This window comes from Nymphalis io, chromosome 12 (assembly GCF_905147045.1).
Source record: "Nymphalis io chromosome 12, ilAglIoxx1.1, whole genome shotgun sequence".
In the NCBI taxonomy this organism is placed as follows: domain Eukaryota; kingdom Metazoa; phylum Arthropoda; class Insecta; order Lepidoptera; family Nymphalidae; genus Nymphalis; species Nymphalis io.
In genome coordinates, this window is record NC_065899.1 from 2,218,244 (window position 1) to 2,481,131 (window position 262,888).

General features: G+C 32.9%; 7 protein-coding genes and 3 non-coding genes across 21 annotated transcripts; 4 read left to right on the top strand and 6 right to left on the bottom strand.

Annotated features, from left to right (window-relative positions):
* Positions 1-397: 397 nt before the first annotated feature.
* LOC126772173 (monocarboxylate transporter 2-like) lies at positions 398-153,992 on the top strand. Of its 5 annotated transcripts, XM_050492388.1 has the most exons (12): positions 398-463; positions 36,140-36,880; positions 36,984-37,216; positions 141,297-141,470; positions 149,287-149,446; positions 149,661-149,968; positions 150,061-150,282; positions 150,367-150,504; positions 151,406-151,532; positions 152,155-152,249; positions 152,592-152,812; positions 153,603-153,992. In XM_050492388.1, exons 2-12 carry the CDS (start codon positions 36,228-36,230, stop codon positions 153,846-153,848), a joined length of 2,577 nt encoding a protein of 858 aa, XP_050348345.1. In that variant the 5' UTR covers positions 398-463; positions 36,140-36,227; the 3' UTR covers positions 153,849-153,992. The 5 variants fall into 5 exon arrangements, with proteins under 5 accessions (XP_050348345.1, XP_050348349.1, XP_050348348.1 ...); XM_050492392.1 differs by lacking the exon at positions 398-463 and having other exon boundaries at positions 36,832-36,898; XM_050492391.1 differs by lacking the exons at positions 398-463; positions 36,140-36,880; positions 36,984-37,216 and adding exons at positions 101,763-101,955; positions 129,626-130,034.
* Trnag-ucc (transfer RNA glycine (anticodon UCC)) lies at positions 74,023-74,094 on the top strand. The gene has a single exon. It is a non-coding gene; the product is annotated as a tRNA-Gly (tRNA).
* On the bottom strand, positions 76,385-76,456 carry Trnag-ucc (transfer RNA glycine (anticodon UCC)). The gene has a single exon. It is a non-coding gene; the product is annotated as a tRNA-Gly (tRNA).
* Positions 153,993-154,733: 741 nt separating the features above from the next.
* Positions 154,734-155,431, bottom strand: LOC126772268 (uncharacterized). The gene has a single exon (XM_050492559.1). The coding sequence runs from the start codon at positions 155,429-155,431 to the stop codon at positions 154,853-154,855; it is 579 nt and encodes a 192-aa protein (XP_050348516.1). The 3' UTR covers positions 154,734-154,852.
* A 32-nt stretch (positions 155,432-155,463) lies between these two features.
* LOC126772237 (uncharacterized) lies at positions 155,464-164,126 on the bottom strand. Of its 2 annotated transcripts, XM_050492515.1 has the most exons (7): positions 163,987-164,120; positions 163,626-163,705; positions 162,757-162,914; positions 158,518-158,589; positions 158,310-158,448; positions 156,934-157,052; positions 155,464-155,734 (listed from the first exon to the last, which is right to left on the bottom strand). In XM_050492515.1, exons 1-7 carry the CDS (start codon positions 164,106-164,108, stop codon positions 155,588-155,590), a joined length of 837 nt encoding a protein of 278 aa, XP_050348472.1. In that variant the 5' UTR covers positions 164,109-164,120; the 3' UTR covers positions 155,464-155,587. The 2 variants fall into 2 exon arrangements, with proteins under 2 accessions (XP_050348472.1, XP_050348473.1); XM_050492516.1 differs by lacking the exon at positions 162,757-162,914 and having other exon boundaries at positions 163,987-164,126.
* A 308-nt stretch (positions 164,127-164,434) lies between these two features.
* On the bottom strand, positions 164,435-170,660 carry LOC126772157 (putative uncharacterized protein DDB_G0282133). 3 transcript variants are annotated; one of them, XM_050492350.1, is made up of 4 exons: positions 170,570-170,660; positions 168,201-170,304; positions 167,454-167,852; positions 164,435-167,156 (listed from the first exon to the last, which is right to left on the bottom strand). In XM_050492350.1, exons 2-4 carry the CDS (start codon positions 170,293-170,295, stop codon positions 165,709-165,711), a joined length of 3,942 nt encoding a protein of 1,313 aa, XP_050348307.1. In that variant the 5' UTR covers positions 170,296-170,304; positions 170,570-170,660; the 3' UTR covers positions 164,435-165,708. The 3 variants fall into 3 exon arrangements, with proteins under 3 accessions (XP_050348307.1, XP_050348306.1, XP_050348305.1); XM_050492349.1 differs by having other exon boundaries at positions 164,435-167,153; positions 167,454-170,304; XM_050492348.1 differs by having other exon boundaries at positions 167,454-170,304.
* A 4,404-nt stretch (positions 170,661-175,064) lies between these two features.
* On the top strand, positions 175,065-193,340 carry LOC126772179 (DNA mismatch repair protein Msh2). The gene is made up of 14 exons (XM_050492401.1): positions 175,065-175,280; positions 176,137-176,328; positions 179,791-179,943; positions 180,486-180,721; positions 182,716-182,874; positions 184,366-184,573; positions 185,479-185,638; positions 186,476-186,650; positions 187,133-187,317; positions 187,567-187,785; positions 189,426-189,658; positions 190,172-190,263; positions 192,255-192,480; positions 193,059-193,340. The coding sequence occupies exons 1-14, from the start codon at positions 175,200-175,202 to the stop codon at positions 193,293-193,295; spliced, it is 2,556 nt and encodes an 851-aa protein (XP_050348358.1). The 5' UTR covers positions 175,065-175,199; the 3' UTR covers positions 193,296-193,340.
* Trnak-uuu (transfer RNA lysine (anticodon UUU)) lies at positions 188,407-188,479 on the bottom strand. Its single transcript has one exon. It is a non-coding gene; the product is annotated as a tRNA-Lys (tRNA).
* A 1,926-nt stretch (positions 193,341-195,266) lies between the features above and the next one.
* Positions 195,267-203,749, bottom strand: LOC126772211 (baculoviral IAP repeat-containing protein 3). 3 transcript variants are annotated; one of them, XM_050492473.1, is made up of 3 exons: positions 203,543-203,749; positions 202,473-202,544; positions 195,267-197,444 (listed from the first exon to the last, which is right to left on the bottom strand). In XM_050492473.1, the coding sequence occupies exons 1-3, from the start codon at positions 203,625-203,627 to the stop codon at positions 196,372-196,374; spliced, it is 1,230 nt and encodes a 409-aa protein (XP_050348430.1). In that variant the 5' UTR covers positions 203,628-203,749; the 3' UTR covers positions 195,267-196,371. The 3 variants fall into 3 exon arrangements, with proteins under 3 accessions (XP_050348430.1, XP_050348431.1, XP_050348432.1); XM_050492474.1 differs by lacking the exon at positions 203,543-203,749 and adding an exon at positions 202,731-202,892; XM_050492475.1 differs by lacking the exons at positions 202,473-202,544; positions 203,543-203,749 and adding an exon at positions 201,872-202,129.
* Positions 202,148-225,651, top strand: LOC126772234 (uncharacterized oxidoreductase YtbE-like). Of its 3 annotated transcripts, none has more exons than XM_050492512.1 (6): positions 202,148-202,289; positions 222,907-223,010; positions 223,308-223,388; positions 223,469-223,582; positions 223,671-223,945; positions 224,028-225,651. In XM_050492512.1, the coding sequence occupies exons 2-6, from the start codon at positions 222,938-222,940 to the stop codon at positions 224,379-224,381; spliced, it is 897 nt and encodes a 298-aa protein (XP_050348469.1). In that variant the 5' UTR covers positions 202,148-202,289; positions 222,907-222,937; the 3' UTR covers positions 224,382-225,651. The 3 variants fall into 3 exon arrangements, with proteins under 3 accessions (XP_050348469.1, XP_050348466.1, XP_050348468.1); XM_050492509.1 differs by having other exon boundaries at positions 223,469-223,576; positions 223,665-223,945; XM_050492511.1 differs by lacking the exon at positions 202,148-202,289 and adding an exon at positions 203,769-203,915 and having other exon boundaries at positions 223,469-223,576; positions 223,665-223,945.
* Positions 225,652-262,888: the final 37,237 nt, after the last annotated feature.

A 262,888-nucleotide genomic window follows, 5' to 3' on the forward strand; every position in this document is an offset into this window, starting at 1 on the left:
ATGCCTCGCAGTTCTATGGTAAAAAGGTGACGGAGGAACCAAATTAAATAGTTCCTGGGCCCACTCTCCGAAATATATTCTGTAGAAAACTGAATCCAAAGCTTTATGTACGCAAAATCCAAATTAAATTTACATATCGTAAACTTTTCGATTTTACTGACTTAAAATGTACTATAAAATATTTTAAAAACCATAAAAGGTTTTTTTATCTCGAGTCGATTGTATCTTAAATAGTCCAAATTTTTATTTAAAGTATAATAATATTATATCATCTTATAGAAATTTTGAGTTTTTGATGTTAGTCTAATACGCATTTTTATTTTTACTCGAGCCATTTCTGTTTGAAATGTCATGGGCCGCTATCAGTTTATCATGAACGAGACAGTATCGGTCCGCTAGCGGCACGGTGCTGACGTGTCGCGCCGCGTTCGCAAGTCGTGTTTATAAAACGTAACTTTACGAGGTAAGTGGAAATCAAAAAATAAAGCGAACTGAAATATTTTTATAATATATATGTGAAAGATACAGTGCGTATTTAAAATGTTATTAGATTTTTCATAAAAATATATAATTTATTCAAACTTTGATTCGTTTTGCAACATGTAAATTTTATCGGTCAATTGCGTATGTATATAAGTAAGTGTATATAAGCTGTGAGGTAAGCTATTTTGCATATATCGCTTTTTTCTAAATAGCAGGATTATTTATTCCAAGTGACTGAATATATAAAAAGTTATCAGAGTAATCTAATATAATCCTCTTAAATTATATATATATGTTTGTAAATCGAATTAATAGTTAAATTAAAATTGAACGAAGAAACCTAGTATAATTTTGTAGACTAGGTAGGCTATCTAATATATAAAAGAATTATACTTACGACTATTGTAATAATATTTATAACAAAAACCAAATAATTGATTTTTATATTTTTGTCTTTAACTACAACTGACTTCTATTGTCATTTAAATGGTTAAAAAAAATAAAAAAAAACTTTGTTGAATAATTCTTAAAATACGTAGGTATTTGCTTCTGTTCATTATTGTTGACAATTCTTACCATTACAATATTTTATAACCTCTGGGAGATCTATAGCAACATTAATTAGTTTTTCTTAAGCTTATAAATAAAATTATTTAATAATTTTTAATATTAAAATGAATTAAATAAAAAAAATATATGTATTTGAAATAACAACAAAGTGGGAAACACTTTGATAATAATAGATACACTTTGATAAATATTGACTAAAATAAATAAAATATATTTATTTGAATTGTTATAAAGTTTCAAATAAAAATTTTCTTTCAGAAGTTTTTCCATCATTTCTATTTAAATTATTAATAAATGTTAAATTGTCTGTTCATTCGAACATCAAACTAAAACAACAGGAGTACATGTATGCATGATAATTATTTCTCTTTAACGGCCAAATTGTAATAATAATAGTGGCTTTAGCCCAGCAGTGGGAAATCTATTCGTTACTTGTTTTACTTTTTCCTTTGATATATCTTATCTCGCTATGATCGCGGGAACAATTAAATTAATTTTATTCACAAATAATTGTAACCAACGTAAGATGAGCTTCTAGCTAGTTAAGTGGCTTATTGCTTGGCTTATTTACGTAAAATGGCCATGAAAATAGTAGGGACATTAGGAACTTAAAGAAAACAAACATAATTAGGACACTTAATCATAATTAGTCCGAAAAACTTTAAATTTGTGGCCAAACTTTGATTAAAAAGATTAATACGAGTAAGGGTAAAACTTTTATCGTTTGCATTTTAACTTTTAATCGGATTTCCTTTTTGTATTATTTACATAATTATTTTGTTGCAAGATAAATTATTCCCATAAGAGAATATCTTTATTTATTTTTAATAAGCAACAAAAAAAAACTTCTTCAATTAATAAATAACACATAATAAATAACAAACAATACTTCCCAGAACGACAAGGAGTTATTTTTAAATTTCCATAAACGATATTTGTATTAATATGTAAATAAGTTAAATAATAATTGTATCGTAAATAGGATAAATGTTGAGTCAAACGTATATAAAAGTAATATATGATACAAAATAGATGATTTAGAACATACAAAAACATACTGTTATTTATGTTAGACCCTTTCTAACAAAATTAAATAAAGAACGTTACCCACGCTGTGTTTTTTTTTCAGTATAATTTTTTTTTTTTTCGTTTTATTTTTAAAATCATCACCAAAAGCAATGTTAGTCAAATAAATATAGTTAGCATTATACCTAAGTGCATTAGTGCACTTAGTGAGTTTAAAGCAAATTTGTAATTTTTATTCATTAAATGTACATCTTATTACACGTACCAAAATTAGAACATAAATACAAGCATTACATAAATACTGTAACAAACGGATTAACCAATGAACAGAGTGTTTTCGTGAGTAACGTTTTTGGTGCATAATTCATTAAGGACTTGGAGCTTAACTGGCGTCCGCCGTATAAAACAATAGTTATATTGTGTGTAAACTTTTTGACCCGTGCGAAGCCGGGATGAATAGCTAGTTAACTATAAAAGGCATGCTTATCTCTATAAGAGATTTTACCAGCATAACTATATGAAGATAAGAAGGAAATAATAATTTAGAGAGATTAATACGAGAGACACGTACATAATCTAAATTACAATATAGACTGAAAATAATATAATGCATATTCTCAGTTGAGAATGTTCACAGTATATTTACAATCCTTCTAATCCTTATTAATGCTATAAATGGGAATATGAGTTTGTTTAGTTGTTTGTTTGTGTTCTCACGTCTTAAATACTCAACCCATCATTATGAAATTTTGAAATATCATATCATATACTTCGTCAGGAGACAGAAAAAGACATTGTGTACCTACCCCCACACACGCAGGCGAAGCCTAGCGGAAACTAGTATTATGTATGTCAATATAGTATTGATTATTAATTATTTTGATAGAAATAGTAACAATAATTGTATAACACGAGAAGTAAAGAAAAACCTGTAACGTCAAGTTTCCGTCTTAGATAAGTCAATATACCTTTGAGCAAGGTGTTCGCTTATATAATAAAATCCTATATATATATATATATATATATATATATACACAAAAGAGTTACCGACTCAATGCAGTACTTTATCTAATTTACTATTATCTATGTAATGTTTTATTGTATTATATTATAATTATTTATTTTTTCTTAATATAAGATTTTAATTAATTAATTGGGGAAGTTATTATGAATATATATATATAATATACATATATATATATATATATATATATATATATATATATAGTACATAGATAATAGTAAATTAGATAAAGTACTGCATTGAGTCGGTAACTCTTTTGTGTTCACAATATATACTTTATTTTGAAAGTGGTAGCGAGAGAGGAGAGCATTGTGCAAGCTCGTCTTTGTAGGTACCACCCACTTATCAGATTTTCAAAACAGCAATACTTGGTACTGTTGCGTTCCGGTTTGAAGGGTGAGTGAGCCAGTGTAATAACAGGCACAAGGGACATAACATCTTTGTTCCCAAGGTTGGTGGCGCAATGGTGATGTAAGCGATGGTTAACATTTCTTACAATGCCAATGTCTATGGGCTTTAGTGACCACTTACCATCAGGTCGCCTAAATGCTCGTCCACCTTCCTATTCTATAAAATAAATATAGTTCTACAACAGAATCCCAGAAAGCGTTCAAAATGCAGTTGTTAAATTTAAAATAATGTAAAGGAATGATTGTGTGGTTAATGGTTCTTATACAATTAATGAATTTATGGATGATAACACATCTTGGGAATGAAAAACCGCTATCCTTATTCGGTTCTTTTCAGTGCTGGGCGTTTCTTTTCCGAACCGTTATTAGTTTAATTTGACTATCAATAAGTAAGTGTAATGCTTATATGTTGAAAAAAGTATATTGATTTTGGTTTAAAAAAAAGGGAATAGATTGCATTCGTTGATTTTAATATATTATTATAATTGTATTTAAATAATACCCATTTAATTAAATTATATCATACAACATACCGATCTACATATCAAGCTAGTGGTAACTTGCAATGATACAACCTTAACCGTAACTATAACAGCCTGTGAATGTCCCACTGCTGGGCTAAGGGCCTCCTCCCTTTTTGAGGAGAAGGTTTGGAGCTTATTCTACCACGCTATTCCAATGCGGGTTGGTGGAATACACATGTGGCAGAATTTCAGTAAAATAATTCACATGCACGAGATGAATTATAATCACAAATTAAGCACATGAAAATTCAGTGATGCTTGCCCGGGTGTGAACCCACGATTCTCGGTTAAGATTCACGTGTTCTTACCACTGGGCCATCTCAGCTCTTGATAATGATACAAAAGAGCTCGTAGTTTCAGGCCCGGACTTTGAAATCCAAGGCCTTTAGGCAGTTTGAGGATTAGAGTAAAGTTATATTATTTTGGCTGGCAAAAATAATATAATCGGGTGATGCTCCTAGGCCTAAAGGTTCTGCGTAAGATCCTACTTGAATATATATATTTATTAATATTTTTTATAGTATAGGTAGGCCGATGAGCATATGGGCCACCTGTTGGTAAATGGTTTCCAACGCCCATAGACATTGCCAATGCGCCACCAACCTTGGGAACTGAGATGTTATGTCCCTTACACCTGTAATTACATTGGCTCACTCACCCTTCAAACCGAAACACAACAATACCAAATACTGCTAATTTGCGGTAGAATATCTGATAAGTGGGTGGTACCTAGAAAATTTGCGCAAAGCCCTACCACCAGTATAAAATAAAAATTATTTTGATTTTGAATATATTTCTTTCATTAAATAATTAAAAAAAGAAATAAACTCATAATTATCATTCGTTTAATCCATTTTCTAGTCATAAAATCATTTTAAAAATAAAAATTTTACAAATAGGAGCTATTTGTGGTACTAAATGTACCATTTCTTGATTTCATTTATTACTAAAATGGTTATATGATTTATTTTCCCAATGACCTGTTTTCCCGAAATTCTATGCTAATATGCAACCATTTACATAACAAGATACGTACGTGTCACAGCATCCTCACAGCATCTACTACAGTCAGATAAGATATACATCAATATTACAACTAAATCAACCGTTACGTATTATTTACATAAGAATTATTTACGTTGATAATTTAAGTATATAAATCAAAATAAAAAATATCTACTGTACATACAAATCATGACCGCGCGGAATGTTGGCATGAATGTTAACAGTATTTCCCCGTTGAATCGTAATTCCGAATTTCTGGACAAAAAATGAACCAGCTCGTCAGTCACCTGTGGAGGAAATTAAGGTGTTATGTTTTAAAAATGTTTCCAGGATTCAAAAAACCTAACTGCAAATGGAACAAAGACGATGGCTATTATTATTATCGGGAATAGTTATTAAACTTTCTCAATGCACTTTGATTATTTATCAAGGAATGCCTGATAATTCAGTTTATTATACGGCTTCCATTGTAATAATAAACAAAATGAAATCATTGTCGGTGATAAATGACGTAAGTTAAACGTAGATAGTCACTATAAAAATTATAGTTACAAATTAAGGACATTAAATCTAATCTTCTAGCTTTGAACCCAGGTATTTTTAGCTTAGACCTTAAGTGTTTAGTACACTAGACAATACTGGCTGTATATAAATCGAAAAAAATTAATCTCAGCGATAGCTTACAAAACAATTTTATAATTATTTTTTCATTGCCTTACAAACAATGGTCTTATAGTTAAATAAATTCTTCGTTCTACAAATGAGAGGATTTCAGAGAATTATTGCTTTTGCGCTCATACAACTTCGCAGTAGATTAAACATGACTTCTTCAATGTACACAATTGTTCAGGCAATGCAAAGCAATAATTTTACTGATGATTATTTTACATTTTTTTAAATAACTTGAAATCTCATTTTAAAAAATCTACTAAATTAGACGTTTTTTTGTAATGCTTAACTGAAAAAACTACTAAACCAATATTCCAATCATTCCATAAAACTTTTATAAAAGCAGTTTCAGCCAAGATGGCCTAGTGATTAGAACGCGTGAATCTTAACGAATGATCGTGGGTTCAAGCCCGGGCAAGCACCACTGAATATTCAAGTGCTTTATTTGTGTTTATAATGCATATCGTGCTTGTCGGCGAAGAAAAACATCGTAAGGAAACCTGCATGTGTCCAATTTAATTGAAATTCTGCCACATGTGTATTTTACCAACCCGCATTGGAGCAGCGTGGTGTAATAAGCTGCAAACCTTTTCCTTATAAGGGAGAGGAGGCCATAGGCCAGCAGTGGGGCATTAACAGGCTGTTACTGTACTGTAATAAAAATTTATAGCATAGATATGAAAAGCGTGAAGTGTTTGATAAATAAGAAATAATATTGCTCAGTACATAGTTAATACATAGTATATATAATCAAAAGGTGTGGTGTTAGTATACGTTGATTTTCAGTACATGTACAGTTCATGTACAGTTTATTTGAAGGTATGTATTTTATTAACCCACATTTGTTATTTCAACAGTGAGAATGTGTTACTATTGCGTTTCTCTTATATATATATATTCACATTTAATATAAAATTGTAAAATATCAATTGAAACGTACTTATTTAAAAAGGTGAAAAAATATATGAAAGAAAGAGAAAAAAAGTCAAATCCAATATGGAACTTAATACTTATATATGTATATATTTACTAATATTTAGCTTTCTTTCATTGCACGGAGGCGGAACAGTAACATTTAACTGGGTGAATATTATTATATATAACGGATTAGGATCTCCAACCGAATCTTTAGACACGGTGTTGTCAGCATAGCTAACCTCACCCTCTTTATCCATTATAAATTTAATAAAATGTGAATTTAATAAAATAATTAATGAAAACCACGGACAATGTATAACAATTTTTAATGTACAAAACACTTTCCTTATTCTTAATAAAATCTGAGTTGTACTCGCACAGTCAATCCACACCTGGCCTCGACGATGGTTGCCCAGAAAATAAAGTCCTCGAATTCCCGTTGACCCCTCTAGCAACAATCGTCACAGGACTTATAATATGGACTTGATTGATTGATTTAAAGCTGATTGGTAAACCAATCCGCTATAATAATCGGGCTTATTACGACACATAAGTTTCGTCACGAGGTTTTCCTTAGCCAATGAAATGTATAATAAACACAAATTAAGTACATGAAAATTGAGTGATAATTAAGATCATCGCATTTAAACCACAAGCATTTAAAACTCAACCTGCTTAAAGTTTACCAAATGATGAGAAAAATTGAACAATAATACTTCAATGTATCCGAAATAATAGCCTGGGAAAAAAGCCATCTAGTTACGACGACAATTTTAACATAGTAATAAGGAAGTTGGTAGCAAATAGTTAATTTTATTATATCTCCATTCGGTTTCGAAGATACAATGGGATTAACTGCCCGAGTTAATTATTTAGCTTGACGTCAGACAAAATGTAGAACATCAAATAAATATTTATTTCATTAGAATAATATCGATAGAAGCTTAACTAACTCCGTGATTTGGGTTATTAATTCAGTTTTAGGTTCTAAGTAAATATTAGTATTTACTTAGAACCTAAAACTTTACTACTGTACTTTACTACTGTATTTTTATATGCTATTATAGTGTGACCAAATAAAAATCAACTTTATGTTTTATAGTAAAGGTAGGCGGACGAGCATATGGGCCACCTGATGGTAAGTGGTCACCAACACCCAAAGACATTGGCATTGTAAAAAAATGTTAACCATCGCTTACATCGCCAATGCGTTACCAACCTTGAGAAGTAAGATGTTATGTCCCTTGTGCCTGTAATTACACTGGCTCACTCACCCTTCAGACTGAAACACAACAAAACCAAGCATTGGTGTTCTGCGGTAGAATATCTGATGAGTGGGGGGTACCTACCCAGACGAGCTTGCACAAAGCCCTACCACCAGCAATAGAGCCTTAAAAAGAGCCTAACTATTTTATTTTTATTTATGACGAGTAGGTAGATATGTGGGCCACCTGATAGTAATTGGACGCCACTGACTAAAGACACTGGCACCGTGTAAAATATTAACCATTCCAATCAAAATTACATCGCCAATGTGTCTCCAAACTTTATGTTTTTATGTCCCTTGCATGCAGTTACATTGTCTAAATATTGCTGTTTCGCGATAGATATAACATCAATTAAATATCAAGGGTCTTAAATTTGTATTTAATCTTCTTGTGATTGTATTGATGTATAAGGTTTTTTAGTAAAAATCTTTTCAAAATCTGTTTGACGGCATTTTAATTTCGCATATATGAGTATGAGGACGTTTTTGTCTCTCGCGTGCTGCATTTGTCGTGTTACTCGCTCAGTAATAATTAAATTCAGTCACTTAACTCTACGATAGAGTGAATTATTTTATATAAATACGGGGTAGTATTTTTCAATATATTTTTCTTCGGTCCATTGCCGAAAGTGCTTTAAGAGTCTACTTGAAAGTGGTAATAGTAGTTCAATTTGTTTGAAGTTAATGTAATATAAAGATACATTTATAAAAAAATAAGGCTTCAAGTATAATCGTTTGAACCGTATTTTATACATGACACATTACAGTAGTTATTGTTATATATGACAAAAGGTTTCGGTTATCAGGATAATTTTGGCTCATGTCCAATCGTAATGGAGTAAGTTTTTTGTAATGTATACACGATGTTTTGTAGACAATACAATCGCTAATTGAACTCAAATACACAGTTAGGTAGTATTTTAACTTGAAAATACTTTTAATGCCTCACTGGTCTAGTGATTCACTCGTACGGCTGGAGAAACTGAGGTACTGGATTCATTAGACATTGAGTCATAAGCTTTAAGTTTCTAAGTTGCTATTGTTAACAATCTCATGTCTCGGAAAGCATGTAAAATCTTTCTATTTCCTCTCGCACTGTAACTCTCTCTGGTCGTCTCGAATTGCCGTCTTATCGAAATGTGAGTGTCGGAAATAGAAACACCCGTATTCGTGCACACACTTGTGCACTATCTCCAGCACAGTTGACTATTCTCCGCTGAGATCGTGAAAATTAGTCAGGAAAATATCATCACTTATAAAGCCTTAATAACCAATTAGTTGGAAGCCCTTGAAATACTTTCGGTTGATTATTTTGAATTTCGATTAGTTTATAGAAGATGACCATGGATAAAGAAAACGCTACGTCATAACCATCATAAATCTTGTAGTGTCTGACCTTATTTTTTTTTACTGTACAATAGATTAAAATAAAAGATAATATACGTTACTTTTAGTTTCATTTCAGAAAAGCTGGATACTAATTTTTTTAAAAATATCTTACGTTCCAACTTTGGTGTATCTGTGACCCGTCACTGAGTAGGTCTTTAATAATGCAATTAAACCAGCTTCAAACAATTTTTTACTAACACGTCTGTTGTTTTAACTGGTTTTAATATGGTTATAAAATCCTGTGGACGATGCTTAAGCAGTGACAACTTTTTACTGCGTAAATTACATTACTGTGGAATACACCTTATCTTCAGATATCTCGCTTTGATATGTCATCGAACGGTTGTCGGCTCCGTATTGGTTTATAATTAAACGTTCTCAGAAACTCATATATGTTGTATGGCAATAGTTTCATAGAAAAACTGATTAAAACATGTTATATTAAACATACCTCGATTACAGTATCAATTACAGCTGGATTAATAAATTAATCTATCCGATTTGTGTCTATAAAAATAGCAAGTGTATCGAATTACACATATTAATTAAATTACAATATTTTAACTAATTTTGAATACTGTTCGCGACTGATTATTTATGCTTTACAAATAAACGGAATCCAAGGTGATTTCCTTGTAATAATTGACAATTCTATTTGCACGAAACTATCTTGAAGCGGCGTGATGGAAGAAACTCTTAACATGAATCTTAAATTTAAAAAAAAGTATGAATATATGTATAGCATAGCATTTTGAGAACTCTTTATAAAATGTGATAAAAATATAAATATATCTGTAAGCGTTTAATGTTATTCAATCAATCAATCAACAGCCAATCGTTGTCCACTGCTGAACATAGGCCTCTCCCAAGGTGCGCCAAAGCTCCCTGTCCTCCGCCTTCCGCATCCAGTTGGTGCCCGCCACCTTCTTAAGGTCGTCGGTCCACCTGGCTGGAGGGCGCCCTACGCTGCGCTTGCCGATTCGCGGTCTCCACTCTAGGACTCGTCTGCTCCAACGGCCATCGGTCCTACGACATACGTGACCAGCCCACTGCCACTTCAGCCTGCTAATTTTGCAAGCTATGTCGGTGACTCCGGTTCTTTTCCGGATAATCTCATTTCTGATCTTATCCTTCAAAGATACTCCGAGCATAGCTCGCTCCATAGCACGCTGAGCGACTTTGAATTTGTGGACTAGTCCCGCAGTTAGTGTCCACGTTTCGGCACCGTATGTCATGGCAGGTAAGACGCATTGGTTGAAGACTTTCGTCTTCAAACATTGCGGTATAGACGACTTGAGGACTTAATGTTATTAATATTTGTAAATTTATATATTGGTTATTGTATGTAAATGGTAAATGAAACGAAATGAAAAATAGAAAGTGTCAATATGTGTCTGTCTGTCGTGTATATTCGATACACGGGCGCTGATAAGAATAAAATCATACTGTAATATACCTGCACATCCAGACATATTTTATTTTCTGATTATTCCGAGCGCATAAGCTTATCAGACTTTATTTATATTAAGCTTATATCTAGTGAACCGAGATGGCACAATGGGTAGATCTTGAGAATCTTAATCGAAGATTGCGGGTTCGAATCTGGGCACCACTTAATTTTCAATTTTTTTTTGTCAGTTACTAAACAATATATTTTTAATAATAATGGGTGTTCTTAAATTTGTTTGGGATTAAAATAGAGTATTAAATACACATATGTAACTACATTATATTTTCAAGGGTGATGTCTGATCAAAAATATAAGCGCATAAATTTTTTTCAAATCAAAACCTGTATGGTGTAATTAGTCTGTATATATAAATATATATATATATATATATATATATATATGTATATATATATATATATTAACGTTGCTAGTATATATATTAGCAAATATAAACATCAGAAACATAACCCTGTCTATTTACATCATGCTTTTAATAAAATAATAAATACCTCTTAGAGTTCAAATTTCCAAAACGTCAACGTATGAGCGTCAATCTTTATTTATGAATTATGTTATATGTTCGAATTTGGTAGTATTTTTGATAAGTATAATAATGTATGACAAATGAATCGATAAAAAAAAATTAAACCGATTTTAAAATCTAAATACGCTTCAAGTAACAACATTGTTAATGTGTAAGAATAATGAAACTGAGATGTGACCCCCGTGGAGCTCTACTGAACCCATAGAAAAAAAAATGGTCAAAATCAGTTCATAAACATAAACGTTATACTCGAACATACATAAAAAACGAATCGTGTACTTATTTTCTTGAATTCAGTTACAAGCCACAATACACGTTAACTTACTAGGCTTTTACGAGCACTTTAAAATCTTATTTTACAAACTAGTACACATATTACTCATGTTGATATTTTGTTAAAACTGTAATTTTAAAAGCATTTGTATGTAGGATCATCATCATCCTTATCCTAATAATGTACTCGAGGTCAGCGCAGTGTGAACTCGTCCTCCATTTCCTCTGCCTATAATCTCTACACATTGCTGTAACCTCTACGCGCCGATGTTTTTATTATTTTTTTCTTTAACCGTTTTTTCATCTATCAATTTATAAAAATTTTAAAAAATATTATTTATATTTTTTATTTTACTATACAGGAAGCCACTTTACAATGTATATATTTTATCTCTAAACAAATTTAAAAAATATATTTTAACATTTACTAAATCTATCATCGCAATGATAGGCTAACTCATCGTGCAAATATATAAATCTAATTTTGTTCACTCCAATTTAACATTTTTAATCATAACAATATAAAACAATGTGTTTTAAGAAACATGCATTAAAGTAAAATCATATGTGTAAAAGTAAAATACAATATGCCATAAATTAAATTAAAGAAAGAAAACAACAATCAAACTCACTCACTCACTCAAAAAAAAAAAACCGTAAAAAATCAGCTTTAAATATTGTATGGACTATTCATGGCAGTACTTTTACATCTATATTTATAAAATTTCATAGTATTTTTTATTTAAATTTGTATGCTTTTATGTTATCACTAAATAAATATATATCCGTTTATATATATATAATAATCTTTAAGGGATCTATTTAAAGGCCGACATTTGAAAGTATATTCGAAAACCTATTAGATAAAATTTGATATGTAAGCTAGCTTAAGATACAATGGGCTTGACATGCCGCATGGATAAAAAACCCTTAATAAAAAAGACTAAAAAAAAGAAAGTATATTCTTTATTAAAATATACTCTTAGAGGCACTTTAAAACGTCATACGTTATATGAATAAATTGAATGCATATTATAATTTATAATTCTAGTTTCAGAATAATTCCACGTAGTAAATACGACTTGAAAATAAACAGATATTCCTGAATTTCCTGTTACAATTAAGGTGAGGCATTTTTATTACAATATTAATGTTCTCCAGACCGATTTCGGTCACGGCGGCCAATCTCAAGATAGATTAGCCAACTGCGCGGGAGATATTATATTGCACAAGTGTGTGTACAAACTCAGGTGCACTCTCTATTCCCTAACTCTCATAATCCGATGGGACGGCAATCCGATACGACCGGAAAGAGTTCAGGTGCAGGACCAACGGCTTTACGTGCTTTCCGAGGCACGAAAGTGTGCATACTTCCAACTTCCAGACTCCGGGCTGCTACTGAGAATTTTCTGACAGAAAAACGCAATAACTTCTTATTGGGCCGACCTGGGAATTGAATCCAGGACCTCCGGGTCTGCGACCTTACATCAAGTCACTAGCCTAACGAGGCAGTAGATATAATTAGTAGTATTACAATATAATCGAATTCAATTTAAACTTAGTTATATATAAATATCAAATTGAAAGTCGTAAGCTTACAATACAAAGTTGTTAGAAAAAAAATATCGTTACTCGTGGTCGAAAATATCAGTTTATAGTTCGTTTACATTCAAAATTCGAATTGACGTTGAAATAAAACAAATAATTCTAGAAATACCAACTATTAATTTTAAAAAGTTAAAAGATCATTTACATTGTTGCGAACCAAACGTTAGCGCGATTCGAAAAAAAATTGATTCATTTCACAAACATGAAAAACGACAAATTAAAATATTTAGCCTTCCTGAATAAACTTGAAATCGTTGAAAATTGATGTGTCGTTGCTACTAGAGACAAGTACGAAGGCCGGTCCCAAAGCTATGTTATTTACTTATTCATGGGTTTAGTTATTCCTTTACATAGTTGCCTCTGTATTTTTATTTTAGTCGTGTAACGTCAATATTGTAACATTTTTTCGAACATTCATGCTATTGTGGTAATATTTGCAAAACTTCAAATAATACTTCCTCAATTTTATTAATTATCTCCATATGTGATGGTCTGGTTACTTGATTGATTTCAAGGCGACAATTTCCCATTTTTCATAATTTGAACTTTCTTATCCAGCTTGTAGATTTATTTGAAAAATATATTTTAACCCTTCTTGAAACTTGATTTAATTAAAATATTTGTTGAACTGGACTGAGTGGAATAAAGTAATTATTATATCTTCTTCAAATTTACTTAAAAATAACATATAGAAATTAATTAAAGATTGTTAATAATAATTAAATATTTTTAACAAAGATCTGAATCTAATACTTGTGATTGAGTTATCCAATAAATGTTTTTCATAATTTAAATACTTCCCACTGCTGGACAAAATTTTTCAATTTACGTTATTGAGCACGAAATTTGTAAATCACAAATATAAATTAAGCACTGAAAACTCAGTCGAACTTGCCCGGATTTGAATCCGCGACCTTCGATTAAGAGCTGATCTTTCTATGGAGGATATATTATAGTTCTCAGGTGTATGTGCAAATGTGTGTATCCAAAGGATTCTAACCCAGGGCCAGGAATTTTGAATAAAACAAGGAAAAACCCCTTTTCCTTGTTTTATTTAAAATTCGTAAGCAATTACAAGAACTGTCAATAAAAAAACGGTTGAGTTTCTTACGCCGATTCATCTCAGGTCAGGTTATTTTATTTTCAATCAATAAGCTTTCTATAATGAAAAAATAAATGAAATTTAAATATATAAAATACATTGATAGATATTTGCCATAGCAAAATTATTTTTCATTATTATTTTGAGAAACAATTTATTTGCAGCCATATAACGATACAGCTTGAACTCCATCGTCTCGTGAACGTCATCAATATTATATTATTTCATATTAATGATCTAAATAACACCGATAATTGGCTATTATAAATCGGAAGATTAAATTGAGATGTATTTTTCGGTTCGAATTCTAAATTCGAATAATAATAGCCTTTTGCCTGCTTGTAAAACTGAATTAAAGCTAACGTGATTGAAAATTTAGTCAATCTAATATAAAATTAAACGATTTTCAAATAACGATAGACGTAGAGGATACATATAAACGATTGTATAAAAATAAAATATATTTTATATAAGAACTATTTACATTTAAGTTTTCAACAAGCATCTAGTTGGTAGAGCTTTGTGCAATCATCATCAGATTTAGAGGTACAATACCTCAATATAAAGAAAAATTCAAATAGTTAACTCCCGTTACGTTCTCAATCTTTCAATGCGCCTTCAACAATAAGATCTATAATTTGACTTGTAGTTAAGCCAGTGGGATCACCTTTGAAAATAAAACATTTAGTGGTGGAACAAATACTGGTGGTAGACCTTTGTGCAAGTTTATCTGGGTACGTACCACCCTCTCATCAGATATCGTACCGCAAAACAACAATACTTAGTATTGTTGCGTTCCAGTTTGCAGGATGAGTGAGCCAGTGCAACTACAGGCACAAGGGACATAACATCTTCGTTTTCTAGGTTTTTGGCGCATTGGCAATGTAAGGAATCGTTAATATTTCTTAGATCGTCAATGTCTATAGGTGTTGATGACCACTCAACATCAGGTGGCCCAATTTGCTCCCCAATTAATTAAATAAATCATATTATTATGTATGCATACAGGCTTTTGTTCACGCGTAAACCAAATCAAAATAATTATTATTAACAGTTTATGATATTGTTATATACCATTTCATTAAAAATAAAACTTTCATTAAAAATATTTATACAATTTAGTAATGTATATAATATCAAGTTTTAAATTTCTGTACCATTAGTTTTTGACTATACCACTATTTACACCGATTAAATTAAAACTTTCTACCATTTAAGGAGTAATGTGTACATTGATAGCTCATAGATATCCTAAAATTTCTCCTTATGTATAAAAGTTCCCGCTCAATTATCATTTTAAGAAAATTATATGACCAGAATGTCCAACGCTTATGAGAATAATATGAGCTTCCAAGTATTTCTTCATTAAAACTAAGCACTTTGTTTGTTCCTAGCTCGATCTGAATTGAGCTCATTCTACGGTCCAGATATTTAAAGTCGAATCGTCCGCGTGCCATGTGATCGGTATGTTGACCGATGTATAAAGTATACGTCAAGTCTGATGGAAAAACTCTGTAAATTTAATTTCACTTCGCTGCAAACAATGCTTGGAAATAACAATCTTTGAGTAACTTTAAATCTGGTTAGTTTGTAGCAGTATCGATTTTTAAGTCGAAAACAATGTATGTTTTATCTCGCGTAATGACGAGATATAATATCGTGAATCTTGAGATATAATACGACAATACGCTTCAAAATATTTTTTGTAATCAAAATTTTAATACACTGATTAAAAAAAATCCAGAAATAAAAAATAATTAAATGTAATAATAGCTTCAGATAACATTGACTCAACAATGTCCAATACTAATGAAATTAAGAGAGGAGTACCTTAACCAAACGCAAGGAGAATCAATCAAAATTGTCTCACAATTCAAATATATATATATATATATATAAGACTACGTAAATATTATAGAAAATATATTCAAATCAGCTTAAAAAACATTAATTAAAATGTGATATATTGTTATTACTTTAAAGGTTAGTGTGGTGTAAAATTAATTTAAAAGATCATAGATTTCAGATTACATAGGAATATTATTTAGTTTCCATTCTACAGACTATTTCATTTAAATATTTAAGGTTAAAAATACGAATAGTTTTAATAAATAGTTATTAAAGTGTGTAGTTTCTTAAAATATACATATATTTAATAATCGTAACCGAACCTTTTTGGTTTCCAAACTTTAGGAAGTTATAATCCAATGAAATAATACTTACTACCTTTAAATAACTTTTAGGTAAATTCAATTTCAATAGAAACTTAGACAATCAATTCGGATTACGGGCACGAAGTTTATGAAGAATGGAACTGTTAACTGTTTTGGGATGTTTTTACAGACATTCCAATTCGATTAAGTTCATTATTAGTATGACAATTGCGACTTGGGCCTGGTCTCTTATTTATGATAATTACATCCACTTACCCTTGGGATTTATTAAGTAGACAGATTAATTTAATTTAGCTCAAGCTTCGGGCTTACTCGTGACCGGAAACGGAAATGCCGATCATGTAATGAGAACAGATTAATAATTATTGTTTATAGATTAAACTTAATGAATGGTAATTTAATTAAGCGTATGTTCATTTCTTATTGAACACGTCAGTTATATTTATTTGAGTAAAATTTGTTAGAAAATGTATATGCAAACTGCTTAAATATAATATATATATAAATCTATAGAGTCTATACGATTTATATATAGTTTCTAATATCAGGAATTAATAAGCCCTTTTGGCTATATAACATCTCAACTCAAAGGACAAATAATAACCCTAAAAGTCAACCAATTTAAAAACAAAACCGGCATACTTTATGAAAATTTAATACGCGTTAAACCGTGCGATAAAGCTTGTCTGTTTATGAATTTAAAATAGAAAAAAAATATACTTTTATAGTGGAATGTTGTTTGCTTTTTCAAAGGTCCGGGATCAGCGCTGACTCCGTGTGGGTATCGTTGTTTCCACCCGTAAGATAATCCGCTAAAGAGTCGGCGAACACAACTCCCATATTATGCTAATGATGTTAAGCAATTGCTGATAATAACAATCAGTTTTAACAGCAAGTTTTATTAGGACTTAGCTTATTTATTAGTTATTTTAGGTGGTAGGGCTTTGTGCAAGTCCGTCTGAGTGGGTACCACACACTGATCAGATATTCTACCACTAAACAGTAGTACATAGTATTGTTGCGTTCCAGTTTGAAGGGTAAGTGAGCCAGTGTCACGACAGGCACTAAGGACATAACAACTTAGTTCCTAAGGTTGGTGGTGCATGGGCCATTGGTCATTTGGTTTGAAAACAATACTTACACCGATCTCGCCACTGAGCGCATCATACCCACCCACAATGTGACATCTTCTTCGAGTATTAACAGTGCAATAGCTGTAGATGCTGGCCTCGACCGTTTGAATAATTAATTTCGCTATCGATTTAAAAAGTTATTATTTTTAGGATAAAAAATTAAATAGTCCCTTATTTATTTGTTTAAGGTCAATGGTAACGGCTAAAGGTATAAAGCTGTCATAAATATTAGTAATGAATAGCACGGTATTATTATATTGATTGAAGTAAAATCTTCATACGCATTTTATTTTATATCTGACCTACTTTCTACAAACATATTAAATTACTTTCGGGTATTGCATAATATATATAAGAAATAAATATAATAATTTAATATCGTAGAAATATCAAAATATTAAAGTCTTAGCTCATATAGACAGTGATTGTTCCTATAAAACATAGTCATTACATGAACCATTTGATGATTGAGTGTCTCTTATAATAAAAGAAACTCAAGTCAGTCTTCAAAATAATCTTGATAACCATCTCGTGTCGTCTTTGCGGTGTAATGTCGTGAGAAAATTGGTATATGGTCGTATTAATTAATGCCACAGCATTAACCAACTGTTTTATAAGACGTTCCAAACCTCCTTTAAAAGCCTTGGCCAGCAGTGGGCAATTATTATAACAATAATTTCTTCGAAATATTTATGTTAGAAGTTAGAATTAATGAAAATGAAAAGCTGAGATAGCCCAGTGGTTAGAAAGCGTGAATCGTAACCGATGATCGTGGGTTCAAACCCAGGCAAGCACCATTGAATTTAATTGTGTTTATAATTCATCTCGTGCTTGACGGAGAATGAAAACATCGTGAGGAAACCTGCATTTGTCTTTCACTGAAATTCTGCCACATGTGTATTTCACAAACCCCCATTGGAGCAGCGCGCTGGACTAAGCTCCAAACTCAATCCTCAAAAAAAAGGAAAAGAGGCTTTAGTTCAACAGTGAAACATTCACAGGCTGTTACTGTAGCATTAATTTCATTTCATCCCATTTTCACCAACACACGAGGGATATAAAGTAAAGGTGTTAATACTGCGAGAACATTTGAAGTTAGTGAACATATAACTCCAATATAGTACTCGTACGTTAGTATTAAATTTTGCGTCACATGTACGTGTTTGTAAAGGAGAAAGGCTTTGCAACCTTAATAATTAATTTGTAGACGATCCTACAAATTAATGGTATGGTACAAATTAATGATATAATAATAATTTATAAACATAACTAAAATTGTGGTCCTTGTGAAAAATATTTATATTTTTTAATTTAATTTTTGAAAAGAATACAAACAGTACATTAAACCTTAACAGGTAAATGTATATCAATGGAATATTAACCAATAAACTTCTTAAGCATTAAAACGAAAAGAAAACACGCTCAATGATTAAAGATTAAAACTTAAAGTTTACATTAAGCAGTAGTTAAACAATTGAATTTAAAATAAAAAAGAACGAACAAACAAAATCAATAATTACAGAATAAATGAATTAGTTTTTAACTAAACATCTACTAAGCCTCTATTATAAATAAAGCCTTATATTAATAAATATATATTTTTGACTATAACTTTAGATACAAAAGAAAGATTTAAAAAAATGTACATACATGTAATGATTGCACATACATGTGCACAAAATAACATGGGACAAAAGTAAAATCTTTTTTGCCAAAGACTTCTCACATAAAAACGTTGCGCTTCAATTTGATTTTGAAAAAATACCCTGGTCGCTTCTAAAACGTTTTCTCATCAAACCCTAGTAAAAGTATTTTGTGTATTGCACAATTTTCTTCAAAAGAATAACTTCTAGTTTCATCTACTCCTTACCTTGTATTTTTATGATTTATCGGACAGCGTTTGACCGTTGACTTGTATGATGTAAAGCATTGACACGGTCTAAGACGTAGCATGTTTGCCTAGAAGATACCTGTTCACTATCTACCTATATTAGTAGTTCTTCCTGAAAACTGACATTACTAGTACATTTTAAACAGTCAAATAATTATTTCGTTAAATATTAGAAACACTTAAATAAATAGCCTAAATGTTAATATTATGTGACAGAATATTTCAACATGGTTCATAAAAATCAAAGTGACCGTTAAAAATTAAAATGCATCTAACACAGTCGAAATCCAATTAAACAAAGAAAAATAGTAACAAGAAATAAGATCCGGGGTGACACCACTATTAATTAGACAATGTGAAAAATCTTTTTCCCCGAGACAGGCTGATAAGTGCCGACAGCGACTCGAATTATGTTCGCGTGTCTCTGACAGACAAGTCTGTCCTTGTGATAAATCAGAAACGAATTCCCTTCAGATGAAAGATTCTTGTAACACAGAACAGGAAACATTTTTATTTGTCACTATCGTTATGTTTAACCATAAAACCCTTTGAATATTTTATTTAGCCCGTGTTAAATTTACTGATATGTCTAGTGGCTAGACATGAATCTTAACCGAAGGTTGCTGGTTCAAATCCAAGCAGGCACAACTGAGTTTTTATGTTTAATTTGTATTTATAATTCTTCTCGAGCTCGGCGGTGAAGTTAAACATTGTGAGAAACCTGCATGTATTTACGTGTGTGTATGAAAACACACATGTGTATCCAACCCGTGTTGGACCACCGTGGTGAAATAATTCCACACCTAACCAAGAGGGGTGCCTTTGAGGTAGTGAAATATTTAAGGGTTGTTACTTTTGAAATATAATTACAATCAAATGTATTTTTTATTATACAAACAAAAGTACAAATTATGTCCTCAGGTTTAAATCACGCTATCGCGATCAGATATGGCTCTAATACGTACAAAAATACTGTATATATTTTCAATATAAAAATTATATTTACTGTACGTTTTATTATTTTTAAAAAGCTTTACACTACTACGCAAAGATAAAATTTTCAAAACAATGTACATAATGCAAAACTCCAAATAATCATCTCGACGATTCTTAACCACAGATAACGTAAACTTAAAATGTATTTTTGATAATTTATCTGCAAAGAAAACAACGTGAATCTGTATACCTAAGATATTCAGAGTCACGTACATCGAGCAACCAGAAATGGAGCATCCTGGCGAATTAAGCTCTGGATCATTTTCTTTGCCTCAACAGAAGGTGCCTTTTCCCATCAGTGGGGTATTAATGGGCTGTTATTACCTATTACGTAGGTTTGAAAAAATATTATTTATGAACATGAGTCTGTACAAGGCTACGGCAGATCGGCACTGACCAAAAATAGGATTGGTATAATGTTTGAGTAAGAATAAGACATACTTTATTTTAAAAAAATTAGTATACACAGAGTTTAGTAAGTAACAGTAACAGCCTGTTAATGTCCCACTGCTGGGCTAAGGCCTCCTCTCCCTTTTGAGGAGAAGGTTTGGAGCTTTGGTTGGTAGAATACACATGTGGCAGAATTACAATAAAATTAGACACATGTAGGTTTCCTCAAGATGTCACCGTCAAGCATGAGATGAATTATAAACACAAATTAAGCACATAAAAATTCAGTGGTGCTTGCCCGGGTTTGAACCCACGATAATCGGTTAAGATTCACACGTTCCAACCACTAGGCCCTCTCGGCTTGTTTATACACAGAGTAACAACTAAAAAATAAATATATACAACATAACCATCGACAAATGAATCAAAAGATTGTAAGGGTCTACTTGATTTAAGTGTAGTTTTATTTCGACGTATTTGTAAAACCACAAACCAAACCTTAAATAACCAACCTTAATAAAAAAATTCTAACTGATATTACGAATGTGAAAGTAAATATATTTATTTACTTTGCTTTCACGTCTTAACTACTCAATCGATCTTCATAAAATTTTGCATGTACAATCTCACGTACAAAGTACACAAAAGGACAAAACGTACATAATTTCCCCCCCCCCCCTTCAACGTAAGCAAAGCCGCGATTGGAAAATAGTAATTTATATTACAATGTCACCCACCGTAATCCGTCCCAAATAGGTATAACATTCACTTCTTGAATTGGATATTATGCATGCATCCTTAAGATGTGAGCATCGTGTTAAAAAAAAGCTTCAAACAAAAAAGGAGGGGAAGCTATATAGCAATAGTGGCATAAAGTAGTAAAATCAGTAGTGGACTTTATCCACTTATCCAAAATGCAATTTCGAAAAGAAAATTATTCAAATCCGTCGTAAAAAAGGCGAAAAGAAGGAAAAACAAACTCATACACACATACACACACACGCGCGTGCGCCCTCGTATAATTTTATCGCATATAATATTAAGTGAGAATGTATTTTATTGAACATATTAAAAAACTTATACTATGTCTGCTTTTAATTTAGGCTTTACATTAGTACTAAGTAATAACGATACAATCATTTCTGTAACGCTTTTACAAGTAAATAAATAAAATAGAATAAACAGACTGTTACACATGTACATTGACATCAAGTTTAAAATAGGTCTTTAATAAGAGATGTTAAATTTGTTTTGATTAAAACAATCTTAGTAAATATCCTTATACAATATCTTTTACGTGACTCAATGTTTTCATCACAGTTATCACTGGAATTCAGTTCTGAAAACTTCGTTTAGTTATTTTTGTTTTCGGATATCTTTCAAAGTTTGTTAACAAAATCTTTCTGGCGTATTTATTTACATTTTATACGAAGATATTTCATTTGTTAAAACTATTTATTGAGACGGTGATATTATAAATAATAATAATAATAAGCTTTTCCAAGAAATATTCAATAAAAATCTAATTCGTATGATGAAATAAAGACATCCATTATGTTACAAAAATAGTGTTTTTTTATAGAATAGGAAGGCGGACGAGCATATGGGCCACCTGATGGTAAGTGGTCACCAACGCCCATAGACATTGGCATTGTAAGAAATGTTAACCATCGCTTACATCACCAATGCGCCACCAACCTTGGGAACTAAGATGTTATCTCCCTTGTGCATGTAATTACACTGGCTCACTCACCCTTCAAATCGGAACACAACAATACCAAGTACTGCTGTTTTGCGGTAGAATATCTGATGAGTGGGTGGTACCTACCCAGACGAGCTTGCACAAAGCTCTACCACCAGTTTTGCTATACATAAGTATTTTGTTTCATTATACTGATTTATTTTTAGCATTTAATGTACATTATATATTTACGTATTTATATATATATATATATATATATATATATATATATATATATATATATATATATATTAATGAAAGTTTGAAACTGCGTGCCCGCTAAAAAAAACTGCCACAGCTTACTGATAAAAGAATTTGCATTCCGTCTGACGTCACCGTAAATAAACATGCTTCCTATTCCTTCCTTGTCTTGAGTTATTTAAATACAATTTACATTTGTGTTTTGGTACAATTTGGAAAAAAACACGCACCGCGTTTTTCTGTTACAAGGGACGCATTTGGAAGATTTTGTTATTAGCCTCAGCCGTTGAATTTGTTTTAGCTAACGTTGGGTATAAAAAATTTAATCAATTTTCATACAATCGTGATTGGTGAACTATTTTTATACATATTTTATTTCTTATGACATTTTTGCTTATTACGTCATTCTAGGTGTCTAAAATTTCAGTAAGAGTATGTTAGAAGAAACCTAAGCGCCAGTAGCCTATTTGAGTTTGATAGTTGTAGTACATTTTCTAATTAGATTAATTAGGTTTATCATTCAGAAATTATCAAATATAAGTGATAATACAAAGTTTTTTTTTAATTTCATATGGTAATAAATATTAAACTAACTTTTACAAGAAATCGTTGATTAAAATATTTTGAAACTTTAAAATATAAAACACTTCAAGATATTATACAAATTTTTGAGTGTTATAAAATGCTTAAGAAACACAATGTCTGACGACAACAATGATTTATAATGTTTTCCTTACTGTAATGCTACGATGAGATGGCTAATCTCAAAGCCATATATACTACGTCAATAGCCATTTCATATTATACTGAGACAGAAGATACTAAACACATACATAAACAAACAAAAGTACATTCTCGTCTCCCTTACAAATATTATAATATAATCATTATTCACCCAAGTGATCTCTTTTTACATGTAAGCCAGTCTGCCCAGTGTTAATAAATCTTATCGAACGCTCCCCACCTTTATTTTGTTATTTCTTGTTTTAAATACATTTAAAATTGAATGCTAATTATATACAATTAAATTACAATTACAAATAGTGTCGCATAATTTCTTTTAGTGATTTTTAAAATTTAAAAAACAAAATCTTCTTTATTCAAGTAGTATCATAAAAGCACTTTATAGTCCCCATGTCACAGTGTTGAATTAAATGGAAAGCTAACAAATTCCTTATACAGTTTTTGCATCTATAATCTTTTCATCGAAAACGTTCTCATTTTAAGTCAGATTAAATATTATATAGACTAAAAATAATAAAAAAAAACTTGAAACTCATGTATGAGTCGTTAAAATAAACATATTATATATAATTCGAATTAATAGCTTTAAGTGAAGTCAACGGTGAAAACACTGGTAGGGAAATAATTAAATAAAATACTTACTGTTCATATTTCTAATAAAACATTGTTCTATGATATTGAAAGTTTATACGAAATTTCCTGTTGTGCCTAAAAATATAATAGAGAAACGAGACAAAATCACCATCGACATAATAATATGATTGATTGCTTTAGTTCGATAAAACTGCGTAGTTAGTTGTTAGTAATTTATGGGTATAATAAGAGTCAAGAGGCGATACAAATTGCTATTGCTCAGCCTTGAACCTATCTTATTTTACGTATTTAATAAAAATATATCTATTGAACAAAACACCTGATTTAATTATACTTGCTATCCTGTAACTATCAATTATATGGATTTTAAGCAAAAGAAAACAGTATATAGTATGAAAACTGATACGGTTGTAGCTTTTTCTAACACGCTGTTCTACTGCTTCTATAAGGAGTTAATTCAACGGTCCATGAAAATAATTAAAAATATATATATATTTTTTTATTATTTTCGTCAAATTTATTTACGACGGTAGATACGACATTCATTAAATAATCTACTGCTAAATATGAGTATTTAGTATTCAAACCCAACTTAAAGGGTGAGTGCGCCATTGTACAGGCACAAGAGACATAACTTTTTAGCTCCTGATGGTGGCACGTTGACCGTGTAAGGGATGATTAGTATTTCTTTCGGTGCCAGTCTGAGTGTTAGTGACCACTTATCATCAGGAAACCCGTTAACTAATCTGCCTGCCGATATAAAATATAAATAAAAAAATCATTGATACAAAAATCAAATCATGATACGTGTCAGTAATGCTAAAATGACCGGTATATTGATGTATTGTAATAGAAAATGCATACGAGCAACACTTGAGAAGATATTAAGTGGGTTACTCCGCAGATGTTGGCCGCCCAATAATCCAAGCAATAATGCCAATTTGATTGATGGATCGGTTCCAACGGACGTTGCCTCGTACTACACTAACCTTTACATCAAATATATGATAAGCGCGTTTTAGTTGCATCATCAAATTGATTGATAACTCAATTAATTTATTTACTATTAAGTAATTCGCTGAACAGATCTAAATATTACATAATAGTCGATTTATAGTAACTATTCTTTATAATTTTTTGTGACAATTTATTGAATAAAATTTAAAAGAAAAATAATTGTATTTCGAACTTTATGCTGGAGAATTGTTGTACAGTGAATAAATATTTATTTTAATCGATTTGCTATGAGAAAAAAACTACAGCGCGTTTTCGTACATATAGGACTATTGACCCGAGATGGCCCAGTGGTAAGAACGCGTGAACCTTAACCGATGATCGTGGGTTCAAACCCGGGCAAGCACCACTGAATTTTCATGTGCTTAATTAAATTCAGGAAACCTGCATTTGTCTACTTTCACTGAAATTCGGCCACATGTGTATTCCACCAACCCGCATTTGAGCAGCGTGGTGGAATAAGCTCCAAAACCTTCTCCTCAAAAAGGGAGAGGAGGCCTTAGCCCAGCAGTGAGACATTCACAGGCTGTTACTGTAAGGAGTATTTTATGAATAAAATAAATGGTCATATATATGGACATAAGATAATGCTATGTCATGATTGACTTCTATGTGCATTTTTATAACAATAAACGTCCACTCGCAAGCATTAATAACGTTTATGTCGAAACAGACTATCTATAATATTTTTTTTTTAAATATAGCAACTTTCAATCTCGAGACTATGCTCAATAATCGATTGTCTAAGCGTCAAAAGGAGACCATTAATCCTATTCCGTAAGAACTGTCATCGCACTCGTGAAATATTGTAAACCGACATACGGAGATACGCTATTTTGATGTTTGGTATCCGTTAAATTTCATAACTACAGTCTATTAATGACTATTAATGTCGCATATTCACATCATCATCACCAGCCGAAAGACGTCCACTGCTGGACAAAGGCCTCCCCCAAGGATTTCCACGTTGGCCGATCTTGCGCTGCCCGCATCCAACGGCTTCCCGCGACTCGTTCTAAGTCGTCGGTCCACCTTGTAGGGGGCCTGCCCACGCTGCGTCTTCCGGTTCGTGGTCGCCACTCGAGAAACTTTCTGCCCCAGCGGCCGTCGGTTCTGCGAGCAATGTGCCCCGCCCACTGCCACTTCAATTTAGCAATTCTTCGGGCTATGTCGGTTACTTTGGTTCGCCTGCGGATTTCATCATTTCTGATTCGATCTCGCAGAGAAACTCCGAGCATAGCCCTCTCCATTGCCCTTTGAGTGACCTTGAGCCTTCTTATGAGGCCCATTGTGAGCGACCACGTCTCTGATCCATAAGTCATCACTGGCAACACACACTGGTCGAAGACTTTCGACTTGAGACACTGCGGTATTTGGGATGAGAAGATGTCGTGTAGCTTCCCGAACGCTGCCCAGCCGAGTTGAATTCGACGATTGACCTCTTTCTCGAAGTTGGACCTACCTAGTTGGATGGTCTGACCTAGGTAGACATAGTTGTCTACAACTTCGATTGCAGAATTTCCAACCTTGACTTGAGTGGGTGCAACATGGATGTTCGACATGATTTTCGTCTTGTCCATGTTCATTTTTAGACCCACTTGTTGGGAAACCCTGCTGAGGTCATCGAGCATAGTGCCGAGGTCTTCCAAGGTCTCAGCCATAATTACAATGTCATCGGCAAATCGAAGATGAGTGATGTACTCGCCGTTAATATTAATGCCAAGTCCGTTCCAGTCCAGAAGCTTGAAAACATCTTCCAATGCAGCGGTAAACAGTTTCGGAGATATACGTCTCCCTGTCTTACACCTCTCTGCAGTTGGATAGGTTTTGAGTTCTGATCCTGGAGTCGGATCGACATGGTGGCGTTCTCGTACAAGCACTTTAACACCCTGATATACCGATAATCAATTTGGCACCTTTGAAGAGAATTCAGCACGGCCCAGGTTTCGATCGAATCAAAGGCTTTCTCATAGTCCACAAACGCTAAGCAAAGTGGCTGGTTATACTCCCCAGTCTTCTGTATAACTTGCCGCAGCGTATGTATGTGGTCTATGGTGCTAAAGCCTTTCCGGAATCCGGCTTGTTCGGGTGGCTGGAAGTCGTCAAGCCTTTGCTCGAGACGATTCGTAATGACTCTCGAAAACAACTTGTAAACATGACTCAGCAGTGAGATGGGCCTGTAATTCTTCAGAAGGGTTTTATCACCCTTCTTAAAGAAAAGTACCACCACACCTCTGTGCCATGCTTTTGGCGTTTGACCTTTGGCAATGACGGAGTTAAAAAGCCTCTGAAGAGCCCTGAGGATCGGTGTACCACCCGCCTTCAGAAGCTCGGCTGTAATACCATCATCACCAGGTGCCTTGTTGTTTTTGAGTTGTCCGAGAGCCATTCTAATCTCGAAAAGACTGACGTCCTGAAAATCTTCAGTGTAGTGTCGGGTTAGTCTTGCTCTGGGAGCATATTACTTTTTAAAAATTTGACGATCGTGGTCTGACAATGATTTTCTAGCGTTTTCTTACAGAGTAGTCCATCTGGACTTCTTTTTATCGTTATTCTCTTTATCCTAATTCTCTTTATCGTAGCAAATTTCAACTAGAATCTTAAATGTTACATAATATATCATTGTAATAAATACACCAGTAGAAGTAATAAATTTTGTTATTTGTTAATTTTAATATCTTAAATATAATAACTTATAATATATTTTAAATTTAATTAAAACAAAATATCATATATTGTTAACTCGATGACAATCTTTCAGTTTGCTTTTTTATATATGCGCGTGAAAACTATTTTTTTAACTTTATTACCAAACAATACCAATAAAGTTCTGAAACCGATTACATTTTTATTAAATAAAATAAAATATAGAAATATGTAAATATTAAATATATGTATTAAGTGAAGTGCATAAAAAAGTATTTCTATCTTAGAAATATTATAAAAGCACGGAGATACGTACGGACTACGTACTTTATGAGCATTATTAGAAACAAATAAACTTGGAATTAATGCATTAGAAGTATAGTTATTTATGTAGACCGTTGTGAATTAATATTCTAAAGTGGTCTGGTAGGAGTTGAACTTTACATCCATTTACAAATACATTAGTCTAAAATTAATTTAGAATTACCGTTCAGACCTTCATTCGTATCTTGACAAGATCATTTATTTTAATGTTCCTGTTGATTTTATAAATAAGTGTTGTAGCTGGCAACATTTCGGAATGTCACATCCGTTGAACGGGGGTCGGTGCTATCTTGACGAGCAAGCTTGATAATGGTATCTGGTGAAGCCAACTTGCGGTTTTCCTCCTAAATATAAATCTACATTAAAGTTTGTTATTTTAGGAGAAAAATTGCTTATATTTTTTTGTGATTTTTGCTTTTTTAAATAAAGGCAATTTTTATGTTATAATTCACAATAAAACTTCCAAGAGCCAACGAAATAGAAAGGCTGGATCGATGGAATAGCTCGCTTATTCTCTTACATTCTCGCTTATTCTTTTTTCTGTTTTAATAGTTATGTTTTCAAAATACTGCTATTTACATCTTACTAACCGTGTTTCCGATAAGATTTCCCATCGGCAACATCTAAGAAATATTCCGAGTTTTATTATTAGAATTTCGCGTAAACAAATAATTAAAAAAATGTTTTAAGTTAAACGGTTTCATTTGAAAAGAAAGATAATAACGATGCAAAGCTAAAATTGCTTACTTAAGACAAATGGCTGAAGCATCAACCAATAAAATTATTAGACCAGGGAAGAATAGTAAAACAAGGAAATACATATAAGGCTTCTTTTTCAAACTCGATGATAGGCATTAATGTATTCTAAAGGAAAGGCAATTCTATTAATTGGTTGGGGCGTGGTTGCAACACAGCCATTCGTGAGTACAGTGACACATTATTGACAGACGTAAAAATGCCTTAAAAAAGTAAAATGAAGATTTTTTAAATAGTATTAACTCTGTGTGATAATAATCATATAATTATAATCGACCTTACATTTAAACGTTGCTTAGCGGCTAATTAGTTAAACACTGACATATCTCTTTCTGTCATTGTTGATTTGACATTCGAGAGAAGACACGGCACTTTCTGTTATTTACACGGCAGTTTCTCTTATCACCCGCTAAAACATTTATAAGTAAGGCCTACAGTAACAGTAACAGTAACAGCCTGTTAATGTCCCACTGCTGGGCTAAGGCCTCCTCTCCCTTTTGAGGAGAAGGTTTGGAGTTTATTCCACCACGCTGCTCCAATGCGGGTTGGTAGAATACACATGTGGAAGAATTTCAATGAAATTAGACACATGCAGGTTTCCTCACGATGTTTTCCTTCACCGTTAAGCACGAGATGAATTATAAACACAAATTAAGCACATGAAAATTCAGTGGTGCTTGCCCGGATTTGAACCCACGATCATCGGTTAAGATTCACGCGTTCTTACCACTAGGCCATCTCGGCTTCATCTTCGGCTAGGCAGTAAGGCCTAATGTTATTAATATAAATAAATATTGTTTGTTAACCAAATTTATTTCCATTAGTCAAACCTACGCAGGTCTTTCCGTCTTTAGATATAATGTGACATTGCTAATAAAATAGAACAAAATCTAAAAATACTACAAACAGTGGGCGGAATAATTTTTAATCTAAACAAACTCGGCATAATTTGTATGGTAGATTTTTCTGATGATCTATATCAACTTAATAGATCACATTTCAAATTATTTGAAACTGATTGTCTTAAGAGACAAGACCACTGAATTTGTCTAAGAGATTTGTTCTTATATTCATTATATTCAATATTAGAGACCTAGTTTCCTGTTCTCGACGGAGAATTTGCAAATTTCTCGAACGACGGCACGTCATGGATTCTTTTCGCGAGATGTGAGATCAAGGCACCTTGATTGATATACTATCTACTAAAATCAAATGGTACCCTCTCCGTCTTTGTGGGGCACCACGGGATCACCACCACCAATCGAGGCTAACCAAACATACCTACCTTGAATCAGTCAATTTTTTTCTTTATATAGTTAATATATTTTATATTAATAAGCTCTGTTAACCACTGTGTATTTTATTTTAACTGTACGTAATTCGTGATAAAAATATTTTCTAAGTAGAAGAATGTTATAAGTCATATGTTACTCATTTGCTTTGAAATTACTGTATTACCTTACATCAGTATTACCTTACGAATCTAGATTATGTTACGCAAATACGCACCTAATTAGATCTTTGTAAAATTCAAGCTTGTACTATGGAAATCAGACAACTGATATACTACATATACTACTTTATTTTGTAAATACATACTTATATAGATAATTACACCCAGACTCAGGACAAACAGACATTCATGCATACAAATGTCTGTTCTGGGTGGGAATTAAACCCACAACCTTCGGCGTGAAAGGCAAGTATTTACCAACCACGCCAATCGGCCCGTCAATATTAGCTTTACTTTTATATAATACTAGCTACTCGTCCATACTTCGAACATAAACGTCCACATTTACATACATACGAAGAAAACTTCTTAATTATGTTTTAGTTATAAAATCGAGAGAATAGTTTCCCATTATTGTGCACACACTTGCGCTCATCTAGCGTGAATGTATGTACATATCATTACACATTTTAATAACCGCACAATATAAAAAAGAGTCGCTGAATTTGAATATAACATCGCTGTAATAATAACCTTAGATTCTCGAGTGTATATCTAACTGAAAAATGCCAGGTGGTCCAGACATCGCGACTTTAATAAAATCTATTAATATAATCCATGTTACAGCCTATAGAATATGGCAAGTGTGAGGCGTTTGCACGTTTTTATAAAAACGACTTACGTAGTTTACCTCTTATTATAAATTCATCGTAACATGTTTGTTTTAAATATAAATTTTATAGGCATTCATAAATAGTTACTACAATTGTGGAAAACTTTATAGTATAGAAATTTATTATGGTAATGAACGGTTTTAATAAATGCTATATATTTTTTTTAAATAATACTTACTAGATGTCCCGCGGATTCATCTGCGTTAACCGTGACTTGCTTAGCCCACTGTGAGTGGTAGCACTTGTAGCGTTATGTTATATAGAATACTTTCCGTCCGCGGCTTTGTCCGCGTGTGAAGGGTAAGGGCAAGTATTAGGTACCCACAATTTCAAGATGATCGTGAAAAAGCGTAAAAAATAAACTTTTAACATTTATAATATTAGTTACAATAAACTTTCTTATAAAATATTAAACGTAAATATGTATCGTTCAAATAAGACATATATATATATGTATATAAGTACAGATAGTCCATTCGGTTTTACGGAAGAAAAATATATTCTTTATAACTAATATAAAATGTAAAGGGTTCTCGAGGGATAATAATAATAATATCTGATCCCAAATTAAGCTTGTACAAAGTTTGTGCTTTGGAAACCAGACAACTGATATACTACATATACTACTTTTTTTGTGAATACATACTTATATAGATAATTACACCCAGACTCAAGACAAACAGACATGTTCATGCACACAAATGTCTGTCCTGGGTGGGAATTGAACCCAAAACCTTCAAATACCAAGCAAATGAATTTGCGATCATAACAGCTCGTCTCATTTTATTTATGTTAATTTGAGACAGGCTCAAAGTTTTAGATAAACGAAAGTATTAAATTATACTCAATGTTATTTGATTATAAAGATAAATCACAGTTGGTATGTCAATGCGGGAAATAGCTCGTTTTACTCACATAACGAATAGCATCTCCGCTCCGGACGAATTAGCGGTGGTTTCATTACATTTAATCTTTCTCTTTCATTGACATGATTGATGATTACCATATATGATTAATGGATTACGCAAGATCAAAACACATCCTTGGAAATTCGAGTCAAGAAAATGCCAAAAATTTTAAATATAATAATAGATTATTATAAGTTGGCTGAAGACTTTTTCATTACAATTAGGTAGACAGACTGACAATTATGATGGTTAGTGGTTACCAACCGCTCATGTAAGAAATAGAAACCATTCCTAACATTATAAATGCGACAACCTTGGAAATTATGTCCCTAATGTAGTTACCCTGAATCACTCGCCCTTCAAGCTGGAGCACTAAAATAATAGGTATTGCTGTTCGGCAGTAGAATATGTGATGAAAACCCTACCAAGTGAAGAATTGTGTATGTACCATGAAAATCTTTATACAGTACAGTAAACAGTAACAGTAACAGCCTGTTAATGTCTCACTGCTGGGCTAAGGCCTCCTCTCCCTTTTGAGGAGAAGGTTTGGAGCTTATTCCACCACGCTGCACCAATGCGGGTTGGTAGAATACACATGTGGCATAATTTCAATGAAATTAGACACATGCAGGTTTCCTCACGATGTTTTCCTTCACCGTCAAGCACGAGATGAATTATAAACACGAATTCGAAACGAAAATCTTTATATTTAACTTAAATCATATACTACTTTAAAACACTCAAATAAGACAGTGTTGTTACAAAAACAAACAAAAACTACAACTACAGTAGGCTATCCTGTACGAACACCTTTGTAACTCAATTGTGAAATGTTGAAAATAACATATACAGTTGAAGGCTACTTTGATACGTATATCCTTTAAATATTATAATAATTATAGTGAATATCGCTTATCAGTTTCTGCAGTGCTATTCTGTAAAAAAATCCCTTCTGAATTGTTGACAATCGACTTATGATGATATAATATTTTTATGCGTGTATTCTTGAAATGCAATAATTATTATGGTCAATGTCTCATGTCACTTTCTGACATTTCACGACCGTTTTCTGCGGTGATTTTCGTGTTTGTTCTTATATAATTTACAGATATTGAAATTCATTTTAAATCAAGAATCCCCTCACGGGCGTAAATCTCTTTAATATAGATTTCATCCTGTTGATTGACAGGTATGAAAATCATCACGACGGCCGCCATCATCTCTGACGCTACGTTCATTTTATAACGCGTCATTTCGATTTCACTGTTGCTAATCGTAAAAAACGTTTTACATCACCGTAATGTTCGATATAGCGCTTTGCCTCAGCTGTCTTAATCTTTAAGAGGATTATTGTGTCAGGTATGCATCACGCCGCCGCACTTTAATCATATTTAAAAGCAATTATTCAAGCGTAAGTTGTATAAAGTACTATATTAAGAGTAACTTGCATAATTATGATACTCAGCAAACAAAGTTAATTTTTATAGACCTGACCCGAAATTCAAACAAGAGACCACATTACAACCGAACGAGGCGACATTACTAGGCCAATGAAAATTGCAAATATTTAATATAAAGACGTACATAAGTGTTTGAAACTAAAAATATTAATATACTGAATAGAACGTGATGTTATTAAGCTTCGTAAACTCTTGCATCTGTTTCTTATCAAGAACAGCGAATCCGTTCTTAAATAATGCCCCTTGTGGGATCATAGTGCAGACATAATATTAATAAACATTAAACAATAACAGCTGAATGTTAATATCCAGAACGGTGCAATAAAACTTTGTCAGATAACTATCTCTTGATACAAAAAGAAATATTTGAAATTCAATCTCTGTCGAAGCGATGAGGCAAAGAAAGTCAACGCCAATAATTACTGAGTATGAATGGCCTGCAAAATTGAATGACGTCTGAAAACTTCTAGTCTTATTGTATTTTCTCATTCGTTTACTACTTATTTCTATTCACATCTCGAAATATATACTTGAAATGGTAACCTGTTATTTTCGACAAAGGTAAGGTAAAATATGCAATAGCCTAACCTTTCTTAGAGCTACATTTATTTGGTCGGTAATAAACTACGTGTTCTGATTTGCAACTGAAAGAAAAATTGCAAATGTTTGATTTGAAAAATTACTTAATGCCCCTTCTGTATCTATTTATAACCGTGACAAAGATACATGTAGTTTAATACTTGATAATTTTGTATACTATGAATTCTGACAAAGATTATTTATAAGGAAGACCCTGTATTCTGTAGACTTTTAAAATTTAATTATAAGAATGTAATATGCCTAAAGATTTAGTGGAACCTTGACTTGTACTATGTATATTACTGATTTAGTATCTTTGCGTATTGTAATAGCTACACGGCTTAAAAAAAATACAAAAAATGAACAGAAATGAAATTTTATTTTTTATTTAATTTAACTTAAAATTATGTTGTTTTACATCTTGTTATGACAAATACTATATTATAATTCCTTACTGTAATATTATGTTATAAATATTATTATTACTAATGCTATGTTATGCTATGCACTTATAATTATTGATATGAATGGTTTTTTTTTTACTTTAGTTGTAATGAATGCATCAACGTGTGTATTATAATTGTGCTTGTTAATAATCAAAATAAATAAATAAAAAAGAGAAAAACTGCGATTTTATAAAGAACGCTTTTTCTATCGTAAAACTGAATCTTATTACATATTTTATCTCTACTTAATACCACATATAATTTAATATACGAAAGTGTGTCTGTTGGTTGTACTTCGCAGTTCTGTACGCTTTTGTAGGTAGCAATGGAGTAATCGACCGGCATTTTTTGCATAGAGTTCATGGGTCAGATAGTAAAAAGGCTTTTCATTGTGGAAAAATAAACGAGCAAAGCTACGAGAAAAACTACTGTTAGTAGAAACCTTTTATCATAAATGTTATACAATTTAGAACCATACTTCACCCATAAATAAATACGCAATAAAACATTAAGCTTTTAATGCTATTTAAACATTTCTGCTAAGGGGCTCCATAAATGTCATCAATGTCAATGTCAATGGTAGGCGATTATTAGCAAATTTCCATTTGCTAATAATCGCCTACCTATCTATGCGCCCGTACGCTGTACTCAGTAGATCTATTCTGTAATAACAAACTAGTTACTCACCCCAGAAAACCCTCGTGAAATGTCAGAAAGTAATATGCGACATTGGCCATAATAATTATTACATTTCAAGAATAGACGCATCCGAATTATATATATATATATTTTTTTTTTATTTTTTATTTTAGGACTAGATACTTCTACTCAGGCTTTTCCAGCGTGTTATGTATTAAATCAGCATATATAAGCTGTTTTTATGTAGATATGTAAAAACTTTCTCATTTACAATATTAGTACGTTGGTAGTAATCGATTTTGACCATTTGCTTGTATTCCAAACGCGTTTTCATTGTCCCACTGTATGTTGCATTAATTAATAATTATTACGTGCGTCATAACTTCTAGAAAGAATTTTAGGCATTTATGAACATTCATCAAATATAATACAAAGTGACAGTCGATACGACTGGTGGTAGGGCTTTGTGCAAGCTCGTCTGGGTAGGTACCACCCACTCATCAGATATTCTACCGCAAAACAGCAATACTTGATATTGTTGTATTCCGGTTTGAAGGGTGAGTGAGCCAGTGTAATTACAGGCACAAGGGACATAAAATCTTAGTTCCCAAGGTTGGTGGCGCATTGGCTATAAGCGATGGTTGACAATGCCAATGTCTAAGGGCGTTTGGTGACCACTTACCATCAGGTGGCCCATATGCTCGTCCACCTTCCTATTCTATAAAAAAAATATATATTTAGTGCTTTTAAATTTACTTCTTAATATAAACAAAATATTTGACCCTACACCAGGGTAAAATATTTTGTTTTCATATCTATGAAACGGATTAATATAATGTGAATTACATTTACCTTAAATCGCAATTTACATAAGCACCATTTCGTATCGGATCTAATGAATTATTCAACTAGACTTTGCTTCCATATAAATTTTATATAATATATACTTGTACGGATTAACGGTCAAGGTTCACATAAAAACTAACTTTTCTTAATAGTCTACGGTAATAATAATAATTAAATCAAGTTAAAATATTAGCTGTCACGTAGTTCATTGCAACCTTCGATAAAACTACCTTAATTTTGTATTCATTTTATACTCTGCTTGTTTCAGATAAAGTGTTTATGGATACATAAAATGTGACGTGAACAGTGTTGAGTACATTGGAAGAAAAAAATGCAATCATTAATAGCGAATAACAATGACTCTCCGTCGGTGTGACAGTCTCCCGGCGAAATTGAGGGAGGCGCCGATCGCTAACCCCGAACTAACCCAACCTTCGAAGAATAAAATACCCGATTCCAACACTGACCCGAATTTAAAAGAAAATATCGCCCGAGAAGAAGTTATCGCTACTTGGAAATCCCTTCACACCGACGTCAAGAATATAAAAAATGGTTTTCCCGCGAAGAATGACCTATCGGACCATGGCACGGTTAATAAAAGACCCATTATCCACAAATTCAGTCCAGTACCTAAGCGCAACAATAGAGAACGGCATAAAAAAATCACTTATAATACTAGACATATCACAGTCGGCGCACAGGATGCTGATCGCACCTCGTCATGTCCTCTGGACGTGGGTCAGAGATATCCGACAGATAGGAAGACTAATTCGGTGCGACGAAAGACTTTACTGGATCGTCTTCTCTCCTGGAAAACTCCAGACTGCGATTGCAATGTCAAATATTCGTCGAAGTTTCCTCCTGTACCCAAATCACATCCGAGTGATACGTTTTGCACTTGTGGTGTTATTCAACCAATTGTCACAAACGATTTGAATAAATATGCAGAGCGTGGACGCTCCAAAAGTGTAGGATATGAGGCTGCACGTGAAGTGACTCAATTCCGCCGGTTAGTGCCTTGTTGAATGTAGGTTAAATGAAGCATCAATTGTACTTCATTGAATAATATAGCTGGATAAAGTATATTTTTTATTAAACGTGTTATACAATAGGTGCGCAAGCGCAGGTGCAACGGTGGGTGCTGAGACAGCAGCAGCACTACGCGCCCGCGCTGCTCTTACCTTAGCAAGACGTTACTACCCGGAGGGAGGTTGGGGATGGACCATTACCATCGTTGGCACAATTGTTCAAATTTTATCGCACGGTTTACAACTTGGCGGCGGCACTGGTGCGATAGCGTGTACAGCGGCTGTTAAATATCGCGTCGCTCCGCTTTATACGTACGGTGAGTGTTTAAATAATTTGTTACATAACTTTACTTCTTGTCTTGCATACTAATTTAGATAAGAAGAAATTTAGTAAATATTTACTTAAAAAAACTTTAATTCAATATGGAAACATTATAAATATATATAAGTAATTGCTTATTAATTATCTTGACAAAAATTACACACAATCAAAAAACATGTTGCCCTAATATTTTTAGGGTCGTTACATTTTGGTTGATTTCTTCAATAATATTTTGGAGATACTATTCTTAATTACGTAAACAATAAAAATATACAATAATCCAGTGAAACATGTATTTAAATTGAATGTTTGGTGTAACCTTTGAGGCATCCAAAAATTATTCAATAAAAATCTAGTTGTCAAAAAATTTAAAAATTTAGCTCTAATTTTGATTAAAATTATTGTTTGTCTAAAGACTGGACTACAAATAACATGCCGCTATCAATTAAATCAAAATACGTTGCTACAAAAAAAGCAAACAGTACATGAACGAATCCCGATATAAAATTAAACAGGCTCTGGGAAGGATTTTAAGTCTTATTCCTTTCCCATAAGGCACATTATTCAATATTTCGTAATTACAGAATGAAATAGAGCAGGCTCGGATAGTATTTATACTAATTGAGCAAAATGAGTCGGAAACTAAGAGATGTCCCTCTGCAGTTCCACGTACTCATTTAATCTGCACTTAAATTTGAATTATTCCATTTGCTTGATTGCATGTGAATATTCTGAAAGAGGAAGGAGAAAATACGTTTACCAATTTGTATTATGCGTTATACGTATTGAGCTGACTGTTCGATTTCGTTGCCTCTAAAAGTTTTAAGCAAATTAAAAAAAAAACATTGTATTTAAAAAAAATGCAATTTTAAATTAAAATTCAATTTAGTTTAAATAATTTAGGATTGGTTTTGTATAAGCCTGCTCATCAATTTTATAAAAAAATTAATACAGCAAAGTGGTATTCATAGTGGTGCATCGTGCAAGGAGCTGTTATTGCAAATATTTGTTTTGGCTGCTTTTTACTCTTCTACTATTGTTTAGTCGTCACTTTTAATTCGAGTTTTAATCAGTATTTATATATTTAACGTAAAAATATTAAAATCCAAACATTTATATATAAGTCAAATGTTGAAATTGATCTTAAAAACAATTCAAGCCAAGCTTTTGAGCAAAAACTATAAACACACTTTTAGGGCTGATGACAATACAGTCAAATGGGATTCGCTTTAATAAGTACAATATTCTTTTTGTCTAATATTTTAGTTTATAAATATGCACTCGCTATTGCAGTTAATATCGAATCAACACCTATTTCCGTTTGAGAATTAAACCTGCTCATTTTGACTACTAAATGAGCTGTAAATATTCGACTTCTGCGACGTGTTTCTAAGCTTCCGTTTCATAATGAATCATCTCAAATATTCCTCGATAAATGGCGACATTAAATAACAATGCATATATTTGTCGATGAAACGAAATTATAATACGATATTGTGACGTCATTGGCCTCAATGTGTTTAACAAACGTGGACCAAATAGTATTGTAAGTAAACCTCTACGCTGAAGTAGAATATTGCACGGATTTCCTATAAATGAAAATGTAAAAGCCGTTTCGATAGCTGCATACAAATCCCAGAATCAGCGTATGAACTTAGTTTAAAAGAAAAATATGAACGTTTGAACGAATGGAAAGGAATAAGCTGTACATAAAACAAATCAAATTTAGTTTTCAAGTATTAAGTAAAGTAATTCCCGTGAATATCCCACTGCTGGGTTAAGGCCTCCTCTGCTTTTTTAAGAGGTTAAATCTAGTCTCGTTGTTAGAAAACTGGGCGAACACAGATCCAAGTAGTACCTTGCGTTAATATTTGTTTAACAATGCTGAACTAAAAAACTCCTGTTTTTTATAACTAGTAATTCATGTTTTAATAAAAAATCAGATTCCATTACGAGGTATTTGGAAGAGTAACTGACGCTTTTGCTTAATGTTTACTATCATAACATATTTAAGATTATTTTACTCTCAGCTTGGAAGTAGTTGAATTTATCGTTGCCTACAATACATTACATAATAAACTAAAAATTATAATCATACAAAAGAAGTATATTCGCCGTTGTAATGTATTTTTTTTAATTTACTGAATTGTCTGTTTTACTTGAACTGTCTGAGTTACTTGAATTGTAATATTATATATTAAAACGCATGGTTTACTACCTTTTGCTGCTGCAAATGTCAGATTCGTCAACATGCCGTCGACATGCCGTTAATATGTGATAGACGTATTTTGCGTCTTGGCATATTATAAAGTTAAAAAAGAATAATTTTATATTTAGCTTTAAAAATTAATCATTAACGACCGTACTTATAAATTTTGCTTAGCGACTGGCTAGTTAAATAATGCTGTCTTCTTCTTTCGAATGTCAAATCGATAATGACAGAAAGAGCGAAATCAGTATTTAAATAAACAGCCACTAAGCGACGTTTAATATAAGTCTTTGAGTGTGATTATCTTTATATTTTTCTGATTGAATCCTGAAATCGAAATATCTATACTTATATTATCTTATACTTCTATTGTTCTATTTTATTTTCATAAAAGCTTAACAGTTACATTTTACAAAGGTACTTACTATAAAAAATAAGCTAAGCAGACATTTATAATGTATTTACAAATATTTAAGAGGCATTTTATATATTCTAAATAATAAATACGAGCTAAATTAAAAAAAAAAGTAAAACAGTACTACTACTTTTAAGGTTTCTGTAACAAATTTATACTGGAATAAATACTGGAAGTTTTGCGTGTTATCTTGCCTCATTTACTTATTGTGCAAACAATATAAATGCGAAGGTACAATCGGACGAAAATCGCATTTTATCGAAGTCATAAAATATCAGGAATGGGGAACCGTTGACAAACAATTTCACATACCTCATGGTGGTGCATTGTAAATTATTTTGAACTAGTTTTGGCCTTTGTTTCTATAGTATTTATCTATATAGCAAAGATGAATTTATCTTTGTTCTATTTCGCAGATGTAAATTAAATCGTGTGTTTGGGTTCTATGAATATAAAATTAATTACACTAATCAGTCTAATTTCTTAGTGACTTAAATAAAAATAATGTTTTTCTGATCGAGTCATTCATGGCGGTCAATATGTATCACAGACTAGCTGTTACAGATCATCTGCTGGATATATTATAGTTTACAATTAAAAACCTAAATAAAGCCTCTATTACATGAGTGAGAACTCAATATGCCTTCTCAGACAGAAATATGACACAATGGCAAAAATTAGGGGTACGGGAGTAACATTGCCAACTTTCTAATACTGCATTGTTACTGAGAAGTTACGTAAAGAAAAACTCAATAATTTTTTTATAGGCTTAACATGCCAATTGAATCAGAATAATGACTAAGAATACGATATGTGCAACCTTATAAATAGCTTCAATTCAAATAGTCATTATACATTTTACTAAAAGCACCAACTTCCTCAAATTGTTATATTCTAAAGTTGTATTTTCCATTCTTAGCACTATCTCATTGACAAAAATATAGCATCTTTTGGAGAGTCAATATTATGCCTTAGTGAATATAAAACGTGGATCTTTATTGCGGTTCAAATCCAGTCATATCAAATTCCCGAGTCCCGAGGATACCTGCATATGTTGGATGATATAATATCATATATTTTGATCACCAACCCACAACAGAGCTCGCACTGGAATAAGCCTCCATCTCCTTGATATTTTGTGTTCAATGATTGTATTAACTAAATATTTTCTGTTCATCCTACCAAGAATCAGAAAGCTAAGTTATAACAATAACTGTTATACAAAAACTTACAAAAAGTCGTTAACTTCGAGTGTAAATTATTCTAATCCTGTGTTACTGGTTCTTCCCCTAAAAGGATTGCTGAGGTCAGATGGTAATCGTGCCGCAAAAAAACTTGTATTTATAACCTGTCAGAACTGAATTTGAATTATAAGCAGACCCTGGCATATAATGCCGGTAAAATGCTAGAAAGAAAATTTCCTCTTCGGGGACCGAGTTGTAAAACATTTCGCAACTTGCAAATAATATAAAAATAAACACAGTAGAAAAGTTAACGATTTAAGAAGTTATAATTTGCGTAACACTGTTCATATAAGTTAAACTCTTTTACATCAATAACTTTATATATAAAAACGACAATATCTAATTCGACCTTGAAATCTTACTTTATTACGTCTAAAATAACTTGCGGCATATATAAATTTGAATAAATAAATCTTGTGAAATAACGTTACAAAAGTGCTTATATAATTAATTTTGATTTAATTTAATTTGTTTCAATTCCTTCCAATATTGTGAGAAATTGTTTGTCGCATTTAAATAATAATAAAAATAAAGGCTATTATATGATCTGACTCACTAATAACTATTTATTAATATATAACCAAGACCATAAGACAGTCATGAATAACGGACAAGTCCTTCATTTTGTAAAATGAAGGCGCACTAAAAAATTACTAAATTAAAAATGAGCTTCCATCCTTTTGTCTTCAAATTTATCCAATCGACCCATTGAAGTATCATTACTTTTAGTTCAGATACATCCGGTCATATAAGTTTTTTGTATTAGTAACTATCTATAAAAATTCACAATTATTTTTTTTTAACAATTGTCGGGCCAAATTGAGTGCTTAGTAGGTGTCATATTAATTATAGATTTCATAGTTGTATCGTTTGTAAGATGACAGAAATGACTTGAAATAAAATGTTATTGCTTTGAACACTACAAATGTCTGATGAAATCATGAAATAAAAAAAATATAATGATCTCTCGTTTGTAGATTTAATTTATTCAATATAGAAGCATTGCACTTACTTAAATAAAAATACCACAAGTTCGGAAAAGAAAACACTAAGGCCTGAATAAAACTGGCGAAAGAAACTGTATATTTTTTTTATCATTATTTATAATCGTCAATGTTCGACAGAAACAGCCAAGAGACAATCCTTTCATTCCCAAGGTTTGCATTGATAGAATATTCTGAATCACTAGTGCAGGTATGCGCCATCAGGAATATATAATCATAAGGACTAGATTAACTAATATACATATATTATAGCAATTTATTCACTTGACATATTGCTTACAACGTAATATATTAATATATTTAGCGCACCAACAGATCAGGAACATAAATTTTAGATATATGAAAACATGCTTAATATTAAATAGTAAATCCACTTACTGGTTACTACACTTTTCTATAATATTTTGAAAGGGAATAAACAACAAGAGACAAATCTGATGGTAAGATGTGATTAACAGCAATACCATATTACGACACAATAACCATGATTAAAATTTATACTGAAGTTATAACAATGTAATAACAAAGGTTGTCTGTTAGAGATCGCTATAAGCGATAAGACCGCCTTTGCGCACCATTTTATTTTTTATTTTTTATACTTTTTTTTTTATTGTTTCCTAATTCTCTCATTTTATGTATATGTTGTGCAAAAAGTGTTAAATAAATAAATAATAACAATATTTAGTATTAGTATATTATAAAAATTTCTGTAATAATTATATATGTAATATTAATATAATTATGTAATATTCTAAGCCAACTGTAACCGTAACCGTACCGTAACAGCCTGTGAATGTCCCACTGCTGGGCTAAAGGCCTCCTCTCCTCTTTTTGAGGAGAAGGTTTGGAGCTTATTCCACCACGCTGCTCCAATGCGGGTTGGTAGAATTCACATGTGGCAGAATTTCAGTGAAATTAGACACATGCAGGTTTCCTCACGATGTTTTCCTTCACCGTAAAGCACGAGATGAATTATAATCACAAATTAAGCACATGAAAATTCAGTGGTGCTTGCCCGGGTTTGAACCCACGATCATCGGTTAAGATTCACGCGTTCTTACCACAGGGCCATCTCGGCTGTAAAAAACAATATTTAGTAAGAGAGTAAAACTATTATAAAAACTTGTAAAATTAGTAAATTAATTGAAAGTTAAATAATGGAATATAAACTTATTTCAAATTGATATTTATTATTATATATTAGCTATTGGATAAACATTTAACATAGATTTTTTATTTTATAGTCTGAATAATTATTTTTAAATAAATAAAATCAACTAATAGTATTTTTTAATCTGTATCGGTCAGCAAAAAATATTAACTTCGCTTTCGATTTAATTTAGCATCTCATCGCTTTGACATTATCACGAAAACGTTCAGTTTTTGGTGTTATCCACATCGCCCGTTAGAGCAACTCCTCAAAAAACTTTGTGACATTTTTTATCTGTGAAAACATATTGAAAATCATATTGAAGAAATAAATCAGAGACGCTCAATATGATACTGTTCGGTCAAATATTAAATACGTGACATGATTCGTTTTATATAAATTCTTACTAATATTTACAATGATACTACGATACGAATTAAATGCTCTTTAATTATTATAAAAATAGTAAGTATATATTTTGTGTTACTCAAACGAGTATGAAAACACGGAATATATTTTAAACTCATACCCAAACAACCAGATGACATATATTAATAAACGTCGAGACTGTTGTTATGTTCCAGCAAACAGAACATAAGTAAGCATAATAATTCTAATTTCGCAAACACAACATGGCCTCCTACTTATCAGCACTTTTTGATTTACGGATTTATGCGGTACTCCTGGGAAAAGCGATTTGCCTGTCGCTAACGACATATAATTTATAAGGGTTATTTACACTTTGAAAATTGGAAGAAATGTGTGTTGTAATAAATAATACGAATTACCACTCAGCTTGATGATGCCGGATGTAACACATTTATTTGATACTCCTTGTAATATACGCCAGTATATTACTATTCGGTACCGATAGATGGCGTTGACTGGATCTGTCACATTACTGAATCGCGCTGTCTAGATATTCGCTACTGGGTATATATAGTGTGGAAGTTATTATCAAAAATAAATCAAATAGATTATAATTATTTAAACAAAGACAAGCTCTTCCAAAGTTTCATTTATCATTTGATCCACGGATAGTACTTCGGCGTAAGCAATTCATCAATTTCAATAGGAAATACCTTTATAAAATTATGCATAAAGCAAATAGAAGTAAAAACAATAATTTGACAATATTTAATAGATTTTTTTATATAAAAGAAAAGTCAGGCTGTGCTATTTCTAGGAACTTACACCGTATATCGCTACTGAAATGTTGTAAGACGACTTATCGTGACACGCTATTTTGATGCTCATATACTTTGGGTGTTATAATTGTAATGTCGCATATCACTTTCTGATATTTCACGACATAAAGTGAAAAGGTACGCTTATTTATTATTTTTTTTGAGGGTTAATATGTTATTATGTAACTTTTTCAAAATATAACGCAATAACTTAATAACAAAAAGATTTTTAAAACTTTCCCTATTATATTTATTATAACGAGGACATAGATTTTTAAAATTAGCATTATCTCATAATCTTATATATCTCATAAATTACTGGTGGTAGGGCTTTGTGCAAGCTCGTCTGGGTAGGTACCACCCACTCATCAGATATTCTACCGCAAAACAGCAATACTTGATATTGTTGTGTTCCGGTTTGAAGGGTGAGTGAGCCAGTGTAATTACAGGCACAAGGGACATAAAATCTTAGTTCCCAAGGTTGGTGGCGCATTGGCTATAAGCGATGGTTGACATTTCTTACAATGCCAATGTCTAAGGGCGTTTGGTGACCACTTACCATCAGGTGGCCCATATGCTCGTCCACCTTCCTACTCTATAAAAAAAAAACTGATTTTTTGCCGTTACAATAATAGTAATTACATTATATATTAAACTTACAACACCATTTATAATGACAAAGTTAACACAAGTTCGAAATGTAGATTCTACCGAGAAGAACCGGCCAGAAACTCGGTACTAAGGTAATTAAATAAAAGTTGTATTAATATTTATCATTTATGGAAATCAATTAATATTAAGGTTCCGTTGTTAACATATATAGAAAATATATATAGAAGAATAATTTATTTTTAAACTCTTAATATAGAACATCAGAGATAAATTGCTTATATAGTGACTCGGTGTCACGGTATCTTAAACACGATCCTATTGACACATTCTCGGCATCTTCTACGATATCTCGTGGCGCCTTCCATGTATTTTTAGACTCTATTATTATGCCGTGTAAATATTATATTACATGGCATGTATTTTGTGCAAATCAGCTCACATTGTGTACTTGTATTTCTAAATAGATCTTGAGTTGTAACCGAACTGCTGTTTACCAAGAAATCCTATTTCAATATAAAATACAACGTGACATGAAGGTCTTTATATACAGTTCATTTATATAGGTAATTACATTTCTTGATTTCAAGTTGGTACTACAATCTACACATTATGAAAACATAAATGAATTAAAAAATATATACTTATAAAACAGCAATAGAGACAAAACAGGTTGGTAATAATTAGACCGTCACTTTCCCACTTCTGGGACGAGGTATCTTCTCATCTTAAAGTAAAAAATTGGAGTTTATTTCGCCACGATGTTATAAACCGGGTTAGTGGATAAACACGTGTCAAATTTTAATGCGGGTTGGTGAATAAACATAATTAAACACGTACAGATTAGATTTATAACTCATATCATGCTCAGCGGGAGCATGAGATGAGTTATAAATACAAATTAAGATAATGAAAACTCAGGGGTGTTTACGACAATTTTTACACAAGGTCAATATAAATATTTTTTTGTCTATTTTATTCATCTACTTTTGTTAGCCAAATTTTTATTTATCATGCGTTTATGAATGTATTTTGACATGCTGTAACTCTTTTATCGGGAAGCGGGAAGGATCATGTTTATAAGCGATAATTTAAGCTACATTACTTAACGAAGCGAACGGATTATGGCAAATAAATACGATCATGTCTAAATGTGCACATTATTGATAAATAAAACAAAATCCATGAAAAGCACACATTGGTGCTGGTCTTGTTAACATAGTTTTACCTGATTTTCTGAAAGCAAGATTTCCCTATGGGGATGTTCCGATTTTCTGAGACCCATCTCAGTAGAGTATATTTAAATTATACAAATCAGTCAAACCACATTCCGAAAATTCGATGAACATAATATTACTTTACTACATATGTATTTACTTGGAAGTAGGGCTTCGTACAAGCCCACCTGGGTAAATACCACCTACTGACCACGTATTCTACTGGCAAACAGCAATCCTTAATATGTTCCGATTTGAAGAGTGGGTAAGCCAAGGCAACTACACACAAGGGATATAACATCTTAGCCAAAGTTGGTGGATTGTGTCTGTAGTCAGACTGGCTCACTTGTCCTTCACACTGCTTGGCCTATGATGACCCCGACGGTCTTGCAAAAACCCTACCACAAAGTAAAGTAAGAACCTTAAGTCATCTCTGCCAATCTACCTACATCTATTTGAAATTAAAAAAATTAAGCGCAAAACGGAATTCTTTCTTCAAAGCCGATTAAAAAACTATATTTAGAGAAGATGAGATGTCCTGAGGGAGTCGAATTGGAAGTAGAACGTGTGGGTTTTAAGTGAACTCAGACCAATTCCTTTTATTAATTTGTGAACGTAATGATGTCATCCCACATACTCTAAACAATACCATAAATATTTATATTAATATTAATTTAACTGTCAAAGAAAATTTTAGCTTATATATATCTAGCCAAAATTACGATATGATAAGTATCTACGTCCGTGACCGAACGACGAATCATGATCAAATCATGACTTATTATAAAGTGACAATTCAATTTCAAATAACTATTTATTTTGTACGACTAGAATTATCCACGACTTCGATAAAACAAACAATGAATAATATGAATACACTATACACTCAGCTTAATTATATATTTCACTTGCTGCTCCGCTCAGTTCCACTTGCGTTTAACGTTCCGCCACTTCGGTCTTCGTGATGTTATATAATCTACTAGTCTATACAATTAACAGGTATAAGAAAGTAGTCTTTCTTTCACTTCAAACATGCTTCATACCAAATTTCATCAAAATCCGTTCAGTGGCTTACCCGTGAAAGTAAGCAGACAGTTACTTTCGCATTTACAATATTAATATAGATAATCAGGGTGTTTTAAATAAATATGATATTCATACATAGAAATAAATTTACAATAATATTATATGTATCCACAATAAAAATGATCTTTCAAAATAGAAACCGTGGCCAACATTTTATAAACATGAGAAGTGTATCTTACACTGGTACCACCATTCTGGAGCAAGATGTTCGCTTGTATATTACTGGATAAAATACGTGAAGTTAGTATTTGTTGATTTTATATAAGATAAATAATAATTTAATTGTATATAAGGTCCTCCAGACCGATTTCGATTTTGATTGCGAACTGCGCATATTATAGTGCACAAGTGTGTGTGCAAGCACAGGAGCACTCTCTATTCCCTAAGTCTCATAATCCGATAGGACGGCAATTCGATACGACCGGAAAGAGTTCAGGCGCATGACCAACCGCTTTACTCGCTTTCCGTGGCATGAGAGTGTACACACTACCAACTTCCAGACTACGGGCTGCTATTGAAAAATTTTTCGACAGAAAAACCCAATAAAATTTTATCGGTCCGAACTGGGATTTGAACCCAGGACCTGCGGGTCTGCGACCTTACACTAGACCAACGAGGGAGTTAATTGTATTCAATTAACATATCTGTTCAATCAAGACATATTACAGTGTTTGACAAATTATCATTAAATAGATATATAATGATTTATTATTTGTAATGCAAGTGTAGTTTATAATAAACATATAATTTACAAACACGGACTTGTTTACGTTTACGTTTTGGCCCTGTTTTACGTTATTTATAGATATATTTATTTTGATATTTATCTTAAAATAGAGAGATCAACAAAATGAGAAAAAATTCTAACTGTAGTCCCTTACTTTCGTTATAATATAAGTGATTGCATAATTACAAGATACTATTAATAAATAATTAAATAATAATTAATATTGACGTTTAAACTTTTAACAATATAGTCGTTAAGCCCAAATTTTCTTTTGATAGATTTTTTGTACTTTGATAATGATTACGACGACCTATTCTAAAGTTTTTATGTCTATTTGGATTAAATTTAAGGAAATGTTGTACATTATTTTTTAATATTCTTTTACATTCACACTCTAATCAAACTTAAATATAGACATAAAAAATACAAGAGGTTAGAGGCGGCTATCGCTAAGAAAGATTCAGAAGAGTTTTTTTTGTAATTTGTACATACAAATCACCGTATAATGCATCGTTTCATGTCAGAAGTTGATACGCGACATTGACTTTTATAATAATAACATTTTAAGGATATACGCATCCAAATAGCGTATCACCATTACTCGGGCTTAAACATTTCACGAGTGAGTTCTCGCAGAATACCATTGCGGGCTTGATCTTACGTCTTCTTTATAATGCTTTTGTATCGTTGATTTAAAGCTCAGTTTAATAAGGTCTCATGTTATTTAAAATGTATAACAGTAACAGCCTGTTTATGTCCCACTGCTGGGCTAAGGCCTCCTCTCCCTTTTGAGTAGAAGGTTTGGAGCTTATTTCACCACGCTGCTCCAATGCGGGTTGGTAGAATACACATGTGGCAGAATTTCAATGAAATTAGACACATGCAGGTTTCCTCACGATGTTTTCATTCACCGTTAAGCACGAGATGAATTATAAACACAAATTAAGCACATGAAAATTCAGTGGTACTTGCCCGGGTTTGAACCCACGATCATCGGTTAAGATTCACGCGTTCTTACCACTAGGCCATCTCGGCTTTTTAATATGTATGTTTAAATTAAACGTCTTATTGTTGAAAATATGAAATTTATGAAAACCAATAAGTCAGTATTTAAATGTTCTGAATCTGAATGAAATGTAGTAAATTTATATTATTTAAATATATTCGGTAAGATATCATTTGAAATACTATATATTTTACGCTTCTTGAAATTGTATAAAACTAATTAATACAAACACTGCTTTTTTTCATGTGCTTATGATTAATATTTGATGATGAAAAACATCGCGTAAAACCTTCATGTGTCGTATAAAATTCTGCCTTGAGGCCGTTGCCCAATAGTTGGATATTTACTTACTGTTACATACTTTTTTATACTATGTAATATAATAATAAAATCTTTAAAACTGTAACTTTTAAGGTTCGGTAAGTAAGGGTTGCTCTCCAGTCAGGTGGATCGATGACCTTAAGAAGGTGGCGGGTACCGACTGGATGCGGAAGGCGGAGGACCGGGAGCTTTGGCGCACCTTGGGAGAGATCTGTGTTCAGCATAATGGACTACAATTGGCTGTTTATTGAAGTTAGGGTTGATAACAATATAATAAATTATTTACTTTATTTCCCCTTAATTAATTCTAAAACTGAAGATAGGTATTCGGTTTTCGTGCAAACGTAATATCAATATTATTATTCTGACTGATAGAAATGTAGAAGCGATCCGAGTCAACCCCGATTTGATAAGCGAAGAGTTATAATTATATATAACAGATCACAGCGTATATAAAATGTCACTGAATTGGGCATATTTATAACCATTTGTATAATTGAATTATTTTTCCGCCTAAAATTAATACTTTGTCTTTGTTTTCTGATCGGATAGACATAAGGCGATCTAAAAAATATTAACCATTCCTTACATTCGTCAATACGCCACTAACCTTGAGAACGAAGCTGTTATGTCCCTTGTGCCTGTAAACAATTCATACCGGCTCATTCATTCTTTAAACCAGAACGCAACAATACTACGTTCTAAAGGCAGATAGTGTGGCGAGCCTCTCTCTAACTTCACTAGTACCATATGGGCATTATACACAAATAATTAAATTCATTTGAAATGTCATATTTAACTTTTGTTTCAAATTCAATTTTCGAATATTTAATAAAATGATCCTTACTGTGAAATAAAATAAAATCAAAAATTAAGACCAATTAATTGTAAGAAAATTATGCAAATCATCGTCTAGGCACTTGAAGTTTATTTACCGAAATAAAGGCTTATTTATGCAGTATTTAAGGGCAATATGAGACCTTGTAAGAATTTATTGCTGCCAAGCTGAAGTAAATGACCTTTAGACATACGCCTGCAACAAGTTGTTAGTCTGAACAAGAGACTCATACTCGTTACGTCAACTCCTATAGTGCAAAAATTTAAATAACTAAAGTTCTTCGTAATTTAAGCTTAAACGTTTATTTTATCTAATAAATGTTCGAGTTTATTAGAAAAATAAATGTTTATTATATAACAAGGTTTTATTTAACTTCAAATGTGTGTTAGATTATCTTGCAACTTCATTTTAAGCCATTACACCTAACCGATTATTCTGGAATGTTGCAAATATTTTTTGCGAAGGCATCGTTAGTCTTTTATAATTTTATATATGTAGATGGATAAAATAAAAGATTGTTTTGACAATGTCTATTTGTCTTTGTGTTGTTTTGAACACGCTGCTGACAAAGATATATCTAAAAACCACTCATTATCTACAAAAATTTCGAACAATTTTTGATAACTTTCTGAACAATTGCAAATGCTATTTACATATAACTCAATTGAAGTCAAACTGGTTATATTAATATTACTAATATAAACTATAAAGAGCAAAAGTTTCTTTGTTGTTTCAGTATTCATAAAAGTAAGCAACCACTGGACCGGCATAAGAGTATTATGTTAACAGCCCGATAGAAAATGATTGGGCCGAGCGCTTATCTCAAGAGCGTCAGCAAAACAGATAATAAAACACTAGAACTTTGTGAAGGACATTTCTAGATCTCATAAAGACTAATCTCTCCAACTGTCCCTGACAAGCAACATCACATTTTATATAGTATTTATGAAGTTACAATAACAACATTAAATTCTAAATAAAGTTATTTATTATAAAAGAACTATTTATACTAGCCTATATAACTATTATTATAACTATTTATTACTAGCCTATATAAAAAAATTAAGGACAATACATCCTTAATAATATAATAAATGTAAAAGTGAGATTAATAAGGAAACTATAATAGTTTAGTATAGTTTTTAAAATAGCTTTGAGAAGAAAAAAAGTTTAGAAAGATGAAGAAAGTTAATGACATATATATATATATATATATATATATATATATATATATATATATAGTACATACATTAATATATGAAATGTTATCTTAACACGTCACGATCTAACAAGACATCTGTCGAATCCTCATCAATTAATAATTTATGTTATTCTAATACAAAAATACTGCCGTCATTTATATTTATAATTATATTTCCTACGATATATACTGATATCCATAATGATGTTTACGCTAGACGGAAATGGTTCAAACGTTATCTGTCGGTTGCACGAAATTAGTTTAAATTTGAAGAAATGAATCTTATATGAACTATTTTTTATCAAATTATACATATTGACAAAGACATTTTGACATGGAAATAAGTAAAATAGAGTGATATTTACGCTTGCCTAGTACCAGTATATTTCTCGACAAAATTAATTTGCAAGACTTGATCTCCAAACACAAAGGTGAAATTAAATAATTGCTTGTTATAATTAAACGCGCCAACAAAGCACGTGACAAACCTTTTTGCGTCTGAAACGGTGCACTAAAATTCGACCTTGAAATTTTATTATGCAAAGAATTTTCACTTCAAAAATATTACTTTGATTTATAATTCACTTGGATCAATAATTTAATAGCACATTGCACATCTATATAGTTCATTTATTCACAAGAGAAACCGAAAACAAAGTGTCATTGTGTTTATTATTATAAACACACACAAGACACCCACAATCCTAAATATATCTGCAAATAAGGAAGACTTTTACGATTAAAGATTTTGTATACTCTTATAAAACATTATAAGTCCCTTCAATAAGAACAGTGAACTTATATACACAATTATATCCTCTTATGTACAAAATTTACATACCCAGACAATACAAAAAGCTAATTCTGGCTTTTCATTTATTAATTTACTTAACAACTTTTTATTTTTTTGCATCGAGGATAACATTCTGAGCGAGTTTAACTTAAATGCGTTAAAGAGCAAGCTCTTTTAATTTCAGATGAAATTCTATTTAAACTCTTCCAGTGTGAAGCATGCAAGCACATCAAACTGTCAAACTCTAAAGCCAAACTCAAAACGTACTTTATGAAACTTTATGAATAAAAACAAAAAAAATACCTCTTACATATATATATTTTAATTCAATTAATGTTTTAGTGAAAAAAATTTAAATTTTATATTAGTTTGTACTTACAGAATATTTATCTTTTTTTAAATTTTTTGTTTATGTTCACGTAAAAATTTAAAACAATGTTATTTAAGTTAAAGTTTTTTTTTTGTTTTGTTTTTTTTTTTTGTTTCTCGTCAATTAGAGCCTGTAATTGGTATATATTTTATAACACTAATTTAATATACTCATTAGGAAAATTTCTTAGTATATAACGCTGACTTCCTTATAAATAAATAAGTAACATAAAGATACACTAAAGGCACGTATAACACGTCAGTGGAGACTACATGAATAAAATAATAAGAGAAAAAAATGACATCGCGTTCTTTTATACAGAAGAATCTAATGTATCTAAGATGAGATGAGCAAGTCCGTTGTTCTGATTGTTAAACTGCGGTTACGAGGGAAAACTTTCAATGCGCATATATTTCGCCAAAGTTTGTTTACTCGTAAAACAAAATTTTCGAATTTATAAGGAACACTGTTGAGAAACTGCTCGGTATCTCCATATTGTTTTGCTAAAACGTACTATATATCGGGTATAGGAAGAAATAAAACTAGTAAATCATTCCAGGCAATTAAATTAGAAATACGCAGTAAACAAAAGCTGTTTTACTGATCTGGATACCAGCATCATTAAACATTATTAAAGGAAATTTCATTAAATGTTACCAAAGAAATGAAAGATTGGTTAAATTATCCTTAAAGTGTTGTAACGATTTTAATGGATTTGCAGTTACAAGATATTCCATAATGTACTGAAAGAAAACTTCTTTGCTTCACGTTAAGAACATTATGTATTTTAATTGCAATGATGATGTTATTAGACAAGCAATCCAGCAAAAAATATATGTATAAGAAATTAAATTAAGCGTAGCTATAGAGCTATGAAAAAATATATTAATTAAAGTAATTACAAATGAGCAGAACAAATTTTAAAAAATATGGATACTATATCCTAGTAGTACTATCCTATCTTTATACTATGTCTATAACCAATACAAGAAAACTTTACTTTGTATGTAAGTCGTATCTCACTTGTAATTGTCTCCGTTGGTAACAGGAGGGTGGTTCATTTTTCGCACAGAGAATCGGAATTGCGAATCAATTACGAAATCTAATTTTAGCTAATATAATCAATCAAGGAACCTATTTTCTAACTTTGATTTGCATATGCTCATTCATGTCATCTTTAACGTGATATTTAAATAAATAGATATATAATTATTATATATAATGAAGTTAGATTATATACGAGATAAAATGAAATTCAATTTTCGTCTATTATGTTCGGTAAGAAAGAGATATCCATCGTTTTGTTGCTTCAATAGCAACGTAATCTGTTCAGGCCGATGACTGGTCTGCGTTGATGGATGATCGAGGGCCTGATTAACTCGCAGCTCTAATATTTGGTAATGGCACGTGATACGGCAAATATAAATGGTCTTATGTAGCTATGACGTTGAATATCATTAGTGAAAATGTAAATAGTTGGTACCGAATATGTTGATTGTATTGCATGGAGTACTGTTTACTCTATTTGTTTACTGATACGTCTCTTGAGAACCGATATAGTCCAATGGTAGTCTTGCAAACCTTAACTGAAGTTTGGGGTTTTAAATCCGTGTGATACTGAGTTTACGGTCAGTTCAGCGTGCCCGGCGATAAACGATTAAATCGTGAGAAAACCTGCAAGTGTCTGATGAAAATCTGACACATTTTAATCTCGTAACCAACCCGTATTAGAGCAGCGCGCGAAATCAGCTCCTAAACTTTCTTCAAAGGCCACAGACAACCAGGACCTAGGGGTCGGTAGCCTTTTAAGCAAACGACTACAAAAATAGGCTAAAAGCTAAAAGTAAAAACTACCAGAGATTAAGTATACCGTGGTATACTTACAACGTAAAATAATAATTATATATATGTAACAATATATATACATATGTTTTATAAACTAAAATAAAAAATATATATTCAAACTACAAACTCTACCAATAGAAAACATTTTGATTAAATTCCATTCTACACAGAGTGCAGTGACACGCTTTGACTAAAAATATGTATAAGTTACATTAAAAGATATATACATCTAATATGAGGTAAATTCTTTTTTTATTTGAAACGAATCGCTTTAAATTCCTAGCAATGTTTCTGAAAAGTCAGCCAGCAATTTAACTAGCTAATACAAGTGACCACCGAACCAAAACGAACAAAGGTTTTAGGATTACCGACCTTATGGCTTGTGAAATAGAACTCTTACTCCTTTACGAATATAAGATCAGATTTAAAATAAATATAAACGCTTTGTTTAGTGTTTTCAGCGTTGCAGTAGAAACTTACATTCCTCTCAAATGTTTTTTGGAGTGCTTAGTTCATATTAACATTACAAATATGATAATTTTGTATTTATTTCAATTCTCACTTTCTTAAATTAGCAAAGAGAAAGGTCCTTTCATATCGAAGGCTTAGAGTCTATTTTATGACGCTGCTCCAGCTCAAGTTCGTACACCAGTAGCAGAATTTTATGCACTTTACACTGGCCTCCTCAAGATATTTTCCTTCATCGAGCAGAAGATTTATTATACATTTCGGATATATTATTTTTTTTTGTCGGGGTAAGTCTCGTCACATATTATACTACATAGCCGCAATACTTAGTGTTGCTGTGTTCCGGTTTGACGGGTGAAGGAACCAGTGTAACTGCCTGTAGTTAACAAACAACAAGGTACGTAGCACCTCAATTCCCAAAGTTGGTGACATATTTGCGATCTATAGAACGGTTACTACTAATTTAAAAAAATTGTACTTTCCGGATTTGAACACACGCTATTCGGTGAATATTCACGTGATCTATCCACAGGGCCATCTCAGCTAAAAGCTCATAGTTCAAACTTTTAAGAGATACAAAAGTTTTATATAATGTTTATTTGTTGTATATTTATTAGAACAGATAATTATGTGATCATTGTCTGGAAATAATATTAGTATGAGAGATTTTTTTCGGCAAGCAGTCAAAACTATGAAAAATTATATACCAAAACTTTGTAGATCTAAAAAAATAAAAACAACTAGTACCGTATACATTTACATATTATTATCTATTTCCCATAAAACTATAACAACTACGAACAAGAGGTCGTATTTAAAACTATATATAATATATAACTAATTCATTTTTTTCCTTTCTTTTTTTTTATAAAAACCGGAAAAGCAAATGATTCCACTCCACCTGATGGTAAGTGGCAGTGGAGTCCAAACGCGATGACGGCTAGTACAGTCGGGAAGAATGTTCTGCACTAGCCAAGTATAACCCAAAATAGCCTTTATTCGGCTCACGGCAACTTCGTATTAAAATAACGGGGTTCTATTATAAGCAGATGATAAAAAAACGTGAAGTTAACAGGCTTTAACATAATAATACATCTAAAATAAGAAAAATTTAGAAAAAGAGCCAATTTAAAACAATTTACTACGACTAAAAATATTATAATATTGTCTGTGATGTACGGGTTTGATTAATGTAAGAATAATTGTCTCATATGCAACAAGGTTAAATATATTTACGGTCGATCCTCGATATATCCCTTAAGACTACTATAAATTACTGCTCAAAAGCTACAGTTGTTTACTGACCATTCAGCATCATTTATGTACTTAGACTTGTAAGATATATTATCTTTCAAATAGACGAAATGTCTGAAAATAGTCGATTATTTTCACAAATGAGTTGACAAAATTCTATATAACATTCTCTTTATTCCCCTTACAGTTTATAGTTTAGGATTTTAGGATGAACACATTAAAAGCCATGCTATTTATCCCACACAGACGAGATAAAATGACCAGAAGATTCACAAACATAGATAACAACGTCTAAAACCAGGCAAATCTTTTCTTTTCCTTTTTTTTTGTCTTTTTTATTTCCTTTTTTTATTTCTTATAGTATAAGCAATTGGACTGGAGCACATGCTGATAAATCGTTACTTAAGCATTGCTACTATAACGAATATAAACCAATTTTTACAATACCAATGCGCTGCAAATAAAATCTAAAAAGTTATGTCTGTACCGACATACTAAAAATAACATAGAATCTATCGATCAGATAATATTATATGACAAAAATACTCTTCGTCAAATACCCCCCCCCCCCCCCCAATAGTTTCAGCGGTGCTAGCTTATACGAATGCAGAAAACGAGGTCCTAGATTTGAATATCTCATCGGGCTAATTATTAGGTCAGAATAGTCTCATTAGCACTCAGGAATTAGGAAGTTACCAGTTTTACATTCCCATTAATAAGTGTCGGATTGCCGCTTAGATATCCTGTTCATATGGCTAGTTTTTGAAATTATTCACGGCGATCTAAATTTGATCAAATATCCATTTTTAATAACCATTATTGCTTTTTATGTTCTCTCTCTGTTGCAATTTCGTTATGCCAGCTTACGCCCAAAGCCTCGCCCACGTAGACTTTATTTCATTAAGGAGCCCTCATCTCAAATCCATCAGGTACTTTTCATTCGTAGCTTTATTTTATGCACCATCGTTGAAACGAATTAAAATATAAACAATAAAACTATAAAATTAAACAGACAATTTACAGTTTATAAATTGTAATAGATGTACGATTTTGTATAAGATTTTGTTTAAAATTATTTCGAATTCAAAATACAAACACTTTATAAAAGAGCTCACGAACATCACGTAATAAAACCGTGTGTAATTTAATACTCGAAATTTGAAAATTCGCAAAGTGATATTAAAGTTGGACTGTGGTGTTATAATACCAGAATATATTATTTAAATATAGACATATATAGCTATAAAAACCATGCTGGGATAGTGGGTAGAATATGTCGATCTCTTATTCGTTAGATGCTTTGGTTTTAGCTTATTACATTTTTCGAAGTGTTCGATGATATTAAAACTAACAGTCTATTGAGTTCCCACCATCAGTGATGAGGCCTTCTTTCCTTTTAACAGACAGAGCTTGTACATTGCAGTGTTAATTGATGAAAGTAGCAACATACCATCAGATAGAACATTGCTCCAAAAAAAAATATCTGGTGTTTTTTCAAATATATATAAAACCATTTTAATCTTTTTCCATATTGATGTTCTTCAATTAAATGGAAACGTTATTAAGAACCTGCTATTTATGACCGATGTTGAAAATGTGTACATGAAATGTGTACAATTTTGTTACGCGCCACACAGGCATTTTACACCTGTCGAATACCTTTCTAAATGACACTTTCCTCTTTTATAGCACATTCTAGAATCCCTAAAGTTACGGACAATAATAAAATCTTCCGATAAAATGTAATTTCTTCGAAAATGTGTCAGAACAAAATTTCTGTAAATCGAGTAAGCGCATTAATTTGTCTCATATAATTTTCTCTGTAGAGTATATATCCACCAAGTTTTATTTAAAGAACAATGCAAGCGAAATAAATATTCGAAATATAAAAATGTCAATATGTTCAACAACCGTCCACTTTTGTATGCTTATAAACAATAAATTATGCAGTCACTCCGCGTATCACTTGTTCAAATGCTACCTAAATTTAGATGAATGAAAATCAGTACACTTGTCCGACATACAGCTTTTTTACGCGGGAGAGTTTTTTTTTTAGCCACTTAATTATAAGTGGTCACCACCGCCCAAAGACATTGATGCTGTAAGAAATATTTACTGGTCTTTACATAGCCAATGCACAATCAACCTTGGAAACCTAGATGTACTTGTACGTGTAGTTATACTGGCTGACTCACCCTTCAAACCGGAACACAATAATATTAAATATTGTTATTTAGCTTCAGTATATCTGATAAGTGGGTGGTATTGGCTGGATCAGCCAGGCTTGCAATAAGACCTACCGCCATTTTCACATAGTTTCCATAAGCACAAATTAAACATATGAAAAAAAAATCCCGCATCTGCACTAGCTAACGTTTCTATTTCTTCTAAGATGTTACGATGTTTTTATACCATAATCACAGTCCTTATAAACATATTTTAAAGACTATATCCATTTCAAACTAGTATGTTTTATAATTTCTTTAATCTAATGAAATGGGTCATTATATTGTTCACTCAACAACGATATCGCACAGATAAATAAAAAATATCATTGACGTGCATCTAATTTATCCTACAATCTTCGCTTAAGATTGGCTTTGTGGATTAGCGAAGTGTTCTAACCACTGGACCATCATTGATGCCAATTATTTATTTATCGTTTCCTCCACAAAAAGTGGGGTATTGAGGGGTTTTTAGGACTCACTGGCACCGGTTACCGAGTACGCCGGAATACCTCTCAAAAACCAACAGCACTCGTTCCGTCTCTTCGGGTGTCACGGGACCGCTTACGCATAATACGCACATTACTATCATCCTTTGATATTTCAATATCATCTCGCCGTTTTATTACTCCACTATGAGCATATAAGTAATATTAGTTCGTTCTGTTATATTAAGCAACACATAAAAAAGTTTTATTTTATGTATTGCTTAATATAACAGAAAAAGCTAAAAGCGCTTTCACCGTATTAGTTAGCTCTTCAAATATTATCCCTGAAACGAGAACCAGGAGTGTCGTTATTTTTAATAGCGTGTTAAAATAAATTGTAGTAGCAATTTTATAATTATTTTTATTAACTGGATATTAACATAAAAAATCATCTTATAATAAAGTTAAGTATATCGTTAAGAACGTAATTATCGATGAAGATGTTAAAAGCACATTATTTTTATATATTTTTAATCGAAAGTAATTTATTATTGGTGGAAAATGGTCATTAGATTGTTAACTGTTTTATACGCAAATATATGTACATAATATAATGAGTTTGTTTATGTATTTATTTAATTTTTAACAGAAAACAAACAGTGTTAATATACTTTATTTTAATAAGTAAATGTACATAAATAGAAAAAAACAATAATATGTTGTTTAGGTACTAGTATTCCTTTCTGTACCCCAAACACGATGATGTGTTGAGTAATTAAAAGCTTGAGAGAGCATTTGTAATATTAAAAATAAGATCTTTTTAATAAGCTGGTCCACACTTCTGGTGACCCAAGAACTGGCGCTTATTTAGCCCAAAGGCTGAGTCTAGCGGTGCAGAGAGGCAATAGTGCCAGCGTCATGGGTACGATGCCCGGGTCAATCTTTTAGATGGCGTGTTTTTGCTATAAATTTGTAATGTGTATTTTGTTTTTTATTTTAATTTTATATATTATAAAAATGACTGTACAAGAACTAATGATAATTAAAATAAGCTAGGGTATAAATTATACTAGATTTATCCATCCAGTAGAATTTATGGTTTAATGATTTCCTAAGACACAAAATGCAATATTTAGTCTCACTGCATTTACATTTGTATGAATAATTGCACGATGTAGTATTTTCATTTAATTTGATAAATTAGTCGTGTTGTACAAAATTGAGCGGAAAATTTAGTGGGACGAAAAAGAGGTGTTGCAATGTTTTCGTTTTTCGTTGGCTTTGATGTTGATGTATTATGATATTTTTTATTTATCTGTGCGATATCGTTGTTGAGTGAACAATATAATGACCCATTTCATTAGATTAAAGAAATTATAAAACATACTAGTTTGAAATGGATTTAGTCTTTAAAATATGTTTATAAGGACTGTGATTATGGTATAAAAACATCGTAACATCTTAGAAGAAATAGAAACGTTAGCTAGTAAAAAACCCTTTTATCTCCCTATGCAAGGGACAGTTCCCTTGTAAAGATTTCGTTTGTTTTCCTCTTTCTTATATTAATTGTTCAAGTTTTTTTTTATTTCTGGTAGATTTGATATAATTATCCATAATATACCTCTTTAAAAAAATCTTAGTCTTAACAATAATTTATATAAAGTCTAGAAACAAAGACTGCATATTATAATCCTTCCATTTACAATACTGATACAGTTGAAGTTTAAAATATTACCAAATAAAAAGTTTTGTTAGTCTTTTGTATGTGTACAGCGCCATCTATGGAATACTTATAAAAATACGTACCTACAAAAGAGTTCGACGCGAATATATTTCATGTGGCTGTTCTATTGAAACCGCTTTCCATTGTAGCTACTTGGTAGTAAGTAAAATGTGCCAAAAGATGGCGCTATGAGTATGGTATATTTGTACTTTTAATTGTTATAATTATACTACGTATAGCAAAAGAAATTAAAAGTTAAAAGACTTTCTTGATTGAAAAATTATAATTTTGCTATTTTTCATTTCATTTGTTAGAATAAATAGAATTAATATTATTGTTACTTGAATTGCTTAGTGAATTATGTACGTTTTAAAAAAGTGTTTGTGTCTTATAAATAGTCTTTCTAATATAATCTTTATTCGCATTATAAGATATTGTTATTATTAGTTATATTTTAAAGAAACTTGTCGAGTACAAAAGTCTTGTCTGCCTTGCATGTGATTGTAACATCATAACAATTATACAACTACAAAAGAAGTAAAGTTGTGAGGACTCCTCACTTTATAAGAAGCAGCTAACGTGAAAAAAGCTTATTTCATCACACTGCTCATATTCGGGCCGGATGGATACACATGTTTTAATACAACACGTACAGATTTAATCCCGACGCCTTCCTCTTCTGCAAGCAGGAGATAAATTAATAATATCCTCCTGACCGATTTCGGCAACAGCGGCCAATTCAAGATAAGCTAACTGCTGAGGACATATTATAGTGCACATGTGTGTGCGCAAACACAGATGCACTCTCTATTCCCTAACACTCATAATTTGATGGAAAGGCAATCCGGTAAGAGTTCAAGCGCCGGACCAAGGGCTTTACGTGTTTTCCGGGGCACGGAAGTATACACAATTCCAACTTTTAGACTCCGGGCTGCTACTGAGAATCTTCGACAGAAAACCCAATAACTTTTAATTAGGCCGACCTGGATTAACCTGGGGTCTTGTCCCGGAATCTGCGGCCTTATATCTAGCCACTAGACCAACAAGGCATTCAGGAGATAAATTATAAATATACTTTAGGCTCATGAATTTCACCAGAACTTGCATTTGAGAATGTGACCATTGTTTAAGATCCATTCGATCTATCTCCTTTTTTTAACGCTGGAAAAACGCGTTACGCGTTTCCCTCACGGGAACAGGGGGGGGGGGGGGTATGTGGGGCTCGCCGGTATCCAAGGCGCCAAGGCGGTATCTTTGAATAATGGACAAATTTTAACTGAATTAAATAAATATCCATGTATTACAAAATCACAATATCTTTCTATTACTCCAACCACGAAGACCCAGATAATCATTGAATAAGTCGGCTATCAAAGAATACATTAATCAGAAAATGATAGAACTTAGCCGCAACTAACGCCATCCGTCAGGCGTAATGTCGTTAGATAACAAGTATGTGTCATGTTATGGGGCACACAATCTATGGGTTCGAAGTGGTGTTTTCTAACAAAAACAGCAACAAACTACCGATATATGTCTGGTTTTTATTTATAGTTCATAAGTTTATAGATATAACTTCATGCTAGCGATACGTAGCTTGACAAACTGTTTCTTTGGACTAGTGGCTTGTTGACAAACTCTGAGGTCCTAGGATCCCACTCTAAAACGCCACGTCGAGTGGTTTAGAAGTTTTTCTGTAGCAACGGGGAGCTAGAAAGCTGGCAGTCTTATATTCTTTTGCTTCAGAAAGCTCTTAAAGCCGATGGGCTCAAACGCAGACCCAAGTCTGGATGACCGTTCTATTGTCTGTGAGGGATGAAATAGAATGAATGAGAAATGAGTAAATATGAACCAATCTTACGTTTACATATAACATGCGATTTGCTAACAATTCTACGACATTATGCACTATAAACAGTTCTCATTTAATATCTTTCTTAATAATACAACACTTTTCCACATAATAACTTATATCCGCTTTAATTTACTTCCAATGCTCCAATATTATATAGTGAATAGCATAAATTATTCAAGATCTCCAATGATATCGCGTCAATTTAATAAGAAAGTTATTTATTTGTGTTTACTTTTTTGTGGTTGGTATATTTTGTGGTATTTTTTGTGGTACACCATGATACCTTCTTGTGTACCTTGGTATGCCGTGGCCGAAGGATGGTGAAGAGGACACTATAATTGATACGTAAGAAATATTATAATCGTTAGTAATATATTTATTATTGTCATATATTTTTGTGTGATTTGGAAGTAACTATTTCGACTTCTTTCGATTCAGTATAAGCATAGGGGATATTAAGAAAAAAACTGCTTAGTTATATATCATGGAAACAAAACGTTTATCTTATTCACAATATTAAAAAAAAAAAAGTTTTCGCCCGAAAAATAATACAATTAAAAATTAAACACATATATTTTTAAAATTATTTTATCATTATATATTATTTTGATTCCTGTACTCATGAAATACATGCTTTAAATTATTACATTGCTATATAAATTTATATATATATAAGAACCGAGATGATAACCAAAATACAGTTTCTAATGAAAAGGCAAAAATGCTTCTGCCAAATAAATTAGGTAATTCGTAATCCACAATGGCTATCAAAAAGGATTTAGGAGAAAAACAAAGCTTCACAATACTGTCATTAGTTAAATATAATTAGGTAGGTCTGGTGACAGGACGGTTAATGTTTTGCCCAGTGGATTGGAACGGCTTTGGAAAATAAAATTGTGAAAATGCTTAATAACCTAAGTTAAAGTAACAGCCTATTAATGTCCCACTGCTGGGCTAAGGCCTCTTCTCCCTTTTGAGGAGAAGGTTTTGAGCTTATTCCACCACGCTGCTCCAATGTGTGTTGGTAGAATTTCAATGAAATAAGACACATGCAGGTTTCCTCACGATGTTTTCCTTCACCGTCAAGCACGAGATGAATTATAAACACAAATTAAGCGCATGAAAATTCAGTGCTTGCCCGGGTTTGAACCCACGATCATCGGTTAAGGTTCTAACCACTAGGCCATCTCGACTCGAAGTTATTAACCTAAGTTAATTTGACATGAAAGTCATGTAAATATTAGGAATATATCTAATTAAAAGTAGCAATTGCCTATGGGATTATCTTAATGTCTTTGATTAATTAGTGAGTTATTATCTTTATCACTTACCATTACATAATGCTAATTATGAGTAGGGTATACGATACTTATATAATATATATATATATATATATATATATATATATATATATATATATATATATATAATTATAATTTTATTTTTATCAAATTTTATCAATTTTATCAAAGCAAATTTTAATGTAAATTATAAATAAAGATTGAATTAACGAAATTTGTAAGACAGTCAAATTTCAATTATATTTTAATAATTTTCATAACATTCAAGTCGTTTTTGATTTAGCAGTTGATTGACTTTAATCTTGTAACAACTCACCATCAATTAAAATTTGAAACCTGTCAAATAATACCAATAGCAAAGTATCACCGAAATGCACTCCAGGTTCTCATCCACTATCGACTCCTGCATTCGGTCGGTTGTTAAAATTGTATCGGCTTCGAAACACTAGCTCCCCTTGTATCCTGATTTATTGTTCGAGGATTATTTATCAAATAGGAGGCATTCGTGTGGGGCGTCGACCGCTCTGGCGCTTTTAATATATTTCTTGTGAGTTTTTATACTGTCAGCAGATAACGAGCGGTCGGGTTTGCTCCTCTTTTAGCATAATCTGTTGTCGTTGCCACTTTAACGCACGCTTGCAAATGGTTCTCTTTTTACCATTACGTCTAAATCATGCGGCTGTCGACGGCTTCACCGCGTCTGCTTATTTCACAATTTATTTTGTCTCACTAAGCTTCATTTTATTAAATATATTCACTCAACAACGTATTGTTGAATCATCGAGTCGGTTGTGCGAAATTGTTATGCTTTATTACTTGCTTATTTTTAAATATATATATTGTTTTTTTTTATTGTTATTGGTTTTTCGTTGTTTTCATTAAGTGAAGTATTAGTTTTCTGTCTGTTCAATAGCGTATCCGAAGTTTTTAAATTGGCAGTGCTTACAGTCCCATGTCTCGTAAAGCAAGTAAATCCATTGCTTCTGCGCCTAAACACTCACCAAACGTGACGGTCACATCGGGTTATAAAAAATAGTGTGAGCACTTGTGTTTGTGCACACATTTCAGTACGATAAACGTTGAGAATTGCCAGTGTGACCGTATTTGGTTAGGATGAAGTAAATCAAATTTCCAATAAATAGTACTCTTACGCACCCTTTGAGTCGAAATAAAGCTATACAGTAACAGCCTGTAAATGCCCCGCTGCTGGGCTAAGGCCTCCTCTCCCTTTTTTAAGGAGAAACTTTTGGAGCTTATTTTACCACGCTGCTCCAATTGCATAGCGAGTTGGTGGAATACACATGTGACATAATTTCAGTGAAATTAGACACATAAAGGTTTCCTCACGATGTTTTCCCTCACCGTCAAGCACGAGATGAATTATAAGCACAAATTAAGCACATGAATCATCCATCTATCCATGAGTCATCTCGGCTATACATAAGTATATTATAGGAATGTCCCTCATATCTGCTGTTGTCGTAAAATTGCATAACGGAATGTATATTGCTAACTTTCCAGAGGAGAACTCTTATCACAAAGACAGTAGTAGAGTATCAAATTTGTAAATATTATAAATTACAATAAATTAGTACAGTACTGTGACCCATAAAAAAGAACGTTTATCATCATTTTTCATTTCGGGATTGGAAAGGATTTCGTTTGTCGCTTGGTTAACCCAGTTTCACTGAAACCGAATTATTCACAATAACTTAGTTCCTGACACAATTTCACTATAGTGAAACGGGAAGGTAATAATGATAACAATATATCAATAATCGAATGTATATTTATATCTTAATACTTTTTCCAATTCACAAGTGTTATTTTCCGTTGTCATGGCCACATCATCTCATCCGTTATTTTTGGTTGTCATCGCAACATTTTTGTACAAAAACGAATGACATGTCCACCAAGCCCGCCTGTAATGGTTACAGGCGGGCTTGGTGGACAGTACTGGCTTTAACTGTCGTGGCATGGCATAGCATGGCTTGGCATGGCATAGCTTGGCTTGGCTTGGCTTGGCTTGGCTTGGCTTGGCTTGGCTTGGCTCGCATGTGGCATGTGGCGTGGCGATATATAGCGTGGCGTTACAATCGTTAAATTTTATTATTACCTAAGGTATAATACCTAGATATGTTCCTCTTATTACATAGAGTACTTGAGCGACAGAGTTTCGTTTAGCACTAATAATTTGTTATAATTACCAAAAACTTAAAAAGCAAAACTATATCTAAAAACAAAATTTGACAAAAATCGTTAGTGCCGTTTCTAAGATACGAGATTTATATGAATGTATATAAGAATTGCTCATTTTGTAATATTATACATCATACCACAAATAATTTTTTGGGGACTAATTTTTCTACAAAGAATAGATTTAAAGATCTTCAACGCCTTCCTAGAATATGAAAACCAAATAGGTAACTTTATTTAGAAAAGAAGCCTTTCCAGGGTAGAAAGGTGTCTTTTTTTGGAGCACACGGCCCTAGTAATTTAAATACAAATTAGTTGTAGAAATCTCCCAGGAGGTTGATATAATTAGGTTAAGCAGTTGAAATAGTTTTTTTTTTATCTAAAAGACTGAAAAGTACTTACAATAAAAATCGTGTAAATACAGGTATCTAATAAAAGCTAAAAAGACCACAATCCTCAGTGAATATACCCGAAATACCAAGAAAATAATGTGGAATAGTAAATGGGTATTTGATGAGGCTATGTTCTGTAGGTCTTGAGAATTTGGCCGCCATCTTATCTCATCGTATTCGTGTGCTATAATAAGTGTGCTTGAAAAGTAATTTATGCAATACACTTCTGCTGGACAAAAACAGCAAACAATTGTCAGCATAACGAACATTAAAATGGCGGGTCGATCCATTGTTATAAATATTCACATAAAATTAATAATTCGAATCCTATTATCATTATATAAAAAACGAATAATATTATGAAAGTAAAGCAGAATAAATATGATATTATATATAATAAAAATGCAGCAAATAGCGTATTAATAAAATTTAATCTTATCGTTCGATATAACCGCATTCCGAGTTATTCAGTAATTTTACTACCTCATAAAAATTCGACTCTATAAATTTGTCGGTGTTTTTTTTTTTATTTTGCAAATAACTTAAACAAAATAATGATCTTTAGTAATCGCCTCGACACTATCGTTTAGATTAATGTATCATGTTATTAATTTATATAAAAAACAAAAATATGTTTACAAACGAAATAATGTACTTGCTTTTTCGAGGTGTCAAGTATCAAGTTGACGTCGCGTGTACGAAATAATTCAGTAGATGTCACTTGTTGATAAATTAACAAGTGACTTTACGGCGTCATTATTTTTCTTGTTCTTGCCGGCTTCGTAGGATAAGCTTTTTTATTCGACCTCGTAATGAGGAATGAAGAAAAATGTATGTCTTTGTAATGGATATTCACGACAATGTATTGTATGGTATTTAAATTTAAATATATTATATTTATATATAGAAGTCAAAATAATTTCTGATTTCTATGACAAAGGATTAATCCTCAATCGTCAAATTACTTCACTGTTTGTTTTCTTTAGAAAAATACCAAATTTTTAAAGATTGAGCATAGTTATCCTCTGCTGATAAGATTTATTCCACCACGCTGCTCCACTGTGGGTTGATGGATATAATTGTGGCTGACTTTTATCCATTATATATAATTGTTTTCGGAACATATGAAAGCTCTGTATTATTTGGTCAAATTGAGACCATTTAAAGTGTGTATGTGTGTGTATAATTTATGTCATATATGTTTGTTTTAATTATTTCGTAGTTGCTTCTTTTTTCCACACATGCAGCTTACGTGTAAGGCCTCTGCCTCGAATCTCGCGGGCAGCGGGGCGGCGGCGGCGGCGGCGCGGGAGCGGCAGGATCTTACGCGTATAATCAAATGGACCGGCCCTCGAATACAGCGGTGCAGGAGCGGCGCGGGAGCGGGCAACGAGCGGTGCACTCCAGTCAAGCGGTGACCGCCCGCGTTGCGCGTCTGCATTGTAGGTATAGTGTTGTACATTTTTTTTGTGACGTATCAAAATGTCTTCGGACGTGCAAGAGCTAATTATTTCGGCAATCTTTGAGAGGACACCCATATGGAACAGCAAAGATGTGAACCATAAAAATAGAAGAATAATTAATCAATTATTAGTCGTAGAATTTGTCGGGATTTTGTCTCTGTTCTTCATAATTTCGATAAAACTCGCCATTTATTTTCCTTGCCCTATAGTAGGGATCCACTTCTTGCGACGTTGCCCGCCCCGCTGCCGCAACGCATACCTGTTCTCCAAACTAGCGGGCAGATCGCGCGGCACTATAGCGGTGTAGTGTTGTGTTCGTGGTTGTGTTGTCGAGATATTTGTTTTTATTCGCGAACGAAATGTCTGAAAAACGGCGACATCTTTTTGATTCAAATTTATTCCTAACGCTCGATTTATTGTGGGCAAAAGAAGAAGTGCCTCCCTACTATAGGGCAAGGAAAATAAATGGCGAGTTTTATCGAAATTATGAAGAACAGAGACAAAATCCCGACAAATTCTACGACTAATAATTGATTAATTATTCTTCTATTTTTATGGTTCACATCTTTGCTGTTCCATATGGGTGTCCTCTCAAAGATTGCCGAAATAATTAGCTCTTGCACGTCCGAAGACATTTTGATACGTCACAAAAAAAATGTACAACACTGTACCTACAATGCAGACGCGCAACGCGGGCGGTCACCGCTTGACTGGAGTGCACCGCTCGTTGCCCGCCCCCGCGCCGCTCCTGCACCGGTGTATTCGAGGGCCGGTCCATTTGATTATACGCGTAAGATCCTGCCGCTCCCGCGCCGCCGCCGCTGCCGCCCCGCTGCCCGCGAGATTCGAGGCAGAGGCCTTAAGGTTGTTTAACAAAGGTTCTAACACCGTTAAGCCCAGTTATTATATAATGGAATGCAATCAAGTATTCAAATATATGTGTCTGAGTTATCCTCAAGTCACACATATATAACTTTTACTTCAATGTTAAGGTTTGAAGTCATTTCTCATTATATTATTGTCAAGGTCACAATTTTCAGGACCTCTATGAAGGTTAATAAGTTAAGCTAATGATAAGCTTAATTTATAAGCCTCGTTCTTTCATTGTATTAGAGAATAAAAAGTATTTTTAATCGCATAACATTTTATTCATAAAAACTGGCTTACTCATCCTTTAAATCCGATAACAACAGTACTAAGTATTATTGCTTGGCGGTATATAGTGATAAGTGAGTGGTACCCAGACAGGCTTGCACGAGCCCTACCAAGAGAGTAGGACCGAGGTATTTACTATAAACGTATACAGTTATTTAGTTATTTAATATCATAGAATGCAACATCTAACACATCGTTGTAATAAAGAAAATACTCGCCATTCAGCGAAATGGCCTTAAGAAATTCCAACGGAATTACAAGAAACGGTAAAATAAATGGCAACAAATAGTAATGAGACAAGAGAATCTCTTAACAGCTTGGAATGTCAGTGTTTTTATAATTGCTATTTTCCATTAAACTCACCGGATGTAATAAAACATGTCAAACTCGACGATGTTTTTTGTTTTTTTCTAAGGGAAATAAATCTTTCGTAACTAAAACTACATACGTTCTTACTTATTCACTTTGTTTAGCGGGTATTTACTTAAATTTAACCATAGCAGTATCCACCAACCAACGCACAGCGTGGTGGAATAAGCATAAAAATAGCAGTAGAACTTTTACAGGCAGTTACTAGCTAGGTAGTTTACGTATGAGACAAAGAAAGTATATTAAATTACTTACTCATATACGGATATTACTACATTACTTTACATGTTTTAAGTAAACATTAACGGACACTCCACATTATCAGCGATAGTTATTAAAGGCGGTTAAAAGATATAATTGGTATTTTTTTGCGAGGAACATGTTGAACTGCATCAGGGGAAGATCGTATTTCATGTAATTCGTAGAGCAGTAGCCCTTTTCGAAAACTACTACTAACGTAATTATATTAAATTTTTGTGTACTGAATTGTGTTACAATTCAAAATAACATCGCAATTTTAATTCTTTCATAAATGTGATGATTTACTTTCTTATATTTTTTATAAAATTTAAGTTTTTACGAATTGGAAAAATTTATATCAAAGTTTAGAGAAGACAAACAAATATTCACTCTTAACAGTTCATTCCATTATGGGAACGAAGAAAGCGTTCCGAACTAAAATCAAAGATTTCTTCGTCAGGAAAACAGTGCCTCGCTTCAAAATCTAGAACATAACTTTACTTTTCAAATAAAGGAAGTCGTAACACTCTGACGTCATCAAAACATATGTAATAACGTCACTATGTTTACATTCCAGATTTACGACTGATGGGTTCATTGAACTCGATTCTAGATGACTATCCTTTCATTCCCTTCAATGAGATGGCCAAGAAGATATTTGCGCAGTACACAGAGTCAAATAGTGTGTATGCGTATATAGCTTTTATGATTATTAACATAAAGACTATATTAAAATAAGAGTGTTTATCCTATCTTTAAGTTTATCCAGTGTACGCATTTTGTCCTAATGGCTCCGCTCGTTTCTATTACACGGTAGAAACGAGGACGACTCAGTACTTTAGGTTAATGGTGTTGACTATTTTTGACAACTGTAATACGAAACTCAATACAAGAATGAAGAATATAAATAACTAATTTATCTATATATATTTTTACAACTGATACACAATGCTTCTGATAGTATGTAAGCGATTAAATTACTATTTATAAATTTACGTAACTATTTAAAAAAAAATAGGGTCAACATTTTTAATTCACAATATTATTATAATTATATTAAAACGGTTTAATTTTAAATCCCGATAAGCTTACGTATCTCACACTCTTTGTTAAATACAATGGACACGTGTCTGATGTAAATCTGTAAAAAAAAACCACCAACCCGCACTGGAACAGCTTCAAACCTTCTCGTAAAAAGAAAGGCTGATGTAATTAGTTAACAAAAAATGACATAAAAACATGAGGGAGTGAATAAAGAATATTCTATTTATTTCAAAATTATCCGATCATGTGAAGGTCTGCAAATTGCCCTTAAAACCACCTGTTCTGACCCGAAAGCCCACAAAAAGTAATCTACAAAAGTCGTAAATTACATACTCTCTGCACTCCGGTGGTCGATAAGAGAAATTATAGCAGCAGCGCTTATATTCAATTCGGCCGCCATTAAACTGGTAAAAGAAAATGTCTTCCAATTTACTTCTTAAATAACCAACATATTATGCACTCGGAAGTACCTCTTTTTTATTGCCAGCGACATTTATCAGCTACCGGTTTTATGAACTTAACGTCGAGTTTATTATCGCAAGGTTTATTATAAACGAAATTGTTGACGAAATTGTTATATATCATACAAAACTAGAATTACGTTCCACTTACCATTGAAAATAGATTTAAGTAAGTTACACCTCCTTGCTAATCTGATAAGATTATTTTATTTGAAATTCGAATCGAAAACTTATTTCCAATTCTAGAAGTTTCTTATTTAAAAGCCTTTTAATATGAAACGATTTCATTAATATAATGAATTGATATAGCTTATCAGATCAAAATTAAATAGAGCACATATCTGTAAATGTAAATAGTCGACTAACTGTAAACTTAGATCTCAGTGTCTGTCTAGTGAAGATAAGCTGTAAGTAATTGACATTACAAGAATGGAATTATTAATGAATAGAACCGAAACATTGTTTATGCGCCTTTGGCGTTCGACCAAGATTCCTTTGACGTACACATTACGCGGACATAAATGAACTTAATACCCAGACTCAGACAACACTTAAGACACGATCAATCAATGTTAATTAAAATTAAACAATAAGGGCTGTCATTGTTAAGTGTTTTCAGACGGTTTAAAGAAATTAACATGTTCTTTTATGGGACAAAGATTTCATTAAAGCGACACGCCTATAAAATTCGCTGTACATTTAATGAATGAACGAATAATATGTATTATAAAAACATTAAGCATATGTCAAAACACAAATTAAGTATATAATTTGCAGCGATTACGCGATCTTCGATTACGATCCACAAGTTCTATCCGCAAAAATTAAAAAAGCTGAAAATTTCAAAAATGGAACGAACGACTTTGATATAACTTATCACAATAAGTGTTCTATCTATGTATTCTGTATAAAATGAATTACCAAATGCTCAGGAAAATATATGTACATACGCATTTATACTTGTCGCCATGAAAGTATTTTTTGGATAAGTCCCAAAGATTGTTCATAAACTTGTTTCAAGTAAATTCTTGTATAATTTAAACATCGAATTAAATCCACTCACGCGCTGATAAATCAATGAACTGATTGGAAATCTTTATATGTCATGCCGGTGGTGTTAACTTTGCAGTTCCGGTGAACGTTGACTGACATATATAGTGTTAACTTATGTAAAGTTTTAATCGAGTTTTTAAAATTATAATACACGTTGAACTTAAATTTTAATTAAATTACACTTCAATGAAAGCGATGTATTATGAGCCCAGCTTACATGAAAGAGACAAGTGCAGTTCTGTATTACATGCTGAGGATTTTCGTTAAAGGAAATTTAAGCTATGAGTGTAGTTCTATAATCCGTTTGCTTCATTTTATCAATAGGCTCAATAGTTTTCGTTACGGTAATATGCGCAAGCAATTGTTGTTTAGCACACTCGGCAACGCTGCGTCCCAAATAATTTCCCCCATCAAGTGGGGGAAACGCGTAAATACGTTTTTCGAACGGAAAAATAGTTTTATAGGTTTTAGGCTTAAAACATTTATTTTTTAATTTAAATTATGTAGACTTAAATAAAACAAAATAAATATATATACAAACCATTAAAAAAACTCAAAAATCAGAATTCATTTATTCACGCTATACATCCTTGATAGGGTCACCGAACTCTATATTAGTAATAAATTTCAATTGTTTTCGGCGACAACAGGCTGTGACCATGGAGTGATCCACCATTTTTTTAGAGAATGTATGAAACCCTACAAACAAAACGTGATATTTATCGTTATAATATGTTAAACGATTTTTATTTCTGCAAAATATTTGATGAAGTAAGGTTAATAAGATATATTTAGCTCAATTAGGCTTTGCATTGTTCATTAAATAATATATTTAATACATTAACGCCATTTTTCATCCGAGTCTTTGCTCTCTTTGTTTCGCCAATACGTCACGCGGTCCATAATAAAGCTGCGCGTAGTGAAAATTTAGTTATTACCTAACTATATTAGCGACTAACTCGGTGGTGCTGTGGTTATATAACACGTTTACCGATTGATAAATTATCAGGAGCGGGTTAATAAAAAATGAATTTTCTTAACTTCGTTCCATCAGACCATCGAGTGCACCTGTGTTTGTGCACTCTTAAGCAATAGAGTATCAACATCATAACGTTTCCTGCAATTTTTTTATAAAATAGGTTGCTGGTGAGTTCCACCGCCGCAAGAAGAAGAAGTATTAAGGAAAATTTAGTAAGAAATATTAAGGATTACTTACATCGTCAAAGCGTCACCAATCTTTGGAACTAAGATGTTATGTTTTTTTTTTTCTTTTTTTTTTGTTATTTGTCGGGAGGGCAAATGACTTTACTCCACCTGATGGTAAGTGTGTACAGTACAGTACAGTCGAGAAGAATGTTCTACACTAGACGCCCTCGCTTTGCCGGCCCGCAAGATGCCTCTTCACGCCACGTTTGAAGGAACCCGAGTTGTAAGAGGAGAGGAACACGTGAGCTGGTAAGGAATTCCATTTTTTGGAAGTGCGACAAAGAAAGGAGTTGCCAAATTTCTTTGTGCGCGATGGAATCGATGTCACAGTTAGGCGGTGACATCATTTCCATCATAATATATATATGTATATATAATGTGTGCCTTGTGCCTTAAGTTACACTGCAAACCACCATAAAGAAATTGCTAGATCTTGACATTGACCATGATCAACATTCTGACAGAAAAACATTGTTATGACTGTAATAACTTCAAGTGAATATATTTGAAGTACCGTCAGAACAACACAACACCGTAAGACTAAGTTCATTTTCATGTACACGCCGTATATGGTGATATGTACAGCTGAATATACAATAAAGAATGATTTAAACGCGTATTATATCTTATTATCCACATAGCTATTATCATTGCTTGTATGTATTAAATGTATAATTTACACTTGATTAAGTAATAGATTCGTAAAACTTGGAACGCGTTGTTATTTCTAAGCCATTGTAATATCAGCATTGGTGGTGTAATGGTCAGCATAGTTGCCTTCCAAGCAGTTGATCCGGGTTCGAGTCCCGGCCAACGCACATTTTTTATCCTTAAGACTTAATATATAATTTTGTTTTATCTTCTATGATTTAACGCTTTTATGGCTATATCCGACAACATACAAATATATTTTACGTTAAAGAATTTTAATGATGGTAAAGTAAAAGCAAATAAACAGCCTCTGAATGAAAAATAAAAAAATGTAACCATTGCTTACATCGCCAATGCGCCATCAACCTTGGGAACTAAGATATTGTGTCCCTTTTGCCCGTAATTACACTGGCTCACTCACCCGCCAAACAGGAACATAATAATACAAAGTATTGCTGTTTTGCGGTAGAATATCTGATGAGTGGATGGTACCTACCCAGACGAGCTTGCACAAAGCCCTACCCACCAAAGTACTTGTGCTTGGACCTACACTCCTCAGAGCGACATAGACTTGGAGATTATTGCTGCAGGATATCTAGAATTAATTGAATACAATTGATGTATGTAATAATAAATAATAATAATATGATGGATGAAGAAAAATTAAATACTGAGTTATTTGCCTGACGCTAGAAGCTACATAACATTTCGATGGTAACTTATAAATTAAATGTTACATATCTATAGATAAATTGATTTGATAAAGCGTTCTTTAAAAATATAATACTCAAATTACTACACGACCAAATACAGGTTATAAATATATTTATATTTTAAATACTGATAAAAAATGTGCATTGCAACAAAGTTATAAAAAAATAAAATATCAATGCAACGAGAGAGCTAGCGAATGAAACCTACGAAATAGTTGCAGTACTGGAAGATTCTCGATTTTAAATACAAACTTTTAATAAGAAAACTTTAAGAAATAAGATTATGACCTCATTTCGTGACGATGTTTCCATAGTAAAAATGCGTTTCTCTGGGTTACCTGTTAAAAATAATCTAGGTATTATTTTCATAGGAAATAATATTCCGTAAGAAAACTTTTATAATTTAAACATATTAAAAAAAGAGATGGTTAAATTTTCGTTAAGCTGCAGCCTAGCAAAGCACATGAAATAACATATAAATTAAAAAAAAAAATTATTTTTTTTAATCAAATCCGAAGTCATATTTACTAAATGCGAAGATCAGCTATTTATGCAATAATTTTATATACTAAAACTTTATTCAACACACGCTGCATCTTCTCATACAACTTTATATATTTTCTTAGTATTTTTCAGTCACAAAAAAACCTATCCTCATTTATTAGTATAGATAAATAATAATTTTATGATCCTTTTTTATAATATAAGTAGGCCAACGGTCAAGTGGACCACCTGATGGTGACCTTTGCTGACAGACATTGGCACTGTAAAAAACATTAACCATTAAGTACATTGCTAATGCGCCACCAATCTTGGGAATTAAGGTGTCATGATGTCCTTTCAACCGAAACACAACAATATTATTGGTAATTTTGGAAGAATATATGATGGTACATACCCAGATAGATATGCACAAAGCACTACCAAGTAAAAAAACTCTAGACTAATGTTGTAATTCTAACTATATGTAACTCTAGACAACGTTGGAAACTTTCTTAATTAAACCAACTTAATCCAACTTTCAGAAACGGGACATTCGTTTGCGTGAGAGAGGAGGGTTCCTCCTGACTGTCCCAAAAGGCCAGTCAGCCCTCGGGGTTGGCCTCTTTACCCGGGCTGTTCCACCAGCAAGTTATCTTGCCGTGTCTTTTAATTTAGCCCGAAGGGCCAGGGTTTCAGTGACCCAGTAGCTGTTGTCTTATTTATTTACTGTACTGTACTTATTATATTCGTTTGCGTACACTTAAGTAAGAAACAGACAACAGACAGTTCAATACACAAGTGTATACATTTTTTACGTCAAAAACGTTTATTTAAATAAATGTTACATATATAAACGTTGCACAAAAACTCGTCCTCGAAACCTTACGCTCCCAAAAAATATTCGCTTCAAAAATACAAAAGTATATAATTAAATGTTTCCTTGTAAAACTAAATTTCTAAATTATTTCTTGTAATATTCAACCATAAAACATGACGTTTAGTAAGGTAACATCATGTATTGATTATTTAAAAAACATTTATATGCAAAATAAATTCGATGCTGGAAATCCAATTGAGGTTTTAATATAAAACATGTCACATTAAGTTTTTGACAAATTTTAAGTACTATTAAAACAAGGCACCTTTTTTCGCACTTTAATTTTATATTTACATTCGCGTTTAACAATAATTTAATACATTTCAGATAAGATTTTTTTTAAATATGATGTTTAAAAACTTTATTCAAAAGTATATAAAAATGTGCGTTGGCCGGGAATCGAACCCGGATCAACTGCTTGGAAGGCAACTATGCTGACCATTACACCACCAACGCTGATGTTACAATGGCTTAGAAATAACAACTCGTTCTAAGTTTTACGAATCTATTATTTAATCATGTGTTTTTATGAATAAAGTATTATTCAAACATTATTTATGCTCGGGTAACTATATCGTGATGTTATTAACATTCTATTTTTAAATAATCGCACAACGTAATCACAATCGTATCACAATGAAAAGCAAAAAACTTCGACTTCGAAACCGAAGCGAAAAAACCGCTGATGCGAATAAACCGTAACAATTCCATCGGATAAGATGCGATAATGTCTTAATGGCTTTCAGTTTGACTACTGGACGTATTAAACCGAATGTCAAAACCACCATCACTCAAACGTCATATAAATTAAATGCACTACATTTGTTCTATTATCTTGAACGATTAAGTGGACGTCTCGCAGACATGTACAATAGGGGTCAACTTAAAGGCGTCCATTACACAACACGCTTTTTGTCATTTTCGCCACGGCTAGCACCTTTAGCGTTGCTAAGTCTGAATAAACTACCGTTGTGTTGACTGATGTTTGAATGAAATTGATTGATTACCTGTATTACTGTTTAAATAACAAACTTTTCAATCCGTTGTCTCTTTTGTTGTTTGTTGAAATGTTAACGATCGCTTACATCACCGATGCGCCACCAATCTTGGGAACTAAGATGTTATGTCCCTTGTGCCTCTAATTACACTGGCTCACTCACCCTTCAAACCGGAACACAACAATACCAAGTACTGTTGTTTTGCGGTAGAATATCTGATGAGTGGGTGGTACCTACCCAGACGAGCTTGCAAAAAGCCCTACCACCAGTGTATAATATTAAATGAATATATTAAACGATTAATTTATACTAATATTAAAAATGCTAAAGTAACTATGTCAGTATGTTACAATTTCAAGGCTAACCTGAATTGATTTTGAATAAATCTTAGTACGAAGCAAGCAAAAACCCCAAGGACAAACTTAACACGCGGACAAAGCCACGGGCGATTACTAGCCGTTAAAAAAGCAACGCTGCCTTTAACGGAGATAAAAATATTTACAGGATTACCGGTTTTTTTATCGCGTTTACTCTTCGTTAAATGTAATCAATCTTGACGTACATAACACGTTCACGCTTGTAGGATTAGTGATACCCAGTTATTATTCGAGACGTATTATACATTATAATTATGATATATTTTTATGAGTACAGCACAATGTGTCGGTACTTACAACTATAATTATGTAAAAATATAGTGGAGTTACGACCTTTGGAGTTCAAGTAACAATTAAACTTCGCTGATTTAACTGTATCTTTAATATAGTAGTTAACTTATAAGGCCATAGACTCTAAGGTCTCGAATTTCGAATTTTGCAGTCCCGTGCCTTGTTCAAGCAAGTTTTGCGCTTTAACTCTGCGGTCATATCCAACTGAAAGTGGATATGACCGCAGAGTTAAAGCATGCGAATGTCTCACTGCTAGGCTAAGGCCTCCTCTACTTTTTTTAAGGAAAAGGTTTCGAGCTTATTCCACCATGCTGCTCCAATGCGCACAACACATGCAGGTTCGTTCACGATGTATTCCTTCACGACAAGCATGAGATGAATTATAAATACAAATTAAGCACATGAAAATTCAGTGGTGTTAACCCGGGTTTGAACTGGGTGCTAATCACTAGGCCATCTCAGCTATTGTCCAACTTAACGAAGTCATGCATTAGTGCATATACGTTTTCGCGTACACTTCTGCACTATATGCCCAGCGTATTAGTCTCCCTTTAAAGGATGGCCGCTGTCTATACTGGATTGTTATCCAATCATTACCAATTTGTTCACAAATGTTCACACTTGAACCCAAGTCAAATTTTTAATGTGACGAAATTTACGAATTCAACAGTAATTCATAATATATTAGATATTAATTGTTTTATTATTTATTTTAATTTTATTATAAAATTTATTACAGAATTATTCACATTCAAATTAAAAATATCTAATTTAAACAGTGTGATGAATACATTTCTTTTTAGTACGTTTTCGATAAAATTTAAATATGTCCACCGTTAGGCGAACATTGCAACAGAAAACTTTTTATTACTTGTCAAAGCGCGTACGAAAATTAATATTTTCGAACGCTACGTTTAATTAAATTTCGAACAAAATATGTTTGCGAAGTTGAAAAAAAAAACAATGAATATATTTTTAAACCGCCAATTAATTTAAATAACACTTGTGTATAAAATATTTTGACAAATTTGATATACTGATACTTTTTAATACTTTTTAATATTTCATAGACTAATGTTTGATAAAAAACAAATTGATACGGCAAGACATAACTTTCATCTATTTTCCATTTGTAATATTTTGGATAGACTTAGATTTTAGGAATTTTATCTACCTTTAATTTGCGAACATTAAAAATTATCGTTTATTTTTTTTTTATTATTATTTCTTATAAGACAAAGGGAATCTCTAGAAATTACCAAAAAAAAAACAACTAAAAATAAACTTATGAATTTCGAGAACGAAATACTGGTTTTTGATAAATCTACATATATATGCTTTGAAGTTCATTAATAACAGTTATCTGTTTTTAGAAGGTCTTTTTTTGTAAAACGGACGAGAAAATGGGCCACCTGATAGTAAGTAGTCACAGACATTGCGCTGTACCAATCTTTACATCGCCAATGTGCCACCAACTTTAGGCATTAAGATATTATGTTCCTTGTGCATATAGTTACACTGGCTCACTCACATTTCAAACCGGAGCAAACAATACTAAGTATTGCAGTTTGACGGTAGGACATGTGATAAGTGGATGGTACTTATCCAGACGGACTTGCCCACAGCCACCACCAAAACCACAAAGTAAAACACTATTGTCTACACAATTTTGTTATGTACGTATGTACTACGTATTAATCACTTTATAATATACACGAATTATTATTTTTCCTAATTTTATTTTACGAATATTAAATTCTTGAATATCTTTTTTAAAGCCGTATAAACAGTTTTTTTCATGATTAAGAAACAATGAATATGTAAGTTTGAACTACAATATTTATTAGAATATTGCGTCGTTTTTTATTATTTTTTCACAAAAAAATACATTGGCTAGTGTGCTCTGAAACAGGAACTTGTTATTTTCTCACCGTGAGACGTGGCGTTCTTATGACTTTGACATCCTATCAGCTCTCACTAAACATATTTCATCTACATTTGTAGTCCACATACGCATTAGTCTTCCCTGCCACGTTTAATTAAGGTGCTTTCAAAAGAAGTGTAATGTATTTTCTACGAAAGCACGCTCCAACCATCTAGCGAGGTCTAGATTATTGCGTTTCATCAGGTATGACAGGCATCAACCACGTTTTTATTAAAAGGTACGAAACTGTCACAGGAATAAATTTTGGGTATATATTTTTTATTTATTTATTTGAAAGGCACATACTACATTACTACAGTACATATATTAAACGTTTGTAAATTCAAAACAATTAAGTCATCCTTCTGATATAAATATGTACTAATTACAGATATACACAACACTGGTAAGGTAACTTACTTCGTCTAGCTGCTTAATAAAAGTTGTAATAGCTACCATTTTTTTATATATAAAAACTGAAATTTAATATTAGTTTAATTTAAAAAAAATCATCAATACACAAAATACTCAAAAGAAAAACGAATAAATTAACATTGAAAAAGAATCATAATAATAAATTACTAATAACTCAATTTGTGAATTACAAGAAATAAATCAGGAATGCAGCCCACGCGCCAAAACATCTGTTTAAAATAAAAGAAGTCCATGATATATTCGATAACGCACGCACTTCACGTTCGTTTCGTTTTAAGACACGTATTCCGTAATACGATTTATTGAGTTCAGCCAAATGCATCGACAAAATATATAAAGTGAATTATGAAAATGTAAGCAATTTTTGTATCGAATGAAAAAATACAAACACGGTACACCCCGATACTATTTATTAAGTGGCGTACAACGCTCGTAAACATGACATAAATCTTGAATTGCCGCTTTGTGTAGGAAAAAAATAGCAAATCTACCCCTATAGGGATGATATATAATAAGTCACGTTCGTGCAGCTCCAACATATTACCGAAGTTATGGCAGTGCAGAATAACAAAATCAATTTTCTAGTGGGTGACTTATTGAGTATTTATCTCCTGAACGCTGCTAAATGAAAGTTAAAGGAAACAAACTTTTCAACATCGTGATTAATTAACATATACGAAATATTCCGTTTTAATAAGTATCGCGATATATTCATTAAGGTTGTTATGAAAACCAGATATAAGGCTGTTAAGAAAAGCTTTGTATATGCTCCTGGCTAGGTACCTCTCACATCAAATATTCTACCGCATAATAGCAGTACTTAGTATAGTTGTTTTTCGGTTTGAAAGGTAAGTGAGATAGTATTATCTCACTCACCTTTCAAACCGAAAAATTACACGAGGGATACATCTCAGTTCCCAAGGTTGGTGTCGCATTGGCCATGTATCGGTTAATATTTCGTATAACGCCAGTGCCTACTGGCGGTGGTGACCACTTACCATTAGGTGGTCTATTTGCCTGTCTGCCAACTTATGCTACAAAAAATATATCATATTATGTTTAATTAACAGTGATATAACAAAAATATTCAACTCTCGAATTTCTCACCTAATTACAAATTATATGTATTCCTGTCATATTGTCTTTTCATAATTATAAGACGACCAAATTCGGAAGGTTACAGTTAAGAATATCATAACATTTAAGTAATCCACAACTGGAAGTAATGTCCCAGTTGTAGAAACTGCAAGCGGGAAGAGACAAAAGACGTTGCCACGCTGATATTAATCGCACTCCTTGCACTTAGTTGCTCATGGAACAAGTCAAGTGTATGCTTGTTATATGAACACAAACTCCGTACCATATACCGTTATATGAACTAAGATTTTATAATTCTTTTTATTTTTTATTACAATTGTTTGGCAGATTGGCAAATGGGCCTCCTGATGATAAGTGGTTACCATTGTGGGAACTAAGATGATATAATGTCCCCTGTGCCTGTAGTTACACTCACCCATCAAACCGAAACACAACAATACTAAGTATTACTGTTTGACGGTAGAATAAGTGATGAGTGGTTGGTACCTACCCGCCACTGGTAGTACCACCACCACCAAGCAAAACGATTATTCAACTAGGCTCTTATTACCACATCTAAATCGTCAATTGTTACAGGATGTAAAGCTATCACTGATTCCCTGAGTGTAGATTCTATTAAGAAACTGTTATTTCTCTTAACGCTTGTATTTTTTTCAAATCAAATACATATACATTTATATGTAATGTTATATGTATGAACTCTGTGTATTATATAAAATACTATTATCAATTGAATTTAATTTTTCAGTAAAAAGTGCAACATTAGCAAAAATCTGGCTGCAACTGATGGGTCTTTGGCACCTTTTTATTAACACTGGAAAAAAGCATTACGCGTTTCCCCCACGGGGATAGTGCGGTATGTGGGACTCGGCGGTGTCTAAGGCGCCGAGTGCGCCTCGAACATCGGAATACCCACTAAAAACCCAGCGGTACGCTTTCCGTTTAAACTAAGACTGTTCATAAAAGTTGTACCAATAGTAATAAATTTAATCAATATTTTTACACTAATTATAAAAAAAATATATAGCATTTAAATTATGCTGTAAATGAAAAGTGTCAAAAAATTAATAAGCGCCTTTTGTTCACATTTATTTTGAACGTATACTCTTAAATGGGTTTTACCGTATTTTACGAAATTCTACACCTGAATCAAAATTAAAGTCAGTAACTTATACTAAGACGGTTTGGCTCCGTTCTGAATGAAACTGTTTTTCTGTAAAATAAAGCACACGGAGAAGTGATGTATGTAATGTTAGTTTCTGAGCACCAAATTAAAGACAAATTTTTGAAAAAGATATTTACTTGAGAGATTATTGTAAAAAGAAATGTAATTGTTAGAGTATCACTACGTTTTATAAAACAAAGTAGCCTGCCGCGTTTGTCTGTATGGCTGTCTGTTTTCACCGCTGGGCGGAATGATTCATGAAGAAGGTTTTGGTTTTATTCATTAAGATTTTATATACATATATTGGGTGAAATAAGACGAAAATTGTTGAAGATGTCGGAAACGAACATGACGACTGGGACCTTTATAGAGTTATGTATATTATGATATAAACGCTTTATATACACAACCAAGCATAAGTTAGAACGGGTAGTTATTTTTTATTTTTAATATAAATAGCTTCATAGAATTTGCCACATCGTATGATACCGTCGCCGTAACAGCCTGTGAATGTCCCACTGCTGGGCTAAAGGCCTCCTCTCCTATTTTTGAGGAGAAGGTTTGGAGCTTATTCCACCACGCTGCTCCAATGCGGGTTGGTAGAATTCACATGTGGCAGAATTTCAGTGAAATTAGACACATGCAGGTTTCCTCACGATGTTTTCCTTCACCGTAAAGCACGAGATGAATTATAATCACAAATTAAGCACATGAAAATTCAGTGGTGCTTGCCCGGGTTTGAACCCACGATCATCGGTTAAGATTCACGCGTTCTTACCACAGGGCCATCTCGGCTTACATCGTATGATACATGGTAACATTATTGATTTAATCGCATATATTTACACATATAAAAACTGTGTTATTTTTAATTATAATAACATTTTATTTTTAAACATTTTCACAGCTTTCACAATTTAAATTACTGTACACAAAACTTAATTCATCATACGTAATGTTGTCTATCTTATGCGTGTGCAAACGCCAATCAATCGATTCTAGTGGTAGATTAAGATGGTACCTTAGATAAATAGCAATATAAGAAATGGTATACATATTATAATTTTTTCAACTAGATGGAAATATTCTTTTATTTGGTCTCTTTATACCAAAATGCGAATTAAAGTACATAATATATTTTTGTTTCAATTCGTTCATGTTTTTAGAATTATTATTTTTAGAATAATAAACAACATATTTTTTACGGCATACTGCACTTGGTGGTAAAGGTGTTTGCAAGCTGTCTGGGTACTAACCACACATCGTTTTTTTTTTCAAAATTTTTACACGTACTTAATAAATAAAAAATAAAATATAGAAGAAAAATAATATTCCTATTCAAAACATTACATTATTACACATACATTCGTATTATTAATTAATTATTTATACGTTTATCTGTTATCTTAGTACAGTATATAAATTTGTGTCTTTGGAATATTACTGTGGATTCCACACCAACGATAATTACACTAAATACGATCGAATGAAATGAGACATATCATATTTATATACGTTTTTTTAATTCTGTGTATATAACGTTGGCAAAATATCAATTCAAGTGATGCCCTGCCTTTCTATGACGTAGAAGCTCATCAATCATTCCGTACACTTTATTGACAAAACATTCGCGTTACAAATGATTCTGAGGGCCATTGTAAAGGAATATAATTAATCTCTCTTAATTCCACTCGTAGTGAGAAATGTTCTATCCCAATTTAAATAATATAGAAAGAATAGACGAGCTTTGGAATTTTAATCCGAAACAAGTTTTTATTTATTCTTGATAAAATAAATAAATAAATGATTCTGGTCTGCACTTAGATTTTTTCTTCGAATCTCCGAAATGTTTTTGGTGTATCTGTGTATTATTTTTATTGATTTTATTTTCCATGTCCCTGCATGCCTTAGCTAATTGCTAGCCTAATATTCACCTATCTTTTTTATTATAACTTGGTGATAGGGCTTCGAGCAAGCCTGTTAGGGTACCCTAACAGATATTCAGTATTGTTGTGTTCCGGTATAAGATATTTTTTTAACGACTGTACCACGGCGAGTGCTATGAGGAATTATTCTCCCCAATTCCTGCTTCCCCTTTTTTTCACCAGTCTACGCGTGCTGGTTCTCGATGCTATCGCCTAACTGTGACATCAATTCCATCGCGCACGAAGAAATTCTAGATCAGAACTATTCTAGTTCAGAACATTCTTCCCGACTGTTGGACTATACTACCTTACTATTACTACCTTGGAGTCATTTGCCTTCCCAGCAATTATAAAAAATATGTATGTAAAAATATAGTTTTTTTTAAACATGCGTATTTATGGTGTTTCTTATATCAATAAATAATAAAATCTCGTAAATATGAGTGCTTATCAGAGGTTTCTTAAGAAAATGGTTCCAACAAGCTGATCCTGTGCAAATTGGTAGCGAAGATACATATACATAAATATATATCAAATCAAATAGACTTTTGCAAGTACTTATGAATCCTCAAGCGCTACCACGTACGTTGACATACGTACACATATATGTACGTACATATAAGTTTTGTTCCGCCGGATTCGAGACCATGATCTTCCGGTATAATTTGTGTTCTATCCACTGAGCCGTCACGGCCCAATTTTCGTATACTAGATAAACAATTACATTTTATTTTTTTCTAAAAGTTACAGTACAGTACAGTAACAGCCTGTAAATGTCCCACTGCTGGGCTAAGGCCTCTTCTCCCTTTTCGAGGAGAAGGTTTGGAGGTTATTCCACGACGCTGCTCCAATGCGGGTTGGTGGAATACACATGTGGCAGAATTTCGATGAAATTAGACTCATGCAGGTTTCCTCACGATGTTTTCTTTCACTGAAAAGCACGAGATGAATTATAACAGAAATTAAACACAAGAAAATTCAGAGGTGCCCGGGTTTGAACCCACGTTCATCGGTTAAGATTCACGCGTTCTTACCACTGCGCCATCTTGACTTATATATAAATATTCCATAGATATTGTTACATAAATATTATTCTTGGCGTAAATGTTACGTGTAACAAGCGCTTCACGTATTTCCACATTCCCGTAAAAGAATCGCTGACACGCGTAAACAAGCTATAATGAAATGTACTTGAACTTGCAAGTTCAATGAATACGATATAAACAAACTGTTATTATATACAAATCATATTATATAGAAGATATAATAATAATATATTAAATTACATGCTATGCTATTACGTATAATTATAGTCGCACACATATACCAGTTAAATAAAAAATATTATAATAGTAGAAGTATCTGTCTATATATAAGTATCTTGATGGCCCAGTGGTTGAATAACGTGAATCTTTACCGAAGATTGCGGTTATGATAATATAACTCTGGGACATTATTCACACACAGCCATCTGATCCCTGAACTAAGCAGAGCTTGTACGATGGAAACCAGCCCACTGACATACTACATATAATACTTTACTTTTGTAAATACATACTTATACAGATAATTACACCCATACTCAGGACAAGCAGATATTTTTCATGTACACAAATGTCTGTCCTGGGAGGGAATCAAACCACCAACAACCTTCGGCGTGAAAGGCAAGTATCAACCACGGCAACCGGTTCGTCAAACAAACAATTTATACACAAATACATATATACAGAATACAAACAAAATCTTAACATTAATTATTATTAAGATTTATCGAAATTAAACGAATCTTATTTGATTGGATCCTTTTAAATGCTTCATTTTAAATTATCCAGACGCCTGCGACTAATACAGCTTTATTTTTATTACCCGAATGAAATTTCACGGATCGTCCAGCAAATAATGTTACTGCAGCACTTTAATATCATTGAGAAACTAAGACTTAGGTATTAAAGTCTTGCTCAACAACGATTAATAATGAACGAAGTCTTAATAATGAAATTCATTTTAAAAATATGTATTGAAACAAAGCAATTTGCATCGGTTTCTTGTAACTAAAAATCAATGTCTTATTGAATAATATATAGTAAAATAAGCTGACAGTTTTTTTTTAATTTGAATATAGATTGGCAGATCGGCAAATGGGCTACCTGAAGATAAGTGGTGGTGACCACCGCCCGTAGATACTGACAGTGTGAGAAATATTAATCATCCTCACACCGTCAATGTGCCGCCAATTTTGGGAACTGATGTTTTTTTTATAGAATAGGAAGGCAGACGAGCATATGAGCCACCTGATGGTAAGTGGTCGACAACGCCCATAGACAATGACATTGTAAGAAATGTTAAACATCGCTTACATAGCCAATGCGCCACCAAACTTGAGACCTAAGATTTTATGTCCCTTGTGCCTGTAATTACACTGGCTCACTCGCCCTTCAAACCGGAACACAACAATACCAAGTACTGTTGTTTTGCGGTAGAATATCTGATGAGTGGGTGGTACCTACCCAGACGAGCTTTCACAAAGCCCTACCACCTGTAAAATTTCTTATTTATGTTATATATATTATGTGTGTAATATAAATTTAAAATTTATGTTTCTTATGCCTGTTGTTGTTGGTACTTAATAATACTATATAATGCTGCTTGGCGGTAGAATATATGGTATCAACCTATGGATTACACAAAGCACTACCACCGTAAAGGAGTAACATTTTATTTAAAAAAATAATTCAATTAATCAATTTAGTTCTGTGAGAACTTACATATAACATTACATATAAAAATTTAAATATTCGCATAAGAAAAGCATCGTGTTTTAAAAATGCACGACACTAATTGCGCATGTCTAAATCATTCAATTATATTTGTTAATACGTATTTAATGCATTTATTTGTACAATCATTTTAAACATAATTCGTATCAACACAAAAGCCGAAGTTAATTTTGGACGTATTGAATGGTAGGCACTCTCTATCTTTTAAGCTGTTTTACTAAATTGCAAATAGAATTAGATGTAAGAATAAGCTGAGAGTTTTCAAATGTCAGTTATATGTGAGCCAATTCTTGGCCGTTGGCCTTAAATATAAATGAGATATTTTTGTAAAGATCATTCACTGTGTACATTATTTCCAATATGAAAATAATTTTTATCATTATTTTGTAGTCACTAATTTAGGCTCAATAGTCCAGGATAATTCATAAGGCAGAGGATCTCGATGTCATGGGTTCGAACTCGCATTGGGTCAACAAAAGATTTAAAAAGGTTTTTTTATATTATAGGTAGACGGACGAGGATATGGGTCACCTGATGGTAAGTGGTCAACAACGCCCATAGACATTGGCATTGTAAGAAATGTTAACCATCACTTACATCACAATGCGCCACCAACCTTGGGAACTAAGATGTTATGTATCTTGTGCCTGTAATTACTCTGGCTCAGTCACCGTTCAAACTGGAACACAACAATACCAAGTACTGCTGTTTTGCTGTAGAATATCAAAACTTTACTGTTGGTCCTGCACTTATAATAATTCTCTCCGGTCGTGTCATCGTTTTGTTGTTTCTCATGGAGACACAAATACTCCGTCCTGCCGATACCAGCTACCTTAATTATCCCGGCTAGAATGGTGACTTGGAGACAAGCCGATTATTTGACCATCTTAGTCAGGTGGCAGATGCTGCGCAAGAGCTATTTCCTAACGCGGAATTGGTGTTTTTGGGGGATTTTAATGCTCACCACGAATCATGGTTGAAATCCCTCAAAACTGACCATGCTGGAAGGACTGCTCATGCTTTTGCTCTCACACACGACGACCCAACTGGTTGATCAGCCCACCAGGATCCCAGACATTGATGGGTAAGCACCTTCTCTACTGGACCTTCTGCTGACTTCTCACCCGATGGAATATCAGGTTGTGGTTCAGGCTCCTCTTGGCTCTTCGGATCACAGCCTTATATCTACCAGAGTGCCACAGGCCGAGCTGCCGCCACTAGCGGTATGCAAACGTCGCGTTTGGCACTATAAGTCGGCGGATTGGGCGCATACCGTATGCGCGATTACTATGCGTCGGTCTCTTGGAAGGAACGTTGCTTCAATGGGAATGACCCGACAGCTAGTGCCGCTGCTGTTGCTGGCGAGATCATGTTGGGAATGGAATACTACATTCCTAGCTCAGATCTCGTCAGTAGGAGTACGCGTAACCGTTGGTTCACTCGTGAATGTGCCGATGCTGTATCATCTAAGCAGGCGGCATATCGCAAGTGGATCAACGGCTGCATTAGCGGGGCATCTAACATTGACTCACTGAAAGCAAACTATAATAAAAATTCCAAGTACTGTAGAAAGGCAAACACGAGAGCGGATGCACAGCGCATTGTACAGATTGGTCATGACCTTGTTTCGCATCCTAGGGGCTCCCGTAGCTTCTGGCGTCTGACCAAGTCTGTGCAAAACAATTTCTGCCAACCTTCGCTGCCACCGCTCAGAAATCCGGACGGATCGCTAGCTCACAGTCCGCAAGAGCAAGCTGATCTCATGGCTAAACTCTTTGCCGACAATTCCGTCATCGATGATTGTAGTGCGCTGCCACCTACAATACCTTCATGTGGTCATACGATGCCTGATATTAAAATCGGGCAACGTGATGTACGTGCGGAGCTGCAATCACTTGATGTACGGAAAGCTAGCGGTCCCGATGGAATACCAGCCATAGTGCTGAAGAAGTGCGCAGCGGAGCTGTCTCCTGTGTTAACGCGCCTGTTCCAACTTTCTCTCTCTTCGGGATGTGTGCTGGAGGCTTGGAGAAGAGCTAATGTGCAAGCGGTTCCCAAAAAAGGGGATCGGTCTGACCCGGCAAATTATCGGCCAATAGCTATCACCTCAGTACTTTGTAAGGTGATGGAACGGATTTTAAACAACCAACTGATCCATTACCTAGAAAATCACTGTTTAATTAATGATCGTCAGTACGGGTTTCGACCAAAACGGTCCACAGGTGATCTTCTAGCGTACGTAACACACCTCTGGGGTGAAGCTATCGACAAGCATGGAGAATCGTTGGCTGTCAGCCTCGATATCTCCAAGGCTTTCGACAGGGTCTGGCACAGAAGTCTTCTCTCCAAGCTGCCGGCATATGGTCTGCCTGCTCAGCTCTATGCACCTGGATTGCCAGCTTCCTACACAAGCGTAGCCTTCGTGTTTTAGTTGATGGTTGCGCTTCACAATTCTATGTAGTGAATGCTGGGGTCCCCCAGGGATCTATGCTATCTCCCACACTCTTTCTTTTGCATATCAATGATATGCTCTCTCTTGGGAACATATATTGCTATGCAGACGATAGTACAGTGCATGGTGGATACCACGGACGCGCAGTGGCTGGGCTTGCGGAAATTGAGGAGAGGCGGAAGGATCTTGTCATTGAACTCGATAGGACATTAGAGTTCATCGCCAAATGGGGCTCTGATAATCTTGTTGAGTTTAATGCCAAGAAAACACAGGTATGCGCTCTCACAGCGAAAAAGTCAGCATTTTCCCCTCTTCCCTCCCTCTGTGGTACTCCGCTGGTGATGCAAAGCAAAATCGCCATGCTGGGGATTGACGTTCGCTGCGACCTTAGTCCAAGGGATTACATCGAGGCTGTTATAAAAACAGCTTCACGGAAACTCGGAGTTCTGAACAAGGTGCGGCGCTTTTTCATGCCACAACAACTGTGCCTGCTGTACAAAACACACGTACGGTCTTGCGTGGAATATTGCTCGCACCTTTGGGATGGCTCCGCTAAGTACCTACTTGAGGCCTTGGACCGGTTGCAGCGACGTGCCGTACGCATTATTGGCGACGTAAATGTCACAAACACCCTTGAACCTTTACAATTGCGTCGTGAGATAGCAGCACTGAGCGCTTTCTATCGACTGTATCACGGCGAGAGCTCTGAGGAATTATTCTCTCTAATTCCTGCTTCCCCCTTCCTTCTTAAGTCCACGCGAGCTGGTTATCGATGTCACCGCCTAACCGTGACATCAATTCCATCGTGAACAAAGAAATTTGGCAACTCCTTTCTTTGTCGCACTTCCAAAAAATGGAATTCCTTACCAGCTCGCGTGTTCCCCTCCTCTTACAACCCGAGTTCCTTCAAACGAGGCGTGAAGAGGCATCTTGTGGGCCGGCAAGGCGAAGGTGGCTAGTGCAGAATGTTTTCCCGTCTGTACTGGCCGTCGTCGCGTTTGGACTCTACTACCACTTACCATCAGGTGGAGTAGAGTCATTTGCCCTCCCGGCGAATATAAAAAAAAAAAATCGGACTTTGAGAGTGAGGAGATGAAGAGTTCATCTATATTTACAGACACACTCGAGCTATATCACCTGCTTATTTCTCATTAATCAATTCATAAGGATTATTCAACGTACCACGTTTCATTAAAGCGAATAAATCCGTGATCACGGCAAATCGGTTTCAAATTATCAATAAATTCGCGAGCTCACTTAATTTGTGCATCGTAAATAATGCAGAAATACGAACCGCGGGACACACTTCAACTTTTTATCGGCTAAATCTCTGCCAGCCGTCTTCATTTCTCTGGCAGGTTTGATTCATTATACGATATATCGTGTTTACATTTATGCACACATTAATTCGTTTATTTTATTAATTGATTATTTCCTTGGATAACGTTGTGAAAGTAGTTTTAAATAAAAGTGTGCTTTTACTTGTTTAAACTTCAATTAAATTTAAGTTCGCAAATTAATAATTAAAAAGAATAATTTATTAACAAGGCGGTGCTTAAGAATGTAATTAATTTTGATTTATTGTCTTATTTGTAATTCGTTAACTTATACGTGATTAACATTTAAAATACAGCAATAAGTAAAGGACCAAATTGACCTTTAAAGAGAGGTCAAATTAAGGAAATACTAAAAGAATAATAATAATAATAAAAGATAATTCATAAGCGCTTAAATCAACAATGAGTTTTCAATTATCTTATATAACCTCTTACGATAATTTTAATAAATAATTCCAAATTAAACAAATAACGACGTTTACGATTTATAGTATATTTTTTCGAAAAAACACTTACTAACAAGAACAGACTGTGAATCCCACTGCTGGGCTAAAGCCTCCTCTCCCTTTTTGATGAGAAGGTTTGAAGCTAATTCCATCACGCAGCTCCAATGCGGGTTGGTGGAATACACATGTGGCAAAATTTCAGTGAAATTAGAAACATGCAGGTTTCCTCACGATTTTTTCCTTCACCGACAAGCACGAGATGAATTATAATCACAAATTAAGCACATGCAAATTCAGTGGTGATCGCCCGGGCTTGTGTCCACGATCAGCGGTTAAGATGCACGCGTTCTTAAGATCATATAAATCCGGGGCCGGTTTTGGAGGAGGGGCAACAGAGACTTTAGTCTCGGAGTATACACATGAAAGGTGCCGTAGTTATTTGTTTAAATAAGAAAAGAAGAAATATTCGTTCTGTTTAAGCGAAAAAACGTTTACTTTTTTAAAAAACGATTTATGTTTTAAGTATATCGCCGTTGATTTGAATTAATTACTAAAACCTTAAAACAAAATTGTCTGGTTCAAAAAGAAACTGGAGACCACTTTATTTCCCTAGAGCTCGATACATTAAACCCTGAATTATCAAATTATAATGAATAGATATATTCTATCTTAATAAGATGTATCTCAGCTTCATGTTTATACATGAGTTAATTAACAGAACATTTCGTATATAGTTCTCGTTGTAACAATGGCGACTGTCGCAATTACATCCATCAGAGTTTTCGACACTCGTCTCTCGTAGACGATAATCTGGAAAGAGGTTATTCGTGGAATCTAAGCAGACTGCTTAAATAACGCGACGATAAAAATTAAATAGAGATCCCTCGTGCAGAATTCTAACTAGGTAAGTTCAGATTTGCAACTAGCCGTTTTGCTTATTTAATTTACATAAATATATATATAATTTTGCTTGTTTAATTGTTGTTATTTTATTAACATAGTATCGTTTACCAAAATAGGACTGGCTTGCTGGTGATAAGTGGTCACCACTGCTCTGACATTAGAAATACTGCTTTGATATTAGAAAATCTGATGTTAGAAATATTAACACCGTTTCATTACCAATGCACCACCATTCTTGAACTAAGAAGTTATGTCCTTTGTGTCTGTAATCACACTGGCTCACTCAACCTTCAAACCAAAACATAACTTTACTAAGTAATGCTTAGTTTAGCAGAAGAATAAGTGATAAGTGATTGGTAACAACCCAGACGGTCTTGCATATAGCGCCAACACCAAGGTCTATAATATATAATGACCTTGAACATTTATATACAAGTTTAAATAATAAACTTCTTTTAACCGAGTGACAGCAGTGTACCACGACATTATTATTATATGTATATATTTATGTGTATAGGGCAGGCCTGAGTGCGTTACTGCCCCGCCCTAAACCAGAACTCATAACCCACAGCTTCGTGAGATCTCAATCCTTAGAACACAATTTCTTGTCAGAAATATCGGATAAATTTTATTATATCTCTCCGAGATTCGAACTCGGAATCACGCTTTGCAGCCGTATACGCCAGCGACTAAACCAGTGTGAAACACTGGAAAACCACTTGAAATTTCTATATATTGATACATTCAAGATAATCCTTAAATATTCAATTAATTCGTGGCTTTTTTTCAATTAGTATTATAAAACATAAAAAAATCGTACATAAACTCCAAAAACTTCGTTAATTCAGTAAGCTTACTGTTATAAAAAAGGACCGAATAAATTTCTTTTTCCGCAATCTTATAGCGTAATTTCATGAAATTGCCAAGAATATATAAAACTTCAGAAGTGTTTATTTTTGTTGTTACAATATATGTAAATAAATGAATATTTGTTTGTTATATAAGGAATATATGTATTAAAACCTTTCGTATTCAGATTACAACTTCTAATTCGATTTCCCAAAATAAATATTTATTTACGAACATCAAAGGGATTCACCAAATCTTCTACTAAATACAAGATAAAATACAAACATTTCTAGATACGGAGAAAAAAAAACATAACGAATAGCGGCGCTTAGGATCTCAGACATTGAATAAGTAAAATATTTTAAGCATTCCCGTTGGTTTTTATTGAATACAATATCCTTTTCTGGTGTACAAAAATACAAAAACATCTTCAATCAGGATTCACACGATAGAAAAATTATAACGCTGTTTCTGGACGTGTCCATTTCTATGTCAATACAAGTATTCTATTGCTTATAGGGTATACAATATTTATGAACCTAGCATAAATAACTATATGACTTGAATACTAAATATTTATATTATTGTGTATTTTAACAAGAAATGTAAATGGATTTATCGTTTGCGAATGCTTGCAATTCTTCAGAAAGTCAACAACAATTATACGCAACTGTAGGTAATTACAGAAAATTTTCATCTGATTTTTTCTTTTGTGTAATTTGTCTTCTGAACTCTGAAAGTGGAATTATTACTTTTTATTTCTCAACTTCTCTTATTACATCCTCCTTCATATCTAATTACGATATCATCAAATCGAATGTCAATAAGTAAAATAAGTTTATTTGGTACTAGTGTTCGCCCGCGGCTTCGCACGCATGTTAAGTAAGATTAAGCATCAAATTTCATCGAAATCGATTCAGTGTTCAAACCGTGAAACCGTAACAGACAAACAGAGGTAATTTCACATTTATAATATTAGTTTAGATAGTGCTACGCTTGTTTATTGATCGTCAAAAATATACCACAAGTTCGTTACCTATTACTTAGATTTAAAAAAAAACGACGGAAGAAAGTCAGCTATTTTATTTATTGTATAAGATAGGCCGACTAACAAATAGGCTGAAATGGTGCAATAGTACACATGCAAATTCAGACAAGCACAAATTATCGTCCCATTTGCCTAATTTGTCTTTATGATACATTAACAATAATGTGCTCCAGACCGATTCGGCCACGGTGGCCCAGAGAGATTAGCCAACAGCGCAGGAGATATTACAGTAAAGAAGTGTGTGCGCAAACACTGGTGCACTCTCTATTGCCTAGTTCTCATAATCCGATGGGACGACAACCCGACACGACCGGAAAGAGTTCAGGCGCAGGACCAACGGCTTTACGTGTTTTTCGATGGACAGGACACACTGCCAACTTCCAGACTCCGGGCTGATACTGAGAATTTAGTGACAGAAAGTCCCAATAACTTTTTGCACGTGTCTGATGATATTCTGACACATTCTAGCCGTATCATTTATTTTCCGCATCGAAAAAGCTTGGTGGAATAAACTCCAAATTTATCTCTTCATTAGGCGTTATACCTATTGGTCCACCAATGTGACATTTACAGTCACTTTTTGTTTATTGACATACTTATTTTATTTTATTCGTAGATGTTTGACAACGTTTTTATTAATATGCAAGTGTAAAACTTGTATATTAATCACATTTTATTTAAAGTCTTATCTAATTTACAAGACGTTATCATCTAAATCCGCGACAAACAATTATATATAATAAAAACAATTATCAACGACATAAGTAACAAAGCCTCTTAACTATAGAGGGAAGAAAATACACAGATTGGATATATAATTCTCAGTGACGAGCATTACCAATAGAGTAAGTAAACAATCTCCTGGCATGGCCACTTTTATGTCTTCCTATATAACTTGCCAAGTTAATAATAATTTAATATCAAGGTCGGATACAACTATATTTAAATAAATCTCTATATGCCAGCGAAATACATATATTTTAATATACATTGTCCTTATTCAAGTTTAATTCTTCATGTATAATTGTACTTTTGTAGCTAGGTGGATAAAGGCCCCGGTTTAAGGTTGCGTTGTTTGATTCAGATGCCGCTAAAAGTTGGTACAAAAAGATAGAACTTTTAGATGACTTTTTTTTCGTAAAATATTTTACATATTGTGGCTAGTATGTCAATATAATCTAGCTTAATAAATAAGTCACATCAATTGTCAACCTAAAGGCCCCCTTTCCTTTGGGGGCTCTATGATAGCTACACCACTGAATATAACCCTAGACGCGATCGAAGTTTTGTAATAATAAACAGTAATAGAAAGAGTAATAGAAACGTGAAAAAATATTTTTATTTGTTTTTCAAACGCTTTTGTGTTGAGTCCGGCTGAGGATGTTTTTTGTATTTGTTATTTTGCGACTTCTGTTGTAAGTACGAAGAATTATGTGTAACAGCAAAGTTGAAATAATTTATACAAGTACAGTTCGGCATAAACAAACGATTACCTGTCAGATACTGATCCCATTCAAGAATACGTTCACATAGTTCGAATTTAGTTGAACAACATTCGTTAATCAACAAAAATAATATTAAAAAAAGTTAAAACATGATATTTTTTTATTGAATCGATGTTCGCATCAAATTAATCTAAACTCTATTCAAAATACTAAAATCGCTTTCGATCATCAAATAAAATCAACTTGCACTTTTATTCGCTTCGAAAGTTTTTAATAGCCAATATAAGTTTATTAGACGTCGTGCGATAAAGCAATGTGTAAGTTCTTCAATATAAAATCTAAACAAATAATAATAATGTCCTCCGAACGATTCCGGCTACGGCGGCCAATCTCAAGAGAGATTAGCCAACTGCGTAGGAGATATTATAGTGCTCAAGTGTGTGCGCAAACACAGGTGCACTCTCTCTTCCCTCACTCTAATAATCCGATGGGACGGCAATCCGACACGACCGGAAAGAGTTCAGGCACAGGACCAACGGCTTTACGTGCTTTCCGAGACCCGGGAGTGTACATAGTATAACCCAATAACGTTTTATTGGCCCGACCTGGGAATTGAACCCAGGACCTCCGGGCCACTAGAACAACGAGGCACGAAAACAAATACCAGCAACGCATCATACTAATGTTTTACTTTTTACTCACAATTAGGTACCCACCAGTCGACGAAGACACCCCGAACACGGTGTCAAGGTGTAAATGTGTGAGTGAGCAAGTGTAATAGTAGCGCAGCAAGCTTTTTACCTCTACAAATAAACAAAAGCTTGTGTATGTGTAATAGCCGAGATGGCCTAGTGGTGAGAACGCGTTAATCTTAACCGATGATCGTGGCTTCAAACCCGGGCAAGCACCACTGAATTTTTATGCGCTTAATTTGTGATTATAATTCATCTCGTGCTTAACGGTGAAGGAAAACATCGTGAGGAAACCTACATGTATCTAATTTTATTGAAATTCTGCCAAATGTGTATTCCACCAAACCGCATTGGAGCAGCGTGTTGGAATAAGCTTCATATCTTCTCCTCAAAAAGGGAGAGGAGACCTTAGCCCAGCAGTGGGACATTCACAGGGTGTTACTGTTACTGTGTAAGAAGTGGGGACGGCAATATAGTAAGAGGTCAAGATCGAATCTGCGAATTTTATATCGCTAAGCCCTATAAGCCCATAAACCATTGCACCACTAACGTTTAAGCGTTCGCATTTAACCGGATTCAACTGACTTCCTAATAAAATTAAAAAAGTCATTTGCACTCATAATAATGCGTTAACCTAAATTGCAATATGTTTTAAACTGTAAATTTTATAGTAAGATTATAATAACACAGTATTTTAATAAAGTTGTGATGAAATAAGCTTTCGTCGCCCTTGTTGTGAGCGGATGTTGCATATTAAATTCCATACTTTGAAACCAAAAGAACATCTTATTTTAGTAATCTGATAACAGCTTAGGGATTCAAGAATTTATTAATAAATAGTTTTCGCCCGCCCGTCCGCCTATTGGTGTGAGCAGGTGGGAGGTATAAAAAAGAAGACTATGTCCTTGGAGCTTAAGCTTGCTACATACAAAATTTCATCAAAATTAGTTCAGCAGTTTAGCCGTGAAAGCGTAACAGTTTTAATATAGTTATAGATACGAAATTAAATTATGTTTTTTTCTGTTAAAATAATTCATTAATAAAAACATTTTTCCAGTTACTTGTGTTTAAAAATCGACCGAGATTCATCAAAGCTACTAAACCAAAAAAAAAATCGGTTGACACACAGCGGAAAAAATGTCATTTAATGTTAAAATTATCAATTTTTAAATAGCTTAAAATAACAAACACAAATCGGTCGGTTTGAAATCTTGCTTTTGAATAAACTGTGATTATTAAAATACCATATAGGGCGTGCTGAATCTATGAACATAAGTTATCCATACCATATAAAAGAAATTGAATGTATTCGTAGTGTCATTTACGAGAAGTCTGTTCATAAATATCGAGTAGAGCTATTTATAAGGTCTCTGAATATACATTTTAGGAATAAATATCAGCTTCGATAGTAGACAAATATTTATATTAATGATAAAAGTCATATTTTGTTCAATAAACAAGTAGAAACAGGCTGTGCATGTCTCTCAGCTGGGCTAAGGCCTCCCTCCTTTTTTTGAGAAGAAAATGGAGCTTATTCCACCACGCTACAACAATGCAATTTGATGGAAAGAATTGTTGTGAAATTAGAGACATGCAAGTTTGTTCTCCATGTTTTCCTTCATCGTCAAGTACAAAATGAATTATAAAAACAAATTAAGCACATCAAAAATTCAATGTTGCTTGCCCGGGTTTGAACCCACGGTCATCGGCTAAGATTTACGCGTTCTAACCACTAGGGCATCTCGGCTATTAGGATATCTCGGCTGTTCAATAAGCTAGAATTCTGTAATTGCTTACTGCTGGGCTAAGGCTCTTCCTTTAAGTTGAAGGTTTGGGACTTATCCCACCACTCTGCTCCAATGCAGGCTGGATACATATGTGATAGAATCTTAGTGAAATTATAGATACATTTTAAACAAAAATACTTCACAAAAATTCAGTAAACTGGGTTAGAACCCGCAACTGGGTTGTTAAAGGTTTATGATATTTATATTTGAACGAAAATATTTTCGTGTATTTTATAACGTAAGTGAATAAGCCAATTAATTTGAAAACTTGGTACTGATATATTGATGCTTTCAATTGTAATAATAATACTAAATATGTCTTGTATGAATAAGGTTCAAAGTAATGACATACGTTACATTTAATCTCCGTACTGTGTTTTGAAATATATTTTAAACAATATGTTTAAAGTCGGACAAATATTTATTTGAAAAATAAACAATTATTATATTAAAAACAATAAACAAAAATAAATAAAGTTTACAATAATAGCTAACACTTATAACAATTCATAATGAGATAAAATGAATTTAATTAATCAATTACAATTTTTTAAGAGTTAAAAGAGGAAAACAGAAAATGGTAAATTTTTTTAATATAAATTTATTGTATCCGCAATGTAATTTCTCTAAAATGTATAAAAGATAATATATGCAAACGTTATTCGCTTAACTTTTTTTTTATCAATCGTGTTGTTCACGGTCCTACTTTACACAGGATAAATATATTTTTTTTTATAATGAGATATAAATATGTTTACATAATCATTATCAAGCCCACCGATCTGTCCGCCGTACTGGTCTAATATATCTTGTTTTTTTTTTTCTCAGGCGCTTATATAAATGTTTTGTAATATATCTAATACTACTGGTTCAAACTTTAAAATGTAAATAGTATTTTGTATTTACAGAAATCGCTTTAAATTAATATGTTATTTATTTTGATAATTATTTATAGTATGTGATAAATCAATCGACTTAATGTTATGTTTAATTTCTTGTCACTATAAGTGATCACATATAATTGATTAAAATAGAAGTGTCTATCTTTGTCTGTTTGTTTCAAAATAACTGCCTTTTTTAACTAAGATGTTCCTTGTGTCTGTAGTTATACTGGCTCACTCACAACTTCAAATTGTAACTCAACAATGCTAAATATTGCTATTCGACAGTAGAATATCTGATGAGCGAGTGGTACCTACCCAGACGGGCTCGAACAAAGGCTACCAAGCTAACAGACTACCGTTGCTACCTAATATTTTAAATATTTTATAGTATATGTATAATTGAGATAGCATTATAATAATATAATAATAATAATATCCTGGGACATTTTTCACACACGGCCATCTGATCCCAAATTAAGCTTATACAAAGCTTATGCTATGGAAACCAGACAACTGATATACTACATATACTACTTTTCTTTTGTAAATACATACTCATATAGATAATTACACCCAGACTCAGGACAAACAGACATGTTCATACACACAAATGTCTGTCCTGGGTGGGAATCGAACCCACAACCTTCGGCGTAAAAGGCAAGTATATACCAACTACGCCAACCAGCTCGTCAAATTATTATGTATGTTTAAATGGAAAATTATGAAGGATTTTCGTCACAAACTGAATTCCAAACTGCGGGTTCCAAGCTACGGATTTTGCTTGTTTTATAAATATGAATCTTTCACTATAACTTAACTTATAAAATAAGATATATGTCGGTTTCTCTGTAGTTATTATAATTTCTGTAATATAAACTAACCATTACATCTCCAATGCACCACAAACCTTGTGAACCTACCGCAAAAGGGTTACCACCTTTGGCACAAAGAGTTACCACCAAGTAAGATAATACTTATTATAGAACATAATTATCCCACTTCAACGATACAATAATACTTTGACTTATCTATAAAATATAGACAAATATATGTTTTTTGGTAAACATTTTGGAAATCCAGAAATCTTTAATGCAAAGTTTTCATATACCTCTTGTATTATAGTTTTCGCAGCTTTCGCTCGGAATGCGCGCAGACTGGCAATTCTCTACGACGTCGACATAAAAAGCTATATGACAAAAAATATGTGACGATCATATGCTATATAGCATGATTATAATCATGCTATATAGCATATGATCGTTCCGATTTGTATCCTAATATAATATACATGTACCATAATAATGTAATTATTATTAGTTTTCGCGTAAATCCGTAAAAAAAAAACAAATAAAATTTATCTTTTCATAATATTTTTATGATTCAGCTTAGCGCCGTCCACAGCTGGACAAAGGCTTCCCATATAGAATGCTAAAAAATCTTATATTAGGCATGAAAGGGGAGTCGACAACAACCTTATCCCTACCGTCAACCTCACCTGCTCGTGGTACATCCTGCTAATCAACGAACGAGGCTCTGGCGACCGCAATCGTGGTGGTATAACTACACAAATACTGGAATCCGAAAATGCAATTCCTAATAGCGGGCAGCAGCGCTATTAGTGAAAGATTTCCAGCCACTGCGGTTACCAACCCGCCTACCAAGCGTGGTGACTAAGGCAAAAAACTCCTATGAGCAACGACACAAATTCACGGCACCCAATTCCCGGTAATCGTACTATTCCTGGCCATGGTATGACATTATAAATAATAATTATATTTAAACAAAACATTGTTGTATTTGCTTTTTAAAACTCCTTTTATTAAAAACTAAATCATATTGAAACATTTTATAAACAAAATTATAATATACACACTCATAAATTATTTACTAATAGATATATAACTTGAATACAGTTTAGAAATGAAACAAAAAACTTTGCATTCGAAGTGTACAAAAAACCGAAATTAAAAATAAATATTATAATAAAAACTAAATATTAAATTAGTAAGGTTAGTAATTCTTATTTAAAAAAAAAGAGATTGTTTATTGCAAGCCAAGTGTTTGATTAAAACGTCAAGTCCATATATTTAGTACATAACGAATCCACATATTAATCGTGTTTTAAATCGGTGCCATGTTTGACATCTTGTCACTTCTCAAGCGTATATTTTAATCTGATACTTTCAGAAGGGATTCGAAACGTATTTCACAATTTCATACACAATAAATGACTTCCTAGAGCTGGCCAACTTAATTACAACTCTGTCGTATTAATCACGACTTCCAGTATTTTTCAATTTCGTTTATACCTATAAATCATGTTTAGGAAAAGACTTTGAAATAATTTATTAAGACTTTCGCTTATTTTCTTGGATGTTTAATTTTGGTAATCATTTTGCGGGAAATTATTAAACTCACACCGTAAGCAAGGAAATGAAGTAATTTTCTAACATTTATGCGAAATATTCGTAACATTAGTTAATTTAAAGTCATTGATTAAACATTTTTAATGTGTTATTTCTCATTGCAATATAAAACCGTCATAAAAAAGACTTATTACACGATCACACAAGATCATCTGCGTGGTATGGCATTTAAACAAAATACGAGTGTAAGCTAAATTCAATGCCAAATAAAAAGTATTTGAACTAATAAGATCGAATATTGAATGTATCGGTTTTTATTGCGAAATAGTAATAGTACGTAATTGTAGCGGACACGTAGCTCAGCAGGTAAGTGAAGCTATCCAACTGAGTGTAGAAGTCGAAGAGTTACATATAATTGTTTGTTAAAATAAGTACAATATACATGAACGGGTAATAGTCGTGCAGCGTACAGCGTTCACACCGGTCGGCGAATGTGGAGCACGCGGCGGTTAGCGGCGATGCCTTCGACAAAAAATCAGTGTAAGCTCCACACGAAGGCGTTACGGTCGCGCGCTCGCTACCGCCGGCTTTCGCACCGCGACTTACCGAACTGTCGATCGTATTCGTAAACTTACACGCTTACTTTAATTTAATTTCGGAACATCGCGAACTTGTTCCGTACACACTTGATTATATTTAAAAGCTAGAAAGTGGTAATATAAGGTGATTTGTGTAATTTTTTAAGCTGATGTGTAAGTTAGCAACATATGGCTGTGACCCGAGGTCCGGTCGTTAGTTAGGCTGATTGGTCGTGCCGCCTCTATGATAGAATGATAGGCAAGCACGTGTGTTATCTATTGCATGCTGAGTCTCGACATTCACCTATTTTGTCGTTGTATTTTATAGACGAACTCAGTATGTCAAAATATACATACCGTAATTACTCTACGTCAGTCTAATTTTACGATAAATAGCATCGCATTCTAAAACTGACAATTATATATTTGACAACATAATCTTTTATAGTTATCTGTAATTGTTACAGATTATTATATAGGTTGAATATGATAATTTTTTTAAGCAATACAAAAACATTAAACAAAACAGAACTTTTTACAAAAATTTAATGAAAGCTTAAGCTGTATTTTTATTTAAGATAAGGTTGTTGTAATTCAAACAAAGTTGGCCAAACGCTTGAAAATATTAATCCTAAAAAAAAAACATATTATTTTGTACCTTTTTGATAAATGATACAGATGACAAACATATACGTGGAGATAGTATTCTTTGATTTCGATAAAGGATATGTATGGATATGTATCTATTACATACATTAATTATTTATATATGTGACTATGTATTTTATTAAAAAAAAATTACAGTTAATTTTCTTGGCGGTTTTTCTAAGCAAATCTGTATTCACTTTTACATTCCGAACCAGGTAGCTTTACATTAAATTTAATCCAAAAGACGTCTTAGAGCCTAAATGGATAAAGTACCTTTAGATTTTGGTATTGCAAAAAAAAACAATATGCAAAATATGAAAAGATAATTTTTATCTTTACGCCGTACCATAAGCATCGCGTTATCACTACACAAAGGTTATCCAACCCATAAATTCAACAATAACGGTACAAGTGTGAAAAGTTTGCCATAATAAACACTACAATAAAAACCGCAATAAAATATTATAACACATAAACATAAATGATTACTACATAACAATGAAATTATTTAATATTTATTCCCTTCTACATAAATAGCCAATGACAAAACAGTCCTGCACCAATGTCTCCTCTGCTTGTCGACCATTTTTTTTCTTTTTGAATTTGCGAGAGCTTTAGTGTTATCAATAAAAAAAATGGAAATATAGGTAGTAAGAAAATAATGTTCGAAATATAATTTTTTTTCAATTTTAATCCGAATTCCGAGTAGAGATCGGCATATTCACAAATTAAAATATACTGTTGAGGCATTATTACTCTAAAACAGTGTGATACACCATTACAGCAACCACCATACCAGCAAAATACAATTGATAACGGAATAACTAATAAAGAAATTCTACACTTAAATTATATTAACAAAAATCAAAACAATTATTTATAAAAAACTTACAAAAATGTATACATAAAACTGGAATTTCACTGCTAATTGATGCTTTAATTTTAAAAAAAGTTATAGAAGTTTTGGTTTAAGAACTTGCTTGACTTAAATAAAACTCAATAATGTTTTAATTATTATTAACACAGTAGATGTAAAATACAAACAACCTTAAAAAGTTCAATCGATCAAAATATACATTATTCTATTATCTTACAAGCACGTTTCAATCGACATTCATTGTTATAAGCCAGGGCGTTCCCAGGACATATTAAAATTAAGTCAGAAAGCGAGATCACAAACTGATTTATTGTAACACAGGATATTCATTATAAGACCAACAATTAAAAAGTTAAGTAACAGCCTCTAAATGTTCCACTGCTGGATAGGGCCTTCTCTCCTTCTGAAAATTTTTACTTGCTGCAGATTTCCATACGATATTTCCCTTCGCTATGCATGAGGTGAATTAAAAACAAAAATAAAATACATGAAATTTGATTCTGGATTTTGAACACGCAATCATCGGTTGAGATTCATATGTTTTAACCACTCAGCTATCTCGAGCAACAGTTATTTTTTTAATAATTTCATAACATAAGTCAATTATAAGGCCCATTAATTTCTAGGCCAATATACGTCCGTTCTCATCACATTAGTCACGATTTACATACACTCGGTACATAGATGTTATTGCTATGTATTACACTAGTTGACGCTTACAAGCCTATTTGTGTAGTACTAAATATTGGCCTGCAAGCGTTGAATGCATCTTGAAATTTGCTTGTAAACTATTATCCGATACGACTTGCGAATTACGGTTCGGTAAAAAAAAATTTCTGGTCTGAGAACAACTAACGGAAAAAACGGGTACAAATATAATGTTTTGTAATTGCTTACAATTTCCAACATAATCAAAGAAATAGTCAATCAACGGTTTTTTTTATCAATTGTCATAACGAATAGAGGAAGGTATAAATGTTGCCATCAAGTGGTTTGTAATAAAATGGATAATATAAAAACTTTTTCCATGAAAAAATACATAAATGTTAGGCATATTTTTTTCTTTGAAGGCAAAGCGAAGTCTATTAATGTCGAAACAGATATATCAATACATACATACATATAGAGATTATGTTTGAGCTCCATATTTAAAAACTACAATATTCTTATTAAAATAAGATTATTCGTGGATGGCGTCACGCGGCCGGCCATAAAAATCTACGAAATACATTTTCTTGCAGTGTTATAAAACACAGTGCCGACCCCAAATAAATGTAAGGGCAAATGATGATGATTTAAAGATTAGAGGATGAAGGAAACTTCTGTGAGAATCCACTGAAAGTAGACGGAAAGATGTGGAAATCACGATATCCTATTGGTTATTTACGGATTTTCTGCTCTTTGTTCAACTCTTTGGTAGACATAAGTATAAAGTATGTTTCGACCAATTATAGTTATCTTTATTTTGCTTCCTTTGATATGGAGCTTGATTAATTAATTATAATTATATAGAGAGTCGAAATAATAATAATACTTTCTTCACACCAAGCCATATGCCATATTACTGGAAAACATGTAATCTATCTTGAACTCTAGCATCTAGCAACTCTAATACTAGAATACTCAACGATTGACTACCCTTCATATTTTAGGTTTTTATAAAACAAAAGAGAATAAATATTAACTGTAATTATAGAAACATTATAATGATAAACAATCCTTATTTTAAATCATTTTCGACACAGAATATTTTTATAATATTAAAATATAACGTTTGATTTGTTTTAAAACTTTATTTCGGCTAAATTATATTTTTATAAACATAAATATAAGTTTTTTTTTCTTTATAATATTTTTAAGCAACATACTATTCAAGACCAAAAAGACATCATATCGAATGTTAGTTTAATTTTGCTTTTCGTTACTAGATGGTGCTAGTTGTGCTCATAAATCGGGCTGTAGTTATTTATTTCTGCAAATACTTAATAAGGCTTGGCCTATTTAAAAACAAGAGAACTTTATAAAATACAGTACAGTACTAGTACCACCGGGTAACCACAAACATATACGAATTACTACTACGAACTAAAATAAGTAATATAATTTTATGTATAAAGGATTTCGTCCGTCCGATGAAAAAGTGAAACCCTGATAGGGTCACGTTTGTATCTGTCCGTCTATTTTCTCAGCTACTAGAAGACAATTGAAATGTGATACTTCTAGCTCAGTGACCCAATTAAATATGAATAGTGTAAATAAAGGGTGAAAAGTTCAGAGTTTTGTTTTGGGCCACAAATTGGAACAAAAAATATCTTACTTTTTTATATATGGAATAGCAATTAAGGAGAAATAATATTTCCATACATATAAAACCTAAACGCAAAAAGGAAAATAGTTTTCTTAATCTTATTTATTTTATTACTCGTTTTGACCGGCTGCTACAAGGTTTTACACAAAAAGGAACTAGCCGTTGTCGTTCCTTGGGGTTCAAGCTTGATTATACTAAATTTAACCAAAATCAGTTTCGCAGCTTAGCCGTAAAAGCGTAACAGACAGACTACTTCGCATTTATAATATTATTAATATAGTCTTTACATTTTTTTCTATCATAATACTGGACTCCAATATTTTTTTCTCTTCTTATTTTCTATCATAATGGTACGAAAACCTCTCCACGCAAATTCGACTCGCACTTCACTAAATAAAATGGCATTACACTTAAAGATCACGGCTTAATTCAGCCAATTGATAATCTTTTGTCCTTTTCCGTGTTAAAAGTGTATATAAGAAACTTGATTGCGGTTAGTTGTTTAAGCGTTAAAAAACTAACTTTCACATTTATATTATTAGTTTTATTTAGCTTGTGGACTACTTACTAGAAGCATAAACAAATATATTTATTTAAAATTATCTGTACAATTAAAAATTTTGAAAGGTTTTTTTGGTGGTAACGCTTTGTGCAAGCCCATCTGAGAAAGTACCACCCACTCCTCGGATATTCTACCACCAAACAGCAATAATGATTATTGTTACGTTCTTGTAGTGAATGAGCCAGTGTAGCTACAGGCACAAGGGACATCCTAATTCCCAAGGTCGCATTGGCGCTGAAAGGAACGCTTAATATTTCACTAACATCAGGTCGAAGATTTGCCCATCCACCTACCAATTTCAAAATAATTATTTTATATAAGAAGAGTTTAAATTAGAACAGTTTTTGCGAAATAAATGGAAAAGTAAAAACACAATTTATCTACTTACATACAACAACCCATCATCGAAACGACTACGCTCGCGTAATATCAGAAAATATATAAGTGTTTTATGAGTGACGCGATGCGCATTAATCTTACCCCAAAAATGTAAGTATACGAATTTTTATATGCCTTTATTTATTTAAGAATGTCATGCTAAACGAAATAATTAGATGAAGCTTCAAATAAATTGCAATACCCTATCTTAATGTGCTCTCACAAAACACTAACAAAACGAAAGCCCGTTCCAAGTTTAACATACAGAAATATATCGATGTTTCGTCGAGAACACAAGGAAACTATTAAATAGTCAGAAGACTACTATATATTACAAACACACGTGTTACGGATAAATACGGACCTATACCCACAATGCGCATTTAATAATTACTAAATTTTACCCGATAATATATAATCTGCATTTTTTATAGAATAGGAAGGCGGACGAGCATTTGGGCCACTTGGTAAATGATCACCAACGCCCATAGACATTGGCATTGTAAGAAATGTTAACCATCGCTTACATCGCCAATGCGCCACCAACCTTGGGAACTACGATGTTCTGTCCCTTGTGCCTGTAATAACACTGGCTCACTCACCCTTCTAACCGGAACACAACAATACCAAGTACAGCTGTTTTGCGATAGAATGATATATATAATAGATGAGTGGGTGGTACCTACCCAGACGAGCTAGCACAAAGCCCTACCACCAGTAATATTTGTTAGTATGGAATAAAAATATGTTAAAAATCCGAGTTGAGTTTCGTGTTTCATAACGTTCATCACAATAAACAGATAAAGCGCTAAAGTGGTAAAATAGACTGTAATCATATAGATAATTTTCTATAATTGTCATTTCTCAATGATTTAATAAAAACTTAAAACTTTATCCTTTTTAAATATTGCAACAAACTTGTATCGCTTGACTTCATAAAAGCTATTGCTTAGGATGACTGGTTTAAAAGTCACAAGTTTTCCAGTTCACTTTATGAACGCTGTATTTATGATCTCAATAAAATTCTCAAGTACTTATGTAAAAGTGAATCGTCCTATCGTGGATCGGTAACTTTTTTCAAGTACTTTAACATTCTTATAAACTCCAGTGCAATGGTGAATTCTTTCTCGTATTCGGTGGAATCATGAATAGGAAATTCTTAATATTTTGATCACGTCCCGTCCTTTGGGTTTTGGCCAAGCATACTCACTTGATTTGACCTTTTCGAACTAACTTGTGGTAAAATTTACGAGTTGATTCCCAAACGTATATTCGAAGAAATTTTTACATGAATAACAACATGAATAAAATATATGAAAGTAGTTTTTATTTTAATTACTGGTATACATAAACTTAACTTTTTCCTATCGTTACGTCAATTGTTCCGTTCAATCTAAACGGCTTAGTTGGAGAAAGTAACAAAAAACTACAATTAATTTCTATTAGTTATATTAAACAACATGTATCTATGTATGAGTATATATGTATAGTTCATCTTTGTAGTCGAACCTCAGTTATATGATATTAAAAGTGTGCCTGTTTATAATATAACAAAAATTTATAACCTAAAAAAAAAATTCACCGAAAATATTCTTTTATACAAAATTATAAAGAAATAAAATTGAAAGAGGCATGCATGAATACAAAATTTATGAATTACGTTCAAAAAATCAGAACGAAATTTGACCAATTGCGATAGCATCTCGGTATTATCTTTTTCTAATTAAATGTGTTTTAATGGCTGTTAATTGGTCCTGACATTATATATTGTCAAGCGAACAATAAGAAGCCAGTTCCTCCGATTCAGGTTTCTTTGTAATGACTCTATCACTTTTCGGTTTGATCGCTACTCTTCGTCGTTAACTCGTTAACAGGCGCGATGAACGCATTAAATTTTATATCATTTATGGTTGCAATAATCGTATTTTGGAAATGCGAAATTGTTACTTTTAAAATTATGTTATAACGATTTTATTAAAAATATTCAAACTGGTTTTATATTTTTATAATTTTTATTTTTATTTTATAAACGGCAACTAATAAAGAATCAAAGTCAATTGCTATAGAAAAACAAATAAATAGAATATAACATAGAATATTTCCTGGTAGGGCTTTGTAGGTGGCAAGCTCGTCTAGTTAGGTACCATTCACTTATCAGTAACAGCCTGTAAATGTCCCATTGCTGGGCTAAGGCCTCTTCTCCCTTTTTGAGGAGAAGGTTTGGAGCTTATTCCGCCACGCTGCTCCAATGCGGGTTGGTGGAATACATATGTGGCAGAATTTCGATGAAATTCGAAACATGCAGGTTTCCTCACGATGTTTTCCTTCACCGAAAAGCACGAGATGAATTATAACAGAAATTAAGCACATGAAAATTCAGAAGTGCCCTGGTTTGAAACCACGTTCAGCGGTTATGATTCACGCGTTCTTACCCCTAGGCCATCTCTCATCATCATCTTTGTTGCACTTCCAAAAAATGGAATTCTTTACCAGCTCACGTGTTCCCCTCCTCCTACAAACCGGGTTCCTTCAAACGAGGCGTGAAGAGGCATCTTGCGGGCCGGCATGACGGGGGCGGCTAGTGCAGAACATTCTTTCTGTCTGTACTGGCCGTCGTCGCGTTTGGACTCTGCTACCACTTACCATCAGGTGGAGTAGAATCATTTGCCCTCTCGGCGAATATATATATATATATATATATATATATATATATATATATATATATATATATATATATATATATATATATATATATATATATATATATATATATATATAAATAGTATGTTTAGTAATGTAATAAAGTAATATTTTGTTCCGGTATGCAGGGTGAGTGAGATAGTGTAACTACAGCCACGATGGGCATAACATCTAAGTGACTAAGGTTGGTGACGCATTGGCGATTTAAAGTTTGGTTAATATTTCCAATTCTAAAATATAATATTTCTTGTCAATGTCTATGGGAGGTGGTGACCACTAACAATAAAGTGGACCATTTGCAAAAAATATATATATTCGAGTATGATTCGGTAGAGTTAGAGAAAATTTTTGTACACATGTTAAAATTATCATAATTTTTCTTCTTTTGTTGCCATGGTAACTGATATACAAAGTGATATACAAAGCTATTTATGTGTAATTTTTTTAAATAAAAAAAACAGTGCCGTCGATTATTGCTTTTTGCGATAAAAGTTACGTAAAGCTATAACAGGTTTATAAGTAAATTCTATTTTTAGTGAGAAATAAAAGAAATAGCAATATTTCGAGTCCTGTCGTGTATACTTATAAAAAAAGGTTTACGCAAAAACAGTACATTACAGTACAGTACAGTACAGTAACAGCCTGTAAATGTCCCACTGCTGGGCTAAGGCCTCCTCTCCCTTTTTTGAAGAGAAGGTTTGGAGCTTATTCCACCACGCTGCTCCAATGCGGGTTGGTGCGGTACGCAAAAACAATTAAGAAGAATGTGATTTATTAATTTAACATAATAATAATAATATACTAAGACATTTTTCACACACGGCCATCTGATCCCAAATTAAGCTTGTACAGAGCTTGTACTATGGAAACCAGATAACTGATATACTACATATATTATTTTTCTTTTGTAAATATATACTTTTATAGATAATTACACCCAGACTAAGGGCAAATAGACATGTTCAAGCACACAAATATCTGTCCTGGGTGGGAATCGAACCCACAGCCTTCGGCGTGATAGGCAAGCATCTACTAACCACGCCAACCGGCTCGTTAATCAAATATTATTTTTGTTTTAATGTTAATAATCTCTGATGGTGAAGAGAAATAAATATAATATACGTTCCAAAAACAATTTAAAGAATTCAATAACGTGGCATAAATTCATAATGTTTTCTACTAATTATTCAAAATGTATAATTAAATTGTAACACTGTATATAATATGTAGAGCAACTTTTTTTTAGGGCTGGCTCCGCCCTTGACGTGATCACTTTATAATCAAAGCTTATAAGCATTAAAACAATGGCGCTACTAATAAAATCATTTCATTACTATCATATTATAATTGGTTTTTAAATCACAAATTAGAAAGTACACAACGGCATAACGAGAAATTTCTTACCGTTTTAAAAGTTCAACCTTCATAAATACCGAAAGGGTTAAAGTAAATATCAATTATAATTACGTGATTGTATGCAATTCTTTGCTCTGTGGGGTACCGACACTTCATATTTGCTTTCCTTTATTCGGTGACACTGCAAATATATAGTCGTTTTTTTATTATTTAACCTCCGTACGATAACCCGAAGCTTCGAATAAATTATTGTTTGCGGTTTATGGGTTGGAAAATTTCTGTACAACACACGGATCGTGTTTTTTTAATGAAATGAGATGGTAAGTGCCGCCCGAAGACATTGGCGATGAAAGAAATATTAACCATTCGGTACGTCGCCAATACACCACCAACGTTGGGAGCTGAAATTTCATTAAAACACTGGCTCATTCACCCTTCAAGCCGGAACACAACAATACTAAATATTGCTGTTATAGCTATGTCGCTGTTGCGGTAGAATATCTGACGAGTGGGTGGTACCTAGCCAGACAGGCTTGCACGCATCCCTTTTACAAAGAAAATGAAACAACAATAACTAAAATTTATAATCCTCTTACGTTTATGCATATTATTTTAAAGACATTTCATAATATCACGTAACAATCAGCATAAAAATAGTTTTCTCTTTAAAATCTTAATATTTTTTTCTGTTAGTTGGAAAGTTTCTGTACAACACGATCAATATAGGCTGTGATAATATGGAAATAATAGTATATTCGAGAATAATGTCGCAGGCGGAAAGTTTAGAAGTTTAAGAGCAGTAAGATTGATGAAGCTTTGTGGGACGTCGGGAACTTAGCTGGCCACCGAGCTTGGCTTGAAATTAATAGCAGTATTTCCATTATCGTTCCTACCAAAACAATACTATTTGCAAAATGATAATTTAATTTATATATCTTAACTAATATGATATATTCCAAAGCAAGTTTTTTATTTGTCTGCTTCTTAACTACTAAGCCGATCAATTTTGCAACACGTTGTCAGAGGTATTGTACCTTACATATGACCGAAGCCACGTTCGGAAACTAGTTAGCATACATCAATATCTGCAGCGATTTTTTTTTTCTGTAAATGGATTTAGTATCTCGAAAATATTGGTTGAAAATATATCTTGTCGAAATAAAGAATGCTTACAATTATTAGAAAGTAAGCGACTTAAGACATTATGTCATTCGTTCCTGTAGATTATGACTACAGGCTGACTGACTCAGCCATCAAGGCAAATGTATACATCGATACACAATGTTGTTGTTTGAGGTAGAATAATTGATTAATATATAATAAAACTTGTCAGGTAAGCTTGCATCCAGTAAATAGATTAAACTGGGGCCAAATTCTACTAATTTATAATGATAACGATACGTTACGATTCAATTCCGATCCAACTTTGAATCATCTGTATTTATTCGAATCGGAACCGAACCGATATGATTTTAACATATACCGTTGTGTCAAAACCAAACTTAATTCTGAACTCTTATAACAATAGTCGATAATTAAATTAAATAATACGAAAACGGAAAAACGGCAACGATCACGCTTCGATTCGATTGCGATAAAGTAACAATTTGTTAGTAGAATCGACCCTCTGTAGTATGTATCCATATCCAACGCCCTGGTGAAACTTTGCAATTAAACTTTTCAACTATCTATATCTTGAACGATGTTAAAGTAAAATATAATTTATTATTCCATATTAATTTTATCGCAAGAAGCACTGTTGATGATATAGATATATAAGCACCGTTTTCAAGATGGCGATTTATTCTAAGCTTGATATAATTTAGTTTTTAGGGTCACTAACCCTGTTTTTGGTGTTATCTTTCCCGGAATAAGTTGTTTACATTTTTTAATTGTACAACTGAGGGAGGGGGCAAAAATATTGTGAAGAATTTCCCAGATAAATGCTATATAGGCTTAATATAATCTGTGACAGAACATTGGAACTATTCCCGCCGTTCAAAAAAGCATTAGTCATTGTAATTCCATATAATATACACTTAATGTGACTTGAATTAGTGATACAACTCAAGTGATTTTATTTCGCCTTTTCGTTTAAGGCTGACTCATTTCATTTCACGGACATCCATTGCATGAGCCAAATAGACATTTATAACCTTTCGTCGACGATCCGGAAAATATTGAAAGAAGTCGAACACACATCGACAAAAACCTTCACGGCCTAAGCAAATTGATATAATGAATAAACTTAAAGAAAAAAATATAACTTATTTAAAAAAAAATGGTTTATTTATAGTAGAAAAGAACACACGCGACTAACGTAAGATATAAATAACATAAAAGAAAAATAAATATACCTGAACAGTGAAAAAAACAAACCTAGAAAAAATATATACTAGTTATAGAGGTATGGTATGTTATGTGTAGACGGACGGCCAAATGGGCTACCTGATGGAAAGTGGTCACCACCGTCCATTGAAATTTGCGATATAAGCAATATTAACCATTCTTTACAACGCCAATGCACCACCAACCTTGGTAACTAAGATGTCCCTTGTGCCTGTAGTTAGGCTGGCCCTTTAAACCGGAACGCAACAATACTAATTATTTTTGTATATAATATATAATGAGTGGTTCCTACCCCGACAATTAAAAAGAAGAACGACATTGATGTACGTTATTAAACTTGTTTAAAATACTTATGAATTCAACTTTACTGGTGATAGAGCTTTGTGCAAGCTCGTCTGGGTAGGTACCACCCACTCATCAGATATTCTACCGCAAAACAGCAGTACTTGGTATTGTCGTGTTCCGGTTTGAAGGGTGAGTGAACCAGTGTAATTGCAGGCACAAGTGACATAAAATCTTAGGTTCCAAGGTTGGTGGCTCATTGGATATGTAAGCGATGGTTGACATTTCTTACAATGCCAATGTCTAAGGGCGTTGGTGACCACTTACTATCAGGTGGTCCATATGCTCGTCCGCTTTCCTATTCTTTTTTTATAGAATAGGAAGGAGGACGAGCACATGGGCCACCTGATGGTAAGTGGTCACCAAACGCCCTTAGACATTGGCATTGTAAGAAATGTCAACCATCGCTTATAGCCAATGCGCCACCAACCTTGGGAACTAAGATTTTATGTCCCTTGTGCCTGTAATTACACTGGCTCACTCACTTATTCTATAATAAAAAAAAACTCTAATTAGATGTTAACAAAATAAATAAATTAATATTACACAGGAATAATAAATATAAAATATTTAACATAATTTTTTATTCAATATAATTCTATTCGTTATAGATAAAAAATTGAAATCAATTTTCTTAAGTGATTACCTTTTAATCGTTCTGTTCACCAGTCTATAAAAAATTTATACAAATAAATAATACAGAATGAACGATACTATTTTTTTATTAATGTTCGAAGCTGAGTGATTGATTCGTCAACTTCCATAAATCGTTAGACAGAAAGCCTAAATATCAAGTGAGATTGTTTAGCATTATTAGAAAACTTTTATATTTTATTAATACACACTTTTTTATGTAACAATAATTGTTGACAAAATAATTCAACTTACTCCATTAAGAACTTTAAATATTGTATAAATAACAAAACTTGTAGCGAAAGTAAAGTGCAAAAGAAAATTACGATATCAAATTAAAAAATACTTAATTCAAGAAGACACTTACTTAACACTTTTGAATCTTTATTTCATGAGTTAAAGTTATTATAAAGCTCCTACCAGATTTTTTTTTATAGTATGGGTTGGCGGAGCATATGGGCCACCCGATGGCGTGGTCACCAACGCCCATAGATATGGCATTGTAAGAAGTGTAAACCATCGCTTACATCGCCAATGTACCACCAACCTTAGGAACTAAGTATCTTTGTCCCTTGTGCCTGTAATTACACTGGCTCACTCACCCTTCAAACCGGAACACAACAATACCAAGTACTACTGTTTTGCGGTAGAATATCTCTCAGAAGGTATGGTGGTATGGCTTGCACAAAGCCCTACCACCAGTTTAAAATGTAGATTCTACCGAATCCGCAAAAACTCAGTAGTTTCTCTTGCATCGTCCACTAATATTATACATATATCTCTTATTGACAGGCCGGTTGGCTTGTTTGGTAGATACTTGCCTTTCACGCCGAAGGTTTTGGGTTCGATTGCCACCCAGGATAGACATTTGTGTGCATGAACATGTCTGTTTGTCCTAAGTCTGGGTGTAATTATATATATAAGTATGTATTAACAGAAGAAATGTAGTTTATGTATATCAGTTGTCTGGTTTCCATAGTACAAGCTCTGCTTAGTTTGGGATCAGATAACCGTGTGTGAATAATGTCCCAGGATATTATTATTATTATTATCGTATACAATTAATTGTATTTAATCAGCAGGAAGTAAAACTTAATTTTTTTATATTTATATAATAACAATGTGAAATTAATGATATTAGTCTGTTACCACATCCCAACTAAGCCAATAAACAGATCCTAATGAAATTTGACATTGAATAATCCTGAGACTTGAAAAAGGACATATGTATAAATTACGGTATTGATCGGACAGGAACATGATACATATGTAACTTATTGAAATTATAAGTCACAACTAGAGCTCAATGCATAGTTATCAAACAAATTAAACTTTTTTTTTGTTGTTATTACGCTTGTTGAACACAAAATATTCTGCCAATGTCACGTATGATACAGAGAAATGAAGAAGACAAAACGATTCCAATTTTAAAAAAAATAGTGATGATGTGGTTACAAATGCTTATTGAAGCAAGCTCGACCTGGTTGGTAACTCGTCTGGGTCGTAACAGCCTGTGAATGTCCCACAGGTGGGCTAATGCCTCCTCTCCTTTTTTGAGGAGAAGGTTTAGAGCTTATTCCACCACGCTGCTCCAATGTGGGTTGGTAGAATTCACATGTGGCATAATTTCAAAGAAATTAGACACATGCAGCTTTCCTCGCGATGTTTTCCTTTACCGTTAAGCACGAAATGAATTATAATCACAAATTAAGCACATAAAAATTGAGTGGTGCTTGCTCGGGTTTGAACCCACAATCATCGGCTAAGATTCACGCGTTCTTACCACTGGACCATCTCGGCACCTCGTCTGGGTGGGTGAGTAATTGGTGTGTTTCCGATTGAAGATTGAGACGGAGTGGGTGTGTAACAATAGGTACAAAGTTAGTTCTTACTACTTCATTGCAAGGTTGGTAGTGCATTGGCAATACAATTAATATTTTTAAAGGGCTACGTGTCTATGAGGGGTGGTTACCACGAACCTTTTGGTCATCCGCACAAATAAAAAAAAACACAACAGCAGACATCTAAAATAAAATGATAACGATAAATACAATATAACGAAACGAATTCATTATTTCAATATAACATGTAAATAATATGAAGATATTATTATGACAGAAAAAAACATGTTTCGTCCTTTATAATAATAAACATCCTCACTAATCATAATAGTATATATGATATATAACTCTTTATAAAATAACTTCTAACTAGAAAGTAACCAAAATAATTCTTCTATAACGTAATATCTTGTATAATATAAACTAAGCTTATACAATTTATGGCTGTATAAAATTGAGCGTCATAGTCCACCGCTTTCTGTCACATCTGATCAGCGTTAAGCCAGCTTGCAGGACTAAATCCGATACAAGCGAGTATAACCTAGATGCATGAATTTTAAGTTAATATAACGTTTGATATAACGTCGCTTGCAATAAGCCAGAGGGAACCGCTGACGTGTTTACTAGCCGCGATCATTATGCTATTACTAACATATTAATTTATAGGAAATTGAATTAAATGAATCCTAATACGACAAGCAGATGTCAAATTATGTTTTCAAAGCACCGCATTGAGCATTGTATCTGACTCATATGCCAGCTATTGCTAGAGTTTATTAAATATTATCCAGTAAATCAATATGGATTATTAAATTACAATTGCTTAGTCTTGCAATTGCTCCGCAGTAAGACACGTGTGGCTGACTTACTTTGGAAACCTCTAAATTTCCTCATAGTGTTTTCCAAAATATTGTACAGTACAGTAACAGTAACAGCCTGTTAATGTCCCACTGCTGGGCTAAGGCCTCCTCTCCCTTTTGAGGAGAAGGTTTGGAGCTTATTCCACCACGCTGCTCCAATGCGGGTTGGTAGAATTCACATGTGGCAGAATTTCAATGAAATTAGACACATGCAGGTTTCCTCACGATGTTTTCCTTCACCGTTAAGCACGAGATGAATTATAAACACAAATTAAGCACATGAAAATTCAGTGGTGCTTGCCCGGGTTTGAACCCACGATCATCGGTTAAGATTCACGCGTTCTTACCACTAGGCCATCTCGGCTTTTTTTTAAAATATTGTATATAATATATATTATATGTAAAGTTTTTTAAAAGCCGAATACGAGATTAATAAGCAAAAATTAAGCATGTGAAAATTCAGTGATGCTTGCCCGGGTGCACTCGCAATTTTCAAAATTCAAGATAAATTTCAACGATATATAATTTAATAAATCTTAGCTTTACACATTCCTCCCTAAATCATCTTGGTTACACAAAGAGGAGCACATTTCTGCTATTTACATGCAAATCGGTACCCTTTATTCAGTTTGCTGTCGATTCAAATAAAATAAATCAACCACTCGAGATATTCGGTTCGTCTACAATTCGGTGCATTGGCGACTTTCGTGCTGTTTCGTCCGCAAATTTGATTGTACGGATAATAAAATATATTTGTATGGAGTACATACAGTGTCATGGTAATATTGAGTAAGCAAAAATATCTAAGATTGTCCGATTTCGTTCACGATGTCCAACCTCAATATTCCCTATATTATAATGCTCAAGTGTAAACACAGGTATATTATTGAATCCTCTATATTTAACCACTAGACAAACGAGGCAGTCAGGCAGGTAGGCAGGCAGGCAGGCAAAGTTGGAAGCAATTAACTAATAAGACGGTGATGGCCATGTGTATATTTTTTATCTTAATGTAAAATTAAACTATGGTAAGACGAGCTCTTCTTTTATATGATAAAATATTATTTTCTTGGATAATCAAATAAGTATATAATACAATTAATAACCGTTAGCCTAAATTGACTCATCTCAGGAAATATTTGACTCTCAAATGCTTAAGTTTTTAGAAATAGGAATTATTTCCACGTAAATAAAAACAAAAGATACCAGGGAACTTCCAAATAAAATTTTAGTTTAAAAATACAAAATCGACGTCTCCCAGCGAATCTAATACAATCTTGTTTCATCTATTAAACCTGCTTATGTATTAAAATAAAAAACAGATGATATTTTTTTTTAAATCGGAACTGGTTACTGATTTTTTCAAAAGAATTAAGATAGAGCACAACTCATATAGACATAGAAAATTCATGAGCGGGTTTTTTGAACAGAGAATGATGACGTCGTATGAGAAAGAGTTTTAAAAATAAGTATATATATGTATTAAATATTCCAGATAAACTTGTGTCACAATAAATTTAAAAACATAATTTTACGAGAGAAAAACATTTACGGCCTTCCTTATAAAGGTCGTTTAGCGGGTGGTCGGGTGATTAGGTAAACAATGCTGTGTCTTCTTTATTCGAATGTCAAATTAATAATGACGGAAAGAGATAGATCAATATTTACTTGAAGAGCTTAGCGAAGAGCTTAGCAATGAGCTATACATAGCTCATTATATATTTATGTTATTATTTCTTTTCTGGATACAAATATTCAATAACAAAATCGCTATTTCTCTAAATTTTAATAGAGATGGTTTTCAAGCTTATTCCACTTACATTTGCTTTGAATACATTGAAGAAAAGCATTAAAATGCAAATTAAATTAAAATTCCCTTATCTTTAAACAAAGTGCATTATCAATAATAGTTTTGATTGCACATTTCACATATACTTATATTGTTCACGAAAATGTATTTTAGTATATGAACGTTATTTATTAAAATATATTCTATATATGAACGTTTATATATTAATAAATATTGTAATTCTATTGTTTTACGCAACGCAATATTTTTTCCGAAATCTTCAACTTACACAAAACTTTAATGAATTATACATCTAAATTACATTCCTCGTAAATCAATTCATCCATTTGTGAAAACCGTATAGACTGATAAAAAATATATATAGAAATAATATTTATCTTAAAATATAAATGAATACACTAATAGCAGAAACTAACGTACTGGGGCGTTTATTTTGTATTTATTATTAAAGGAATGAAGCAATTACCATTCGGAAATCTAAAAGTGCTGTGCCTTAGGTGTGCACAAAAAAATGGCAAAAAATCGATCACACGGAATATATACGAGCTACCTCGCAATTAAAGCAATAAGGTCAATGACTCTTTGATTTTAAACTAAATAGGCAATTACTTCTAAAAACGAAATTAAGTTCTTTTCCTTTATTACTTATATATAATTATTAGTTATAATATTTTAACCAAGATCACGTTATATAATCGAAAAAAAATAAGGCTAGTACTCGGCCATTGTTGAAATATGAAAATTTGAGGAAAACATGAGATGATTTAATATGAAATTGCATGATTACATTTTTATTTCTTTGTTTTATTGGTAACACTAAACCTTATAAAGAGCTAGCAAACAAACAAAAAAATACGATTGAAAAAGAGAGGAGAAAAAGGTGCTGTACTGTTTTGTCTGATTGCCTTTAATTTTAGACAGACAATTCCTTGATACGAAAATAAAACTCATTAATAATTTAAAAATACACAATAACAAATAAAGATATTCTTTACAAACAAAAATAATATGTGTCATTTGAAACAACTAAATCTCACTTAAAAAATAAAATCGATTTACATTTCCCACATCAATTTATTTCAACTAGACAACACCGACGTAAATTAATACGTACCTATTTTAAACAATACCGTGGTTATATCTCAACCGTTGTCTGAAGATAAAAGTGTATCCCTTCCTTCCAAATATATTATACATATTCAAACCGGGAATGAGTTATGGGTTATTTAAAAGTGACATTTATGACTGTCAAACCGCCCTATTAATTAGTTCAACAGTGGTTTTATTTGTCGTTAAAATGACGTACAAATACGCAACATGACATTAAATTACGTTAACGGCCCTTTATATTATCGAGATGATTTTTATTAAAATAGCTGTAACATTCTTTCATCTCGCACCTCGTATGTTATATAAAATATAAGGCGATGACATGTATTTCGCTTATAGGTTGAAAGAATATTAAAAAAATGATTTATTAACAGCTAATGAATAAAATAAAACCCTTTACTTTCATTATAGTAATATTATAAAGAGGAAAATATTCTTAAAACGATCTTAATATTTTTTTTTTCTAAGTATTTGCGCTAATTAGGATACAAATTACGAAGTTAGTGTTTCGAGGCCTTGATAATTAAAATAATATTTTATCTATGTTCCAAGATTTAAATTTATCTAAGTACCAATCTTCATTTATTTTTAATCTACCTCATAATGGCGAAAATTAAATGACACATCATTACTGTCAATTCCTTTTCATACAAGCGTTCCTTTTATGTTATGTGATCCTGATCTTCAAAAGCTTAATTAATAAAAGGTTTTATAACAAAAATATGTTTTATAATTAATAAAAATATATTCAATAACTAAGGTGCAAATAAAGTTTTGTTTTTTAATTCGATCCTAAATCTAAATATTTTATATAATATTAATTAATATTTATCATTAATTTAGGCCGAATAATATTTTCGACAACACATTCCTTAGAAATTTTTTAAAAAATATATCGTTAAAAATCCTTAATTATAAACATAATTCAGTGCGAGTCGTATAATAAAAAAAAAAACAAGTATTCAAAATGTGGCGTTAAATTTTGCAATTAAAGAAAAACTCGACTGCGAAATATCATCGAAGGATCTTAATACGGTACCAGCAATAAACGAAAAATTAAAAAAAATGAACAAGGCTCATTTGGCACTCATAAAAAGAACTAATTAAACCGTCCAGACTTCATAACTGAATGCATCGTTTATGGTCAAATATTTCACTATAGCAAAGTTAGTAGTCGTACAAATTGACCAAAATGAGTCTTACAAATCGACCAAAATGAACCTTCTTCACGGGTTTATTTTAATCGATTTATAAGAACTTTAATAATTAAAAATTTTATTACAACAGTTATTTTTGTACGCATAAGAAGTATTTAATTATATATTTTGTGATATTTTAGTTATTTTTTTACCATATATATATAAATATAATTTCATTTAAAAAAAATGTGTAAAAATTCGGAATTGCATTGTGTAAAAATTACATCACGTAGTATCCGTCATTCTAATTGAATCTCTTGACACGTAAATAATATATATATATTATATTTTGATAAATAATATATATATATATATATATATATATATATATATATATATATATATTAATTTATCAAAATATAACTATTTTATTATCTAATATCAAATAATGCACCTTAACAAAAATAATCTGAAACGATTTGTTTTAAGACAAGAATAAACTGGCGTAAAACAATAATACATCTAATATTTACGTCATCGTCGAAATAAATTGAATAATAAAAATGACATTAATGGAAGTGTTAATCGTTTCACAAATTGATTAGTAGTTTCTGGATTAGTTTGTAAAGGTAAATTAATGTTATATTAATGTGATATTTCAAAACAGGAGAGATATTTAAAAACCTTTTATTTATTTATTGTTTACATATATTTTAAAATGAAATAGTGACTTGTTTTTTCTATTTTTTATTTGATTGCCTCGTTGGTCTAGTGGCTAGATAAGGCCGCAGACCCGGAGGTCCTAGGTTCAAATCAAATTCAAATCAAATATGTAAATATTATTTTCAACAGAAAACTACTTATCTCATCGTAAGAATAATTTTAAAAAATTAGACAAAGATAGTATGTTATACTCATAGCCAGTTGGCGTGGTTGGTAGATACTTGCCTTTCACGCCGAAGGTTGTGGGTTCGATTCCCACCCAGGACAGACATTTGTGTGCATGAAAATGTCTGTTTGTCCTGAGTCTGGGTGTAATTATCTATATAAGTATGTATTTACAAAAGAAAAGTAGTATATGTAGTATATCAGTTGTCTGGTTTCCATACCACAAGCTTTGTACAAGCTTAATTTGGGATCAGATGGCCGTGTGTGAAAAATGACCCAGAATATTATATATATATATATATATATATATATTATTATATTATTACTCATTCTAAATTAATAACTGGTTTCATAATACACACGTTGAAAGCAAACGAGGGTACTCACCAAGCATCCTATACAAAGGCGAAAGTGACTTTGTTTGTTCTTCTTTCACGTATTAAGTCTTAACTACTCAACTCATCGTCATGAAATCTTGTACAAGACAAGACGAGCGGTACAAAAATAGAGATATGGTACATACCATCTCCCCCTAAACTAATTTTTAAAATAATTTCAGATGACTTCAAACAGCGTCAAGCTTACAGGCAAGGTTTAATTTTTATAATCGTTCAGTTAAACACATAAATATTGTAAACCGGCCCGAATAACGAATGAAACTTCTGCGTGTATTGACAATGTCTTTTGTTATTGTGAAATACGTGATATGTCAATTATAAATAATTTAAGATCCGACCACAGTGGGACACATGTGTACTAGTATTAATAATACTGATAAAATACATTTGTTTTAACATTAAATGTCGTATACAACATAGAAACAATAATAGTTAATATTAGATTAACTTTTTTTAGATCTTTTCTTAAAATATTTTATAATACATTTGATAACGCACCTTAAATGAAAAAGTTCATTAATAATTTTAAATCAAGTGATTTGTTTATGATTAATCTAGTGTTTCTACACATAAAAATGAAAATAAAATATTTGAATCAAATTGAATGAAACAGTGTAATTTGTAGGACATTCGTTAAGAATGTTTTAAGCTATATTCCATAACTTTTGAAACGTTAAGGAATATATGTTAATTTTATATATTTTATAGAATGTTTTTTTTTCTTTTCTTACAATGCCTGTCTATGGGCGTTTTCTTTATTTTTATTTATTTATTTATTTATATATTTATTTTTTGGTTACCCAGCAGTGGAATATTTACGAATAACTGTTGCTATAAGATCTGAAAATATAATACACCAGGCACAAGGAACATAAAATCTTAGGTCCTAAGATTGGTGGCGCATTGGCTATGTAAGCTATGGTTAACATTTCTTACAATGCCAATGTCTATGGGCGTTGGTGACTACTTACCATCACGTGGCCTATACTATAATCCTCAATTCTGGTAATACACCCATATTATTAAAGGTTAATTTTGCTCTTTTTGTGTTCTAAACGAAATAATGTTACCAATTAAATCGAACGTAGGTATTATGATTATTATTTTTTGCATTACCTATATATAAATTTTAAGTGGCTAGGAAATGTTACTCCAATACAAAATACTTATCAACATTCGTAGTTATTTATATCATCACATTTAGAGATATAACATTTCTCATTCATTTCTGTTACATTAGCTGAATTCATACACTGAAATTTCAAATACATTCGTACGTAAGTGACAAAAGATAATAAAAGACACATATTCCCTCTTAAATAGCATTTAGTTCCGTTTAACATTAACAACGTGTTATTATTGAGAAACGCCAACCAGTAGGCAATTATATATTTATTTATAAACGTACGAAACAAGTCCGTACGAGAGCTTAATGAGTCTGCGTGTACTAATAAAGAAATCAATTCATGATTTTATTTTATGCGTTCCATTTAAAATGTTTACGTTAATTTAATTAAAAACGTATCTTTCAATCGGAATGTTTTTATCTTAAACTCAGTTCACACTTTTATGGAAAACAAGATCATATATATACGTATATATTAATTTGTACTTGTCATATATATACACTTATAAGAAAAATCCTGTTATGAAACATTTCCATTAAATTAAGGATCGAAAAAAATAATTATAATTGCTGATATTTTTCTATTTTAGAACTTATACTATAAAGCGTTATGCTTAATTTTATTCATGAAAACTTTAAGTAACTTGTTTTATTCTAGAGCAGTGTTTATTTGTTTGTATGTCATCGCTAATCTCTGAATGTAATCTGTGAATGGGAATATTGCAATAAATTAAGTGTAACTAAACCTACGCACGTATACTTGCCAAAATTTAATTATAGCGGATAATATTCTTTTTTAGTCTTTTTTTTCTCGCAGTGGAACCGGGATATGTGGGATTTTTACCCACTAAAACCACTGTGATCGTGTTGATATAACGTATCCGCGGCCTCTCCCGTGCTTTGCTCCGCTCGTGGCTCGGCGGAGCTCTTCTCAGGGGACAAATATCGCCCCCCCCCAGCACTCATCGCTAATGCGTACGGCAGCGTGAGGCCATCCCGGCTGCCGTCCTCCTCAGGGCCGTCTGAAATAGGACAAGCGAGGCCCCTACCTCACACATCCACGGCCCCAAGGTTACGCCCTATCTTTTAAGGCCCGGGTGTCTGGGCTATAGGAGTGCCGAGACGACGCCGTCATCGTCTCCGCCGAGCAGGGTCGGCCCTTTCCCGTTCCCGCTCCGCCGTCTCCTTCTGGACCATGACGGCCTCACAGAAGGAGGCTACGGCCTTCCACGCCGATTCCCTGCGAAGCATCGCCGACACGATAGCTCGCAGGGACAGGTCTTGTCCGACTTCACGGACTAGGGGAGGGAGATCCCTCTCCGTACCCTACCTCCAACGTTTGCTGAGCGGTGTCCCGATCCGCGCCACAGTGGTGACACATCGCCGTCGATTCGCGTCCAATTTTACACTGATATTCTCCAAAACAACCGTGATCGGTCATTATCTGCGTAAGTCAGAAGGTGACTCGTCACTTTCATTTCATCCAGGCTTCGAAGGCAGGATCGCTCCGATGACACAAAGTCGCAAAAGTCCTCCGGTGTTCCTGCCGCTTCAACGCCTCGAGCGCACTCGAAGAGAGTGCGCTTTCACTTTTCTGGCGGAGGATGCGGGTTTGTTGGTAGACCCTCGCGTCCATATCCGCCAGAATATCCAAGGGCAGAAAGCGCGCTAGGATGGTTGCCGCCTCGTAGGATATCGTGCGATATCTCCGCACTATGCGGATGGTCACTCTCCGCTGGAAACTTTGGATCTTAGTCCTGCAGCGGCGGAAGCCTGATAGCCTGTGAGAACAAACGGGTGCCCCGTAGACGGCCATCGATCGCACGACACTTGTTCTAGTGGTGAAATATAAGTCCGCAGATCAAGAGATCACTGGTTCGAACCCCAAGATCGGGCTGATAAATAGTTTTTGAGTTTTTCTATCGAAAAATAGCATATATTTACACATTTCATACTATTTGCTTATAGATGTTGCATTACTATGTCCTTTAAGCAATTCGTGATTAATATATCTTTATTTATATCACAACGCTATTCCACTTAACCACTTCGACATTCGAAAAACCATTTTTGCAAATTCATGATTAATATAAAAGATTATTCAAGATCTCCACCAATGATAACACGTCAATAGGCATGATGACTGATTTTGAAATAACCTTCTATAATATAGGTACACGTCTACTATTACTGAAAATCATCATCATTACTATTACATCACTATTACAATCATTAATATTACTGAAAATCATTTTATTTCAGTAATAAACTAACCTTTTTCGCAAGTAATTGGAATTTCATTTTTATTTCTTATTACCTATTTTGAATTTCGCTCGAAAACACCCGCAGCTGTCATGGCGCCTGCACGTGACGTCACGCCACAGTAAACGACAGTAAACGTTGTATTGTGTCTATACTCATCGAAGAAAATCAGAAAGTATTGCGTATTTCCTAAGGTTAAAAATGAATTCAAAAGTATACAAGTGGTGTGCGGACGGCACACTTTGTGTAAAAATACATCAATATCAACACCTAACAAATTATTATATATTTATGATATATTTAGATTTATAGAAGTATTCGTAAATAGGTAAATTCACAAATTCAGTACTAGTGGAGCTAAATGAAATATTGTCTTAAAAATTCTTACTGGTAACAATATAAGGGCTCTTCATCTGCGAGTAATACTATATAGCTAACAGAAAAAAACCTATGATAACACTAAAGATAAATAAAAATGTACTTACAAGGAAGTTTTCACATTTCGAAATTCATATGAACAAAAGTCTTTATTTGATGAAAGAAACTCTCCTAACATCAACAAATCAATCCTGGGCAAATTAGAGGAATTTGCCTTAACAAAACCTTGTTCCATCATTGACGGATCTTGGATGTTTTATTTTCTTTACAAAACCCCGAATAACCAACGACTCAACTGATTAAATGATGCAATTAATTTTGAAACGCGTAAACACAACAACTGTTCAAGAGAAAGGGTTATAGATACTGATGCGTGACGTCATTCGCTCTGATTGGTGTTTCAAATAAAATGGTCGATTGCAGAATTTTATACTTTTGTTTTATTAAAAATCTTATTCATCTCAATATGTATATTAAAATGAGATCACTTTTTAGACTCCATTTAAAATAGTTTCTTCTCCTAAATCATTTATTTTTTAATTCTTTAATACTGTCACCATGCCTATTGAATGTCAATATTGTTTATTTGTCTTCACTCTTGTGGTTGGCGTAGCTATACGTATAGATCCGTTCACATAAAAAAACCATTAATAAAGAACAAACAATAATGTATCAGTCTATAAATCTATCATTTTAAATTAAACCTATTCACTCACTACATTCAAAGTCCGTAAAATTAACGTTAATCAAAGTATATTACCGTCTCCACGCTTATCTACCGAAAAGGTCGTTTTCTCTTCATTCACCGTAACGTAAATTTTATGACATTGCTAATTCTCGTCGTATTTCATATAAAACGAAGAGGATTACTTATCCAAAAACATCATTCTCTCATATTACCTCGACGCTTTATACCTCTGCGATTATCAGATTTAAAGGTTAGAAAGACTTTATTGATCAACTGTTTGCTTTTATATCATTATTTACTTTGCTTAGTTAATTTGTGTACCTAATGAATAATTTTCTTTACTGGTGTACTACCCACTCATCAAATATTCTACTCCAAAATAGCAGTATTGTTATGGTGACTATACCACAAAAAAAACGTGATGCAGTGATTAAAAAAGCATAGCGTAAGCCTTAAGTAATGGAGACTTGAAATTCAGTAAAGAGCTTCGTTTTAAATAGAGACGCACTAAAAATACTTCGTTATTTTTTTTTCATCGTCATCATAGCGAAATATATATAATTATTATAACCTCGGATTTTTGAATCAAACAAATGTGTCAAATGTAAAAAAGCTATAATATTTTTATCGGCGTGGTTGGTAGATACTTGCCTTTCACGCCGAAGGTTGTGGGTATGGTATTTGTATGGTATTTGTGTGCATAAACATGTCTGTTTGTCCTGAGTATGAGTGTAATTATCTATACAAGTATGTATTTACAGAATAAATGCAGTTTATGTATATCAGTTGTCTGGTTTCCATAGTACAAGCTCTGCTTACTTTGGAATCAGATGGCCGTGTGTGGACCCAGGTTTTTATTTATTTTTTCACTTTATTATTATATATATTTATATAGTTGTATATATTATAGTTACTTTAGCAAAATAAGACTGAATCGTTAACATTCTTTTAAATAAGTGTAATAATAATTAAACTGGTATCGAGCTAGGTGATCTATCCATCCATACAGTGTTACTACATTTTAACGGAATCCTATTTCAACATTTTTATTTAACCATTATATACTAATAATTACTATTTTTTTGAAATATTCAGTATATTGCTTACAACAATAACATGTGTGAAAAAATTCATGATGAGCGGTTAAGTAGTAAAGATGTAACGTAACAAAGAAACTCACTTACGCAATTTATAATAATGGCTAATATTAAATACTTTAAATTTGAGTTCTTATTGTGACTTTTCCATAAAATATATGTCGCTGACTTTTCTGTGGACATTCTTAAGAACTACGATCCAGTACTTCATTAATTTAATAATCTTATAGTTATTCAGCGTAATCCATATAAACATCAAAAATTTTTTACTGTTTATAAATAAAATTAGATTTTATTCCACATATAATACTACTTAAACAAAAAACTAGTTGAAAGTAAAATTCTGGTGCGTTGTTTTCCAAAATCTAGTAAAATCATAAAACCGACTAGACGAAGATAGCGACTTTATTTACACTATAAATAACAGACAAAAATGGAAAATAAGGAAATAATACAAATCATAGATGCGTAGAATAATTAAATAAATCAATAAACATTCCTGTATCTCGGAAACAATAATCTCTACAAAATGTAAATAAACTGCTTTGGATTTCCTCCAAAATAACTTCAACCCTACGCCTCTGTTGTAATAAATTACGACCAATAAACAAGCTCGCTAAAACGCGTAATATCGTTAAACTTAACTCCTGTGCAAACTCAAATTTCCATATAAGTCTCAAACTTAACTCTGGATTAATAGCTTCACTAAATTAATTAACAACAATAAATATGTAATATTCTGACAAGTATCTTAGGGCTTATCAACAGAGCTTTGAATATATAATGAAAAAATATAATATTTATTCATAATAGGTAGGCGGATTTGTTTGCCACATGATACTAAGTGGTCACCACCGCCGATAGATATTGGCATCGTGAGAAATATTAAAAATCCCTTACATCGTCAATCCATCACCAACATTGAAAACTAATATGTTGAGCCTATACACTGGGTATATCTAATGAGTTGGGTACTCAGGGTACACAGACACACTTACACAAAGCTATTGGCTTAACGTATTTTATAATTTGGCGAACTTTAAACCAGCCTGCCTGGCGTCATCCTCTCTCTTCCTCTCGGAAATACTTTTCCTGGTGATTCGATTTGGCGTTTCTCTTGTGGCATTTTCGAATTTATATGGAGTAACTCTACTCTGCCGGAACCACATGTTAAATGATAAAGATATAGATAATAAACGGAATTAATTTCATTACCACAAATTACCATGAATTTGTAGTATTCTTATCTTTTGTCCATTTCCACACCATTTGGTCTTTCTTATCTTTCATGTAACGCCATTACTGAGCGCATTATCCTCAAACCACATTCGTATAAAGTAAGTTAGCTTCCATTTACTGAAGATATGGGAAAAGCTAAGATAGCCTAGCAAATACATGTTAATCTCAACTATAGAACAGATTTCAGATTTGAATCCGAGCAGTACCAGTATAGTGAGCAAAACTGAATTCAAAGAAATAACAAAAAGTGCATATGCACTATATAGTTGTCAATGACTAATATAGTCAACAGTTAAAAAATACCACCACCATTTATTAATGTGATATAAAAATAATTTATAATAAACATATTTGCCGTAAATAGAACTTGAATACATTTACAACATAAATATTAAGTTATTTTTTAAATGAACGAAAGTTTTTTTTTTTTTATTGTGACGTATGTATATGAAACATTACATTTTTAATTGTATTGAAAATATATTTTTTATTTAAGCTGATCACAATGTAATTGGACAAAAATAAATGCCTAACTAATAAAAACTTTACAAGATTAAGTGCGTAAAGGACAGCGACGTAAGGTCTAAAAGGATTTATTTATACGAGTGTGGCGAGACGACCACTTCTCCACGATTCTATCTTCAAGCTTACGAGACGTTATTACATTTAGACTCATAGATATGTCAAATCAATGTCGATAGACTCTTTATTTCGATAGTTTATTTGATATCCAATTGATGCCGAAACCATATTTGTAGCAAAAAAGGGGCGGCAGACAATCACGAAGGCAAAGTTAATCGAGATCTTCAACATCTCATTCGATCAGTTACACGCGAACTCAATTTTCTTTTTAGTCAAGTGGGCACTGTTCGATATATTTATTACCGATTATCTTAAGTGAGGTGTAATGTGTGGGCGGACATGAGTGGAGTATACGGGGTGCGGTGATGCGAGTTACGGCGGCGCACGATGCGCGCGCGCTTTGATGGAAGAGTCATGGTCGTCGGGCGGCGCGCCGCTGCTGCGCACGCGTTCCTTGCCGCTGGTGCTAGAAGCGAGCGGAGGTGCCCCTGCGCGCCAAACGAAACTCGACCCAAGACAACTCCTGACCTTAACCCGCCACTACTACCCCGAAGGAGGTTGGGGATGGGGCGTTGCCGCCGCAGCAACTATTGCACAGCTTTTGGCTCATGGATTGCATCAAGCCGCTGCAGTACTGGCCGTAGAGGTCGTGAAACGCTTTGGTCCCGAGGTTCGAATGCAAGCAGGTGAGGATTTCTTAAAAAAATACAAATATTCAAAATATAGATGATAAGTATTCAATTCAATTTATTTTTTTAGTAACAATTGGCCAAAGGGTCAAAATCGAACAAGTGACTTTCAAATAATTATCGTTGTTCTTGTAAGAATATAAATATTATGTAATTAATAACCTAGTATGACTATTAAAACTTGAAAAATTGACCAAAGAATTCGTTAATTATACTCAATAAAACTTAACATTTTCCACCCAAAACTTTTCTATAACTATTATAAATAAAATTGGCAAGCGCCTTATAAAACTTAATTCCTCAAAATATTTGTGACGACATTTCAGTTCAAATATTTATTTTCAGCGATCATTTACAGCCCCTAAGGGATTGGCGAATTGGATGAAATCCAATCGTGATTCATAAGTGTTAGGACAATAAGTTCTCAATGCGTCTGGAGAGTTGACGAAGTTAATTCAAAATATCACTGCTTACATTAAGCACATCGAAATATATAAATACACCCACATTGTGATGAACATTAGCAACAAAAATATTTTACTATTTATATAAATATTTGACGCATAACAATATAGATTTTAGCGTCATCCTTCTTTGTTTATACTCCTTGCGTAACATCAATACGATTTCGGCTTCCATTTTCAATATTTACAATTCTGCATGTAAATACACTTTATTTAAGTGAATCAATGAAACAACTGTTCAAACTCCAACAATAAGTACGATCGTTTTACCTTCGAAAAGCATTGAGACATCTTTCAAGCTTATATTCCGCGGCTGAATACAAAAAATATTGGCGTCTCCTACACCCAAATTTAACACTGTTAGGAGTCACGAAAAGGTTTTTTTAAAAGGAAATCTTATAAAAATGGGATTTTTACACAATCCTGTGACTTATGAAGAAGTTGGTTATTATTATGTGAACAGTAATAATTTATCATAAGTCAACGATGGGAAATTGTAAAAGATGTTATAAAATATTTCGAGATTGTGAACTTTTTTTCGCTTTCATAAAACGGATATTTTTTTGCAGATTCAGACCTTTTACTGTTTCCGAGAGGGCAATAGGGAAATAAATATTATTCTCTAAATCCAGATTACAAACCACACAAATCACTTTTATTATTTTAGTTTAAATGACGAACGTCCATACGATGTTCTCTTTTCAAACCCCTTATCGTTAGTCGTCAATTTTTCAAAAATCTGTTCCAATTACTTATTTAATAAATAACTCTTATGTAAAATTTCATAAATTCTATACTTTTTCTAGTTAAGACTATGCTTTACGAACACGAACTAAAATAGCATCTGTAAAGACACCACTATTGGACTAAGGTAACTCCTTTCATCGAGAATATTTCCAGCTTATGACGTTACGCTGGGTCAATGAGCGTTGGTATATAGATGGATGAAAGATACTAGGTAGATTTTCATCCGGCATGTTTTATAAATAAGGTACATTCGCATATAATAATTTATAATAACAAATTACGTACATAAACAATCAATGGAGATTGCCTGAGCTGAACCCATAGTTCACTTATTTCATTTAATATAACTCTTAACTCTAGCCACTGAAGCATCTCCGCTCAGTCAGCGTCAGAATTTTATCAAGTGTATTAAATAAACTGCATTAAAACAAACATATAAAATCGTCTGAAAACATTTGATATATTCACGAAAAATTCCATAAAGTAGACTCCAGTGTAAATAAATTCACTCACATTTTCAGATTTTATTACTCGAAAACCAATCGCCGTCTTCAGCGTCTACAGTCTCATTGTAACACTTTTATTTCGAACAGAATAAGTCCAAATGGTTTCAGTTACACTCTTGTCATAAAACTAACGGTCAATAAATATAACATAATGTGCCTTAAGTGTCGTCAAGAATCGATTATCGTATTTAACAGAGCCGTTATCTTTATATCTGGCTTCATTGCCATTCGCTATATTTTGAACAAATGGATCGTCACAGGCGTAATAAAATTCTACCTCCTACTTATACTATTAATTTAATTATATTACGTATAATAACAAACAATGTCATAGTTCATTTGATTTTACGACTTGTAGTTTTTTTTTTTTAATAATGGATTTATAAATGTCAAAGGCCATAACTTTTAACAAATCAACTTAGGGAGATGCTTATCAATTTAATTATTTGATAAGTAATATTTATTTGGAAACTAAAATGAACTAAGAGTTTATAAGAAAATCAAAATACGTAGATTATAAAAAGCTACTTTTATACATAAACATAAATAATATTATTCTTTTCAATTCTATTAGTGTTATCTAAAGTGGTACTTTAATATTATTTTAATTAGTTAAATGTATTTTTAGTTATATTTCCAATGTGCCGAATAAGTGTTTACAAAATGACTGCATCTAAATGACGACAAGATGAATCGTCGATTATGACGCGTGTTTTTACATGATATTCGTAAAAAGCGCCAGACCGGCAAAAAGTCCAGTCAAGAGACGGGTGGCCGCCCGCCTAACTGCCAATCATCGGCAATCGTTTATTAGAATCGACGCGAGGCGTGAGCCCGATACGACGACGTCACGTGTGTAGCGCCGACCTCACCGAACATTTATCATCTAAAGGGATGTTTAATATGTTACGCCTCGGTGACAGGTCCCGCGATAAGCGACGTATAAACCACGACGTTCATAATTTGTGAATTTCCATCATAATACGCCTTTCGGTTTTGCGGTGTGTGATTTGTGTGATACGGAACGGTAATTTCGTGTAATAAATTAGCACTCGCTACCGTTTCTCGGATGTGTTACGTTAGTTCAAAATTATAATAACATATTTCAACTTCATTGAAAATGCCCTTTTATCTTTGTCATTTATAGTTTTATATTGATTGATAGACGTGCAAATTGAATAAAGGCATCGATCTCAATCAAAACTTAGTTGCTAGAAAGTTATCATTTTAGTGACCATACCAACCCGCATTGGAGCGGAGGGTCGGAATAAGCTCGAAAACCTTCTCCTCAGAGAGGAGGTCTTAGCCCAGCAGTGGGACATGCACGGGCTGTTTCTATTACTATAGTAAATATTATTATTCACTAAAAGAAAATATTGCTTTATCAAATAAAAGTTTTGTTGATTAATTAATTACTCACTGTAATATATTTTTCGCAATGAAATAAAGTCATATATTTACTAGAAAAGCTGCTAGGATGACACAAATAAAACTAATTTGTCATATCAAAACGATGCCGAGCAGACAAAATCAAAGTAGGACGCAAGGAGCGCTAAAGTTTATTAGATTCTAAAAAAACGGCGCCACGGATATTCTAACCTGCAGATCACTTGTCCTACAGACGGGCCTACTAATCAATAATGTGACAGTTTGAAAAGAACGCAAGTCATTGGAGCACCATAACAAGCGACATAAATCAAAGGGTTCCCTTTGAACTTTGAAACCGGTAGGATATTAAAATGTAACATCAATCTAACCAACATCTTAGGAATCCTTTGGATTCCTTTTTTTTATTAATCTCATTATTAATATAAGTTTAAACATTATGTTTTTTATTGATGTTACTCAGGGTTCTGTAGAATCAATTAATAAACTGAAAAAAATATAGATTTCGGCCATGGCGGCCAATTTCAAGAGGAATTAGCCAACTGCGCAGACATATTATACTACACAAGTGTGTGCACAAATACAGATTCACTCTCTCCCATTGGATTATGAGAGTGAGGGCTCTCATAATCCGATGGGATACCAAACCAACACAGCCGGAAAGAATTCCGGCGCGGGGCCAACGGCTGTACGTGCTTTCTGAGGCACGGGAGTATACACAATTTCGACTCAAGACTGCTACTAAGCCCAATAACTTTTTTATTGGCCTGACCCGGGGTTTGAACCCAGGACCTCAGGAACCAGCTCGGCTATATATCTAGCCAGACCTAGATCAATGAAGTCTAGGGCAATATTTGTCAATATGGTATCTAAGCCTGTATGAACACATAAACAAAAATCCTAATTATAAAATATCTACACGAGTCCGATGTGTATTTGTTTTTTTACAAAAACTCTTACCTGACACAAAAATATATAATCAGAAATATATGTTAAATAGTAGAGCTGTACTTTTTTTTAAATATTTACTTATCAGGTAGGTAATCCAGCATCTGGTACATACAATTAGTTATCACATAAAATATTATTTTACTCCTAAAAAAACCGAAACAGGAATATACAAACTGTTAAAATTTATGTTGTATCAAAACCTAACCCCAGATGGGTTATTATATTTAATACCTATATTTTAATAGCGAATATAAAAAACTTATATTTTTACTAAATTTGTTGTCTTTCAATTGCGGAACCCTAAAAAAAGTTTAAAGCAATGTTAAAACTCATCCGTAAAACACAGGCCACGTCAACGGCATGTGTTCCATATCATAAAGTTGAAGTATAATATTAATATACTACTCGTATTTGTCGCACATTTGTCGTTACGAAGTCCACTCAACATCTGTTAAAGGATAAGAAAAATACTTACAAGTTAAATTGCAGTGTTGCATCGTTTTGTTTATATACAATTATATTAAGTCATAAATATAATTATATATTTATATGACTACATTGAAAATTATCGTAGATTTTATAAATTACTATCAATTATAAAAGACTAAATATATGCACAAAAAATTAATTTCAATCACACGCACTACATATGTACTTGGTAACATTTGCTTGTCACAGTGCATAAATAGATAAAGAATTTTGGTCGAAACATCAATGTATTTATTTGTACAACTATATATTAAAATATCGCATCAGTAACAGCCTGTTAATGTCCCACTGCTGGGCTAAGGCCTCCTCTCCCTTTTGAGGGGAAGGTTTGGAGCTTATTCCACCACGCTGCTCCAATGCGGGTTGGTAGTATACACATGTGGCAGAATTTCAATGAAATCAGACACATGCAGGTTTCCTCACGATGTTTTCCTTCACCGTCAAGCACGAGATGAATTATAAACAAAATTAAGCACATGAAAATTCAGTGATGCTTGCCCGGGTTTGAACCCACGATCATCAGTTAAGATTCACGCATTTTAACCATTAGGCCATCTCGGCTTTATACCGGAATCGCATCGTATAATCATAAATAGCCTTTTATTTATAAAAAAGTTTTTTTACGAAAATTGAATCACAAATATTAATATAAAACTTTTATCTCTTAAAATAAATTCACATAATTGTCAAATTAATATATTGTAAAGTAAGTTTGTACGTTTATTGTATTGGTTCTATAAATAAACATGAAAAAGACGATGAGACGGCAAAAGTTCCATTCAATATCGTTTTCTATTGGTACCAAACGAAAGATCTTTTCATACGATCCGATGCATTTGTTATTGACTATAGAACAAACTTGTCCATTACACAATCGTATATTCCTATACAATAGCTACGGTTTTATAAAATATTTAATACAAAATTTGAACAATACATTAATCATTTCAATTGATTTTTAGTCCAGACAGTTAAATACTGTTTGTATTTAAATCGATAGAAGATTTTCTAATATAACTTACTCTATGCCATCCAAGAACTATATATGTTAAGATAAAAATTTAATACAAAAAATGTTCACATAGAGCATTAAACGTGAAATAAATCTTCTACCAACTTTTGCTATTTAAAACTAATTTAAGAGACTGTATATAAATATTCGAACATCGATTAAATACGTAACACTCAATTGAATTAACTATAATTAAGCATAGCATTGTGAAATATAATTTGCAATGTTTCTTATCGATTATAAGTTGTTTATTCGAATTTTTTGAGTGAACTAATGGTCACTCAAAAATGTCACTCAAAATACATATACATATATATATCATAGCTATACCTATATATAATAAATGCATATTTTTATTTTATTAACTAAACTCTATGATAGTAGTTATTTTGTTCCATATTTATTTATTTTCTTTAATTAAAGTTCTTAGGAGTATCTTACATTACTATTTTTGTTTTTAGTTATTTTTTTTATTATCATAAATAAAAATAATATTTGGACATCTAAATAAAAACCTTTTAAAAATAAGAATGATTGTAAAGGTCAATTATATTTGTCCAGCGCAAAAATAATCAGATAATAAGATTTTCATTAATTCGCTTTTGTTTCGTCTGGAAAACTAGATACATGGCGTGATGGCTGAAACAGATAAACAAAGTTAAGACAAAGCAACGCTCATCAATCTGTGTTGCTAGATTAAACATTGTCTAGCAGAATAATTCTTCACTGTATGTGCTTTGCGGTTACTCTGATGCGTTGCCACTTAAAATGTCGACGAACTTCAAAACTTTTCGTCCAAAACTTACTGAATGTTTGTCAGCCCCTTGATTCGCCTCAGTTGTGAACTTAACTTTACTGTGAAACTGTTTTGAGACAATGGTCCAGCGATATCATTGTATGATTAGTGCTTTCAAACTAAAGAGACTATTTTGACGTTCTCTCTCTCTCTCTATCTCTTCTAGTCTTTCTTATTAAAATGATACTGGCCTTTACATATGAGCAGATTCACTTTTGTAAAACAAAATTTGTACGTCATAGGTTAGACTCACGTATTAAACATATTTTCACGTTACCAAATGTGACCAAATATATTTATACATCTGTAAAATCAACATACAAACATACTAAAATTATAAAACCTATGTTCGTTTTGAAACCAATACAAAAGTATCATATAAATCTAATTAGTAGTTTTTGTGTATGTGTGTGTGTTTGGAAAAAGAAACATTATTTTTGAAAAATTTCTATTCAAAATATAATATTTAACAATAAAAAAATTAAATATGGAACTCGTAATATTATCAAAAATTAAAAATATATATTTAGATTGTTTTAAAAACCTTTTTCGAATTTCATTACATTTTAGTAATAATTTAGAATTTCAATACAGCCATTTCAATTTTTAAATAGAATAACACTGCAAAGCAGGAATGTCTTGAATAATTGTTGTGAATCCGAACCTCCAATGAAATGCGGTTATTCTTAACGTAGCGATAAAGATAAAGGACATGATTTATGCTCGAATGTTGCCACAGAGACTAAAGATGGCAAATGAATGGAACACTAAATCCTTTTCGTATAAACACATCCCATTAATCGTTATTTTAATTGGACGTATACTTAGAAAAAGTGACAGAGAAACGAAGAAAAATTCTCGGTATAATGTTGCCAGACATTATATATTGGGGCTCAGATAAATTTTTATGTTTTCAGTTAATTACACATAGACAATAAGAGCTTAATATTTTTTACGCTTTACGAATATTTTAATAATTACAATCTTGAACTGGAAGTAACAGCTGTGTTGGACTGTTTAATTAAAGTATTCGTAATTCATTTAGTTAAAATTAAACATATAATTGAATATATTAATGAAATACATACACGATCGTCTATTTCTAAGGGAGGATACTTATGCCTATTATGTAATATTATGTTACAAATGAAATTGGCGTTTTGTACGGGAGGAATATAAAGTGAATTTTTTTTTTGTAAAATATATTTAATTAATCAAAGTATGCACCGTTGCTATCTATGCACTTTTGCCATCTCATAGGTAGTTCATTGATCCCTTTACTAAAAAAACCATGGGAGCGAGAATCAATAAACTCTTTGAAGGCGTTTTGGATTGCCGCATCGGAGTTGAATTTTTTTCCTTGTAAGAAGTTGTCCAAATTCCGGAAAAAATGGTAATCTGTTAGAGCAAGGTCCGGGGAGTACGGTGGATGTCGCAGACGTTCCAATTGTAGCTCATCTAACTTAGTGGTTGTTTGTTGTGCAGTGTGTAGTCTTGCGTTGTCCAGTTATAGTAACCGTTTGGCTAGATTTTAGAAAGCTGTAGTGAATGACACCGGCGCTAGTCCAGCAAACACTCACAAGTAACTTTTTCTGAGTCAATTTTCGTTTAGGGCAGGATTTGGCTGGGTCTCTAGGATTCAGCCATTGCGACGAGCGCTTCCGATTATCGTAAAGTATCCACTTTTCATCACAAGTAATGATTCGATTTCAAATCCCTTCATTATTGTGTAGGTTGAGCAAAGTAACACAGCAGTCGACGCGTGTTTGCAATTTCGATTCACTCAATTCATGAGGTACGCATTGTTCAAGTTTTTTTATTTTCCTGATTTGCTTCAAGTGGTTTAATACAGTTTTTTCACTTACCCCGAAGCCTGCATCTCTGAAGTGCTTTGTGATGGATCCGCTTCAACTTATTATAACTTTAATTCTTCATTTTCCACTTTGGTCTCCGGCCGTCCACGGGGTTGGTTCTGAAGGTCGAAATTTCCAGAACGAAAACGTTGAAACCAAAAAAGTACCGTGCTTTCTTTTGCGACACCAGTGCCGTACACATCATTAATCCTTCGAGCTGTTTCTGCAGCACTGGTGCCACGGTTGAAATCGTACTCGTGAATATACGATATTTCATGTTTTCCATTGTGCGGTAATAAGCGACGCCAAATAAAAAAATAATGAGGAAAAAACAAATGAATGACTGTTTTCAAAACCCAAATGTACCAGCTAAATTTATAAATTTGAATTTGGAATTCTTAACCAAAGAGGAGATATTTCAGATCAAAGTGGTCAGTACGACAAAACGCTAATTTCATATGTAAGGACCTGATAGTATCAGTAATAGTATATATACATATATATATACATATCATTTTAAATAAATGCATAAGTACATAATTCATACTTATATTCATAATACACCCTGCCACGCGGGGTCACTGCCAATTGCGCCAACGGGCCAGTCATATTAAAAGTCATATTAAAATTAATAATATAGTATACATACATATGAAGCATAAATTTAAATATAATATTTTAGTTATTTATTACTTTTAATAAAAAAACTTTGTCCGTAAAACTTTTTTTATTTTAGAATATTATATATATTTATACCTTCGTCTATAGGCTGCCAGAATTACGAAACCACTCCTAAAGCAGTCAATGCGCTCAATTCACATCAAATCCGCATTGGAAGAGCATGCTGGTATAAGCTTAAACGAAGAATAGCCCTTAGCTTATCTACTAAATAACGGCTCGAAATTAAAATATAATATATACAAAATCAATCATACGAGTTTAAAAAAATGTACAAGACCGCTGCACGCGGTCAATGTACAAGTTCTTGCACGCGTTACTTTATGACTCTGAATTACTATAAAAAGTATCAAGATCTCTTTACCACCGTCGTCGGTAAACTAAACGTGATATACCGAAGTACGCGTTGTCTCGCAGATGATTCGATAATTAAAGAAATTTTCGCGGTTAATAGCCACTTAAACTCGTGTCGTGCACTTATGCCGCGTAATATATAGCGCCTCTCATTTATATCCCTACGTGCCTCTTCGATTACAATTCACTGTCTCGAAAAACTTTACGAATTAAAATAATATTATATTATTTGTTATTTATAAGGCCGCTTAAGTGCTCGAATCACAAATACTCACTTTTATGTTATTAATTTGAAGCGCTTAAAACTCTTTGATCTCGTCTTCAGACAAGTTAAATTATATTGATTTTATATAGGCCTCATTTCTGATAACTCAAGTACTGATGTTCACCAAGGTGGTTATATTCCGGGGTCTCAGTCTTTGACATAGATTAAGTTTTCTACGTTAGTGTCAGGTCAGTGTACCTTTGACACTCGTGTTATGAAAGAAAGAAGAATACGTAGTTGACGTATTTAAGACACGTACGAAACGATTTGCTTCCTCGTTTCTGACACGCACCGCCAAGGTCTGGAATACCCTCCCGACCTCTGTTTTACCCACCACCTACAATGTACCTTACAGTCTAGAATAGGCATCTGCTAGGCAAGCGCGCTCCATCTTAGACTGTATCTCACTTTCCATCAGGTGTGATAACAGTCAAGCGCTAGCCTATACAAATAAAAAAAAAAAGAAAGAAAACTGTTAACATCAACACACATTACAAAATTAAAAAAAAACAAAAGTGATTATAAATTATATAATTAAAATAAGTTACTCATAAAAATATAATATATACTACACTATAAGCTCATTTTCCACATCGCATAATTTTCAAGCACTTAAAGGGAAGCTACCTAAACTCTAAATTATGAAAATATGATCTCAGTGTGCCACTACAATTATTATAAAATTTCCTCTAATTTTTTTCGCTTAAACATTTTGTGGGTAGTCACACACAATTAAAAACATTAGACAAGTCAATTTAAGCAAGGCAACGTAAGATAAAAAGACGTCTTAAAGAAGAAGCACCAAATTTCATCATGATGCTGCTTTGCCAAGGATCTGCATATATATAATGCGCTTTCTAAACAGCACACTGACTTGGATATTATATACCCCAGAATTAACTAAGTTTAAAAAATATCTTAAAAAATTGTTTCTTAATAGATAATGTTTTGGTTTTTTATTTAAAGGTTTTATTTTTAAGTTTTATTATTACTCGTTATTTTAATTTTTGTAGCTTTTTTATATATTTCGTAACTCACATTTGCACAATTTACTCTTAGTTTAACCACTGTTTACCTTTTTTTAGTTCCTATGTTTTAATGAGTACCACTATGTAACATTTAGTTTATAATTTTTTTTTAATTTCTGTTAAGCCAATATTTATGTGTTGCTGTGGTCTCCTTTAATTGAAGGAGCACACATATTTAAAAATATTATTCCACGATGTAATGTACTCGTAAGTGTGTATCCTTTATTGGAGATCCTTAATAAATAAATAAATGATGTTTTCCTTCGCCGCGGACCACAATATATGTATGTAATAATATATAGTACAAACACAAATTAAGTGCAACAAAATCCTAGTATTTTGTCCGAATTTAAACCTGCGATTTTTGATTAAGAACATGTGTACTATCCACTGAGTCTTTACTGGTGGTAGAGCTTTGTGCATGCTCGTCTGGGTAGGTACCACCTACACATCAGATATTCTACCGCAAAACAGCAGTACTTGGTATTGTTGTGTTCCGGTTTGAAGGGTGAGTGAGCCAGTGTAATTAAAGGCACAAGGGACATAACATCTCAGTTCCCAAGGTTGGTGGCGCATTGGTGATGTAAGCGATGGTTTTCATATCTTATAATGTCTATGGGCGTTGGTGACCACTTACCATCAGGCCCATATGCTCGCCCGCCTTCCTATTCTATATAAAAAAGAGTCATCTGTCAATTAGTCGTTAACTAAAATGTCTTTTTATTTTCAGGCTGCCTCGGCGCAATTTCAGCTGGCGTCGCACTTGCTCTTTCACCAGTTACGGTTGCGCTCTGCGTGCGCAAGTCAACGCGCGTCACTGCGGTCGTAGGCGGGCTGGTCGCCGCCTTGGGCTGTCTTTTTACGTCCTTTGCTACACAATTCCATCAATTATTCTTCAGTTACGGTAAATATTACAATTGACCGCGAGGCAATTATTTTAGAACAAATAAATATTATGTAACTAGCCATAAAACGTTACTTAAAAAATACTTATCTCGTATAAGAATTTTAAGTCGTTTAAGTTTTATTATCAAAATATTTTAACAAGAGAACATTGACATTTAAATTTGACACATTATATTGATTTTATTTTATTCTTCTTAATTGCACATAAAAATATATATTAAAATACTTTTATATAAAATAATATCCAATGAAATTTAACTCATAATTCTTTATTCATGGAGATTCAAATCTCAGTAATTTTATTACAGAAAAATATGAACTATGTGTGATTACTAATATATATTTATTACTCGGCTTATCATTCTATTTTTGAAATATAAATAATACAAAAAAGTTGTGAATTTATAATTAGAAATGATTATAATATGAAATATAAATTGAAAATATATTTGTTCGTGTATTTCCAAAAATAAACAATTGGTATAATCTCCAGTCTACTGACAGCTCAATTTATTTTATCACTTACATCTCCCACACCCGTTTAAGAACATCAAAGGTAGCCGTAATTGGCACTGAGGGTAAATTAGTGTAATTCAATAAACCGCACATTCGAGCCGGATGTATAAATTGAATATTGAATCAGGCATATTTCGAAGACTTTATGACGTCTGAAATAATATCATTTAAACGGTAGATTTTAGGCCAAATCAAAGGTCAAAGGTTAATACAAGTTCTTACCTAAATAATAATTAGGTAATAACTGTAATATTTGAATTGTTCGCATTGACTTATCTTACCTTAAATGGAAAAGTGAACACTTCAAACGGAATCCATATCTAAACTATCAGTCAAAACTTAATACGAAATATTAATTGTTTATACTTATTAGATCTTGATTCAACTATTACATATTAAATAGTAATCTATTACAAAGAAATAATGTAGTATTTATTGTTCACTAATTACCGCACGCGGCTTTGCCCGCGTGTGAAAGGCAAGTTGTTAGGTAGTCTATGTCCGTATCCCTGAAAAAATGTATGCAAAATTTCATGCTAATCGGTTGAATAGTAAAGACTGTATAACAAACAAATAGTCTAAACTCACTTAATCATTTATAATATTATGCAGGATATTATGTTACGTATAAAAAAGCCTAAGTCTAAGCTTGCTTCATAGCATATCCATTCATTGCTTTAGCCGTGAAAGCTTAACAGATAGACAGAGTTACTTTCGCATTTAAAATATTTGTAAAGACTTACAAGCGTAACATAAACAATAATTTAAAAACAAATCGTACAATTCCTTGAAATACGAAAATACCGATGTACAATACGAAGCATTTATAAAGCAAGTAATAGAAGAGAATGCAACATCGTGTGATCCTATTCGCATTCTATCGCCATGAAATGGCGCCGCAAAAATAACGCTGTGTATTGCATAAATGCACGCGCTAAGCTGACTGTCTTCAAGGATAACGTCGTTGCGACCGGCAGAAATTGTATTAGCATTTAAATTGAGAATACAGTTTGCGCTGAATGCAATTTGATAGACTCCCGCGGTCGATACGATCGCTGATCTAAATCAGAGTACCCAAAGCATCAATGTAATTAGGAACTGTTTGAATATGTTAATACCAGTTAGTTTCTTGTAGCCAACTGCTGTATTTAGTAAATGCTTATATATTGCGCCAATTCCTAAGAATATAAATTAAGACAGATGTTAAGAAAACAAATTAATGTCAGTAAAAACTTAAAATATTAATCTTTGCATATAAAACAATATACGTTAACAGCGGAGGTATATAAATAATCAGCTTCTCTGATAAACTAGATTGCCTTTTTTAAAGTACAGAACTAAAAATACATTAAAATGAAATATGGAATGCAATATTTATGCAATGCATTTTTCACAATCACATTAAATGCAACCAAACATTTTTATTACTCTCCTGATTGGCCATTTTATTATAATCATAATACTTATTATGATAATACTTATTATGATTATAATAAAATGGCCTATCTATTTTAGGAGAGTACAGATTTATTTTATTAGTATTTTTCTTATAAATCTGTGCATGCAGCAATCATAAATATTACTTTGACATTTCTTACTAGTATAACGAGACTAACATTGTAACATTTTAAATAAATTTAATTTTAAAACATTGAAGTAAGTGTTAAAAATTTTCACTTTGCAGGTATTAAAATTCAAACACTCTTCTTCGTCTTAATTTTATTATTTTAATGCAACTCATTATGATATCAACAGTGTTAACAACCATCTTGTTTCATAGCTCAATGATGATTGCCGTGCTTACTTTTAAAATACAAAAATGAGAAATTATATCAAGTGCTCAACTGACTAATAATAATATAATATTCCCCGAAACCGGTAGTCAAAATAGAGCTACAACTATCAAAAATACGAAATATTTAAATATACAATATAAAAATACCAGCAAAATTCACATGTTTTGTAGTAAATATAACAATAACACAAATTATAATTTATTACATTATTTTCATAATGCAGACTTATTTCAATAGGCACGGCTATTCTTTACAAAATGCTCAACACTTATTTGAAATTAAAACATGATTATTTTATCAAGCTAACATAAGTTATAACAAACTTCCGGAAGAATATGGAATACGAACAAAATATAATTATGTAAGATTTCTTAAAATAGCATGAGCTTTCTGCACGTAAAAATGAGAAAATCGTTAAGAATAATCACTCACCCCATTCGTACTGCAACTGAGTTTTAGTTAAAAGATTTATATAGTCCGACAATGTTATAAGCCCACCTACCATTATTTTTACTGGTGGTAGAGCTTTGTGCAAGCTCGTCTGGGTAGGTACCACCCACTCATCAGATATTCTACCGCAAAACACCGTACTTACAGGCACAAGGGACATAACATCTTAGTTCCCAAAGTTGGTGATGTAAGCGATGGTTAACATTTCTTACAATGCCAATGTCTAAGGGCGTTTGGTGACCACTTAGCATCAGGTGGCCCATATGCTCGTCCGCCTTCCTATTCTATAAAAAAAAAATAATGTAAATAACACATCTTAGTGGTCCGGGTGGGTACCACCCACTCATTAGATATTCTGCCGCTAAGTAGCAATCTTACTATTGTTGCGTGCAGGTTTAAAGGTTGAGTGAGCCAGTGTAACTAGGTACAGGCACAAGGAACATTACAACATAACATCACAGTTCTCAAGGTTGGTGGCGCATTGGCGAGGTAAGGAATAGTTATTACTTCTTACCTCGCCAATGTCTATGGGCGGTGGACCACTTATTATCAGGTGGCGTATTTGCTCGTCCGCCTGTCTATAACATAAAAAACACCTGATAATAACTAATAAATTAAAGACTGTAACAAACAAGACAGAAGGTAGGAACAAGAAAATAAAGTTACATTTTTATAATGTAAAAGCATTATATGCTACACCAATTACAAATAAGAAATATAATTTTATTCGACTAAAACGAATGTCGTTACGATGTCGTTTAGTTTAAAAGCAAGAACAAACGTAGCGATCGGGCGACAAAACATTACAAATGTTAAGCCGCAATTTTATCCAATGTAATGCAATACGGACGGAATGGAACTGCCTTTATATTTCTACTTTATAATTCAAAGAATAGAATAAGATATACAAAGGATTCTACTTTTGCATTATCGCATTATCGCATTGTTTTACTATAAATTATGCTAAGAATACTTATTCATAAAAATGTATCGAATAACAGGGCCGGAGAACCATACAGTGTTCTAGAGATAGAAAATCTCTGTTGTGGATCAAACAAAAATCATCCCAATTCCGATGAGTAAACACTTTTATGTTACATAAACATTTACACTATAAATGCATTTTAATATATATAGTAAAATGTTTATATTATACTGCATCCGGATATAAATACATGGATATATGGTAGTTAAATTTAATTTGTTCCGCAATGAATCATAAAAACACACGACTGATTTTAAAATTGTTCAATTTATTTGGAAAATAATTAATGGCCACTCCTTTGTTGCCCCGGGGCCTTTAGACCTTTAAATCCGGCCCTGATCAACTAACTTGTAAATAACATAGTCATTATTAAAATAATCTATTAGAATTCATATGATTTCTCATTTCATTGTAAAGATTATTTAAAAAATATTTAAAAACTATTGGGAGAACAAAATTAACTACCCTTTTCTCAAACATCAATTATCTTTTTATTATAAATAATAAGGTCAGGTCAAACGAGACTACATTAAACTATATTCGGCTTTACTAAAAGAAAATATACAAGTTACGAAGAAGGGTTTATAAAACGAAATGAAAATAAATTATTTATTAATTCAAGTAGTTTCATTCTCAGCCAAGCATCCTGGAATTATTTACGTGCTTAAGTTACATATGTACATATGTATTGTTAGCTATATTCCGAAACACCGATTCAGAATCTAAATTGTACCGAGAATATCGGCCAATAAAATCAATGTTTATTCTTTTTTGTTTATTAAATCTCATAATATATGAACTACAGTTACGTTTCTTAATAAAAATAAACGAGAATTTTTTCGAACCGTCATTAACATGTTGTTCAAATTACATAATATGTTTGTATTTATATATGTAGCTACCACGGGGTCAGATTGTAGGTTCTTTAATATAAAAATAAATGAAGACTGCAATAAAAGACGATTTGGCATTTAACTATCACTAGAAACTCATTAATTTTTTTAATAGATTTTCAAGCCGGTGGTAGTTTATATTAAAAATAATCTTGTAAAATGATCCAAAAGTGCTCGTAAGAGCCTACTTGAATAAAAATTATTTTGATTATTGTTTTGCAATTTCAATGAATTAATTATGATTGCAAATTAACATGGAATTCGTAAAACTTTTGGACATAACGAAATCAACATGATATATTAGATCTAGCTAGGTATAAATCGAATATATTCTCTATGTTTCATCGAAAACCCTTTGTGCGATAAGCGACCGTATCCTGGAGGAGTCCCCTATAGTTCTCACGTGCTGTCAGACGGTCCAACTTTATTACTTCCACTGTTTCACTGAACTAGATTCAGTGGCGGCATATTTATGATGCTGTTCTCTTCGTTTTATGGTATACTATAGAGATAAGAGCTTACTACAAAAATTGCATATCGCATTTAAAGAATTTTATGTTATTATTAGCGATTCTAGCTATATAATTTGCCACAAATGTAAAACTACTTTTACTACTTACTATTACTTAGAAACGAGTATATCAGAGGAAGTATGAGAGTAGCACCAATAGTTGAAAAGTTGAAGAGTTATAAATTCGCGTGGTATGGGCATTTTTTTTTTTATAGAATAGGAAGGTGAACGAGCATATGGGCCATCTGATGGTAAGTGGTCACCAAACGCCCTTAGACATTGGCATTGTAAGAAATGTCAACCATCGCTTATAGCCAATGCGCCACCAACCTTGGGAGCTAAGATTTTATGTCCCTTGTGCCTGTAATTACACTGGCTCACTCACCCTTCAAACCGGAACACAACAATATCAAGTATTGCTGTTTTGCGGTAGAATATCTGATGAGTGGGTGGTACCTACCCAGACGGGCTTGCACAAAGCCCTACCACCAGTGTGCCTGTGATTGGTTGTTGTGAGTGTGAATTAAAAAAACAAGTACATACATATACATATGAACTATATTTTATAATTATCTAAATTTAAGAATACACGTGCGTTAGAGTCGAATTCGGATAGTGATTCTTGAGCGCGTTAGCACGCAGGGAACATTATGCAAAGTATTCAAAAATGCTAACGTGCAATAATAAAATAATGTAGTATAGGTAGGCACACTACGTCTAGTTCTGAAAAGAAATACCCTAACCTGAAAAGAACCTTGTCATCTATGGTTCTCCATACATTAGGGTTAAAAAGCGGTAAACATCATCTGTTCAATGAATTAAAAAAATCGCGAAATGCATTATTAAAACCAACCTGTTTGAATATACAAATTCTCGAAATATATTATGTTCTTTCTATTTATACTTCTTATTTATAATAAGAGTCGCAAATACTATGATAAGTTATAGGTGACCTTATAACATTGTCGGACGATTTAAATCTTTCAACAAAATTCAGTTACAGTACAATTTAGGAGAGTAACAAACCCACTATTTTTTGCAAAACTTAATGCCATTCATATATATTATTATAAACATATGAATACATTCAACTAAATTGAATGGCAAGCAGCAGCTGAAACAGTACGGTGATCTATTGTTGCTCAAATGTGATATTTTCATAGTTTCAACTCAGTGCTTTTCTGGACTCCTGGTGTAAATAGGTGACCTCATAACTATGTCGGACGATTTATACCTTTTAACTAAAATTCAGTTGCAGTACGAATCAGGAGAGTGACAGATATATACTTAACGATTTGCTCATTTTAAACGAAACTTTTGCTATTTCAAGAAATCTTAAATATATTTTGTTTATATTCCGTATCGTTTCGAAAATTTGCTGATATAAATGCTTTACATTTTTTTTTAAATTCTGTTTCCACTAATTTTTGTTTTCGATAATTTCAACTAATTTGAATAGCAAGTGGCATCTGAAGCAGTAAGGTGATTCTTGTTAAAATTTGGTATTTTTAGAGTTTCAGCTCTTTCATAGTTTAAGACACCCTCTGTCCTTTTCTGGACTCCTGGTATAAAATCATTCTTTATGATCGATTGAATATTTAAGACGTAAAAGCGTACCAAATTACTGACACATTTACAATATTAATAAGGATTTTAAAAATGCTGGTTTTTATCGCATTTACTCTTCGTTAAATGTTCATTAAGCCGAGATGGCCCAGTGGTAAGAACGCATGAATCTTAACCGATGATCGTGGGTTCAAACCCGGGCAAGCACCACTGAATTTTCATGTGCTTAATTTGTGATTATAATTCATCTTGTGCTTTACGGTGAAGGAAAACATCGTGAGGAAACCTGCATGTGTCTAATTTCACTGAAATTCTGCCACATGTGTATTCCACCAACCCAGCATTGGAGCAGCGTGGTGGAATAAGCTCCAAACCTTCTCCTCAAAAAGGGAGAGGAGGCCTTTAGCCCAGCAGTGGGACATTCACAGGCTGTTACGGAAATGTTCATTAATCTTGACGCACAAAACGCGTTCACGGTTATAGGATTAGTACACGCTTTTGGTATTCGATATGTATGGAGTGTAAGTAATATATAATATTAAGCTATAAATATAACGCCTAAAATTGATGAGATCGTTTATAAATTTAACTGGTCATAACTTTTATTTAGTGAAATAAAGATAATTGTTAATTCTATACTTAGCTTAATAATAACAATAACCGATATTCAAATATTAATTTACTAGTAAAATTATATTAAGGAATGAACAATAATTGATTATTTATTTATTTATTTTTTACCGAGTAGTATATGAATATATTAAAAAAAATAAGTATATGGATAGGTAAAAAAATTCATATAATAAATTTATGTGTATATTCGCACCGTTACACTTATTTAAAATTTTCTTAAATATATTGAAACATAAGATTTAAAATAAATATTCATTTATTTCAAAACTTTACTACACATAAGACATTATCACAACAAAGCGAATAAAGCAGGTTAAAAGTGTGTGAAGGCGAGACGTAGCGGTCTCCGGGTGAAAAGTGTACTGTACACATAACAATAATATCAAAGACAAACAGAAAAACTTAACTAAAAAAATAATGACAACATCATATAATTAAATCAATTATTTTTTTAACAATTTCAGGGACCGTCGTAGGTGTAGGCGTCGGCTTAACCCGAGACTGCTCAACGTTAATGGTGGCTCAATACTTCAAAAGGAGAAGAGAGCTCGTGGAGATCTTCATTGTAAGTGGCAGCGGTCTCGGCATAGCCGTCATGTCGACTTTCATCAAAAGTGCCATCAGGTAAACATTCGTTATATAAACAGTCATATTTTAATTTTATTAAGCTACAATTATCTGTGCCAAAATGTGCCAAATTTAGGAAATGAAGATACTACGTACATATTCATGTACAGCCAGCGTTATTCCCAAAGGCTGTAATCCTCAATATTAGAATAAGGTTCACATATTCCAAATAGTCCGATATGATTCAAGATAATACCATAAATGATTTCAGAGCTATCGGTTGGCGATTGGGTCTACAAGCGGTTACAGGAGTGGTTTTTGTCACTTTTATACTTGGAACATTTTACCGCTCCGCCTCTTTGTACCACCCACAACGTCGTGCCATACTGCATCTTAAAAACCAGAACAAAATCAAACGGAAAATGAAGGATAGAAATAAAACGGACGACAGGCAACCGTTTTTTGACTTTTCTACTCTGCGGTCTAAAACTGTGAGAATCTTACTTATGTCGACTGGAATATCAGCGTTTGGGATTAACACGCCGATATTTTATTTAGCTTATCATGCCGAAGAAGAAGGTTAGTAATGAAATAATTTATTTTAACAGCCAGCTACATTTTGTTTTAGGTTGTAGTTATAAATTTAAAAGTAAAAATAAACATATTTTTAGGATTAGGCGACACAGCAGAGCTACTGCAAGCATACCTTGGTTTAGCATGGGCAGTAGGATGTGCGGCGTTTGGTCTGCTAGTACGGCAGAACTCAGCTGAGTGCCGTATCGCCAGACAGTACCTCACCCAAGCTGCCGTGTTTGTGTGTGCGTTAGCCACAATGGCGCTAACCGCTGTTGAAGGCTCGTATAGAGGATATGTGATGTTTGCGTGGGTCTACGGTAATTATTTATGTTTTGTATCATTATTTTAACTTCATATTGTTAATGAATATATTTTTAACCCTAAAATGTATATTTATGCAGGTATTTTTTGCGGCGGATACCACTATTCACTAAAAATGTATACGTACGAACGAGTACGTTCTCGAAACTTTGCGCGCACATGGGGCTTCGTGCAGTGCTCGCAGGCCGTGCCCATCGCTATTGGGGTGCCATTATCAGGTATAATATTACTACGACGGTACCAAAATATTTTTTTTTATTTTTTTTTTTTTTATATATATATATATGTACCTACTGTAGGTAATCAACTATAATAATCTACTTATAAAGGAATAATAAATAAGGAATAATAAAATAAAAAACGCTACTTATAAAGCAATTCGATTTCTGCAATTTTATTTAATTTTTAAAGCCGAGATGGCCTTGTGGTAAGAACGCGTGAATCTTAACCGATGATCGTGGGTTCAAACCCGGGCAAGCACCACTGAATTTTCATGTGCTTAATTTGTGATTATGATTCATCTCGTGCTTTACGGTGAAGGAAAACATCGTGGGGAAACCTGCATGTGTCTAATTTCACTGAAATTCTGCCATATGTGAATTCTACCAACCCGCATTGGAGCAGCGTGGTGGAATAAGCTCCAAACCTTCTCCTCAAAAAGAGGAGAGGAGGCCTTTAGCCCAGCAGTGGGACATTCACAGGCTGTTACGGCTTACGGAATTTTATTTGTATTTGCAAATACATAAGATGCCATATTAACAAATAAGTAAAATTAAAGTGATTGATTAAGATATTGAAAGGCATATTAATCGCAATATAATAAAGTACCAGCTATTTGCCCTTTTGGTTTGCATTGATGGCTTCTATTTATTTGTATGATGGTATTTATTTATTTTTTGTAAAAAAATATCCAATACTACTCAGGCACCACCTACATGACAGAAATCTTCACGCACGTCCAAACAGCACTACAGTAACAGCCTGTTAATGTCCCACTAAAAAGGAGTACCAAAATTTTAACTCAGTCGGATGACGAATGCATGTAACTAAAGAATTTGAATAAAAACAAGTATAATGTTTCTGTATAAGATGATGAGTCTAATCTTTATATTTAACCAGGGTACATAAATGTGGGTTGCGGCGGCAAAGCTGGTTATTACTTCAGCTCAACGTGCTCACTCATCGGTTCCCTGTCGCTTTTCTGCATCGACCTGCACCGTCGCAGCGTCGCTAACAAACACACCAAGTACGTTGACCGTCAGGCGGAGTTTATATCCTTTTGAAATAGGAATACCGACGAGCAAATGGTTCTCCAGGTGGTAAATATACCATCTCCCCATAGACATTGGCAATGTAAAAAAATTAACTGTTCCTTACACAATCAATGAGCTTCCAAGTATTGGAACTAAGATGATGACCCTTGTCTATTATACACTAGTTAAGTCACCTTTTAAGCGGAAATGTCACGCCAGTGTTTCACACAACTATTTCAATAAGATACAACCCATATTTGACGCAGCAGGTTTCGAGTTTATTTTGCGAGTTGTTGTATGTTTTTCTTTACCTTTTATATTTAAAAACATTTTAAGCACATGAAAATTCAGTGGTGCTTGCCTAAGTTTGAACCTGCGATCATCAGGTAAGATTCACATTTTCTAGCCTGGACCTTTATATCTAGGGTTTTTTTAACCGTCTGGATACCACCAAGTCATCAGATATTCTATCAGTCCAACTACTACTGTATTTCTTGCATCATCAATATCGATGGGCAGTGGCGATTGTCATCAGGCGCCCATTTGCCCGTCCTTGCCTTCATATAAAAAAATAATGATGTATTTATAACATAGTATTATTCTTTTTTTTTTCAGAGAAAATGGCGGTACGGTTGGTTGCGAGTCGACAGCTACGTCACGGAATCGTGATCGCGAGCCGCGCACCGCTACCGGAGCTGCAACTGCATTAGGTAACACACATACCTTAACCACCTCCTTCATTTATACAAATATATACGTCACGTTATTTTATAACAAATATATAAATACACGCACATACTCATCACTATTAGCAATAATTATCTTTTAATTCCGTATCATTCATCCAGTTTTTTGTTCAATATAAAAAGCACATTTTTTATCTTAGTTACGATATTAAATCACGCCTCAAAAACCCTACCACAAAAGTTAATTTAAAATGTAACGTTTTAATTATGACTGACCTATAAAGATAAATATAATGACATTATTTATGGCAATACACAAGGACAGAACATATAAGAATTTTTTTTAAATAATCCCTTTACATATAGTCCTAGGTGCAGAGCTAGTAGCACCAGGTAGAGCGGGCCGAGATCTATTACTAGATAGCATCGGCCCTGGTAGCCTTGGATCCCCCCCGCCCAATCTCCCTCCAGAACTGACGTGCATCAGCGAAGAAGGAGGATTAGACTTAGATTTAGATCTAGACATACCGGAACACCTGTTAGAGGACCTGGATTGTGGGGGAGATTGTATTACTAGCTGTAATAAGGTAATTTAATTTGATCTTCTAAATACAAGTGAGATTTATATTTTAATTATTCGTAAGAGTTGTTAAATAAAGTTAAAATTTAAATAGTTTATAAAACAAGACAAGCAAATAAGCCACCAGTTGGTGAGTGGTCACACTGGTTACCAACAATGCAAAAGTATAAATCATTTCATCTTTCGTAAATTTGCCGCCAACACTAGTGTATTATTGTAATATAATAAGTTCATATAAACTATTAACGTATTAATTGTCACTGAGAATTGATAGACCTTGTGAACGCAGCCTTGAGGCGGACTATCGATACTCTTATAAAAGATATCGAAATGAGATCATAGACAATTTTTAGTACTTTTTATAGTTTTGAAATATTCCTAACAACTAGGAATTCAGTTATTTCTGTTTTTATGCTACTTATCTCACTCTTCAAGCCTCAACACAAAAATACTTATAGATATAATCAACGAGAGAGTCGCTCCCCAGGTGCAAAGTCCTAATCACCTAAATATTATATTTGTACGTATCATAAACCATAAGTACTTGCTTAAAAAGGCTTTGATTAATAATATTCGACAAAAAAATAAATAGCCGATAAACAAGCATGAAATAAGAATTATTCGTTGATCTCCATGCAGACTAAATAATATTTGTCGGAAAAGAGTAACTACCGAGTTTCTTGCCGGTTCTTCCTCAGTACATTCCGAACTATTTTTTTCATAACACAGAGATAGTTTTTCAGACAAACGCGTTCATACACAAAATCTGTATAATATTTTAATTCTTTATTATACAGGTGGAAAACTATTTGATGCTAAGCGAATACGAGAACAATCTAATCGCAGAGATTCCTAACTTGAACGAACGTCGGGGACGGCGATGGTCCATCGTCGTCGCTAACTCAAACTCCCCGCAGCCTTCCACCAATCAGGAAAACCAGAACACTTCGCCCGAACATCACAGAAATTCAATCAAATCGAAGAAAAAGTGCCATAACACAAACAACAGACTGATAACAGTGATCAATGAAGCATCGTTATAAACCACTAGTGGAATAATGTTGAGACAATAAATAGAAAATAATTCGTTTAGTGTACCAATGACCTATTTAACCTCATAATTTATTTCTTGTGTGTGTATAGTAGCCTCATTTGTATAACGTTCGGTATTATTTATTAAATTATTATGAAAAATGCTTGACTTTTCTTTGTAAACCATGTTTTAGCCGCGATATAAGATCATATTAAGAAGTATTAATTTTTATTATTTTTCCCGACATTTCGACAGATAGCTGCTCCAGTTGTAACTAGAATCATCCCAATTGACAGAATAATAGACTTCGAAAGTGGAATACCCCCTGTACCATGGAAATTATCACACCATGCAATTTTTCATGAGAACCTTTTTATACTATGTTTTTTTAATATATAAAATAGATAGGCGGACGAGTATATGTGCCACTTGATGGTAAGTGGTCACTAACACCCATAGACATTGGCAGTGTAAGAAATGTTAAACATCGCTTACATCGTCAATGCGCCACCAACCTTGGGAACTAAGATGTTATGTCCCTTGTGCTTGTAATTACACTGACCCGCTCACCCTTCAAACCGGAATACAACAATACCAAATGCTGGTATTTTGTGGTAGAATATCTAATGAGTGGGTAATACCTATCCACGAGCTTGGACAAAGCCCTACCACCAGTAATTTTATTGCAGCACAGTAACTCCTACCGTTCAACCAATCGCAACGACAAATGTTATTTATACACAGACAAGATAACATCTGCCGGGTTTTACTAGTGATTATAAATAAAATGTCATTTCGTGATCATGACAGCCAAAAGGCGGGTCGAAAGTACCCGAATATGATATTTAAAATGAAAAAAAACAAAAAAGTTTAAAGTGTACAAAATGAAACAACATTTAAAAGGGGGTAGTTAAATATATTATTGACATTTGTATGATAATATAAATAATAGTAATAGTTCTTATAACTAGCGAATACAATACTGCACAAAAATATTATTGGAACACAATTATACTATAACCTCTGAGGAGTAACAATGTCTTCTAAGAATTGGGCAAAACAGCGCATCGCTTGTAGCAGAGCCGCAAGGAGTATCGAGAGAGATAGACTTACCAACTTCTGACTCTCGGATTTAACTAATTCGTTGTTTGAAACAGGAACTAAGCTGCGATTCGAATCTAAATTAAGAATACTTGAATTATCACAATCGACGGTATAAACATTTGTACCGACAACAGACTCACACATCCTTGAATCACAAACGTCATTATTGACATCACACGATACATTTATCACAATAAAATCCGAATCGATTATGTTATTTCCATCGCCGTCCACTTCGTCGGCCTCGTCCAAGGTCAACCTGAACGGGCCCGTTGCTTTAAGGACGTTATTATTATTAACATTTGAACAACTTGGAATTGGAATCTCATTCCAGAGCACAGCACAACGATTATTATTGGTTAGGCACTTCGTTACTACATTATCCGTTACGGTTGATCTTAAACTATCACTAACATTTCTATTACGATTATAAACGTACCTCATGGAATCATCGTTTTCACCTGACGACATACCACTGTCGTTATCCATAATACTATCTCGTATTGGTGATATATGTTCGATATTATTGTTTTCTATATTACTTTTAACTTCAACTTTAGTGCTATCAAAACTTCCATAACTTTTACTTGGAGCATAGTTCGTAGTATGCTGCTGTACCGTGCCCGAGGAGGGCACGGCCTCGGGTCAGGAGACTTTACCGCAAGTAATGCTCCCCTTTATGACCATCGTGTTCGATATAAGCTCTTGCGTCCCAAATATGCTGTCGACGTCGGAGAGTGACGCACTGTTCAGAGAACAGGCGTCATCGAGTAACAGGTCAGATCTTAATCCCTGTAAAAAAATATGTAGTGTGTTTATCGGGACGAGAACTATTGTTTGATGAGCCTTAAGAGTGTTTTTTTCCTTCATAAGCGTATTGACTCAGAGCCGACATCCAGGCTTGCCTCTTTTATTGGTTTGAAAGGGAAATATACACATTAGCTTCGATTTTCAAACATCTGTAAACGTTCCTAATTTTTATTCAAAATAGCCAATCAGCTTCGCATGTGGGCCACGTGATAAGTGTCCACCAATCATAGACATTGACACTGTTTAAAAAATGTAAGCCATCCCTTACATCGCTAATGCCAGCTTGGAAACTAAGATGTTATGCCCCTTGTGCCTGTAATAACACTATTATAATCACATTTCAAACAGGAATACAATAATACTGTCTTGTTGTTTGGTGGTGGAATATATCAGGACTGGTAATCATCCAGACGAGCTTGCACAAAGCCCTAACACTTAGAACAATTAAAAACCAAGCTTCGATTTTGAAACATTTCCTACGAATGTTCTTAATTTTCACGGTTCGTTAAATAACAATGTTACCAATGAAAGTAACCTCTAACGATTCTTATCGTAGGCATGAGAAAACAAGTACCTGACAATCATGTTGTAACATAAATTGTTACATTATGTAACGTAGTTTGAATTAAAATGAAGTATTCATTTATGATCTGACTGACCTACTAAAAATGCTAATGTATAAAACATTATAAAAACATATGACATTGACTTCTTTAGTAAAAAAGAAACGTAAACTATGACGTATTTTTGAGATATTTGTTGTTGTTTATTTAATTTGTAATTTTGTTATTTTTACATTATTTTTATACATATATACGTCCAATTACTTTAGAGCACTTAGTGACTGTCACTAAGCTCTAAACCCTTAGTTAAGTAGGATTTATTTTTTGTATACTTTGTTCGCATTCCAAAAGTAAATAAATAAAATAAATCACATTAAAACGAAGTAAATATGTTTAGAATTTATAATATAACATATAAAGGCGGATAAATAATCGACTACCAAAGACGAAGAATAGCGTGGTAACAGAAAACAATACGTCGGAATTGGAACGTACACAAAACTTTAAATCATCCAATGAATAATAAATACAAATTTTATTAATTATATTTATATTAAAGTTTTTTTAAATATTAAATATTATAAATTAATAAAATGTTGAACGAACACAACGTCTTACCTCTGAAAAATATTCATAGTCTCTTTCGAATGACAGTAAAAATATGCAGAATATTCCCGCCAAAATATAACTACAAAGAGAACTGACGACATGACACACGTAGACGCCTTTAGAACCATCTGGAACATCAAAATCAGAACACACGTTTCAATTTAAAAATTAATTAACGAATTATACTTTTTAATGCATAGCAATTATTTGTCTTTTCTATTTTATTTTATTTTTTTGGTCAAGGAAAAGTTTACACTTTACGGTCGGTTGCCTGCCTTTTACTAATTCTATACTAACTCAACTGTTTTTGCCAAACTGATCCGTTAATTACATTTAACATTAAAATAAAAACTTTGTCGGCTCTTCCGATACCCATGGGTTAAAATGGTTACTTTCTACTCAACAAAAAATACACGGAACTTTTATCCGAATATGCGTTATCATAATTTTAATATTCTTTATTCAAGTAAACTCTTTTGAATCGTCATGTTACAGGATTAAATTTACTGTAAACTTACCATCAGTTCGGTACATAGGTTGCTCAAACGAAATACATAGTCAACCACATACCTACAATTATTGTACCAGTGAACTATATATTATACATGAAAATGTTTGGAGCTAATTCGATCACGTTACTGGACCGTTGAACTAATTTCTCTTTTTTTTTAAGGTTTTTTTATAGAGTAGGAAGGCGGACGAGCATATGGACCACCTGATGGTAAGTGGTCATCAACGCCCATAGACATTCGCATTGTAAGAAATGTTAAACATCGCTTACATCACCAATGCGCCAACAACCTTGGGAACTAAGGTGTTGTCCCTTGTGCCTGTAATTAGACTGGCTCACTCACCCTTCAAACCGGAACACAACAATACCAAGTACTGTTGTTTTGCGGTAAAATATCTGATGAGTGGGTGATACCTACCCAGACGAGCTTGCATATAGCTCTACCACCAGTATGTTTCTGGTTTAAAGGCTTAAAGTTATATCATACTAATATTTACAAGTTTATTTTATATCATAGTTAATGTCAAAATTCAGATATATATTTTGTTAGCACCCACTGTTATATATGATAAAGATATTTTTTTTTGTTTTTCGTCAATTAGTGTAAACATTAAGTGAGCAACAACTTTTATTTGCATGTTAAGTTAACCTTTAATCGGTATATACTTTGTAACACTACTTTTATATAACTACACATTCATAAAATGTTTTTCTTAATATATAACGTAGCCTCCTAATTAATAAATAAATACTTTATACTGCTTCGTTTCCCTTACACCTTACAGGTTTAATTGAAAACAAATCATATCGTAATGAACGTAAAAATTGAATTGACTTTATAAGAATGAATTATCATCAAACAGTTTTATCTCACCTTCAGGTAAAAACGAAGAGACCGTTCCGAATATTGCCATCAACACTAGAACAGGGAAGCTCACGTTTGCAAGGCATTGCCGGACTACTGTCAACCGTCTATCATAAAACAATGTACAAATATATGTCGTTATGATGCACTGAAACAAAAATACGATAATAAATTATTGCTATCATTTCCCGAACTAATTTATGGGTAAATTACCAACCTGCACCCACATGTACAAAGTTCCGAAACCACATATAAATATATTTAACGCTCTTAAACATTGTTCATCTACCTGAAAAAGAAAAAGGACAACTATCAATAAAATCCTCTACAAATTTTTTTACCTCGTTTAATTCAATATGCTACGAGCACGATCTTTATGAAGGATCTTCCTTTAAATCGAATCTTTGTATGTTTGATGTTTGTCCATCAAAATTATCATTTTATATCAATCTATAGACACTTATTACCGTTTATAAATCTACAATCATCGGAAATAATGTACGAAATTCATTATTAAACGTAACAGATTTATAAAGAATTATAAATAGTAATAATAAGTTGCCAGTGCAATTACAATTCTGCCAGTTATTGAGTTATATTTAATTTTAACATTTTATTCGTTTAATAGATACTTTTTGGTTTAATGTCTTTATGAATAAATTTAGAAAATGATTAGTGTGTTTGTCACATTAACTGTAATTTAAAAAAAAATGAAATGTTGATTGTTATACCATAAGGCATACATACGGATATATTGTAATTGCTGCTTAAAAAAATGAAAAACATAACTGGTCCAAATTAATTGGATTCAAAGATTTATTTAAAGTTCCCGTTATCTTGAAGTTGTAGATAAAATAATATAAACGTGCAATAAATTCATATCTTATATCCTATTCATCGATTATAGGTTCAAGCATTCATTTAACTATTATTTTGTGCCATACTATGAAGAAAACTTAATCGACGACGACGAGCCGGTTGGCGTGGTTGGTAGATACTTGCCTTTTCACGCCGAAGGTTGGGTTCTATTCCCACCCAGGACAGACATTTGTGTGCATGAACATGTCTGTTTGTCTTGAGTCTGGGTGTAATTATCTATTTAAATATGGATTTACAAAAAGAAAAGTAGTATATATAGTATATCAGTTGTCTGGTTTCCATAGCACAAGCTTTGTACAAGCTTAATTTGGGATCAGATATATATATATATATATATATATATATATATATATATATATATATATATATATATATATATAGCCGTGTGTGAAAAATGTCCCAGGATATTATTATTATAATCGATAAACTTTGTGGGTGCTTGTAAACACTTCATGACACTCGAGAATCCATTAATCATATTTCCTTTTAAATCACACTAAAGCACAACAGGGCTAGTCATAAATAAATTAATGTTTAGTAAAATACAAGGTCGATTCAATCACGAGGGCTCATCCTCTCCGTCGGTTCTCATCCTGTTTGAAACATGAGTAACTGCTATTGGCTAGTATACAATTACGGTTTCGACCCAAAACACGTGACAAATATTTGCTGGGTCATTTAACGGTATATTCGTCTATGTCGTGCGCATTTCCGGACCCGCGATGAAGGGCTTCATAGTGAAGCCATTTAATATGAATCGCTAATAAGAAACCATAGAGCTATTTCTTAAATTTTTAATTATAAATTCTTAGCACTTATATTATAATCTACTTATCATGAAATAATAACTTACAAGTTGCAATCAAGGCCTTCTCCTTCATATTAATACAAACGAATGGGAGAAAAGATAAAATATCAGCCATGCGAGAAACACTCGTGCTCTACTAAGAATCGCGAGTAGAAATTCTTAAAGACCGTATGCCGCGACGGCAATGAGCATGACGCTCCCTTATTTATTATTTTTAATCATAATTTTTTTATCGAAAAGGTGAAAAAGCGGACGAGCATATGGGCCACCTGGTCATTGTAAGAAATGTTAACAATCTTTTACTTCCACCAACCTTGAGAACTAAGATGTTATGTCTCTTGTGCCTGTAATTACACTGGCTAACTCACTCTTCAAACCGGAACACAACATAACCAAGTACTGATGTTTTGCGGTAGAACATCTAATGAGTGGGTCGTACCTACCCAGTCGAGCTTGCACAAGCCCTACCACCAGTAAAAATGTGTATGCCATCGGCGGAGAGCCGCCGCCGTACTCTACATCTTTGTTTGTGTATTATTATAAAAATAATTAACGAAACTGTGTTTTTATTTTTCTACATAAATATTTATTTGTTTTCTTTATTAAATTTAAATGTTTTACAACTAAAAGACGCACGTAACGGCGGCATTTTTAAATACCTATATTCTACTATCACTTTTAAATTGTTCTTTTGTTAAAATATACGTTCGATGTTTATTTGCCTCACTAAGACACGCTTTCGCAACTGACGGGCGACGTTACCGTCCAAATTGCTTGCATCTAAAGGCGTTACTGCTTCTAATTGTAACTTTCTCGTGAAATGCACTCGATTGATAGCATATTATATTTAGCGAAGCGAAACGGTAACAAGTATTACATACATATATAATATAAAACGTTTGTTGTTAATTGTACTAACACGAATAATAAAAAATTATAAACTAAAATTATATACAAAATAAATACTTATAAATTATAAACTATTAGTATTATTTCAATATCCTTTAATACTTCACTTATGTACCTTTTTCTATTATCTGTATACAACATTCTGATAAAACTAAAACAATTTCAAACGCATTAGAAATATTTTGGCATAATAAAATGTTACAATTATATTTTAAACTGTAAAACAAAATCATGGCAACATTGTATGATTACGAACACACTTGCATTTTGTTTAACAGCACAAATACATTCGTAATCGTACATCTAAAATGATTTCATGTTGCGTTTCTTCATCTCTGACTCGTCATTAAAATAGTGATAGTAACGCTAGGCAGCAGTTCTCAAGCTTCAAATATTCCGTGCGAAATTTAACAATTATTAATATTCATTTTGCTTCAAATAAAAACTACTTCGGATCAATAATGAACCTAACGCAAAACTATTATTAAAATCGTTTCACAAAGAAAAAAAGTTAAATATTAGACACAAAAGTTATATTTCAGTTGAAAATATCTCAAAAGAAAATATTATAAAATTAAAATTTTAAGACAGAGCTATGATTGATTATAAAAAAATTAAGTTGTTTCTACTTTTCCATAATCAACTTATTTTTGCTAGCAACACTTTTTTCTCATCGCGTCCTTGAAATTAAAAAAAAAGATTGACTATCCCTGTTTTAACACTCACGATTTATCTAAATGTTCAGCGAAACGATAAATATTGAGAGCACCTGATGACAGGCAATGTTGTGGTTAGCGGTCAGTTACAAAAGCAATAAGTATTAACCTAAATACCAGAGATTTGTTGCAAGTAATATCGCTAAATACACTTGTTATTTAGTACACAAGTTGCAAATATTACAAAGAGGTAGGTTTGTTCGTTCGTACACGAGAACTACTAATCTTATTTATATCGAACTTTCACTAATGATAGGATATAGTTTAAGGACAGACACAGGCTATGATAAGATTTTATTATGTTATATATTTTAAGATTTACTATCATATGAGAATAAAAAATATATAATATAAAAATTTCCATTTACTCTTTATAATTTAAAGCAGTAGTAACAGTAGTTTCAGAGATATTACAAGATCTTTGAAATGTAAAAGAGACCTGGTACCTACGCTATGATGTGATAATTATGTTCCCCTGGGCGATTTCGGCCACGGCGGACAATTTTAAAGGAGACTAACCAACTGCCAACAAAATTGCACTTTCTATTCCCTCACTCTCATAATCCGATGGGACGACAAATCCGACACAACCAGGAATAATTTAGGCACAGGACCAACGACTCTCGACTAAAGGGCCTCTTTGAAAAGCCTAATCAACATCAAACAAGTGTCTTAATTAACGATAAATAATAATAATTAATCATATATTGAGTAATTCCTTTAATAGAAACTCTCGGAATTTTATTTTCGAAGAAAGTTACAAATTTAAATATTGAACCGCCCAATCAGATGAGCCTGAACTAAGTCCTATCTCTAAAATGTATTAAAAAAAAAAACTTTTAAAATGAGAAATAAGTTATAACTATTTTATAAACCATTCCATTGCTATGATGTGACAAACTTTAACCTATATTATATTAATTGATCATGTTAGTCATGTTTATGGAAATGAAATAACTTAAAAATAATTTAATTATAAAACAAATTTCATGATTGTATATTATACATAATATCTTTATATTTTAACCGTAAATATACAAACTGAACATACATAGTTTGATGAGATAATGTGTTTTGTATTAGCAGAGATGACATTTCATTTATTTGCCTTCAATGGTTACAATAACGTCAGAGTGAGCCTTACCTTAAATAGAAATAAAAAGAAGTATACCAGGAAGCCCAGAGACAGGAATGAAGCCGAGAAACAAGCAATCCTATTGGCAAAAGATGTCACATTCGGATTGGGGGTTAATGATCCTAGTATATGTATTTGCTGGTATCTGTCATATATGATTTTGCCAGCTGAAAAAATTATTTGTTAGCACATACAAAATACATTCAATAATGATATACGACTTCACCTATAAATATTGTTTAGAACTGTTGAACTATTGCCGTATTCTTCTATCGAATGTCATATCAGTGATGATAGAAAGAGATAAATAAGTCCAATAAACAATTGCTAAGCAATTTTTATAAGTAAATGTTTAGTTGGCTTGTTATGCATATGGATTTAAAAACAATCAGAAAAATAAATCATACTATTTTTTTTATTATTATTTAGATAAAATTTGTTCCATATTCCTATTAGTTTAACTATTACAAATTTTCAAACCAAAGATTTTCAAATTACAGGAAATTTATACAAATTAATGTATTATTTACTTATCTAAGAAAAAATTCATAGGTTAAAGTAAATAACTAATTTACATGTTTTTTTAAATGACTATTCAACTCACATTACATAGTAAAAAATTTAAAAACCTTCAGTTTATAATACATATGAGTACCTCTATTAAACAATTTAGTTTATTTTTTATTAGTAAATTAATTAAAATTAATACACAAATAATTTATTTGTTAATTCATTCAAACCTTTATTGATATAATTTATATATTATAGATATTTAAAAAAACTAATTATATCCTGCTTATATTTAAAAATAATATTTTTTTTTAAATTGAATCTTTAAAAGCCTACTGTGCTTAAAGTTATAACTTTTATACTCTTACCGAATGCTCCACTGGCAATGTACATAAAAGCAAGGCCAGTGTCGAAAAAGTTTGTTTCGTTAACGACTTGAGAACAAAGGCTGAAAAAAAGAGAAAACGATCTCAATACAAATAAAAAAACAAATGAAAACTACACTGAAAAGTGAAAGGTAATTGCTAGAAAAAGTAAACCTAATATTACAGGGTTAAATTATACACTGTACACCAAGATATAATGGTAATACTTCAAGAAAATTATGTAAATTTTAATATTCATAATTATTTGAATAGTTTGATATAATTATAATGAAAACGGGCTAATAATTTGTATTTCGTAATTTAAGGATAACGCACACTTCAATAACACTTTTAATATACTTACGATAAAATATAGGTCGAAGTTAAAACTATAAGCGCACATTTAAAAATTAACATATTAAGCACAAATAAAATGTAATATAACAAAATCCAATTATGCTTAAACTGTACACACAACACAACCATCAAGACGTCAATTTATAATGTCAGTGTCATATTATATTATTATTGTCCATTTCTTTATACGGCGCTAGATGAAAGTGTTCTAATGTTTTTGTTAAAATTGGACATATATATATATATATATATATATATATATATATATAGCACTTATCTAATTTGAGGATTAAAATTAGTTTAATTATATTTTATCGAACTATATCGATTAAAGAATTGTTAAGCATTATTTAAAAAAATCAATATGCAATTTTCGTTTCTTCATTAAATGTTCATTGTACTATTGCTATTTACGATACATAATATTGTTTTGGGTAAAATTAAAAAAAGACATATATTTTATAATTCTTTTAATAATAAAGATTTTTTACATTCAAATTTATTACATGTTTTCGATTATTCTAGACATATTCACATTTTTATTCACACTATCAAAATATTTTTTTACATTACAAAACCAACTCCATTTCACTGAGAAATCTTACACGAAGAAGTGCATCTATTTAAATACAGCTGATTTTTCTTATAAATGATCACATAATATATAAAATGAATATAAGCCTTATTTCATTAATTAATTTAGTTATTATATTTTCTATTTATTATTTTTTATTCAGGCAAGAATAAACTTTATGTTAAATGGCAACTAGAAAACTATTAACTGTCAACAAATACAGCGTTCGTCAAAATTAAAAATACCGCTAAATTTTTATACTCAGTGCTCACATTAAAATATTATTAATAGTATATATTGTTTGTCTATAACAAACTTTCTCTATAATAAGCGAACAAATTACCAATATATTGAAATGTCGTCACTGCAGCCTATCCACGCGCTAAATTTAGGTAAAGTGGAATAATGTTTTTCTATTAAAAGTTGTTGTTCCGCACATCTTTTAAGTTAAAAATAAGAATTTTATGCTTTAGAATAGATGTATAGTTATATGAATTGTGGAAAGAATTATCAGTTCAATTTATCTTTTAACCGGTTATCTTAAAAAAACTTATATATCTTGAAATTAATACAAAGAAAAATACTTTATTTTCGCACAAATTAATAATAACTTTAAATACTTTTTTGGAAAAGTTTAAAACATCAAATTAGTTTTCTTTAGTAATAAACGTAGTTTGTAATAACTTGTGATGGTAACGAAAGATTATTTGTATTATAAGAATATTACAAAATAAGAAGTTAAAAAATAAATATATTGTAATACAATATATATATTAATAAAACTGCAAATATTTAACACAAATTAACAAATAGAAAAAATAACATGTTTCACGGTTCAATATTACCAAAAATTGGCTAAATTGGAAAATTTGATGTGATTATACTTTGCCATAAAATTTAAAATATAATAAAACTTGTTTTTATTTTTATATAAATATATTTTAATATGATATAATATCAAGTAATTTATAAATATGATATTGTCTATCTTTTCAGATTCAGTTCAACAGCAAGCATTCATTAAATACTTTCAATCTTTACCTGATGTAAGTAGAATTGTTGAACATTACATAGTATTAAGATATTTTTCTCTCTAAATTTCAATTATTCTATATTTTTTAACATTTTAAACAATTGTTTCATATGCAACAATTCTCAACTTTTAAACCATGCAACAACAGATTCTTTGGCCTTTTTAGTTTTATTCCATACAGAATTCCAAAAACCGGGTTTTTCAGTTGGTTCTATCGGTTCTATTAACATATCTTGGTTTTTAGGGACTGATTCTAAATTATTTACATTATGGTTACTTCTTTGATTTCCATTTAAAGATTCCTTGTTGTGATTGTCATGAGGAACTTTTGTTTGAACTCGTTCATGCATACTTTGTAAATCAGTGTCAGAATTACCAATTTCTTGTGGAGTGTATAGTTCCTGGTGCATATTTTTACTAAAAGGTACTTCCACTTGTTGTTGTTGACCAAAATCCATAAAACTATTATGCATATTACTTATTTGTTGTTCAGTATCAACAAATGTTGGTGCGAAATGTTGTTGTTGTTGCTCAAAAACTTCAGGTTGCACTCCCGTTTGGACAACCGATGGAGTATTAAAACTTGGTGTATTGAATTCTTTTTGGATTATTGTTTGATCATCATCATTATATTTATTGACATATTTGAGTGTTGGTGGTGTAGTCGGAGTGCTTGTTACTCCAACCTGGTGCTCTAAACCTATCACACTTAAAATTATAGGTTCTTCATTTAATTTGTTAACATATTGGTCTTCATTAGTGTGTTTCAAGCTTAATGATTCAATCTCTTGTTGTGTTTTATATAATTTATTTGAATTAATAGGGCTTACAAAATCTTCAACCTTATCATCATGATTTTGGCCACTTGTTTCTATTGAAACTACTGGTGTATCTTCAGGACCAATATCGCCACGCCCAACTTCGTTAACAATTGGCTTTGTTGTATTTCTATTAGTACTATCACCGTTTTTATTTATTTCCGTTTTGTTTGACTTAGCCAGTGTGATTTTATTTTTTGAATCAGTTTCTTTATTTTTATTAGATTCAGTTGATTGGACAGACTTATCTGTGATTGTTTCACTTGATTGCTTAAAGTTATGTTCGTAATGTGTGTTATGGTAATTATTATTTGTACTTTGACCTTCACCCACCTTAAAATTTGATGTATTAGAATCCAATTGCTGTTTATTGTCAAGAGTATCCTTGTTTTTTTCAGATTCTTTTATTAACTTATCAATTGTGTCCCATAGACTTAATTCAGTGTTACTCAATGTGTGTTTTTTTTCATCATTAGTGACTGTGACTTGGCTTGAGGTAAAATCTTGGTATGGATCATCCTGCGGTTTTGTAACAACTTGATTAAAATTCCCCTTATATCCATTCCAATTAGTTTCTTGATTAAAACTAACTTGTTGATGGCTCACCATAGTACTTTCAATGTTTTTTTGTGCCTCTAAACTGTTAATTTTATTCCAAACAGGTTGCATATTATGAGAAAACATTGTTTGACTTAAATTATCTCCACTATTCTGATGTTCAAAATGTCGTGAATATTCTTCAAAATTTCCTGCTTTAAGAGTTTTGTTTAATAGTAACAGCTATATTTTAATACATAAGTATGCTTTATGTGTTATCCAAAAAAAAAACGAAGTTATACAAGTTAATACATTATAAATCATCAGTCAGTAATATTTAGGATTTAATATAATGTTATATATTTTTATGTCAATATATAAATAGACTTTTATTGAGTCATGGCAAGATAAAATAGACCTCGAAAAACAATTAATTGGTTTTCTGAATTAAATATTTTAACTATAAACTTAACATACTAATTGCTTGATACGGTCACAAAATTAAAACTTACTTGATTGTTGGTCTTCTATCCTGTTCCAAGTGTTAAAAGTTTGCTGATCGTTTGATTTGTCTTGTTTTTGTGGAGTTAACTGCTCAAATTTATCCCACAGATTCTGTGTCTGCTGACCAGAATTTTCAAAATTATTCCATTGATTTTGTTTTTCTTGACCCAAACTCTCTAAGTTGTGCCATTGACTTTGAGATTGTTGACCTTCTAATCCACCTGACCAATCCTGAGATTGTTGATTTAATTTTTCCAAATTGTCCCATGTGTTTTGTATCTGTTGACCTAATTCTTTAAAATGATCGCTTTGGCTTTGAGTTTGTTGTGGTAATTCTTCAAAACCACTTTGAGATTGATGTTGGTTCAAACTTTCTAAATTATCCCATTTAGTTTGTGTTTGTTGGCCTAAATCTTCTGAGTTTCCAAGTTGATTTTGAGGCTGTTGGCTTAATTCTTCAAAGCCACTCTGAGGATGTTGGTTTAAGCTTTCTAAATTATCCCATTTAGTTTGTGTTTGTTGGCCTAAATCTTCTAAGTTTCCAAATTGATTTTGAGGCTGTTGACTTAATTCTTTAAAACCACTCTGAGGGTGTTGGCTTAAACTTTCTAAATTATCCCATTTACTTTGTGTCTGTTGGCCTAAATCGGCTAAGTCGCCTAGTTGGTTAATAGGCTTTTGACTTAATACTTCAAAACCACTCTGAGGATGTTGATTAAAACTTTCTAAATTATCTATATTTTGTGTTTGTTGGCCTAAATCTTCTAAGTTTCCAAATTGATTTTGAGGCTGTTGACTTAATTCTTTAAAACCACTCTGTGGGTGTTGGCTTAAACTTTCTAAATTATCCCATTTACTTTGTGTCTGTTGGCCTAAATCGGCTAAGTCGCCTAGTTGGTTAATAGGCTTTTGACTTAATACTTCAAAACCACTCTGAGGATGTTGATTAAAACTTTCTAAATTATCTATATTTTGTGTTTGTTGGCCTAAATCTTCTAATTCACTTAGTTGGCTTTGAGGTTGTTGACTTAGTTCTTCAAAGCCGCTTTGTGGATGTTGATTAAAACTTTCTAAATTATCTATATTTTGTGTTTGTTGGCCTAAATCTTCTAATTCACTTAGTTGGCTTTGAGGTTGTTGACTTAGTTCTTCAAAGCCGCTTTGTGGATGTTGGTTTAAACTTTCTAAATTATCCCATTTATTTTGTGTTTGTTGCCCTAAGTCTTCTAAATTACCCCATTGATTTTGAGTTTGTTGGCCCAGACTGTCCAAGTCATCCCATTTATTTTGTGTCTGCTGACCTAAGGTATCAAAATTTGCCCAATCTATGTCATAAGATCGTCTCTTTCGTAAATGGCACAACTCGTCACAACTGGTTTTAGTTTGACTGTACTGATTTCCGTAGAGACCTGAAGAATACAAATTTTGATCTGCGGCCGCCGCTAAAAGTCTTTGTGATGCTTGTCCATTTAAATCACCTCCAACTGGCTTAATGACATAGGGATCACCACGCCTTTCCCATGACTTATGATATGAATATGACGAATGGTAACTTTTTGGACGGGAATTTGTGTTTTCTACTAGATTATTCGAATTTGCCGCTACGCCAGAGTTTTGCGTATCAAGTGCATATAGATTTGAATTCGCGCTAATTCCAGAACTCTGTTGTTGAGATTGATACTGTAATCGATTAGCGGCTGCCGATTTAGTATTAGCAGTATACCCATTCGCATAACCACTATTAACGTCTCTTGCGTAAGCAGTATTACTGGCACTTGAATGAAGATTAGAGGAATCTAATACACTTTGATACCGTTGCCCAGCAGCTTGAGATAATTGCGTATCCTCATAAAGTTCACTATTTTTTGGGAATGGGTTTTCCGTAGGCATCACTGTAACTGGTTGTACGTCATGTTTTTCCCATTCCTTACGATAACTATAAGAAGATTCGTAATGTTTTGGTTTAATTGTATTAACTCGCTGTCCGCTGATACTTAATAAATCAGCTTCTGTGTTGACCGCATTAAGATCATGCAACGATGAACTTTGTGAAGCGTCGTAAGTTTGAGCCGCGACTGGTATCGCTACCCTGGTTCCAGGTCTCACGTAGACTCTCACAGGTGTTGTTATTAGTCTACTTTTAGAGCTATCGTCACTGTTGCTGAAACTGTTCAAGTTGGTGCTACTTTGATCGTATTCACTTCGTGCTTGACTTCCACCATGAGAATAATATTTGTAGTTGCTTGCAGCCTGACTACCGCGTTCGTAATTACTAGCTCCGCTATATTGACTTTCTGCTTGTTGATTGTCAAATTGTCCGTAATTCGAAGCGAGTCCTGCTTGGCGGTAAGTGGAGCTAAGGCCTGAAGCCCTCAATTGGTTAGCGCTGTATCTCGCATTGTTAGCCGCCGAGTATGAGCTACCAGTATATCCCGAATGTTGGGATGAAAGCGATGAGTGTGATTGCGAATCGCCAAACGAGACACCCTCATCAAAGTTTCTACCGTGAAGGTTAGTAAGATCGTAATTTCCGGATCCATACAAACCTCTAGAATTTCCAGAAGTGAATACGCTACCAGTCCTTGTGTTTGCCCCTTCCCCCAATTCGCCATCGACTTGTCTCACAAGTGTGCTCATTTGATGCTGTGCTAATGAGTCCATATTGTGAGCTTTTTCATAATTTCCTCCCATATTACCTCTTTGAGCGCCATAATAGCCTGATTTGCTTCCGTCGTCCGATGAGCTTCTAGAAAATTGAAAATCCTCTTTTTCTTTGTACATTTCTGGTTTTCCATAGGCTAAGGCCCATATGGAGCATATCAAAATGAGTAGCCTCATTTTGAATAACATGGAACCGATCTGAAATTTATATAAAAAAAGATATACTTACTATCTTTTACATTATACTTTTATATGTTAATAAAATTTAATACAAAAGTAACTAAATACAGACATTGTTTCCTTATTTGTGGTATTTGAAATAAAATCAAAAATATAATATATTTTTTTAGTTCAAAAACTAAATGATCTTAATAAAACTTCGCACGTGTAAAAAATATTTCATTTTCCAATAGCACTTTATTATTTACACATTAAAATAAAACAAAACTTTTTATACACTTACTGCTAATATTTGATTATGCTGACAAATTAAACCTCCCCGTTGGAAATACGTATGCGCACTGACATTGCACAGGAATAAAGCGCCAATTTATTCAGTATTCATTTAATATCTACCGCAAGATAACCCCTGGCCCCGGTTTTATCGATCTTTATTCTAAGAAGTGCGAACATGCAAAATATGTTGAGTTAAATGAACATTTTACAAATTGTAGGATTTTATTAATCATGTTATGACAACACATTTATTTACGTTTGGATTTAAGGTTTCATTTGCGGTTAGCTTATATTACGATGATGCCGCGATTGTCCAGTGGCTAGAACACGTGAATTTTAACTGTAGATTGCGGGCTCAAAGCCGGGCATGAACCACTGATATGTGCTTAAATATTGTTTATTTATCTCGTGCTCGGCGGTGAAAGAAAATATCGTGAGTAAAATTGCATGTGTCGGATGATCTTCCATATCCATATCAAATAACCCGCTTCGGAGCAGCGTGGTGGAGTAGTTAAGTCTATTCCAAAATTCCTCCTCAAAAAGGACAGTAGTAGGGCATATATAGATTTACTTCACAATGCAACTCGTTTATTATTATCAGTACCCAATAGGTATATAAATGTACATAAAATATGTTTTTGTGTAAGTATTTGTAATCATTAGCTTAATTTATAAAACAATTACTTTTATATCTTAATAGCAAGTAAATGAATCGACATAACCAGTAAGTTCTGTATGAAATATGTATTGAAATGAATAATCGACCAAATAATAGGCATTATATAATTATTTCGTATTCAACTAACCAAGTGATGATGCCCAAATCGATTCTCGCCATGGCGGCCATTCTCTACGGAGACCATCATAATAGAAGTGCATCTCTGTTTTCTCGTTTGTAATCCGTTGGCACTGCAACGACATATTAGAGAGAAATCAGGCGAAGAATCTAAACTTTACCAGCTGTAAAAGCTGATCTCGGAAAAAAACTTTTTTTTTTTATTTGGCGATATCTTTAATTTTTTATGTTACTTAAGACCTCTAAATCTGCGACCTTGTGGTCTAGTTAATTGACCTGCGAGACAGTCACATACTTAACAAAAGCACGCGTAATAGAATATATGATGCATATTAAAAAATGGTCTTTTTTGTGAATGTCATAAGTTTTCGGTATTGATTACATCATTCGTGTGCCTCTGTGATTCAGGATATGATTTCATAGTTCGTTTCATTAAATGACACCTTAAAGCCGTGGGCGGTGAATGAGTAATAATATTGTATTTTGAAGGTTACGTATATTAGATATAAATTAGTCCAAAATTGAGGAGGTTATTATCAAATATTTACCTCTACTTTTTACTGGTGGTAGAGCTTTGTGCAAGCTCGTCTGGATAGGTACCACCCACTCATCAGTTATTCTACCGCAAAACAGCAGTACTTGGTATTGTTGTGTTTCGGTTTGAAGGGTGAGTGAGCCAGTGTAATTACAGGCACAAGGGACATAACATCTTAGTTCCCAAGGTTGGTGACGCATAGGTGATGTAAGCGATGGTTAACAATTCTTACAATGCCAATGTTTATGGGCGTTGGTGACCAATTACCATCAGGTGGCCCATATGCTCGTCCGCCTTCCTATTCTATAAAAAAATATTTCTGGAGAAAATGCTCAACACTTCACTTCCAAGCTCATTTACATTTTATTTGTTTAGTTTGAAAATGTTTCCGTGACAAACTGAATTCCATGCGTGCGAAACGGCTTCAGATAGTCTGTAATATAGTCTTCTTCGTCCTTTTTTATACGAGTGTTCATTTAAAGAACACACGCATCAAAATAGTATAAACGCTAGTCGGTTGTTAACATTTCACGCGTGAGTAATGAAGTTCTTAGGAATAGCGCTGCACTGCTGAACTGTTTAGGGTTTTTTTCAACATTATTTTCAAATTTATTCATAGGTAAATGTGAATTGTTATAAAAGCTATATAGTAACGGCCTGTTAATGTGCCACTGCTGGGCTAAGGCCTCCTCTCCCTTTTGAGCAGAAGGTGTAGAGCCTATTCCACCACGCTGCTCCAATGCGGGTTGGTAGAATGTGGCATAATTTCAATGAAATTAGACACATGTAGGTTTCCTCACTATGTTTTCCTTCACCTTAAACCACGAAATGAATTATAAACACAAAATAAGCACATGAAAATTCAGTGGTGCTTGCCCGGGCTTAAACCCACGATCATCAGTTAAGATTCACCCGTTCTAACCTCTAGGCCATCTCGTTATTAAGCTTTATATTACTCTATTAAAATAATCTTAGAAACAATTATAATAAAAAATGATAACACTGTCGTACTTGAAGTTCTATAAACATCAATATATTATTGTAATAAAAGTTATTAATTATTATTATTTCTTGTCATTGATAATCCTGTATTTACTTATGACATTGATCTCGATTCAAAAGTAGGTCGTATACCCAAGGATATTTTAAGGAAAAGATCTTTAAAAAATATTGACATAGCTATCAACTTTTTTAATTATTGCTTGACATTTTGGTTGCTATAGAAACAAATGCTATTTGATGTTAATGATTATATAAAACCATCAGCACGGCAATGCCCTCAGTGTTAGAGTATGACTGCCTTTAAGCTTATACTAAGCTTAAAGGCAGTCTCACACATCTGTTGGCGCACGTCGGGGTTAGGACCGACTCGTATTTATTTATTTATTTTACTACATATCTATCTGCCGGGCGCTCCGTGACATCCACGTTTGTTTTTGTACACAAACTTGGTAGGTAGATACGTGGATCCTAACATACCAGATTTAAATCGGAGAACAAAATTATTTTCGTATTTAATATCAACGAAATATGTCGTGAGATAACTGTGTATCGAATGTAATGCCACGTGTGTATCCACCTAACCTCACTACACCAGCTTGGCGGAATAAGCTCCGAACTTCCTAGCTCCTTAAGAGGAGATGTCTTTGTTCAACTCTTTTTTCACTCGGTTACTATACCACATTTTTGGGTCTTAACCTTATTACAAATAAAGTATCTAGATTAAGATAATTGCACAAAAATGTTTGTACAAAAAATATCAAAATAACAGTATCGTTAATTTAACTTATGCTCGTTACTTATTGGATAATTGAATTATTTTATTATTTTAATATGTTACCGAACACTTAACAGGTCCCTTTATTTTATAATAGCGATAATTCCGTTTGTGAACATTTTTTTTGTTTATTTCGTTTGTAGTAGCGGTCATTTCGTTTGTAGTAACCTCTTTGCATTTGTAGTAGCGTTAATTTCGTATGTAGTATCTTCATTTCGTTTGTCGTAACCTCTTTTCGTTTATAGTAGCGTTAATTTCGTTTGTAGTAACTTCTTAACGTCTGTAGTAGCGTTAATTTCGTTTGCAGTACCTTCTCTTCGTTTGTAGTAACGGTCATTTCGTTTATAGTAACTTGATGTGTCATTATTATTCGTATTTGTTTTGTGAAAGAAAAAAAACTTGTTTCAAAGTTAAAAATTATTTTTATTACTTAAAAAAATATTGTTTTTTTTGCTTCAACTACAATCGGTTTTCACTACAATGAACTACAAACGATTCACTTAAAGAATCCTCTATTCATTTTGAGCGTCGACAAAACCGGGGTATGAGTTTTTTTCGATGTCCTCTAATTTTTTTTAGAGCTACAAATGAAAACAATTTTACTACAATCAACTACATACGAATATCTGTAAGAATCAAAAAGAAAAAATTCGATTTTCAAAAGTCGGGTGCCAAGTTCACACAGCCTCGTTAATTCCGTTATCAATATATTAACAACCGAAACTTCTGAAATTTTTGTTACAAAACAATGAGTCACTATAAGTTAAAGGACAAACATTGTTATTTCCTAAACCTGTTATTTTCTGAAGCTGATTTCATCCTTAAACTGATATAAACATATATAAACGATGTTATTTTGTTGAATACAATTAGTGTCGTAATTTTCTTATTAGTTTAAATTAAACTATTTGTGTAGAACGAACTTGTCGCTTCGTTTGCGCAAAACATAACCAAACTCATAGCTTATCAACAAAATATAAAATGTTCATTAAACTTTTCATCCATGACGTTATCAGGACACCCGGTGGTAGGGTTTTTAGCAGGCCTGTTTGGGTCGTCGAGGTAGCTGAACAACTCGTCTTCCCTAAAAACCTTGTTCTCTATGACCTCGATTTTTTCCCATGCTTAAAATATAGCAACTGAAGAGCAGCTGATAGTCGCGTTCAAAGAATAACTAAATTTAATTCCTAGACTAGATAAGTGTGAGGAGTAAATTGATAATTCGTTTACTTTAAAAAAACAAGATTGTACACTAGATAATAATTATTGAACATACAAATGTATTATGAACGTTCAGTAATCGCGTGTGTCGAATACAAAACATTTTAAACAGGCATTGCAATGAATGATACGCATCAGCTTGTTTATAATATTACACTCGCTCACTCAAAACGTGTGTTTATTTTAACTTTCAGAAACCTCCAACAACAGTGAGAATATTCGACCGCAACGACTATTACAGTGTCCATGGCGTCGACGCGACCACGGCCGCCCACGAGGTCTTCTCGACGAATTCAAATATTAAGAAGATGGGAATCGAACCGAACAAACTTGACTACCTTGTGCTATCTAAGGGAAACTTTGAGATTCTCATAAGGAAATTACTACTGGTATGCTTAACTTTTAATCCCATCAAAACATGAATGTAAAATGAGAGCCAAGTTCAATATTATGATATATGCCTTGGTTCTTGACTTCAATAATAAAATAAGTGAGATCTAAATGGATGCCAATTTCAATGGTCATTCCTGAAATTTATTTATAACAACATTAAATATCCATTGTTTTTATAACTTAGGATAATATATTGAAGCCTAACTTGACTTGGCTAGTTCTCATATATAAATTACATTATAGCCTTCGCAAGTTCTAAAGCTGTAAGTTATTTTATTCTTCCGAAAATTTGGCTTGCTGGTAGAAACTAGCCATCGAACATACACACGGTTCTGCTCGCCAGTTCTGTTAGCTTGAACTTGGCTTGACACGCTACCGCATGTCTAGATATAAACAATATTTTTAATATCACAAATATGTATCCAATAATACCTACCTAATAAAAAAACAAAAAAAAATGTTTTATACAGGTTGCCTGGAAGATATCACTGTAAGTGATAAGGCCGCCTTTGCATATTATATGTACTATTTGTTACGTTGTCTTGCTTCTGTTCTCGTGCTGAATTGAGCCCCATCAGATAATGAGAGGCAATTGAGAGTGCATTTGTGTGTGTGTGTGTGTGTGTGTTAATTTCCTATGATCATGTCACCAGAGACGCGTTCAATTTGAAGGATAATATGTTCATGATAAAAAAATACTTCATTTTAAATAGATTAATTAGTAAAAAACTCATAAATTAGTTAATCGAAGGTGACTCTTGCATTTTTTATATACGAGTGACATTTATTCAATAATGACACCCAACTTTTATGCCGTTAAGCTAAATGCTGAGGACATTGTGGTTTTTCCAGGTGCGTCGGTACAGGGTGGAAATATACGTTGCAGAGGGTTCCGTTAGAGCATGCGAGTGGTCGGTCAAGTACAAAGGCTCGCCGGGCTATTTGTCCCAAATGGAGGAAATTTTAGGCGACGGTCTGGGCTCCTCTGAAGAACACGCTCCTTGTTTGATGGCTGTCAACATCAAAACCGACCCTGTGACCAAAGTACGTATTCTTATACTAACAACTATTATCGATGTTTCGATCTCCTTGAATTTATAAAATTATTTATGATAAAAAAACCAAATTGTTTACATAAATTAGTTTTAATACGTTGTCTTAAATGGTACACTAAATTAATTCTTCGGATATTCTATGACGATCGTTTTAAATTGTTGTATTTAAATCGAACAATCGATTTTTTGTATTCTACTTCTTCTTCCTGCCCTTATCCAGTGGGTTCCTTTTACTTCTCTCTGTCACTCGTCATCTCAGCACTTACCCCCTTTCATACACAATCCATCCAGATTTTCTTCAGCCTCCCCAGTCCCCTATATCCATCAACATTCATACTCATCACCCTTTTGGTAACATGCCTTTCATTATCCTCTAGTAGGGCTTTGTGCAAGCTCGTCTGGGTAGGTACCACCCACTCATCAGATAATCTACCGCAAAACAGCAGTACTTGGTATTGTTGTGTTCCGGTTTGAAGGGTAAGTGAGACAGTGTAATTACAGGCACAAGGGACATAAAATCTTAGTTCCCAAGGTTGGTAGCGCATTGCATATGTAAGCGATGGTTGACATTTCTTACAATGCCAATGTCGTAGGGCGTTGGTGACCACTTACCATCAGGTGGTCCATATGCTCGTCCGCCTTCCTATTTTATAAAAAAAAAAATGCACATACCACGCGAATTTATAACTCTTCAACTTTTCAACTATTGGTGCTACTCTCATACTTCCTCTGATATACTCGTTTCTTATCTTATCCATTCTAGCTACATATATATACAGATGGTCAGGTATAGCGATATACAGCTATACAATCGAAAAAATCGTTTTTTTTTGTATTATTATTATTATATATAATATTTATTATTATTATTATATATAATATTTTCCCGCCTTCCTATTATCAGTGTTTAATTATTATTATTGTTATTATATTCGGTTGAAACTGGTTAATGGTCGCTTAAAGGCACTGGAAGTGCAAGCAGTAAAAACCATTTCCTAAACTGACAATGTCTCAACCTCGATATGTATTATATGATATTCCTCGTGCCTGTAATTACACTGGCTCACTGATCGTTTATCGTTACAAATTATTGACGATTTGGGACACAATAATCAATAATTGGCTAGTATTCATATGCTGAATAAATTTTTAATATTCATATATTTTACGTGTATACATCTTAGCGCTCGGTACACGGTAACTGAAACTTCGAGCGTCAGATGACGTCAGCGTAAGATTTGTTATTGTATGTGCATTTGTGCGTTAACGTGCGTGAGGTCGGTACATAAGCTCAATGCTTACATATAAATTCTCGTGAGTATAGGCACTTACACCATTTTAATAAGTTATGATATATAATATTGTATATAAATGATTTCGTGAATGGATATATAATAATATTATTGTGATCATTATCAGACTTAAGGTCATTAACGTTGAATAATGCTAAGCGGTTATCTTTATATACAATAAAATATTAGAGGTCAACTTTATATTAAATACGTCTTTAAAATAAATCATTGGACTGAACTTTAACTACTGAACTAATTGTGTTGCGGTTTCAATATAGGAAATGAGAATAAAATAATTAGCAGGGCTTTATGCAAGCTCTTCTGTGTCGGTACCACGCACTCATACATTCTATCAACAATTTGATTGAAATTACTACAAACCAAACATTATCAAACATAAAGATTCATGTAAGTGTGTAAACAAGTCACGACGTGTCGCTTTCGTGAAAGCGAAATTGAACCGAAATTCGGTCGATTTTTTTATTTTCACCGAATTTTCGGCCGAATTGCACTGATGGTAGAGCTTTGTGCAAGCTCGTCTGGGTAGGTACCACCCACTCATCAGATGTTCTATCGCTAAACAGCAATTCTTAGTATTGTTGTGTTTGAAGGGTGAGTGAGCCAGTGTAATTACAAGCACAAGGGACATAACATCTTAGTTCCCAAGGTTGGTGGCACATTGATGATGTAAGCGATGGTTCACATTTCTTACAATGCCAATGTCTATGGGCGTTGGTGACCACTTACCATCAGGTGGCTCATATGCTCGTTCGCCTTCCTATTCTATAAAAAAAAAGAATTTCGTATTCGGTTCAAACCACATTCGGCCCATCTCTAGTTTGAAGGTTTTGAAGTCGTACCACCGCCCATAAATTGGCGCTTTAAAAATATTAACCATTCCTTATATCGCCAATATGCCACCAGCCTCGGGAACTAAGATGATATGTGTCTTGCCAATAGTTACACTGGCTAACTCACTCTTCAAGCCGGATCACAACAATACAAGTATTGCTTTTCGGCGGTAGGGTATCTGATGAGCCTGAATCTCCCAGACGGGCTTGTGAAGCTCTACCAAGTAAATAGTAGTGTAAAAACCGAGACCTTCCTGCCGCGGCTTTATATAAATAATGTAAAATTTGACCGTATTGTATTATCGCGTATTCGATCGTGACCTCGTCAAGTGTTCTGTCTCAACGAGTAAATATTGTTATTAATTTCTCAGAAAAAAAAGATTACAAACTGTATTACCGAGTCCCATTCGATTTGATTCTACGAATAATTACAATTTTGAATATTATTAATAAAAAATGAGTTATTTTTTCCAAGTGCACGCGAAAATAACTTTCATATTATGATAGTTTATAGTTTCGAATCAAACATAAGCTACAGTAGTGTGTTTTATATGTTGTACGACAATTTATTTTTCGTACAGTATTAACCATATATGTATATAATGTATAAAGGTTTAGCGTTTTTCATTAACCATTATCGTTTGAACCAGTAATTTTGGAGGTATTACAAGATATTTCAATATAAGCGTAATAATACAATAAGATGTATTAGATCTGTATGGGTGTATTATATTATTTAATTCGATACTTATATAATATTTATTTATTATTAGGACGTAAAATATTTGTAAAATTTTCAGCCAATCTCAAGAGAGATTAGCCAACTACGCAGGAGATATTATAGTGCGCTATAATATATCTTGCTAGTTTGCGCAAAAACAGGTGAATTCTCTATTCCCTAACTCTCATAATCCGATGGGACGGCAATCCGACACAACCGGAAAGAGTTCAGGCGCAGGACCGACGGCTTTACGTGCTTTCCGAGGCACGTGAGTGAACATACTTCTAACTTCCAGACTCCGGGCTGCTACTGAGCATTTTTTGACAGAAAATTCCATTAACTTTTTACTGGCCCGAACTGGGATTAGAACCCAGGACCTCCGGCAGGTCTGCGTCATTACATCAAGCCACAAGACCAACGAGGTAGTCAAAAATACGATAATGAGAGGTTGAGTGGAATTAATGACTTACATTGCCATCCGTTGATATAATATAGTGCTAAAATAATACCTAACATTACATATTAAAAAAACAAATCGGATATCGGGACGGGTAGCTGTTATAATATGTATCTGATGAATGTTCCAGGGTCGGCTGCTGGGTGTCGCGTGCGTCACGCCGGGGGAGTATGTGATGTCCGTGTCGGAGTTCACAGACGACGATCTGTTGACAGAGCTCGAGACCATCACCGTTCAAATGGCACCCTCAGAATGTTTAATATCACCAACCGACAACGATGACGTAAGTATTGAATGTTATACGGGATATTTTTTTAATCTGTTAAGACAATATCTTGTCTTTGAGCCGAAAGAACTCAAAAACGGAGTTAGTGCCGCTTTTTTGTAGTAGGTAATTGGTGAATACCACATCACCCCCACCCCACTCCACATGAAGAAAACACGTAAATGCGTTATTCCACTAACAAAATGATATTTATCTTCGACGAGCCGATAGTGAATACCATTGGTCTATTAGCTAACCTGTTTGACTGCGAATCATGACATCCCGAATTCGAATCCTGGGTTGGGTTATTATTTTTTGTAGGCATATAGTACATTTAACTATATTTATATTTATTTGTCAAAAAACCCTTTTAAACTCTATTTAAGTGCCTATCTAATGTATCTACTGTTGGTTGTCCAAAATAAATAAATAAATAAATAAATAAAGAAAGAAAGAAAGAAAGAAAGAAAGAAATAAACTAAAATACTGAATACAGTTATGGATAATTTGGAATAAATTAAACAAATAATAATAATAATTCTACCATTTAATACTTTCAGTATAAATCTCTTAAGAAAGTGATGGAGAGAGCGAATGTGACCGTAACCAAGTTGAAGAAGGCGGAGTTTTCAACGGAAGGGCTGAATCAAGACTTGAATAGATTACTGAAGTTCAAAGACGGACAACAGCAGGACGCCAACGCGTTTCCCGAGCTGGACAAACAAGTGGCTATGACGAGCTTGGCGGCTACTGTTAGATATACTTCGCTGTTGAATGATAATACTAATTTCGGAAGGTAATTTGTTATATTGGATTTCTTCTGTTAACGGTACATACTAAACATTTTCACATGTAACGTAATATCTAACTAAATGTCTACGAATGTCCCACTGCTTGGGTAAGGCCTCTTTTTGTGCAGAAAGTTCGGAGTTTCTTCCACCTTAGCTCGTCGGTAGGTACCACCCACTCATCAGATATTCAACCGCAAAACACCAGTACTTGGTATTGTTGTGTTCCGGTTTGAAGGGTGAGTGAGCCAGTATAATTACAGGCACAAGAGACATAATACTTTAGTTCCCAAGGTTGGTGGCGCATTGGCGATGTAAGCGATTCTTGACATTTCTTACAATGCCAATTTGTATGGGCGTTGGTGACCACTTATCATCAGGTGGCCCATACTCTCGACCACGCTGTTTCAATTCGGTTCGATAGTAGAAGTAGAATTTTCGTGAAATTAGACACATGCACGTTTCCTTGCGATGTTTTCCTTCATCAGACCGCGGATGAATTATAAACACAAATTAAGCACAAATTATTCAGTGATGCTTGCCTGGGCTAGAAATGATCATCATACATACCATTAATAACAATAGGCGAGTGAATCGTATCGGATAATAAAAAACAATTACGACAACGCAACGAAAGCGTCTAGTTATTTATAAAATTTAATATTCTTTTAAGATAACGATATATGTATTTACCAATTAACATATATATCGGTTTGTATATAATATTATATAATAACCCCTCGAGGGTGACCTATATTTTATAAATAAATCGCAGTTGTCATCTCTTTACTGCCTTCAATAAATAATAAATAATGTAATTTATCATTTGTTAGAAGCGTGTTAGTATTAAAAATATGTAATACAATAATTTTAATAAGCCGAGATGGCCCAGTGGTAAGAACGCGTGAATCTTAACCGATGATCGTGGGTGCAAACCCGGCCAAGCACCACTGAATTTTCATGTGCTTAATTTGTGATTATAATTCATCTCGTGCTTTACGGTGAAGGAAAACATCGTGAGGAAACCTGCATGTGTCTAATTTCACTGAAATTCTGCCACAGTTGTATTTCACCAACCCGCATTAGAGCAGCGTGGTGGAATAAGCTCCAAACCTTCTCAAAAAGAGGAGAGGAGGCCTTTAGCCCCGCAGTGGGACATTCACAGGCTCACGGAATACAATAATTTAGTGTAATGTTTTATTTTGTGAGCTGAGATGGTCAGGTATTGCAGTGAGGATTGCAGGTTTAAACCCGGGGAACTCTGAATCTACTTATATACTTAATTTGCTTTTACCTTAATCTTGAGAAAACATGCACATTTTGGATGAAAATGTACATACATGTGTATCATCCATCTGCATTGGAGCAGCGTGGTGGAATAAGCTCTAAACCTTTGCCTTGAAGGAGGAGCTAACTTCTGCCCAGTGAAACATTTACAGGCATTATATTACAACTCAATATATTAATCACGAACTGTGTAATATATATTTATAACACAACACTATTTTACTTATTTACTTATGTTATTCTAAAGTTCCTATAATAATATCGCTGACATTTAATATAATAATAATAATAATATCCTGGGACATTTTTCACACACGGCCATCTGATCACAAATTAAGCTTGTACAAAGCTTGTGCTATGGCAACCAGACAACTGATATACTACATATACTACTTTTTTTGTAAATACATACTTATATAAATAATTACACTCAGACTCAGGACAAATAGACATGTTCATGCACACAAATGTCTGTCCTGGGTGGGAATCGAACCCACAACCGTAAGCGTGAAAGGCAAGTATCTACCAACCACGCCAACCGGCTCGCAACACACTTTAAAACACGATTTTTCCCCAAATCAATTATGAAAATCATACCATCAATCAATGATATCACGTCAATTCAATGTTAAATTTTTTTATCTGTCTTTATTTCTTTTGTGGTTGGAATAGATTATAAACAACAAAATTAATATTAATAAAAAAAAAATTGCAGATTTCGACTAACAACAATACAAGCAGACTGCTTCCTCCACATGGACGCCGCTGCTCTGAAAGCGCTCAACGTATTCCCCGAACTGGGGGACACGAACCACGCACCTTCTAGAAGCTTATACGGACTTCTAGATAGATGCAGGACACAGCATGGAAAACGGTATGTATATATATATAAATTATTCTAATACTCCTAGTTACACTAGTGTTTCTAAGCGAATTAATAATTGTACTTTTTTATATAAAATAGGTAGGCGTCGCGGTAACATGCGCAAGAGATCCCATTAAGACGGAAATGGTACCGCTGGTTTATAGTGCCCCACATAACCTCCCCCCCCCCCCCACTGTTCCCGTGGAGGACACGTGTAATGCGTTTTTTCACCTCAAAAAAAGGCAGATGAGGAAATGCCACCTGATGATAATTGGGCACCATAGCCATAGACATTGGCACTGTAAGAAATATTAACCATCCTTTATATCGCCAATGCACCACCAACCTTGGGAATGATTATTTATTTATCATTATCTTTTCTTAATTTGTGTTTAGTTTTATGTGGCCTGGTGCTGAAAGGCCCCCTTTTACTATCGAACGGCCAGGCAAACGCGACCAAAGCGCCATAGGTACATAGTGAAAATTCTCCGCCTACGTACGAAGCGCTTTGAGTCTGTATTTCCTGATAGGTACAACGTCGTCAAATCCAGAGTGAGCAGGTTCCTTTTAGGCAAGCGTGCTACATCCTAGACCGTAGATGCTTAAGATCAGGCAAGTCAACGGTCAAACGCTTGCCTTTTATGTGTATAAAAAAGGGCCAAAGAACATTTTTGAGTGAAATGTAAAACAATTTTGCCATTTGCTAAATAATTTAAAGAATAATAAATTGATTTGTGGTCAAACGGCATAAGCTTTTTATATACTAATGGACATATGTTATATTAACCAGCCGACATATGTTAATTGTTTCTGTTCCGATTACGAAAGGAAAGGGTTATTGGTATTGGCCCTTTTAGCACTAGGCTAAGTAAATATAATCCGGAAGGCGGATGACAGGGAGTTTTGGCGCACCTTGGGAGAGGCCTATGTTCAGCAGTGGACAACGATTGGCTGTTGATTGATTGATTGATTGATAAGTAAATATAAGATCGAAAAAATCTCAAGAGGAGAAGCTGTCACTAACAATATAGTATTATTTTTTTAATGTTAAAATATGAAGTATATTATTTAATTCCTTTGTCGAGTGATGTAGGTAGTTATAATTGGAAAACTGATTATCATATTTTTTTGTCTGTTATCTGTTGTGTTTTTTTTTTTTTTTTTTATTTCATTTATTTTAAAGAGGGTTTTTTCTTTAAGAAAATGCCCCCCTCATAGTGCTTACAGAACATTAAAACTTAACACATAGCTTAACTACATCGATTCTTAATAAGATCATTCACTAGCTTGTACAAAACTTTCGCTGGTTCTGATGTAGGGTCACCGAGGACACTGTTACATGCCTGGGTGCATCCTCGAAATAATTAATAAAACGTAAAAAAAGTATTCTGTCAGCTTCGTTTCGAGCACACTCCATTATTACATGATACGTTTATATGAAATTAGTTATCTGTTGTTCTGCCAAATCAAAAACTAAAATTAATAAAATTTGATTTACAGGCTATTAGCTCAATGGCTTCGTCAACCTCTTCGAGATATAAATCTGATAAACGAAAGACTGGATATTGTTGAACTACTAATGAACAACTCACAACTTCGTCAACAACTGCACGAGGGTCATCTCAGGAGGATACCGGACTTGCAAGCCCTGGCCAGACGGCTGACGAGGAAGAAAGCCAACTTACAAGATTGTTACCGAATTTATCAAGTAATTATGTATTTCGTAATATCGATTTGATAGAGCCACCCGTAACAAACCGTGCATAAGAGCGATTAGGGAACTTTTAGTTTAATCATCAAATTTTTCATAAATATTGTTATGTGTACAGAAAACTATACCAACGATAAAAGGATACCAAACATCTGTCTCCCTTCCCCGCAATAAACTAGTTTCCGGACGAAGCCAGGGGCGGAAACTACTTTATTATAAATAGAGCATCTAGACCCTCAGTAATCCGTATTATGGTGATGAATAAATCCTAACTAGTGAATTACGCAAGCCGCATAAAAGTCTGCCAAATCATGTTGTAACGCTTAAAAACTGCTAGAACTCAATAAATGGCGCAATAACGATGACTCGAATTTGTCATCAATTATCATCATCAATGGAAAGACTCCCGGCTGCTTAATATGATGTACCATATATGCAGTCTTGGATTATCGTCATAGACAATACGTACCTCCCAGTGGGACCCTGCTTCCACTTGCCTGACTTACTAGGCTTTGGCCTCTTAATATAGATACATATGTATTAATAGAACAGAGATTGGAAATGTATGAAACGTATATTTATTTTATGCAATTTTTATGAGTTTACAATGTAATGTGAGTATTACAATTTTTGTGAGTGGTGTATATATGATAATGTGACGTAACTGCAATTATAATGTGCCTAACGTAGTATTTAGTATTATTATAATTTATGATAGTTATATACTTGTATACTATTTCGCTTTTGGACATCATTCTATATTTATATTATTTTATAAATACATATAATATAAAAGTGTCCCAATTATGACCATAATTCTTCCATAAGTTTTTCTGTTTTTTTTTTTTTTGAAATAAGATAATAAGATTTTTATCAAATGTATGCAATATTTCAATTTTCAGGCCATAAATAGACTGCCATCCTTGCTACAATGTTTGGCGGAGGCGAATGACGCGACCTTACACTCGTCTCTAGCGGAACCGATATCAGAACTGAGCAACGACCTTGATAAGTATCAACAGATGATCGAGGCCACAGTCGACATGGACGCCGTCGACAGAGGTGAGGATAATGTGCTGGCAACTGTACCCGTTACATAAGCGAAACTTTCTTTTCGTCAACGTTACGTATAGAAACGTATCACTCAAATCAACCTTGAACTTTAACAGTCATCGCTATCAAAGAAGTTTCATTTCAAATATTCAATTATAATTAGTTACTGGTGGTAGGGCTTTGTGGAAGCTCGTCTGGGTAGGTACCATCCACTCATCAGATATTCTACCGCAAAACAGCAGTACTTGGTATTGTTGTGTTCCGGTTTGAAAGGCGAGTGAGCCAGTGTAATTACAGGCACAAGGGATAATTATAGACACATTTCATAATTATTGACGTATTATAGAATATGATAGAATAGGACGGCGGACGAGCATATGGGCCACCTGATGGTAAGTGGTCACCAACGCCCTTAGACATTGGCATTGTAAGAAATTTCAACCATCGCTTACACCAATGCGCCACCAACCTAGGGAACCAAGATTTTATGTCCCTTGTGCCTGTAATTACACTGGCTCACTTACCCTTCAAACCGGACCACAACAATATCAATATCAAGTACTGCTGTTTTGCGGTAGAATATCTGATGAGAGGGTGGTACCCACCCAGACGAGCTTGCACAAAGCTCTACAACCAGTAAACTAACTAACTAACTAGTAAGACTAACGACGAACTGATCCTTTCAGTATTCCGATTTAATTTAAAGATACAGAACAATAAAAAGTAATATAAAGTTTTAGGTAAAATAATTGCTTAGCGTCTAAATAGAAACAAACAACTGCATTTGATTGTTGTAATATACGTAACATATGTAAATGATACTAATAATAAAAAACCTTGTTTCAGGTGATTACCTAGTGAAGCCATCGTTTGATGAACAATTACAAAGCTTAGCCGATCAGCTGGAGAAACTGCAGTCATCTGCGGAGAGGGAACTCAACAAGGCTGCCAGAGACTTGGGCTTGGACGCTGGGAAAGCTATCAAACTCGAGAGCAATCCGCAAAATGGTTTTAACTTTAGGTATAAATGTTTTTTTTTTTTAAACTCGCTGTGATATTCACGATTTACAAAATAGATTTTATTATTAAACTACAGTCTCAACCTCTCACACGCACACCCACCATGGAAGCATCAGCAGACGCTCAAACCAAAGGCGTAAAACCACTCCTAACTAAGTAGCATTACTAGGATATAGTCTGTTCTAAGAGGAGTACAAATAAACAAACAACTTCGGTCGAGATCTTGAATAATCTATGATTATTCATTACGGATCCCCGAAAAAATTAAATTTTCTTTGCGACGAAGTTATTATAAATAAACATAAAAATGAAGAGGTATTCGGAGTACTTAATATAAAATAAGTATTAGCAAATCAAATGGGATATGTAAAGGTTTTTATCCATTGATTGGAATACGCAATATAAACGATACTATTACTATTTAAATAAAGATTTAGTCTAGACCCAAAAACGAAATGTTAGTTAATTAATACGTAATTTCAGAGTGACTTTAAAAGAAGAACACGGTCTTCGTGGTAATAAGAAGTACACGATAATCGACGCGGTCAAGAGCGGAGTCAGATTTAAGAATAGCGCGTTAGAAAGTATCACCGAAGAGTATTTGCAAACGAAAAGTACCTACGAGAAGGAACAAGACAAAGTCGTTACGGAAATCATCGGTATTGCTGGTAAGTGTTCGTTTGGCTGCAACTTTTGGGTACATACCGCTTACCAATACCATGGTAACCCAGGCAAGTACCACTTAATTTTCACGTACTTATTATTATTATTCATTTAGTGCTCGGTGGTGAAGGAAAACTTCATGTGGATAACTGCATGTGTCTAATTTCACCACATTTGTGACAGTCATTGATCTGAGCCGCCGTGCCAGCGACACCATTGTAAGTACATGTGACGCCACCCGACGCTGTCCGCAGGCGGCTACTCGGAGTGCCTGTGCTGCCTGTCGCTGCAGCTGTCCCGCCTGGACGTGCTGCTGGCCTACTCGTTGGCGGCCACCAGCGCGCCCGCCCCCTACTGCCGCCCGGTACTCTCCCCCCACCTGGACGAGCTGGTGCTGATCGACCTGCGCCACCCGTGTCTGGAGGTGCAGGAGGGCGTTTCCTTCATCCCCAACGACGTTGTGTTCAAGCGAGGTAAGCGTGCTTATTGTTGTTTTATTATTTAAAATAGGTAAGCATAATGACAAATGGTCATCTGAAAGTAAGTGGTCATCATGACCACCCATAGACATTGGCACAAAAAAAATATTAACCACAACCAACTAACCAACCAACCAACAATGTACACAGTACATCGCTATTAATATTGGAAACTAAAATGTTATGTACCATGTTTGTTACTGGCTCACTTGCTCTTCAAATAAACCCAATAATACTAAAAATTTAACAGTAGAATATGTGATGAGTGGGTGCCTACCTAAACGGACTTGTACAAAACCTTACCTTATTTATTACAAACTAAATAAATAACTCGGTTAAATCTTTCAGTCTGATGCTGAAGTGTCCAACTGCGACAGTGCTGTGTATTAAGCACTTTAACTCTTGTGATCTGCAAGTTATTTTAATTTGGTGTGAACAAAATCCAAATACAAATTTTGGGTTTGGTAAAAATTAATGCTCACAGATATTGGCAAATATTTAATTGAAAATTACCATTTAAATGGATTCATCTCATAATTTTAGATTTATATCTACAAAATGAAAAATATATTTAATTAATCTACAGACATTATTTTTATGTGATAAAAAAAATGCCGCCCGAACAGGGACTTGAACCCTGGACCCTTGGATTAAAAGTCCAATGCTCTACCGACTGAGCTATCCGGGCTACATTCGCTTAGCTCTAACTTTGGTAATGATTTTGTATAATATTTGATTACTTTGGTTTTAATTATAATAGTAACGACGTTTTTACATGATATAATGTATTTTTTTGAAAATTAATATTATTATTTAGGCAATTAGTTCAAAGTTCACATTATACATTTGATATGATTATTAATACCTTTTTTATATCTTTAACTAATGCTTCAAAAGATTTAATTGATTATAATAAATTCTTTTATATAAGGAACAGTTAATTATCATTTTAAGAATAATAAAAAAAAATATAAATCTTCGTTTCCTTTCGTTTGAAAAAGAAATACTTTTCTTTTCAAGTCCGTGGTACACTTTCAACATTAACAAACACGTGTCATGTTTCTATGTTGAATAAGAAAATAATGTAAAATATCCATTACCCATGATTCATATATTCTTGCCCGCCGAAATATTTTTTTATTATGACAGCTAAGTTGTTGGATCACTGACCTTGGTTTTGTTTGAGTTCAAAAATCTGTCGTTTTTTTAATTAAATTGAACGTTTCATATTTCCTTTTTTATTATTATATATTAAATATACATAGCATATAATATCCATATACCCATTCTAATAATGTCGTAAAAGTCGTAAATAAGTTTGTCGTTGTAAAAATGGGTAAGTTGTTAGTGGGTATTCCGATGTTCGGGGCGCACTCGGCGCCTCGGACACCCGCGAGCCCCACATATCCCCCCACTGTTCCCGCGGGGGAAACGCGTAACGCGTTTTTCCAGCGATAAAAAAAAGGACGACGAGCGAATGCATCTCGCATTCTTAACTCAATTCAACGGGTAAAGTGCGAAGATTCATTACGAATTTCGTAGGTTTAAATTGAACAGCAAACCACTGTAGACCATGGCACACGCCACAGAGGCGGTGCTCGATTAATGAGTGTTGACGGGTGACGGCACGGCAGAGTCGTGCGTGCTGCACGTGGTGACGGGCGCCAACATGGGCGGCAAGTCGACGTGGCTGCGCGCGGCGGGCGCTGCAGCGCTGCTGGCGCACGCGGGCGCCGCCGTGCCCGCCGCGCGCGCCGCGCTGCCGGCGCTGCGGGCGCTGCTGGCGCGCCTCGGCGCCGCCGACTGCGAGCGGCGCGGACACAGCACCTTCATGATGGAGATGGTGGAGGCCGCCGCCATCCTCAGGGTCGGCGCGCTTTTGATATCTCAAATCCTAAAATAACCTCCATCGATCAGATAGAAAGTCATCATTTTAACGATCATTCCTTTTTTTTTTCAAAAATGATGCTTATTTTTCATTAAATATAGTCAGTTTGTATTTGCCAAAGTTTAGTTTCTTATTTACTTATCTCTCTCAGTAGTTACGAGAACTTATCGTTGGTTACCAAAAATACTGAATCGGTTTTTCGGCGACAGCGACGTAAAAGTAATCTGTTCGCTCCTGTCGCCTTATTAGATTAATGCCATACCTCCAATCCTAGCACAATCTTTACATTTACTTGGAGAAGAAAATAGAAATCTATACTTAGTAAAGTGTTAAAATTTTGTAAAAAAAAATATGACTTAATTTCAACAATTAGTATTTCTATAAAAAAAGCATTAAGGATTTATACTTAAAATGTAAAATGTAATATTTCTTTATAGTCAGCGCCATCTGTCGTAACAGGAATAATTTATCTTTATTATAAAACGATTCCAGACTGCAACACCAGACTCCCTCGTCCTCATTGACGAACTCGGTCGAGGCACATCTACTTATGAAGGCTGCGGAATAGCTTGGGCAATAGCAGAGTAAGAAAAATCATTATAACACAAAAAAAAACACACTGTTAAACTTGCAAAACTCATACAAAACAAATTGAATCAAAGTATACTTTATTCAAATAAGCTCTTGTGGGTACTTTTAAATAGTCCGGTTAATAGTTTCATTATGTAATTTCTACCCAGAAAAAACTCAGTATGAACTATTTTCCTACAATTAATTAAAGTTATGAAAGGAAGATGCATTGAAGTGAGTGTTTTACATTTTAACTAACTTGCGATGAGTTCGCCATCTATAAATAAACTAATAATCGTACCGATAGGAAAATATATATAATAAAATTTTTGATTACATTCAGTTTAATTCTTTAAATATGAATATTCAGAATAGCTTATAAGAACGTTTGAATATAGTGGTGGTAGGGCTTTGTGCAAGCTCGTCTGCACAAAACGGCAGTACTTGATATTGTTGTGTTCCGGTTTGAAGGGTGAGTGAGCCAGTGTAATTACCGGCATAAGGAACATAAAATCATAGTTCACGAGGTTGGTGGCGCATTGGCTATATAAGCGATGGTTGACATTTCTTAGAATGCCAATGTCTAAGGGCGTAGGTGACCACTTACCATCAGGTGGCCCATATGCTCCGCCTTCCTATTCTAGAAAAAAAGTGAACTTTTATTGCTTATATTTTTGTCTGGTGTATTAATACACCAAACGTGATAAAGCAATATGAATTAAAGCGAAATCGCAAAATAAATGCTCTTGGCAATGTTTATTATAAGCAAAAGCTTGACTGGTTGGTTACGTCAAAAAAGTAATATACAAATACTTTAAAAAATTAGGAATTTTTGTCTACATTATATTAACGTATGGCTATAATCTGTCTTACTCCCTTGTTGCAGGGTTCACAACCTAAAACCAGCTAGTTATCATACTAGGGCCCTTAAAATTATCTTACATTATCGTACAATAAGATAATGATTATAAAATACAAAAATATTATACAAGATCACAACAATATATTTTAAATAAAAAAATGTCGTCGTTTTTCGTTTTGATTCCGCGAAATATTGTAACTGCCAACACTGCATCAAAGCAAGATATGAAGCGGCCGCTATTGTTCCTAAGAAAGAAATGAGCCAATAGATGGCGCTAACAGTAAAAACTTTTATTAGTTCGTGTAATCATCAAATTTTACATCATAATGGAAATTTTCAATACATACTACATATATAATACATACAATAATACAATCCACGTACGATAGTACTGTACTATCGTACATCGTACGTAGGTATAAAATTATCGTAAGGTTGTGAACCCTGCCTTGTTGTACTGTAAACATAAAAATCTTTTGTGAACAATTATAAAATAAATTTGTGATAATTTATTTAATAAATTAACTTATTTCATACTAGTGTTTGCCCACGGGTGCGCTCGCTCGTTAGAGGGGAGCTGTTGTCACGTTTAAAAAGTAACTTATGTCCTTCCCCGGGGTTCGAACTTGCTTCATACCGAATTTCATCAAAATTGATTTCGTGATGTAAGGTTCTGGAGCGTGTCATACACGTTATCAGGATGGTCGAGTGTAAGGTTCTACTGATTTTTAATAGTTATTTTGAGATTTTTAGAATATAATGGTAATATTTTTAACTAAATTAACACTGGTTGGAAATTATTGAGCAGAAAAAACTACGCGATATATAAAAAAGAAACAAAGCACGGAAAAATTGACTCGTTCGATGGTTGCCACTGTGATTGGAAGAATTGCAAATAAAATTGTAATATAATTGTAAAATATTAATTAGTAATAAATTATATAACGAAATACGTGTGGAAGAGAATAAAATGTTAAAGATTAATGTCAAGGATTGTTTTACTGGGGTATTCTTACAGTGGTTACTCGTGAAAGAGTCACACACAGAGTAACATTTGGATTTATAATATTAGCATAGATGAAATAATTTAAGCTAGTAGTAATAATCAACATGACTGTATATTATATTGTTTTGTTTTTACAGAAAACTAGCAACGGAAATTAAATGTTTCTGTCTATTCGCGACTCACTATCACGAATTGACTCGACTCCCGAGCTTACATCCGAATGTGATCGTGAATTCCCACGCCGAAGCCTCCGTTGTGGACCAACAATTGGTGCTGCTGCATAAAATCCTACCGGGGCCCGCAACGCAATCGCTGGGACTGCATATTGCCAAGCTGGCTGATCTTCCTGACTCAATCATTCAGGTAATCTAGTTACATCTGTATAAAAATGGTCAACGTGACTTACAAATACAAGATCACTGCTGCGCTGCCGCTGATGCGGACTGTTCTATGGACATTTTTGTATTGTTGCTATTGTTGGTATTTAGTCTTTGTATATACACAAATTGATGGAAAACATCGTGAGGAAACCTGCATGTGTCTAATTTCATCGAAATTCTGCCACATGTGTATTCCAACAACGCGCATTGGAGCAGCGTGGTGGAATAAGCTCCAAACCTTCTCCTCAAAAAGGGAGAGGAGGCCTTAACCCAGCAGTGGGACAAGCTGTTACCAAACCAAACCAGTTGTCTTGCAGTTGTACTTAATTTTTTTTCAATCAGAATTCGTTATTTTATCCACTAATAAAATTTATCTATTCGTTCAGTAGACTAGTTGAAGCTGTGACTAATAGATAGAGGGCGTTGTCGGCGCCATCGGGCGGCCGTAAATGTCTTTAAAATAATTTCTAAGCTACATACACACTGTCGACACTGACACGAGGCCAACCAATGATTGCTTTCATGAAAATTTTCTCATATAATTGTTTAATTTTGTTTCAGTACGCTGAAGCTCAACAGGCGCAATTGGAAACCAACCTATTTGAAATTGAATCTGCCTTCAAGTCCGAAGAAAACACCGAAGGACAGAAGTTGATATCGGACTTTTTGCAAAAATGCAAAGAAATACATAACTCTATTACTTCAGATGATGAAATGTTAATCGAAATAAATAAACTTAAGCAACAAATGTTAGACAAGGATAGTAAATATGTGCAGGCGTTAATGTCGACCTTGTAAACTTTTGTATTTGACGAAGAAGTAAATGATTTAAAAACTTTTAAAGACTTTTTTTATTACATGTACGATTTCAAAATTTTCTCGTCTACTATTTTGATTTTACTCCGCAATATTAAAGTAAGGAAATAAATAATTGCGACCTAACATAAATAGTTACAATAGAAACATTAAACTTTATTTACACAAATAAATAGTAAGCCAAATGTGTAAGGTCCTTCAGACCGATTTCGGCCACGGCGGCCAATCTCACGAGAGATTAGACTACGCAAGAGATATTATAGTGCACAAGTGTGTGCGCAAACACAGGTGCACTCTCTATTCCCTAACTCTCATAATCCGATGGGACGGCAATCCGACACGACCGGAAAGAGTTCAGGCGCAGGACCAACGGCTTTACGTGCTTACGTAAGTAGAAAATATGTGGTATGCAAAAATACTATATTTTAGTTAGACGAATTATTTTCAACACCAAAAATAATAAAAATAAATTCAAATTTATGAATGACAATTTTTTAAATAATACTAGCCACTACAGTGCCCGTTTTATCCGCCTTATAAAGCAACTATTTTTAATAATGGATTCGAAATGACCAGAAAAACGAAGAGCGATTATATATATATGGCCCTTAATTTCCAAAATTTTAATTTTGATTTTTTATAAAGCATATACATATATATAAAAAATAAAGATGTCAGAGAATATAGTTTTCATAAAAATAATAATTACAATAATTCGGAGTGTACTATAAAGAAATATACTCTTTATAGCTTATTCTTAAAAATAATTTAATCATTTGAGAGAATGTTGGCAACCCTAAGTCTTGATCAGAAATATTATCAATCATACGGCTAGCTAGTAGCTAGGCTAAAAGCAACCCTGGAATCATTACACTTTTCTCAAGTGTTAGTTGTTCGGTTTATGCTCTTTTTTACTCTTTGGTCAAAAGATGAAATAACTTCAATCGCTTCCCATAAAAAAATTCAATAAATTTTTACTGTTTACAATAAGCGAACCAGTTTAATTTGATTTCATTAAATATTGATAGCAACAATCGTATGTTTTAAATTACATTTTTAATAAAATAAATAATGTAATGTCCCCTGTGCAACAAACATATCTGTTTTTACTGTAACTGTTTTCCTTCCTGCTCCTTGGGAATACCAGCCACCTAATAATGAATAATATGTAGTTACATATAATACTAGTAATATTTTATATATTATTGACTTTTTTTTTTTTATAAATCATGAAAATATGATTTAAGTAGAAAATATGTGTTTAATTTATTCATGAAGCAACCTTCATGTGTAGGAATAAATTCTGCCACATGTGTATCAATCAACCGTGCTGGATCACCATGCTGTTATAAGCTGAAACCCTAGCTATTACGTAAAATCGCGTCACGCAGCAAGCTTGTCTTGATTAAAACCAGCAACAAAAAAACATTGCTTGTACCGTAACAGCTTGTGAATGTCCCACTGCTGGGCTAAAGGCCTCCTCTCCTCTTTCTGAATAGAAGGTTTGGAGCTTATTCCACCACGCTGCTCCAATGCGGGTTGGTGGAGTACACATGTGGCAGAATTTCATTGAAATTAGACACATGCAGGTTTCCTCACGATGTTTTTCTTCACCGTAAAGCACGAGATGAATTATAAACACAAATCAAGCACATGAAAATTTAGTGCTTGCCCGGGTTTGAACCCACGATCGGTTAAGAATTACGCGTTCTTACCAGTACATGTACATTTTACATGTACATGTACATCTAGTTAATTTTTTTTACATTTAGTTATAATTTAGGTTTTTTAATTATGAAAATTGTAACTTCATATATTTACTGTGAAATATGACACACTACCAAACTAGACCAGTTACTCCTAATTGGTATAATCAACAGCTCAGGAATGAGTTTAAAATCAATATGATAGTGCTCTGAAGATGTGAGTAAAACATTTCAAAGAAAACAAAAATACCATTTAACATTTTTATCTTTATTAATAACATCAACAGGTTGAAATAATAATTAACTATGACAAAAACGTATTGAACGTGACTTTTATAAATTCTCTCAATAATTAATTGCAGTTATATATTTAATTGTAAGTTTAAAATTAAAATCAGTTCTGTGATACTAATAGTTAAGTGAAAAGTAATATGTGATATTGTTTTACGATTATTTAAAATATGACTTTAAGTATTCAATTATTATTTCATCTTAATTATTATATTTGTAAAGTGAATTTTAAATGCAATTTTTTTTAACCCGTTGAATTGTTTCAAAAATTAAAATCAATACATTTATGTTATATGAATTCCTAATTTGCTTTTGAGCATTGCCTGACGAATTCTTAGCGAAAAATTAGTTTTACACTTTCTCTGCTTATCATTATGTCCTAATAATGTTTAATTTGCCTGTTATTGTCAAAATTAAATATTTACAGGAACAATTATTTTATATTGAAGTCATATCTATACTGCACCCATATCAATTTCCAAACACATGTGCAGTTATAACTATAATAATGGAAAAATTAAATTGTTTAATTAAATTCAATGTTTACATTATGAAATTAATTATTCATTTAACTTTTTTAATGCAATCAACAAAGTCTTTACATATCTATTGTTTAGCGCTACTCTGAAACGGTTTAATAGGCAATTTTCATTTTATAATTATAAATCTTAAATAAACAAATTTTTAAGTTTCATCTAATTAAATTATTAAATGCGCTGTGACTTTGTCATTGCATTAGAAAGTTTTCAATTTACAACTTTCATTTTTGTCGGTGGGACAAAATGACAAGCTAATATTTACAATATATTATTTACAGGTGACATTATATTTTTAATAAACAATAAATAATTTAAAATCATTTTAACATCTAAAATAAACTCCTGTTTGTCAAACTATCTTGCCCGAAGTACTAAAAGTTGCCCCACCGCTTCATATTTTAATATAATGACGTAATATATTAAATCACAGTTAAAGCGGTTTTTCACAGAGCGTGGTTTCAGCACGAGTCAGGGCCGCCCGGTGATGTGACTAGTAACGAGTCCTCGACTGATGAACCCTTCTCATGAGAAATACAATCGCACTGCGTTCGTGAACGTCCTTCGGCACATTGGACACTTGTCGGTTGACAAGGCGCATTTCGCACAGGCCACGACGTGACCGCATGGGACGAAACAAACATTCCTTTCCTCATTATAGCATATCTTACACAGCTTCGTGTCCTCGACGTGGTCTTCTTCCTTTTCATTGTTGCTTTTCTCCACCGATTGTGCGGGCGGAGTTACAGTAGATTCTTTCTGTTCTTTCGGGGCTGGAATAACGCAAGCTTCAGAAATCACTTTCTGTACATACTCTCGCCCCTTAACGAGTTGGACGTAGGCGCAACGGTTAAACCAACGAGCATGTTGCTCCCACGGTACGTCGTCATTCTCCCAGTCTTTCAGACCGCCATCGCAGTAAAAACATTTCGTTTTATCGCCTTGGCCGGTATAGAAAAAGCCTGCCTCTGCTAGATCTTCAGGTTTTTGACGCATACTGCGGGGCCAATCGCTGAAACTGCGCAATCGAGCAGTTTCGGAAGCGTACCGAGGATGGACTGGGCCGAGCATACGAACAGCAGAAGACGTGGGAGGTGCTCGAACACCACACTCGTCTCGGCCGGCTGCCGCTGTCGAGTCGAAAGGAACGTTTCCCGAACCGGTCTGGCGCCGAAGGAAAGGACACTGGGGAGCCCATCGCTGATGGTCTTTAGCAGGATCATCACCTTCTACCCATCTCATGATTTCCACCTTACAGAAAGCGCAGCGCACCTCATCGCCTCGGCCGAGGTAGTAAAACCCGTTTTTTGCGAGAAGTTCAGGTGATAAGAATGATACAGGCCATTTATCAAATGTATTTAACCTGTCTTCTTCACGCTTCATGTCGGGGCCGCCGGGACCGAAGACGAATAAGTCGCGATTGTCGTTTTTAGGTTCAGAAGAAGATGAGGAGGAGACGGAGTTGGGTGATGACGAAGGTGTTCCTGAATTGGAGTCGCATCCTGGCGTTGGTAGCACCAGCTGACTTAAAGGTTGTCGGTTTTTCAGCAAATGCGCTAACATTCCAGCTGCCATCGGCGATGCATTATTTGCGGGCACTGTAACGAAACAAATGACCGCGATTAGTACATAAGGCATATAACGTATCTATAATATACCTATATTTAGACATTAAATAATAAAGTACATATGCCGTGTTTTAGTCGTTTTATTTATTTATGTTTTATTTCATTTTTGTTTTTAGAAGAATAATTAATGAACTTATCGTACGTTGAAGTATTAGGTACATTATTCGTATATTTCGCTTTATAATATATAACAACTAATTCATCACATATATGTATCCCTTAACAAATAGCATAGTAACTAATGTCGTTTAGGTTACAGTAGTGTAAAACAAGACAGCAAACAAGTGTGTTCAACAGTTTCTCACAACAACAAGTTCGCGGCCATTGCGGCCGGCCCGGCTGCGTCGTCGACATTCCATTCCCGCAGCCTCTCCTCGCCTCGCCCTCGGGCCCTCTCTGCGTGCACTCAGTGCGCATGCACTAAACGGCCGCAATCAATTTTTTTCTTTCACAAACTTAAAGCCTAGTCTTTTTTCTACTATTTCGAGCATGCTGTGAGATTACTATTACAACAGTATCCTACATTTATTTGAGAAACATAATGTTATATATTAAATAATCTATTTTAAGAATAGACAAATCGTTTTCAAACAAATCTTATATATATTGTATATATTTATATATATCAATATATATTGAAATTAATGTAAATTATTACTGTCGATAAACTCATTTAGATAATTGAATTACAAATAGTTAAGAATTAAATTCATTTTTAAGCCGAATATGAAATAGTATACTAATTAAATAATTTATTAAGAGTACTTATTCTTAATGAAAATAATCTCACAGAGAAAGTACAACTTAGTTGATACTCTGTAAATAGCGGAATAGTATAATTTAAATGTTTTTGGATTACGCAGAATATGGAACAACCAACGAAAAATCTAAAATAGCTAGGAGAGTAATGGCCACAAAAAATCAATATTTACCGTTTCCGAGCTTGCAATCAACTAATAACGGCATTGTACTGCGAATGTGTAAACACGAATTTCACGTAAAACGACAAAAGCACATCTCAAATTAAGAGTTCACAGTTTTTTTTTCTTTAAATTAAGATATTATTTAGAATCTGACAAAAGTATATGGCGACTCGACCATAGTAAGCTTCGCATTTGTTGTGTCGCATAGGGTTGCGAGTATCATTGACGTGTAGCTGTTGCGCATGCGTGCGTACTTTTAGGAGGGTTCAAATTCGCCTACGTGGGGTGCCTTGCACAGCTGTGTCGTCTGAGTAAGGGTCCCCCATGCTTTTACATTTACAGAGTCCATATGAAGGCCCATATATACAAAGGTCTCGTTTATATCACAAAATGCTAGTTGTAATAAAAGATAAATAATCGATGTAATAAGACTAGCACGAAATATGACTTTTTTCTGACATGGCCAACGGGAATATTTTTTTAAAAGCATCGAATAGTGTTAACACGTGTGGTTGACACATGTTAAATAAAGTATGACCACCACGATTCAAGACGCTATACCCGCGTACTTATTCGTCTACATTCTATATTATGATACGATAAACAAGCGAGAAGTGCGAAGGGACGACGCGGGAGAGATGTAGTTCTCAATCAGACTAGCGTCTGGGGCGACGTTGCCGCGCCGTTCACCGCCGACCGGATTTCATTCATATTTGAGACGCGACGTTGCCGTCTTCAGCGGAAACCGCGACCACACAGCGTAAAAAAGGGCCTTTGGAATGTGGCAGTACTGCTGGGCGGGTCTAAGCAGTACCGAATAAAAAGTGACGGTGTGGAATGCGGACTGCACTTACTCGTACAAGCTATATATTAGCTGTCAAAATTGAATACATTCATCATAATTCATTGACATGATTCGGACATTCACATTGATAGTTAAAAATGCGTAAAAATAAATATTATGTAAATAAATGTAATTATGTAAGAAGACATAATAGGAATTAAAAAAAAATCTAGATAAACGAGCTATTTTGTAAAACATTCGCTAATTAAATGTAAAACAATATACGCGGTGAGACGAGACTGCCAATGATTTCGAAATACGTCGCTTCCATGAAACGGGACAGACAAGGAAAATAAAACGAAAAGTCTCGAATCCAAGGTCCATAAGCTCGGCGCTAAGAGCAAATGAAATTCAGCATTGTGCCTTAAGAGAGCGGCGAGAGGCGGCGCCGTAGCGAGCCGTGGGGAAGGGGACGGGGCCGTGTTCTCATGCCTATGGGTGGTCGGCGCTCGGCTTTCGAATTCCAATGCCTTGCCTGTAGCACCTACGCAGCACTATGTAGACACTATGTACCTACCTACACATTATCTCATGTACCTTTAAAATTACATCGCTAAAGGTCTATTACAAATACTGTTTCTTCTTTACAACGCCTTCATTCTAGAGTCCATTCGTCAAGTCTTTTACGAACTTCGGTTGTCATCGTGAAAGATAAAAAAGCAAACCAAAGGATATAGCCCGGAAACGATATCAGAGGAAATGAACATCCGCCAGATGGGGAGCTTATTTACAAAAGCGGCGTTTTGTTGAATATAAAACTGAATGAATGAAAGTCATCAGCTATTTTTGAATATGAATGAAGCGAGATGAGTCTAATAGGCAACCGTAATGATTGGCGAGCTATATACAATATGTACATTTAAAAAAAAAACTTATATTTTACCCAAAAGCGAACAATGAGGATAAGTCGCTATCAAAACAAGATAAAAGCGATACTAGCTAGTTTTCCAAGAACATAAGATATAACACAGCAGACACTGAAAATAATAATCAAAAATGCAATTGACCTAAATGAAATTTAAAAAAATACATGCATATTTATAAGATACCTACGCTATATTTTTTTCATAACTAGTACCTAAATGATTTTGAAATCAAATTTCCGAACGCTTTAAAATAATGAAAAAAGAAATGTGACAGTTCAATTGTAAACATTTCTTAAAAACAAAATAAAGTTACTTCAAGTAGAAAAGTATATATATATTATTTATGAAGAATCTGTTTGTTTGCTTGTTGTTAAAATAAGTCATTACAGCTATTTTAAGCATACTATTTATAAAGTAGCTCATAATTTACACAATAGATGGCGCCAGTAGTATCATAACTAAGAATACAATCCAATAAAGAGTATCAATGCTTTTGTGTGCGGGTTACTGTAATTTATTGATTATATTTTTAAATATTTTGCAAATACGAAAATGAATTTAACGTTAGGTATGATATATTGTATGATATATTATCTAAAGAATTGAACTGTTCAATATAATCGATACCTATATACAATTTGTGAAGTCATGCCATCAGTAGCTAGAGGCACATTTGGGTGAGAAAAAATACAAGGCCAAACATTTAAAAACAAAATGTATGTAAATTTATTTCGTATATACAAAGTTGTTATTTAATTTTCAACTTGTAACGGATTCGAAATGTATTTAATATTCTTCATATCATACATTAAACGTTACAAGAGGAAAATAAAGTATCTATTTAAGCCGTACTTTCTAAGAATTACTGATCACTTAAGTTTCTTATCAATAACATTTATCTATTAACGTACACTCCATGTAAAATGTATTTCATTACTCTATTGTAATACAAATGAGCTTATACTTCCCAGAAATAGCAATTACGATGAATATTTTCCTTAAGTTTTCCACTAAAATGTTTTATTTTTTTAGTTAAATTCAAATAAATCGTATTTTTAAATCGGGTAATTCCTACCAAGTAATTTTAGCATCTTCATATAGATGTCGCTACTCATACAATTATAACAATGAAATTAAAAAATAGAATTATTTTTATTTAGACAAGAAGACTTAATAAAAGAATTTGATTACATTATCTGTATTCTAAAAACAATTGACGATTTCAAGCTGTTATTTACTTGTAGTAAAATTAATTACTTGATTAAATTATTTATTCTTGTTTATTAATCACCAAGATAGTATTTACTAATTAATTTAGAATGAGATCTGAAAAAACATAATTCATCTACCTATTAAGATAATTAGGTATAAAATAAAGTAAATAATATGCAACATAATCAATATGCCTGATCAAACAAACAGCTGTTCACAAAATATATAGTTATATGTAATAAAGAACTTACAGCTTGTAAAAAAACTTCTTTTATATAAATAATGTCTCATTATTGACACCTAGTTAAAATTTATTAAGCTATTTAATAATCAAGCATCAATTCAATAATCTGTTAACTGTTGACGTGGTAGAAAAACGCCACGATAGTCATCATATACTTTTATAAATTGAATTATTTATATACAATAATTAGATCACTATTTTTGATGCTTTATATAATGACGAATGCAGGGCGAACCTATCGAATAAAATAATTTATTTTGAATAAAACACATCACCCTTAATTAGGTTATGTTAGAAAAAGCATTCACCTCTAATTGGTTCCATTTGAAATCAGGAAATTCCACTATAAAACGTTAAACACATTAACTTCAAAGCTACAACAGTTATTGTTCTCACTCTCACTTTAAATTACAATTTCCAATATTAAAACAGACAACACTCTACGTCCATGAGCGCGAAACTCGCAACTGTCGGTGGAATCGACTATAACCTACGATGGCGCTCCAAACACGCTAACGATACGTGCGTCACGTTCAGTAACTGTCCCGATATCCGCCAGGCGCGCTCTGTTGGGCTTCGTTCGAATGACTTGCCTACCGTCGCACCGCGCAACCCGCGCGCTCGGCCAGTGCCAATAATTCTATCAGCTGTTTCTATTGCTTTATCAAGTTTATTCCTAATTCCTCAAATTGTAGTACATTGTAATATACAACATACGAACGATTTGTAAGTACTCATTTCATTTAATAACTTTATATGAATTTAGTCGTTTAATCTTTTTATTTTGATGTCATGACATAGGCATAACCTTAAAAGAATTTAATGAAGTAAAATATTGTTCCTTTATAAAACATTTTTTTTAATTCGTATATGAAAATGTATTATGAAATATATTTTATAAATTTATACCTTTGCACACTCTTGATGGGCCCGCTGTTTCATTTTCTGCTTCTGCTTCATCTGATGTTTCATTTTGCATGCCTGGAACATACATTGATATTCAATATCACAATTATAAAATTTAGAAGAATAGTATTAAATATACTGTGTTTTTATAATAATATAAATACACTTATTTAAATTTTCCACTGACAGCATTATAACATTTTAAATGACATTTTGAAAATGATTGTTATAAAATAAATTCACAAATATTCGTTTCAATACCTTATATAATACACTTAAAGAAAATAATCGATTTTCGATTTAATTAATCAACGATACACGGTTGTTGTTGCAAACACGAGTAGACACACTGAGATCTTTGATAAATATTTATTACGTAAAATGTGACGCTTGCATACACCGAATAGATCAATGAGTGTAAACAATAAACGCGCCACGTATATAAACAGCTAGCGATCACTCCGACTAAAGTGTTATTACAAAGCTACAAATGTTATTAAGAGTTATTGTACCTAATCTGAGTAATGAATATTCAGTTTGCCATACTCTGGATCTCTGTCACCGAAAATACCCTGGATAAACTTTGTATTTGCTATGTACAAACGTACATATTTCCTATGAGTAATAATTGTAAACGCCGAAAAATATTTTTTTGTGTTAGTTATGTTAAGTATATAGTATTGTCACTAAAAGTATGAAATTAATAAAAAAAAATGCGGTAAATAATAATACACGTAGCTATGTTAATATTTTTTAAATGACAATTTATGTTTTGTAAATTCATAATTCGATTTATTCCATAAGAATGTTAGTATGCACAATCTTTTAATAAAAAAATTGGAGCAGATGCTAATATGATGTCTGTTTCGATGATAGAGGTAGTAAAAAAATTGAGGTGAGGTTTGGCGCAGGTGCGGACACAGCTTGCTCGTGCGCGGGCGTTACGCAGCTGCTGCTCCACGTGCTTTGCAGCTGTCGTCTCATCCCTAAAGCCTTGCGTTACACCACGGAATACACAAAACACAAAGACATCCGGGATCTTGTATAATCACTAGCAATTAACGTTAAAATACCTGAACGATCTGCATTTGTAGACGACGGCCCGGGATCATTATTGCAATTTAGTAATGATAGAAGAAGTTTTAATAAGATATTCATAATATAAGTTTATTTGCAATTTTTTAGTATTCGTTACGGGTCAAATAATAAACGTTTGTTGTTTTTACGTATTTGTTTTGGCATTTTCCGGTGTTCAGGCGTTCCAAACGTGTGTTCTATGCAACAGTCCGCGCTAGCTACTGCGAGTTCAAACTTCATGCCATAGTGGACGGCTGTAGGAAAATCGATACACTCTTACACAAAACGGTGCAATGTGGAGTTTTCTTAGAAATTAATAGATATTTCCCGGTTTACATTCATTAAACGTGTTTTATTCATCGATAATATGTAAGTAAATATATTATTTTTTTAATTGTTGCTTGTTTTTAAGCGATACAAAAATAAATAAACAGAGAATTCATATTTTGATCTCTTTGACAACGCCCTGAAGCTGCAAAAATATATAACATTTTTAAACTTTGTGAGATCCATTACTAAAATAATCCATTACTAAAAATGTAAACTTTTTTTTTAATGGTACGTCAGTAGTTCTTTTTTCTTTAGATACCCGTCATTGTCATGTTGTGTTTCATTTACGTACTCAGATTACAAAATTAATGCAAGCTTAGGTTATTTCATTCAATGAATTTATGATTAAAACAATAAATATTCCACTATGTAATTACATTATGCTGTGCATTAAAAAAGGGCGGATAGATTAGAATAAACTTTACTAACCTACATAACATGTAAATTGGGTTCAGTGAATTTTTCTTTTAGACACTTAATATCGATTTGTTACTGATTTGGTTATAATCTGTAGTAAAACAGAGAGAACTTTTTGTGAACATCCACGCACAGTACATTTAAAATGATATACGCTTCAATCCCCTCCTTTATAATATATACTAGTTACCCGCCTGTTTGGAATATTGAGGTAAAATAATAAATACGATTTTAATTCGGTTGAGACATGTAATGAACAAAAACTGTATGACATATCAAAAGCAGCAAAAGTATAATTAAAATACGTATATATATATATATATATAGCACCCCCGCGCGTTTCAACTAGAGTTATTTTAAATTGATAATGGACAAATTTTGTTGAATGTTCGACGTACAATTCCAGCAGAGGTTTTAATGTCTGCTGGAATTGTACGTCGAGCAAAGGGCAAGTACACGACTCATTTCAGAGATGGTAAATGACCTTCTTTTATTAAAACAAGTCTGCCAACTTCAAGACATTTCTTATTTGTATGCCACTTGACACTTTGCTGTAACTCGGCGACATATTCTTTACTCCAACGCTTCCAAAAATGCTGGCGAAGCTGCTCTATTCGCTGGAATCGAGTAAGATGGCATTCTTGATGATGCACATAATTCGATTCAGGCAATGAAGTAACTGGTCGTCCAATAATGAAGTGTCCAGGTGTCAACGGCATTAAATCGTTTGGATCCGAAAATAACGGAATGAGTGGGCGCGAGTTGAGGATTGCTTCTATTTGTACCAACACAGTGTTAAGTTCTTCATAACTAAGCTTACAATTGCCCAATACTCGTAAATGATATTTAATGGACATAACGCTTGCCTCCCAAAGACCACCAAAATGAGCTGGAGTAAAATGGACATTAATACCTTCATTGGCCATGTCTTCTGATAACTAAGTGCAAGTATTTTTTAGAAATTTACTTATATCATTAAATGCTCCTACAAATCAGGAGCCAATGTCGGAATAAATATTTTTTGGCTTGTAACGACGAGACATAAATCTGCTTAATGCGGAAATAAATGTCTTACTGGTTATGTCACTAACCAACTTTACGTGAATTGCTTTAGTACAACCTTGATCTTGACGACTAGCTAATATGATTGGGCCAGATTAATCTACCCCTACATTTTCAAAGAGGTAACCGCCAAGCTAAAGATGCTGATGTGGCAAGTTTCCCATGAGAGGAGTAATAACTTTGCCCCTTATACGATTACATATAATACATTTATAAAAATACGATTTGCTCCTGGTTAAACAATAACATCGAAAATTTACGAGTGGACTTTAAAATAATGATATGTTTCTTTTTGAAATTAAAGTCTGAATTGTCTAACCACGCACACGCGACACGCATGATTTGATTTTCATCCAGAAAATCATTTAATTTAATTAACATTCATATTAGTTGAAACGTGTTGCCAAATTAAGTTGCCAGTTGCATAATAAACGCAACTTCCATAGGAAAGTTGTGAAGTGTAAAAAACAATATTCTTATGATTATCACTAACTGCGAGAATTTGCGATATATCCGACACAAAGATTATGTATGTCATGTGGAAGTAGCATATCCCCAGAACATATGTCGAGCCAGAGCTTTTGCAACATAATTTTCATTCTTATAACACATAGATCTAATAAGCCTAATGGATCATAAATTTGTGCTATAACGGAAAGAATGGTTCTTTTCGTAACCTTAGTAGAAGTGTTACAATTAATTTGAAAACTAAATTGATCTGTTATGGTATTCCAGTACAAACCTAACGTTTTTGTACATTCTCTATTTCCTATATTTAAATCTTAAATGAATGTTTGACTTCCACTTTCGGAGTGCCATACCTGCAGAAGCTAATCCTACAGTTCCTTCATTTTTAATTTTTAAAACTTCATCTATACTATCCCCGCCGGTCAACATATTATATTCATATATTTATATATATAATCTAGGTGCTTAAAATTTTAAGATAAGCATAGTAAGTAATGACCGATTCCAACAGCTTCGCAGTAAATATGAAACAATTTTGTTACAAAAAATAATTAATTGGTTTATTTAAATAACAGTAATGAAGTACTCGCCCGTATCTGATGTTCCAATACATCTTATTGCAGGCTCCACGTGTTTATACAAACATCATGCAAAATCATTATACGGATATGAATATTTTTATAATTAATATGTTTGTATATTTTATATATGCAATCAGCGTCGGCCAAGAAATCATCCATTCTTAAAATACGCCTCGTGTCATTTTTTCTAACGCTTTTTTTAAACCTATAATATATCCGAAAATCAAAATTGCATAATACTTCCATAAATTAATTTTTAATTATATTTTCAAAAACGCTTAAAATTTTGATAAGGTTTAATTTACTATTTATAAAATTATGTGAAGTAAAGGAAGTGGGCTAATAGTATAATAGTGGTCAGTAAGGAAATGTAAGCTATAAATTAGCTATGAAATTACTGAATATCTCACATCTCAGTTTTAAAATAGGAAACATTGGCTTTATTAAAAACTAAAAAAACAAAATTTATGAAAATTGACAGCATTATAAACGTGGTATTTTTTCGATTAATGGTAGTTTAAATACAGTTAAAATTATATGTTTAGTACATACCGACCCCGGTATGCCTCGGTATGTATGGCCTGCCTCCACAGAATAAAGCTTAAATCATCTAAATTGTTCTAGCTATTTTCGAGTAACTTCTATAAAATACATAAAATAACGCGCGTCAAAAATAATAGTGTATGAAGCATAACCTCTTTCGTTTTTTATGTGGGTTAGAAGTGCTAAAAATGTTAAATAAGTGAAATTATTGATCGTTACCTTAGTTACTTTTTTAATCTGTATTTTTTATTAAATTCGCCTCAATGGGTATTTAAAAGGTTTCTATGACAATGACCATTGAATTTGGGCCGCTTAATATACTGCCGTATATTATGCACTTGAATGGTATTACCCATGCAGAGCCATTGCCATTCAAGCAGGGCGGTCGTTTGGCGCCACAATTGTTGTTCTATAATATTTATCTCTTTATATAACAATATTTTTTTAAGAACTAACTTACCGGTGATTAGTTGTTTTCTTCTTTCAAATATCAAATCAACGATGAAAATAAGAGACATAAGTAGCTTAGATAAACATCTAAGCTACGCAATGTTTATAAGTAAAAGCCGTTAGATTTTAGAAATTTTGATAATCGTTTTTTTCTGGACACGTATCGAAAATGACACGTTTTAGACAACACCGTCTACGCTAAAATGTCAAAATTTTCTATTACCGTAGAAAGAAAGACAAAAATGTCTGATCCCACTTGTGTCCATGTGTCCATTGTTAAATCGTAGTGATAATTATTTTATTATGTATCATTATTTTTTTTTTGTATCGCTTACGTAATATGTATTACCTCATTTTTCTTTGACATTATTCAAATATAAATTCTAAGTATTATTAGTCATCTTAGTTTTATATACAATTGCATGGAAAATAATGATCGCTTATTTACTACATTTAATTGAGTACATACAGCGAAGCTATTTTGTATGTTACAAATTTTATACTCCATACCCGACTTGGATATATTCTATTTTGATGCGTGTCCACCTTAAATATTATAATTATTGCTGTCAATTTCTGATAGTTCATGATTAATTCCTACATCGAGTTTCGAATTTGTTCCTACAGAATAAAACCACTGCATAATGTTGATTCTTAAAGAAAAAAATACATTCACTCTTGTGTATACGATACGATCTATTACTTCTGTTATGAATTGAATTATTTATAATAACATTTTTGTATTTTAAATGTCATGACAATACAGGATATTTTTATGCTAGCAAATGCATTCTATGGTTTAATGAATGAAACCGGTTAATAGGTAGATACAAGCTGCTCGGTTCATTCGTGACCAAACAATAAAATTGTATGAGCATGCTATACCATATTAGTATAAGGCATTAACAAATATCTAATAACACATTTCAATAAAATAAATGAAAAATATACAATGTTGTGTCTTCTTCTTTCGAATGTGAAATCAATAATGATAGAAAGAGCGACTAGATAGGTAACTTTTAAAGTAGCATGTGTTTAGTATAGATTGCATCCTGTCCATAGCAAACGGTATTGGCATTTCCTATTAGCAAAATGTTATTATTAGTAAGTTATTTACAGACCTTATCATAATACTAGAATACAACACATTTTATTGGGTACTTATATAAGTTTAATGCACTTTTACATACTACCAGTAATAAAGTTTATCGTGTATTTTTCGACGACTATTTGATTTTCTTTGAGTATTTTTAGTTTAAGAGCCCTGCCTCTTTACCGTAGAATGAAACGTATTTAACTATATAACATTTGAAATACGTGATAGTTATTTAACAAATAATTATTATACTGTATAATGCACATTTAAAAAAGTCATAATGAAAGTAAACGGTAATGGAAGGCAAAACTGGTCTGAAAAATAAACGGCGTATCTGAGACAATTTCAAGTAAGTCTTTGGGCGCAAAGTGGAATGACCAATGGCGGCCCGAGGCGTGGTATGCGGCCTTCTTTTCCCAGAATCGTCTGGACGGGCGGGACTCAGCTCCAAGTGAACACAAAAATACCTGAATGTAGATGCATCCTCTTGCTCACGCATAAAATGAAACAAGAAACTTATTTTCAAACATTAAGCTTTTAACATACTGCCGAGTTTCGCTTTGTAAAAAGTATTGATTTTTAATTTTCTGTACAGTTGCGTAAAACATCATAGTGATATTAATCGCACATAAATATATACTTTAATAGTAACTTTCCTACATTAATTGTCCCATTAGCTAAATATAGTTTTATATAGTTATTTTGATTTATGCAATTGGTATCGGTTGTTGTTTATATTGCATCAGTACATCCAATTTTAATAGGGCTTTTTTTTAAATTGGAATGTTTTACCGGGACGTCACACAATGTACTCCGACACAATGCACAGTTTTTTCCTATCTAAATCCGTTACATTCCATTTGCTGAAGCTGTGAGTTGGGCACGAAGCTCTCTCGGCGAGATTTCGAAATTCCAAGAAAGGCAAAGCCTTATAAATTATCTCAAAAGCGCCGACGCGGCCCTACAACCAGAATATTTTTTTTACTCCACAGGTAGGCTGGCGCTAAGAAGGCAAAGGAATTTATAGCGCACCTCAATCGTCTTGAACATCAACAAATATTTGTACTTATTTAATTTCTAAAAAGTTCCTAATTCGCTATTAGTATGTATTGTACTAGTTATTCTTTTCATTCTTGTTAAATGAAAACAAATGTAGTATTACTTTCAATATATTTAAGAAGGCATATAGTATTTACAAGTTGTACAAATCCTGTTTCTAATTAAAACATTATAAGAGTTAACGTGTTTTTATGAAATCAAGATACATAATGGTGTATGTCTAAGTATTATATAAATTCCTTTAAATATGAAACTAGTTCTTCCGTCTATCTTCTCTGTATAGTGTACTCTAAAAAATGTGCGCTGTGCTCGTGAGCATCACGATTCTTGGAAAATGGGGCTCTTGATACCGGCGAAGACATTCCCGGGCGCTGTCTTGAAGGTCGTCTCACTAATAATAGCGATCGTTGTACCTTATGGCGCCCTATTCCCACAGCATTCTCACTAATTAACCGTCCAACTCAAGTGAAACTTACATTTAAATTACAAACAATTATTCAGAAGAGTTTGTATTTGTATTGTATAAGACATTAAAGTAAACTTTAAATGTTAACAAACGTGGTTTTTGCATAAATCGCATCTTTAACAAGAAGTAAATCTAAACTGAACTGATTTTAATCGTCCTTACGATTATACAGCGTCTGCTAGACACTAAATGCCACATAGACAGCTAAACCATGAAACAACGGCTTTTAGAGCACCGCTCAAACCATTCTGGCGCTTGGGCATAACGGCATTTGAGTGGTATTCCATTGATGGTGCTACTAGCGGATGGTGTTCTGTGGAATTTGGGCCACGCCGCTGACTCAACGCCGATCTAATCCCTTCCCTCTCGTAGGTATTCTCGATAGACTACACGAATGTAATCATTTAAAGCATGGGAGCGGTTACCTATAATATTTTCCGCAACGTGGACGTGTTTTGTATCGTCATTATTAAAATCAAGTTTTTTTCTATTAATACAAGGTCACCTTGGGAAAAAGCCTCCTGACATTAACTCTATTCAATATTATTGTACTTGATATAGCTAATTGGATTTATTATTATCATCACTATCATCCAATGCCCTGTAATATCCAAACATTTACAACTTCAAAATTTAGTTGCATGTGTAAACTATCGACTGTTTTAAAGTGTACCTCTTGATAAAGTTTTGTAGGTAAATAAACTTACTCAAATAGAATATTCCGATTGTTCTAAATTATAAGTACCTGATTATATTTAATGGCGATGTTGTTGGATATTGTTATAGGACTTCGTTAAAACCACACAAATTTTTGATCATACTTATTATTATTAAAATAAAATGACGTCGGATCGGAATCGGTGCTTACAAATAAGGAAAAATAAAAGAAAAATGAGATAATACCTAATTAGAAGAAGAAGGTACCGCCTCTTTATGTATCATCTATTATGGTAAATAACAATAAAAAAGTCATCCTTGGGAAATAATTACGGCGTAGTTTTTTTAACATGGTGGAGTTAACCTTCTTGTTTAACCACCATGGCAATGATTTTCCCACGGATAAAGGTGTTCGATTGTTACGCTCGCCATAACCACGTCATAGCTTATAATGTCGCAACAACTATAAAAAATTTATAACCATGCTTATTTTGTTTACTAAATACTAAAACGGAAACGCAATACATATATCTTCACAGCTAATCAAAATACGTTTTGATAATGTATTAATTATTGTAAATAAATTAGTAAACTAATAAGAATTAGAATAAAAATATTTTTTGCTTTAGTTTGTTGCGCAGTTTCGTCGTACCTACCTCTAGAAGTCACGACGCCATTACGATTGGAGGTCGAACGCCGGCCATTGCCAAATTTGTACCGGTGACGTCACCAGGCCATTACGAATCATTTTTGTAAAGCTTTGATTGCATTAAGAGATTAACAACTTTATCGTACTCATTGCTGGCTTTTATAATCATAAACTCACAAAATATTAGATATGTAACGCGTTTGAATGCTGAAAATAACATAACAACTTATTATATTATTGACATCAGAGGATTGTTTTGGATTTAAATAAGTATGAGCTAATACAAAAATGGTCACGTCGTAAGCTCCTCGGTCGTTGTCTCCTAAGAGAGACAAAGAACAGCTCAAATTACTCTAAACATTTTCATATATTCGTATACGATCAATACCTTTATCTTTTTAGGTGGTATACAAACTTACCTCTATTTTATGTTTTGAAATTAAATACTAGCATATACGATATATATTATATTTAGAATAACATATCTATTTTAACATAGTTATGAGGTCACACTTTTTCATATGACTGTAGAGTTGTAGATGCGTGTGCATACACATTAAGCGGCACAAGGATCTCGTTTCACGTCGTTTGTCCGCAGAAGTTTCGCAATGGACATTGTGTTCTTCGCCTTCAGAGAAGCAACGAATGCCTTCACACACTATAATGAAACAAACCTATTGTGTTGCCTTGCCATGTGCGCAGTAAGTGAAGAGGGCTTTTCTTTTTTAATTTTATTTCCCTGTCTACGTAGATTCTGCATTCTATGATGGTGGCGGTGTAAGAATATTAGATTGTGATAAACCACTAAAGTTGGATCGTAATAAATAAAAATGCCCTATAGCATTCTCGGCGCAATTTCCTTCATCGTAAAACGTCACATAAACTGCGGGTATCAGAGCGGTCACCGACAAAAACAAGAACAATATTATGTAAATTGTATTACCACGCTTACTTGTTCTAAATGTATTTCTTAAAGAGAATTTCATTTTGACTGATTTAGTTGATGTGTAGTCATGGCCTTATAGATCATGGGCATTACACTGTGATTATAAAACCAATCACTAATGTATGTTGCGTGTTATGTTATCCGACTTTTTGCAGGCCTCTCTGGGTGGATACTACCGTCTTATCCGTTATTTTTTCGCTAAACATCAGTACTTTGTACCCTCGTGTTCCGGTTTAAAGGGCGAATGAGCCAATGATATTACAGGTACAAGGGATATAACATCTTTGATCCCATGGTTGGCTAAGACGTCTATAGGTGAAGGTGATCACTTACTATCAGACGGCCCCTTTAATTGTAATATTTTAAATGTGTACCCTCGATAATTTAACCACGCAAATTTACTAGTTTAAGCCTGACAAGTTATTCTTGAAGGAGAATGGGAAGAAATGTCATAAATATTTTAAAAACAGTCGGGGGTCAGTCCCCGAAAAAACACGTAACACATCTTATCGTGATAGTTTTACTCCTCCCTCTGTTATTTGTCGTTTGCCCGACTACAGCAAAAGCCGTAAATTACTTTGCTCTGATTATAATTATGCCACAGCCAATAAAGCAGGGAACATGGGTCTCTTGATGGTAACTGCTCAACTCAACCCATTGATATTGGCAATGTAAGAAATAATAACCATTTATTTCAACCTCTTGTGATATATGATGTCATTCGCTTTAAATATTTACTTACTTTACTTTTCTCTTAAAGGTCTTAGATATTTTAAGACATAACAATATTATTAACAAGACAGCAGTCTTAAGATATCTAATAACATAAACTTTCCAATTGACTAGGAGGAATATAGTTTTCGCAAGACTGGTGCAAAGCGGCACCGTGGCGGATAGAAAGCTGCGACCTCACTTTCACCACTAACGTGATACTGAGACGATGAGTGTCTCGAGCTGTAGCCCTATATACTGTGAATACCAGTTACCATTCATAAAATGTCTTTTAAACACTGCCATACTAATTAGTTTTCAATTGTTGACTAGACATATTAATGAAAGCCAATCAGACTTTATTCATATACTCTCCACAGCTTACTACATAAAATGCATTTAAACTGAGTATATATCTTTTAACGTGCATGGTTTTTGTTGCACTGATTGTTTTAATAATAATAATGTTATTGAAAGTGAATATATGAATGAAAAGAAACTGAAACGTAAATTGAAAAGTTTAAAAAAAGCTATATCATTTATATGTGTGACGTGTAGAAACACACACACAATGACAATTATTTGCTCTTTAAAGTACATTATACTTATTTTATTTTTACCAATAATATTGCATTATTTCGATTTTATATGCATATGGTAATTAAAATAAAAAAATCAGGATGTAACAAACTAAGAGAAGTAAGAATTAAGTTAAACATTTTATAATGAACTTTCGATTGGAAATAAATTAAGAATTTGCATTTAATTATAAATAAGTGGAATGCTTTTAAATATGTGTAAGTTAAATGAGTTTCTTGTTTTGTTAGGTTGGTTCTACTCTGTATAAACAACACACCTAGAGTTACATTTAATTTAATATTTATAAATTATTATTTAATCGATTTATTAAATAATCTCTTGAATTATCAATACAAATAAATACAAATGGATTTTAAAAGTTTGTTTTTCTGAGAATATGATATACTCTAAGCATCATTCATTCGTCTCGTTGAGGCAATTTGTTCAGTGTCAATTGATTTCCAATAACTGTTTACAATTGAAACGGACGAGGCATGCGGGACCCGGAGGATTGTTTGATTAACAATTGTGACGCCAATTTAATTCCGAATAGAAAACCAAGGAAGAAAACTAACCTGAGGTTTAACCGCTTTCTCAGCGGGAGGTGGAATATTTCGAATGTCATAAAATGTTAGCACAACTATTGACTTGAACCTAAACTGTTTATAAAAAAACATGACCAAATCAACAACTTAAACAAGTTAAACTAGCTTACATTCATAATGTCACAAATATTTTAAAAATACACAAGTTTCTAGCATAACTCTTCTAAGAAATTGTATTTCTGCGTTAAAATATTTGTGCAGATATCAATTACGAATATTGTCGTATGTATTTACTTTATCTTCCTTGCAAGAATTAAGGATACTGATAAGACAAAACATTTAGAAAATTACACTTTGTATAGGCAGGATACACGGCACACTGGAGCGAGACGGTTGCGCTTCGCGGCAATGAATATTCGCGATCCATTAAGTTGCAACGCATCACTGAGTAATTTACAAAATATAGTCTATTTGTTATAAAATAAGGTCTATAATTGGATAAAGTACGTATGTTTCTAATGCTACTTTATAATTGCTCAGGTATAACATTTCGTAGTCAGAAACAATGAACAACTACATTCGACTGTTACTGCAAATTTGAGCCATTTTACGATCAAGATAAGGTTTATAAACGATTAAATCCATGAGTGACGATTGGAACGTTCTAGAAAAATGTAGAATGGTTCCATGAACCGCTTCCGCCGCTGCTCCTTCCGTCTCGGGTTGCTGGCTGCAGACATTCCTAAGCCGGACACCGGACCCGGTTCAAGAATGCAGACCAGACGAGTGCGCTGATGGCATGATAGCTTAATGCACCCTCAGGCTAACCACGCTCTTACCGGCATTCCTCGCAACATATCTAAGGTTGATCGTACCACTACCGACCTCTATTAATTTAGTAAATAGAATTATTACAAGGTTCCTTATCTGTTTTTAAATATTGGTATCGTGAGAATGTTTATAGGGTAAGATGTCATATCTCCATGAGTTAAGCGTTCCATTCACGGAATGTCGCTTGGTAGGTCCACACACATTTGTGACCCATGTGTTGTTTCATTATCTTCAAGGGGTCGTCCTCTTATAGATTTTATTTATTTATTATCTTCAAACGTTTTCATTTATAATTTGGGTCTCTATATAATATGCAATTTAATATATTACTTTTAAAATCATTATCATCACAAGTATAATATATATACTTATTTTTTAAATCATATTGTATTAAATATTTTCTATTTGTTAAGTATTTCGGCGGGACTTCATAGCGTTTCCAAATATTTCACATTGCTTTTAAATAATTTGTTAATGTCTGCCTAGCGCGAATTGGGTACCTATATAAATTATTATTGTTATGTCACATCAAAAGGTTAATTTAAAAAATGAAAAAAATAATCTGCGACCAAAGTTCACACACGAAAAACCCAAGACATTATACAGATTTGTCAATGAGACATTCAAGAGTGATGGGAATATTTTTTCGGGAGCGTAACGGTTTTTGTATTATTTTTTGTCGTATTTGACCGTGTGAAGGAACTTCAATGGCTGCAGTATGTGTTTGAGTCGACCACATTTGTTGACCTTTATCGATGCACATATTTTCCTTTCTCGAACGGTAAAAAACTGAATGTGTAAGGGACGAAGAGGTCCAACTAATAATGGTCTCTTGCAAGCCGTCTTCAATGAACTGTTCCTTTCAGTGTTGTAGTTCTTTAAACACATTGTTCGCTGTTTTCACACGAAGCAGTTTCTTAGAATAATCGTGGGAGGAAATATTATTTTCTCATGGTACTTTGACGTGTATTAATATATTATTAAAGAATTCACAGATTATTTTTAGTAAATAAACATTCAAGACAAAATATTACATTTTAGATAAATTTTCACTAAGAAGACTAACTTTGTTTTGTGTATTTTTTAAATACATATAAATGATAATTCTACATTCATCTATACATCTTGTTAATATTAAAGTCATTGACTCGAAGACATCTGTAACTGACAGTTATTTCTAAATTGTGCAAATAGCTAGGTTTTCTCAGTGTAGTGGAATGCAGGTCTCTCCGTCCTTCAAGCTATTAAGGGACAACGACTCGTTCTAAATTACCATAATGCCCGCACTCGTTAAAAATAAATTAGTTAATTGGTTAAAAAACCCATCGGGTTGTCCCTAACATTAAACTCGTTTAGGTAAAAGTTGTTACATAAATTAAAAAGAAAACTAATTTTAAATGATAATCACAGTCATCTCGAGAGATTAGAATCTCTACCATCTATACACATTTATATATTAATGTTGAACTATATATAATATATGTATAGTATAATCGTCATATCTCTGGGCAACGCCACGATAACACCTCTCGTATGAAAACTGCTTTTGAATCGATTTTATTTCATGTGATTTAAGAATGAAACTGTTAAGCTAAAAACTTCATGAAGTTAAAAAAAATAACATAAATAAACACTGAAACGAATGTTTCTCGATACTCGATACTAAAATGAGTTCGTTTCTAAATGGTTTATATTAATTTAGGTTACCTATGTTTAAATAGGACCTTATTACATAATTACACATTCGCAAAAGTATCTCGGCGCTTGACCTTTTTCACATGGCATGTGGCAGCGCTGCTGGCGCGGGTGTCGGTCGCGTTCTCACGGGAACGCGCGGTGATTGCACCGCATTACGCCCTGCATTGGGTCGCTACAACTTAACTAACAACCACGAATAACTGTGGACATGATAAACAAAGATACAATACGATTTTAATTGACTATTGATAGAAGTCGCTTCAATTCTAAACCCATGTCTGCCTTAGTGGTTTTTGAATACAAAGTGGTAAAACTATTAAATAATGAATTTTAATAAACAAAGTGAAGAAGTATATATAGTAGTATATTTAATTATTTACATAAAGAGGAATAGTAAAAAACATATTGTAACATATTATATTTCTAAGTATATCTTCTATTTAACTCTAATGTATTACAATATTATAAAAAAACAAACTTGAGTAATAAGTTAAAGTAATAAAATAATCTAATATTCCAAATTCAAATAAACATTTTTTTTTTAAATTGTAAATCAGTCAAAGACAGATGTATTAGAAGATTGGTCCCAAGTAAGGTTTTTAAAAGACTAGAAAAGGAAATACCGCGTCCATAACTATTTTCTAGTTTGAAATCTTTACTGGTTCCGCGACTTCACTGCAAAGCGGCTGAATCTCGTTTCCAATCAACAATGGAATGCATCTTGCAATGCATTGCACTTTTTGGTCGCTTAGAGTCGTTCAATTCCTCTCCGATCAAATCCAGTTTTTGTCCCGTTCCCGTAGTTACTCCGTTCGGTAACAAGGTCCTTTCATTACCTTGACAGTTACAGGAAGACTGTCCCGTATTAGAATATGCATATTTGATTAGTAATAATATATATTTATAAGTGTACCTAATGTAATATTAATAATAATTTATATTTATCATGCGTATTATAAAAATGTGTTTATATTAATTTAATTACTAAAAAGTTTTTAAGGTGTGGTTTCAGACATCAATTCATTGACACAAATTATGAAAAAATTCAAAACGTATAAAAATGTGGTTTCCTTAAAGTTTTAATAAAGTTAGTGAGCTAAGTTGCAGTTACCTAATAACAGGAAATCGTACAGCTTACTCTAATCCAACTCTAGGCTTCCTTTAAGAAAATGAAACAATTACTTGAACGACAGAAATTGCTGTGTACGTAATATGTGTATTTAATCATAAAAAGAAAATTGCGCAATAAGCGTTGACAACATTATTTTTATTCAATTTCTTTCAATTACAAATATATTACATAAACAGGAGTTATTACTAGTTGTAAAAAATTACGAAACGAAGTACTAGTAATGTTCGTGTGTAGCGAATAATAATATAAAAAAAACCCTATGCACAAGAAGGAGGATTCGGAGATAAGGAGGTGGAACATTGTATAAAGATCGCATTCAACTTATTTTTCATAAATAATTTCATAATGTCAACTCATATAATGAGTTCGAAACTCTTGCTCCATTTTACAAGATTAAATTAAAATTAATATTTAGCATCGGTCCGGAATGAAACTTATTAGTATCTCTTGCCCACCAATCTTTAATTATATTAATTATAAATATTTATATATATGCAATAAAAAAAATATAATGCCATTTTTGTTTTATAACAATTATATTATACTTCAAGATGAATACCTACAATAAGATCAACTGATTTAAGAATGTCACAAAACATACGCAATACATGAGTGAAGGTTGCAGTTGCCTCGTGCATTAGAACAGCACCAAGTGACTCATAGCCACCTACGTTTGAATCTGAACAGTATGATAAATTTTCCTTAATCAAAGTCAAGTCAAAGTTAAAATCATAGTCAATATATATAATATAATACTTGCTTATGGATTTTTAAAAACAACCACATACCTGTTAGAAATTTAAGTCAGACTTGAGAAGTGTGAAAGAAACTCAGCTGGATTACTTATTGGATGGCTGGATTTAATATAATTACTACCACATCACAATATGACAATATTTTTATATCTTTTTTTTTAACTTTAGGGCCCCGATAATTTATTGTGCCCTTTTCTGCGTGAAAATATCGTAGTAAGATCGGCTGCATTACCCCAAAGTAAATAGCCATAGAATTTTATAGTATGAATCAAAATAAATTTCACACAATGGGTCTGAGCGTGTCTTATCCAAATCCATTCAGACTTAGTTTTTTGAACGTGAATACTGCAGTACTGAGTCTGTTTGCCATCTAATTAATCCCTTAAAGAGATGGCCCTGTTTCTGTGAGTAACTTGCTTATTCTTACGTTATATCTAAAATTTCAATCGCCATACAACTACACGGATATTGTTTAATAAATAGATATTAAGCAAGAAGAACTCGCATTTCTAAATTGATGCCATCTTTTCACACAATAAACACTTTAGACAAACAGTTACTAGCACCGCTGTGGTATATGTGGCGGTGGTAGGTGGTAGGTGGTCTGGGTAAGATGACCTTGCACAAAGACGGCCAAAGACTGTGATAAATTTCATGGAACACCGAAGAAACACTGACATTAAAACCTTGTTTAAACGAATATGCTTGGCAACATTAATTTCTTCCCCTGATAATAATTTAATAACAACAAATTCGAAACGAATAATAAGCACTTCCTTCACTTTTATTATTTGAAAATAATAAGAAGAAATTATCAAGCAGCACCTATATTCGATGTAAATAGAGAATGCACATTATTTACACTTAATAGCAAGTAAACATTTTATAAAATATTACCACTTATAAAAAAAAGGTTTGAGTGCCAAGGTACTCACGAGAATTTAAGTGTAAATAAAATATCAAGACAATTACCATACAATGTTTGGAAAACATTATTAATTGTCTCCTTAATTTAGTAAATTAGTAATGTTTAATTAAAGGCCATTTTAATCATTTGAACGATGCCTTAGGGTAAAGTTAGGTAACATTGTTATGTAGAATGATTATGTTTAATTATAGACGTAATAATAATATGATTATCAAGCCAGTCATCACTTATGTACATACGTTTTAAATAATTTATCGATTCATTATCTATTTTAATGATACTGCTATGTAACTATTTATAAGATAAATCAACTTATAACAAAATAATGTGGCTGTGTAAATAGTGAATGATTTCAAAATAAATAAAACTGTTAATCTGGCAAATAGGTCATTAGCCTAGAACGTCCCCGCTACGGTAAATAATTGTTCTAATTTTGGGCCTATTCAGAAAACATATGATTCATCAAAAATAGCTTAAAATGTTTCAAGAGAAACCCCAGAAGACGAAAACACAAATACTCTCGTAAGAGTTACTTGGATTTATAGTAGGTTCAATGTACTTTATCCATAACATGTTTCACCGAATTGGTCACGCTAAAATACCTTATTATTATCATCGTTTCGTGATTTGCCTCACCTTAGAGACATTATTAATGTTCTTTGATAGAAATCACGTTTTTATTTACGAAAATATCTAGAAATATAGGCATTTTTTAGTTTCTTCTATTGAATGGTTTATATTAAAATTGAATTAATTAAATTTTCTATATCAGTCAATTGAAGTTGTTTAGCGAATTTATCTAATCGGTTTCAAATTGGCCTATATTTCCACCCACACAATTCCGATTCGGGAATTGCATCAGGGCGCGGCTGGAGGTTATTTTTGGTCGAGTGACTGCGTAAAGACATGACGAGGCGCCATGAGATCACCGATTCTCATTATTGGCCAAATGGGGATATGTTCGGTCATGACAAAAAAGCATTCGTCGCGCATGTGCAATTGTCCCGACGTCTTGGGTACCATATTTATTACTTATATGGGTCTTAACGAGTCGTTTTAAGCGCTTCGTTGATTCTAGGGGTATTATTATTTAGCAGATTTTTCTTTGATTTAAGAATAGATGACTACTATTATCGTTTACGAATATTTACTAGTTTGCTAATTTACCAACGTTTAATTATTCCGTTAAAAGTATTATGTAGTTTTGTTAATAAATTATATATGTATATATAATGGAGTATTTTAATTAGAATGTTGCACGTTAAATGCGGCTAATACATTTTATTAATAATAATAACAGCGTAATCTTATTGTGATGCTAAATAAAAATAATAATACAACGATCCGAATAATTATGCCGTCACTGATATACAAATACTGATTTCAAAATATAATAAAAAGTTGATAAGATAATTAATCTACACTGGCCTCCAAAAAAATCGACCCACCTACATTTTTTGTAAAAAAGCTATCGTATGGTTTTAAACTACCACATATTTATATTTTTAAGATTGATAATGAAAAAATGCAATTGTAGGATTGTACAAAAACAGAAATAGTGCGCAAAAAATAGGTTTTTAGGTAAATATGTGACAAAACACGAAAACACAAAATTTTACGCAATTTTATTTTTTTGTGTACAAAACGATTATGCCGTTTGTTTTTAAATTTGGGTGCCTAAATCTTACTTTAATAGGGAGTGTTTCCTCCTCTTGACCTAATCACTGCCTGCATACGCGTATTAAGTGACCTGATTAGCTTTTTAATGTCTTCCTGTGGGGTCCGTTGCCATTCTTCAGTTAGGGCAGCTTCCAGTTGATTCAGGGTTTCTGGAATTGGATTTCGTGCTCGAACCGTACGTTTTAGCTGGTCCCAGAGGTGCTCTATCGGGTTTAAGTCCGGACTATTGGCTGGCCACTGCATAACTGGAATTTCGACTTCCCTGAGATAGTCTTTAACAATTCTAGCGACGTGAGGTCGTGCGTTGTCGTGCATAAGTTGGAAATTATCCCCAATATATCCAGCGTAAGGCATCACATGAGGCTCCAGAATGTCCGTTATGTAAGTTTCAGCATTAACAGCACGATTACGGACAAAAACCAGCTCTGTGCGTCCCGTCAAAGAAATACCTCCCCAAAACATTGTAGAGCCTCCACCAAATCGGACTGTTTCTCGAATGCAACACTGAGAGTAGCGTTCTCCTGGCCTTCGCATGACGTTACGTCGTCCATCAGAGCCTACTAGAGACATTCGGCTTTCATCACTGAACAATACTGTCTCCCATTGGTCCAGTGTCCAATCGACGTGCTGCCTAGCAAATTGTAGTCTTGCTTGTCGATGGGATGCTGTGAGTTTTGGTCCTGTTGCTGGCTTGTGAGGGGTTAAGTTTTGCTCTCGAAGCCTTCTTCTTACAGTATTTTCACTCACAGACACTCCACGACTTTCTCGGAGTCTACCTTGAACGTCAACAGCCGAAAGATGTCGGTTTCTTAAAGACGTCAAACCAATAAAACGGTCATCGGTCGGGTTCGTGACACGCCCCTTGCCAGATCCTGGTCTCCGGCGATACTCCCCAGTCTCTAAGTAGCGTTTGTACACTCTTCGCACCGCTGAACGACTTAATTTTAGTGTTCTAGCCACATTTCGCTGACTTAACCCCTCATGAATAAGAGCTACGACTTGAGCAGCTTCTGCTTCAGTAGTATCCATTTTTTATGTTTAAACTTATTAAAATTATTGTTTCAACAAAGTTTCATACACTTAATCAATAATAAACATCGAACCGAGATGACTCCGCGTTAAGAACTGGAAATAAACTAACCATGCACTTTGTGCACAAAGTAACGTTTTCTTATCAATACTTTAAAAATATTCCAAATATCCTCAATAACACTTACAACTCCTCCAAATTAATATCAAGTGGGTAATAAAATGTTAAATGTATGTCCCATAAGTAAAACAATCCACCTAGGTCGTCGCATAGTTAAGATAACAACTTTGTAAGTAAAAAAATACGGGTGGGTCGATTTTTTTGGCGGCCAGTGTATATGCAGCTTTGGTACCTACAACAAAAGAAATCGTTTTGATCGATCTAAATCTTATGATGTACTTTTAATTGAAATATTTGCAAAATGACAACAAACGTCAAAACCGATTGATGTTTTCATTACAAAAAAAAAAATACTCTTTTAGATTTTTTTACTTCCAAGTAATATTTTTTTCATTTCCATTGTAGTTTCTGTCCGTTGAAAAAGTGAACATTGTTTTTACTTTATTTTTTTAAAATTGAGCGATAATATTTTGTCTTTGCTGTAAAGCGGTTACTTAATATTAATTTTATAAGTACATAATTAACATACACTTGCCTGCTAAGTGCAAAGCTGTTCTGACGTCAGTATATACTATATGTGACGCTTCACGTTATTATATAAAAGTGAAATATATTTTGTTGTTTCAGATTTGAGCACGTTTATATATTAGCTAAAAACATGCCAGGCGAAGGTAATCTTGGTGATGTAAAATTTATCTTAAGAAATGGCGTCAAAATGCCCGCTGTTGGATGTAAGTCCTTACTAAAAGTATATTCTTATTATATTTTAGGCGAAAAAAGAGTAATAATTTGTATTTAAATACCTTTTTTGTGGATTCAGTCGAAACCTTTACATATCTTAAAAGAAAGTGATTAGTGAGCATAACATTTCAGTGAAATCCATCTAGCGCATTTCAGCATCATGTATTTTAAGAGAGATATTCAATTTATTATAAAACATTCGATATTATATTATATAGTTTTTCAGTTTTATTAAATTAAAATTGAAAGAAATATAAATTTAACTTAAATATTTTGAAAATTTTCAGTGGGAACATTCCGTATTCGTAACAGTGAGGTTCTATATAGGACAGTAGATTATGCTTTGGAGGCTGGATATCGTTTATTTGGTAAGATGCCAATTAGTTTGTTACTTATTATAATTTATACTCGTTCCAATAAACAATTGAACAAGCGTTGTGTTTCGTAGATACCGCAGCAGTTTATCAAAATGAACTATTCCTGGGATATGCTCTGCGAAAGCTATTGCCGAAACACGGCCTAACACGAGAAGACGTATTTATTACAACTAAATTAGGCAAGTGTTTATTTATATCGTAATGAGATCAAACAGCTTTATTTTTTATTAACTTATAATATTTCTACAACTAAATCGTTTCTTACAGCGCCAGCTGATCTTAGCGGTGACCGTGTCGCAGATGCATTTAAAAAGTCCTCAGATAATATAGGCTTGGACTATATTGATTTGTATCTGATCCACTTCCCAGGTGCAGCAAATATAAATGCACAAAATCCGAAAAATGCGGTATTACGCGTTGAAGCCTGGAAGGAAATTATCAAACTTTATGACCAAGGTAAAGCGAAGGCCATTGGTGTGTCAAATTTTACAATAAAACATTTAACGGAATTGGCCGAAGCTACCGATGTAGAACCTATGGTGAATCAGGTAGGTGCCGTGACTATTGCAAATTATTGATCCTCTTAAATAGCATTCATGTGTAGGACATTTTGTCTATTTTGTTGCTTAGATTGAGTGGCACCCGCACTATTACCAAGACGACATGCTGCAATATTGCGAAAGTCATAACATACGAATACAAGCGTATTGCTCCTTCGGCGGATTAGCTGTAAGCAATAATACTCTAATGGAGGAGAGTATTGTGAGGGAAATATATGGCAAATACAAAGCAACCCCCGCCCAGGTATTGCTGGCGTGGTCTTTACAACGAGGAGTGGCTGTTATCCCCAAATCCTTGACACCGCACCGAATAAAATCGAACATTCAAATTAATTTTAGATTATCTCAAGAAGATCTGGTGCGACTTGACTCCTTAGGAAAAGCTAACATTAAATATGCTTGGGATCCGCATAATATTGCATGAAACCGGCTTCATTCAGACGAATTTCAATCTGATCCGTAAATTGCTCTCTGAGCTCGATCAGTGTTGAAATTACGTTTGAAAAGAACAAATGATGAATTTTGTGGATATCACCAAGTAAATCGTCTGTCCTTTCTTACTATACGATTTTCGATGTACTTGTTAATTACAATAATGTACAAACATTATTGTAATTAACTACGATATTTAAATATATTGTAATGTTTGAAAGATTGTCTTCATATATTCGGGTGTAGTGATATTGCGATTTTATTTTATAAAGAATTCTCTTCATCTATCCTATAAAAATGTAAAAATAATTTAAAGAAAAACTCCATAGGTTTATGTAATAAATATTGGAACGAGTAAAACATTAATACAGGTACAGCTTTATCTTAAAGATATTATAATTCTTTCGTATTAAATAATAAAAAGTACTAGACAGTAAAATATATTTTAGAGATGTGGGCTTCTTGAAATGCGGTCATTGTGGTTGAGCGCATAACTTTATCGGCATTGATGTTTCTATGTTACCCCTATAATGATACGTAGAAAATTTATGGACATTAACGAACTCGTCTCATTCTCGATTAGATTAGTGTAATTGTTATTTAGTGTGAAAAAATAGTAAATAGTTTAGAAGGTGCACATTTTATCGTCAGAAAGGCAAGTGATAATAATATCTATAAAGTACAGGTTAAACTATTATAGGATAATCACGCTTTTTGGTTAAATAGGATAATTTTATTTCATAGTTACTATGAATGGTAGTGATATTCAGTAAGAACTCGCTTCTGACTTACGCTGAAACAAGTATCCCATAAATTCATAACATTATACGAACGTTTTGCGGTAAGTTTCGAATTTGTTCTTACAGAATAGCTCTACTGAAGCTCAATTTGTAAGTGTCGGGTGAAAATATATGATAATTATCCAATATAAATTTAAATTTCATATCGATTTTTGTGGATAGATATTAAATACAGCGAATGGAGATGATGCTTAAAGTTGGCAAAGCAAGATATTTTGAAGAAACCAAGTGATAATTGCCCTTGGAATGCCCTTGGATCCTAGGGCATCACCCTAGGATCCAAGGTCACGATCAAATCAATCACACAAAACAACCGGTAACGTAAAACTAGCTTGTTGTCGACATTAATATTGGTTGTAATACAATGCTAAAATGTAACTGGCATTTATTTTCAAACTATTAACTTACATTAAATGTTAAGTACTTTAATTATAATATTATAATAAATCTTCTTGGTATTAATGTGGACTTTAATTCGACTTTCGCTTGTAAGTAGCAGTACGTTGGGATTTAAGAAATCATACAAAATAAATATTTAAAAAACAGCGATATATAATTTAAATCAATTTCGTGCTTCGAGATTAGGTACCTAAAAGTTGTAGACAAAGAGCTTTAGATTTTTAAAACAGGTACTATGGTAGAATGAGTCTTATTTAACCGGTTGTACTAATAGGTATAACGAGATGACAAAAAGATGATATTATAACGTACCTATGCGGCCGGTACAAGTTGAAACATGTTTAATTCCATTAAATAGGGGGCCTCGGGGTTAAATTGTTATTATTCACAGATTTCGCTATCTTTTATTCGTCTCCCTAATATAGGGCCCGTACCAAATTACGTATTAATACATGCAATCCAGTTTCCATTCATATGTAATTCGATGTTTTTGTAAGAAACTCTTTCTGGAGCGTCAACTGGGTCGCAGATGCGCGTTGGATTGAGAAATTAGAATAATAAAATCGTGTGAACTCAAATTTAAAATATTTGATTTACATGACCGTATGTCAGTATAAATAACGTTTATCCGTACGAATAAATAAAATTGAAGTGTCCGTCTGTGAATTCAAAATAATTGCCGCTGTATAAGTTAATATATCTATTTATGAACTATCAGCCATTTTAATACTTTAAATATGTACGTTAAAATGGTAGAATTTGAGGGGTTTTCATCACAAACTGAATTCCACGCTGGTAAAGCCGCGGGTTTTGCTAGACTCGAATAGGTACTCCACGTATCGGTAAACAAACACGGTTGCTTGTTTCGTTTGCCAGCGAAAAGTAATATCGTTAGTAAAAATTTACTTAATTTTAGTTGCAATTTATTCAATAATTATATGTTGACATGTGAATATACCAAATAAGACGAAACTTAAGTTATCCTTTACAATTACGTTCAAAATTCAAACAGACCGCAGCTGAAGTGTTTTATTTTAATAGTATTCCTTTCCAAATCGTGATTCTAATATAAGCCTTTTAAATACAAAGATAGCTTTAAAAAACAAAATATATAGCGATCGTAAGCAATGCGCGTGCGCACGATTTAACTATTGTCACTCGTCAGCGTCCATTGTCTTATATCGCGTGACTTAGCAGGTCGTTAATGGAAATATCAATTAGATATTTACTTACATCGTTGTTGTAAGTAGCATCTTAGTGAACGTTGACAATGATATCAAGTATCAAATGGCCGCAGCCGCATTCATTCCATTCATCCTTATTTAAAAGAATGCCATATAATTGTAATAAAGCTGTCTTACCTCTTTTGGCATGAACATTCTTCTTGAACAAGAGGCCTTTGTCCAGAAGTTTTACGACTAAAGTTCGATCATGTGTGTATTAATTATTATTTTATTTATTAATACCTACTTCTGTATTCGCACATTCGAAAATGTGACAAAGCGAATGGCGTGTCCATACATACAAAATTATGTAAATTTAAAAAGAAGGCCACTGACTTCGAAATCCTTTTAAATTTAGTTTATTTACACATTGAAAGGTTTCGAAAACGACAAAGAAATACTGACTAACTGTTTATACGATATATAAATATATGAGTACCCGTCGTTTTCTGAGAAAACCAAAATATTTTGGTTTAACACATTTGTTAATTCTTTTTAATCTATACATCTAAGATTCAAAATTGTTTTTTCTTAAAAAAATTCATAAAATCGAAATTTCCTTATTAATTTACTAATAGTTTCAATTATATATTTAAAATAAAATTCTATACGTTTCAATAAAGAGTATTGAAAAAGTTACCTGTATACTTAGGCAAAATGTAATCAGATTAATGATTAACAATTACGATTACTATATGTAATCATCAATCACGATTATTACGATTATCACGAAATACGATATTTCTTAGTATTTTGTTCAATTGTAATAAGTAGTATGATTATGCATAAGCCTTTACAAAATTTACTTAGAATTATTATTAGCATTGTGAACTTTACTTAAACTGATCAAAATATAAAATAGTGCCATTACAAATTATAACTGGCTGGTAGGAAGAATGCTAGCAGTATATCCATATTGAATCGCATATTCGATTTTTGAGCGAGAAATTTAGATAATATATAAGAGGTGGTAAAGGTTTTTTAGAATATATAAGAGATGGTAAGTAAGGCTTTGTGCAAGCTCGTCTGTGTTGGTTCACCCCACTCATCAGATATTCTACCGCAAAACAGCAGTACTTGGTATTGTTGTGTTCCAGTTTAAATGGTGAGTAAGCCAGTGTAATTACAGGATCAAGGGACATAACATCTTAGTTCCCGAGGTTGGTGGTGCTTTGGTGACGTAAGCGATGGTTAAAATTTCTTACAACGGCAATGTCTATGGGCGTTGGTGACCACTTATCATCAGGTTGCCTATATGTTCGTCCGCCTACCTATTCGATAAAAAAAAAGCTAACGCACAACAATCACACTTACTACGTTATCCTTAAAACCAGTTTATTAAAAATAATTTGTCTCTTTTTTCGTTTACCTGCAGTTTTATTAACATGACTACGGTATCATTAAACGATAAAATTGGATATGAAGCAGCTTAAACCGATAGAACGGATGGTCCCATTCCAGCAGAGTAACGGTACAGACGCCAAGCTTGCGATTATACTGCTATAACTCACAATTCTACTAACAAATAACACAACAATGCCCCGATGCCATATACAGAGCAATTATTTACAAAACAAATCCTCTGCTTAATAGATGAAACCTGTAACTATACGAAGGGTACACGCTAAAATACATCGCTTTTTAAAGCCTGGAATTTAATTTTATCTAAGCCTTGTCAAAAAAGCTGGCTTCACCATTCTGGGTGTGTGTGAATCGCTCAAACGTTATATTCCCAGTGCAAGCGTTGCCACTTGTGGCTGGCGACATCCACCCGTTTAAGGCGAGGACGATCGCTAAGGAATGTGGCCGCACTTCGACTCCACCGCACGCTTAGGTTACAAGCGGTAATAACATGGAATTATGATTACCTAATAAAACTTGTTTTGAGTTAATAAAAAACAAAAATAAATATCGATAAGCTTATGTAACGAATATGTATATAATATATTGTTAAACATAAAAGTTTTAATCATACCGACTATGTACTTTTATAACATGCTCTGTTTGTATGCAATTGATCGATAGTATTATTAAACATTTCCAGTGCTTTGTTTAATATCGTTTGTAAGTTAATTATGGTATTGCGTTTCATTATAGCACGATAAGAATATTATTCATTTGCATTCTTGCTAGAGAAATGAGAAAATTAACGATATTATTAAATCAATATTTATAGTCGCTGGGTTGGGCTTTATACAGGCTCGTCTTGGTAAGTCTCACTAAATTTTCATGAACTTTTCTACCCCCAAACAAGAGTAAATGAGTCAGTGTAATAAAATACTCGTTATATAACATCTTAGTTCTAAAAGTTATTTGGGTATTGTCCTGCCAGTGTCTGCCTTACTTTAGTAGTCCTTACAGTGTCTGTCTTACTTTAGCACATAGGAGTTTAGTATATGTACGAAAGGGACAGTTTACCATCGGTATCTGCCGCTCGTCTGCCTCTCTAAATAAGTTTAAAATTAATTACCTTAGTAATAATTCAAAGTGAAATTTAAATATAAAGCCGTATATCGTTCACTCCTTTGACTTACACCAAGTTAAGAACGAATCGACTCATCCTTGCCAACTACCTACATAAATGACACTTATGCACTTTAAGATATACAAATAGTTATTTACTTTTATAACCATTTAGTGCTTAGAGTTTATTCCGAAAAGGAATATTGCAGTCATAAACGAAACCAGTATTTTTAATGCGAGTTAAGTTAATTTGTTTGGACTATAAGTCTAAAGTTCGTGATGTAAATACACTTATATACACCAACATATAAAAGCAATAATTTCGTACTTTATACATAAGTTTGAGAATCTAATTCACGATAACTCAAAGGTTAAGATGATATCATAGATAGGAAGTTTGCTGGTGTTCCGAGCCATGTACGGGTCAATGCACAAAGATACCGCCGACCATCTAGAGAAGTGGAACATGGCATTAGCTGGCCATTCTAGTCTAACGGTGCTCTAGTCAAATATTTTAGCACTGTTTTATACGAACGGCGATGTTTTGTCGTTTTCAATACGTGTACGTATGATTAAATAAAATTATTATACTTTAATTTAATATACTTGATACTTAAACTTTATATTTTTGACCAAATGTGACCAATCTTTATCATATATGTGTATGCAGTGTGTATTATTTAAACATAAATATATTATACCTACTTATACAAATTATATTGTTAAAAATAATTATACAAATGACTATGACATACTAATAATTATTGTAGTAGAAAATAACACACATGATTTGGTTTACAGACAATCGAATATTTCCTTATAAGATCTAACTCAAGTGTATCGTCCTAAATAGAAACAGTTTAAGATTGACCGGTGCGTGCTAAAATGCGGCCAATCGGTTCGGAACAAATTTAGCGTAAGCAAACAAACTTGTAAGTACTCACTATGCAAGATTCATATTTTAACATAAACCTACGCGATCTTAAATAGAAATTGCTATTCTACAGGCATGGAATTTGTTGAGTCATGAATTTAAAAGGAGCTTTCATCAGTCCATCAAAAGAGACCACTCGCATCGCTAGCTAAGAGGACGAACAATACGAGTTATGTGGTATAAGTATGTATATATTTTTACTAACTAACTAATATTTTTAAAGTGTGTATTATCATTAACTAATATCTTATAAGTATATAATTGGGTTTTTTATTTGTTTATATTTTTATTATATATCATAACATAGGCCACTTGATGTGGTCAGCACCGCCAATATACACTGGCGCTGTAAGGCATATTAACAATCCCTTACATCATTAATGCGCCACCAACCTTGGAAACTAAGATGTTATGTCCCTTGTGCTTGTTACACTCACACTCACCCTTCAAACCGGAACGCATCAATAATAAGTATTGCTGCACAAAGCCCTACCACCAACTAAACAAGAAATTTAATAATTTCAGATGCGTTCAGAAAGTATTTGCTATGTTTGATTTTTTTAAATTATAACATAACTCTGACAAAAGGAAAAAAAACGCATGCAAAAGCTTACTTGAATGAAAATTATTTTGATTTAATTAAGATATTATAAAACCAATATAATCAGACTATGAATTTTATACATTTATTTGTTTTACAAATAACATTTAAATTGTTTTATTTTATCCAAAATTTAAAATTATCGACCAAACAAATCATGACCGCATGGAATAATGACACGAATAACTAGTAGCATTTTCCCGTTGAATGTCAATTTTGATTCTCTATGCGACAAATGAGTCACCATTTCTATAGACTAGAGACGATAAGGAAAGTTGAATGTTTTAAAAGGTTTTTTGCAACACTACTTTTGGTTCCAAGTGAATACAAACCAAAGAAAGTCACGATTGTCATTGTTAATTAATATAATCTCAATTTTTTTTATATATTGAATATCATATTCTGTGTGAACCAATCTTCTTAATAAATAAAATAAGCTAATCGATATTTCCTTCGACATTTATAAAGCAATTTAAAATTTTTATGTTAGTTAATTTTATCTATGAAATAACTTTTATATGTGTTATAATATTCTGTGAAAATGGATTTGTTTGTTGTTTTTTATAAATAATGTAAAGTGTATTTAAAAATTGTGTTTTAACGTATAACACGTATTGATTCGTTAACAATAAGTCTAATCTTAAATAACTATGGTTTATAATACAAATATTTTTAAATGAATTATTTCATATTAATCATCTGTCGCAAAATGAATGATTACATGAAAATGAGTTTGACTACATCATGTCTCGTTTCGAAAACTAAACAAAATATTTTATATTTACGTTATGTTTGCCTGGTTGCGTGCGTGTTGTATGTTAGTATTTGAAATATTACTGTCATTAATAATATTTAAAAATCCTTTTAACACGAAAAAGTTAGGTTAAACTTTGAGGGCAAAACGTGAGTGTCGAAACTCTTTGAACAAAATAAAGAATAGTTTTTTTGGATTAATACAAGTAATAAATTTGTAGATTAATTTTAAATTAATGATTACCCTGTTTTGATCTCTATAAAGTCTTTTCATAAGCCCTGTTGGTTTAAACAACGCTTATCTTCCGTACCGCCTAAGAACTTGTGTAATTTCAGACTGATTACCGAATATTCGTTCAATTGCGTGGGCGAATAGACGAATGACCAAACTATGCAGCCAGTTTCATGTACGTTTGAAAATTGGCGCGCAAACCACAAAAAGGCAGAAAAGTTAAAATTATATATCATCTCTTATGATTAATTATATAACAAAAAAATATATAAGCCTTATAATTTAGATCTAATCTTCAAAAAGTTAATTATTTTGGTTTACAAATGAATTTAGATGTTTTTGCTAACGTTTATTTAGTCATGACTAAGAAACGTTGATCCTTATGTTTATCCTTATTCACCCCGTGCGAAGTTGAAACGGTTAGCTTCTTATAATTTTAATTTAACATTAAATTATAGCAACACTATAATGATATAGTATGAACTTATCATAGTGTTTATTGAAAACGACTGTTATAGATGTAAATATAATTGAAATTTACTTTCTCTCACAAGTCTTAATAACGCACGACATCTGTGACTGTGACATCTGTGACACGATATTCGTATATGTCACTTGATATTATCATCATTTCGTTGATATATTCAAAATACTCGCAGCACTAAACACAATTCTAACTACAAGGAAAAATGACAGTCCCATTTAGAACTGGACTTTTATACGCCTCTATCCTTGTATTATATATTTCAATATTTAGACCAAGTTGATAAAAACATTTTCAATTATAAACTTACATTTAATTCGATTGAAAAAATGAAAACAATAGGAATGTTATCAACGGCTTTGCAAGTTACTGAGATGTCAATTAGTACATTGACCGCTGAGTAACACAGTCGCGATAACCCTGCCCTGCCTTGTCTGTAATGCTTTATTTCTGCTCTCCCTGGTGGTAAACACTTGTGCGTCATCCCCGAGTGGTCCTTGTTCCACAAATACTTTATACATAATTTATCATATCGGTCCGATTATTTTTAAAATAAATATCACATTTATTACTTAAATTAACAAATAAAGCGAGAATTTTAACACGCACTTTCTATTTGGAAAACAGAGCGCTTTGCAATTTGCATCTATTTAGTATGCAAAGTCTTTAGAACCAGACCAGATGAGTTGTCAATACAGAAATCCTGAAATTTATGCAAGTTCGTTTTATGTGAATACGTGTAAAGGCTTTCAAGTTATTATTCGTAGTTCACTGACTTGTGTCTACAGGAATATTCATAACATTTTCAAAATTGCTAAATTGATGTCACATAATATCTTAGACAATAATATTTCTTTTTTTATTCTTTTAGGAAGATAGACGAGCAAATAAGTCAATTGATGGGAAGTGGTCACCTTCATCGATAGACAACGCCACTGTAGGGCTTATAAACCACTACATGAAAAACTATCAATGTGCCCAACACTGGATCGAAGATATTATACCTCTTGTGCATGTAATTACACTGGCTCGCCATTAAAATCGGAACCAAGCATTTGGCGTAGAATAACTAGTAAGTCAGTCGTTCCGGGACGGCCTGCACAAAGTCCTATCACTAGTAAATAGATATCTATCTTCTTATTTATTATCTATTGCATTAAGCGATTGACGTACTCGAACTCCTTTGTGGTAAAGATTCTATGATATCTATAATATGTACATATATTTCTCTTTTTCCATTTATTGTTATTGTGAAATTACTTTATGTTCGTATATATAGGATATACCTGATACCTATGTATATTTACCTACAAAGGTACATAATTTAAAAATTATTGTCAAGTTTCAATTGCGTTACGTTATTAAGAAAATTTTAATATAAATTAAAACGTAACGTGTAGTCAAAATAGAAGTATGAGGAATGAGCTAAAACACTTTGTCAGTATAAACAGTGGTTAGTGGCGCTTGCGCACCGCGAGTCATTCGCAAAACAAAGAGCGCAGAACGCGGCCGAAATAAAAATATTTATGCAGCACCGCTGACTCAGGCGCAGCTTTGTTTGGATGGAGGAATAACCCTTGTAAAGAAAAATAAATTAATGTCAAATTGTTTAAATTAAACATATACTCTTCAATGTCAAAAATCCACCAAAATGGTAACATCTCAAATGGACTTACAGTTATAATTTTATTCTCAGCAGTTTATGTTTTTTCTTTCTAATGAATACTAAAAACTCCTATGTATCTTATTTTGCTACAAAAGGTTCTTATCAAACGTTATATAAAATATCCTATAAGAAATTTCTTTAGAAAAATTATCACGTGGAGATAGCAATGACTTCAACAGATATCTTTAATATTCTAACGAATCTTATCTAGTTAAATCAAATGTTATCGATTTAGAGTACTATCCCACAATTGCCGACAAACTAGCAGAAACAAAATTTTCTGATAATATTTATGCATAATTTAATATTATATTATGTTGTTGTTGGGTAGTTTTGAGTTTCCGAGAAATTTGTTGTCGAAAACATATTACAAAGTTATATAAAAACAAACTAATTTTTATTGTAACATCAGCTAACAATTATTGTTAAGAGGTAGTTGTCTATTGAATACAAACTTTATTCCCTAAATAGTTCAATATTAAGTATCTCTTATTAGGGGTTTTGATGTTTGTTGAACGGATAAATCATTCCAAAATTATTTGTAATATCGCTTATTAAAATTTGAACGGTGACCAATCCATCAATCAAAGCGAGTCTTGCAAAAGAATTCTTAAGATATTCACATCTGATAAATAAGTACCTACACATGTACAGTTTGATGCATAAAGACGTACGTTTTCTTCATATATTTACATTACGTTATATATAAATATTTTAATAAAAACTGTTTCATCATCATCTCTGGAAACGATCTTCCCGTAGTAACTAATATGAACTAATAACTAAAACAGACCTAAAGTAAAATTATATATTTCATGCCTTGTAGGTGAAGTGGCCTTTGACGCCGCTCGTACGGCACGCGAAGGCGACACGAGTCGTACCGGACGTGAGGCATTAGTTTAATGAAATAACGACAATTTGCATCGAATAGCTCGCACCAGCTCCCTTCTACCCCACGACACCTCTCAATGAATGCTAACTGACTCACGCTCAATGGAAATAGAACTTAATTGATGTTAACCGTTCTTAATGTGCATATCTCATAGACTGCAATATCTGAATCCTTGAATGGAATCAGGTTTAATTGTGGGCTACGTTTCATAATTAAGATTATTTACACAAGATATCGCATAAGAATCAAATTGAACAAGACATTCTTTCGATTAACTCAAGATTATTTTTCTTATCTAAAACAGTTGAATTACCAGTTTGTACATAGACATTTGTAAATATTGTGATGTCTGCAAGACGTATGGAAGAACCGGGCTAGGTATATATTAATTTCACTTACTAAAGTTATATGTTTTGATAAAACTAAGACTTTCAAAATTAAGCGGATCCAGACCAAAAAAGATTTTAAGTCAACATAATACTGTAAGTTGTTGTAGACGCGAAAATTAAAATGTTATTTGTCGATACATTTATAACTGAAAAGTAAATTTGCTATCGCAGTAACCTATATCAATATTGTCTATCTCGATTACGATCGCACGTATTTAAAAAACAAGAATTTTACAAACGTGTATGAATATTGTTTTATATAACATGGAAACAGTTCTTGGAATTTATCAGATTGAAATGTCAGAGATATCTGTGATACGTTTGGATAAAAGACTAATCTTGGACAGTGAATGGCACTCCCTTGAGATAATATTGAAGGCAGATGATTGCACAGAGCAAACGTCATGGCTATTTATAAACCATATAATTGTCGACACGAAAGCTGAACATGGTAATTGCTGAGAGCTAATAACAAATGTTTTAGATTTTTATTTATTTAAATAGAAAAACAAATGAAGCCAGATATGTGTGTGAAGATTCTTGTTATGTAATTATATCAGTTAAAACTTGAATTTATAATGAATGGTCTATATTTAGTTTAACATAAGAAATACTTCATTTATAATAAAATCATACTTAAAATCGATTTTTATATGTATGTAGTCTTTACATAGAATAGATTTATCAAAAACAAGTGTAGGCGATGAAAAAAGAGTTAAAGAACTCGAAAATGCCTTTTTTTTATTTTTGTCCTTCTGTATACACTAATCTCCGAAACTTTTGAACGGATTTTCTTGCTGTTTTGACAGGTAGATTGAATTCATGTGCCGTAATATATTAACGCGGGCAAAATCGCAAGCATTTGTCATGAAAAAAAAAATAGGGAAAAATGAAAATTATTTTGCATGATACATTGATAAAAAACTCGTTGACATATTTTAAAAGTATAGAAGCATCAAATTTTAAAAGATGAAAACCGGTTTGAATGTTAGGAAGACAGTGTAACTACAGGCACAATGACATTACATCTTAATTCCCAATGTTGGTGGCGCATTGATGGTGTAAGGATTGGTTCATTACTGTAAGTAACAGTGCTAATGTGCTATGTGCGATGGTGACCATTAGATGATCCATTTGCCCGTACAGCTTCTTATTTTAAAAATAAAAAAAGCTGGGAAAGTAAGTTAAACCCAAAAAAACACCACGTATATACGTGGTAGTTATTATTAGTAGGTTTGGTTTATTTTACATTAAGTATCAAGGTATACTTTACATTTTTCGGGGCCACTATTGTCTCTATTATTACGTCGGTGACTTGATGTCAGCACATCCGCTCCAAGATGACGGGAACCACCCTCAATAGTAATTTTGTTTAAGAGTGTACAGAACAAGCTAGTAAATGTCAATTATTCAAAATGAAATTATATTAGATTTAATCTAGATTTATCATAACGCCGTAGTGATAAAAAAGATATGCTTTAGCATTGGCGCCAAAAATACATGAGTAATAGCAAAATAATGCCCCCATACAATGACCAGCGCATGCGTTATTGTTATAAGCATACGTCACTAAGTACTACTGATTAAAATGTTGTTTTCTCGAAACGTAATCTTTGATTATGAATTTCTTTGAATTTTATATACCTGTGTTTGAGTATTTTTATGTTTTCTTTATCGATATCTTATCTAGTAAAATGTTAATTTTGGGTATGAAAGCAAACAAAAATATATATATTTATAGCATGAGCATATTATCGCAGTACAATTTATGCATATTAATTGTGTAGATATTATTATTATCGTCATTTTAACACTTAAACTTTCCACGAATAGAGATAAGTGTAAGCGATAGATAATCCGTATGTACCTGTATTTATGATTACATACTAGTGCAAAACAATGCATACCATATTTTAAGTGTTTTTTAATTTAAGAAATTGAATTATTATTATTGAAGAAAAATCCCACCTTGGGCGCCATATTTATTCAATATCGTCCATATTGTACGTATGGTACTTTTGTGGGTACGTGGTTTTAGCTATATTAAAAATACTGTATACGATATTTAATATATGAGACTATTTTAGTTGTTACATCATTACACTATCTAACAGTGGCAATTCTAAGCAGAGACGCCACTTGCAATATTAGTGTAACCATACCTCCCCCCCCATATTTCCTAACTCTCATAGTCCAAATGAATGTTACAAGAAGTAAAACTACGAGACGAGTTGATAGGGATTTGCTGTTCCAGTACCTAGAAGAATTGTTGCAGTAGTGAACTTTTTGACTTACTTTTGTATGTGAACCAATTTACTTGTGTCGTTAGATGCCTCAAAGATGGACTTCTTATTGAGATCTTTTCGCCCATGCGACATGCGCCCATGGAGACAACGTTCAATACATAGTAGATACGATTTTATACTTTTTGGTATGGCTTATTGATATTCTTACTAAAGATTGTTGCTGCCACAAGCAGCGATTATGTACCATATATCTCATACGTCTTAAAAGTATTCTGGTGGTTAGACAAGAAAAAAAGTGACATTGCAACTTTACTCTCATACGCCATACAGTTAATGTGACATTTACTTCTAGATGTTTTATAATGCTGTTGAATATATTTCAAAAGCAGTAGCACAACTCGGCTTCGTTGAACTAAAGAAAATTATGACAGAGCATTTAATTGCACATAAAGTATTGAAAAGTGTTTTTCTTTTCATTCAATTTGTTTACAATTTGCAACGGGTAAAAATTGGAGTTTTTAAATTTTATAAACGTCAATCTTAATGTTCATCTATATGGCATCACCAATCGGAGCGGAATTATTATTAATAAAAAATCATATTTATCTTTGGGGAGGAAGGAAAAAACTTAGAATTTTCAAAGAGCCGTAACAGCCTAGCTGTAAAAAAGCCGGTTTAAAGAAAACTTGAAATCTGTGATGGTTGGCCTGTTTATATACTACATAGTTGGAATGTAGATATACGTTGACAAATCGTTAGTGCAGTGACTAGCAATTTTAAAAGTAGTTGCTTCTTTACTATTCTTTACTAGTGATGAATATATAATACTAATCAATGATTCTTGATATGATATGATCGATGATATGAGATTGATTGTATTAAATCTATTAATTAGATATTAGAGCAAAAAAACTATATATTTCGTTTTGGAGCACTGTTCTCCTTCCTATGATTTTATATATTTTTTTAAATTAAGTAATTTGTCAATTTGCGATTGCTTTGTACGAAGTTATTTAATTTCTTATGTATGTGCCTCTGAATATATATCTTATTTAGACAATTACAACGTAGGTTTTTTACCAGATTTTAGTCTAGTTTTATTTTTTCAGTATGTCAAAGTTTGCAGGCAACTTTAGTCTAGTGAAATCTATGTTTGTCGTCACCTAATCAGATATCGGAAAAATACATCTTAACGCTCAAGCCCCCTTTAAAACATCAAGTATTTACCATAGGTGAGTGTTTGATATGTGTGTACTTCATGGTTGATCGTACCTTGATAATTATAATGTACGCAGCTGCGTCGTTTACAGAGTGAGATATACTAATATAAGCATTATATATGTGTGCTTACATAATATAACGTAACAGTTTTCTTGAAATACATGTAAGTTTGCACCTTTGGATGGAAATTTCCTTAATTTATAATAGATTCTATGAAAAGAAATCGCGGTTTCAAACCCAGGCAAGCACCACTGAACTTATAATTCATCTCGGCTCGGCTGTGAAGGAAAACGTCGTGAGGAAACCTGCATGTGCCTAATCTTACTCAAATTCTGCCGTATATGTATCCATCAACCCGCATTGCAGAAGCGTTGTGCAATAAGCTCTAAATCTTCTCCTCAAAATGAGACCGTAATGGGACATTTGTATACTGCTATTATTTACAACAAATTCTATGGCAATAGCAAAAATGATGAAATATTAATTACAATTTCCGCCATTGATACACTGAAACCTTCAAACCAAAACATAGCAATACGACTGGTGGTAGAGCTTTGTGCAAGCTCGTCTGGGTAGGTACCACCCAGTCATCAGATATTCTACCGCAAAACAGCAGTACTTGTGAACTAGTATTGTTGTGTTCCGGTTTGAAGGGTGAGTAAGCCAGTGGAATTACAGGCACAAGGGACATAACATGTCCTTAACTTAGTTCCCAAGGTTGGTGGCGCATTGGTGATGTAAGCGATGGTTAACATTTCTTACAATGCCATTGTCTATAAGCGTTGGTGACCACTTATCATGCAGGTCCTCATTAACGGCCACGGGAAATTCGCTGCAACGAATATTTGAGCGCCGGCGAATAGAAATAGTCGAGTAACAAAATTCGCTTAGTTTTGTAATGGACATATATTTTTTTCTTAAATGCTAAAGTTAATGTAAAAAATTTAGTTCTCTGCATACATTTTCATTACGTAACCTATGTTTTTTTAAAGTTATTTGTTATTTTAAGCAAAATATTGTTTTTTATATTTAATGATTATTAACATTCAGATTAGTAATATTTTTAACGAAATATTACCTTTTTTTGATCTTTGAAATGATAAATTTTCATTTATATTTAATAAACATGCAGTGAACAGTAGTATTACCTGTGCAGTGGGAAGTAATATAAGTGCAATTTCCTCATCACATCGTGCCCTTCACCATTTCTTTCAAATTTAATATCTTGAACAACCAAACTACTATCCTACAGCAATGTATACGTTGTCATATATAATATTCGCTCTCGATCGCTCTAGACGCGGCGGAGATCGCAATTGCCCGTGGCTTGAAAATCGCGACGAGCGAAGTGTCGCTTCGCGCCGTCCGTTCCCGTGACCAAAAGTTATTGCGTTTTATGTCAATTACTTCTCTTAAAACATATTAAAATCGAAGTATTTTATAAAAAAAACACAATTTTTTTTTTATTTGATTAGATATTATATTCAATTAATAATAATAATATCCTATAATATCGTGGGACATTTTTCACACACGGCCATCTGATCCCAAATTAAGCTTGTACAAAGCTTGTGCTATGGGAACCAGACAACTGATATACTACATATACTACTTTTCTTTTGTAAATACATAATTATATAGAAAATTACACCCAGACTCAGGACAAACAGACATGTTCATGTACACAGAAATGTCTGTCCTGGGTGGGAATCGAACCCACAACCTTCGGCGTGAAAAGGCAAGTATCTACCAACCACGCCAACCGGCTCGTCAATTGATTAATACCTACTTATAATTATTTAAAAAATCAACATTAGAGATTTTTTTAAATTTATTAACACTCAAATCATATAAAATTATAACAAAAGGGTTAAGGTTAGAGTCAATAAACTGTAATTAGTACAAGAGAAAATTTCGTAATAAAGGAAAACAAAGAGGTATATAACTGATAACATGGAATCACCGGTTAAAGCCCTGAAAGTTGAACGTACTATTCTCTTATTTTCACATTAACGAACGTTCTGTGAGCGAGTATTTACCGCCAACCGTTTCCATTTTCATAGCAGGAGAGTATTATGTAAAAAAAAAAAAACGCGAAAAGTCATAAGCGACACAATGTCGGAATATGATATGACAATTACAATTATATGATTTAAAGGATACTTGCACTAAAATAGCTTATCACCGTAAGACGGTTATCTCCATTTCAAGAGTGACATACGAAGTTCTTACGGAGTCACACTGCTTATCTATGCAAATAATTCAACTGTAAGAATTACATTCAGTCGTTGAGTATTTAGAATGTTAAATATTATCAACGAAAAATAGTCTATATTCAGTCACATAATATTATTTCTACGGCTCCACCCGCTCACTAAGCTAGATTACGTATAATAGTTCTCTTAATATAAGTAGTTCATCTATGAAATAAATTGACAAATTTAATATAATAATAATATTAGTGGGTCTACCTTTGAATCGGCTCTCGATCGATCTGAATAATCGAAGAAAATGTAATTACAAAAAAATAGCTGTATTGATTATCTTCCGTTTTTGAAGTCGATAATTTTTAAATCAAAAGAAAATTGAAACAAAACTATACGAAAGATCAAACAAAATCGATCAAAAAAATAAAGAACATTAGACATCAACTATTTAACTTCAAATAATCATATGTAAACATATAAAAACATAGGAAATGAGACACTTCTTTGTTATAATTATATTCTCATTGTATTTTGTCTATAAATTAATATTTATTTAACGACAAAAAATAGTAAGATCGATTTAAAATACACAAATAAATGAGGTTCATTATTTAAATAAAAATCCTATATAATCATAGAAATGGCTGCGAGCTATAATCTATAAGTAGTTCAGAAGTTCGTAAGATCGCTTCATTTCAAATATATAAGTACGTATATATTTGATATAAAGCGATCTTATGTACTGGAAATTATAGTACATAAGATCGCTTATAATGGATATTATAGGAACCGTCTACTGTTTATAAGATTTACAACTTACAATTGAATAAAATACAGTTGTTGACATTTCCTTGCTTACGTCAGCTTTAGTGATTACACTTTTAAATATAAATATTATCCTAAATTCTAAGAATTTCGCTGTTTATCGCCTCTATATAAACAATTTTAATTACTTAATGAGTTTGCTCTCCATGACACAGAAAAGAAACAAGTTTTGATATCAGTGACTAGTTAGCACACCCTACATTCATTATTTACGTCCAATTCGATAATCTAGGACACATGTGTTGTGATTGAAATTGTAACTGAAATTATTATAGTGAATAATAGCTTTGAATATAGTAAGTACGCTATGACTATCTCTGCGATAGATTTCTAAATCAATGTATCTAGACGCCGTCCATAAAAAATCTTGTATTATAATTAGTACAGTGTCGTGTACAGAGGATATATTCATATAGCTTCCGCTCGCGATTTGGGGATTGAGAAATGTGTTACATATAAAAAGTAATGTAATTAATGAATACAAAAATATAAAAAATACTTCTGGCGTAATTGACAATGGTATCATATTCATATTACCACTGATTGTGATTTATTAAAGCATTTATGTGTTAATGTATGGTAAAAAGTACGTGGTCTACAATTCTATGTCGTACAATTTAAGTTTACCAAAAAAGCAAAAAAACGTTTAAAACCTTTTAAATTCAGCAATATTGCAACGACGACGCCACAAAGACGCTCTGCGGTTGTTATTGAGCGTGCGGGTTACAAACTGAATATGAAACGTTTCAATATGAGCTCTAGATTTATGAACATAAGTGTGGCAGCATACGCAGCGAACTCCGAGCGTTCCTTAATCGTTCTCAATGCTACACGACGCATGATCTGTTTTTCTATTACAAAGCCAATATAACAATACCCATACATTTGTCACGTGAGTCGGTCTCTTAACGAATCCCGTCCACTCTTAGACTTTCATCTCGGCGCTGACTAATGATCTGATGGACGTGGGAACGATTATCGGCTTATCGCTTTTGTCAGTCAAAGGTTAAACCGTCATTTGTAACAATGTGTCGGCTCTGTCAAAGACCAGCAACGGACTATTGATTTAAATTTTAAATAATTTTCGTGCTATGCTATAACTGCTATATTATAACGTTCCAACTATACTTTAACTACAACTATGAGGTTAAGAGGTGCCAATATCAAGATAAAGTATATTGGTCTTCATCGCATTCGCAAATATTTTAAAATGTTTTTTATTTATAGTATAGGTAGGCGGACGAGCATATGGGCCACCTGATGATAAGTGGTCACCAACGCCCATAGACATTGGCATTGTATTTAATGTTAACCATCGCTTACATCGCCAATGCGCCATGGAACCTAAGATGATATGTCCCTTGTGCCTGTAATTACACTGGCTCACTCACCCTTCAAACCGAAACACAACAATACCAAGTACTGCTGTTTTGCGGTAGAATATCTGATGAGTGGGTGGTATCTACCCAGAGGAGCTTGCACAAAGAACCACCATCAGTAAAAATTGTATGTATTTTTACATTTCAATACTTAAATCGCTTTATAATTAACCTATTTCAAGTTGTCAGCCTTGTTATTAAGGACTATTCATAACTAGTTAATTCGCCTTTAAGGTCAAATCGAGGACCTTTAAGTTCCTCAATTTGATATGACCTAAAACAGTAGCATTATATTTAACAAAAAAGTGTAAAGTAATTGCAAAAAAATAAAGGATAAGCTCGAAAGGCACAGCTCGTAAGTGTCAACCTGAAATTGTATACCAATTTATTTTTTATCTGTTAGACTTCTTTATGGAATAAAATTTAGTTCTCCTTTTAAGGGCAAATTGCTTGCATTGTTGTGAGTTCATCGACCCTGTTGCATTGTTTAATTGTTTATATTATTATTCGCGTGATACCGATGCCGATAAATTACGTTATTAACACGAAAACGTGTTCATTTGTATTTTGTAAACATAAAGATAAATGCAAATTGCTGCTACAAATATGAAAATATAAGAAGACAAACTAAAATAAATTATTCACATTAGGTACGTAAGAAAAAACATTTCATTGTTCTTTTCAACTCGAATAGTTCTTAACATTATCACATTATTTGGTATGTATATAGTAATTATATGTAGATTGTAACATTTAAAGGTGTAGGTAAAACGGATACACCCTGACCCTTTGTTTATCAGTGAACCGAGTACCGGATATGCACAGTTGCTGACGGAAGTGCGTCAGCGGGCTACAATGGACTGACAGCAGGGCTGACGAACGTGAGATTTTTCTTATAAAAAATAATAATACAAAGGTTTTTACCCTTTATTGAGTTCAACTACGTATTAACTAAACAAATTATGAATACATATCAAGTACTTCACCTACTTTGTAAGGTACTTGATATTTCACTTAAAATCGCATAAACGATTTCATAACGATAGACGTAGATATTTTAAAGTTTCCAGGGAAAAATCCGACCAAATCAATATACTTTATTTAAGTACACTCGTTCCAAGAGGCTTTTAACTCATATTTTATTCATTGTTAGTTATGAGCCTATTTAATAAGATTTGATTGAGATTTCAATTTATTATTAAAAAAGGTTAAAACTATCTGCATTTATTATATAAGTGAACAGCTTTTCCAAGGACGGATGACTTGACTTTGCGGAGACGGAAGCTTGGTGCTACAAAATAGTCTATACATCTCGTGATTGTTTTGTCACTGTGTCTATCAAAATAATCAATATTATTATTAATAAATAATGGTTCTATAATAATCATGGACAAAAGTTTGAATAAATTGCACTTGAAGCAAATATTTATGGGAATCTTGATTAATACTGTAAGGAGTTGTATCACATTATTTATGTAGCTATTTGTATTTATACATAGACTAACACATAATACCTCCAAGCATTACGCACCTTAACGCAAACCAATTCAAGCAAAGTTACTATAATAAGAAATATATAAAGATACATCAATTAAATCAACTCAACGTAATTATACAGCCCTAAATACTGTTTTTTCTATACCGTTCATCAGTACTAGTTCGTCACGATCCAAATATCTTATGACTACAAACAAACAACGCGTTCCAAGCAGAGCCCGCGCCGACAGCGATAACTACCAACTACATCCTCACATTTACTTGTTTATGATTTTAACACCACACGCAACATACCTACCACTTAAAACCTTCTTTATAGATTTTCCAGGAATAATGTAAAGTGTACCTTTAATATTTCCATGAAATCCATTTGATACGGATCCGAATTCCGTTTTAGAACTAACTCCCATTCGTTACTAAATATAAATACGGTTTTTCGGTATCCTTTTAAAACAGAACGATCGCCATCTGTGTAAGGTAATGGCCATGCAACTGGCAAGTACAAATAAGTAACAGTTTTCATTATCTGGCGTTTTTTTAAAGGTATACATGACTGTATAAATGCATACTGATAATCACATTAACGTACATAATTGCGTTTTACTTTATTCTATGAATGAAATAAAATCAGTAACAAATTTAATTATTCGTTCTCACGTATTCTACAAGCACACCTGGTGAGGTAAACTTGCTAAGATCACTACTCACAAATGAACAAACACTTCTAGATTAAACGTACAAGCTTCATTTATCTAAACACTTGTTAAAGAATATTCCTCGGGATAGATATAAAACCATACTACATCTTGTATTATATTTGTTGAAGTAATTGCTTTATTTAAATGTAATATATTTACGTTAGCTCTTTTATTAGTATAAACGAACAAAACGGTTACTCGAATCGTCGTTAGGATAAATAAATTTGCTTACATATGTGTGTGTCATAATTATTACGATTTGAAATTAAATTGTTTTTTTTTTCTAGTTTATACTATAAACGTCACATAGTGCTTACATATGAAAAAGTTTTTATATATATTGAAATAATTAAAAGTTGAGTGCAATTTATACTGAATGATAATTCGAAGCCGGTTTTAAAATATTTTGACTACCATTAGAAAGCAATTTTTAGTGAGGTTATAATGAATGCGAATATTTTAAAATGTTTTGACTACCATTAGAAAGCAATTTTTAGTGAGGTTATAATGAACGAACATGATGCAAGATCTTGGTAAAATTCTAATGACACTACATAGCTATTTAGAGGTCAAGATGCTAAGTCATTATAATATTAGAAAAATTGCGCTCAACCATAAAATTTCGCACATAAACAATCAAATTCAGATGGTTGATGTAAAAGATGTGATAATCGAAGCTTCGGTAAATGAGGAGTCCCACTGGGATCAATTCATGGTCGCAGTCTCTTCCTCATTTATATGAATTGCCGTATCTCTAAAATAATATACACGAGATATACAGATGATACTTCACTAATTTTAATCCGATCTGAATTCAACTTTTACTTTAAAATAAAATATTTCAAAACAGTTTTAGATATAAATCTTCTTATTCAATATACTACAAAGTATTTTATCAACTAAACTGCTCTTTCATCTCATCGACGCATCTCAATCGATTAGCTTAGGTTTTTCCTTAATTACCAATTAAACATCATGCCAATCATTGTCATATCCGGATGATTTGTTGAAGTAATTAATTTAATAAGATCTTTGTTGTGCATTCTTCCAATTATGGTTTTTAGTCTGATAGTCATACTCAATTTACATTATAATTGTCTGAATGACATGATCTATAACCATATTAGCATCACACTTTACGTATATGATTTGAATTACAAAAATATTGTGCAAAGATTTGATATTAAAACCTCAATAACACAGCGGTATATTAGCCATGTAACAAATAGAATTTAGCTGGTTCTGTTCTGATTAATTTAATTTCAATAGCTTGTTGCAAACTTAACCATTAAATTAGAAATAGAATTAAAAAATAAAAACAATATCTGTAAAAAACCGAAGTGATGGTGCCATCGTTGTATAGATCAACTTATTAGATCGAAGATCCCGAAGTCCTGTTCGTTACACCGTCATAGGACCTTTGACGGCAAGTACCATGCGCTTGTTAATTTTACATTTATCAGCCTGAACCCGGATTTGGTTTGGGAACCATCCAAGATCAAGTAGCCAGTTAAACGCTCCCACGCTCATAATAAAACCACATTATTGTTGTTACAAGTACATTTTTTTTTTGTGATCATCAGTAGAATTTAATAACGTACAAAAAAATTTATTATCATTTGTTAAAACATTGTTTAAATTTGACTTTAGATTTCTCATCTTTCACAAGAAATTGCAGGTGTTCATTAAAATCAACCGGGTATTTTAGTATTCGGCTAGATTCAAACATCGGAGATAAATATTACGTAGTTACAGCTCGGATTTGAACATTATGGCTGATAACTTATTATTACATTATAAATCGGATTTGTTTGAAATATATATAACTATTGGGTTTTAATGTCAAAAATTCTCCATAGGAGCCCGGAGTCTGGAAGTTGGTAGTGAGTTCAATCCCGTGCCTCGGAAAGCACGTAACGCCATTGGTCCTGTGTCTGAACTCTTTCCGGTCGTGTCTGATTACCGTCTCATCGGGTTATGAGAGTTAGTAAATAGGGATGCACCTGTGTGCGCACACACTTGTGCCCTATAATATCTCCTGCGCAGTTGGCTAATCTCTCTTGAGATTGGCCGCCGTGGCCGAAATCGGTCTGGAGGTCCTCCACTTTACTTCTGTAAAGATTCCGCAGATATTTTGAACTTGACCAATAAATAAATTTAAATTGATAAATAAGGCTTGTTACGGGATAAAGGAACATAAAGTTGATTTTCATGCAGGATTAATGAATTAAATTTGTGGAAAAGAGTTACTATTCAGTTTCTTGCCGTTTCTTCTCAGAAGCATCTATATTCCGAACTAGTGTCTATTTGAATAATGAATATTTTCATTTGACTTGTACATTAACAACCTAAAAAGATACGCAATATAAAAAAGACACATGGATTAAAAAAAATCAAACCTAAATAAAAGGTAGTCGTTTTCTTTTTTGAACTTTTGCCGAGAACAATGAGATACCTATATCTGGTGCCCGAGCTCGGATATTCCAATACCATTGATATATTGAAGCTGTGAAAGTTTGTTAAGATACTACGATACGTACCTATAATCTAAATTATCGTCTAACACGAGTGCAAATACCTCCTTTAATAAGGTTCGAGCTTATTCCAGCACGCTGCTCTACTAAAGATCAGAAGGTTTAGTATGTAGACGATAAGTAGATGTAGGATGATAATGATATTATAATATTATATGATATTAAAATTAGGCACAGAAAAGAGATTGAACCTGATTCATTCGTTTATAGTAATATACGCGATCTTAGTTAATTAAATAGTATATCTATCAATAAATATTATCGTTCATTACTAAATCGTTGCCAACGCCTTAAAATCAGGTCACAGGACCATGCGAAGAATTTCAACCTGGACGATAATTACTCCGGCCACGAAGTTCAATTAGTCTGCCCGAGACGCCATTGACTGTGTCAAACCATTCATAGCTCGGACCATTCATCTGTCACGGCACCTTTGTTATACCCTTCTCTCTAATTTGTTTCCTTTTATGTATCTTTGCATAAATATATAATACTTATTTAAATAAAAAAAATATAACTTGGGAAGGAGAGCGGAAACTTCATAACATGTTAATGAAGATACATAAATATTTAATATTATATAATATTTACAATTTAGATTTTTTTTACTTCAATATAAATAAATAAATAGATGATGCCAAAGCAAGGTTCCTTTTTTTCTCAGAAATCACAGTCGATGTGTGTTTTTTAAGGATGTTTTGTTATTTTTTCAACTGCGTTCTGCATTGTACACAAAACTCGCTTAATATGTAAATGTAGGTATTCTTTGTACTTTTTCGTTGGAGTTCTCGCAGCGAAGGGGTGCTGAAGGTCATTCCATTCAGTACCAGCCACTTGTGTAAAATGTGACCATTTATATTTAAATGTCGTTTAAAAGTGACATTTATTCGTCTAAAAAATAATATACGCTCTGAGTCATTCATGACTGAATTATAAACACAAGTGATTATACGAATATTATACACACGCATGCACACATATACAAGATATTCGTTAGTTAATATGATTGCTTTGAATTGTAAAACTTTCATCTTATCTATTATTTCCTCATAATTAGATATATAACTCTATTCAACTTATTTATATTTGTTCATCAAAGGTTTCATATGAGGCCATATATTAGTTCGAGATTATTGTACCGTAAAATTCGTAATGCAACTGATTACAACATCATCAACAGAATCAAATATATAGTAAAAAGCATTTTATAAAACAATATATAGATTTAAAATTTCGTGCCTATACGTTTGACAATTGAGGAGTTCCTTCGTCTGGCGTAAATCCTGGGCGTAAAACCAGGTCACGATTACCATTCAAATGCATTGTCATCAGAACTGAATCAACGTGTAAAATTTCAACTCCATAGGATAAGATTCTATCTAGATTTGACCTAAACAAACTAACGAACAAACATTGCCAGTTTAATAAAATCTCGTAATACTTATTCGACTTTAAATAATTGTGATTGTATATTTATGTCGCTGTTCGCGTCATAGGCGCCTGTGTCTATAATACGAAACGATTACAAGTAGTAAGAACAACGCAACGGGCTTGTTTTGAAATTCTTGCAGATATTACTCAGTAAGAGTATAAAGCACGTTACATAAACGCAATATCATTGAACAAGACTACCGAAGTGCTATACTTATGGCACACGGTCCAATATTGAAGTCAACTTATGCAACAAATTATTCTAAATAAAATTATGACATAAGGTATGGGTCATTTCAACCAAAAATCAAAAAACAAATTTATCATTGAATTGACGCGATATCAATCTTTGATTTTCATTATGGATTCGTCAAAAAATTGCACCTTAAATGTCGACGAAGTTGTTATCGAAACTTTTGAAGTGAAATTTTATGATATTAATAAAGAACTGTTCGTCGTGCATAATATAACAGCGATTAGCAAATTGCATGAAATATTTTCGATTGGAATAGGCTATAGGTACAATTTTCTTTTTCACTGTCACTGCACACCTAATAAAAACAACACGTATTACTTTTAATTTATATTTTACAATGAAATGACACTGTTTTTTTTACTTTAATAATGGTATGCTATGCACTGTATTGTATTTACATTTTTTTTCATGTAGAAGTACGTAATGGTATTTTATTTTTTAATAGTAGTATCTATAAACTGAAAATTTACTAAAAATATATCTAAACTCACCCGCTTTAGTATTCTCCTGAATCACACCACAGAATCTATTATAATGAATTATTTTATATTTAATTTATATTTTACAATTGCGGCATTGTTCGCACCACGCCGCCGTTATTTCATCGTTTTCGTTAAGCTTTTGTCTTTTTTCCTTTCCCGTTCGAAATATAAACGTACATAAAAATATTTATTTTTCTTCATGTGTGCGTGAGCGCAACATACCAGTACTTTTGAAACATTAAAACTTATTAAGTTCAAATATCGAACACTACTATGGATATCAATCAATGACAGATATTTTTATATGTCACATTTTATTAATTTATGTTAAGCTTATAAGTAATTGAAACCTTAACAAAAACGAAGATTTATTATAAACATTAAGTTAGTTACGAATCGATAAATCGTAAAATTAGATTATCTTTACATTTGTGCTTGCAATACAGCAGTATTTGCTTGATTTTATGGATATAATAAGATATTATATTATCTACATAATATTATGTACTGCTTCTACTAATCCTAATATTATTATTAGTTACTTTGTTCCTAACGAATTACTAGGTAATTTAATAAAACTCGCAGAAGTGAAACATCGAAATTGATCGTTATGTAAAATAAATTATAATAAAAAAAAACAAAAGATATCGAAAGAACCAAAAGAATTATATCATAGTTTCGTTAGTAAATATTTTTTCTTATTCTAATAATATATAGTATCGAAAAATATATGTATACATAATACGTGCCACACCTACACAAGGGAGCAAAGAGCGGCGATGGAGACAGATCATAAAAGAGCCGCCATGCTGTTTTCTAAGTCGAAAGAATGGATGTGTTGCGTCAAAACAAATCATATATAAATATTAATATTTAAATCTAAAAAAAATATTCAAAGATTAAAAATAATATAGTTAAAGCAAATAAAACGCTTTAATTAAGTAATGAAAATTTTATATTTTAATTTTTTTCTTTATTATTTATCTTATATTATTTATAAGAAATACAAAGACAAAATCATCGAGCAATACAGTTTCCACAAGTACACAAGTCGTTGAAATGTAAAATTGAAGTAGAAATGCGTAAAATGCTTTTAGCGTATGCTCGTATTTCAAAAAAAAGTCCACACCTCCCAATTTTTTTTATCCTATTATTGAGTCATGTTTCCCGTTAAAACATTTCGATACTATTGACACACTTAAATCGAAATTGAGTGATTTTGTGAATGGAACAATTCGCGTGGCAGTAGTAGAAGTGTTTTTTCGCGAAGTTTTAAGTGTTTTCCTTTAGCGGACACTTCTTTGTTACGTCAAAATATTACTCCATGCAAGTGTCTGTCAGACGTATTCACTGTATAAGTGTTTTTAATTTACCTTAACATTTCTTTCAATAACAAATATATATTTGTAAGCAATGTTTAGATTATTTGATTAAATAAAATCTAAAATTAATTTCTGGAAATCCAGAATTATTAATAATTAGTTTAAAACATGTCACATTAAATATAACGATATTATGAATATATAAAGATAGAAAATATATTATATTAACATAAACATTTAGTTGTGAAAGCAACCCATTGTGTGCCTGTTCGTTGCAACATAAGCTGGTTGCGGAAGCAAATACGATTGGTTGAGTAACCGACAAGCAATCGCGTTCGTGTAAATATCACATCCAGTACAACTAATTTCATCACAATTCTGTCCCAGATGACTTACGTCTTGTGTAATCGTTATCCTAATGTACTACCGTCCATAATTCGTGTCCGATTACAATGTTATCAGTGACGTTACCTTTTAATTTCTGCGGATCACGTCTTACAACACGGAATTTTATTGAGTAATACAATATATTTGAAAAACAAATTATAAATTCACAGATATTCTCACACACAAGGGACATAACATCTTAGTTACCAGGGTTGGTGGCGCATTGATGTAAGCAATGGTAAACATTTCTTACAATGCCAATGTCTATGGGCGTTGGTGACCACTTATCATCAACTGGTCCATAAGCTCGGTCGCCTACCTATACTATAATTTTTTTTTTCATAATTAGTATGTAAGGTTAAATTTTATGTGAGATGAAATAAAACAAATTCGTGATTAAGCTTCATATTGATGGTAAAGACTAAATGACTTTTACACTTGAAATATTTTTAATATTTAAAAGAGAGTTAAGAGTTTTCAAACGGGAGAAGTCTGGGCAAACTGGGCATGTAGAAATGTATTAGATCAACATAATTTTACTCGGCTGTTGCAGTAAAAGCGAAAAACAAAAAAAAAAAACACTGTTTGCTTTTCATTGCATTTAATCTTGAACAATGAGCCACCTGATTCATAAATGCTTTTATAGATATATATATATTTGATGAGTCATTAAAAAGCTAAAAAAGTGTCTTTGAAAAAAAGAATTGTAACAAACAAGTAATGAAAACCTAAAATTTGAAGTTATGATGATGTATAAAAGTTATAAAACTTTTAATGAGTATATAAATATCTAATACGTACTACGCAAAATATCGAGCGGTACTTTAACAAAGATTGTGTATAATAAATAGTGCTCAGATTATATTAGATTTCAACTTGCAATAGTTAACGATGTCATTTTAACTTTAATTGAATTGACGAGACATAACAATAAGAATAGTTTTGTCGATTGACAATTTTACTTCATAAACAATACATACGTTTATTATTTTTGCATACTATAAGTTCGATGTATGTATTGAACTATTTATTTATCTAAATCTGTATTTCCTGATAGGTACAACGTTGGTGTCTTCAAATCCAGAGTAAACTGGTTTTTTCTAGGCAAGCGTGCTTCAACCTAAACCGAATTGATGCTTTACATCAGGAAAGTCAACGGTCAAACTCTGGTCTGCCTGAGATAAAAAAAATGTATATATTTACTTGGTGGTAGGGTTTTGTATAAACCTGTATGGATAGGCATCATTCACTAATCACAATTTCTAATACCAAACAGCAATACTTAATATTGTTCCAGGGTGAAAGGTGACCGAGCCAGTGTGACAAGCACCATGGATTTAACAAGCTAGTTCCCTAGGTTGGTGTCGCATTGGTGATGTAAGTTATTGTTTAATATTTCTTACAGTGCCAATGTCGTGGGCAGTAGTGACCATTAACCATGAGATGGCTCATTGGCCAGTCTGCGGACCTAGGACCTATATAGTATAGCTAATAAGGAAGACTAGACACGTTACATAAGTAGCTATATATTACATTATATCCATAGGGACTTGGAATATCCCGTGTGTGAATCAGCGCGTGACCCGCTTGCGCGTGCACATGCGACTTGTATTGTTCTACTAACAATAGCTGATGTCATACAAGTACAACTTGTGATATGATTTCTGGACACGTATGCCCTGTATGTGTAACAATCCGTTGGTCATATGCTTTATTGGATGGAAAATGGACTTTATACCTAACTACTTTAATGTTATGTTATACATTACATGTTATATATACTACCTACCTAAGCGGCCTACCTCTACTTACAAATAGGATGAGAAATTCTTCTTCTCTTTCGTTTCATCATCGTAGACTAATCTATAATTAAAGATGATTATGATGGATGAGTTTATTCAATGGAGTTTATGGAATGTACAAGAAATATTACACCATCAACCAGAAAAACACCTGTAAAAATAATGACCTCTTTATAGTTACGCGTATAGATTATGGTTAACTTATTTTATTTTAAAATTTTATACGCGATAAGACCATTTGCAATATCAAGCTGACGTTAAAATACTTAAAAAACTAAATAAATTACTGTAGACAAATTATTGTTGATTTATTATTTCTAAAATAGCTAACAGCCGATCAAATGCCAAGTCGAAAGCGGTTTACACCGTCTGAATAACCGGAAGGTATTGAATTATTATTTTATTTCAATTAAATTGAAGCATGATAAATCGATTCAATTTTTGATACCTTTAACTCTTGCTGATTCCCATACAATTTCATTATTTAAATATTTACATACACCTGCGCCAAGTGAGCACGTATATAACTGACGTGTCTTTGTTTTGGACGCAAAAATCAAAAGCAAAATTCAAAAGCAAAAATCTATTAAACTGGACTATGTGTTGAATTAAATATAACAGAACCGTGAGAACTTTCATGTCATTCAACTTATTCGCCAAGAGAATTGACAAGAGTTGCATAAATATTAATTTAATAAATAATTACAGACCAAATACGGTTTTGCGTTCTATTTCAGAGTTCATTTTAAAAACTAAGAACAATGGTTTTTTTTTATAAATAAATATATACTTTTGTCGAACGTCCAATATAGACAAGGTAACGACTTCTACAAAGACGCTTTTTATGCTGGTTACGAAGTCATTTATAGTGTAGCAGCTTCAACAATTAGTGCCTTAGGGCCTGTTTTTAATTTACATGGTTAACGTTTGCAAATTAATATATAACATAATAAGCTAAGATTATATAATTAAAAGAATTTTCTAAATTAGTTTTCTTTGATATATGGAATTATTTCAAAATAGTACTGACTTCGTAATCTTAAAGACGCTCTTTCGTTGAAGGTACATAGGCTTTTCTATTTACAATCGCCATTCGCATTTAATATTTACGCAACATATATGATTTCCAATGTAACAAGTGTCCCCTTATAAGTTAACTAAATACCTAGGTCCTAGGATACTAAATACCTAGCACAGGTAAGAGATTGTATTGGCATGCCTTGTAATTAATAGCAGACGAAGAAAAGTAATTTGGATTTTTTTACAATGTTATAATGTTGTGTTGACTTTAGGAATATTTCTGAATAATAAACAAATTATTATTTTAAATCTCAGATATTGTATAACATGGGTCGGAGCTAGACGAATAACGATTATGAAAGTTGAGAAGAAACAACGATCTCTATTTAAGGGTATGTATCTTAAACTATATCGATTACCCGTACACATGCTATATTCAATGAATCAGCAACAAATTGTTAGACAAATGTGAATTATATCAGCTGTCCATAAGATGATGACGATGACAAAATGCTTAAGTTTGATGAAGGCAAAAACTACATAGTTACAAAACTACGCAAATAAAACTTGTTTTACTCATTCATCATTATTGTTACACATGAGACAGTGTACTTCTGTATGGTTTTACCAGCAAACGACCATAAAAGGCCATATCATATATATATATACATCATCTTGAATCTGATCTGAACTTTTCTATCAATATCCAATTTATATACTATTTCTTATTTTTTAGTTCCTAACACAAGACTTTTTCTGCAAGTGCATCGTTTAACGCGTGTTATCTTAGTGTTTATTTTTTATTAATTTTACTTTTTTTTTAAATCTATTCTAAGGAGATCCAATAAAGCCGCAAAACCTGGGTGCAAATGAATGAAGTCAAAAAAAAAATTGTATTCTGCCAAGAATTTCTCAGGAATACCGTGTAGGTTTGAATAATAGCAATGTAATTTAATAGCGGGCGTCGGAATGCACATAAAACTGTCAGTCCTACGTCTGGATTCTCCCCAGTCGTGTCGGATTGTCGTATCATCGGATTATGACAGTTGGCTAGTTTCCATGGAGAATGGGAGCTGGGACCGAAATCGGTCAGGAAGAGTCGTTGTGTTGTATCAATATATATATATATATTTTTTATAGAATAGGAAGGCGGACGAGCATATGGGCCACTTGATGGTAAGTGGTCACCAGCGCCCATTTTAAGAAAAGTTAACAATCGATTACATCGCCAATGCACCACCAACCTTGGGAACTAAGTTGTTATATCCCTTGTGTGAACAATACCAAGTACTGCTGTTTTGCGGTAGAATATCTGATGAGTGGGTGGTACCTACCCAGACGAGCTTGCACAAAGACCTACCTGTATATTGTCTATTACAAAATTTTAAGGTTAATTCAATATTTATTTAGATTTTATTTCTAATTATTGACGTTTTTCAAAACAAGTAAGTATTTTTATTCTTAAACTACTATTGTGTATTTTTAACAAAATAAAATACAAATACATTTCAATTAAATACATAAAATAACTGTGATTTTTTTATCTGTTCTATTTGTATTCATGACTTAATGTAATTCCGGAGTTTTGTATAAATTGTAACAATAACATAACAAATAGGTATCATGATTCGTGTCGTTGGTGGCATGTCGCCATAGAAATGGAATGTGCATACGATACCACGGTTATCGAGTGACCCAGCGCTGATAGCCGGGAATGCAGATGGCGCTCGTAACAATCGGGTTTCATTTTACCGCCCGTATATACCTACGAATATTTCTTAACTTTACTATTATTGATAATATAATTCAATAAGAAAACTATCCTCATATATATATATATACATAAGGATGCTTTAAAGATTAAGTAATTTATAAATTAAACAAATTCAAAATCATATTATGTTTTATATTCTGGTTAGAAATATTTATTTCTCATTAAGAATAATAATTTACTAACAAAAAACAATAAATATAACATTCTATAAATGCGAAATTAAAATTAAATAAATTAGAGAAATTAATAACGAAAAAGCATTAGAGACGGATTTCTCTTTTGATTCATCGAAAAGGCGTTTCATCATTATCGATTCACTGTTTCATAGCAATACTACACTTGTTTTAGATTTTATAAAAAAAAGTTTCTAGATGACATTATATCATAGACATAACAATTATAAAAAAAAAAACTAATAATGTATTTTTTTTAATCATAAATGACAATGCGGTCAGTAAATAATTAGGAATTCAAAGGAACTTTTCTATTAGATCAGCGAAGAAACACTATGTTAGATGATGATTTTGGGAGAGATTAGCAGACAGGATATCTGCTCGTCTGCAGCATATCTTCTTTTTCCGTCGTGACACCTGCCTGTGATATTCTAGGCCATGTTTTCTCATAAAAAAAATCTTTATGCCAGTCTTAGTTTTTTAAAGTCTAACCATGTAGGTGATATAAGTAAAACAGCAGTACTTGGTATTATTGTGTACCGATTTGGGTGAGTGAGCCAGTGTAATTACAGGCACATAAAATCTTAGTTCCCAAGGTTGGTGGCGCATTGGTGAATTAAGCGATGGTTAACATTTCTTACAATGCCAATGTCTATAAGCGTTGGTGACCACTTACCATTAGGTGGTCAATACGCTCGTCCGCCTTCCTATTATATAAAAAAAATACAAAATAAGTACGTTGGAGATCCGCAATAATAACGTTTTCTACTTGAAATATATTATATAGGAACATCAAATTGCTCGAACCTTTATTCCGTTATCGACGGGCGAATAGCGACAAACGATAAAAAGTTAAACAAATATCTGATAAGTCTGATAAACAATAGATATGCAATAAACGCCGGATTACTGGAAGTACATATACGATATCTCAACCCAGTCCATAGGTTACATTCCAGGCCCTTAAGTCAGTCTATGTTATATCTAGTGATGAATGACATTGCATTGCGCGCACGCCGACGCGAGTAGGCTGAGTAAGGAGTGTTTCTGACTCATTGCTGTGGCGCCCACGCTTAACTTAAACATTAAATTCTATAAAGCAGATGGCGCCACTGCGCTAGCGTTTATCTTTATTTAGTTTAAGGAAATGTATTCGATTCGAATTTATTATATCATTTAAGAACTAATTCTATATTCTGTTCTCTTTAGCAACGTTTACTGTATAAGTAGTTATTATACATAGGTATATTATAATTGAAGATCTTATAACAAAAGTAAGAAAATATTTCACTGCTGGGTTAACAAGGTTTGAAGCGGATTCCACCATTATTCTACTGCAGTTGCAGTCAGGGTGGATAAATGTACATGTAGCAAAATATCATCCGAAACATGCATATGTTTTCTTTTAACGTTGGGAACGAGATGCAAATTAACTAAACTACACACACAGATTAAACACATCTAAGCTTCGTTGTTTTTCGAGACATTAACTCGAACTATATAATTACTTTTTTACTCAAGTTACATAATTTTGCTTTAAGTCCATATTCGTTATAAAATGTATGCGCAACGCAATAAGCGTTGGTGAAGTTGATTTGCAACGCCCTTGCGGCATCTTTATAAAGGTATAACATGTGGGCGGACAACATTTCGTCCTTCGTTAAGGATTACCATATAGATTTCATAGAAAAATAAATATTATATAAGGTTTGGAGGTTCTAATAGTGGGTAGACAGATAAATAATCACTCGACCGAAGGATCAAATCTGAAAAAAAAAAAACAATTTTTTTTTATTATCTTTTATTTTCAGTCTATGCTAGCAATATAAATGGCAATATTTTAATATTTTTTATGATATATATCCTGGCATTGTCTGACAAAATACCCTATTAATACCTAAGTGAGAGATTTCTTACCACAAATTATGTTGATTACATATTATCAGAATAAAACATAACTTAATTAATAAATCGTTTAATAATTATCGTCTTAAATTCGCTGAGTAAGAGAAAACAGAAAAGAACGCAATATGGTGAACGAGCGCAGGCGCACGTTAAAACCCGATAGTGTAGCCTTGCAAGGACGTTACGTCTATGCCGCCTGCAACTATCGTTAATTAATTCTACCTTAACGCTGACTCACCGCTCACCGATTATGCCATGGGATATTTGCTCATTTTACATTCAGCCCTACTACTAGCGACATCTAGCAAAAAGTAACGATTACAGCCGGTACATTATAAGCCACACGAAGACTTTATTGCTATAAATGTGAAACATAGTGAGTAATAATTTTATATCTAGCATATATTTTAAAGAATCATACATTGTTATTTATTTTAAAAGAAAACGGCCTAATAATTTCTTAGAATTATATAATTATCTATCTATGTTTATTATCTAAGTAGTTATTTCAACAAAACCGTTAAAGTTCTTATAAGTGATATCAATAGTGCGATTCTTATCTGTTTCGACTAAGTACTGATAACTCAGCATTTTAAAGGAGCCTTCCTTGTTATTCTTATCATCTTACAACGGATCTCAATATACCCTACGACCTATGCATTTTAAATATAACATTGTTTGTATGAATGCGTCACGCATTAGTTATAACTATGCGGATAAAGGCCCCAGACCCCGGCATTGGTTGGTACAGATGTCGCTAAAAGTTAATATTATGTCTTTGTTTCTTTTATTGGTGGTACATGGTAAGTGATTCACGAGTCAATTGAAAAAGTATAATATAATCTAGTTTAATAAGTGTTAGCATTGTTTAATTTTTAATATATTACCCCTGGGCCCCCTTTGCTTAAGGGGCATCCTATAATAGCTACCCCACTGGCGTCATGGCAGTCTATAAAGGTACAAAGGTTAAACATAGTGCTAATAAGTAGTATGTTACATTTGTAGGGGGCATTTTTTCTCTTTATAGAAATTAATTTGTTTTACCAGTGTTGGAGGTATATGCAGGCCTGCTGGGTAAGTTCCACTGACTCACCCATTATTCTACCAGCAATATTTGTGTTACTGTGTTCCGGATTTAAACATCTTAGAGCCTGAAGTAGGTAGCGATATTATTATTTTTTTTTTTTTTTATAGAATAGGAAGGTGGACGAGCATATGGGCCACCTGATGGTAAGTGGTCACCAACGCTCTTAGACATTGGCATTGTAAGAAATGTCAACCATCGCTTACATATCCAATGCGCCACCAACCTTGGGAACTAAGATTTTATGTCCCTTGTGCCTGTAATTACACTGGCTCACTCACCCTTCAAACCGGAACACAACAATATCAAGTATTGCTGTTTTGCGGTAGAATATCTGATGAGTGGGTGGTACCTACCCAGACGAGCTTGCACAAAGCCCTACCACCAGTATTAAAAGTGATTTATGCATTTTTCACTGCCAGTGTCTATGGGCAAAGGTGACTATTCACAACCAGGCAGCCAATTTGCAGGTATGTCATCCTAAAATATAAAAAGTATAAATTAAAATATGGATTCCTTGTGTAGGAATGTGGAAGTGGATACTCGTTCCTTCATTATCTGTCACCACTCTGACTTCACTATATTTTATGCCATTGGAATGACATCAGTGAAAAGAAAAAAAAAAGAAATACAAATTGATTAATACTGCATTCAATTAAATATCAATACAAAATTGATATCTCCTAGAAAGCGAGCGGGGGCGATAAAGCTAATTTTCACCACAATAATAAAACTTTAATAATAGTATTTGAGAAATTTTATTGCTAAAGCGAAAACCTTGAGCAATTGTTTTTTTAAGAAATAGTCGCATGAGTAAATATTTCTTATTATACATTCCTAGCAAATAACTCAGATCAGAAATCAGTTTGGATATTTCCAGACACCAAAACCTACTTTAAAAACTGTTGGAACATTGAAATATATATCAAATAACAACCACAGCTACCACGGTGACCGCGTTAGTGCACTTATCAAAAATATTGGGCGTCCAACCAGAATAGGTCTTGACAACTATAAACCATACGTAAAGTTAAAAAATACTAAATTATGGTAATTATACATATTACTAATTACTTAACAAGTAATTGAGTACCATTATGTTCTTAAGAAATAGTAAATCAATTAAATATAACGACTTAATTATATTAAAGAAGGTATGTGGGCTTGTGCTAGTTTTTTTTTTAATTTACGAGCTTTAACTGCAACCTATTCTGTAAGAAGAAACTCGTAAAGAATTAAAAAACAGAGCGAATAAACGCAACAAATCGTAGTAGATCTTACAGTATTATTATTAATTATTAGTAGTATTTAATCAATTATGAAATTATATTTTTTATTTTACTAAATTGAAGTATATTTAAATTATAATAAACACTCAACAAATTCCTCGATTTCTTAATTTTTTATAGTTATTTTATATTTAATCATCGCAGCAATAAACAATTGTCATTTTCCTTAAGCTTACGTAATGTCTGATTTTAGGAAAGGAAACGACAAAAATTATGTACTTTATGAGTAATGTAAGAAGGAAACAGAACTACTCGAGCTGAGTAAACATACATACACGATGAAGATAACTAATTATAACTATGTACTGTAAATACATTCCAAGTTTATATTGAAACATGAAAGTGAGTTATTTGTTTTCTTGTCTTCTATAATCGTATATTTTGAATGGATTTTCCAGAGAAAACACAATTTCTGAATACAAAATACATGGCTTACGTCATCGTATTCATTTTGGCGATTTCCATGCTAAGATGCTGACGAATAGGACATAGACACGGGACACCGTGTCGTTGAAATTATTATTCCTTCTTTTTGAGATAAGAGTGTATTCATTGACAAAGGTATAAGTTTTTTCGGTATTTTATTATAGAAGCGAACACCTTACCCAAGGAACGATGACTAACTTTATGGATGGAGATGGTAACTTAATGTAACAAATTTTTACAATATATAAACTTACGTCATCATATTCAATAGAACGATTTCCATGCAAATAAAGTGACAAATAAAATTTTCGTTCAACCTATGAATTCGAAAATAGCTCAAAAATTCATAATTATTATAGACGTAATGCTACCTATTTTTTAAGCACCTATTTATAACAAATTATGACATAAGTTGGATCTCCTTCGCTTATAATAACTAAGTGATTTAAAATGTTTTATAATAATGTGTCAATAAAAACTTAATATATACGTAATATACAGTAACAGTAACAGCCTGTTAATGTCCTACTGCTGGGCTAAGGCCTCCTCTCCCTTTTGAGGAGAAGGTTTGGAGCTTATTCCACCAGGTCTGCGGGTTGGTAGAATACACATGCGGCAGAATTTTCTCACGATGTTTTCCTTCACCGTCAAGCACGAGATGAATTATAAACACAAATTAAGCACATGAAAATTCAGTGGTTCTTGCCCGGGTTTGAACCCACGATCATCGGTTAAGATTCACCCGTTCTAACCACTAGGCCATCTCGACTTTTTATATATTATATACGTAATATAAATAAGTCATAATACAAAAGCGTATTGTACAATATTTTCATCAGTGACTTTAAATGACAAAATGTTTATAATTAGAATGTTAACGGTCAGTCTGAGACTAAACGAGCATATATTTGTCAGATTTGCATCATACGCATTAACGTTCATAGAGATCGCAATCTGACGTCACATTCCACGGAAATAATTTAACTTCTTAAGATAATTGAAAATAATATGCATATTCAAGATAACTTTTAAATATAAACACTATCGTTGTTTTTATATGTAAAATAGATACCCTATGATATTCTTGTTTTTTCGAATCAAGTACCATGTTGATTCCACTCTTGTCAACGTAAGCGTGTACTAAAACTCATGCCGGAATGTATGAAATTCTACGAAAATGTTTTTAAGGTTACGCTTGCAATTTTTTGGAAGTCATCAACATTTGTTCCCTACTATTTTGTCCATACGAATTAAAATTTCAGGTAATTACAGTAACTTTTATCACAGTTACCAAATATGTTTTTGTGGAGACTAAGAATTACGTAATCTTTAACAATTATGTGTTTTCCACAGTTCATCTGGCTTATAAATTAAATAAGGTAATAAAAATGGATTTATTTATTTTACAATATGATAAACAATTTATATCAAATGAGTTTTAAGAACATAGGACCATAAAGGGTACAATAGCGGGAAAGAAACACCATACCAACACATACAGGGAAAAAATCTACATAAACTGGTCCTATTACTATAATACTCTTGCAGTTACATCCTGACACACGTGATCCTATCGTAAAGAGTAAATTAAAATATTTATTTTTTCATATCTGTGTAAGTAACAAGCGATTACTAAGATTTATCTGTTTTGTTGTTTCTGTTATTAAGTCTGGAAAGGATTGCTTGTGTTTAAGTGGTTATCCTG

What these genes read in the sequence shown, in the direction of transcription:
- LOC126772173 (XM_050492388.1), top strand. Translation starts at nt 36,228, where the DNA reads ATGACTCTCCGTCGGTGTGACAGTCTCCCGGCGAAATTGAGGGAGGCG. An exon ending in TCAATTATTCTTCAGTTACG is followed by an intron (nt 141,471 to 149,286) that starts GTAAATATTACA and finishes TAACAATTTCAG; the next exon opens with GGACCGTCGTAGGTGTAGGC. An exon ending in GTCGCTAACAAACACACCAA is followed by an intron (nt 151,533 to 152,154) that starts GTACGTTGACCG and finishes TTTTTTTTTCAG; the next exon opens with AGAAAATGGCGGTACGGTTG.
- LOC126772211 (XM_050492473.1), bottom strand. Translation starts at nt 203,627, where the DNA reads ATGAATATCTTATTAAAACTTCTTCTATCATTACTAAATTGCAATAAT. An exon ending in TACAAATGCAGATCGTTCAG is followed by an intron (nt 202,545 to 203,542) that starts GTATTTTAACGT and finishes TGTATGTTCCAG; the next exon opens with GCATGCAAAATGAAACATCA. An exon ending in CCCATCAAGAGTGTGCAAAG is followed by an intron (nt 197,445 to 202,472) that starts GTATAAATTTAT and finishes GTTTCGTTACAG; the next exon opens with TGCCCGCAAATAATGCATCG.
- LOC126772234 (XM_050492512.1), top strand. Translation starts at nt 222,938, where the DNA reads ATGCCAGGCGAAGGTAATCTTGGTGATGTAAAATTTATCTTAAGAAAT. An exon ending in TACAACTAAATTAGGCAAGT is followed by an intron (nt 223,583 to 223,670) that starts GTTTATTTATAT and finishes TTACAGCGCCAG; the next exon opens with CTGATCTTAGCGGTGACCGT. An exon ending in TAGAACCTATGGTGAATCAG is followed by an intron (nt 223,946 to 224,027) that starts GTAGGTGCCGTG and finishes TTTGTTGCTTAG; the next exon opens with ATTGAGTGGCACCCGCACTA.
- LOC126772179 (XM_050492401.1), top strand. Translation starts at nt 175,200, where the DNA reads ATGGGAATCGAACCGAACAAACTTGACTACCTTGTGCTATCTAAGGGA. An exon ending in TCATAAGGAAATTACTACTG is followed by an intron (nt 175,281 to 176,136) that starts GTATGCTTAACT and finishes TGGTTTTTCCAG; the next exon opens with GTGCGTCGGTACAGGGTGGA. An exon ending in AGGACACAGCATGGAAAACG is followed by an intron (nt 182,875 to 184,365) that starts GTATGTATATAT and finishes TTTGATTTACAG; the next exon opens with GCTATTAGCTCAATGGCTTC.
- LOC126772268 (XM_050492559.1), bottom strand. Translation starts at nt 155,431, where the DNA reads ATGGATAACGACAGTGGTATGTCGTCAGGTGAAAACGATGATTCCATG.
- LOC126772157 (XM_050492348.1), bottom strand. Translation starts at nt 170,295, where the DNA reads ATGTTATTCAAAATGAGGCTACTCATTTTGATATGCTCCATATGGGCC. An exon ending in GATAGAAGACCAACAATCAA is followed by an intron (nt 167,157 to 167,453) that starts GTAAGTTTTAAT and finishes AAACTCTTAAAG; the next exon opens with CAGGAAATTTTGAAGAATAT.
- LOC126772237 (XM_050492515.1), bottom strand. Translation starts at nt 164,108, where the DNA reads ATGGTTGTGTTGTGTGTACAGTTTAAGCATAATTGGATTTTGTTATAT. An exon ending in CATTGCCAGTGGAGCATTCG is followed by an intron (nt 162,915 to 163,625) that starts GTAAGAGTATAA and finishes TAATTTTTTCAG; the next exon opens with CTGGCAAAATCATATATGAC. An exon ending in TCTTTTTATTTCTATTTAAG is followed by an intron (nt 158,590 to 162,756) that starts GTAAGGCTCACT and finishes TTTCTTTTTCAG; the next exon opens with GTAGATGAACAATGTTTAAG.